Here is a 220,347-nt window from a genome sequence, read left to right on the forward strand (position 1 = left end):
GTGGCAAATGGCGATGTTTCTAATTCCATCCTTCCTTCCACACTTACTATTTGGCGGTACATACTACAAAGGAGAGAGAGACCCTTATCTTCCCCCCCCCCCCCGCCCCCCTCCTGTTTTGGGTTCTCTTTCCCTTCGCTAAGTGCTGACTGGGTCTGACAGACTGGAGCTGCTAGAGGGGACTTCTGCTTCTAAACCTCGAATGCTGCAGAGCCGGGCTCCTGGACCACAACTCCCAGAAGGCCCAGCGCGGCTGCCCTCCCCGCCCCCGTCCGCGGTCACGTGGACGCCACCAAAGTCAGGCGGCCGCTCTCCGGGGGTCACGTGGTGTCGGCGCGGGTCACGAGAACAAACACGGGGCCGGCGCGGCGGGCCATGGCCAACGTCTCCAAGAAGGTGTCTTGGTCCGGCCGCGACCGGGATGACGACGAGGCGGCGCCGCTGCTGCGGAGGGCGGCACGGCCCGAGGCGCCGGCCGGCGAGGGCTCGCCGCTGCTGAACGGGGCAGGGCCCGCGGCCGCCCGCCAGGTGAGGAACCCCCGGTAGACTGAGGCCTCGCGCCCGGCCGGCAGAGACTTCCACACCTCCGGGCCCGCGCCGGCCGGGCGGGGCGGCCTCCTGCTGATCTGGACCAGCCCTGCGTCCGCGCCTCAATCTTCTCTCCCGCGGGAGCCGGTCCGGGAGCCGGTCCAGCCGTGGCGGCGCACACGCTGCAGCATGGCCGTGGGCCGCAGCGAGTCTCGGGGGGCTGGGCTCTGACGGTCCTTCGATGGAGGCGCTCTGCTGGGCCGGGGGTGGCGTGGGCTGCGCAGTGCGCCGTCCCAGCTGAGCCTTGCAGGGACTCGGTGAGTCAGGATTCGGTAGTTCATCCCCATTGTAAAGACAAGGAAGCTGAGCCGCCAACGGGTTCGGGAACGCAGCCCAGGGTCTCCCTTGGCAAATGGCGAAGCTGGCATCATCGTAACCTAGGTCCTGAGTTCCAGAGTCTTGGGAGTAAGTTCTGGGCCAACTGCCCAGCAGGGACCCAGGATCAGGTGGAATTCGCCATTACACTCGGGTGTTTTATGGGCGAGGTGAGCAGGTTAGCACGCTTGCCGTCATGTCCTTGACAGCACGAAGCTAATATATTTCCTGGCAGTTGACTCCAAAATGGCTTTAAAGGGCAGGCAAATGGAATTCTGCTCAGGTGAATCCGGCCCTGCAGTATTTTTTTTTTGTTTTTTAGAATTGTCATAGACGCATGAGCAACTAGTTTGACAGTTCCCAGAGTTTAACAGTTTAGGTTGCAGAGTTTTCTTTTTCAATGAGATTAACTGAGGAACTCCGCCCCTCTTCTCTTCAGGGATCAGTACAGACTTCCGGGCGATCTTAGGAATGATAGGTACCTGCAGTACGTTTCCCTTAGCAATTCATTGCAGCCAGACACACTAAGCAACAAGTCAGGGTGGTTGAAATGTGTCCAACATGTCAGTGATGCAATTTGTGTCTTTAAATGTTTTTTCTTTTTACAATAGTTAATGAACTATCTTTGTTGGTTGGTCTGATTTTGTTTTGTGCTTATTCTTTACTTTTTCTCTTCCTGTTCGAGATCTGTCCTTCAAGTAATTGTATAGTGTTTAAGGACTAGGAGAGACAGGGGGCTGTTTGTCCAGAACTTATGGTTAGGTTTCCCCAGCCCCTTAGAAATTCATTGGACAATGAAGGTCAGAGCCGGCCCTTTGCTCAGCTTCATTTGAGAGAAACCTGCTCAGATGTTTTCTGTGTCAGGCCTAAAGTAGAAAATTTGCAGTGGTGGGGATGTGGGTGCTTTGTTATTTTCTTGGGACATTTCTGGGTTTTTTTCCTCTTTTAAAAGAAAGTTACTTGACCCGAACCGGTTTGGCTCAGTGGATAGAGCGTTGACCTGCGAACTCAAGGGTCCCAGGTTCGATGCTGGTTAAGGGCATGTACCTTGGTTGCGGGCACATACCCAGTGGGGAGTGTGCAGGAGACAGCTGATCAATGTTTCTCATCCATGTTTCTAACTCTCTCTCTCCCTTCTGCTCTGTAAAAAAAAAAAAAAATCAATAAAATATAATTTAAAAAATAATAAAAATGAAAGAAAGTTACTTGGCCTTGGCTGCTGTGGCTCAGTTGGTTGGAGTGTCATCCAGTGAAACAAAAGATGGCAGGTTCAATCCCTGGTCAAGGCGTGTGCCAGAGGCAACTGATTAATGTTTCTCTCTCACATTGGTGTTTCTCTCTCACATTGGTGTCTCTCTCTACCCCCCCCTTCCTTTCTCTCTAAAATCAGTAAAAACACATCCTCAGATAAGAATTTTAAAAAGCACCACAAATAGCATAAAGTTATCTGAAGTCTACAAACAGAAGTATAAAACTGGCTTTAAGGGTTGGCAGGTAAAGGGACTGGAAACTTTGAGGTTGGATTTGGGTTTATCTCGGGATTGAACAAATACGTTGGGGTTTCCCACTTCTCTTTGCAACTAGATACATGAGTTGGCTTTTTTGGAAGGAGCCTGTTGATCTCCTCCCTTAAAAAGCATTCCCTTACATCTGTGCAAGCTTTTTTGTCTGTTTGCATTTATAAGAATAGATGAGCTGCTCTTAAACAAATTTTAAATAATTTATTGTGCACCTACTTTGTCCTGGCTGCATGCAGTTTGCCTGGGACACAGAGGTACACAAAGCAGCTTCCTACTAGCTCCAGACTCATGGAGAAACAGGCCAGTGCTCCGTGAGGACTGTGTAAGGGGCCCCAAGGGCAGGAGAGGTCATACTTGGGTGCATTTTTAAAGAGTGCAAAAGCCTCGGGTGAACAGCCAGATGGGAAACAATAAGGGAATGAATGTGTGTTTGCAACCCTGCGAGAGTTTGGACAGTAAATCGCAGTGGAGAGTGGAAAGAGAAGTCAGCTCAGACCTGCAGGGACAGCTGCTTTATCCCCACCACCACAAATTTGCTCTTTTAGGCCAAACACAGAAAGCATTCTTTATTTAAAGAATCTTTAGCCCACCTTGTATGAGCAAGTGCAAAGGGGGGACTAGAGGCATTTGTATAAGGAGCACTCCTTGGGCCAGGTGTTCCAGCCACTGCATCTGCAAAGAAGTTATAGATGTGCAGCACTGAGCACAGTGCTTGTCATAAGACAGAAAACATTAGTCACTCTGGGCTGCATTGAAAACAGCTGCACAGCCCTGGCTGGGTGGCTCAGTTGGAACATCATCCCGTACACCAAAAAGGTTGCAGGTTTAATTCCTAATCAAGATACACACTTAGGTTGTGGGTTCGATCCCTAGTTAGGGTGGATACAGGGGGCAACTGATCAGTATTTTTCTCTCATGTGGATGTTTCTCTGTTTCTCTCTCTTCCCCTTTTCTAAACAAACCATCAGGTGAGGATTAAAAAAAAACAGACAAAATAGCCAGCTGAACAAAAGTGATTGTCTTTGGGTTGCCATTCATGCGCAACTCCCCTGGCAGCTGTCCCACTGGATGCTGGCTTTCGCGCAGGGAGGGCGTGCTCTGGGCCAGCAGGCTGAGTTCACGGTTAGGCTCGTGCACCCTACCCGGTGCTGCAGCAGAAGGCAGCTTGTAAGCTGCTCAGGCCAGGGCCACCTGAACTAAAACGAAGACCCAGACCAACGGCTGCCCTCTGGGAATGTTCTGGTGACCTGGACGTGAGCACTTGTCCTCATCACCTGGTCCTTAGGGCTTGTATTGCAGGATGTCCAGAGTGACCATGGTGCCATTGCCACCTTAGCACAGGCACAGCCTGCCCCGCTCCTGAAGTAGCGTCTCCGGGCAGAGTGAGATCAAGTGGTGGCCCTGTGCCCAGGTCAAGCTGCTAAGTGCCCAGTGAGGAGGAGCTGGGGAGCAGCCTGAGCTCAGCCTCTTTCTGTCCAGGACCGGGCTGTTCAGAGTTACCTGTAGGTTGCTGTCCCCTTCGTGTGGGATTTTGGTTAGCCAGTGAGTTCCTGCCTGTCTGCTGCTGGGGCACAGAGAGGGTGAGGTCAGCCAGCAAGTCATGGGCATGTGCGTGGGCAATAGGAAGTTTAAGAACTTATGGAAGGAAATCTGAGACAGAAATAGACGCTCTGGGGCGGGGGCGGGGTATTTCCAGTGTTTGTAAGTGCGGGACGTTTCCGGGGACCTTTGCTGTGGGAAGCTGTGCCCGAGAATTCCCAGGGGGCGTTTAGAATCATTCTGGGGATCTTCCCTGGGATCTGGGGTTACCACATGAGACGGTGCTTTGCCTGGTGGCCCAGAGCCACAGACTAAGCATGCCAGGGAGGCGGGGGCTTGCCGGGAAGCTGCAGCCCATCATTTGTCATCCAGCTCCTTGAGTTCTGCTGATCATAAGTGAGCTCCTGTCTTTCTCTAGGGGGTCCCACCACCAGGGATCCCCTCCAGGAGTCCTCTGTCTTACTGTCATCGTCCTATTGTCCTTCCTCTCCATCTGCTGACCCTCAGCCCCATTTTGTAGGGTCCCGGCTGGCCACCCTGCTTCCTCCCCAAGGGCTCCTGTCCAGGACAGTGTGGATGGGACAGCCATGGCCTCAGGAAGCTCACGATCTGGAGAGGCAGACGAGAACACACGGACAGTGCAGAGAGCTAAGGGACAAGGGTGGCCTCAGGCCTAGCCAGATGGCCTGGGGAGGCACCCCGCACCCCCTCCACAGAGTTCCCACCCCAGAGCCCCTCCTCCTGCTTGCTCCTTTTCTTCCTTTAGGTCTCAGCCTCAGTGCCTTCTCCTCAACCACCCATCGAGCTCAAGTCTCATAGTTTACACTTACTTGTTTATGGGAAATGTGTTTTCTCTGACTGAGAGCCCCTAGCTGTAGCGGTCTTAAGCTCAGTGCTGAGCATGGAGCCTGGAGGATGTTAGAATGCAGAGCAGCAGAATAGGACAGCCAACAGCCTTTAAGTTGTTTTTAAATTTTGTTGTAATTGCGGTCAAAACATACAGCAAAGTTTATCATATTAACCATTTTTAAGTGTACAGTTCAATGCTGGTAAGTACATTCACATTGTTGCACAACCATCACCACCTTCGTCCCCAAAACTCTTCATCTTGCAAAACTGAAACTGTGCCCATTAAGCACTAACTTCCCCTTCACCAGCCTCTGGCAGCCACCATTCTATTTTATCTCTATATAAATTTGACTTCCAGGGACCGCAAATGAGGAGAATCACACAGTATTTGTGTTTTTGTGACCAGCTACTTTCTCCTACTATAATGTCATTAAGGTTCATCCATGTTGTAGCATATATTGTAGAAGTTCCTTCCTTTTTAAGGCTGAATAATATTCCATTGTATGTATATCCTACCGCTGGTTTACCCCTTCATCATCAATGGACATTTGGGTTGCTTCCACATTGCAGCCATTATGCATAAAGCTATTATGAGTATGAGTGTCCAAATGCTTCTTTGAGATCCTGCTTTCAATTCTTTTGGATATATATATACAAGGGTGGAATTGCTGCATCTTGTGATAGTCCTATTTTTAACTTTTGAGGAACTTTCATAATGTTTTCCACAGTGCCTGCACCATTTTGCATTCACACCCACACAGTGCACCAGCTTCCAGCTTCTAATCATCCTCGCCAACACTTGTTATTCTGTTTGGGTTTTTATTCTGGCCAGACTCACAGCTGTGAAGTGGTATCATTGTAGTTTTCTTTTTTTAATATATTTTTACTGATTTCAGAGAAGAAGGGAGGAGGAGGAGAGAGAGAAAGATCAATGAGAGAGAATCATTGATTGTCTGTCTCCTTCATGCCCCCAACTAGGGATCGAGCCCATGATCCTGTCATGTGCACTAACCAGGAAGTCATGGTTCAAACTGTGACCTCTTTGTTCATAGTTCAACATCCAACCACTGAGCCACCCCGGCCAGGCTCATTGCAGTTTTGATTTGCCTTTCCCTAGTGATTAGTGATGCTGAGCATATTTTCATGTATTATATTTATTGGCCATCTGTATGTCTTTGGAGAAATATTTATTCAAGTCCTTTGTTCATTTTTTTAAGCAGATTAGGTGTGTTGTTTTTTTTGTAATTGAGTTGTACAAATCCTTTACTAATATATATTCTGGATATTGACCCTTTATCAAATCTATAATTTGTAAATATTTCCTCCCACTTTATGGGTTTCCTTTTTACTTTGTTAATTGTTTCCTTTGACACACAGTGTTTTTCAGTTGGATGTCCCATTTGTATATAAATTTAAAAATTTTAAAAATAATTATGGACTTAGAGGACATTGAAAGACAGTATAGAGAGGGCCTGCATACCTTCCCCCGTTTCATCCAATGGTTCCATCTTTCATAGTGCGATACAGAAACCCGTGTTGACATCGGCACAGTGCGTGGATGTGGTTCTCTGCTATTAGGTCATGTGTAGATTGTGTGAGCACTCCACTGCAGGCAAGGCACAGCGCATGCCCATTACCATGCAGATCCCTTTGTCCTCCTCTTACAGCCACTCCTCCCCCAACGAGTACTTCTCATCCCCGCAGCCTGGCGTTCTGAGAGTGTCAGGTCAGTGGAACCGCACAGTACGTAAATCTTGCATCAGAGCCTGTCCTGGAAGATTGCAGCCAGGCTTGTGCATGTCAGTAGTTAGAAGATCAGTATTTAATTTAACGTGTGTTTAAGAAAAGAGAAGAAAATAGATGCAACACACAAATAATTGAACTTTGAGTAAATGGCCTTTTTTTACCACAAAAGATAGTTCCTAAAAGATGCCCATAAAGTTCAGAAAAGAAGTGATGAAAACGTGAAGGTGTGGACAAGGGAGAGAGCCCAGCCCGTGGCTCAGCTCCTCCCACTCATCAGCCTTCCTGGGTCCACACAGCTCCCTCAGGGTGCCGTCCCCTGTGCTCATCTGGCATCAAGGCAAGTGCAGAGGACCTTTTGTCATCTGAGTCCTGCCCCTTCTCTCTCTGGGCTGCACGTGAGGTCACAGCCTGGCCCAGGAACGTTTAGATGTGAAAGGAATGGGGATCAACTCTGGGCTGCCTTGGTGTGGTGGGAATGACTGCCCGATGTAATTGAGCTGCTTTTATGATCAGTGACAAATAAGATAAAGGGGCCAGACTGCCTTTCTGTGGGCTCCATCTGTCAGGTTGGATGGCAGTATCGGTTTTCCCATTCTCCTTTCACAGTCCAGCTGATGCCGCCTGGGCATTGCCAGCTGGGCTTGCCCGTCTTTGTGCCCTGTCTGCTTGGCCGGTCTGCATGTGTGGACATGTCCTCAGGAAAGTGTATTTGGTGTTGCTGTGATTGGGCTTGCAGCTTGGGCATGCTTCCTGATGACTGTGTCCTGTCTGGGGTGTGGGGACTGCAGCCAGTGCCCGGCCACCTCCTGGTTCGAGTTCACTCTTAGCTGGGATCCCTTTCTGGGTCAGCACAGCCTTTCTCATAAGATGCAGCCATTTGGAGGCATTGTCAATTGTTTTTAGAAGGATACAGGTCTTTTTCTCATTAATCACCTGTTCTGATGTTTACCATATGTATCTAACATACAGCACCCATTTTTCATCTCCAGTAACAATTTGCTCTAAAAACGGCAAACGGTTTTGACGAGAGAGGAGCAAACTGCAAATTGTGACTCTTTGATTACGGTTGTTGTCGGTCAACTCATGAGGAACCCATTTTCCAAACTTTTGGACTTTGCCAAGTGCACGCAATTGATTGGAAATTGTTTTTTGTGAACAATTTAAAGTTGTCGCAAGCTCTTGTTGGGTAATTTGAGGATTTTGCACCAAAAGAGCTTGAAGAGCTTCTTGATCAAAATTGGACACACGGGCCTCGACCACTCTTGTCATCTAACGAAAAATTTCCCTCGCGAAATTTCTCAAACCAACGCTGGCATTTTCTGGCGCTAACTGCATCTTGACCAAGAGCACTACAGATGTTTTTTGCAGCCTCACTTGCTTTTCTTCCTAATTGGAACTCGTAAAGCATGCATTCCGAATATGCTCTTCATCCGCCATCTTCTTAGCCCTAGTTTTGCAACAAAAACCAAACCAAACACAAGCTTTTCAAGCAAAACTTGTTAATTGCACTTCACACGTTCTGTAGATACCACGTGTTTGAAGGTTATGTCAATACAAGTCAAGGCCAAGCAAGATTTTAAACGAATGTTTAAAAACGACATTAATTATTACTAGACCCGATAGATGCCATCACCCATCAGAAGCTAGAAGAGGCAGAAAGGGGCCTTGGGAGGGAGTGCTGCCTGGTGACACCTTGGCCTCCAGAGTTGGGAAGGAATATATTTCTCCTGATATAAGGCCCCCAATTTGTTGTAATTGTTTACAGTGTTGCCAGGAGATTCAGACAACTTCCAGTCAGCTGATGTCCTCTGAGCTCCCTCGTGCCCTCATTTTTCCTGTCCCCCAAAAGTAGCCACTGAGGCAGCACAGGTTGTTTCCACCTGACGTAAACTTCCTATACTGGAGTCACAGTGCACTCTTTGGCTGAATACCCCTCTGAGGTCCGTTGAGTGTACAGCAGACTTTGTTCCTATGTTTTCATTGATTTCAGAGAGGAGGAGGAGAGAGACATAGAAACATCTATATATAAAAGGCTGATATGCAAAGTGTCCCCATGGGAGTTCAACCAGGAGACTGGGAGTTCTATGGCTCACTGTGACATGCACTGATCACCAGTTCGTGACCTGGAACAAAGGAATGCCCCAGCCGGCAGCCGGCAGCCTGCAGCTGGAGAAGGGAGGCCCAATCACTGGCCAGTCCTAGGGACCCTACCATGCACAGATTTCATGCACTAGGCCTCTAGTCAATGATGAGAGAGAATCATTGATCAGCTGTTTCCTGCTGGGGATTGAGGCATGTGCCCTGACCAGAAATTGAACTGTGGCTTCCTGGCTCATAGGTCAGTGCTCAACCATTGAGCCACGCAGCCTGGGCTGGCTGCTTGTTTTTCCACTGCATGTGTAGCTACCAGATAAAATGTAGGGCACCTAACTGCATTTGCATTGCAGAGAAACAAAGAACCATCTTTGAGATCAAGTATGTAATATTTGAAACATACTTAGCTAACCCATGGTTTATTGCTTCTCTGAAATGAAAAGGTAACTGATGAATGTATTTTGTTTCCTCATCCAGGCCTCTGCCATGCCCCAGCAGTGGGCCTAAGAGAAGTCACACTCCTGGTTTTCTGTGCTTTGTGGTTGACTTGCCCCCTGGGTCCCAGCATGTGGCCTCACTTCAAAGTGGGAGGGTTCTGGGGTTTGAGGGTATTCCTGCCCCAGGAGAGGAGGGCCTCAGATCACATGTCTGGAGAGCTGGCCTGCAGGCCTGTAGCAGACCACTGTCTCATGATGGGGGAACACATGGAGAATGGGTTTGTGTTGTCCAGGGAAGGGGGCCAGGGAGGGCAGCAGCAAGCTTGCCTGCAGCCCTGGGTTCTGGTGTCTAGTAGGTGTCTAATCTCCGAAACCCATTAAAACAAGGAAGGGCAGGGTCTGCTGTGGGGAAGGCCTGGGCTGGACACATTGACAGGCTGTGGGTGGTGGAGACAGGCACGGGTCCAGCACTGGCCCTGCTGTCGTTCCACACAGCAAGAGTGGGTCTCTGCTCCGCTGGCAGGGCCAGGTGAGGCTAGGTTCTCCTGGCGGGATGGTGATGCTTATTGTAGCTTGGGCCTGTGGCTGAGTGCCCTGACATTTCATTTCTTCTTCCAGTCACCCCATTCGGCATCTTTCCAGATCGGACAGATGAGCAACGTGGAGCCGGACGATGAGCTTCTGAACCCAGTGAGTGGGAATCATTCCTGTTTATACCCAGGAGGCCTGCTTGGTGGCATTGCAACCTAGTCTGAAGGCAGACAGTAAATGAGAAACTGGAGGATGGCGGGTTTTTCTGGGAGACACGTGCACAAATCTGTGCAGACCGGGCAGTTTTGTGTATGGCTCAGTGACAGACATGGGCAATTCTGTGCAGAGCTCTGGGACAGATATGGACAGAGCCATATAGAACTCAGAGACAGAAATGGGCCGAGCAGAGCTCAGAGACAATGAGGAGCAAACATTGGGGCCCCACAGAGCTTAGGCAACCAGGGAAGGCTATTCTGAGGGGCCATGTTCCCCAAGGCCAAGCCAGATAGGGGAAGTGTGTGACCGGTGTTGAATGCTGATTGAGCATGCTCTGTGTAGGCAGAGGAAGCAGGCCAGGGCGGGTGCTGTGGGTGGAAGAAGGATGCCAGGCTGGAGGAGGGCCCTTGGGGCAGGACGGGCCTCTCAGGGTGGATGTCCCTGGGCAGTGGTGATGTCCTCTTCTGCCCCTGTGTCAGGCTTGGATTGTCCAACAGCTCCAGGGGGACATGTCCTGAAAATGTCCACCCAGACTTGCATTTGACTTCCTCCTCAGGTGCGTGGTCCTGATTTTCATTTCCCTGGTGGCCAGTGATGCTGAGCATTTTTCATGTGTTGATGGCTGTTTGTGTGTCTTCTTTGGAGAAATGTCCATTTAGATCCTATGCCCATTTGTAATCAAGTTATTTCTGTTTTAATAATTGAGCTGTAGGAGTTCTTTATATAGTCTAGACACAAATTGCTCATCAGATGCATGATTCTGAGAAACTTTTTCCTGTTTTGTGGATGTCATCTCACTTTCTGACCGTGCCCTGTGGAGCACAAAACCCTTTAATTTTGATGAATTCTGGTTTATCTATTTTCTTGTGTTTTGCTTTTGTTGTCACATCTAAAAAACCATTGCCTACTCCAAGGTCATAAAGATTCACTGCTGTGTTTTCTTCTACGAGTTCGGTAGTTTTAGGTCTTGATTGTTTTTCACTAATTTTGTGTATGGTGTAAGGTACAGACTCAGGTTCATAGTTTTGCATTTGGATGCCCAGTTTTCCCAGCACCATTTCATGAAGTGACTATACTTTCCCTTTTGAATTGTCTTGGCATCCTTGCAGAAAATCAATTGGCCATAAATGTGAGGTTTATTTCTGGCTCTCGATTGTCTGCCGTTAATCTCAGTCTGTTCTTGAGCCAGCCCCACCACTGTCATGACCACTGTAGCTTTATAGTCAGTTTTGAAGTCAGGAAGTTTGAGTCCTCCAACTTTGCTTTTTTTCAAGATTGTTCTGGGTCTGAAACATCCCTTGCATTTCCATATTGATTTTAGGATCAGCTTGTCAATTTCTTGAATGCTTCCAGCTGGAATTTAGACAGGGATTGTGTTGGAATTGAATATTAAGTCTACTGATGAACACAGGATGTTTTTCCATTTATTTAGATCTCCACTTCCTTACTTTCAACAATGTTTTATAGTTTTCATCATACAGTTGTTTTTCAACTTTTGTTAAATGTATTTTAGGAATAAATTTTATTTTATACATTTTATTTTTCATGCTGTTGTAAATAGAGTTGTTTCATATATATATATATATATATATATATATATATATATATATATAATATTACTGATTTCAGAGAGGAAGGGAGAGAGAAACGTTAATGATGAGAAAGAATTATTGGTTGGCTGTCTTCTGCATGCCACCTACTGGGGATTGAGCCCTCAAGCCGGGCAGGTGCCTTGACTGGAAATCGAACTGTGACCACTGAGCCACACTGGCTGGGCTAGAGTTGTTTTCTTAATTGCATTTCAGAATTGCATTTCAGATGGTTCATTGCCAATGCATGGAAATAAATCTGATGTTTACTATATACTGATCTTGTATCCTTCAGTCTTACTGAATGCATTCTAACAGTTTTTTAGTATATTCTGGTGGATTTTCTACATATAAGATCATGTCATCTGCAAGTAGAGTTTCATTTATTCCTTTACAATCTGGATGCTTTTTATGGTATTTCATTCTGTTGCCTAATTGCCCTGGTAGAACTTCCAGGAAAATGCTGAATAGCAGTGGCAAGAGCAAGCCTCTTTGTCTTGTTCCTGAGCTTAGGGGAAAGCATAGTCTTTCACCATTGAGTGTGATGTTACCTGTGGGTTTTTGCCAAATTCCTTTATCAGGATGAGGAAATTCCCTCTATTCCTAGTTGTTGAGTGTTTTAATCATGAAGAGGGGTTGATTATTTTTGTTGTTGTTAGCCTCACCTGAGGATATTTTTTCCATTGCTTTTCAGAGAGAGTGGAAGGGAGGGATGGGCGGGGAGAAACGTTGATGTGAGAGAGACACATCAACTAGTTGCCTCCTGCATGCACCCAGTCGGGGGTGGGAGTGAACCCACAACCCTTTGTTGACAGGGTGATGGTCTAACCACTGTGCACATCAGCCAAGGCAAGAGGGGTTGAATTTTGTCAGATGCTTTTTCTGTGTCTATTGAGGTCACATGTATTTTCTGTCTTTTACTCTATTAAAGTGGCATTACACTTGTTTCACTCATAAAACTTCTGATAACAAATATGTGGTGGGTTTTCCTCACACCAGCTAATTCTGTTTCTCCAGATACCACCTGGTTGTCCTATGAGTCAGTTCATTCTGACACTAACTGCATGATGTTGGCACAGACCCCACAGTAAGGACTCAGTCCTACAAGACTGCCCCCACTTCAGTCTTCAGTCACAAGTCCAGGTTGTCATTTGTGCTGGTGAATGACCAGCTATAAATCACAGTGCCCCTGACCCCTTCCTTATGTCCATAATTGGCTAAAGGGCTCACAGAACTTAGGGAAACATTTTGCTTATGTTTACTGAATTATGATAGAGTCTACACTCAGGGACAGCAGGCAGTAGATGCACAGGGAAGGGTTCGGAGCTTCCATGCCTCTTCCAGGAGCTCCTCACATGTTCGCCAACCCAGAAGTTCCCCAAACCCCTTCATTTAGGGTTTGAATGGAGGTTCCACTACAAAGGCTGATTGATTAAGGCATTGATCGTTGGTGATTAGCTCAATCTCCAGCCCCTCTCCCTCTACTGATGTTGAGACTGAGAGATCCTGTCCTCTAATAACGCCTTGATCTCTCTGGCAATTAGGCCCATCCTGAAGCCCAGGAACCCCTATGATCCCTCCACCTCATTAGCTCACATAAGACACTACCCAGAGATGCCCAGGATTTTAGGAGCCAGGTGCTAGGAACTGGTACAAAGACCAATAATACATTCTCCAATGTACCACAGATGTTGCAGTAATTGATTTTCAGATGTTAAACTACCCTTGCATTCCTGGTGTGTTGTAGGATCTAACCCACTGGCATCTTGTTGAGGATTTTGTGTCTGTGTTCACAAAGGGTGTGCATTTGTAGTGAGTTTCCTTTCTTGTGGCATCCATGTTTAGCTTTGGGGTCAGGAGAGTACTACCTCATGAGATGAGTAGACACATGCTCTGTCCTCTCCTCATCTGCGCTTTGTTCTTCAACATGCTGGGTTGTCAGTGTGTGGCTCTGCCTCTTCCTTTGCAGGAGATGGATCCCCCTCACCCTTTCCCCAAGGAGATCCCGCACAACGAGAAGCTCCTGTCCCTCAAGTATGAGGTGGGCCTCCTCCCTGGTGCCCCTACCCCACACCGCCCCGGGCACTTGATCCCCTCTCCAGCCTCCCCTCCACCCCTGCCCGACGTGAACCCGGGACACCGGGGTCAATCATTGTGTTGTCTGTGTAACCCTGGTCTGCAGAGCTTGGACTACGACAACAGTGAGAACCAACTGTTCCTGGAGGAGGAGAGGCGCATCAACCACATGGTGAGTCTGGGGCCGGGCAGCCTGGACCCCGCCCTGGTGACCTGCAGGCTGGGCTGGTGCTGCTCTCCCACCTCCATCTCCCTGTCCTCAGTCCTTGTGCCACAGGTTCTGGTTTGTGTCTGGAGCAAGAGACACCCACCCAACACCTGATCCGGAAAAAGGAGTGTGTGTGTCATTTCAAAAACAATAAAGAAGGCTGTTCTTAGATGTCAGCTGCAGTGGCCGTGATGTCAACAACTGATTATGGCTTGGTTGGGAAGATCCCCCCCAATGCTCCATCGTCTCTCAGACATTGACCAGAGGCTGACTTGGGGAATTCCAGGGCCAGTCATGTTGTCGCTAGAGCAGTCTGTACCTGATGTCTTGCCACTGCTCTCGCCTCTGACTAGTGCCTCCCCCTCAGGCCTTCCGGACAGTGGAGATCAAGCGCTGGGTCATTTGTGCCATGATAGGGATCCTCACGGGGCTCGTGGCCTGCTTCATCGACATCATGGTGGAGAACTTGGCCGGCCTGAAATACAAGGTGGTCAAGGACAGTATCCTTTTCGGAAGGGACCCAGCACAGACGGGGTGGAGCTTGGAGCAGAGCGTAGGGCCCCATGAGTGACTGCATCCCAGAGCGGGCCCATCAGGAGATAGCGCTGGCCTGGGTGTTTGCCCTCCACTGGGCGAGTTGGGACGGCAGTGGAATGTCTCTGAGATGAGCAGTTACTGCGTCGCCCCCTCCCCGCCTCTCACCCCCCTCTGTGTACTTGGAGGTCATGCTCGGGGGGTGAGGCATGCTGGGGACGTACTCAAATGGAGCTGATACTCGTCCTTGATGAGCCCAGATATCGACAAGTTCACGGAGAAAGGGGGGCTGTCCTTCTCGCTCCTGCTGTGGGCCACGTTGAATTCTGCGTTCGTGCTGGTCGGCTCCATGATTGTTGCCTTCATAGAGGTACGGCCACCAGGGAGCCCTGGATGGTGGGAACTTCTCCAGCTCACCTACTGCAGCTTCTGCCAGTGAGGGCCCGTGGTCACACTAGTGCAGAGGTTAAATGGTTCAGTAAGAACACCCCCCTTCCCTGGTGGTGTGCCCCACGCCCACCCCACACGGCAAAGACCACGGGGGAACGCACAGCTCACTTCTAGGAGGTCCCAGCGGTCCAAATGGGGGGGACCACCCACCTGAGGGGATCAGACTCCCCTAGGGTGTCCCTTCATTCCAAGACTTCTCCCAGAAGCCCTTCGCATGGCCTGCCTCTTTGTTCTTCCCTTATGGTAGGAAGAGGGGGAAGCACCCCGAAGCTTCCGTCTGGTGTGCAGTGCGGTGCCCCCTCCCAAGGGAGACCGAGGAACTCTGGTTCCTCTCAGCTAGTGCGTGATATGTGCCTCCAGTCTGTCCTGGAGCGTCCCCACTCTGCCCCTGTGGGGGCCCGGCACCTCCTTCCATTTCCACACCCAGCCCCTCCCACATCTCACAGCACTTGCACCCTCGGTGGTCATTCTGCATCTGGGGAGCCCCTTCGCAGGCATCTGCCCGATCCAGTCCCATGTCATCCCCTCCCCATCCAGAGCACCACGAGGCTGAGTCTCCCTGGGCCTCCTAATCTCCATCCATTCATTCAGCTTGGCCGGCTCCATGTTCTCTTCTCTCTCCTTCCAGCCGGTTGCTGCTGGCAGTGGGATCCCCCAGATCAAGTGCTTCCTCAACGGGGTGAAGATCCCCCACGTGGTCCGGCTCAAGGTGAGGAGGTGAACTCCGGGCTGCGAGCATGGGGGTTCTTTGCTGGGTTAGAAACCTTCTGTTTGTCCGCCTGCACCTCCCAGATTCACCCAGACCGTGGTGTGTGCTGCTCACGAGCGTGTGCATGGATGTGCTGGGTTTTGTATACATTTTCTTTGGAAAGGGGTGGAAACTTTCTCTGCCCAGTTTATGTAACAGAGAAAGGCGTCAGTGGTGTGCGTGCTGTGACTGCCACTGTGGCGTGTTTGTCAGTTCCTCACAGGGGTTCGCACCTGTGCTGGAGTGGGAGCCTTGCTGTGAGCTCTCTCCATTTCTCAAAGTTTTCCTTAACACTCATGCTTCATGTTCTTGATGACACACTCATTCCGAGGGGTTGGCAAGTCAGGCTTCCTCCCATGGCCATTTCCGGTGCTTTGGTCTGTGAGCCTTAGCCAATGCGTTTCCCATATGGGGAGCACATGCTTCTGGGGCCTGGACACACCGGGGAGCAGAGTGACCTCAAGGGGGAGGAGGCTGTGCTGGCCCCTCCGAGTGCCCTCTGTTGCTCACGGGTGCTGGTTATGTGATGAGTCTTGCTTTGTGTGCAGTGCCGTGGTGCCATCTGTAATCAGGGACTTGACGCTCTTTCCTTTGTGTTCCAGACCCTGGTGATTAAAGTATCTGGTGTGATCCTGTCCGTGGTGGGAGGATTGGCGGTGGGAAAGGTAATGCACCGAGGAGCGCTGCTTGGGCTGAGTCCTCTGCCCTCCATGCTCTCTCTGAACTGGCCTGATGGGCTGTTCTGCGCTTTCCAGGAGGGGCCCATGATTCACTCGGGCTCCGTGATTGCTGCTGGCATTTCCCAGGGCAGGTCAACGTCACTGAAGCGAGACTTCAAGGTGAGTCCTCCCCGATGCAGGTGTCGACAGTGAGGGTGACCATGAATGTCCTTTGGAAAGTGGGGTCCTTCCTGCTCTGTTCCAAGACCACCCTGGCATCGCATCTGAGGGTCTCCACGGTGGTCTGCTCAGAGCCTGTTCTCAGGGCTTTGGTGGGTGTGCTTTTTTCTTTTCTTTTTTTCTTTTTTAGGAAATGGCCTCAAAGGCCTGTGTGACCTCGAAAGAGGTCAGGAGTGACATGCTTACAGACTGAAGATGCTTCATTTTTAAGATATACTTCAGAATAATTTTGTCATGTTTCTCCAGAAAGCCACCAGATTTTTGATGGGCATTACACTGCATTTATATACGAATTTGGAGACAGTTAACATCTTTTTATAGAATAGAGTCTTGTAAAATCAAGAATACACTTAAGTTTTTTGTTGTTGTTAATCCTCATCTAAGGATATTTTTCCATTTATCTTTTTTTTAGATTTTTTCTTTTTGATTTATTGTTGAAAGTATTATATTCTAACTAATAAAAGAGTAATATGCAAATTGACCGCACCCTCGCTGTGCCCAAGCCACGCCCATCAACCAATCGGGCGATTATGGGCAATTATGGGCGATTATGCAAAATAACCCAAACCAGGTGGTGGTAAATTTGCATATCAAGAAATCATAGAAAGAAGCCAAGCACTGCAGAAGGAAGTGAAGCTTCGGAGAAGCAAGCAAGCGGGGGCAAGGGAGAAGGAAGAGAAGCAGATGGGGTGGGGGAGAGCGCAGCAGGAAGCCCTATTGCAGGGATCTTCCTGCAGTGGGCTACTAGTCCTATATAGTAAAGAGGTAATGTGCAAATTGACCATCACTCCATCACACAAGATGGCCACCCCCATGTGGACAAAAGATGGCTGCCACAAGATGGCCAGCAGCGGAACGCAGTTGTGGGTGATCAGGCCTGCAAGGGAGGACAGTTGGGAGGGACCAGGCCTATAAGGGAGGGCAGTTGGGGGTGACCAGGCTGGCAAGGGGGTGCAGTTAGGGGTGACCAGGCTGGCAGGGGAGTGGATAGGGGGTGATCAGGCTGGTAGGCAGAAGTGATAGGGGCAATCAGGCAGGCAGGCAGGCAGACGAGCGGTTGGGAGCCAGCAGTCCTGGGATGTCTGACATTGGAGAGGGTGCAGACTGGGCTGAGGGACACACACACACACACACACACACACACACATATATATATATATATATATATACACACACACACACACACACCCCATGCACAAATTTTGTGCACCGGGCCTCTAGTATGCATATAAGTTCCCTATCCCTCACCCCTGCCTTCCTTTTGAGATTCATCAGTCTCTTCCATGCTCTTATGTCTCTGGATCTATTTTATTCATCAGTTTATTTTCTCCATTGATTTTTAGAAAGAGTGAAATAGAGGAAGGAAAGAAGGATAGAGATAGAAACATCAGTGTGAGAGAGACACATTGATTGGTTGCCTCTCACATGCCCCCCTAGGGCCAGGGATTGAACCTGTAACCCAGGTATGTGCCCTTGACTGGGAATGGAACCCGAGACCCTTTGGTGCATGGGCTGATGCTCTACCCACTGAGCCACGCTGGCCAGGGCCTAAAGTTTAATTCTTGTTGTGATAGAATCTTTTCATTATTATTATTATTTTTTTAATATATTTTATTGATTTTTGTACAGAGAGGAAGGGAGAGAGATAGAGTTAGAAACATCAATGAGAGAGAGAGTCATTGATCAGCTGCCTCTTGCACACCCCCTATTGGGGATATGCCCGCAACCAAGGTACATGCCCTTGACCGGAATCGAACCTGGGGCCCTTCAGTCCCCAAGCCGACGCTCTATCCATTGAGCCAAACCGGTCCCGGCAGAATCTTTTCATTATTTTCTCATGGTTGTTAGTATGCAAGGAAGCTCTCTTTGGTTGCCTCTTTGGATCTGCAGTCTTTGTGAATCCAGGAGTTGATAAGTAGACTGTTTAGAGACTCTCTTCCTCTCCCTCCACTTCCTCTCTCCCCATTCCTTTCTTTTTTTTAAAAAATATATTTTATTGATTTTGTACAGAGAGGAAGGAAGAGAGATAGAGAGTTAGAAACATCGATGAGAGAGAGTCATCGATCAGCTGCCTCTTGCACACCCCCTACTGGGGATATGCCCACAACCAAAGTACATGCCCTTGACCAGAATTGAACCTGGGACCTTTCAGTCCCCAAGCTCTATCCATTGAGCCAAACCGGTTTCGGCTCTCCCCATTCCTTTCTGAGAAGTGCCCTTGGAGAAGCTGGCTAACACCCTGTTCCTGTCTGTCCTGCCCCATTTCAGATCTTTGAGTACTTCCGCAGAGACACGGAGAAGCGGGACTTTGTCTCGGCGGGAGCCGCGGCTGGAGTGTCTGCTGCGTTTGGGGCCCCTGTGGGTGAGCAGGGGCCCTGCCTGGGTGACAAGTGACTTCCTGTGTTGGGCAAGCAGGGCTGTCCGTGCCTTGAGAAGGAACAGTTTTGGTGTTTGCCAACGTGGGTGCTGGGTGGTGTGAGGCTGTGGGGTGCCTCCAGAAAGCGCCCAGGGTGCCTCTGATGTGGGCTTGGTGCCTTGGGTCTGGGGCGTGAGGGCCTCTGGGCGCGGGGCTCTGCGCCTGGGTAGAAACTTCAGGCTGGGCCACTGCGTTCCAGGCGGGGTCCTCTTCAGCTTGGAGGAAGGTGCCTCCTTCTGGAACCAGTTCCTGACGTGGAGAATCGTAAGTGCCCACAACGGCGCCTCTCCCCATGTCAGGCATGTCTCACCTTGGTGTCCTTCGCGGTCCCCTGGACACCACACTCCGGGCCCAAGCTTTGGTGGCCTCGTGGAGGTTCCTGTGGAGCCGTGCTTGGGGCCACGCCCCGTTGGATTTTTATGGCCCAGCTCTGTCTCTCACTTGACCCTGAAGTGTTGCCTCCTGCCCTTCCCCTGTCAGTCAGGTCACTGTTTTCACCCTGTGCTCCTTCAACTCCTCATTGGGGACCCCCTGACCTCATACATCTTTCCTCAGCTCTGTCCTGGCTTGACCCCAAACTCGCCCGGCTTGCCCAGCCTTGAGGGGCCCGGCCATCGAGACCCAAGCCTCCTTTCCTTTAGCCTTTGGAGGGGCTCCCGGTGCCTCCTCGGTGACAGGAGAGGCAGCCCCTTCTCCTGCAGCCCCTCCCCCGCTCCCAGGGTTCCTCTCGGAGGGCACTGTTGTTCTGATGCTGTTTGTTTCTCTCTGTGCCCACAGTTCTTTGCTTCCATGATCTCCACCTTCACACTGAACTTTGTCTTAAGCATTTACCATGGAAACATCTGGGACCTGTCCAGCCCGGGCCTCATCAATTTTGGCAGATTTGACACGCAGGTAACGTGGCCCATTGTCCCAATCACTGTTTCTGGTTCTCTGTGCGGGGCCACGGTTTACTTAAGGTTCAGCCCGAGAGCTTGGGCTTTTGGGAAACTCCCATCTCTTCGCCGAGATTGAGCTCTGTTCATAAGCCCCCGGACCAGAGGTGCTCTTGGGAAGCACACATCCAGCCTGGCTGTGAGGTGAGGGTGCCAGTAGACAGCCCAGGGGCACCTTCAGGGTTGTCTTACCCATTTGCAGATTGTTAGACAGTGACACAGACTGTGGTCCTGGGTGCGCATGCACCAGCTTAGGGAGGGTGAGTGGGAGCAGGCCGGCGCCCCTAGGAAGGCCTGAACCATACACTGCAGCTGCCAGGCACCGCCAGGGGTCCTGCTCCAGGACGCCCTTGCACAGGGACACATTGGAGCTGTTGGGCTGTTTGGGTCACTAGATTGTTCCTATGTCTCTCCTTCCTGCCCCCCTTGGCTCCCCATCTGTCAAGTCTGAGTGGCAAGAAGCTGATGACACATTTCCTCACAGAACAACTGCTCTTCCTCTTTGCACAGACGATGGTGTACACGATCCACGAGATCCCCATCTTCATCGCCATGGGCGTGGTGGGTAAGGGCCATCTCAAGAAAGACACCGACCCCTCTGGCCTCACACTTCTCCGTCACTCAAGATGGCGGCCCCCAGCGGAACAAAGCATGTGGTGGGGTCAGGGCCAGCTTTGAAATGGCTCCTGCAGGGCCACCTAGGGGAAACCCACACCGTACAGAACCAGAGCTCTGCTTCTCCGTAGGGGAGCCCATCTAAGAAGCAGACTGGCCCCTCAACATCATCCATTCCTCTCACAACCTTTTCCCGGAAAGGAAGGCAAAGCCTTTCAGAGATAAGCCCCTCTGCCTGTCCATCAGAGGGTGGTGATGGAGCAGACCGTCTTCTCCTGTCCCCCCTGGTCCCTCTCCTGCGGGACAGCCCAACCGTTCTTACACGTGACTCCTTCCTGGTCGCAGGTGGTGTTCTTGGGGCTGTGTTCAATGCCTTGAATTACTGGCTGACGATGTTTCGAATCAGGTGAGAAACCTGATTTGTGGCTCCTGGGGCCTTTGAAAATGGACTCATTGTGGGCTTTGTGCCCACAGGGCCACCTAGAATGCCAGCTGCCAGTGTGCGTTCCTCTGTGGTGGCTTGTATGTGAAGGAGACAGCCTGGGGCTGGGGGATGGATGGGGAAGGGCTCGGGAAGGTCCGGCAGAGGAGGTCCTGCCTTTGGTCCAGCAGCCCTGGGGTCAGGGTCTTTCTGGCCTCAGTCTGGTCTGCCCAGGGCAATCTCGAGCCCGGACACAGTTAACTGGCATGGCTTCTCTTTCCATTTGGAAAGCCATTACTGGAGCTTTGAGGTGGGGGGTGGGGTGAGTTTGGGGTTTGGGAAAGTACCTCCTCTTGCAAAAACTTAAATGCAGTTGGAGAGCACCCAGGAGATAATCAGGACGGGCCGGAGTCTGGGTAGGTTGATGACTAAACGTGCTACATCACCCTCCTAATCGGTGTCGTATTATCAGCTCTTGGTGAGTCACAGGCTCAGGTTGCTTTGGTAACTGCCCAGGTGTCCAGAGGTCCATCCCAGTGTTTGCTCTAGGTACATCCACCGGCCCTGCCTCCAGGTGATTGAGGCCATGCTGGTGGCCGCTGTTACAGCCACTGTCGCCTTTGTGCTGATCTACTCATCCCGGGACTGCCAGCCCCTGCAGGGCAACTCCGTGTCCTACCCCCTCCAGGTAGGAGGTTGGGCCACCAGGCAGGGGGCAGGGCAGGCCTCTGAGGAGGAGCGCTCGCTCCCCGTCCCAGCAGGAGAGCTAGGGACACAGCGGAACTCCAGAGCCCTGGGCCACACAGGCTGGCGTGTCCTCAGAGAGGGTCAGGCCACCTACTGGGTGTCGGGAAAGTGGTGCCTGTTGGGCTGGAGCCTCCCCCGGCCCTCCTCCCAGCGTGTGGCCTGACAAGGACCGAGGAGGCCTTGAGGAGTGGGGGCTGTGGGTATGGACCCTCCGAGGCAGCAGCCTGACCTCATCCTGCCATGTGTTGGCGCTTGATGCTGGGCAGGACTACCCCGTCCCACTGGCCCGTCCTCTCTCCCAACCTTGCAGCTCTTCTGTGCAGATGGCGAGTACAACTCAATGGCTGCTGCCTTCTTTAACACCCCGGAGAAGAGCGTGGTCGGCCTTTTCCACGACCCCCCAGGTGTGTGCCCGTGCTCCGTGCTGTCAGCTGGCATCGCCATGGCCCTGCCCCCCTGGCCTGATCTGCAACAGCCCACAGACACTGGGCACGGAAGCCAAAGTAGATGGCGTCAGATTCTTCCATTGTGCTACTCCATGGTGCTACTCTGGAGCGTCATCTTGCCTCCTAGGACCCTTAGGTGGTCTCTGATGGTTTTCTGTCACAAAAAAGACGGCTAGGACTTTTCTGGCCCTTGTGCGTGTGACAGGAATCCACAAATTTAACAGAAGCATTTAAATGTGGGAAGAGGCCAAGCCCTTTCTAAAAGGTGCTGAGTGACGCGAGCAGCTGGCACAGGCCTCCTGACATGCTGGTTCGGGGTTCACTGGGAGTTACCTAGTGTGGAATGTGGCTGGTGGCCTCTCTCCCCTCACCCCAGTGGTCTGCACTGCAGTCCCTACTGTTTGCACACTGACTTCAATGGTCACCTTCTCTTGGCCTCAGGTCACTGTCCTGCTGGCTGGACACTGGGCCCCCCCTTGCCCTGGCTCCCTCCGTCCCCAGGCAGGCCGACCATCCTCCTGCCTCCAAGGACCCAGTCCCCAAAACCCCATGCTCTGGCCTCTGAAAATGGGGAAACTTCCAGGGACTCGCGGGGGTGCGTAGGGGTCAGGATGTGACCTGGAGGTGATGACTAGCCAGCCTCTCTCTACTAGGCTCTTACAACCCTATGACCCTCGGCCTCTTCACCCTCGTCTACTTTTTCCTGGCCTGCTGGACCTATGGGCTGACAGTGTCTGCTGGCGTCTTCATCCCGTCCCTGCTCATTGGAGCTGCCTGGGGTCGGCTCTTCGGCATCTCACTGTCCTACCTCACCGGGTCCGCAGTAAGTGGGGTCTCCATGCACCAAGCATGCGGGAACAGAGCTGGGCTGGAGGGAAGAGGGGCGGTCCTGGTGCCCCAGCCTCGGGGCCACTGTGAGTGAGGGCAGTGGGCTCCCAGCGTGATGGTCAGCGCCTCAGAGCCTCTGGTCATTTTACATGGCCATAGTTTTCTGGCTGCTGCTGTTTGAAAGGAACCTGCCATTAATGGAGCCATCCATGTGTGTGGTCCAGAGACAGTGTCAGGGGGAGACACTCAGTGGCTGTCAGTGAGAGAAGGTTACAGGGAAGCATTGGGCGCCCTGCGGTGGGCACCCAGGCTGCGGATGCTGGTGACTGGCTCTGTGTGTGACAGGCCTCCCTGGCCTCCTCTTTCCACCTGCCTCCATGGGCACCATGGTTTTAATTTTATATATAGTTCCTTTTTTAAACTTAATTATTAAAATAGGGTTTTTTAAACTGTAAACAAGCAGGCGAGTCTCTCCCACACTGTCCCACCACCCACTCCCCTGGCCAGATGTGGGACAGGCTTTCCTCAGATCTCAAGTTTCCTCCCGGACACAATGTTTTATGGATTTTAATTGCAACATGATTCACATACCATAAACCCTCCCTTCAGAAGTGTAGCCCAGTGGTTCTATAGTGTGTTCGAAGTGTAATCATTGTTACTGTGTCCGCTCAGGACATTCTCATTGCCCCAGAAAGAAATCTGTCCCCCTCAGTATTCACTCCCATACCCCTCCAGTCCTTGGCAACCACCTTCTGCATTCTCTCAGTGGACTTGCCTGTTCTGCCCGTTTTATATACACTGAGTGGCCATATTATTATGATCTCTGAACGCATAATCTGGTCACTCGTGTGTGTGTGTGTGTGTGATATATGTCTATATGATATATATATCTAAATAGTTATATATCTATATAGATATATGTATCTTTATATGTTTATGTGTGTGATATATATCTATATATCTGTATATCTATATCTATCTATATCTACCTTTCTATTTATCTATCTATATCTATCTATCTATATCTATATCTATATCTATATCTATATATATATAGATAGATAGATAGATAGATAGATATAGATATAGATATAGATATAGATATATATGAGGCCCGGTGCATGAATTCATGCATGGGTGGGGTCCGGCAAGCCTGGCCAGGAGGGGACATGGGCGGTTGGCCAGCCTGCCTACTGGTTGAACTGATCAAGGGGACAATTTGCATATTAGCCTTTTATTATATAGGATATACACTGAATGGCCAGATTATTATGTGTTCAGAGATCATAATAATCTGGCCGCTCAGTGTAAGTGGATCACACACCAGGTGCCACCCATGTCTGGCTTCTCTCCCTGAGTGTGCAGTTTTCAGGGCTCATCTGTGTTGTAGCACATGTTGGATTTTCACTCCTGGCACTCACTTGCTCGTCTTGCGGTGCAGGCATTTCTGCAGATGACAGCCACTGCACACATGCTGCTGCCCTCTGTCCCTGCACACACTTGTAGCTCCTCCTCCAAACATAGAGTGTCCTTCTTTCTCATACTGCCAAGTTCTCTGGCTTAAGCCGACGGCATGATTCATCAGGACATCCCTGGTTGGGCCCCTCCTTGGGTACTTCTAGACTTAGTTATTACCAAGGAGGTGCAGACCATTTTGCACGTGTGCATAAACTTCCTGGATGTGACATTGCTGAGCCCAGGCAGCTTCTGTGCATCTTGGTGGGTTTGGGTAAGGGGTGCCACCCCCAACACCACCTGTGTCATCCCCACAGATCTGGGCCGACCCCGGCAAGTACGCCCTGATGGGAGCAGCTGCCCAACTGGGTGAGTCCTGTCTGTCACGTGGGCAACCCAAGGTCAGGAGGGGCGGGTACCTCATGGAGCTCGAAGACTGGTGTTTAATTTAGTGTCATCGACCACTCCCTGCAGGGTGTAGCTGGGCCCTGAGTGGATGGCGACAGCCCTGCATGGAGAACATGGGCAGGCAGGGGCGCAGGGAGGGCCTCAAGACCACCCCTACCTCACCCCGCCCACCTCTCCCTCCCCGGGCAGGTGGGATCGTGAGGATGACGCTGAGCCTGACAGTTATCATGATGGAGGCCACCAGCAATGTGACCTATGGCTTCCCTATTATGCTGGTCCTGATGACCGCCAAGATCGTAGGAGACATTTTCATTGAGGTACAGCTGGTGGGAAAGGCCTGCCTGCCTAGTTCTCATTCTGGGTCCCATCCCCATGCCCTGGGCTCAGAGCCTGAGAATGTGGAGACTGCTCTGTGGCAGCAGAGGAGGGAAGGGGGCCCCTGCAAAGCCATCCCCCAAATAGCTTCTGCCTTAGTGGTAGGCACAGTGTGCCTGGGACCCCTCCCCCAGGGACAGGCACTGTGTTTTCCCGGATCCCCCCTTGGCAGCTGGTCATTGCACCCTGGACCCCCTCCCTGTGCCTGATGCCTGTGCCCTCTTCCCCAGGGCCTGTATGACATGCACATCCAGCTGCAAAGTGTGCCCTTCCTGCACTGGGAAGCCCCGGTCACCTCGCACTCGCTCACCGCCAGGTACCGCCTTTCTCCCTGTCTTGGTCTTAGGCTGAAGGCCTGCAGGCCTGGGCTTCCTCTCCACACATAGGTCGAGGGCAGTGAGTGGTGCCGACGCTCTGGCAGGGTGGGTGTGGGCAGCCAGGAGCAGGAAGGAGGCCACACGCCTGTGTGCGAACATCTGGGAGATGCTCTCCAGGTGTCGGGGCTGCTGGCACCACCCAGGACGGGTTCTCCGTGGCCTCTGGGCTTCCTGCACCCCTGCTCATGGCTTACTGCATCCAGCAGCTTCCTGCCTGTTGGCTTCATTCAGGATCCCCATGGACACATGGTTTGTGACCAAGTGGCCAACAGGGGACGCAGTGTGTGCTCTTCCCCAGGGAGGTGATGAGCACGCCGGTCACCTGCCTGCGGAGGAGGGAGAGAGTGGGCGTCATCGTGGACGTGCTCAGTGACACGGCGTCCAACCACAATGGGTTCCCTGTGGTGGAGTCCACAGATGACCCCCAGGTACAGGGCCTGGGGGGGTGGCCCTGGGTCCACTGCTGTCCCGCAGGAGCCATAGCCTCAGGCCAGGTCCTGCCTCCATCCTCTCTCACAGGGAAGCCATACTCTTCCCCTGTACCTGTCAAGCAGGACATGTTGGGCAGGGTTGGTTCGTAGGGACAGTTTTGTGTCTGGGTTTATGGTAGAATCCCATTAACTGTGAAAGGAGCACTGTCCCCACGGATAGATTAGTGATGTTCCCAGTGCCATCTCATACCCACACTGCCCGTCAGCCGCACTGTGCCTGTTGTCGGGAGAGGCCTGACAGCATGTGGCCCACCCAGTGCCAAGCTTCCAAAGGTTTGGGGTGAATTTTGTCAGCCGGGTCTGCATGCCCCCAGCCCGTGCTGCAGCCCAGGCACTTTTTTCCTTGCTCTTCGTTGTGTGTCCCCCTGCCCCTTCCAGGTGTTTGGGGGTTAGCATGCTTGTGCCTTTGGCAAAGCCAGTGCCAGTCGACAGTGACCGTACGTTGATGGGGAGTGTGACAGGGAGCCTGACTAGAGCCAAGGTCCCGAGCAGACGTCCTGGACCTGCTGTTCAGACACTGCCCGCCCTCCTGTTCACACCACTGAGCTTTCACAGGGCCTCAGCCAGGCAGGCAGGTGCTAGGTCAGGGCTCTGCTCGCAGACAAGGCCATCTTGTCTCCCCTGCAGTCAGCGCGGCTCCAGGGCCTGATCCTGCGCTCCCAGCTGATTGTCCTCTTAAAGCACAAGGTAGGCTCCTCGGCCCCTCCAGGTGGTGGGAGATGCAGGCGGGAGCTGGGGTCCTGAGGTGCCTTGCCCACGGCCTGTTACCTGCTGCCCGCAGGTGTTTGTGGAGCGGTCCAACAGGGGCCTGGTACAGCGGCGGCTTAGGCTGAAGGACTTCCGGGACGCCTACCCACGCTTCCCCCCTATCCAGTCCATCCATGTGTCCCAGGATGAGCGCGAGTGCACCATGGACCTCTCTGAATTCATGAACCCCTCCCCGTATACGGTGCCCCAGGTGCCTGGTTCCCACTTGCAGGGCCTTCTGTGGCTTGCCAGGGAGGGACGGGGGTGGAATCCGTGGAAAATGGGAAGAGCTCCATTCTTACACACATGACAAGGTTTGGGGGGTGGGCATGGCTGCATAGCCAGACCCCGGCAGCATGGCTGAGATGGGCTGGTTGGCATGCGGGGGGAAAGATGTGCTTTAGGACACGTATTGATGTCCTGGTTGCTGCGGGTGTGATGGGAGGCAGCCAACCCTGGGCTTGGAGAGTCCTGCCTCTGCTCTTGGCTGGAGCCAGTCTGGGCCAGTAGGCAAGCTGAGGCCCTGACCACATTGCAGGAGGCATCTCTCCCTCGGGTGTTCAAGCTGTTCCGGGCCCTGGGCCTCAGGCATCTGGTGGTGGTGGACAACCACAATCAGGTGAGTAGCCAGGAAGGGCAAAGGGCCCCTTTTCCTGCTGGCCTGCCTGCCTGCCCTGGCCATATGTCCACCTCCGGGGCTCCCCCAAACTGTGCTGCTCCCCCACATGCTTCCACAGAGGAGGAGTGGGGCTGCCGGATTCCTATGACCTGGCTTTGTTCCCACAGGTGGTCGGGCTGGTAACCAGGAAAGACCTGGCCAGGTACCGGCTTGGGAAGGGGGGCCTGGAGGAGCTCTCGCTGGCCCAGACGTGAGACCGTGGCCCTGGCACCTCTCCTGGGGTCCTCAACACGCTCCTCGGGCAGCAGCAGATCTGTCGGCCTCAGACCGCGGGATGGCCCCCTGGTGTGTGAGCGTGACCATCGATGGGCACCTTGTCGATGTCCCCCCTCCTCCCCCTTGCCTCAGCCCCTTGGATGTCACTCTCCATCCTCCTGTTTCTTCACCCTCAGGGAGCAGGTGTTCATGCAAATGCTCGCTTCCTCCGAGCCAGCGAGAGTTCACGTGTGTGTGTGTGTCTCAGTGCGTGTTTGTGTGTGTTCATGGTATGTTTACCTGTGTGTGAGGCAGCCAGTAAGCTGGGCCCTGTGGATTTGAGTGCTGCAGGCCCCCAAGGCAGGGCCACCCCTGCTTCTCTGCTCCTCGTTACCCTCAGTGCTGGCCCAAAAAGACAGAGCTGCCTGTACACTGCCAGCTGGAGGCCTGGGTGATGTGAGGCTGCAGCTGAGGCTTCTGGCCTTGTCCCCACGGCCCAGTGTGTGGCCCTGAGGTGATAAGCCTGTGCAGCTGGGACCTTCCTGGACAAAGGCCCAGCCGGAGGACCAAAGGCCAGGGCCTGGGGCAGCAGACTCTGGAGCAGGCTGTTCTCCAGATCCCGCATGTGCCCCGGGCCGCACCCCCTCAGGAGGCGTGGGCTCTGTGAGGAAACCTCGGCCGAAGGAGAGCTGAGGACCACCGTGGGCCTGAACCCGAGTCCTGTCACACATGCCACCCAAGCCCTCTGGAGCACCCAACCCTCGGGAGCTGGAGTCCAGATGAACAGCTGTTGCCACTGGGACTGAGGCTGAGAAGGCAGGTCTTCTCAGCATGGGGCTGGGGGTGGAGCCTGGCCCAGGGTGATGTTCTGGGCAGCTCTGATTCCGGTCCATGCAGCTGGGCTTTGGGCTGAGCCGCTGAGCCTGCAGCAGGGATGCTGTTCCCTCCTAGGACTTTTTTAAAGGTGATTCCCAAGTCCCCACCCCATCTCTGATGAGGTGATCAGATGCTTTTGTGGCAAGCTGGTGGGTGTGCGCCTTGGTTTTAGCCCCTTTCAAGGGGATGGGACCTCGAACTGCAGGTCCAGTCCTGGTGGGGAGTCCTCTGTGGAGGGAGCAGGATCTGAATGTGGGAAGTCCAAATAGGAGAAATAAAGAAATTGTACCCAGACAACCTCTGCCAGCTTCCTGTTTCTGTTGAGCATGGACCACACTTTAGCAGCCTGGGATCCCAAGGGTGGGGGTGTCTGAGATGAGACCTCCTCAATGCGTGGTACAGAGTGGACATCACTGGGAGGGAGACACAGATGAGAGGCCAGGAAACCAGGTGGTTGTGTAGGTGGGACCCTCGTACTTCATGCAGGAGGGGACCCCCAGGCACCAACCATGCATCCTCATCGAAGGTCTGGGCAGTGTTGTTCCTGGGGCAGCTACAGGGTCCAGCGGAGAGGACTCCGCACAAGCTGACCTGGTGGCCACGAGGCGTGTGGTGTGGCTCCCCCTGGAGGAGAAGCTGACTGAATCCCCCAGCCAGGCTGAGTGGCAGGTCCAGGGGCTAGCGGCACGGCTGCAGTGGCCTGAAGTGAGACATAACCTTCACCAACCTTCAGACTCGGAGCGGAGAAAGCCAGGGCAGCATTTCGCACACTTTGTGTGGAGTACATGTTGAGATGGTATTTTCGGTGAACTGGGTTACATAAAATGGACTATTGACGTTCACTCCACCTGGCTACTTTCTCTTTTTAATGAATTTCGTATTTTTTTTAAACTTTATTTTCTGCAAAGCCAATCACGTGTTGGGTGGGAAAAGTATAAAAGTTATTCTTCCATATTCAGGCACAGCAAGCACTCAGTTTCAGAAAACAAGAACTTAAAATATTTGAATCAAAGGCAGTACCCTGCTACTTGCATTTTAAAACTATCTTTCTTAGCAACAACAACAAAGCCTTTTTGTTGATTTCAGAGCGGAAGGGAGAGGGAGAGAGAGAGAAACATCAATGATGAGAGAGAAGTGTTGCTCAGTTGCCTCCTGCACGCCTCCTACTGGGGATTGAGCCCACAACCCGGGCTTGTGCTCTGACCGGGAATTGAACCGTGACCTGGTTCATAGATAGATGCTCAACCACTGAGCCATGCCAGCCAGGCTCCACCTGGCTACTTACTGTGGCTGCTAAGAAAGTTAATGTCGCCGGAACCGGTTTGGCTCAGTGGTAGAGCGTCGGTCTGCGGACTGAAGGGTCCCAGGTTCGATTCCAGTCAAGAGCATGTACCTTGGTTGTGGGCACATCCCTAGTAGGCGGTGTGCAAGAGGCAGCTGATCGATGCTTCTCTCTCATCGATGTTTCTAGCTCTCTATCTCTCCCTTCCTCTCTGTAACAAATCAATAAAATATATATATTTTTTAAAAAGTTAATGTCCTGGTGTAGCCCACTTATGCCAACACCCTGTTCCCTTTGATAGCCCGTCAGAGTCTGTTTTCTTGGCTGCGGGACTGGCTGTGTTCAGTCCGTCGGGTCCCAGCCTTCCTGCTCTGGTTTAACGACCATGGAGCCAGCAGTTGCTCCTTGGCATGGCTCCTGCTCAGACCAGAGAGTTCTGCCCTGACCTCTATACCACCGTGGATCCTTCCAGAAACAGGCAGTTGGGAGGCCTTGTGGGAACAGGAGAGTTGATGGCTCAGGTTCCATTGGCAGTTGGGCCTGAAAATTGCGACGTTCTGGTGAGGACAAGAAGGTTCCAGAAGAGCCCTCGCTGCCCTACCTTCCTTGGTGTTGTCTTGGAAGGAGGTGAGATATTAGGACTGGAGCTCATCCCTTCACAGCCCATGTGGTCCCCCAAGGTCCAGGGCTGACTTCCCTGCCTCCCCCAGCCACTCCCCTTCTCCCCCTGCAACCACCCTGGTTCCAGCTCTGGGCGGCCTCAGGGTGCTAAGCCAGGGCCTCTCGGCAGTGGCCAAAGCCAAAAGCAGTGGCTGCTGATGAAGCTGGGTCAAGTGAACCAGGTGCCAACTGGGGCAGAGCCAGGAAGATAGAGCAGGGAGGAGCCTGCATAGGGGTGTGATCTCCAGGTAGCTCCCTCTGGCCTGGCCAGGCAGGACATCGTTCCACTTCGGCTGCCCAGTGATGTGTCCTCAGGCAGGGAGTGCACCTCTGAGTCCGAGCTTCCTGTTGAGCAATGAAAGCTGAGCCCTCTCTAGCTGGGCTGGGCTGTGCGACTCGGCAGAAGGAGCCTCAGTGAGCTGGCCAGGCACACTCTGTGACAGTTGCACTGATTCTGGGCCCCTGTTGCCCTAAGCTCCATCTAGGAACCAGCACCCCTTGTCAGTCCAGAAGGCCAAGTGGCAAGCTTGGAGGTACCTTCTTGCAGAGCTGGCTGATTGCAACTCCTCGTCCGGGGCTTCGCCCCCCTCTCAGCTAAGCACTACCACCCTGGAGGACCTGGGGCTCCTCCTGGAAGAAGGGCTGGAGCTCCTGAGTCTGGAGGAGATCTCAGAGAGGTATGAGCCCAGCTGCCTGGAATCCTCCACTTCCGTCCCAGAGCAGGACACCCCCAAGCGCTGGGAGCACCTGGAGCAATGGTGAGCCCCGTGTGGGCGGAGCGGGAGAGCCATACATCAGCCCCAAGGCATGTGTGCCGACTCGGCCTGCTCCTCATCCTGGCCAGGGTGGCCGACCTGCAGGCCGAGGTGGTGTCCCTGCGGAGACACAAGGACTACTATGAGCGTTCCACATTGAGCCTGCTACAAGAGCTGCGCCAGGTGCAGGTCATCGTGCAGCTGCAAGACTCGGAGCTGAAGAAGCTGAAGCAGGAGTTACACCAGGCAGTATGGGGCCCTGAGAAGGAGGCCCTGGAGGTGAGACACCCGCCGGCTGGGAGGCAGCTCACCCCCCCTCCCCCAGGCCAGGTTCCCCCATTCCCAGGTGTTGGGCAGCTGCTTCCTGGACCCTGAGCCCCGCTCATCTCTGCTGCCCCGGCTTGGAGCCCAGAGAACCCCATAGGCTGTGTCTGTGCTGGTCTGGCTGTGAGGGCCCAGGCCTGCACTCAGCCCACACCCTCCTCCTTGCAGTTCCCCAGCCCCCAGAACCAGAACAAGATGCAGGTCCTGGACAAGAGGTATTCCCGCGCTTGTGGTGCAGGACTCAGCAGGAGGGAAGGGGTTGGGGAGAGCAGTGGCTGGTGCCGGACCCCTCAGAGCATCAGCCACAGGGTTTTGTTTTCCCAATTAGTTGTCTTGCCCCGGTAAGCAGGACACGCCCATGGCAGAACTCAAACGGTCTGGGTTTGTGTGTTTTCAACCTCGGTGCTCCCCTAGAGGCCTGGCAGAGGCGTGGGAGGCTTGCTGCTGGGGCCCTTGGCTAAACTCCCAGCCCCTGAAGGCTGCCCAGCCTGCTCTGGGCTTCTCCTGGCCGCCAGGAGGGTAGCTGGACAGGCCCCAGGCAGAAGCGGCTCTTGTGTGCCAGGTTGGTGGAGGTCCGGGAGGCCCTGACCCAGATCAGGAGGAAGCAGGAACTCCAGGACTCTGAGCGGAAGGGCACCAAGCAGGAGGCCAACCTCAGGTGGGCACCTCTCGCCTCCTGCCCCAGGGGCTGGTTCTGGACATGCTGTGTGTGGCCATGTGGGTGTCACCGAGGCAGGGCAGGTGTTCACGTACCCTCGGTGCCAAGCTGCGGTTGACAGGGAGCCTCAGACACCTTGTGGATCTTCTGTGGGAAAAAAGGGACTTGAACTTGGGGCTCCAACCATCTCCTTTCCCATTGGTCCCAACCAGGGCTCAGCTCTCACCACGCGGCGGGGAGGAAGGGGTAAGAGAGGGTAGAGACACAGCGTCTTGCCCCCTCTTTGTGTTCACTCAGGCGAGCTATGCACCTGCAAATCCGAGGGCCTTAGGTCAGCCTAGGGCCCCCAGAGCAGCTTTGGCCTGAGAATGGCCCCCAGTGCCAGCCTCCCTGTGGCTCCCCAGCTCGCCCCTCTGGCTGGCCGGGCTGCTGTGACCTTTGGCCCGTGTCCCCAGGTTAACCAAGTTGGCCAGGAAGCTGGAACAGGAGGAGCAGAACCGGGAGGTGGCGTGCAGTGCCCTGCAGAAGAGCCAGGAGGAGGCCAGCCAAAGGGTGGACCAGGAGGTGGCCAGGCTGCAGGTACCAGGCAGGGCGGGCGGGCAGCTGGGCTGCTGGAGAGAAGGTCCTTCTGGAAGACCCTCCCCACCCCCAGCCCAGCCTGTGCCCTTCCCCTCACAGGTTCTCCCTCCTCCAGCTATCTTTTTAGGTCCCTCCACGTGGTCAGACTTGGAGGGTGACCCCAAGGCCTGTGCTGTGGAATACAGTGGCCACTAGCCACAAGTGGCCCTGTGTATTGAAATTAGCTAACTTTTTTTTTTTAATCCTCCCGCAAGGATATTTTTTCCCATTGGTTTTTACAGAGAGTGGAAAGGAGAAGGAGAGGTGGGGAGGGAGAGGGAGAGAGAAACACTGATGTGAGAGAGACACATTTGCCTCCCACATGTCCCCTACCAGGGCCAGGAGCCTGCAACTGGGGGACATGCCCTTGACCGGAATTGAACCTTGGACCCTTCAGTCCGCAGGCTGACGCTCTATCCACTGAGCCAAACCATCTAGGGCGAAATTAGTTACCATTCTAGACAATTTAAAACTCGGTGCCTCCGTCACGTGAACCAAATTTCAAATGCTCAGCGACCACAGGAGGCAGTGGCTGCAGATGGGGCTGCACCTTCATGACAGCAAGTGTCGTCAGCACCAGATCAGCCACTGCTCCTCCTCCCCTTTCTGTGCAGCCAGCACCCAAACCAAGACACGGAACCCCAAAGCCTGAAGCCCCTTCCTCAGCCATTTTCAACCTCGGGCTCCCCTCAGGCAGAGCAGAGGTTACCCTCCCGAAGACGCACCCCCAGTTTCCCCTCCTGCGGGAGGGCCACAGGTGGGGGCGGGGGCTCGGAGGTGGGTCAGGGGACGGGGCAGCCTCTTCAGCTCTGCAAATAGAGACCGGGGACTGCGCCGTACACCAGGGCGGCCCCAGCTGCCGCCCACATAGCTCGGCTGCTCAGCTTCCGTAGCGTTTCCCTCCCGCTCGGTTCCCTCCACAGGCTGCTTGCTGCCCACTGGCCAGGAGCTCCTGTGGCATTGGGCCTGGGGACTTCCAACACGACAGGCACCTCCACCTGGTGGGATGCCCGCCTCTTCCCTAAGCCCACTCCAGGGCCCGGGTCTGCAAGCTATGGCCCATACCTGGTTTTGTCAATAAAGTTTTATCGGCAGACGGCCACCCCCATTCGTTTACTATTGTCCACAGCTGCTTCTGCGCTGGAACCACAGCACTGAAGAGCTGTGCACAGACCCTGCCCTTCAGGTTTATGTTGTCCATAAACCCGAAACATCTACTCCCTGGCTCTTTACAGATCCTTTGCTCAGCCCTGCACAGGCCGTGAAGCTGGCCAGGGCTGGGGCACACCAGCACATGCACTTGACCTCTCTTCCTAAGGCTCCCTCCCAGCTCTGGGTGTGGTTTGGTGGTAGCTGCTGTGCCTTCTTCCGATCGTCACTCCTGCGGGCACCCAGTGTGTTCTAGACCTGCCTGAGCTTGGCCTGCAGACCCCTCGGCCCTGTGCCGCCCTCCGGGAGGACAGGGGACCCTGGCCTCTTTTCCTGTGGAGGGGGTGGCAGGCCCAGCCCCGCTAGGCTCAGGGACAACCAGGGACCCGGGACCCAGGGCCCCCCGATGGAGATAGTTGGGCAAGAAAATAAGTCTGAGACGGCATGGTGGGTGGGGGGCCGCTGTGGAAGAGGGCGCCCAGCACGGTGGCAGCACAGTGCCCATATGCTCCCCCCACAGGCCCAGGTGACCAAGCTGGGGGAGGAGATGAGCCTTCGCTTCCTCAAGAGGGAGGCCAAGCTGTGCGGCTTCCTGCAGAAGAGCTTCCTGGGCCTGGAGAAGGTGGGAGCTGGCCGCTGGGGGGCTCCGCCGTGGCCCCCGCCCCCGGCTCACGCAGCGGACGGATCTCTCTCGCAGAGGATGAAGGCCTCGGAGAACACACGGCTGAAGGTGGAGAGCAGCCTGCGGGGGGAGCTGGAAGGCAGGTGGCGGCAGCTCCAGCAGCTGGCGGAGGAGCGCCTGCGGGCCCTGCGGGGGCAGTGCAAGGTGGGCAGCTCGGGCTGGGCACAGGCAGGGCGGGGGGGGGGGGGGGCGCGCCTGGCGGGGCCCAGGTCTCAGGCCACCTCGGCACTACAGCAGGAGGAGTGCTACCTCCTGGAGCAGTGCCGGGGCCTGGACAGGGCCGTGGTCCAGCTGACCAGGTTTGTGCGCCAGAACCAGATGTCACTGAACCGCGTCCTGCTGGCCGAGCAGAAGGGCCGGTGGGTACCCAAACGGGGCAGTGGGCAGAAAACGGGGGGGGAGGGGGGGAGGTCAGGCTGGGTGGGTGGAAGTGGCCTCAATCCCTGGACCCCAGCTTCCTGATCCCAGTGTCAGGCCCAGATGAGTGCCTGGCAGAGTAGCCACGCACCCTCAGCCTGCCCCTCACAGGGGACTCAGGGTGGCAGCGGTGGACGCAGCCCTGTTCTGGTGGCCCCTGTGATGGCACTCCCATCCTCTGCTCCAGTGAGCTTCTTGGAAGGTTCTGGAGCCTGCAGCCAGGCTCCCGTCCCTGGCCCAGCTCTGAGGGGCAGGCCAGCCTCAGCTGAGGGACAGTCTCTCTCAGTGGCACCCACCCCCAGGGACACCAAGGGCCACTTGGAGGAAAACCAGGCCGGGGAGCTGGCTGCCTACTTTCAGGAGAAAATGGAAGCCATGCAACTGGCCAGCGAGCAAGCGCAGCAGGAGACGCAGAGCACCCTGGAGCTGGTGAGGGCTGAGGCGCTGCGTCCGGTCTCCTCGTGGGATCCCCCGCCTCCCAGCACCCACACTGGGCCCCACCTCCCACAGCTCCAGGAGAAGAGGCAGGCCTTGGAGGCGTCTGTGGCTGAGCTGGTCAGACAGGTGGGCGACCTGAAGGACCACTTCCTGGCCCTGAGCTGGAGGCTAGACCTGCAGGAACAGACGCTGACCCAGAAGCTGTGTGAGGTGAGGCTGCCGGGGGGAAAGGCAGCCTAGCCGGCCGGGGTCCTGGCGCCCCTCTGGCTCCCCGAGGGTGGAGGCCTGACCGGCAGGTCCCAAGAGTGCCCGGTGACTGCCTGTAAGGCCGAGACCTCCTGCTGGGGCAGGCAGCCCAGGGCCAGCTGCTGAGACGTCCGTCCAGAGGCCCCAGAGGCCTGACCAGCCAGCGGGCTCCACGGAGGGGCCAGCACGGCATCTGTCCCTGGTTTTTTTTTCTCTTCTTTGAAGGTTAATCCACGCCCCGAACAATCCCCCTCTTTAAAGTGTATAATTCAGTGTGTTTTTCGTATAGTCAGCGTTGGACAATCCACCACAATCGCTCTTAGAAGGCTCTGCCCTCATTAGCAGCCACTCCCACCCCCTCCCCAGACCCTCGCCCCCACCCTCTGCTTCCTGTCTGTGGATGCGCCTTTCTGGACACGTCCTTGGTGTGGAATCACACACTGGCCTGCGTCCGGCTTCCCTCGCTGAGATGGCTTTTTAAGTGCATCCGTGTGGTAGCATTTCGTCCTTCTGGGGGCGGAGTACTCCTTCGCCACACAAGGGGCCACAGCTGTTTACCGTCTGTCCGGGCTGGGCACTGGGTGGCTGCCCCTCTGGGTGACACGGAGGCACTGCTGTGAGCGCACACGTACACCCCTGGCCCGCCCTGCGCCTCCTCCCCTGCCGTGTGGGAAGACTGCCTTTCTCTCCGTCCCTATCCCCGCTGACTCCCCGTGGGCAGCAGGGGTGGGGAAGGGCTGAGGGTGCTGGCTGGCCTGGCTGGACTGTGCGAGGCCGGTGTGCATGAGCTCAGAGTCAGGGGCGCGCCCTGTCTGTCTGTCCACCCTCCCTGTCCACGCTCCGGCCTCACCGGCTGTCTGTGTCCTAGGCAAAGAATGAGTGGGAAGATGCCGAGCGGAGATCGCTGGAGGGCCTGGCCTGGTGTCACAAGGAGGCCCAGGCTTACCTGCGGGAGGTGCGGGAGACGGTGGACAGCCTGCCGCGGCAGGTGGGTGAGGCTGGGGCCGCCCCCCCTCCCCTGCGGTGCCCGCCCTTAGTGGCCCGCCCACCCCAGCCTCTGCTCCGTTTCAGATAGAAGCCGTCTCTGACAGGTGCGTCCTGCACAAGAGTGACTCCGACCTCAAGATCTCCGCTGAGGGCAAGGCCAGGTGAGGCCCAGCTCCCAGAGCTCGTCCCGCAGGCCCGCCCCCCGGGAGGGCGTGAACGCCACCGGCTGGCCTGCAGGGAGTGGCCGGGAGGGCTCAGCTGTCTCAGAACCGCCTGCTGCACCCACAAGCCTTCTCTCGGGTGCCCCTGCCTGAGCGCCCAGCATCGCAGCACCCTAACCCCTCCCGGCCCTGGCTTGGGGATGGTCTGCACGGATCCCCGGATCCTTCCCTCTGTCACTCCAACCCCCACTAGAGGGGCGTGGCAGAGCAGAGCGCCCTTCCTCTGCCCAGGGATCCTCCCGCTCCTCACCCTGCCCGCACCCTAGAGCTCTCCCCGCCCGGCCGGCAGCCTTGGCCTCCGTACCCACAGGGAGGTCGAGGTGGAGGCCGTGCGGCAGAAGCTGGCTGCTCTGCTGTCCTCCGTGCAGCTGCTCCGGGAGGGCAACTCCGGGCGGAAGATCGCCGAGATCCAGGGCAAGCTGGCCGCGGTACCCTCTCGGGCCCCGTGCCCGTCCCGCTAACAAGAGGGGGGCCGCCCCTGTGGAGGGTCCTCAGGGAGGTCACAGGTGTCTTAGACTTTGGGAGTTCCCAGTGGAGGCGCCTGCTGGAGCCCCAAACGCGGGGGGAGGTGGGGCATCAGCAATCACGGTGAAAGGAGCACCCTGAGCCCGGGCTGGGTCCCACCTCAGCACCCACTGCGGTGCCCCCAGACCCCCTCCAGGGGTCAGTTCCCGCTCTGGGAGGGTGGGGGCGGGGTGCTTCCATGTCCACCCATGGGGGGCAGTATTTAGTTTCAGAACCAAATAATGAAATTGGAAAACAGCATCCAGGACAACAAGACCATCCAGAACCTCAAGTTTAATTCGCAAATCAAGTCGGTGAGAAGCGGCCTGGGCCGGCCCCGGGGTCCCAGGCCAGGAGGGCGGGCTGCTTTCTGTGCAGAGCCCGGCTCCCAGTCCCCCGGCCCCTCCCAGCCTGCCCGCCCCACCCTCTGTCTGCAGTCTCCCCTGCCATCCGTCCGTCTGTCTGCATGTCTGGCCTGAGCACCGTTTCCAGGCAGATAAGGCCCTGGTTTGCCCAGAGGAAGATAATCCTGCCTGCATCCCCCCTCAGCCCCATTCCTCAGCTCCGCCGGGCCGCCCCTGCCTCTGGCCGCAGCGCAAGGAGGAGATGGCCACACGGAAGGAGTGCCTGGGGGGGCCGAGGAGCGAGGAGGGCCCGCGGGCCCTGCCGCTGGACAGCAGGAAGGCGCTCAAGTCCCTGGGGAGATGGCAGTTCGTCAAGGACATGGCCTCTGGCGAGGTGGTCCCCGTGAACCGCTGGGGCGTGTATCAGGCCGTGAGGTGAGCCGCGGGAGCTGCCTCCGGGTCCAGGTTCCGGGCGGGGGAGGCCCCGAGGGCCGTGGGGCCTGAGCCGCGTCTCCGCACAGGTGGCTGCAGTGGAAGGCGGTCCTCATGAAGCAGGTCGCCAGGCGGAGGCCACGGACAGTCTTGAAGTGGTCCCTTGGCCAGGAGCCTGCCCACCAGCGCCCAGACCGGCCCCTTTCCCAGAAATAAACATGCCACTCTATCTGCCAGCGCCTGGCATTCCCTCCAGGGGCTCCGGAGGCCCAGGCGGTGGGAGTGACCAAGAGGCTCCATCCTTGAAGCCTGTCCATCCCCAGGCCCTGCTCCTGCCCGAGCCCAGCGGAGCCCAGCCCCGCCGTCTTCCGGGCCTTCCCCAAGAGGCACAGCAGCCGGGCATCCACAGCCTCGGGATCTGAGCCTGTCAGCCGGGCCCTCACGCCTGCCAGGTGCCTGCCCAGCAGAGAAGAGGCTCTTCCCGCCTCATCGAGGGAGCAAACTGTCTGTCGGTGCCCTCAGCAGCGCCCTCCTCCCGCCTCTCCGAGGAAACGTGGCTCATGGGGCAGCTGGCCCTGCCACCTGCTTCGGGGCTTGAGGAGGGGCCCCTGGGACCGGCCAGTGGCTGGCAGTGGGAGGGTTTTCCTGGGAGTCTCCGGAGCCAGGCTGGTTGGGCACAGTGTCTAGACCCCTGAGCCCACAGCCTCAGCGTGGCCACAGCTCCTGTCCTGCCCTCCCTCCCCGTGGGCAGAGCTCCGAGGGCTGAAGGCCAGGATGGCTGGATCCGTACCTGGCCTTCAGCCCCTGCCATTCCTGCCCGGTGGCCTCTGGTGATGGCAGCGCCAGGTCCCCGGATGATCCCTGACCCTCTTCCTGGGCCTGGAAAGTCCCCACCTGAACTGGTGTGTCCTCCTGGTGACCTCCCATCTTCGAGGGCCCCCCAGTGTCCCCCAGGACAGCCGTAAGGGGACTCCAGACCCCTGCTGCCACAGCCCGCTAGGCCTCGGCCAGCTGCACGCCCTCCAGGGCCTGGGCGCCCCTGCCCGGCAGCTCCGGGCCGGTGTCCACCGACCAGCTCGCCAGCAGGTCACTGAAGTCGGGAGTCCCGGGGTGCAGCAGGCCCAGGGGGCTGGGCGCCGGCTCCTTCCAGAAGGAGGGGGGCAGCTTCCTCTGCGTCATGGGTCTGATGTGGCCGTACTTCTGCTCCAGCCGCAGCCGCTGGCTGGCCGACGCCCGGAGCACCGAGAACTGCCGCAGCCCGTAGTCGAACAGCTCGGCCAGCGGCCCCAGCGGCTGCGCCCTCTCTCCGCCGGGGCCGGTCTCACGCCCCCGCCCCTCGGGGCCCCTGGGGGAGTGGGCCCCAGGCTCAGCCGCCCTGTCATCGCTGGGGGACCCTCCCTGGGCCAGGGGCACCAGGTCCGCGCAGTAAAGCTCCCTGGCCGAGCTGCTGGCCGAGTGGCCGTCAGCGTAGACGTCACAGGCGTCTGGGTCCTGCCCCCCGTCCTTTCGGCCAAAGTACCTCTGGATGTCGCCGCTGATGAGCTCAGAGAACCGCAGCAGCTGCAGGGGCATCGCGGGGCTGCTGGGACCTGGAGAGGCCTCTTCCGGGGCGACTGTGGCCCACCCTGAGCTGTGGGGGGCTGGGCTGTGGGCCCCTGGCCCGTCCCCCTCCAGGTCCTCTTCGTCTTCCTCCCCTACCTCCTCTTCCTCCTCCTCCTCCTCCTCCTCCTCTTCCTCCTCCTCCTCAGAAGTGTCCGGGGGTTCCGGGTCTGGGGGCAGGAAGGGCCGGAGGGAGGGCAGGGGCAGCTGGAAGTCACAGAGAGGCTGGATCACGCCTGCGGCCATGTCCTCCACGTTGGAGCTTCTGGGGCCTCGGGGGCAGCAGCCGCCTGGGGGGTGGGGGGGAGAGGGGGCAGGTTACCAGTCAGGGCCTGCAGCCCCTGGTGGACAGAGCATTATGGCCACTCGCTCTTGGGGAGGGTGCTGAGCTCAGCAGTGGGTGAGATTTGGGGGAGGGGGTCGGGGGCACCATGGCAGGAGCGTGGCAGGAGCAGAGGCAGGCCGAGGGGGGTAGAGCAGCAGCGGGCTGGGGACGGTCAGGTCCTGTGAGCAGCGCATCCTGAAGGGCGGTCAGCGGGGTGGGGGTCGATGGCAGGGTGGTGCCATGGAACAGCGGACTTGGGGAGAGAAGTCTCAGAAGACAGAAGCAGGGGAGGTGGGCAGCAGGCGCCCAGGGGCTGGGATGAGAGGGTTTGGGGCCTTGGAGAGCACAGCCCTTGCCCCAGGATGGGGTTGCTATGGTTCCTGGGGTTGCTATGGATCACGGAGGTGGTGTCAGCCCAGGTGCTGGTCAAGGGACCCCTTTGCCCCCTCACAGGCCTGTTGGGTCGGGAGCATCCCACTATCCCTGAGATGCCCACACTGAGCCAGGAACTGGGCTTGGCATCCTCGGGGCTTCCCCATCCCCATTTCTGCCGTCCCATCTAATTCTAATAAGAGCAGTCACAACGCCAGGCCTTCATTTGTCCCCTGTCTGGAGACTGCTCCGCAGTGTGGCGGGTCAGCAGGAGGCAGAAAAGGCCGGTGGGCCTCTCTCGGCTGAGGCTTGGGAGGATGGGGCGGGGATTTGAGGAGGAGACTGTCAGGGGTGCCTCTGGCTCTCCCCTTGACCTGCAGCCAAGCTGGTTCTGAATGCCAAAGCCCCCACCCCCCACCCAGGGAGCAGTGGGGCTTGCCCCCTGCAGTTGGGAAGCTGGTGAGTGAACCAGGAGAGAAGGAAGGAAGAAGGGGAAGGTGATGTGGGAGAGGGGGTGGAGAGAAGGGGCTCCTGGATTGTCAGAGCACACCGCCCAGGGGCCGGTGAGTCCGCAGGCATCACCGGAGTCGGGCAGGCCTGAAGAGCCCGGGCCTGCCTCCTCCCTGCAGCCGCTGGCCGTGCCGAGCTCCCGATCTCCTTTAGTGCTGGGAGATCTTCCCTTTCCTGGGGGCATCCCGTGGCCCCAGCTCTGGGGCGGCTGCTCAGGGGGAGCCGGGACAGTGCCCTCCCCCCCTCCCCCCCTCCCCCTCGTGTCCCAGCCTAGATGGCCTGGCCCTGCACAGCCCTGCTGGGGACCCCTCCCGGTGGGCAGGTGGTCCCCGAAGGCTGCCTGGTCAGAAGGGCCCACAGCCTTCCCAGGAGGGAGACCCCACAGCCTCCCGCCCGCCGCCTGGCGCTGCTCTTACCTGCGAGGCCTGCGACTCTGCTGGGCAGGCCCGCCTCCACCTGGGCTCAAGCATTTATAGCCGGCTCTGCTGCCGGCCAGGCTGGCAAATATTTGGGGACTGCATTGTCATCGCAGACTGGGCAAATAGAATCCGTTTGCTTTAGCGCCCAGCAACCAGGGCCCAGCGAGGGGGAGCCTGGGCCTGCCCGGGGACCGTAGAGTGTTTGCTGCGCGCCCAGCTGGCTCACACCCGGCCGAGGACCCTTATCTCCGCTGCTGATTGGGGCCCCCACCAGGCCTTGTCAAATAGGCGGAAAATTAAATTTCATGCTATTTTGACTTCTGGAGTAGCCTTCTCTAGAGGACATCCTGCTTGTGCAGCGCTCTGGGCGAGCGCGGCTGGGCCAGCAGCGCACCTGAGCAGGCCCAGGAGGAAGGCTGGGGACCGCCACCTGCCCAGGTGGGGGGCTCCTGCAGGCGGGGCCCCTGGAGCCCCTGCTCACCCTCTCCCGCCACCGCCCGCCCGCCCAGAGCTGCAACGGAACCCTGCCCCTCCGCCCAGGGCTTCCTCCCAGGGTCCAGGCTGAGATGGCACCTCCCTTCTCTGCTTCTTTTGGCTCCCACACCGTCCTCTGTGTGTGGGGGTGTGTAGGGGGGAGGTGGGTACCCCCTCCCAGCCTGTAGAGCTTGCCTGGAGGGTGTACTTGCTACACCTCCCTAATGTGTTACAGCCAGGAGCCGGACCCCAGAGGGTCTGTCACACACACACACACACACACACACACACACACACCCCGCCAGCCTCCCGTCCTCCGGTGACCCCGCCCCTCTGCTCCGGGGGGCTGCACAAATGTCCTGAGCCACGTAACCAGCACCACAAGCAGGGCTGAGGACAGCAGAGAGGGATTCTCCCAGTCTGCAGGCCAAGCATCTAAAACCCAGAGACTCTTCAGACCCTAGCGGGGAGCTCAGTTAGTCAGGGCATTGTCCCAATACCCCAAGATTTCAGGTTCAATCCCTGGTCAGGGCACATATAAGAATCAGCTGCCTCGGCTGGTTTGGCCCAGTGGATAAGGCGTCAGCCCAAGGGCTGAAGCATCCTGGGTTCGATCTCGACTGCAGGCTCAATCCCTGCAATCCATATGTCTCTCTCACATACATGTTTCTCTCTGTGTGTGCCTCCCCCCACCACCGTCCCTCCCTCTCTAAAAATCAATGGGAAAATATCCTCGCGGGAGGATTAACAAACAGAAAACCAGCCCAGCAGTGCATAAATAAGGGGAACGACAAATTCACCTTTCTCCCGTCCCCTCTCTCTAAAATAAATTTAAAAACCCAGGGCCTTCGGGGCTGTTCCTTCCACAGGCTCTGGTCGGGAAGTCAGTCCCACATCACACCTCTCTCCTGGGCTCCGGAGTCACCGGCCAGGACCCGTGGCATTCCTGGGTCACTCGGCTGTCCCCAGGCCAGTGCCTGTGTCCATGTCTCCCTCTGCTTACAGGGGCACCATCACCACTCCAGCCCGAACGCCTCTTCACTGGTCACATATGCAAAGACCTGACTTCCACATCAGGCCACGTCCTGAGGTCCAGGTGGACTTGAGTTTCGGGTACACTACTCAGCCCAGGAAGGGTCCTCTATATGTGGCCATGCCCCTCCTCATTGTGGCCACTGCTGAGAGCCTTGCTGCCCTGGGCCAGCCCCTGCATTGCTGGCTGAGAGACCCCAGAGTCCCATCCACTGTGGCTCCCAAAGCTGCCACCGCTGTGGTCCAGGTTCTGAGGACAGGACAGCAGCCCCCTCCCAGCTTGGCGTGTGTCCTGCCCCTGGGCCCCATGATCTCCCTCCCCGAAGTGGGGGCCACCCATCCATCGGGATGGGAGGGTGTCGGATGCCACCCCACTCCTCCCTGGGTCCTTGCCCTTAAGCTCCAGGCCCCACTCCCTTCAGGAGGCGATGACGCCATCCCAGCAGTGATAGCCAGGACTTTCCTGCAGATAGGGGTCGAGGGGCGGGTCTGCCCTGCTGACGGCTGCCTGTCATTTTTCAGGCATCTGGAGGGTCACGTGTACGCATGCACTGCCACCCCAGGAACAGGACCTGCCCAGGCCAAGTTGGTGACCTGCCATGAGTGGGTCTTCGAAGCTGCGGCTGTTGTTTGCCTGGGGAAGGACCAGGGAGGGTGGGAGGCAGGGCCACTGCAGGCCCGGGAGAGGCTTCGGGGAGAAAGGCCGGGCCTCCCTAAGGACACCCCGCACCTTCAGCATGCCGGGCGAAGCCACGCCTCTGGTGGGGTGTCTGGCTAGGATCTGCTGCATGGGCCAGCCCATGCTTGTGCCTCAGTCTCCTGGAGGCTGACCCAGTCTTAGCCACGGCTCTCCGAGACTCCGTGCTCTGGTGACACTGTTGTGCAGTAGTGTCAGTGAGGAGGCCCTGCCCCAGGCTCTCCGGACCCACACTGCCCAGCAGAATCGGCAGGAGGCCTTGGTTGGGGTCTCAGTGGTGCCTGGGCTGTTGGGTCCTGCTCTGCCTCCTGCTGGCCCAGGGAGCTCCCCGCTGTGACCTGCCCTGGACTCCAAGGCAGCGTTTTCACCCGGTGTGCCCCGTAGCACACTGTCACGACACGAGAATTTTTAAAACATGCAAAATGCCTGACTAGTCAGGAGCACTGACCCCTGGTTGTAAAGTAAAAAGATGATGACAGCCAACACAACAGCCGCCGGGTGTGAAGCGGGTATTTTGTCAGATGAGCCAGAAGTATATTTTTTGGTGTGCTGCAGACTTTTTGTAATTCGTTTGTGTGTGCCATGAAATGAAAAAGGTTGAAAATGGCTGCCCTCGGGCCATACTCCAGCAGCTGCCCAGGCTGTGGCCACAGTGCCCCCTGCTGCTGGTCAGGAAAGACCAGTGTCAGCGCGTGCTTCTGGCCTCCGGCCTCCTCTGGACCAGGCCTGGGCTGGGTGCTGGGGCCACTGAGGAAGATGAGGTGCAGCCCTGCCCTCGAGAAGGTCCCCCCTAATGGCCAGAGGAGGCGGTTTTCGGGTGCTGATGGGAGCAGGAGCTCATCTGGCTTGAACTGCAGGAAAGGGGTCCTGCAGACGGGACAGCCTGCAAAGGCCCAGCCCTCGAGGAGCTGGCATCCTGTAGTCGACTGAATGAGGGCCCCAAAGACCCAGCGACTTCGGCCCTGGCACCTCATCGGGCAAAGGGACCCTGCAGAGGTGGCTGAGGTAAGGACCGTGACTAGGAGGTGATCCTGGGTCCCTATGAAAGGGAGGCCAGAGGGCCAGCATGAGAGAAGGAGAGGTGACCACAGAAGCAGTCACTGCTGGCTTTGAAGGCGGAAGTTTGCCACGGGCCAAGGAATGGCGAGGCCTCTAGAATGGAAAGCGAAAGGAGCCGAAACCGGTTTGGCTCAGTGGATAGAGCATCGGCCTGCGGACTGAAGGGTCCCAGGTTCGATTCCGGTCAGGGGCATGTACCTTGGTGGCAGGCACATCCCCAGTAGGGGGTGTGCAGGAGACAGCTGATCGATGATTCTCTCTCATCAATGTTTCTAGCTCTTTATCCCTCTCCCTTCCTCTCTGTAAAAAAATCAATATAATATATTTTTTTTAAAAGAAAACAGAAACTGCTTCTCCGCTGGATCTTCTGCAGCGCAGCCCTGCAGCCCTTGCTTTCCGGCCAGGGAAACCCATTCCCGGGGCCCGGTCATAAGCTCGGCTGGTGCTCCTTTGTTTCAGCAGCAAAAAGGAACTCCCGGCTGGAGGCCTCGGCTGGACAGAGCGGCTGGGCGGCTGCAGGACCTCATGGCCCTGCTGCGAGCCTGGACCTTCCTCCCTGCCCCGGGGGAGCCCAGCCGCTCACTCTTTGCTGTCATGAACCGGATCTGGGGTCGGGGCTCTCGTGGGGAGGAGGCCCATGGTGATCTGCCTGAGCCTGCTTCTTCCTCCGAGCGGCTGCTTCGCCCCCACGGGGCTCCGTGCCCATCCTGGCCTCTGGCTCAGGCCCCGCCCAGAGGAGTCAGGGCAGGGGCTTTGGGTCTGCTCGCACCAACCATGGGAATGCCGTGGACAGACAGCCGGACCCCGTTCTCTGCCGGCATCACCCCAGTGCTTTTCTCCGCTGGCAGAGACCAGGGAGGGAACCCGGTCTAAGACACAGACTTCTGGAGCGGGGCAGGGGACCAGAGCACAGAGGTGTTTGGGATGAGGACCTGGGCAGTGCGCGTGGGCAGGACATCGGGACAGGAGAGGCCCGAGGCAGGGGGACGACCGTACCGGTGCCAGCAATCGGTGACGGAGCCACAAGGCGGTGCCTGAGGGTGCCTGAGGGTCTAAGAGTGGGGGCAGGTAGGAGAGGATTTAAGAAGCAGATCTAAGGTCTCAGTTGGTGTCAAAGAAGTATCCCCTTCCTCGCCCCTGAGCCAGATGCATGATGGACCCAGGGGTCTGGCAGGTGGACTCTGGCTGTCATTATGGTGAGGCTGGGTTGGGGTACAGCACCTTGAAGGGCCCTGGATTGGCAGAGAGACACAGTTTCCTACACATGTCCAGCCCATGTTGGGTGGCCAGCCAGGCCAAGTGGCATGGGTGTCCCAAGCCCCCGGCCGCCTGGAGTGGGGCTGGGGAACACGCGCTCAGACTGCCAGGCCCGGAGCCCAAGCATATGTCCCCGCATCTGCTCCCAGCCAGCCTCCCGTGTGGGGCGGCGCTGGGCCTTGCCAGGTCTGTGCCATCCTGTCCCCACCAGCCCCCACCTGTTGTCAGGCCTCGGTCCCCAGGAGAAAGGCTCTGCCTTTCCAAAGGCGGGGGACCTGCCCGTCTCCGCGCACCCCATATCGATCTTCCCCGGGAAAATCAATAGCTCCAGCATGCCAGCTCTCAAGTGGCGCTGCGAGGTGTCACTCCCGGCACCGGCACACGAGGGCTGCAGCCCTCCTGCCCATTAGTGGGGCATTAGGCCTCCTGGGAGGTTCCTCTGTGTGCTTTGAGATAATGAAGGCTGAGGTGTTAGCTTATGTCCCCGGGAGGAGGGGAGGGGACCATGACCAGGAGCAGGCAGGGCTGGCAGTACCAGGTACCTGCCACCCAGTGCTCGGCTGGGCTTGCTGGGGCCAGGGCAGGGGGGCTGGAGGGTGGGAGTGGGGAAAGGGCCCTCGATGCATCTGGTTGTGGCTTTGCCCACTGTGGGCCCCGCTCCACCGAAGGGTCAAGTACACCACAGTAGGTGGGGCTGCCACTGCCCTCCCCCGGGAACACACCTGTGCTAGAACAAGGTGAGTTTATGCTCCGTGCCGCCAGGAGAGCGTGCAGCGGGCATGGATGTCTCGGTAGAAGGGCATTAGGAAGGGGTTCGGGCCGGCGCTGGGTGAGGCTCTGCTCTGTCAGGAAGCAGGCGCCTCTCTGGCTCCTGGGGCTGCCCTAACAAAGGACCACCAGCCGGATGACATAAAGCAACAGAAAAGTTGTCTCTCACCGTTCTGGGGACCAGAAACCCCAAACCACGGTGTGAGCAGGGCCACTCCCTTTGAAGGCCTCAGGGGAGAGTCTCTTCCGGCCTTTCCCTGAGCTTCTGGTGCCACTGGCGATGCTGGGCATCCCTCGGCTTCTGGCTCTTTACCTGTCCTCCCCTCCCTGTGTGCTCAGTGTCTTGTCTCTTCTCCTTCTTTTGAATTTTTTTAAAAATATATTTTATTGATTTTGTACAGAGAGGAAGGGAGAGAGATAGAGAGTTAGAAACATCGATGAGAGAGGGTCATTGATCAGCTGCCTCTTGCACACCCCCCACTGGGGATATGCCCGCAACCAAGGCACATGCCCTTGACCAGAATCGAACCTGGGACCTTTCATCTGCAGGCCGACACTCTATCCATACAAGTCCTTCGGTTTATCTCTTACAGTCCCCCCTCCCCCCCCAACTGTCTCCTCTTCTTAGAAGGACACCAGTCATTGGGTTTAGGGCTTGCCCTATCCCAGATGACCTCATTTTAACAAATTACACCTGCAAAGACCCTGTTTCCAAATAAGGCCACGTGCTAAGGTTCTGGGTGGATGTGAATTTGCAAGGGACACCATTCGGCCCACTACTGCCTATCTTATTTAAGTTTTTACTTTTATTTAGTTATTTAATATATGTATTGATTTCAGACAGAAAGGGAGAGGAAATGAGAGATAGAAACATCAATGATGAGAGAGAATCATTGATTGGCTGCCTCCTGCACGCCCCCTACTGGGGATCAAGCCCATAACCCAGGCATGTGCCCTTGACCAGAATCAAACCCATGACTTCAGTCTGCAGGCTAATGCTCTATTGACTGAGCCAAATCAGCTAGGGCTACTTTATTTTTATTTTTGACACTATTACAGATGTCCCCATTTCTTCCCCCATCTCCACCCAGCACCCTGGTACAGCATCTATAATATCGATAATAAAAGTGTAATATGCTAATTAGACCGACATCCTTCTGGATGACCTTCCAGACGAAGCCGGGCTGTGTGGGAAGCCCAGGTCCCGGGTGCCAGAGGGAAGCCGGTGCCAAGCAGCCGGGGGAAGGGAGACCTACTCTTGCACAAATTTCGTACATCAGGCTTCTAGTCTTAATATATCTTATCAAAAGGAGGACAGAAGAGGCAAGACTCCCACATGGCTGGTAAAGAACAGCCTTCCTCCTTCAGCCAGAACAGGGCGTTTGGTGCTCTCTGAGGTTTGGGCTGTGTCCTTGTGTTCAGAGGTGATTGCAAAAGGGTGTGTTTCGTGTGGAGCCACCACAGTCAGGGAGCGGCCTGGCCTTTTGCTGATGTCCTCTGACAGTTTATGTCCAACAGGAGGCCCACTGAGCACCAGGCACCCCGTGGAGGCCAGGGCTGCCATCCTCTTCAGACTCCTTTCCCCACGACAGAGACCAAGTGGCAGCAGGAGCTTGGGACGAAGGACGGGGTCATTTAGACACTTGGGTTTGCTCATTCTTTTTTTTTTTTTTTTTTTGGCTGCAAAAAGCTTTACTGTTTCATTTGGTCCAATGTATGGGAGAGGGCTCCAGGGCGGTTAAAAGAATGGCTAGTGGTTTCAGGAAGAGACTCAGGTAAAAGCCAGACACCAGGGGATGCAGGGGAGCCTCTGAAAGGCCTCTGGGCTCCAAAGGCTCCTCGTCCTGCCTGAGGATGAGCCTGTGGAAGAGATAGTCGCCCAGCCCAGCCTGGGGGGATGCCCGTCTGCGGAGGTTAGTAATGTGGTCGCCCATCTTCTTGATCGCTTTCACCTCCTCATCCAGGAAGTGGCTCTCCAGGAAGTCACAGAGCTGAGGGTCTGCACGGGTAGAAGCCAGGGCATGCAGCTCCAAAAGCGCCTGCTTCAGGCTCTTCTCCAAGGGTGGGGCGGCTTCCATGGCGTCCTGCGTTTTGCCCCAGTCATCCTGGGAAGGATTCTGCAGCCACCACGCTTGCTTTGCAACTTTAAAATGCTTAGACTCAGAGCCTTCATTGCTTCTTCTCCAACTTGTGTAAAAGGTGGCCCACACCCTCCAGAGCCACATCATCAAGGTCGAATCAGAAAACCAGAGAGAGGCAGGTGTGGGCGATCCTCAGAGGCAGGCTGGCCAGGCGGTTGACTGCAGCCTCCACCTGGGTAGAATAATTCTGACGAATTTGGGAGCTCATGGTTGTTTGGCAATAAGGAGTGAAGGTAGAAAAAAACGGTGTGTTGGCTGGTCCTGGAGGTGGTTCTGCAGGTGGTGACTGGATGAGACCCAGGAGAGTGGCCAGAGGCTGGAAGAAGGGCGTCCCTGGTTCTGTTCTGTCCAAACACCGTTGAAGCAAGAGACAGATCTGGGACCTCCGAGTGCACTGCTGGTTTGCTCATTCTTTGTCATGTTCATCCCAGACCCTAGCCTCAGAGTGCCCCAGGAACCCAGTGGCAGTAAGAGTGCCCTCCACTGCCTCAGGACAGGATATTTCTATGCTGCCCGGTTATTAATCATAACAGCTGTCATGGGGTCCACCAAGGGCACCCCAGAAGCAGTCCTAGCAGCAGCCTGCTAAGGAGGCGTGACATTTTACAGCTGATGGAACAGAAGCTGGAGGGGTTCAGTCGCCCATGCAAGGTGTCTTCCTTCCTTTATCCATCCAGGGCAGTCATGGAGACTGAGACTGGCTTACTGGCCCCTCCGAGTGAAGCGTGAGCCCCTGTCCTAGCCTCCCAGCTGAGCCCTACTCTGCAGTCCCAGAGCAACTTCTGCCCTGATGTCCTAAAGCAGTTGTCGGCAAACTGTGGCTCGCGAGCCACATGCGGCTCTTTGGCCCCTTGAGTGTGGCTCTTCCACAAAATACCACGAACAGTACGATGGAAACTTTGTGGCCCATGCACAGAAGTCGGTTTTCGGTTCTCAAAAGAAATTTTAATCGTTGTACTGTTGATATTTGGCTCTGTTGACTAATGAGTTTGCCGACCACTGGGCTAAAGCATTCCAACCAGGTGGCTCATCAGCCTAATCAGCAACTCCACTCCTAACTCCAGGGCTCTTTGATCTCCACCTCCTCCAGAGAGATTCTGGCCCATCCTCCCACTCCCTGCCCTCTCCTCCTACCACCCACAGTGAGTGCTCCTGGGATTCCCCATGGGCCACTTGGTTTGGCAGAGATTCTGGGTGAGGTTCTGGGGTGGAAATGGTGGATGGAGTCCAATGAGGAGGATCTGGGTACACAGATGCCTCTGTTGACACAGCAACTTTGAACTCCTAGGTTGGGAGCTGAGCTGCTGCCAAGCATCTGGAGCCAGGCTTTCTGGGTCTGTTCTGTGCGGAACATTCCCAGATGTTGCTGATATCACAACACCTCTAGCCTGCCACCCTTGCTTTAATGTCTGGAGAGTTCCTGAGGGTGCAAAACTGGTCCTGAGTCTGGTGCTTCTGCCAGAAAGAAGGTGCAGGTGAAGGGCGCTCCAGAGGCAAAGATGCTGAGCTAAGGAGACAGCTCAAGGTGACCTGATTTTTGTCACTAAGTTACCCCCCTCCCACACACACATCCCCATAGAGTCTGTGATGAGGCTTGTACTTCCCTATGTGGTCTTCAGACTGAATGACTCGGACAAAGCCAGGGCCAGTTTGCCTAGAGGGTCAGAATACTCCAGCAGCTTTCCCAAGAAACCAACTGGGGTACCAAGTAGAGCAGAAGCCCTGGGACACCCGCAGGACATCCTCCCAGCCTGACCCCAGGTGCACGGGAGCACACTGCAGCCTCAGAGGATTAGGGCCACGCTGTGCACACGTGATTCCATTGGGCTGGAGAGGCAGATGTGTCCATGTGCAAGATGGCTTTCCCTGAGAGCTCTGGGTGTGCCCTGCTGCATAGGGTGAGGGAATCATGGCCTGCGGCAGGGCGAGCATTGCGCTTGGGCAAGGCTTGTCCTGCAGAACGGCTTGGCCGGCCGGGGACCTGAGCACCTTTGGGTTTAGATGCCTGAGGTCCCAGGGCACAGGGTTGCTCACTGCCAGGGGGGAACCGGTGGACAGGCTATGTGCTCACGGAACTCGATCCTAGTGGGGAACCCTAAAAGGGAACAAGATGACTCCGGTGACTCCAAGTCCCACAAGGAGGGCAAACTGGGGCGTCGCAAGGCTGCGAAGAGGCGTCCAGGGACTGCGCCAGCACAGCGCGAGGGATGCAGGCTCAGGGCGCCAATCTCGGGCGGTCCTGCCCGCTGGGCAACCCGCTCTGAGGCCAGTTTGTCGGAATAAGACGCCAGTACCCTGCTCCGTCGGCTGCCCTCAATCCCAACATCGCAGGTTAGGTAGCCGCAGACTAGCTACTCTTCGGGCCGGTAGAGAACTATATTTCCCGGCATGCCCGCGCGGCTTGTCGAGGCCGACCTGCGACGGAAGAGACCGCCGAGAGACTTGCGTCACTTCCGTTGCGCTGATGGTCCCACGTTCTGTAGTCGTGAGCGGAGACCTGGGACTGCGTCTGGTTTCCGGTTTCGCGCGACGGAAGTGACGCGCGCGGTGCGCGACGCAGAGCCGCTTGCAGAGCTGAGGTCGCGATGAGCAGTGTCCTGTGTGCGCCGGCGGCAGGGTGAGCTCTGTGCGGGCTCGGCGGGGCGGGGGACAGGCACAGCGTGCGGCAAGCTCACTGCTCTCTTCTCTCCCCCCCCCCCCCCAGGGCTGTCCGGGCGCTTAGGCTCGTGCGCTGGGCTTCCCGAAGCCTGCATTCGCCGTCCGGTGGCCGGGATCAGGCCCAGTCCGCAGCCAAGGGCGAGGAAGAGGACGACCCTGACCGCCCCATTCAGTTTTCCACCAGCAAAGCCAACCCGACGCACTGGACGGTGGAGCATTCCCTGGGAAAGGAGGGGCAGCGACCCTGGTGGAGGGTGCTGCCCATAAGCCTGTCCCTCATGATTCTACTCATTTGGTGCTTCGTTAGGGAGGAGACCAGCACGGACCACTGGTTGAAACAGATATTGGAAGAAGAGGAGCCGGAGCCCAGCGATCCTTCTGAGGAGCCTGGACCTCCAGCTGCCTATGGAGCGAGAACTTAAAGGGGCGCCCGCGGGGGCAGGCAGCGAGTGGCCTGACAACGGCCCTTAGTTTTGACATCGCATTTGATAGTTTCTGTCGTGGATATGTGTGTCCCCAGACAGAAGGAATTGGATGGCGCACGTGGAAGGAGAGAGCAGAATGTCAGCAAACTGGACCCAATTCTTTGCCTGTTACTTTGATGCCCAACGAATATGCACGAAAGACTTTTTTTTAGATCCATATAAAAGGTTTTGGATTTGTGATTTTCAACATGTTTCCAAAGCAAGTCTGGTGACACTTGTAATCCAGTGTAATCTAGTTTGCGGGTCTTTTGCTTTCTGAGACAGAATAATTCAGAAGAGTTAAGTTTTTTTATGTTATAATGTGCTGTGGTATGTATAAATTATGTTATACAAACTAACAGATTGATTATAAATTTTAGTTAGCTAATGTGGATTTAAGCCAACCCCCACCCTTTTTGCATCTCATTAAACAAAGGGAACCTTTTAGTCCTTTTTCAATTCCTTCTTTTTAAATTGATTTTAGAGAGAAGAAGAGAGAGGGAGAGAGAGAGAAACATCAATGATGAGAGAGAGAGAATCATGGATTGGCTGCCTCCTGCACTGGGGATCCAGCCATACACTGGCATGTGCCTTGATCTCAATCCTGTTGACCTCTTGGCTCATGGGTGGAAGCTCAACTACTGAGCCACACTGGCGGGGCTCCTTTGTGGGTTTTTCTTTTTTCTTTATTTCTTTTTTTTTTTTAATCAAGGCAACAACTTTCTGAATAAAACTAATCAATTTTTCTTTTGACAAATTATAATATTTGGGGTATCTAAATTATGTTTTTCAAGTACCACTTAGGAATCCTTAATTCTGAAATACAAGATGCATAAAAAGAAGATTTTATTTACGTAAGTTTTTAGTGAAAGGTTTTACCTTGGCATGTACTAGTATATGCTGCTGAAGTTAATTGCAGAATGTTTAAAGACACTGGCTGCATGACAGTATATTGGCTTCTCACAAGGCCTTTGCTCAAGTTCTCTAAGTGTCTGGCGCACCTTGGTAAATTATGCTTGTCAGGGAGGTGGGACCAATACAAATATGTGCTTTTTTTCTGTCATTGTAATCCTTACCTGAGGATATGTTTATTGATTTTAGAGAGAAGAAGGGGGGGAGAGAGAAACATTGACCAGTTGCCTCTTGTATGTATCCTAACTGGGGATTGAACCCACAACCTTAGTTATGTGCCCTGACCAGGAATTGAGCCCTCAACCTTTTGGGTTACAGGATGGCACTCCAACCTGCTGAACTACACTGGCTAGGGCAGTGGGTGCATTTTTTTTTTAAGATGGAGAGTCCTAGTTTTGGCTCAGTGGATAGAGAGAGCATCAGCCCTCAGACTGAAGGATCCCGGGTTTGATTTTGGTCAAGGACACGTACCTCGGTTACTGGCTTGATCCTCAGCCCTGGCCATCGTGCGTGCGGGAGGCAACCAATCCTTGTTTCTCTCTCATCGATGTGTTTGTCTCTCCCCTCCTTTCCACTCTCTCTAAAAGTCAATGGAAAAATATCCTGGGGTGAGGATTAATGACAACAACAAAATCTGGAAGCAGCCGGCAGCTGTCTCCACCCCAATCTGCCCCTCGCCCTGGCCCTTTTTTTTTTTTTTTTTTTTTTTTTTTTTTTTTTTTTTAATATATTTTATTGATTTTTTAGAGGGAGAGAGAGTTAGAAACATCGATGAGAGAAAAACATCGACCAGCTGCCTCCTGCACGGCCCCTACCAGGGATGTGCCCGCAACCAAGGTACATGCCCTTGACCGGAATGGAACCTGGGACTCTTCAGTCCGCAGGCCAACACTCTATCCACTGAGCCAAACCGGTTTCGGCAAAATCCTCTTATTATTTAATTTTTGTAGTATGCTCATCTTATTTCCCCCACTGGCTATAGCTTTTCTTTTTTCCAGGCTGCTTGGCACATTCGCTTCCCTAGATAAGCACCCGATGAGGATTGGAGAGGGAGAGACTAGTGTAAGCATGCTATAACAGAAGCAGTTGCAGTGATTCATGAGATGAGAAAGTGTTGGACAGAAGGAGGAGAAAATTGTTTTAAAGAAAATTTAAGGAAGAGGAGATTAACGAAATGGCCTCACATCTTTCAAGCAGCTGAGCAATTCTGAACGGTTCTGGCTGTGCATTTCCCTTAACCCCAACCCCCCAAAAGTAAAATACTTCTGAATTTTCAATGAAATGTTATTTTACATGTCTAGGTACTACCCCAGCCATTTAAGAATGGTCTTCGGGCCCAGCCAGCATGACTCTGGTTGAGTGTGGACCTACGAGCCAAGAGGTCACGGTTCAATTCCCCGTCAGGGCATATGCCCAGTAGGGGGCATGCAGGAGGCAGCCAATCTATGATTCTCATGGATGTCTCTATCTACTTTTCCCTTCCTCTGAAATCAATAAAAACATTAAAAAATAAAAAAGGTCTTTGGAAGCACAAAAAATTACAGAGGGTCTTTACAACCTTGCACAATTCTCTGGTTTCTTCAAGGAAGATGCCTCATGGGTAAGAAGGAACAGAAGGCACCTTTACTTCCGCCTCTACAATCAAGATCCCCAGATTTTTTTATTTTTCTTCTTGGTACCCTGACGGAATCAAACCAGCAACCTTTCAGTGCATGGGACGATGCCCAACCACTCATTTTTAAACTGAGCCCCAACTTCATGTTTTGAGCTCAAAAGTGGCTCTCTATACATCAGTACTGGACTTCATAGCTTTCTCAAATAGTTTAGGTGCAAAATGGAATTCATCTCTCCCCAAACCTGTTTCTTTGTTATGTATTCCTCCAAGCTAGGGACCTTGAAATTATTCTAGACTTTTTATTTCCCCACTTACTAGCAGCCTTCAAGATCTGTTCATTCCACCTCCAACAAATTAATGAGTCCTGTCCTCTGCTTCATTCTCTTTCTTGATTTTCTTAGGAAATACGTTGGTTTTTTGCCATTTTCTGGGTTTAAATGTAATGTTTGTAGAGGTAAATGTAATTCATTTGGAAAATGAATATAAAGAAAATCATTTACCCCACCAGCAAATGACAGCTTTTATTTTACTGTAATACTTGTAGTTCAAAAAATAACTTACATACTTGAGAACAACTATATGTAACTGTTATATCTTGCTTTGTTTTTAACCTAAATAGGAGCATTTCTCATGTCAGTAGGACCATTGTTGAATCATGGCATGGCCTTCGAACTTAACCACGTCACAACTACTGTTCTGTCAGGCGCGCTCAAGCTTTTGCTGAGTGACTGATAATGATCTTTATCTGACTCTGATTTATTTTTAGGTCAGTTCCTAGAAGTGGAACCTTATTTTCTGTGAAGTTCACATGTTTGTCCTCCCAGCTGTGCTTCAGCTTGCTTGTTGCAGGCCACCAACATTGCAGAATGCAGTTCAGCCCACTCCAGGCACTTGCCTTGCTTTCATTTGCATTTTGTTAATTATTAGAGATGTTGAACATTTTATTTTTTTAAAATATATTTTATTGATTTTTTATAGAGAGGAAGAGAGAGGGATAGAGAGTTAGAAACATCGATGAGAGAGAATCATCGATCAGCTGCCTCTTGCACACCCCCTACTGGGGATGTGCCCGCAACCACAGTACATGCCCTTGACCGGAATCGAACCTGGGACCTTTCAGTCCGCAGGCCGAGGCTCTATCCACTGAGCCAAACCAGTCCCGGCTATTTTTTATTTTTTAATAATGTTTTTATTAATTTCAGAGAGGAAAGGAGAGAGAGACAAATATGAATAATGAAAGAGAATCATTGATCTGCTGCCTCCTGTATGCCCACAACTCAGGCATCTGTCCTGACCAGGAATTGAACTGTAACCTCTTGGTTCATAGATCGATGCTCAACCACTGAGCCACGCCTGCCTGGCGAGAAGTTGAACATTTTAAAAAATGTATCTTATGCCACAAATTTACAGAATAATACACTCTGGGCCTGGGTTGTGTCTGAAATGCACGCCCTGGTTCTTACTCCAGGGCCAGCTGAGCTGGGGCAGCTGCTGCCTGCTTCCCTGAGTTTCCACCCTGTTGATGTCGATGAGTCTTTTGGATTCTTCTTTAAAAATCAGCTTCACTCACCCATTTAAATATACTATTAAAGATATTTAGTATATTCACAGGGGGCACCCATCACCAAAATCTAATTTAGGACATGTTCCAACTCCCTAAAAGAAACTCCATTCAGTGGATGGAGCGTTGGCTTGCGGACTGGAGGGTCCCAGGTTCGATTCCGGTCAAGGGCACGTGCCTTGGTTGTGGGCACATCCCCAGTGACGGGTGTGCAGGAGGCAGCTGATCAATGTTTCTCTCATTGATGTTTCTAACTCCCTATCCCTCTCCCTTACTCTCGGTAAAAACAAAAAGAAACTCCTTGCCCACGAACAACATGCCCTATCCTCATCCCTCCCCATGCAGCCCTAAGCAATGGGACCCACCCATTCTCTCAGCCTCAGCACCCAGCATGGGCTCAGAGGCAGTGAATGAGTGAAGTATGGCTGAGCAGCCCATGTAGGCGTCTTAATCCTAAGGACTTGTTGGTTCCAGCGCCTGGGCGCCCAGGTTGAGCAGATGCTCAGGGCAGCAGCCGGCAGGAGGAGAGCTAAAAGCCTGCAGGACGGGCGTGCAGCTGGACCGCGGGCGCCGCGGGGCGGGGGCGCCGCTCTGCACGGAGGATGCGGGAGTGGTAGCGGCGATGTCCGGGGTGTGTCCCCGGCGGGGCCTGGTCTGGGGCGCACGAGAGTCACCGGAGAGCTTAGCCGCCCCGCCCGGGAGGCGCCGGCCGGCGGCAGCCCGGGGCCGGGGGCGTGGCCGCGGCCGGGCCGGGGGCTCCGCGGGGGCCGGGCCGAGGGGCGGGGGCGGGCCGCGCGGCGCATGCGCGCTGCATTGTTTTGACTGAAAATGCCGTCTGTTTCGAAAGCGGCGGCGGCGGCGCTGAGCGGGTCCCCCCCGCAGACGGAGAAGCCGACCCACTACAGGTCAGTGCGGGGCCGCCGCGGGGGCCGGGAGCGGGCCGGGAGCCGCCCTGTGCGCGCCTGGCGGTGCCCCCGGGGCCCGGGCCTGGGAGCCGCCGCCCGGCGCGGCCTGGGGCCCGGCGCCGCCCCCGCCGCCGCCCCCCGCGCCCTCCCGTCCCCGCCTCGCCCGGCCGCCGCCCGAGTGAGCGGCGCGGGGACTCCGGGCGGGCGGATCGCCCTCCGGCTCGGGCTGCCGCTGCCTGAGGTCGGAGTCGGCGCCCGGGGTCCGGGCGGCGCCGGGGCTCGGTGGCTGGGGAACGCCCGGGGTCCGGGACCCGGGGTCCGCGCGCCTCGATTCGGAGGTCCGGGGAGCAGAACCTGCGGCCGGGGAGGAGGGGCGCGGAGAAGGCGCCCGGGACCCCGGATGGGCGGCTGCTCCTGGGCGGGGAGGGCGGTCGTCCGGACCGCGGCTGCCTCTGCCCGGGGTCGGAGGTGTCACCGGGGCTTGGGGGTCCGGCGCCCCTGGGGTCCCGGCGTCGTGCCTGAAAGCGGGGAGTCGGGTCTGCGGTGGGGACGGGGGTCCGGAGGGTCGCATCTGAGGTCTGGGAGGCGCTCCTGGCCCCGGGGCGGCGGGCGGCCGTCTGGGGTCCTCTGGCTTCCGAGCGGCGGCCGTGCGTGGGGCTTGGGGGTGCGCTGTGCCTGGGGGGCCCGGGCCTGGGGGGGGGGGGTCCCAGGCACGGGCCCCCAGGGCACAGCGCACCCCCATGCCTGGGGTTGAGGACCGTGTCTGGGGTCGGAGAAATGCGCCCGCGCTGGGATCGAGGGGGGCGGGGGCAGTCATCCTGGGGCCCGGGATGGCGGGGGCTGCTCTGAGGTCGGAGATGGCATCGGGGCGCGGGGGCCGGGGCGCGCCGGGAGCCGCGGTGTCTGTGGCGCCTGTGGCCGGATGGGGGGCTGTGCATGGGCCCCGGGGGCGGGCGCCTGAGATCCGGGACACGCGCTCGGGCTCACGGTGGGGAAGGGCGGCTGTCTGGGGGCCATCTGGGCTCGAAATGGGGGGTGGGAGGGTCGCCCCTGGGGTCGTGCTGCCTTGGCCCATGGGTCAGGCCAACAACCCTTGCCCCCGCCCAAACCCACAAGCCTCCCTCCGGCTGCCTGTGGCGGTGGCAGCAGCGGCGGAAGCGACCCGCAACACTGTTTGTCTTTTTAGGTATCTAAAGGAGTTTAGGACAGAGCAGTGCGCCCTGTTTGTGCAGCACAAGTGCGCCCAGCACAGGCCATTTACCTGTTTCCATTGGCATTTCCTAAATCAGCGTCGGCGCAGACCGCTCCGCAGGCGCGACGGCACCTTCAACTACAGCCCGGACGTGTACTGCTCCAAGTACGACGAGGCCAGCGGCGTGTGCCCCGACGGCGACGAGTGAGTGTGCGCGTGTGCGTGCGTGTGTGTGTGTGTGTGTGGGGGGGGGTGGCCTTCAGGGGCAGCACCTGCTGCTCTGCCCCTTGACTTGGCCCTGCAGGGGTGGAGCAGACCCTGCCTGTACAGGGGTCCTTTCTTTTCTCTGAAGTTTATCCTATGGCCAGGACTGGGGGAGGGGGAGGGATAAAAGGGGGGAGCATTCCTATCTTTAGGCCAGTGTGGGAAGAACTGTGTGTGTCTCAGGAATAAACCTTGCATGATTCAAACCGAATGTGCGTCACTTCCCACTTCTGATTGCCGCAGTTCTCCAAATGTCTTGCATTAGAACCAGCTCCAAATGAGGTGCAGCTTTTAGGTGTAGGACTGATTTTGTAGCAATATATCTGGAAGGTTACCTATTTTACGGTTTACATGTTTAGTTTTTTAAAAGCAATTTTATTTGCAGGCTGTCATTTATGCAGCACGTTTAAAGTTTAGGAACTTGAGGTTTTGTTTGGGTTGACTTTTTTTTTTTTTTTTTTTTTTTTTTTTACAAGTTTCCTGATGGTGTTATGAACACCGAGTTTATAGTTGTGAGTACATGGAGTAATGGAGATTATTCTTGTATTATGAACGACTGCCCACTTTTGCCCCACCCTGTGTACGGAATGGGAAAACGGGAAAAGAGCAGTCAGTTTGTATATTCACAGACAGCTGGGTAGGCAGCGGGTTTTGCTTTTTCCTGTGGGCTGTGTGATGGGACTCGGGGACCTCCATTCCCAGCCGGAGATGGGGTGGCATCACCATGCCCTCGGATGCTCTGCGAAGAGCAGCTTGTTCAGCTTCTGTCTGGAAGGGGGTCTGATGTGGGGCGGTCTTCAGGCTCCATCCCCTGATCCTCCGAAGGGAGAGGACTCTGTGGGTTTGCTCCTTTTTTAAGACAGTTTTCACTCGCCCTCCACACAGACTGGTGTGAGTCTGTTTTCCTTCATTTTCCAAAATGCTTAGGCCAGGAAGTCAATTTTTAATCTGTGGTTCTTTTGCAAGCTTTCTACAGTTACTGAGCGGTGTTTAGTTGAACATCTCATTCCATAGTGTTGGGAAGGCTGCTTGAAGCCTGCTGAAATACTGTAGCCTGCTCCACCGTGGTTAGGATTGCTATACTTCTGTGACGTTTGAAGAGTATCTTTTTATATGCTTCTTGAGCCCATGTTTTCTGCAGATGACTCTTCAGAAGAGAGATATATCAGGTCCCCCAATTCCCGTGGTCATGTCCGTCACCTCTGGAGCTTGGTCCTGAGTCGCCCTGCTGCTTACCCCTGGTTTGGGGATCCAGTCTCCTGGCATGTCTGACCCCATCTCAGAGTCCAATATCGGGATTAAGCAGCAGTATTTATTGGTGATGCTTTTAATACAGGAAAAGAAAGCATATTTTAACAGCTGTCTTGGGTCCAGAGTCTGGATGTCTTGGTGTTGATTCAGCCCCACTGCTGGGGATGGGGTCCACGTCTTATGAGAGTTCTGCAGTGAACCCCTACCTGCAGCTGGTCATTTTAAGCTGGGCTCACATAGTAATCAAGTGATATGCAGTTGTTTATTATAAAAATGTAAAATATTATTGAAATAAAAATATTAGTGTAGTCTAACCAGGTTATCATTGAGAAACCAAGGTACTCGTTTGACATTTTCTGTTTTGGATACATCCTGTGTTCATCTATGCACAGAAAGAAAGTCACATGTGTCTCATTACAGATGTTTGTAACTGCTGTTGAGCACGTGTGATGACTTGCCTCAGCTCCTTAGGATGAGTGTGACAGCCAGTCATCTCCCCAGGGGCTCTCTCCTTGGCAGTTACTGCCCATTTCGCTCATTCTCTGGGAAAGGGACTTTCCTATCACCTACAAATGGAATACCCCGGAGTTTGTCCTGTCAAATTACATAGTCTGGTTCACAAAGGATTTGTAAATAGATACTGCCTTTCAGAGCAAGGACAGGTAGTTTCTGTTTCCTTTTTATTTCAGTTCATTGGTTCTTGAGATTTCTCTTTTGAGCATTTGCACTGTTAACCTATTATTTTAAAACATGACTGTGTATCAAAGAACAAGGAACCTCCAGCCAACCCTTCTGTCAGGGGGCTGAGCCAGGGCAGGAAGGGATGGGACTGCAGGAGGGTTGACACACCTGCCATCGCCCTCCTCCAGTGGCCCCTCCCTGGCTGTCACACCCCCACTGTCACTCTTCTTCCTTGGTGGGCAGTCACACTCCCCCTCTATCACCCCACCTCCAAGGAGCCCAGATGTTACCCCCACTCCCGCTGTCACCTCCTGGAAGCCCCCTTCCTCCAATCCCTCTCCATGGGCACCTGCTACTGTCATCCCCTCTTCTTTGACAGTTACCCTTCCTCTTGTTCTCACCTCTCCTCTGATGACCCCTTCTCCTGTTGTCACTTCCTTTCATTGACAGACGGTCTGTCTCCTCTGCGGTCACACCCTCCCCTCCACAGGCATTCTCCCTGTCACCTCTGGGTGGTCTCTCGCTGTCACCCCCTTTCCTTGGCAGGCAGTCACCCTCTTACCTACCTCACCCCTCCATCTGTGATCTTCTCCACGGCCCCGCTGCCACGCCCTGTCCTCGGCGGGCGAGCGTACGCCCTTTGACAGGGAGGGTCCCACGGTCCTCCTTTCCCTCCGCCCTTTGTTCTGCGGACACGCCCCTCGCCCGGCGCGGGCCGCGATTGGCCGTCCGGATCACGTGCTCCGCGCCGCGCCCCGCCCCCGTGGGAACCTTCTCCCGGCGCGGAGGGCCCGCCTGGGTCTGCCCGGTGTGGCTCCCTGCGATCTGGGACGGAGCTGGCCGAGCAGAAACCGCTTCCGGGGTCGCCCCGCTCCGCGGGGTCGGCGCTCCCACCTGTTCGGACCCACCTCAGGTATTTCCTAGGCCGTCTTCCAGGAAAGCCGCTTTTGTCCGGGAGTTTCCGTGGGTCCAGCCACGTATTGGGAACTGCCCTGAGAGGCACCGGGCTGGACGGCCCCGGGCCCCCTGCTGCCCTGAGAGAGGCACCGGGCTGGACGGCCCTGGGCCCCCTGCTGCCCTGAGAGAGGCGCCGGGCTGGACGGCCCCGGGCCCCCTGCTGCCCTGAGAGAGGCACCGGGCTGGACGGCCCCAGACCCCCTGCTGCCCTGCTGCTCCGCTGCTGCTCCCCACGGGGAAAGAGTTGTCAGCCTCCGTCTTGGTTTTCGTACCAACCACCAGGACTGGTTGGCACCTCTGGCTACAGGACACTGCGTGTGCGGAGTTCTCAGTGCCGGTCAGGCATGTACAGATGTGGGTTCTGACATTTAAAAGAAAAAGCCCTCCCCAGGGGCTGAGTGGCTCCTCCAGAAGAATGTTTTTATTGGAAAACAATTCAGGCAGTTTCCAACTGTATGTGTACTAAGTAAAATTTTTTTCTCTGTTAACCCTCCTCCTGCCCTACACAGGCTGTCCCTGACCCTCACAGTTACAAGTTTTGTTGTTTTAATAAGGAACTAGAGGCCTGGTGCACGAAATTCGTGCATAGGTAGCGTCCCTAGGCCTGGCCAGTGGTCAGGGCCTTCCTTCGCTCTGTACCACCCCCTGGTGGTCAGTGCACATCATAGCGAGCAATCGAACTTCCAGTCTCCCCGTCCAACTTCTGAGAGGACACTTTGCATATTAGCCTTTTATATATAAAGATGGGCCTGCTCATTTTGTGGAGTAACTTCACAGGTTGATACTAGAGATCTGCCTTATTCTTTGTGGGGCTCCCTGCCATTTCTTGCCATAGATACCTCCCCACTCACTGCACTTTGGGCAGCTGGGGGCGCAGGCCTCCCAGATGATGTGTGATTCAGTGGGCTCTCCCTTGTGAATCCTGGTGTAGCTTTTTTTTTTTTTTTTTAATCTAAAGAAGCCTCTCTACATATCCGAGGATCTGGTATCTCTGTTGTATCATACTTGTGTATAGTCTGACCTTTTGTTGAAAGATACTTTTGCAATGTTTAATTTTTAAAAGTTGAGTGTCTTAGTACCTGAGGCTTAGATGGAAGTTTGTTCACTCCAGGGTGGTTATAAACTGGTTGTTTAAACATTTTATGTGTGCATTCTGCTTGTGCTTTGGTGGTAAGGTGAAAGCCACGGGCAGGTGTAGAATATTAGAGCATAATATTCAATAGGGGCTATCTATAGACTAAAAAAATACACACACTTTTTTTTTGTAATCTTCACCCCAGGATATTTTCTCAATGATTTTCAGAGAGTGGAAGGGAGGGGAGGAAGTGAGGGAGAGACAAATGTCCCTGTGAGAGAGACACATTGATTGGTTGCCTCTTCACACTCTTGACCGGGATCAGGAATGAACCTGCAACCCTTCTGTGCTCAGGCCGATGCTCTAACCACTGAGCTTGTGGGCCAGGGTGAAAACACACCGTTTTGGTTACAAACTAACCAGCTTAATAGGATTGCAATTAGGTGACTGAGTTGGATCTGTAAGAGACCCATAAAAGTGTTAAAAGCACTGACTGACTGCACTCAGTTCCTTTTACAGTGCTGGCGACCAGGATGAGATGCCTGGCCTGGGAGGTCAGGGGTCCCGTGGAGGCCGGTGGAGAGCTGTTTCTGTCCTTGGGAGAGAGAGGAGCTGATGCTCCTCCTTAGGGACTAAGGAGGGGTCACTGTCCCGGCTCAGGAGTTCGGGGCAGCCCTTGGAAGCCAGAGGCCACAGGGCCCAGGGATGAACCGATGGATGTGGTCAACATGGGGTCTGGCAAACCCCCATTTCCAGGGTCTGAGAGGAGAGGCAGTAAGAGGGACACATTAGCCGAAGCAGGTTTGGCTCAGTGGTAGAACGTCGGTCTGCGGACTGAAAGGTCCCAGGTTCGATTCCGGTCAAGGGCATGTTCCTTGGTTGCGGGCACATCCCCGGTAGGGGGTGTGCAAGAGGCAGCTGGTCGATGTTTCTCTCTCATCAACGTTTCTAGCTCTCTATCTCTCTCCCTTTCTCTCTGTTAAAAATCAATAAAATATATTTTTTTTAAAAAGAGGGACACATAAGCTTCTCCCTATAAGCCTCACCCTTTCACCATCCCCCATCTTGACCCCGGACCTCTGTCCCTGCCCCCCAGTTGTATGCCGCACACAGGTCTTTCAGCCATTGCTCATTTCCCAAGCCCCTATTGGTTGCTTCATTCTGTTCCCCTTGACCTCAGTCATTTCTGTGCTGGGTTCTGCTCTCCCCCCTGTGCCAGAGCTTCGAGGACGTAGAGGGGTCATCTTGCTTGTTATTCTCAGCCCAATGTGTCTCCTGGACCAGCCCCTAGACCAGCAGCAGCAGCATCGCCTGGGAACTTGCCCTCCCGGGGATTCCGGCCCATTTCCCAGCGTGGGAGCTGTGGCGAGGCCCAGGCTGGTGCACAGTGGATTGAGTTTGGTGGCTTGGCCTCACACACACGGACTGACCTTGGTGTGCAGTAGGTTTGAGTTTGGTGGGTCCAGCTTTGTTTCAGGTGAGAAAGGGACAATGTCAGGCTCTCCTGGAGCCTTAGGGATAGGGCAATCTGTTGTTGTTGTTGTCCCACTTATTTATGCATTCATTGGTTGACTTTTTTTTTAATATCTTTTTATTTATTTTTTACAGAGAGGAAGAGAGAGGGATAGAGAGTTAGAAACATCGATGAGAGAGAATCATCGATCAGCTGCCTCTTGCACATCCCCTACTGGGGGTGTGCCCGCAACCAAGATACACGCCCTTGACCAGAATCAAACCTGGGACCTTTCAGTCCGTAGGCCGACGCTCTATCCACTGAGCCAAACTGGTTTCGGCTATTGGTTGACTCTTATATGTGCCCTGACCAGGGATCAAACTCACTGCCTTAGCATGTTGGACTGCCACTCTAAACAACTGAGCTGCTAGGCCAGGGCTGGGGTAGGGACAACCTTGTGTCCCTCCCATCCTGGTTCAGTGGTTCCACAGCACTGTGTGGAGCTACGTCCGGCGTCTGGCATGCACCGCACCACGTGCCCCTACACCATGCCATCACAGAGCCCTGTTTTAATTACGCTATTCAGGTCACTAATTGTTGTGGGCAAGTTTGAGAACCACGGATGCCACCCTGAATTTGGCAAGTGCTACGAGGCTGGCTGTCGTCCTGGGATGGATAGATGCCCTCCTGTGCAGGAGGAGTCTGCAGTGGTGTCAGGCTGTCCCTTGGGGTCTCTTCCCGAGCCCCGGGGGGGGGCCTGGCTTTGTCACTGGGTATTCTCTGAGGTTTTCCTTTGACCGCTTGAATGTTCTTAAGGTGAAGCCAATTCCTTCTTGGTAAATGTTCTCCGTATTTTAAGGTCAGTTCATGTTTTTATTCATGAAGGAGGTGACATGCTCTGGGTGAAATAGTAGTGTGTACTTGATGCTCAGTGCTGGGGAACAAGAGGCCCTGGCCTGACTCTGGTTGCCATGGCAATGGTACTGGAGAAGAAACAAACGATGGGCAGAGCTGCCCTGAGGGGCCGCTAGGGAACAAATGAAATGGGTTTAACATCAGGGAGATCGGGAGCCTCTGCTGCGCTGCTTGGCTGCTCGGAGTGAGCTCTGCTCCAGCTCTGGTGCGCTGTGCCCCTCGCCCCAGACTGTGGACTCTTATGCTGGGCTTGGAGTGCGTGCATAGGTAGGTCTGAAGATTGGAACTGCTTTTGTAGAATGGTGGCTTTCCTAAGAGCTTAAATTGTTTACTTCACAGTAAAATTTACCATCTTACCTTTTTTAAATGTACACTTTAGTGGTATTACGTCCATAAACATTGCTGCCATCATCACCGTCCATCTCCAGATCTTTTCCATCTCCAAACTGAAATTCTCTCCCCATTAAACAGTTGCTCCTCCTTCCATAACTTTTATATAAGCATATGTATAGTATTCTTGTTCCCCATCTTCCGATATAAACACCCATTTCTTCATGTTTTTCCCTCACAATACCTCCTCGTTGTCCATACTGCCCCCCCCCCCCCTTCCTCAGAGCTGCACTGCCATCCCTGTAGTTTATTCCAGGACTTTGGTTTTTGCGGCCTCTGAGGATGACAGACAGTCCAGCAGTGAGCGTGCGGTGGGCACGTCTTTTTCTCTTTTTGCCAGCTGTCTCTGGGGCAGGTCTCTGGAAGTGGGTTATTCGGGGAGAGTAAATGCACCTGCCGTCTCGTCCCGTCACCAGGCGCCCCTCCAGAGAAGTCACTACACTCTGGCTTTCTTGCGGCAACAGTGTCTGCTCCTCTGCAGCCCTGGAGCGGGGCTTTCCATGCCCAGTGCCTCTCAGTGGTCATGATCCACTACCTTTTCTGTCTTGTGAGTCCTTATTTCCCTAGTCTGTTGTTCTGTGAATTCCTGGACTCTTTATTCAAGTTCTTTATTTATTACTAGAGGTCCAGAGCACGAATTGGTGCACCGGTGGGGTCCGGCCAGCCTGGCCCCACTCAGGACTGGGCCTGTCGGGAGGAGATGGCAGGAGGATGGCTGGCCTGTTCAATCAGGCTGGTTGGGGTTGGAGGACCAATTGGGGGTGTCGGCGGCCATGAGGAGGGCCTGTGGGTGGTGGGCCAGCTGACCCCGCCCCCAAATGGAGTAGGGGGTGCGGACCCGGGCCAACAGCCTTGGGGAGGGGCCATGGGTGACTGGCTAGCCACCCTGTCCCTAATTGGGGTGGGGTTTGGCAAGGGGAGGGGCTGCAGAAGGTTGGCTGTCTGGCCCCGCCCCCTTTTGGGGTGGGGGTGCAATCAGGGGTGGAGCCAACTGGGGGGAGGTGCTACAGGCCTATGGTGGTGGGACAGGCTTGCTGGGGGTGGGTGTTTGGCTGGCCAGCCCCATTCCTGATCAGCCAGTTCACTGGCCACAGTGGGCATCACAGCAACCAGCCATTCCGGTTGTTCCTGTGTTACAGTCGCTGGCCTTTTATTTATATATATATATATATATATATATATATATATATATATATATATATGCACCGTATTTTTCGGACCATAAGACGCACCAGTTTTTAGAGAAGGGAAATGAAGAAAAAAAGATTCTGAAACAAATAGTGTCCTAAAATATTTTATGTGCATTAAAACCCAACATCATAGTCATAAACACATGTAATCAACCCTGTAAAGTAAACAGCAGCATTTAGAACCATTTTAGAGCCGGGCAAGCACACAGAGACCACACAGAGCCGGGCAAGTAAAAAAACTTTTTTTTAAAAAGTATATGTGTAGGCTATGTTTGGACCATAAGACGCAGGGACTTTTTCCCCCCACTTCTGGGGGGAAAAAAGTGCGTCTTATGGTCCGAAAAATACGGTATATATGAATGATAGTAATCTGTATGAGTAAACGGGGAGGGGTCCTGTGTTCTGGATCAGGTTCCCTGGCGTGGCAGAGGGTTCTCTGTGACACCCTCAGGCCCTGGTGCCAGAAACTGTGTTACATGGCAGTGCTGTGTGAGGACATGGGGAAGGGCTTAGAGGAGCTTGAAAAAATATAAAATATATATATATATACCATATATGTGTATATATAGTAAACTATTACTTTATAATATGGGTTTTAGGTGAGGGTAAATTACTGTATCAATTAGGATATAGTAATTATGCCAATATTTTGCCATTTCACTTCTATCTCCCAAAAATGTTTCTTGGAACTCCTTGTTGGGAACACAAAGGAAACAGTCACCTTCTCTGTGGGCATGGAGAGTGCTGTCTGTATGTATAACATTTTTTTCTTTTCTTTTTTTTTAATATTCCAATTGATTTCAGAGAGGAAGGGAGAGAGAGAGAGAGAAACATCAACGATGAGAGAGAATCGTTGATCATCTGCCTCTTGCATACCCCCACTGGGGATCGAGCCTGCAATCTGGGCATGTGCCCTTGACCGGAATTGAACCCAGGACCCTTCAGCCCCCAGGCTGACGCTCTATCCACTGAGCCAACTAACCAGGGCAACATCTCCTTTTTCATACTAATATATAGTGATATGATAATATTTATTTTTTAAAAGAGTTTTAATTGGTTTTTAGAAAGAGAGGGAGAGAGAAAAACATTGATGTGAGAGTGATACATCAATCAGCAGCCTCCTACGGTCCCCTACCAGGGACTGAGCCTGCAACCCTGGGCATGTGCCTTTGGGAATAGGACTGGCAACCTCTTGGTACAGGGACGACGCCCAACTGACGAGGGCAGTATTTGCCATTTTCAAACGTACACTTCAGCGGCATCCGTTACATTCACAAGGTTAGACAACCATTATCTCTATTTCTAAATTCTTTCCATCACCGCACACAGAAATTCTGTCCCCGGGGAAAGGTCACGCCCGTTCGCCCCTCCTCCAGCCCTTGGTAGCTGCCTCCGTTTCCTGTCCCGATGCGTTTGCTCCAGGGACCTCTTGTACGTGGAATACGTGATATGTGTCTGGCATCTCTCACTTAGCACGAGGTTTTATAGGTTTCACCCACAGCGTGTGGCAGTGCTTCATTCTTTTTATGCCGGGGCGTGTCCTGCGGTCTGGATGGACTCCATGCTGCTGGTCTGTTCATCAGTGATGAGCACTGGGGCCATTTCCAGCTCTGAGCCACTGTGAGCTGTGCCGCTGCGGTCGCCGTGCACAGACGTATCTGGAGGTCCTTCCTCCCGCTCTTCCGGGCGCGGTTCCGGGCTCACAGCGGGCTTCTAACCCGACCTCTGCTGGCTGGCTCCTGTGACCCGGGGACTCACCTGGCCCCGTGTGTCTGACTTCCCTTATGCCCTGCCCACCCAGGTGCTCAGGGAGGTCTGGGGTGAGCTGTCCACACTCTGAGCCATAGCTTCCTCGGAAGATAAGGTTTAGAATGGATGGTCACTCAGTCATCTGTTATTTATAATACTTTTGGGTCCTGTAAGGTGACAGAGCGCCAGCCATCTGTGCTTTGCGTGCGGAGCCGTACCCATGGGGTCTCCCAGCATCCAAGTCTAAGCCCACAGCCTGCCAGACAGCAGGTGGGAGTGGGCCTCTCCCACGCCTCGCTGCCCTTGGATTGGGGACTTGTAGTGACTGGCCCTGCCTTGACTCTCCGGCTGCTCGAGGGGTCATTGCCACTCGGATTCTTTGTGTTTCTCTTCCCCCTCCTGCTGAGGCCCTGGTCTGGGGGACCAGCCTCGAGGCAGGCTCCGTTCCCATGGTGCACAGGGACTGAATCTTTCTCAGCCGCTTCCGCTGTGGCTGCCGCCCTGCAGCTTGAGGCCAGGTCCCTGCTCGGAGCCGCGTGTGACTCTCGGGGAGCGAGCGGCTCTCAGCGGCACATGCCTGTGTGACTGCCCCCCTTGTCCCTCCATCCCCATTCGCTTCTCTCCGGCCTTCTCCCTGCAGCCTCCTCCTCCAGGCATGGCGGCTCCCATGCCTCTCCCCACACTCCTCCCCTCCCTCCCTCAAGTGCCTGCATGGGGGTGGGAGCGGCCATCACTCTTCATTTGATACCGCTTGTCAGGAAACACGAGTGACGTGGCTGAGTCCTGGAAGTGACTTTGTTCAGGAAACTGCCAAGGATGGTTTTCAGGGAAATTCGGCCTTGTGTGTTGCTGCCCTGTGTAACGGAGGGACGTGTGGGGGTCTGAGTGCCTCGGGACCGTGGTCTGTCCGGTGATGTAAGCCTTCGGGGAGGGCAGGTATCTGAGAGGAGGAGGGAAGGGCCAGCTGCTGCCGGGTGCTGAGGAGAGGGGAGCAGGTTGGCGCTGAGGCTTGTCCCAGGTCCTAAGGCCCAGCGGCTGTGTCACCCCTCTGCCTCCAGGTGCCCGTACCTGCACCGGACGACCGGGGACACCGAGCGCAAGTACCACCTGCGCTACTACAAGACCGGCACCTGCATCCACGAGACCGACGCCCGCGGCCACTGCGTGAAGAACGGGCTGCACTGCGCCTTCGCCCACGGCCCCCTGGACCTGCGGCCCCCGGTGTGCGACATCCGGTGAGTGGCCGGCGTCACCGCCCTAAGCGGCTCTTCTCCCGGGCTTTGATTTTATTGTAAACCCTCTGACTGGTGCAACGCGGAGCTCACTAGGGGGAGAGGGAGATGAGCGAGTCCTCACTAAGCACAGCCCAGCTCCTGAGCTGTTAGGATTTGGGTCAAGACTGTTGTCCCAGGACAGGGGTGTGCCAGAGGGACCCAGGATGCTGTCCTGACCCCTCCAGCCGCCAGCCTCTCCAGGCACATGTGGGGGCTCCTTAAAGTGATAGAACCAAGTGACTCTCACCTTCCAGAGCCATAATCGGTGTGTTGTTTGGTCGCAGGGAGCTGCAGGCCCAGGAAGCCTTGCAGAACGGCCAGCTCGGCGGCGGGGATGGCATCCCCGATCTGCAGCCTGGGGTCTTAGCCAGCCAGGCCATGATCGAGAAGATCCTGGGCGAGGACCCTCGGTGGCAAGGTAACGCCGTGGCCGCCCCTGAGGGTGGGCAGGGGGAGCCCTGGTCCCTGTTTGTAAAGTGACCTCCACAGTGGACCTCATTGCCCTCGCTTGTAGCTCAGGTGGGGAAACTGAGACTCACTGAGTCGAGTGCTTAACCTTCAGTCCTGGGGGTGTGGACTGAGCGGGTCTGCACCCAGGCATCTGGCCCCCCGGCCACTTCACACCACAGCTTCTGTGGGGGGAGGGGAAGGCTGCTGTTCATGGCGCTCCCTGCCCTGCCCTGCGGGCCTCTGCGTGGCCTTCAGCTCAGCAGCCTGAGGTCCCTGGGGGTTGTCTGAAGTGTGGCCATGTCCTTTGGGACTATGGGGCCCTGCCTCTGGCGGCCTCCACAGATGATGGCGATGAAATCTTTTTTTTGTGGTAAAATACACGTCACATAAACTTGTCATTTTAGCCACTTTAAAGTGAACAATTCAGTGGCATTTAGTCCATTCCCAGTGTTGTGCGACCAACACTCTCTAATTCCAGAACATTCCCATCACCCTGGACGGACTACCCCATTAAGCAGTCCCTCCCTGGTCCCCGCCACCCACTGCTCTGCGTTCTGTCTCTGGATTTGCCTGTCCGGAGCGTCCCAAAGAGCAGTGAGGGTTTAAGAAAACCCCTCTAAGTAGTGCTGTGATTCCCCCACCTTCCTTCACTGACTCTCACACGCATGAACGCCCCGAAGGACTGTAGTCACGTGAGCCGAGTTCCTCTGCTCGCAGAGTGTCTGTGCTGGGCTGCGGTTCCAGAGATAAATTAATGAAGGTGATTGCACAGGCCTTTCCGGATCCCTCCCGCGTCCTGCTCCCCCTCTCAGGCCCTGCCATGTGTGTGGCACCCGCATGGCCAGGGCTGAGACTCAGGACTGGGCCCCCGGCTGAACCAGCCCTGAGGACCGGGAGACGGCGTGTGCTCCTCCCCATGCTGTGATGTCACTGCTCGGGGCGGAGTGTGCCCACAGCTCCCTGCTTGCCAGCATCGAGGATAAGTGCTTCACTTGGGATATTTTGTGTTTCTGGGAAAATGCCTTTGAGAATGTCCCATTTCCCATTTCCCAGCTGATAGGCCTTCCTGAGGGGAAAATCCCTGACTTCTCCCCGCATGAGCGGGTGCTCGGGTCCCCGTCCCATCAGGGCTGAGCTTAAGGGAGGAGGTGTGAATGGACCGTGGTGTATTTACCACTCACCTACGGAAGGCCGTCTGTAAGCCTGTGTCTCACGGTTATTGTCATGCGGTTCATTATGTGTGTTTCCCCCACTTAGCACGGGACCTCGTGTCTGTTCCAGGCACTCGGTCAATACTTGTGAATAAATGCCTTACCGTTTTATTTTATTAAAGTCAGCGTTCCTGTTGCCAAACCCCTCTTGTTCTCTCTCTGCCCTGTCGTGTGGCTAGCGTCCTTGTCATGTAAGAAGAATGTGAAGCTGAGTATGGCCGGACGGGCGGTATGGTCCTGTAACGTGCCCTGTGCATGGCGTTGCTGCTCTCACTGCACCGTGAGCAGGACTCTCCCCTCCGCCCCTCCGCCCCCTCTCCCTCCCACCTGCTGGTTCCTCAGCTACCAACGTTTAGTCCACTGAGCAGATGTATTTAAAAACAGCATGTTAGCCGAAACTGGTTTGACTCAGTGGATAGAGCGTCGGCCTGTGGACTGAAAGGTCCCGGGTTCTATTCCGGTCAAGGGCATGTACATTGGTTGCGGGCACATCCCCAGTAGGGGGTGTGCAAGAGGCATCTGGTCGATGTTTCTCTCTCATTGACGTTTCTAACTCTCTATCCCTCTCAATTCCTCTCTATGTAAAATCAATAAAATATATTTTAAAAATAAAAAATAAAAAAATAATAAAAATAAAAGCAGCATATTAGCCTAAACCAGTTTAGTTCAGTGGATAGAGCGTCGGTCTGCGGGCTCAAGGGTCCCAGGTTCGGTTCCAGTCAAGGGCATATGCCTTGGTTGTGGGCACATCCCCAGTAGGGGGTGTGCAGGAGGCAGCTGATCAATGTTTCTCGCTCATCGATGTTTCTAACTATCCCTCTCCCTTCCTCTCTGTAAAAAAATCAATAAAATATATTTTTTAAAAATAAATAAAAACAGCATATTAGTAAGTAAGTTGGTAGTTACAAAATAGTCACGTGGATATAAAGTACAGCACAAGAAATACAGTCAAGATTATAACAACTATGTCTGCTGTCAGACTTAATGGGGGATCACTCATAAATTGTATAAATGCCTAAACACTGCGCTGTACACTCGTATGAACTAATATTGAATGCCAGCTGTAATTGAAATAAAACCCAGCATATGCAGCAAGGTGTCAGTTATTAACCAAGAGAAGATAGGAGTTTTAGGAATCTTCTCATTGGTTACTGCTTTTTTAAATGTATTTTTATTGACCTAAGACAAGAAGGGAGAGGGAGAGAGAGCTGGAAACATCAATGATGAGAGAGAATCATTGCTCAGCTGCCTCCTGCACGCCCCTCACTGGGGACTGAGCCCACAACCTGGGCATGTGCCCTTGGCCAGAATCGAACCCTTCAGTCCCCAGGCCAACTATCCACGGAGCCAAACCAGCTACGGCTGGTTACTGCTTTTAAATGACCCTGGTGGCTTTTTGTGTGTTTTTGCTTTGGAGATAAAATCCAGATACATGGCGTTAATCATTTAATAAATAGTCTTTAGTTTTTAGAGGAGTTTTAGGTTTGACATGAGTGGAAAGTACAGAGAGCCCCTTTATGCCGTGTGCCCCCACCTGCCCACATCCCCACCGTAGGGGGACACTTGGTACAGTCTTGAACCTGTGTCAACACATAATCACCAAAGCCCATTGTTTATGCCAGGATTAAATGAGCCATTTTAAGTGTGCATTCAGTGGTGCTTAGTACATTCAATGTGCAACCGCCACCTTTCCCTGGTTCCACGCCCTCTCTGGTTTCCCCACAGCAGCCCCATAGCTGTCATCGGTCACTCCCCACACCCCCTCCCCAGCCCTGGCCCCCCTGGTCTGCTTCCTGTCTGTGGCGTTGCCCGTTCTCCCCGTTTCCTGTGAGTGGAACACACCCGCGTGGTCCTTTGTGTCTGGCCTCCTGCACTGAGCGTCATGTTTTCGAGCCCCGGCCGCACTGCAGCTGCGCCAGGGCTTCTTTCCTGTGTGTGGCCGCTACCGGGCCTCTGTGGACGAGCACACTGTGCTGGTCCGCTCCTCTGGGGACAGACACTGGGTGTTGATCCTTTTGGCTACATGACTAGAGCTGCTACGAGCACATGCACTGTGAGCACGCGTGAGTCCTCACATGCGGACTCCTGCTTTTCAGACACCAGCTTCGTGCTGGGCAGCTACAAGACCGAGCAGTGCCCGAAGCCTCCGCGCCTCTGTCGCCAGGGCTACGCCTGCCCCCACTACCACAACAGCAGGGACCGGCGGCGGAACCCCCGGAGGTTCCAGTACAGGTGAGCCCGGGAGCGAGGCCCCTGGCCTCTGCCGCCGTCCTCCTCCAGGCCCCGAGCCCGTGTCCGCTTTTCCTTCGAGCAGAGCCGCTCTGCCCACCTGGTGCCCCCTCCCTGGCTGAGGCGTCGGCCGTGGAGGGCTGGTTACGTCATCGTTCTTTCTGAGCCATTTCTCAGTCAGGGAACGGAGAGCCTAAGTGTTAGTGACCCAATACTAGCTTGAGAAGGTAAAGCGAGTTTAATGCATCCGAAAGGGTTAGAAAATAAACATTTTAAAAATCCAAGAAAACAAAAAGTCTCATTTATTACTGGTGGTATTTTTTTGTTTTTTCCTATGAAACCAAGCAGGTTACAATAATGCTGCCAAGCACATGACGAAGGGAGGGTTTGGGTTCACTTTTCACACTGGAGGGAAAAGTCTCACGTCCAGTTTTGAAATGACCTCAAGAAAAGATGGGCTCGCCGCCTCCTGGCTTCAGGGGACCGGCCGCTTCTCCGAGATGCTGTTCGCGCAGCGTGGGGGCCCCGACGTCAGGGACGTAGGCCCCCTTTAATCGCTCTGGAAATTAACCCGGGACTCCGAGCGCTTTCTGCGTTCGGATGGCCCTCGCCCTGCTCTCGCCTGTCCTCAGAGGGAAGAGACGGTCCCTCCGGGGGCTGTGCCTGTGGGTGCCCCCTCCTGAGAGGCGGCCCGCGGCAGGCGGGTAGACCGGCACCCATGGCACCAGAAAGGCGGTCTCCTCCAGCACCCCCTGTGCCCCCCTTGTCGCCCAGGTCCACTCCGTGCCCCAGCGTGAAGCACGGCGATGAGTGGGGTGAGCCCTCGAGGTGCGACAGCGGGGACAGCTGTCAGTACTGCCATTCACGCACGGAGCAGCAGTTCCACCCGGAGGTACGCGGCGGGCAGGTTCCAGCTCTCCGGTCAGCATAGCCACAGCCTGAGGGGGGTCTGGTGGCTCCTGGCTATGTTTGGGGATCTCTCTAGAGAGACTCCGAGCTCAGCAAAGCCATTAGGTCCGCAGTTGGGGTTCATTACACTGTCAGGGTACGGAGTGAGGGCAGCACGGGGCAGGTCCCCGGGGCAGGGCCTGGGAGGCCGGTGGGAGCTTCCAGCTGCCCTCCCCCAGTGAGTGACGGACAGCCCTCCCTCTCCCTGTGCCTGTGGTGGCAGCCTTGTGTCTCAGGTTTTTGTTGGAGGTCAGAGGTGGAGACATAGCTGACCGGAGTGGAGTTCAGGCCGTGGGTCCAGGGCTCCCACCCTAGGTCACATGGTTATTAATTACTCAGTGTGGCCAAGGCCAGGTAAACAGACACTTACCAGGCAGACGTTCTAGGGGCACCGAGGTCACCTCCCCAGAGTTGGTCAAGGTCAGTCCTTCCTTTGGATCGTGCAGGGTGTGACCAGAGCCTGCTCCGCCAGCCAGAGCTCACGTGGATTTGTGTTGAAAACGACTAAGCTGCCCAGCCCCCATCAGAGCCTGAGTTAGCAGGGGAGCATGGGGACCAAGGAGGGAGGGGCCGGGGCTGGGCTCGGGAGGGGGTCCACCCTCAGGGGTGGCAGTGTGTGTGCTGATCCCTGTGAACTGAGGGGTGGGCTCCTTTGCTGAACTCCACGGGCCGAGAGGGCAGACGGGGCCAGCGGGTGGCGGTGGAGGGCTGCGGGGGCCTGCACAGCCTGGCCGGGAATGAGGTGCCGCCTCAGGCACATACCGCCCCGGGCTCTGGGAGGCAGGCACCGAGCTGGAGCCCAGCAGGCGCATCGGGCTGTGTGGTGAACTTGGGTAAATTGTAGCCTTCACCTCCGGACCTTCTCTCTCAAGCCTAGGCCTGCATTTCAGGCCCCACAACAGCTGGTCTCAGGCTTTTATTTTTTCCTCTTCTAGTCACATGATTTATTCACTAGAGTTTTGAAACTGGAAAAAAGTGTTGTGCTTGTTCACACCGCTAGTGTCTGGATAAGGAGTCTCACTTGGCCTCTGGCTCTGCACCCTGAGGTGACTCTCCATTTCTGTGGCTCAGCACTTGCCTGTTTCCCCAACTCATGCTCCTCTTTTTTTGTTTGTTTTGTTAATCCTCACCCAAGGACATTTTTCAGTTGATTTAGATAGAGAGAAGGGAGGGGGAGAGAGAGAGAAATATCGATGTGAGAAAGACACATTGATTAGTTGCCTCCCACACAGTGCCCAGGGCCAGGGACCAAACCTACAATCCAGGTACACGCCCCTGACCAGGAATCAAACCCACAACCCTTTGGTGCATTGACCGATGCTCCAACCACTGAGCTGCACTGGCCAGGGCTCCTGCTCTTCTTCTTTAATTTTGTTTTTTTTTATTTTTTTATTTTATTTTATTTTAAATATATTTTATTGATTTTTTACAGAGAGAAAGAGAGAGGGATAGAGAGTTAGAAACATTGATGAGAGAGAATCATCAATCAGCTGCCTCCTGCACTACCCCTACTGGGGATGTGCCTGCAACCAAGGTACATGCGCTTGACCAGAATCGAACCTGGGACCTTTCAGTCCGCAGGCCGACGCTCTATCCACTGGACCAAACTGGTCTCAGCTAATTTTGTTTGTTTTTTTAGAAAATATATATATATTTTATTGACTTTTTACAGAGAGGAAGGGAGAGGGATAGAGAGTTAGAAACATTGATGAGAGAGAAACATCAATCAGCTTCCTCATGCACACCCCCTACCGGGGATGTGCCTGCAACCAGGGTACATGCCCTTGACTGGAATCGAACCTGGGACCCTTCAGTCTGCAGGCTGATGCTCTATCCACTGAGCCATGCTCTTCTTTTTATATGGCTCATATAGGTGCAGAATTGGGACTTAAAACCGGTGGACACCAGTGAATTTTTACTTAACTGTGTTTACTCCTAATGTTGTGACTTAACAGAGAAGAAAAGAGGTCAGCCAGTGGCACCCGTGGGGCCTTTGCTCCTGGCTTTATCTCAGGCCTGCCTGTGGTGTTCGCAGCCACACGGCTCTGGGTGTTTGCCCTCTGTTTTTACACACACGGCTTGGTGCATACATTACATTTGTTGACGCTTAAGTAAGACAAAACTCAGAGTACTTAGCATAATCTTTTCTCAGGGTCATTGCACACCAGCAAGCCTAGCGCTGTGTGCACTAGAGGCTGCCCTGGACGAGAAGGCAGGCACCGGAGGGAGGGAGCGCATGACTGCCAAGTGAGGCACCTGGGCTGCAGGAGGGGTGTCATTGCATTTGCGTCCTGAAAGTGCTGTGCTTTAAGATGCACAATGACATGCCGCTTCCTGCTATTTTTAGTGGGTTTAAGACCCTTTGAACTTGTTTTTGTTGTTTGTTTTTTTTAAATAAATTTTATTGATTTTTCACAGACAGGAAGGGAGAGAGATAGATAGCTAGAAATGTTGATGAGAGAAACATCGACCAGCTGCCTCTTGCACACCCCCCATCGGGGATGTGCCCGCAACCAATGTACATGCCCTTGACTGGAATCGAACCCGGGACCCTTCAGTCCGCAGACCGACGCTCTACCACTGAGCCAAAATGGCTTCGGCTGAACTTGTTTTTGTTGGTGTGGTTGCCTAGCAGACAGTTGAAGCAAGGCGTCTGAGCAGGTGGGGAAGGAAGGAGGGTTGGTGGGGTGTCGGCGTGGGGTCTGAGCAGGAGGGCAGCGATCCTGCTGTGGCAACGCCCGTGAGGCGCGTCTGCAGCCCTGAGGCTGGTCTGCTCCTGCTGGGTCCTGGGTGCTGCGGGCCAGCCCCAGTGTTGATGACGGCCAGAGAGTATCTTCACCCAGGTGGGGTGGATTGGGTCTGGTCATGGGGTAGACACGTGTTCGTTTAACGTGTTTCTGGAAGTGCACCTGCTGTGTACCAGGCACTAAACCAGGTGGAGAAGCTGACTGTGTGACTTTAAGGACGGGTGCTCCAGGCCCTCGTTCCCGGACTGGCTGGCCCTGTGCCGAGGAGGGGATTCGGGACCATGGGCCTTTGGGGAGGGGCCACGCCCACATCCCTCCCTTCTGACGACTGGACTCCCCTGGTGGCGGGGGCTTGTTCTCCATGGTGTGGGCATCTTCTCTGGGCTCCCATGGAAACCCACTTCCAGTCGGGTCTCTCCACTTTATTTTATTTTTGCTCCTAGATCTACAAGTCCACAAAGTGCAACGACATGCGCCAAACCGGCTACTGCCCTCGCGGTCCTTTCTGCGCCTTCGCACACGTGGAAAGTAAGTGCCTGACGCCCGGTGGGCTCTGGCTTAGCCGCTGTCGTAAGCCCATCAGGGGAGACAGCTCCTGGGCTCACCAGACTCAGTTCCCCCTGAGCGGGCTCCCAGGGCAGGGAGCGGGCTCCCAGGGCGGGCAGCGGGCTCCCAGGGTGGGCAGCGGGCTCCCAGGGTGGGCAGCGGGCTCACCAGACTCAGTTCCCCCTGAGCGGGCTCCCAGGATAGGGAGCGGGCTCCCAGGATGGGGAGCAGGTGGGAGGGCCTGACATGCCTTTTGGGCTCCTGGGTGGGAGCTGTTGCAGGCTGGTCCTGCCTCCAGTGCTCCTGAGTGCAGTGGCTGGCACTGGCACGGTTTTGGGTTTTTTTTTTTTGTGGTCGGGGGGTAGTTTTGATGGCCAGATGGGCCCGTAGAATGTTCCTGAGGCATAAGCGAGTCTGCGACGGGGGCCTGTCCTCCCCCATGGTGCTCCTCGGCTTCCTCCTACAAGCCTGTGAGGGGGATCCAGGTGTGCGCCTAGTGGCCAGCTCCTCTGTACTTTCTGTGTTTTCTTTGAATGGGGAGGGTGGCTGTTCTTACTGAAACTTTACTCTGTTTTCTGATTCTCAAACCATTCGTATCTCAAACTGAAGACTGGAGGGTCCCATCGCCCTGATGGCTCACATGTTGCTTCAGATGCCCTCTCATAGGCCAGTGTAGGCTCTTCCCTAATTGTGGGGATCCGTTAGCCAACGACCCTGCGGAGCCAGCAGCCACTCACAGCCTGCTTTCCCTCTTCCTCCAGAGAACCTGGGGATGGCCAACGACTGGGGCTGCCGAGACCTCATGCCCACCAGCAGCTCTGCGGCCAGCAGCTGCCCGCCCGGAAACGTGAGTGGATGGGTCCTGGGGGGCCGCCTGGGGGCGGCTGGGCACATTGTAAGAGGGTTGTGCTTCCTGAGTGACGCAGTTAAGACAGTCTGCTTTGGGGATGGCAGCTCCTGGAAGACTCCAGAGGATTCTGGCTGAGCTCTGGCGTGGCCTTGCCGTTGGCCAGGCCCTCATATTGCCCCACATGATGCACCGTCTTGGGCTGACCATAAAGAAAAGGGCCCCGCCGAAGCCGGTTTGGCTCAGTGGATAGAGCATCGGTCTGCAGACTGAAAGGTGCCAGGTTCGATTCCAGTCAAGGGCGTGTACCTTGGTTGCGGGCACATCCCTGGTAGGGGGTGTGCAAGAGGCAGCTGGTTGGTTTTCTCTCTCATTGACGTTTCTAGCTCTCTCCCTTTCTCTCTGTTAAAAATCAATAAAAATATTGGGGGGGAAAAAGAAAGAAAGAAAAGAAAAAGGGCCCCGTCCAGCAGGGTCTTCTCAGGACTGACTGTCCCCCTGGGAGGGGAGATGCCGGCTGAAGGCGGGCGTGGGCAGGTCCCTGGCAGGGAGCACCCTCGGGTCTCAGCAGGGTGGTCCTAGAGGTTTGTGGGGGCAGTGAGAGATGGGGGATCTGGCCTAGAGATGGGTTAGGACCTTCATGTCCTTGAGGACCGAGTACATTGGTGAGGACAGGGTTCAGAACTGTGTCCCGCCCTCACCGACAGGTGGTGGCTCCTCTTGTATGCCCTCACGTGGGGTGTTTGAGAGGGCAGAGAGGACTCTTCCTCAGGCGAGCTCAGTGACGGGGTGCATTTGTCCTGTTGGAGTCACCAGGAAAGTAGCATCTGTCTGCGACGAGGCTGAATCCCTTCAGCTGGGCAGCGAGCTGGCTGCTCTTCAGGCGAGCCCATCCTCCTCCCTGGGTCAGGCCTTGCGCTCAAGGTCCGGGTTCTCGGAGCCCCTCCGGCACTTAGGAAGGGCTGCACCTGGGTTTGCCCACCCCCCAGGTCTTCCATTACATCGGGAAGAGACTCCCGGATGCAAATTAGTCATTTCAGAGTGAACAGTGGTATCTTATATTGATTTCAGAGAAGGAGGGAGAGGGAGAGAGAGAAATATCAATGATGAGAGAGAATCATTGATCGGCTGCCTCCTGCATGCCCCCAGTTGGGAATTGAACCCGCAATCCCGGCATATGCCCTGACCAGGAATCCAGTCGTGACCTCCTGGTGGACGCTCAACCACTGAGCCACAGCAGCCGGGCATCTTGTATAATACTTTCACACATGCAGCCACTGCCTCTCGAACTAGCTCAACCCTGGTTGTCTTTCCATGAGACAGTTCACACGGACCCGAGGGCGAGGAGTGAAAAATGAGGAAGAAGCTAAAATCCAATAAGAAATGTTCATTAAAATGATTTGAGCCCAGCTGGTATGGCTAAGTGGTTGAGTGTTGGCTCATGCACCAAGAGGTTACTGGTTCAATTCCCAGCCAGGGCACATGCCCGGGTTGCAGGCTCAATACCTGGTCTCCTCACTCTAGCCGGTTTGGCTCAGTGGATAGAGTGTCGGCCTGTGGACTGAAGGGTCCCATGTTCGATTCCAATCAAGGGCATGTATCTTGGTTGCAGGTTCTCGGTCCTGGTGTGCAGGAGGCAACCAATCACTGTCTCTCTCTGATATCGATGTTTCTCTCTCTCTCCCCCCTCCCTTCCACTCTCTCTAAAAATCAATGGAAAAACATCCTTGGGTGAGGATTAATAAAAAAAGAACGAAAGAAAGAGGTGGTGTTCTAGAAGGGGAGGGGAGGGGCCACCTTCTAGTTAGGTGGGTAAAGGAGAGGAATTGCCCTAAGTCATTCTTTGCCTCAGTCTTTCCAAAACTCCCCAGCTCTTGAAGGGACCCCTGTAGAGAAAGGCTTGTTTGGGGTTTGTCCCCGTTGTGGCTTCAGGGTGCCTGGAGCTGACATGCTACCTTCACACATCCTAGCCTGGGGGTCAAAGTCCAGGTGTAAGAAATGGATTCAGGAGAACCAAAGCAGAGCTAGCAGATCTGAATGCTTTTTCTGTTATGAGACTTTGGCACCTGTCAAAGCTCGGGTCTCTGTATATTTGTGTTTTTAATCCACTATGTTTTCTTTGTTCTGTTGCAGGCGAAGTGGAGGGACTCCCCTGCTGAGGGCAGCCAGAAAGCCAGTGAGCACGACAGTAAGCAGGTACATGCTCCTGGGCGGGCTTCCCCGTGCCCTGTGGTCAGGGCCAGCAGGCCTGAGGGATGGCTTTCTGACTTGGTCATGCTCACTCCTGCCACAAAGCGGCCTGGTTAATGTTCACTGTAATTTAACTACGTATTCACTTGTTAGTTTATTGATGAGAGAGAGAGAGAGAAAGAGAGAAAGAGCAAGAGAGGGAGAGAGAGAGAAACATCAATTTGTTGTTCCACTTATTTATGCGTTCACTCATTTTTGTTTGTGCCCTGACTGGGGATCAAACCTACAACCTGGTATTGGGATGCTGCTCTAACCAGCCAAGCTGCCCAGCCAGGGCGTTTAACTGTGCTTTTCATTGTTTTTCATTATCTCCTTAAAGTCATCTGTTCCACATGTCCTTTGTTTTAATGTTTAAAACGTAGTTTTGGAGATACTGTGGTTTGGCTCCAGACCACCGCAATAAAGCACGTAGGCCAGTTAGGTGAGTTGTCATCTTTTTGCTGGTGGAGGGTTTTGCCTTCAGTTTGTAAAAAAATAAATAAATAAATAAAGTAACACCTGTAGAGTGCAATAAAACAAGGCCTGCCTATACCTTGGAAATAATGAGACCCGAACCTTCGAAGGTTTCCCCCACGGGGAAGTAGACTAGCACAACCTCGCTGGTCTGCATCGGTGACCTGGGCCGCTGTGACAGCCCCGCAGATGGAGCTTAAACAGACGCTGACCCTCTCAGGGTGGAGGCTGGAAGCCAGGACACTGCCTTCTCCCTATCTCCTCAGCACCTTCCCTGAGCCTGCTGTCTGTCTCCAAACCCCCCGTTCTTATAAGACTCCGGTCACAGTGATTAGGGCCCATTCTGATTTATTTTATTTTATTTTTTCCTAATATATTTCATTGATTTTGTACAGAGAGGAAGGGAGAGAGAGAGAGAGCCAGAAACATCGATGAGAGAGAGTCATCGATCAGCTGCCTCTCGCACACCCCCCACTGGGGATATGCCCGCAACCAAGGTACATGCCCTTGACCGGAATCGAACCCGGGACCTTTCAGTCCCCAAGCCGACTCTCTATCCATTGAGCCAAACCGGTTTCGGCAGGACCCATTCTAATTTAAACTCGATTCTCAGGGCACTAAAGTTCCCCTTCCCAAGTAACGACGTCACCTTTGGGGTTTCCGGGGTCAGGACTCCGACACGGGGGCCTGGGACACAGCTCAGCCCAGGCAGCATCCTCGGTCACGGGCTCGGGCTCCAGGTCCGCGGTGGCCGGCCTTTCGGACCTCACGGACCACCGGCTGGCGACCGCTGCTCCGGGCCACAGCTTATGGGCACGTCCTGAGATTCCTCGGGGTTCTGTTAACTGTTCCCTCCTCAGTGAGGCTGAGGGGAGCTCCCCGCGGAGCCCCCCGTCCTGAGGCTTCAGCAAAGTTGGGGTCTTTGCCCTTGTTCTGCCCAGCCCAGCCTTCAGGCTTGTTCAAACCTAGTCTGTTTTGAGAAACAACTTTTTTCCCCCCAAAACCGGTGCCCTCAGGACTCAGAACGCTTGTTTTTACCCGTCCCCGTAAGGAGCAGAGCTGTAACCATCAGGAAGGCCTGGGGAGGGGCAGGCAGCAGAGCTCACCTCCGGCAGGACTTCACCTGCTCGTCACTGTCGGTGTTCTTAATTTATTTTTTAAAATATATTTTCATTGATTTCAGAGAGGAAGGGAGAGGGGGAGAGAGAGAAACATCGGTTATGAGAATCACCGATCAGCCGCCTCCCGCACACCCCTCACTGGGGGTGAAGCTCACAACCCGGGCATGTGCCCTTGGCTGGAACCCAGGACCCTTCAGTCGGCAGGCTGACGCTCTGTCCACTGAGCCACCGGCTAGGGCTGTCGGGTGATCTTCAAATGCCTACCTGCAACACCTCTCCTTCCCTTCTCTCCTGGTCTCCGGGACGCCCCCCCCCCCCCCCCCCCGAGGGCAGGTTTTCCTCCCAGATGTCTGTCTGAGCAGCTCATGTAGTCACGTGTGTTCTCTTCGGAGCTTCTGAAGCCCGTGTTCGAACTCAGCAGAAGGACAGTTGAAAGTAAAAATGCAACTTAGTTATCTTGTGGTGGTTTTTTTCCTTGAGAGATGAAAATGGACAAGCTGTTCATTGCAAACCTGAAACATGACGTGTTAGGAATAAGGAGCCAGTGGGCACATGCCTGTCTCAGGGCTTAGGAAAGGAGCCGAGGGCAGACTCGCCAAGTCGCACGGCGAGGGACCCCATGCCAGTCAGCGCCCAGAGGCCCCGGGAAGGGTGGGCGGTCCTGTGTGAGCCGCCCTGGGGGTCCCGCTGCCCCTACCAGCTGGTGTGTCTCACACTGTGGCTCCAGCCCCCTCTGCGCTGTGAGTAAACTGGCCAAGGCCATCTGACAGCCTTGCCTGTGCTCAGAGACCCCGTCCACTCCGTCCAGCTGGCTCCGGGGGCAGCGAGCGCCCCAGGTGGGCAGGATTAGGGGCCAGCTGCCAGGGTCCCTGGACGAGGTTAGTATTGCCAGCCTTTCCCCGAGACCTACTCCCCCCGCCACTCCCTGTCTCCCCCCATTCCTGCTCAGTAGAAAAGCTGGAGGGTATGCTGAGGCGGCCCAGTGCTCTCAGACCAGTGGCTGCCCTGGGGACCCCTTCCCTGCGCAGGTCTGTACGTCCCTGGGTCCCTCCCATCTCCTCTGTGTCAGCGGCTGTCCCTGTGTTCCCAGCCCCGACTGTGGCTCTCGTTTCCGGGGCCTCGGCCATGGGGAGCCCCCGGTGCCTCTCTGTCCAGGGCTTTTGTTGGTGCAATTCCTGCTGAGTCTGGCCCCTCCCCAGTTCCCGTCTTCCTTCCTGGGTGTCTCTTCCTCAGAAGCCTGTTTCCCAGGCCACACGTGATGGAGCATGTGAAGTGGAAGGGTTGAGGCACCATCGTGGCCCAGGAGAGGATCCATGTGGCTGCAGAGGCTGGGGACGCTGTTCCCAGGGTGCCCAGAGCCCAGCACTCACTCTGGCCCCACCCGAGAGGCCCCGGGTAAGGCAGCCAGCCATGTCACCTTGCCAGCCCCAGAGTGCTCACCCTGTGCCAGCCCCGTGGTTGGACAGAGTCGTCATCCCAAGCACCTCAGGGCACTTGCTAACATGCACACTCTTCTGCAGAATGTTTCTCTGTTGTTGAAAGTACTGCAGCTGTGCTGAAGCTGGTTTGGCTCAGTGGTAGAGCGTCGGTCTGCGGACTGAAAGGTTCCAGGTTCAATTCCGGTCAAGGGCACGTACCTTGGTTGCGGGCACATCCCCAGTAGGGGGGTGTGCAGGGGGCAGCTGGCCGATGTTTCTCTCTCATTGACATTTCTAACTCTCTACCTCTCTCCCTTCCTCTCTGTTAAAAATCAAAAAAAATATATATATTTTTTTAAATTTTTTTAAAAAAGCAAGTATTGCAGCTGTCACCCCCATGGCCCCCTCCACCTGCTCCCGTCCCCTCCCACACACACATATAAGTTCATTGGTTAATTCCTCCTGTCCCCCTTCTCACTGACATACGTCAGCCTATTGTAACTTGCTCGGGCATGTACCTTGGTTGCGGGCACGGCCCCAGTAAGGGCTGTGCAGGAGGCAGTTGATTGATGTTTCTCTCTCATCGATGTTTCTAACTCACCCTTTCCCTTCCTCTCTATAAAAATAAAATATATTTTTTAAAAAAAAATAAAGCAAGAGGTGAGCCCTGGCCAGTGAGACTCAGTCGGTTGGGCATCCGTCCTCCCATGCACCAAAGAGTTGCCCAGGTTATGGGCTCGATCCCCCATGAGAGATGTGCAGGAGGCAGCTGATTGATGTTTTGCTCTTACATCAATGTTTCTCTCCCTCTCTCTTATTCTCTCTCTAAAAATCAATTAAAAATCTGTAAGAAGTAAAATAAAAAAAGGCCCTGACTTTTGTGGCTCAATTGGTTGGGCACCAAAGAGTTGCTGGTTTGATTCCTGATCAAGGCAAATGTCTGGGGTTGTGGGCTAATCCCTGGTATGGGGCATGTAGGAGGCAACTGATCAATGTTATGCTCTCACATTGATGTTTCTTGCTCTCCCCCTCCCTTCCTCTCTAAACATCAATAAAAATAAAGATAAAAAGACAGAGGTGAGCCCAGGCAGGGCGGTTCAGTTGGTTGGAGTGTCATCCCATACACCAAAAGGTTGTGGGTTCAATCTCTGGTTGGAGCACGTATAGGAGGCCGCAGATTAGTGTTTGTCATATCTATGTTTTTCTCTCACCCATTTTTCTCTAAAAATCATATCCTCAGGTGAGAACTAAACAACAAGAAGTGTTGTCACAAGCTAGTTTTATTTACTTGCAGCAAAGCTCTGCCTATTGGAAGGGGGTTTGGCCATAGCGTATCCACATGATTTGGTCAATTATATGTTGATTGCTTCTTTGCAGTTGGCATTGTCATCTCTTGAATTCCCCCTTCAGCTTATCCTATTTACTGCTGCGTCTGCAAATTATTGTGCTATATTCAACATTCAGCAAGAAATAACGTTTAGCCCTAACCATTTGGCTCAGTGGATAGTGTCGGCCTGCGAACTAAAGAGTCCCGGGTTTGATTCCCGTAAAGGGCATGTACTTTGGTTGTGGGCACATCCCCAGTAGGGGGTGTGCAGGAGGCAGCTGATCAATGTTTCTCTCTCATAGATGTTACTAATTCTCTCTCCCTCTCCCTTCCTCTCTTTAAAAAATCAATAAAATATATTTTTTATAAAGAAATAACATTTAGAACTGCCCATTGAGATCCTTGTCCTATCTGTCATATTCACAATTAGATATGACTTCCACACTCATTAAGTTGGCTGCTGTAAGGAAAAAAAACAAAACAAAACAGAAAATAAGAGGTGTTGGTAAAAATGTGGAAAAGTTGCAACCTTTATGCATTAGAAAACAGTATGGTAGTGCCTTGGAAAAATTGAAAATAGAACTACCATGCGATGGAGTGATTTCACCTCTGGGTATGCTGTATACCCAAGAGAATTGAAAGGAGTGTCTCAGAGGGATGTTTGTTCCCCCTTGTTCATAGCAGCAGCATTCAGAATTGCCAAAAGATGGAAGCAACTGGTGTGCCCATGGACAGATGAATGGATGAGCATACTGTGGTGCATACATACCGTGGAATATTATTCAGCCTTTAAAAGGCTACAACTCGGGCCGAAACCAGTTTGGCTCAGTGGTAGAGCGTCGGCCTGTGGACTGAAAGGTCCCGGGTTCGATTCCGGTAAAGGGCACGTACCTTGGTTGCGGGCACATCCTCAGTGGGGGGTGTGCAAGAGGCAGCTGGTCGATGTTTCTCTCTCATCTCATTGACGTTTCTAACTCTCTATCCCTCTCAATTCCTCTCTGTGTAAAATCAATAAAATATATTTTAAAAAAATAAAAATAAAAATAAAAGGCTACAACTCGGGTGAACCTCGAAGACTATTAGCTTGGCTGCCATAACAAAACACCATAGACTGTCGGCTAAAATAACAGAAATTCATTTTCTCTCAGTTCCCGAGGCTGGACGTCCTAGATCAAAGGCTAGGCAGGTCTGATTTCTCCAAGGCCTTTCTCTCTCGGGTTACAGACTGCCCAAGTCTTGTATGTGCTCACATTCTATGCCTCTGTGTGTGCACATCCCTGGTGTCTCTTTCTCTTTTTATAAGGATACAAATCCTACCAGTCCTATGGGATCAGGACTCCACTCTTACTACCTCATTTAACCTTAATCGCCTCCTTCGCAGCCCTGTCTCCAGTCATCCGGGGTTAGGGCTTCAACACTGGTCTTGGAGGGACATAGACATTCAGTCCATGAAAAAGATGGCTTTGCTAAGTGAAGTGAGCTGGACACAAAGGACCACTTACTGTATGATTTCATGCATTAGAGGTCCCTAGAAGAGTCAGATTCATACAGATGGGAAGTGGAATGGCAATGTTAGGGGCTTGGCCCATCCTGGTACATTTGTAACAACCATGGCCTCTGTGAAAGGGCCCAACAGGATGTTGTCATGGAATTTCAGGACCAGTTGTCCCTGAGGCCTTTCATGGGGCGTGTCCTGCAGTGTGACTTGCCTTGTGTGGGTCAGTGAAGTCACGGTGTGTGCCTCCGGCTGGTGGCTCCGGGTCAGGCAGTGTGTGGGATTTAATTGGGGCATCTGCAGTGTGACCGGTCTCCGTGGATTACAGGGAGGCCTGTGGTCACACCTCCACAGCCGGAAGGATAGGGATGCTTGCTTGTGGGTGACCTCAGGGAGCATAGGGGACACCGTTCCTTAGACTTCTGCAGTTTGAGTTTTTATTTTTAAACTAGAGGCCCAGTGCATGAAATTTGTGCACGGGGGGGGGGGGGGGGCTCCTCAGCCCAGTCTGGGAGCCCTCAGGGGGTGTCCGACTGCCATGGAGGTGGCAGGAGAGGCTCTCGCCACTGCTGCTGCACTTGCCAGCTGTGAGCCCAGCTTCTGGCTGAGTGGTACTCCCCCTGTGGGAGCGCACTGACCACCAGGGAGCAGCTCCTGCATTGAGTGTCCGCCCTCTGGTGGTCAGTGCATGTCATAGCGATCAGTCATTCTGCTGGTTGGTCAGTTTGCACATTAGCCTTTTATTATATAGGATTGTCACTTCAAACATACAGTGGTGTTCAGTTCCAGGGTCTCTGCACCCGTGACCGTGGCCTGCCAAGGAGCGCTCTCTTGAGCAAAGCCAGTAGAGGGAGTTGGGAGCCCATGAACACAGGCCTTGAGCCAAGTAATATGCACTTTGAAAAACTGTCCTATGCAGATGTCTGTCTGACAAAGTGCATAGTAACACTCCTTGTTATGGAAAACCTCCCTTAGGCTGACAAACTGGTAACCCCGCCTTGTCGTTGGCCTTGTAGCAGCTGCCCCACCCCCAGGTTAACTTCTGTATTATTTTGAGGCAGAACCTGGACATCACATCATTTTGCCTCCCTATAGCTCTGACTCCCGATGTCCTAGTAACAGGAGTCTGCCTTTAAACTCAGTGCGGTCTGGCCAGTGTGGTTCAGTGGGTGAGTGTTGACCTATGAACCAGGAGGTCATAGGCACATGCCCTTCAGGGCACATGCCCTGGTTGCAGGCTCGATCCCCAGTAGGAGCGTGCAGGAGGCAGCTGATCAATGATTCTCTCACATCATTGATGTTTCTATCTTTCTCCTTCTCCCTTCCTCTCAAATCAATAACTATATTTAAAAATAAATAAACAGTCAATAAAAAGAAAGAACAATATAAATGAACAAACGAAACAGAAATAGCTGAAACCGGTTTGGCTCAGTGGATAGAGCGTCGGTCTGCAGACTGAAAGGTCCCAGGTTCGATTCCGGTCAAGGGCATGTACCTTAGTTGCGGGCACATCCCCAGTAGGGAGTGTGCAGGAGGCAGCTGATTGATGTTTCTCTCTCATCGATGTTTCTAGCGCTCTATCCCTCTCCCTCTCTGTGAAAAATCAATAAAATATATATTTAAAAAAAGAAACAAAACAGAAGCAGACTCACAGATGCAGAGAACAGACTGATGGTTGCCAGAGGGGAGGGGTTTCGGGGACTGGGGACAAGGCTGTGTGGTGCCAGTGGGGCACTGGACATACCAGGGGGACACTTTGCAAAGTATACGGTTGTCTAACCAATATGTTATACACCTGAAGGTGATACAAAATAATACTGAATGTACCGTAAACTATAATACATATAAAAATAAAAATACATTTAAAAAAATAAAATTGGTAAACGCAGTGTGGGCTGGCTCCCAGCTCTGTCCCCGGTCACTTTCACTGCAGCTTTTCCTGCGCACAGCGCCCTGCATGTTCTCGGCTCTTCGTCCACGATGGGCCAGCTCTCCGTGTTCTTATCTGTTGCCCATCGTATTCCCCGTGAATTTCCCCGTTTTTTACTTTTCTTCGGTAATGCGGTTATGGGACCATTTCATCCGTCTTCAGAAGATGGCTTGTTCTCAACTGCTTTTGTCTGTGGGTGTTTGTTTTCTAGTGGTGAATGCCGACTCTAGGAAGCCGCTTCCTGCAGAGCGGTTCATTAGGGGAGACTTTCTCGATACCTTTGTTCCCGCCCCTGGGTGATTGGCAGCTACTGAGTCTGCCTGTCTAGGTCGTTGTGAATCACTAGACATTTGGGGTGAAGCCCACTTCCATTGCTTTTTGGTCAGGGGTGGAAGTGAGCGGATCTGTCTGTGCACGGCCGCGCTCAGCTGCGCCTGCTCACCTTATTTGTGTCTCCGCACAGAACCACCTGGCGGTGTTCACAGTGGTTCACCCGCTTGCTCCCAGCGTGAGCTCCAGCATGGCATCCAGCCTGGCGTCCAGCGCGGGTTCCAGCGGCTCCTCCCCCACTGCTCTGCCCATTCTCTCGGCCCGTGCCCACCCACTGGACCCCACTGGCAGTGCCCTCGAGGCCATCCCAGGTAAGCCCGAGACTCTCGTTTCCCTGACTTCTCCAGCCCTCACACTGTAGCGTGTGGGGAATAAGGTGGGAAACCCACCTGTGATCTGGTCGTCGGTCACTTTGGCTGCACGGCACGAGGTCGAGGTCGTGGAAACACCAGCCTCGCCGGCAGCCTGGGGCTGGGGCTGCAGATCTGATGAGCAGCCCTCAGGCGGGGCAGCTGCACTGGCTTCAGGGCAAGGCAGAGAACCGGGGGCTTTAGGGAGATGGAAGTGGGAGTTGGGGGGACGGCGAGGGCAGAAGGTGGGGGACCATGACAAGGGTGGGAGGGAGTAGGGATGAGTCCAGAAGGCCATGGGCATGCCTGCCAACGAGTCATTACAAATGACTGTCGTGGTTCCCAGCAAACTGGTTCCTAGTTTGTGGACTGATGGGCCATGTGATTGGAGGCAGGCTGGGGGAACCTGTCTGCCGGCCCGGACGGAGGCTTGGGGCTCCGGTGGGGGGGACTGTGGTGAAAATGTAGGGAAGAACAAGATGGACTTACAGCTAAAAGGGTGTTGGGGGCTGTGCCTGCCCCTTGGCCCCCACAGGCCACGTCGGAGTGGTGGGGCACCTGGGACCGGGGGAGGGTGCTCTGCATTGCTCAGCTGACCCTCACACAGGTCTCCCTCCGTCCTGGGACCGGGAGGTCCAGGGGAGGCCTCTGTTTGTGGGAGTTCGAAACTGTCTCTGTGCCAGTTGGCTGCGAAAGTGCAACTCCCATGAGTCCCAGCCTGGGCAGCACAAAATTCCATTCTTTTTGTTTGTTTGTTTGTTTGTTTGTTTTTAAATATTTTATTGATTTTCCACAGAGAGGAAGGGAGAGGGATAAAGAGCTAGAAACGTCGATGAGAGAGAAACATCTACCAGCTGCCTCCTGCACACCCCCCACCGGAGATGTGCCTGCAACCAATGTACATGCCCTTGACCGGAATGGAACCTGGGACCTTTCAGTCCGCAGACCGACGCTCTATCCACTGAGCCAAACCGGTTTCGGCACAAAATTTCATTGTTACAGATGAGCACAAACAACTCTTAAAGGAAAGCTTCTTTCCCCCAATATAAAGGTAGTAATGGTAAAATTTGGGCATATGAGAAAATTAACTAGGAAAATGAAATTCCTGCCCCTAAACAGGTGAGGTTCTGCTCACTTGAGTGAAGAACAGAACTGGGTGCATCTGTGCTTTGAAAGGGGTCTCGATGGGCAGGTGATGACTTATGGGCAGGTGATGGTTGGAGTTAGCATATTTCTAGTAATTTTTGCGGTCTTTATCTAACACCTAAGGGGGCATCCTCAGCCTGCATAGTGTGGCATTGACCATCTTGCTGTGTGCGCTTTCACTGACTTAACCCTTTGCACTCCGAACCATTCTGGACATTGGCTACCAGCTACTCGACGCTACTTTGCAGCGGAAACGTGCGTTGAATTAACTCAATTCCCCGTAATCACTAACTAACTACAATGTCCCCCCTGAGAGGGGACATCTGAGTGATATGCTAGAATTTTGATGTCCCCTGAGAGGGGACAGCGGAGTGCAAAAGGTTAAATATTTCTTGAACCAACTACCAGGAAGTAAAGAGTGAATTTTTGTTCAGGATCAACATTGCCTCCATTTACAGATAATACATTTCTGTTGCTGTTGTTAAAATAATGAGCTTCTACTGTCAGTGTGATCCTCACGTTTTCTATGCTCACCCTCCTGAGATCACACATCAAATTATAGCCTGATTCCGCCCCAGTTATGTAAGTAATGGAATCCTTGGAACTGCCCTCTGGCCCAGGAGGGCCCTCGCTGGGCAGTGTTCCCGCTGCTGAGGGCTCCCACACTGACCTGCTTTGGGGCAAACAGGTATAGACTGGATGTTTCCTCCAGTGGTACAGTTTCAGTGCAAATGCACTGAATCAGAATAATTCACTTTAAAGTTATTAATTTATTCATTTAAAGTAAACAAAAAAATAGGTGTGGTTTCTAGACTATTTTGTATTTAATGGATTTTTGTGGAATCATCTCAGGTCATTTGACAGATTTCATTTCCTTTGCCTCTCACTCCACATGAACAGGTTTCAGATGAAAACAGTGACCACTGCCCTAGCAGGTTTGGCTCAGTGGATAGAGTGTCAGCCTACGGACTGAAGGCCCTGGGTTGAATTTCAGGTCAAGGGCACATACCTGGGTTTCAGGCTCCATCCTGCCCGATGCAGGAGGCAGCCAGTCGATGTGTCTCTCTTACATCCATGTTTCTCTCTCTCTCTCTCTCTCTCTCTCTCTCTCTCTCTCTCTCTCTAAAAATCAATGGATCCCTGACCGGTTTGGCTCAGTGGATAGAGCATCAGCCTGCAGACTGAAGGGTCCCAGGTTCGATTCCGGTCAAGGGCATGTACCTTGGTTGCAGGCTCCTCCCCTGCCCACATCGCTATTTATGTCTCTCTCTCTCTCTCTCTCTCTCTCTCTCTCTCTCTCTCTCTCTCTCTCCCTCTCTCCCTCTCTCCCTCTCTCCCTCTCTCCCTCTCTCCCTCTCTCCCTCTCTCCCTCTCTCCCTCTCTCCCTCCCTAAAAATCAATGGAAAAATATCCTCAGGTGAGGATTTAACTTAGTAAATAATGATCATTAAAATAGTAAGCAGAGGAGCTCACTGCTGGAAGTGGCCAGCGGCAAAGAGAAGGGAGAGCTGGCACCTTGGGGCTGTGTGGGGCGGCGCGGCCCCTTTAAGGCTTGCGCAGCCAGGGGCGGGGCCAGGGCGGGCGCGTCGGAGGTTGCGTCACTCGGGGGCGCGGCCGGCGCGCGGTGGGCGGGCCGCGGGCCGTATTTGAATCCGCGGTGGCGGCGGCGGCCCGCGGCGGCGGTGGCGCGGCCCGTGAGTCAGCATCCTCCGCCTGCGTCCTCCGGGGCGGGTCGTCCTTAGGCGGAGCTGCGGAGCGGACGGTGCGCCCTCAGGTGCGGTGCGGCCCTCCGCGCGCGGCTCCCCAAGAGAGGTGCGTCTCCCACCCCCCCCTCCGCGCACCTTCCCCCAGGTGTGCTCCCCTCCCCTCCCCTCCCGCCGCCGGTCCCGGTCCTCGGCGCCCGGTGCCCCGGTGCGAGGGCAGGGGCGGCACCAGCTCTCAGGGCTGCGGAGGGAGGGAAGGAGGCGCCCGCCGGAGGAGCTGCTCTGCGGGGAGCCCGCTCTGCAGAGGCGCCCGCCGCGCGGTTCTCAGCGGCGCATTCACCGCCCAGCGGAGCGGGGTCTCCTGCTGCCGGGAGAGGACGGTCTCCCGCCTCCTCCGCGCCCGCCGCCTGCGCCCGCCCTGTCGGAAACGGAGCCCGCGAGGGAGCAGGTGTGCCAGGCGCTTCTCTGCCCTGTAGTTGGGGGAGGACGGTCCGGGTGGGTGGGCGCGTGGAGCTCCCCCGGCCGCGGGCCCCCCAGTTTGGCCTTTAATTCTGTGCGCTGTGTGCATCGTCCCCGTGACTCCCGACTCCGGGGACCGCGGCGCCTCTCCAGTTTGCTGTGTCACGTCAGGAGCGGGGCTCTGCCAGGGCCATTACTCGGCAGCTTTCAGCTGATTTCTCATCCACGTCAGGGAGGCTCCTGGATCTTGGCAAGGCTCGTTCTGGGTCAGACGGCCCAGTTTGGGTGTGTAGGTGGGTTCATGTGCACGTTGAGTGTTAAAGCCTTTTAAGTAAAAGTCAGTTCTTCCTTTATTCTGGGAGACCTGGGTCTGCTCTCAGGAACAGCAAGGTATGGTGGGATGGAAGTCCTGCTGATGAGTGTGGGCCGGGACACATCCTGGGCGCGGTGGTCTGCCTGTGCGCCGGGAGCAGGCTGTGGTTTGTCAGGGCGGGGTTGGCCCCTCCGATGCCACTGCACCTGAGGGGGCAGTCGGGGGCACTTGGGTGCTGAGTCGTGGGGTGGGGTGGGGGGAGCTTGGGGAAATAAATCACTTCTAGGTGAGAAAAGGCTCCAGCAGTCTAGTTTGCGCCCCCTTTTGTGCCTTTGTTATTCAAAAGGTGCTTCTGGAACTCTTGTTACCTTTGGAGCTGACCATCTCTAACCTGATCCTAGGACTGCAGGTGCTGAGGGCTGAACCCATGTTTTCAGGCCCAACTCCAGATCTGCCTCTTTCGGGAGATGGCGGAGGCAGGGCGGAGCGGGAGGGGTGGGGTGAGGAGGGGGTCTCAGGTCTAGGCTGACGTGCAGGAATGGAGCGGGGAGGTTCTCAGAGGGTTTTGGAGGCTGAGCAGGAGTTTCCCCAGGACTGGTGGGGCTAACGGAAGCTGCAGCCCATAGCAGCAGTGTCAGGCTTGAGGACAAAAAAGGAACCATTTGGGGGTGGGAAGGCTGCTTTGGCAGGACCAGGATGGGGCAGGGTGAGGCCGAGTCCAGCCGGGAAGTGTTGACCTGCATGCCAAGATGGCGCATTCCTTTTTGGGAGGCAGGATTGGCTACTGCCAAGGCCACTCGGAGACAATCCAGGTCAGGGTGAAGGGGCAGGGCAGCCTGCAGAAATGCTGGGGCCTGGGGCCTCTGCTGTGTGCTGAGGGGGAGGAGGAGCTAAGGGCCCCACGGGGCTCCAGCTCAGGGAGTGACCCGGGTGCACCAGTTTGAGGGCGGCACCTGGGCGCCCATTGAGGCGGCAGTGCGGCTGCACTGAGGGGCATCTGGGGCAGCTAGCTGTGAGGGCTGCAGAAACCATGTGTGCCTGAGCGTGGAGGGGCTGCTGAGCTCCCTCCCCAGGCAGAGGAGGGTGGAGAGGGACAGGCGGCTGGCAGGGGCTGCCTTTGACCAGAGAGGTTTGGGGGCATGGCACAGGGCCAGAGGGCAAGGCCTGGGCGGCAGTTTGAAAAGTGAGCTGGAAACTGAGGATGGCAGGAGGGAGGGGGTTGGCCAGCAGAGACAGGCTTGTGTGAGGTGCTGTAGAGCCTGCAGGGCTGTAGTATCCTGGAGAGCAGGTGCCAGCGAGAGCCTGGAATTCATAGCAGCAGGACAGGTTTGGGGAGGGGTCCCAGCAGGCTGGGCTCTGGCTCTGTGGGAGGTGCCCATCCAAGCACCAGAGCACAGCCTGGGGGGGTGGGGGGTGGATCAGGTGGGTACGTCCCCAGGTAATCCCCTCTGTTGTGGGTTGAATTATGTTTTCCAGTCCTCCCCCCTGCTGCTGACCTGGAACATGAGATGGTCTTTGCAAAATAGGTAAAATGAGGTCATTGACAGGAGCCCTCATCCAAGATGACTGCTGTTCTTATAAGAGGGAGGAGATTTAGACACAGACACAGAGGAGAGCAGCCATGTGATGATGGAGGAGAGAGAGTGTGATGCAGCCACCAGCCAAGGAAGGCCAAGGGTTGCTGACAAAGCCAAAGCTGGAAGAGGCAGGACGGAGCCTCCAGAGGGCACGCAGCCCTGTGCCCCCTGGTCTCAGTTTCTGGCCGCAGAGCTGGGAGAATGGGTATGTGGTGCTCGAAGCTGCCCGACCTGTGGTGCTTGCTTTTAGCAGCCCCCGGACCCAGAGGCTCCTGGGGCCGTGCCTGTGGAGAGGGAGGGACTGGCTGCAGAGAAGGGCGTGAGCAGCACAGCGGACAGGCAGAGGGAGCCCATGGAGGGAGGCTGCAGGGCAGAGGTCGGCGCTGCCCCTGTGGGTCCCTGCCTCCAGGCCTTCCTGAGGCCTGGGCTGTGGCGTCAGGCTGTTTCCACATTGCCTGTCTTGGCTGTGCCGTGTGGTGTGTCAGGGGAACCTGCTGGAGGAGCTGGTCCGGCTGAGCAGGGCAGCCTCCAGGCTGCTGTTGTCACACTCAGGAGGCCACAGTGAGGAACGTTCATTGTCTCCATCACCTTCTCGGGGACAAAAGAGCTTGCGGTGCTGCCGCCACTGTGGTCCTTGCACAGTTAGGCATCTGCAGGGTCAGTGTCTCCAGCTCAGCACCTTCCCGCCTCTCACAGATGGAATCTAGGGATTCTTGAACCCCACTTTTCCAGATAAGACCTTCAAAGTCTTTCACACCTTTGTGTTGGTAGTTCTCTTGGTACCTCCCACTGCTCCTGGTGACAGATAATGGGGGGGGGGGGGGGCAGTGTTCTCCAGGCGACTTGGTAGCTTGGTCGGGATGTTCTGATGCTGGGGTTGGGGGGTTGCTCAGTGATTCCCCCAACATCATCTCTGGTCAGTGGAGCGTGGTCTCCTCTCTGCTCCGGGCCCTGGTTCCCAAGCTGGGCCACGTCGGGGTGGTACCTGCAGGCAGTGGTGATGACACAAGGGTCAGATGCAGGCCCTGGGCCTCGCCAGGCAGTGCTGCTCCCTTGCATCATGGACACGAGGCCCCTTACTTTTCAGTGTGCACAACAGGCCTCACACCACGGAGGCGGGAGGCGGGAGCCAGTGGCTTTCAGATGTGCGTGCCTGAGCACCGCTCATTGGCCAGGAGCCCTCACATACCCCCCCCGGGGGGGGGCTGAGGAAGGGTAGCTGGGGATGCCGCTCCGGCTGAACCCTATGGCCGCGCTCCATGTGTACCACAGCTGGCTCCCCATAGATTTGCTTATCCTGAGGACTTACGTTCTTTGGAAGTCACACATCTCTTGCCCCGTATTTCCTGCTGATGACAGTAAACGCCTCTCCTTAGAAAAGGCAGCAGCCCCCTCCCCAGCGTAGGCAGGTTCCTTGAGTTGCACTTTGCTCAGCTCTTCCATTTGAATGCAGCTCCTCCTGCAGCCTGGGCCCCCGCTGCTCCTCCAGGACCCTGTGCAGGAGACACGGCTGTGCCTCTGGCGTGGCCTCTGCGTGGGCAGCTTTAACCTGAGGTTGCTTGTAGGATGTGGTCCAGGGGGCTCTGTGACACTTGGCACCAGGCAGCTGGGGGCGGGGCAGGGGCAGGAGCCTCCAGAAGCCCAGTTCACTCACCCAGAGAAGCAGGTCTGACTAGGGTCCCTGTGGTAAGTCCCCTGGGCTGTGGAGATGTCTGTCCTAGGGGCAGGGGCAGGGTAGGGTGACTTTGTGGCCTCTTGAAATGAGACCTGGTGCATCTTCCAGACATCAAGGGAGACTTAGGGGACCCTCAGCCACCTGGGGGCACAGGGCTCGGCTACATGGAAGAGGCCCACTTCGGGGGAGGGGTGGGGGCCTGAGGGCCCCCAGAAGTGGGGTGTAGGGGGAGAAAGGTGCTTAGTGGCAGAACTCCTGAGTGCTGTGCCTTTGATGCCACCACGCTCTCCTTTGGACGAGACTTAACTTTGGGTTGGGAAGGCTGCTCTGGCTCAAGAGGTGTGTCCCAGAGTGTTTCTGCCCCTCCCCGGGCATTTCCCTAGGGTCTTGGGGCCACACCTTCCCTGAGCTGATCCTGTGGGACCCCAGAGACTCCTGAGTCATGCTCCTGCTTAGGGGACTGGTTGGCCCGACCTCGGCCACCCAAGGACAGCTTCCTGCTCTTGTGCCGAGACAGTGCTGCTCCGTGCAGCCCCCTCCGTCCTGCCCCCTCCGTCCTGCCCCCTCGGTCCTGCCCCCTCCGTCCTGCCCCCTCGGTCCTGCCCCCTCGGTCCTGCCCGCTCCGTCCTGCCCGCTCCGTCCTGCCCCCTCGGTCCTGCCCCCTCGGTCCTGCCCGCTCCGTCCTGCCCCCTCGGTCCTGCCCCCTCGGTCCTGCCCCCTCCGTCCTGCCCCCTCCGTCCTGCCCCCTCCGTCCTGCCCCCTCCGTCCTGCCCGCTCCGTCCTGCCCCCTCGGTCCTGCCCGCTCCGTCCTGCCCGAGAAGGGTTCTGAAGAAAGCTTTTGGGGGCGGAGGCAGTCTGAGGGCCCCACCGTTCCATTCCCATCTTGTTGAGCAGACGCGCCTGGGGTGTATGGTGTCCTGGGGAACAGAGGGGATGGGAGGGACCCACTGGGGATTAGGGTGGAGAACAGGGTGCGGGTCACCCTGCTGTGGCCCCGGTGCAGACGTCAGTGCTAGTGCGAGAGCAGCCGCACGCCGTGGACTGAGTCGCTTTCCGTGGATGGCACCCTCCTGGAATTCCCTTTTACTGGTTAAGTATGTTTACTTGGTCAAATGTCGTCCCATGACATTGAAACCATAGAAGCCGACTTCAGTGAGGTGAGGCCTGCTCTAGGACCACGTGGGAGCCTGGAGGCTCTGGCTGTGCAGGAGGAGAGTGAGTCCAACTGAAGGCGGGCAGGGGTGTTCCTGGTCCCCAGCTCCGAGACGGGGTGTCCCCGCTCCCCGGAGAGCCAGGCATCTCCCTGCTGCCGCTCCGAGTGTTTCTGAGCAATAACAGGTGTCTTGTTGGACAGGTTCTGCCTTAGATCTCCATCTTAGTGATGTAAGCCTCGCTCCCCTGGATAAGGAGCTGGACGAGCAGGACGGAAGTGACCTGGGACCCACAGGTAAGATGGATGACGCCAGGCGCTCTTGTCAGGGTGGCTGGGCTGGCCGGGCGTTTCTTTCCAGAATCCTTAAATGGCCCTCGGGTGGGAGAGGCCCTCCCCCTCCTCCAGGACCCTGCAACCCTGGCAGGACCAGCCTCACAGCCCCTCAGTTTACCTCCATCGGAGCAGAGTGGCCCCTGCAGAGATGGGCGTGGGGTGTGCAGAATGGGGACACGGGCGGCCAGCCTTCACAGCCTTCCGAACGGTTTAACCACTGCTTTGGATGACAGTGGTATAAACATGTACTGAATCTTTTTCTCTGGCCTAAAAGCTCATCTTTTTCTTCTTCTTTTTAAAAATGTTTTTTTTATTGATTTCAGAGAGGAAGGGAGAAAGAGGTGTAGAAACATCAGTGATGAGAGAGAATCATTGATGGGCTGCATCCTGCACACCCCCTAGTGGGTATCGAGCCCACAACCCAGGCATGTGCCCTCACAGGGAATGATGGACTGTGGCACACCAGATGGGCCTATCTTTTTCTTCCGACGTTGAAACAAATTAATGTTTCTGGGGGCCCTGAAAGTCCTGGGGCCGCCATGCCGGTGGCTGTCTGGTCTCTGGGACCCTGCTGAAACCCTCGTCCCGGGCACTTGCCGTTGGTGTGAGTGGCTGGGAGCTATGGACACATCTCGGCCTGGGGAAGCTCTGTCTCTGCACCGCACGTGGTTGCTGCAGGCCTGGGACCCCCAGCACCCTCCCTCCGTGCCCCCTTGCCCTGGCTGCTGCACCACAGCTCAGAGGCAATGCTGTGCTGTTTCCTGGGCAGAGGGCTGCTGCTGCCTCTCACTAACCCCGCCCCTCCACTCTGCACAGGTCAGAGGTCGCTGGGGGGCTCAGAGCCCGTCACCATTCCTGGCTGCCTGGCCCGCTCCCCATCCCTGCAATCCTCGTCATCCCTGTCCACCTCCCCGCTCAGCTCGCTCTCCCAGTCCCTGTCGGGGCCTCTTGTCTCCTCGGCCATGACGCCCCCCCAGCAGCCGCCACCCCTCAAGTCGGAGCCCAGGGTGCTGGGCTCCTCGGCCTCGTCCTACAACTCCCTAGGTGAGCTGGGGCTTTGGGGGAGGGCTACCTATAGTGACAGCTTACTGCTGAATAAACCGAGGTGTGTGCGGGTGGGTGTCCCCACTTGGCTGCCCTCATTTCAGACTCCACCATGCTGCCCTGCACGCTCCCTGTGGTGTGGGCCTTGGCGTGTATCCCAGGCGGCCCCTTGTCCACGTGTCTGCTGCTTTGCTGGCGGTGCCCTGGGGCTCTGTCAGGGGCTCTGTGCCCTGGCCACGGTTGTGACTGCAGCGCGACCTGCCGTGTGCACTCACCCGTGCAGTGGCGTTTCCGAGGCTGTGCGGGGCGCTGTCACCAGAGACCCAGCACGGAGCAGGCGGATTTGCAAAAACGGGGAACAGTGCCATTTATTGTTTTTCATTTTTCTTTCTTTCAGAAGTGTTACTTGTTCTGTGTAACCTGTTATACTTTAAAATAATTAGTATTTTTTTTAAATATATTTTTATTGATTTTTTACAGAGAGGGAGAGGGATAGAGAGCCAGAAACATCGAGAGAGAAACATCGATCAGCTGCCTCTTGCACACCCCCCACCAGGGATGTGCCTGCAACCAAGGTACATGCCGTTGACCGGAATTGAACCTAGGACCCTGCAGTCCGCAGGCCGCCCCTCTGTCCTCTGAGCCAAACCAGTGTCGGCAAGAATTAGTATTTTTTAAATATCTCTTTAGTTCCTAAATGGTCATGCACCACCTAACAACTTTCTGGTCAGCAGACTTCATATGTGACGGTGGTCCCGTAGGGCTCCGATGGAGCTGGATTGCTGTAAGAAATGGAAGGCTCTGTGGCTCAGAGGAACTGTCTTCTCTGGTGGGAACAGTGCATGTGGAGCTTGGCAGTAGATTTCCTCTCAGCACCTCAGCTTAGAGTCGGTCAGTCCGGTCCGCCAGTCGCCAGCCCGTGTCAGCACAGAAGGTGCTCCACCCTCGGCACACTGCTGTCCGTTGTTTGCTGAGGACCCAAGCTCCCGTTCCGGTCCACAGGAGTGGCTTAACAAGGGCTAAGTGCCACTGCCACTCCTTTTTCTTTTTTCAAATATGTTTGTATTGATTTCAGAGAGGAAGGGAGAGATAGAAACATCGGTGATGAGAGGGAGTCATTGATTGGCTGCCTCCTGCACACCCCCTACTGAGGACGGAGCCCGCAAGCTGAGCATGTCCCCCTGACCGGAAATTGAACCGTGACCTTCTGGTTCATAGGTTGGTGCTCAACCACAGCCACGCTGGCCACACAGCCGCTTTAGAAGATGATTTCTGGCCCCAGCTGGTTTGGCTCAGTGGATAGAGCGTTGACCTGCAGACTGAAGGGTCCCAGGTTCGATTCCAGCCAAGGGCACATGACTGGGTTGTGGGCTCGATCCCCAGTGGGGGACGAGCTGGAGGCAGCCGATCAATGATTCTCATCATTGATATTTCTCTCTCTCCCTCCCTCTCCCTCTCCCTCTCCCTTCCTCTCTGAAATCAATAAAGAAATATATATGAAAAAAAAAGAAAAGATTTCTATGGTAGTGTAGAGCCAGCCTGTCCCTGTACTTTGGAAATCTTTTCAGGTTATGATGTAAAGTATAGGTAAGGCTTTTCTTCCATTAATTTAGTGCCAGTGAGAGCCCTCTCTGCCAGGTGAGTCAATAGAACCCAATTCCCAAGTCAAAATATTGAGTCCTCAATTCTACCCCCTCTCCATATTAAACACCCTCTTTTTTATTTATTTATGAAAACCACAAGGTTCTTGAATCTGACCACTGCTCCAGCATGCAGTAGCCAAAACCCCATGGCCATGACGGTGCCATGTTCCTGTCTCTCCCCTCTTTACTTTTATTCTGACTAATCCTCACTCCCTCCTGGCAGTTGCTGTTGTCATCTGGGTCTCAACCAGACAGTCTCTCCTTGCTCCTTGCAGCTTCAGTGTTGTTGCTGACCTTGTCGGGAGGCAGCAGAGGAGGGTGTGGGACAGTGTTTGTAAAGTCTGCAGTTGTGGCAGTAATAACCTGGGCTTCACTCAGCTCACCCAGAGCAACTGCAGGCTTGCAAGCTCAGCACTAAGTGTGCCGCTCTTTATCTTTTACACTGTACTTTTACTGTATCTTTTGTATGTTTAAATACACACAGTTACCATTGTGTCATGTCCTACAGCATTGCGCACAGTCACAGGCAGTACAGGCCTGCAGCCCAGGAGCAATAGGTGTACCTGCGGCTACACTAAACCATTTCTGTTTGTGTAAGTGCACTCTGATGGTGCGTTTCTCAGTTTCCCCTGTTGGTAAGTGACACGTTTTCTCTTGCGGGAGTTCTTTAAACCAAAGCTCCTGGGGGCCTAGGATCCCGCAGTGTCAAGGATTCCTGGGACCAGAGTCTGAGAAGTCCTGCTCCACAGGCGGCAGTCACAGGAACCTTGAATTCATCTTTTCTCTGTTTAAACCCCACAGGAGGCTGGAGGGGGCCTGGCTGGAAGGTCAGGGGCAGCAGCCTTGTCGGTGGAGTCCCAGAGGCCCAGGTCCTGCCTGGGGTGTCTGTGAAGTCCAGCACGCCTGGGCTGACCTCTGTCTCCTCCACACTCAGGTTTGAATGGCGTCCCTGGGAGCATCTGGGACTTCGTTTCCGGCAGCTTCTCTCCCAGCCCGTCCCCCATTCTGAATGCCGGCCCCACATCCACTGCAAGTGCAAGTCCAAATGGCGCCGAACTGGCGCGGGTCAGGCGGCAGCTGGACGAGGCCAAGAGGAAGATCAGGCAGTGGGAGGAGTCCTGGCAGCAGGTGAAGCAGGTGAGTCCTGGGGAGGTGCCAGGCTCAGGGGAGACCAGGGTGCCCCCTGCCAGCCACCACAGCCCCTGGGTTTCAGGCCTGTGACGCATGGCAGCGGGAGGCCAAGGAGGCGAAGGAGCGTGCGCTGGCCGCGGACGGTGCCCGGCAGCTGGCACTGCAGAAGAAGGAGGAGGTGGAGGCCCAGTTCAGGCAGCTGCAGGAGGAGCTGGAAGGCCGGGGCATGTCCACGCTGCCAGGGCTGCGAGGCTGCAGCGACATCGGTGCCATCTCACTGCCCAAGCTACAGTCGCTGCAGAGCCAGCTCCGCCTAGATTTGGAGGCGGTGGACGGGGTGAGTCCTGGCTTCAGCTTCCAAGGTACCCGATGTCTGCCCCCGGCAGTGTGTGGGCCAGATGATGGCTGGGACCTGGCCTACCACTCCTCCCCCCTCCCGGCGGTCCTTCTCATTAGCTCCTCAGATGGCAGCTCATGCTCTGCTCCCAGAAGTGTGTGCACCACCTCTCCTGCCGGTCTGGCCCTCCCCTTCCTTTCTGGAGTCTGCCACGTCAGCCCCCTCCTGTGTCCTCATGGATAGAATCACGCCCCTCTTACCCCATACAACTGGAACCATGGTGTATGTCTGAGGCAGGTCACTGATCACCTCTTTGCATGATTTCATTATTTTTTCTCGAGTAGCAAAAACCTGGTGTTCAGCTCAGCTAGAAACTTCCCCCACACCAGGGCATTTTGTTAGAACTCGGAGCATCTGGAAGGTTCTAAAACTCTGCCTCTTTCTCCTCTTCTTCTGCTGACTGGCCAAGGTCCGGCTGCAGTGCACATACCTGATCGCTTCACCAGGCACTGTCCCTGGGCGGTGGCTCTTCCCCTGGTCAGAGGGCTGGGTCTCAGCTCAGGGTTCCACTGAGAAAATCTGGACTCACCAGCCACATCCTGGCCTGGTCCTTCCCACGCAGGCTTAGCCCCCCAGGAGCCAGACTTCCACTTAAAGGTCTCCGTGTTCCTGGGGTGACCCCTGCACGCGTGTCCATCCAGTCCTGAGCCTTCTTGTGCTAGCCATTATCTCCACGTGTTCTCCTTCACCTCTGGGGCCAGTGGTGGGAAGGGGCCGTCTGTGACCCGCCAACTTCTCACCTGCAGGTGATCTTCCAGCTCAGAGCGAAGCAGTGCGTGGTGTGCGGAGAGCCGGCCCGCGGCGCCGTCCTGCAGCCCTGCCAGCACCGTGTGCTCTGTGAGCCGTGTGTGGCCAGTGCGCCCGAGTGCCCCTACTGCGAGAGTCAGCCCCTCCCGTGGTGACGGCAGCCATGGTGGCCTCACCTCCTGGTGCCACCGACGTCGGGACCCCGGCCCAGCTGCATCCAGTTCCATGGTATTCTCCTCGTAGACCTTACGGCACACCCACAGCACCACCTGCCCGAGCCCAGGTTTGGGTGGGCCCAGTAATTACACGGGGTTTGCGGTCCTGACACTACTGTGACCACATCCTGGGAGTTCACGTCCCGGCCAAGCACTTTGTAAACAGGAACTGACGTGGACGGTCTCAGCTGCTATAAGCTGCTTTCTAGGTTCATGTCTTTTTAATATGCATATGAAGCTTTGTATTGTACTGTGAACTTAAAATATTTCCTATCAGTTTATTGTAATTCATATTATGGTAAATATATTAGATTTCATATTCTGAAATTAGTACTTATGAAATGAGCATTTATCTAGTAGTGAGAGATGCCTAGGATTTTTATAGGTTTTAAATTAAGTGCAAATAGTATTTATAGCAGAGTGGTTATTGGAAGACATACTTTTAGATGTTTTTAATTTTATGAAAGGAACTGTTCCTAACCATGTGCTCGTGCACACTAATTGGAGTCTTATTCCCCAGCACCGTGCAATGAGGGCGCTCAGTCACGCACCCAGGACCCGTGGCCACTTTTTCTAAGAGCCTGTGCCTTGCAAAAGGAGGAGGAGGGTTCCCTTGGTTTTATCTTCTCCCTTCAGTCTTTGTAAGACAATTTGATACTAGCGAAAAGTGCGACCAAGGGGGTACACCTGTTTTAGAGCCGCTTCGCGCAGCTTCCTGGGGCTGGCTGCAGGGCACCCCGCTGGCCCAGCACCCCCCACACCTGGGACCACGGGACTCCGCAGAGCGGACAGGCTCGCCCATCTTCGCGCACACGGCTTCAGGCGACACTTCCGACACTGTGGTCTGAACTGTGTGTAGGTATTGTCAGTCATCGCGAGGACCTGGCTCTCACGCTGGTCCCTGGCCCCAAGTAGCAGCCTGGCTTCAGGCCAAGAAGGAATGCCTGAGAGCGGGCCGGGTTTCAGTGATGACCTGAACCTTCTGGCCTACAGTGGGTCATTTTTTCCTAGAGACCTGGGTAGTAGTAGAACTGTGCTCAGTGCGGCCCGCCTAGATTGCTGAGAGGAAATCTTCGCAGAACCTGCCGTTTGGGAGGCAGGAGCAGGTACCGGCCCTCTAGCCTGGAGTGAACGCTGTGTTTCTACTTGCCTGGGGCTTTGCCAAAGAGTTTTAAATGCATTTTTAAAGTGCAAAGTGACTAGGTAAAAACTTTTATCAGTGACCAAATTAGAATGTATTTACTATAAGTTTAAAACATTTTTTAACATAAGACAAATTGATAAAAAGTTATCATTTTAAAGGTGGATCATGACATTCCACAGCTAGTGTGCTACTAAAGGTTAACTATGGACTTGGTTTTAGTAAATCCTTGTTTTTAATTATAGCGATAATGATTTATTAGGTCTTAGAAATTACGTATATTTTGTGCTACTGTTATCATTGTTTAAAATTATTTTTTATTAATATTTATGCACTTGTTTTCCATGTTAGGCCTTTGGCCTTTTTGGGGATAACAGGACAGTGTTTATTACTGATATCTAGCCTAGACATTTTACAATTATAAACAATTAAGAACAATTAAGCTTTAGGTCTATTTATAAGCTACTCTGGTCAGTTCTGTGGAGTTCGGGGGCCACAGGTGCAGTGCTCACAGGGGTTCCACAGCTGGGGTTGGGGCGGAGCCCGTGAGCACTCACCCTTCTCAGGTCAGGACTGGCTCTGAGAACAGATGTGTGGTGGGAAGACCAAAGAACCACCCAGAATGGAGCTCCCAGAGTGCCCGGCGCAGTGAGGGCTGTCATGTGGTACGCTCCCAGGGGGCTGCTCCTTGGGTGTCCCCTCCCCCCCTCCTCCTCCCCCCCCCGCCCCTGCAGTGGCCCTGACCTTAGGAGGGAGCCACCCTTTGCAGGCCTCACAGACTTAGGGTGGGAGGGGAGTGCTGGGTGTAGCAGTGAAAGCGTGTGGTGCTCAGTGTCTCTCAGCTCTAGTGTTCAACATTCGCAGTAACATTCTTGTCATACTACTCGTGCAGCTGATCAGCAAACCTCAACTCAGTGTGTGGACGCTTCACGTGGACTAATTTATGAAAGCCCCCAATCTGTATGTTTGTTCTGAATATTTAGATGGGAATGTTATTGGAATGGAATTATCTTAACTCAGAAGGTAGTATTTATAAGGTATAATCATTTACTTAGTGAATTGTTTAAAGTTGTTAACACCTGTTTAAATTTTTTTTACACTACAGCATTTATGCAATGGTTTACAGAATTCATGGAATTATTTTTATCAGTATGGAATTAAAAATTTGAATCTTTATTTGTCCGTATCTTTTGAGTCCAATCCTGAGAGCCACTGGCCTGGAAGGCACAGAGGAAGCACATCCTCTGCCTGATGCATGCTTTTCTGGGACGTCTCACTCTGCACTGTGTCCTGGCCTGCTCCTCCTCCCTGCTATAGGATGCCAGTCTGGTCTGTCTTCAGCCCCATCCCAGGTCATAAGGTGTTCCCAAGCAACCCTGGGTTGCCAGGTAGCTGCTCTGCTGTCCTGTCTGTGGGTACCTTGGAGCCCAAGTGTTCAGAGCTGGAAGTTTCTAGCAAAACAGCAGGCGGTGACAGGTCAGGGTCTGGCTCACAGGCAGCAGGTCCCAGTGGGCCCCCCAGGTGCGACTTACCCGCAGGCTTAGTGTAGGGGATGCCATGTTGGGTCAGCACACTTTGAAGTCTTTTAATCTCCTTTGATAGTTCTTTATGTGCCTGAAACAGGGAAGTTCAAAGGGCATGTCAGACCCCTCGGTGGGAGGCCGTCTGTGTCCAGAGAACTCGGCTCCCACCCTCCCAATCTGCACCTTACTGCAGCTCTCCAAGGTCTCAAACACCTGGCCCTGGGCACCGCCTTCCTGTGCGGATTCACTTTCTTCCGGGGCCTTTAAATAGCCAGCATCCTGAAAGAGTGCTCTGAGCAATTTCTCATGGCCCTGCAGGTCAGAGATGGAGAGGGAGCACCCCGTTCGTCGCTGTGCTGCACCCAGTCATGGGGTGCCCACCAGCCACGGGGTGCCCGCTGCGGCACCTCACCTGGGAAGTGATGAGCTCGTCGGCCAGGTCCTGCTCCACCTGGTCCCACCTCTGCTGCAGGGCCGTAGGCAGGGCTGGGTACACTGAGATCCAAGAGAAGCCAGACTTAGCTGAGCCCCGCTACCCCGTCTCCCAGGCCTCCGGCAGCCTACCTAACAAGGAGTGGGGGTGGCAGACGAGCGGCGTCTCGAAGGTCAGCGCGTAGACACAGGTGCTTGGCTCAGACACATGAGCCAGTCGGTTGCTTTTCCCACAGGTAAGCTCCACCTGGGGGGAACCTCGGTTGGAAGGTGGGTAAAGCAGGCACCCCCCTTCCCCAGGGCACACCCTACACAGCTGCACCTTGCTCTGCCGGCTCCGGGAGTGGCAGGAGTCGCCGTCCCTCATCCACATGCCACTGAAGGTGTTATTGGCGATTTCCCACTCGTGCCAGATGCTGAGGAGGAGCAGGGCAGGAGTTGGGTTAGGTTGGGCTGGGGGAGCGCACCACACCCAGGAGCCTGTAGCTCCTTATTCCCAAACGCGCTCACCCGAGGATCCCGCTGTAGGCATTCCAGCGGAAGGTCTGCTCATGCTGGGTCACGTTGTGGAATGGGCAGAACTCGTACTTGTACCTGGGGGTGCAGCTGCTGTCAGGGCTGTTCCCAGCCCCCGCCCCCGCTGCCCCGCCCCGCACTCACGTGGACTCCACCAGGCTGAAGCACTTGCCAGAAAGTCTGAAGAGATGTGCAGGCCCTAGAAGGGGAAAAGCAACAGGCTGAGTCCAGTGTAAGAGCAGGCACGTGGAAAAGCAGACAAGCCACAAAATGGGCCATCGGGAAAAAGGTTGGTTTAAACTTTAAAAATGGAGCATGAGAGTTTGGGTGACGTCAGCAAAACCTTAGACTAAGCAAACTCCAAGCTCCTTCCCCCTGTAAAACATCTAAAGAGCAAGCAAAACAGGCTGGGCTACCCTAAGAGGAGCTTTGAAAAACAGGTTTACAGCAACCAAGTAGAACTAAAGCACCTTCAAGCTGGTAGCACAAGGGTTAAGGCATTTTCTCTTGTCTTGTGCCTCCCCACTAACCCTCCTGGTGCTCACAAGGACCTTATCTGCAGCATTCCAACCTGGCTGGGGGCTGCCAGAGGACTGGTCTTTGTTTTGTCAACTCAGACCGCAGGTGGGAAAGTGGGCACTGCTCATGAAGCCGAGGGGGCCTAGAGATTCAGAAGTCTGAAGCAAGACTCTAGGAACTTAAGACATGTACACGCCTAACAGCAAGACGCACCTCAGGCTGCGCTCTAGGCTCAGAACATGCCCAGATGTTGGTGAAGACTGCCCCGTTACAGAGCCAGTATGCAAACTAACTGGCAGAGAGATCGGTTTCCAAAGGCCCGTTTTTCAATAAGATTTGCAAGGCATACTAAGAAACAGGAACACATTGCCTATTCAAAGGCAAATACTGACAGAACCACCTGAGAGAAGCCCAAACAGTGGACTTATTAAAGACTTTTGTTGTTTATTTTTAAATATGTTTTCATTGATTTTAGAGAGAGAGGGAAGCACAGGAAGAGAGAAGCATCCATTGGCTGCCTTCTGCCTGCTCCCTACTGAGGATTAACCCTTCAGCCCCGGTATGTGCCCTGACCAGAAACTGGACCAGCCACCTCTCGGCACATGAGATAACACTCAACCAACGGAACCACCAGCACAGCCAGGGCTACTAAACCTCTAATAACTACCTTAAATATTCTTCAAAGACTGTAAGAAAACAACGAAAGGGCATCAGGAAAATGATGTGGGCAGAGGTGAACACTACAGAAACCAAAAAGTTCTGGAGCTGAAAAATACAACTGAAATGAAAATCACACAAGGGATTCAATAGCAGATCTGAACAAACAATAGAAAAGAATCAGCTACCAGAGCCTAAGAAACCTTTGGCGCACATTATGGAAGTCCCCAAAGGAAAAGAGAAAGGGACAGAGATGTTAGTTGAGGAAATGATTGTCAGGAACTTCCCAATTTGATAAAAGACATGAATCTCCAAGTCCCAGAAGCTCCAAATATAATGAACTCAAAGAGACCCACATCAAGACCCAAGAGACAAATGTCAAAAACTAAGTCTTGAAAGCTGTAAGAAGTAACTTGTCTTCAATAAGACTATCAGCTGATTTCTATGCAGAAACTTTGAAAACCAGAAAACAGATGAAAACTCAACCGAGGATTCTATATCCAGGGAAAATATCCTCAAAAAAATAAGGTAAACAAAAGCTGAGGAACTTCATTCTCAATTAGACCTGACCTACATGAAATGCTGAAGGAGTCATTCAAGTTAAAATGAAAGGACTTTAATAACCTCCAGGAAAGGGCAAATTACAAAGCCAGCATTGCAATTCTGCTTTGTAAATACACAGAATTTAAAAGACAAATGCATAAAAATTATAAATCTATGTTAGCATGTGCACAACGTTTAAAAGGTAATCTGTAAAAACAACAAGGTCAATAGAGAAACAGCTGTGTAGGAGTGGTTTTTATATATACTTGAAGTTAAGATAGTATAAATTCAAATAGATTCTAAACTTGAGGATGTTACATAATCCCCATGGTAACCACTAATAAAAATAACTAATGCAAAGTATACACAAAGGGGAAAAAGGGGAAAATCAGACATGTCACCTAAGAAAAACAGTCAATAAAAACTAATGGGGGGGGCAATGGTAAAATATGTACACATATAATAATTTAATTGAAAAAATAAGGGGGGAAAAAAAAAAACTAAGCAGAACTGGGGGAGGGGGAGAACTAATGGAAGAGCCCTGGCCAGTGTGGTGCAGTGGCTAGAGCTTAGGCCAATGCTCCACAGGGCCACAAGTTTGATTCCTGTCAAAGGCACATACCTGTATTGCAAGTCCAATTCCCTGTCCAGGTTGGGGGTGTGCAGAAGGCAACCAATTGACATCAAGGTCTATCTCTCTGTGTATGTCTCTCTTCCCCCTCCCTCCCTTCCACTTTCTAAAAATGGAAAAAATATCCTTGGGTGTGGATTAACAACAAAAAACTAACCGAAGAAACAAGGGACAGCCAAAACTGGTTTAGCTCAGTGGATAAAGCCTCGGCCTTCGGACTGAAAGGTCCCAGGTTCAATTCCAGTCAAGGGCATGTATCTTGGTTGCGGGCACATCCTCAGTAGGGGGTGTGCAATAGGCAGCTGATCGATGATTCTCTCTCATTGATGTTTCTAACTAATTCTCTACCTTTCTGTAAAAAATCAATAAAATATATAAAAAAGAAATAAATTTATTCAAGGAGGCACAACACTTATCCACTGAAAACTACAAGCTACTGCCGAAAGAAATTAGAGACAAACATAAATAGAAAGATTTCCTGTGTCTATGAATAAAAAGATTTAATATTAAGATCTCAAACTACTGAAAATGACCCAGTTATTCAATGTAATCCATATTCAAATCCCAATGGTACTGGAAGTGCTAGTCACAGTGATCAGACAAGAAGAAAACATACAAGGAATCCAAATTGGAAAGGAGCAAGTAAAACTCATTAGTTGCAGATGACATGATATTGTTCACAGAAAACCCACAAAAAAACTAGATTTAATAAATGAATTCGGCAATGTACAAAATTAACACCCAAAAATCTATGGCATTTTTATTTTTTTTTAATATATTTTATTTATTTTTTACAGAGAGGAAGGGAGTTAGAACTGGTTTCGGCTATGGCATTTTAAAATATATATATTTTATTGATTTTTCACACAGAGGAAGAGCGAGGGATAGAGAGTTAGAAACATCGAAGAGAGAGAAACATCGATCAGCTGCCTCTTGCATATCCCCTACTGGGGACGCACCCACAGCCAAGGCACATGCCCTTGACTGGAACTGAACCTGAGACCTTTCAGTCCGCAGGTTGACGCTCTATCCACTGAGCCAAACTGGTTTCGGCTCGGCTATGGCATTTTTATAAACCAATAATGAATTTTCAGAAAGAGAAATTGAACAATCCCATTTACCATTGTCACAAAAAAAATTAAGATACTTAGGAATAAACAACAAGGAGGTAAAAGATTTGCACTCAGAAAACTATAGAATGTTGGAAAAAGAGACAGGAAGATATAAACAAGTGGAAGAATATACCTTGCTCATAGATTGGTAGAATCATCATTAAAATGTCCATACTACCCAAAGCGTCTACAGAATCAATGCAATCCTTATTAAATTACCAACGGCATATTTCACAGATCTAGAACAAATTACTCCAAAAATTTATATGGAACCAAAACAGACCCAAATAGCTTCAGCAATAGAATAAAACAAAAAACAAAGAAGGATCATGATACCAGATATCAAGTTATACTACAAAGCTACTACACATTCTCTATCCATGTTCTATGCTCTTCCTTGTTTTAAAGTCCTAAGTATGTTTTTGCTGCAGTCAATACATTATTGCTTGTTTTTCTAATAAATCCTATATAATAAAAGCCTAGGTGGTGACATGCCTTTACACGACATTGTTACAAGATGACCTTGCCGTGACACTGTCCCAAAATTGGCCACTCTCACGTCATCACAAGATGGCTGCCACAAGTTGGCCAGAAAGGGAGGGCAGTTGGGGGCAAACAGGCCAGCAGAGGAGGGCAATTGTGGGTGATCAGGCCGGCCAGAGAGGGTAGTTGGGGGTGATCAGGCGAGCAGGGGAGGGCAGTTGGGGCAACCAGCCTGCAGGGGAGGGCAGTTGGGTGTAATCAGGCCTGCAGGGGAGGGCAGTTGGGAGGGGACCAGGCTGGCAGGGAAGGGCAGTTAGGAGCAATCAGGCCTACAGGGGAGAGCAGTTAGCGGCAACGTGGCTGGCAGGGGAGGGAGGGCAGTTGGGGGGAACCAGGTCTGCAGGGAAGGCAAGTTAAGGGTGACCAGGCCGGCAGGAGAGGGCAATTAGGGGTAACCAGGCCAGCAAGGGAGGGTAGTTGGGGGAGACCAGGCTGGCAAGGGAGGTAAATTAGGTGTGACCAGGCCAGCAAGGGGCAACAAGGCCTGCAGGGGAGGACAGTTAGGGGCGACCAGGTCGGCAGGGGAGAGCAGTTAGGGGCAATTGGGCCAGCAGGGAAGCAGTTGGGCATCCATCAGGCTAGCAGAAAAGTGGTTAGGGGGTGATCAGGCTGGCAGGCAAAAGCAGTTAGGGGCAATGAGGCAAGCAGGCAAGTGGTTGGGAGCCAGCAGTCCTGGATTGTGAGATGGATGTCCCAGATTGGAGAGGGTGCAGGCTGGGCTGAAGGACACCCCCTCTCCCATGCATGAATTTCGTGCACTGGGCCTCTAGCATAATAAAAGCATAGTATGCAATTATGCTTCTATTATAGTAGAGTTCGACGAGTTTGACCAGAGGGCGAGGCAGGCCAGGGACAGGGAGGGAAATCCCACATGGTGGAGGCAGCAGGCGGCCAGCAGCCTCTAGAGACCCTACCAGTGCACAAATTTTGTGCACTGGGCCTCTAGCTGCTTAATAATAGCGAATGCAAAACCATCCTATGGAATACCAAGCATCAAGTGAAAAGAACGAGGACCAGCATCCACCACCATGAATACAAGACACAGTGAATGACAACAGCAAATGCACAAACTTATACAGTGGTACTGTTTTAAAAAAACAATGCAAAGCCACAAAAACAACAACAAACAAAAAAACCACACTACACGTTTTTTACTTGTATGCTTATGCATAAAAAAGCATAAAAGTCATATGAGAATGTTCTGAACTATTGCGCACTCAAAAATAACTGTCAACCAGGCCCGGAGCAGCCGGGTCGGGTGCGACCAGGCCCGGAGCAGCGGCTGCCAGGCTGGGAGCGGCCAGACCCGGAGCAGCAGCTGCCAAGTCCAGAGCAACTAGGTCGGGAGCGGCAGTGACCAGACCCGGAGCAGCTGGTTGTGGAACGAACCAGAGCAACAGAGGCCAGGCCCGGAACAGCTCGCTCCTCGCCTGCCCCTGCCCCACGGCTGCCTCTCAGACATGGCTGGAAACTTTGGTGGGAACTTGAGGGTCTGCTGAATCAAGTGATGAAGGCTTAGATCTGGATGTGTTGAGTTGGTATAGGGCTGGGGTGTTGATCTGTGAGTGCCTTGGGTGGGGCCTGGATGAGGCTGGTTGACCTATTTGGAAATGTCTTTTGTGTGAAATGTATCATTGGGCATGTGGAGGTATTATTGATATGAGAAAATGCTAAGTAACTGATTTACTATCTGAAAAGGGATTTACTATCGGGGAAAGGGAGGGAGGAAGAGACTGAACATAAACTGTGCACCTATGGATGAGGACAATGGGGGATGGGGAGGGGGCGGAGGGTGGGGTGGGAACCTGGTGGAGGGGGGGGAAAATGAGGAACCTTTGTAATAATATGAACAATAAAGATTGATTTAAAAAAAAAATAACTGTCAAAGGCTGACAAACCAATGCATGAGCCTCTAAGCCCTAACTTCCAGGGCCCCTCATCCGACGCCGTCCTTCCCTACCTGGCCCCCCTGCAGCAAGCTCCCGAGCGCTGACCCGGTCCACCCCGGGCTCCAGGCCAGTCCCCCGCTCCCTTCCTGGCCACTACCACGCCGGCGGCCAGGGAGCGGCACTCACCAGACACGGGTGAAGGGTCCCTCTTGGGCTGCAGGCGACTGGTCTGGGGCAGGAACGGGTTGTTGAGCCTGCGGGGATTGGTAGGGTCAGGAAGAATCCGGGCCCTAGGTCGCCCCTCGGCCCGGCCCGCGGCTCCACGCAAGGCTGCTCACCCGAACGTATTGGGCTCCTCCACCACCTTCATCTTGGCGGCGTCCGTGAGCGCGGGTCCTGTGGGGAACAGGGCGTGAGGAGGCGGGAAAGGGTCGCACGGGGCTGGGGGATGCGTCGGGAAGGGGCGCGGGGTCCCCGGAGCCTGGGCAGGGCGCGCCAGGGGCAGGACACTAACCATCCGCCGCGAGCGCCAACAGCAGCAGCAGGCGAACCAACGCGGCCGCCATCACTACGGACGCCGGCAGAACGCGCGGTCACGTGGGGTGCTGCGGGGTCACGTGGGCGCTGTCGGATCACGTGAGTGCCGGAAGTAGTAGTAGTAGTGCCTGTCGCAGGCTTAGCGCGTGTAGCCGGGCTGCGGTGGAGGGGCTTGCCGGCCGGTTTCCATAGTTCAAACCAGGTCTCCGGGCCCCGGTTTCCACTATGGGCCGCCGGCGGGCAGCGCGCGGGCCGGGGGCCGAAGGCAGCCGCACTCGGCGCCCCGCAGGCCGCTCCCTGGAAGCGTTCGCCGAGGACGTGAGCGTCGCGCTGCGCGGTAGGTGGGGTGAGATCCGGCCGCGGACCCGGGGCTGGGGTCGGAGGCCCAGGGCAGGTCGGCGGAGCCGCGCGTGACCCGGTCCCCTTCTCTGCCCGGTGCAGCGTCCGTGGAGTCAGAGACGGCCGAGGACGCGGACAGCCGGAGCCCGGCGCCGCTGCCGTGCACGCTGGCCATGTGGGAGCTGGGCCACTGCGACCCCCGGCGCTGCACCGGCCGCAAGCTGGCCCGCCTGGGCCTGGTGCGCTGCCTGCGCCTCGGTCACAGGTTCGGCGGCCTCGTGCTCAGCCCCATGGGCTCCCAGTACGTGTCCCCCGCTGACAGGTAGGCGGGAGAGGCCGGGGGTGAGAGTGGGAATGGGCGGGGTGCCTGCCTGGACCCTTATCTTAATAAGCCCCCGACTCTGGCGCATCATTCTGGTCAGGGTTCACCTATTTATAGCTGTCTGTCTAGTTTGCACCAATTGCCTAGCGTAGAGCCCATATATAGAGAGAATAGATCTCAAATAAATGTTTGTCACGTGAAGAAACGAGCTTGTTCTAGTTCCCTAGCTGACTCAGTTTGGCCTATGAAGGACCCCTGGAAGTTGTTTGGGGCAGGGGAGTGATGCTATTGTATCCCTAGTCAGACCAGCCTCCAGGGACATACCTGTTCTAGGGCCGTCACCAAGGTGATGCCGGCCCCAGAACCCTATGCTGCTCCTGGCAGACAGCTGGTGGCACAGTCGGGTGTGGCTGTCATCGACTGCTCCTGGGCCAGACTGGAGGAGACGCCCTTTGGGAAGATGCGGGGCAGTCACTTTCGGCTGCTGCCCCACCTGGTGGCCGCCAACCCCGTGAACTACGGCCGGCCCTGCAAACTGTCCTGTGTGGAGGCTTTTGCGGCTACCTTCTGCATCCTGGGTGAGTGTCGGAGCCTGGCGGCCTGGCTATGCCCCCAGCAGTGTGTTTTCTACTGGCAAGTCCCAGGGGAAACGTGAGGGTGTGGGCAGAGGTGGTTGATATGGAAAGGTGAGGGTTTCTATCCCAATTCCCACCTAAAAGTTTCCCCACTGTGGGGTTGAGGTGGCAAAATGAATAGCTGGCCTGCAGGCACTCAGGTTTGGCCTGTTATCTTGGCACCTCTGCCCTGAGAGTCCGCCATCACCCTGGAACTCATCCTCAGGGGATTTATGGTCCAGGGGCATTCGGTGGGCTGCAGAGGCAGGCATGGGCTGTCTGGCCTGGAGGATGGCGTCTGGCGGGCGCTTTTAGCTCCTGGGACCGCATTGGGGACGCTGGGGGCACGCTCAGGATTGGAAAGGGATTGACACCCTTCCTGGGTTTCCTGTTTCTGCGGCATCAGGCTTCTCAGACCTTGCTGTCATTTTGCTGCGCAAGTTCAAGTGGGGCAAGGCCTTCCTAGACCTGAACCGTCAGCTCTTGGACAAGTACGCAGCCTGCTGTGGGCCGGAGGAGGTGCTGCAGGCAGAGCAGGAGTTCCTGGCCCACGCTAAGGAGCGTCCCGAGGAAGAGATCGGTGAGGCCGGGCCCGGGTGGGAGCCCCCCGGGTGGGAGCCAGGACCCTCCGTGCCTGCCACCTCTCTGAGCAGCTCTGGGGAGGAGGGCTGGATTCTGCTCAAAACTCACCTACGATACACTTACGATACACTATCCTCTCTGCTCCCTCTGTTCAGATCCCTTTGATGTGGATTCAGGTCGAGAGTTTGCAAATCCCAACAGGCCCATGGCTAGCACCCGGTAGGTCCTTAGGCTTCCCAGTTTCGTGACAGCTCAGACCCAGGGCTGTCCTCAGCCTCTGGCCTCAGCCCTTCCTGCTCTGCAGAAACGGGGTGGGAGGGTTGACTTTGGAAATGGGGGTATGGACATCCCACTGAGAGAGGTTTCGGTTTCAAGAACACGGGGCCTATGAGGAATATGTCCCCAGCCTGGGGGCTTTTGTGGGTCAGATGGTGCCTTTAGTGAAACAACTACTTCCAGGTCGCCCAGGGACAGTGATGACACTGACAGTGAGGAGGAGTCTGAGGAACATGGGCCTGAAGCTGAGGACGGAGACTGCAGCAGCCCAGAAGAGGAGGAGACTCGGGAGCAGGGGTCAGAGGCCAGGGCCCCTGCCGAGGTTTGGAAAGGAATCAAGAAACGGCAGAGAGACTGAGGTTCCAGACTTGTATTTTTCAAGGCAGAGCGACGAGGAAACAGAGACAGCAGCAGAACTGGGGGAACGACAGGCCTGGTGGCCCTGGCTCATTGCACCTGCGAGCAGCACTGGCTGTGGGTGCTCTCCCAAGGCTCTGTCACAGCCTTGCTCTGGGTCCGGCCTCAGAGTCCCTAATGAAGCGGCAGCAGGGAGACTCCATGAGCCTGTTTCTTTGCACTCGGCCTGGGCACTTGGGGGAACTTTCCGTCTCTAGTGAGGCAGACCCTGGCCGGAAAGGTCTGGGCAGTGGGGGTGGCGGGCCGTGGAGTAGGTCTTGTGTGGGCGCGAACGTGGGGGTCTGGAGACTTACGATACTCTTAGCAAACCTCCATACGCCCTTCGTGGTGGAGGGTTCTGGAGCCCAGAGAAGCTGAGGGCACTGGCCGTCCTCTCCCTCTGCCTGGTGCCCTGGGAGCTGCTTCACTCAACGGTTCAGACTCAAACGCTGGCCTTCCTGCCTCAGCCTAGTGAGTGCCCTCCCCCAACCCCAGCTTCTAAGACAACTCTGCTGCAGCACTGGTGACGTTGGGGATGGACATTCTTAGCTGGGAGAGTACCGTCTGGTTTACTGCGGGATATTAAGCAGAACCCTTGAACTTTGTCCACCGGTACCAGAAGCATCCCTCCTTCAGCCTCCATGTGTGACAAATAAAAACATCTCCAAACAGGACCTAATGTCCCCTGGAGGGCAAAGCCTCCCCTCCACTGGGAATCGGGTGCCTGGGGCACTGGAACCCCAGGAGGCAGGTGAGGGAGCTCACCTGGTGGCCAGGCTACCTATATTCCCTGTCCAGGGGGTAGCTGCTGGCCAGGCCCCGCCAAGTTGGCCGCCCAGTTACAGGGTTGGGGGGTGCTTGCTGGGAGCAGGGTGTTCATAGCACATTCCACATGGACACACCAGCGCAGACAGGAGCTGGGGGACCCAGCTATAGCACAAATGCCACATAGCAGGGGAGGGGGCACCACAGCCCTGGCTGCACTAAGCTGGTCACAGGGTGAGGTGACACTGTGGGGACTTGGGGGGCAGTCTGGGGCTCACAGCTGCTGGGGTCTCAGGGGTCGGCCTCCATGAATTTCTCCAGCTCCCTGAGTCTCTTGACAAACTCCTGTGCCTCCCGGTTGGTACGGCCCTCCAGCATCCTCAGTGCAGACCTCACTGCAGGCAGGAGGGCAGGGGCAGCCTCAGGCCCTGCCAGCCCTTACACCGTCCGCCCCCACCCTGGTTCCCCCCTTACCCTGGGCTCTGGGCCGGCGCAGGTGCAGGGTGATGGGCTGCCCAGTCCTCGTGCTCCCCCCGACCTGGGGCCGCACGAGGCCGCCGAGGCCGCCCAAGCCGAGAGCCGCCTCCCCCGCGAAGTCGTTGGTGGACAGCCAGTCGTGGTCCATGACGGTGAAGAGCACACAGGCACCTCGACGGTGGCACGCCTCTGCTGGCACGGAGCTGCAGGGGGCAGAGGGGTCACCCAGAGCCCCGCTCCCTGCCGGGCCGGGCGTTGGGCAGGCGGGGCGGCACTCACAAGTAGAAGACTTCATCATACACCGGGTGCAGCGTCCGGCTTTTGACCTGGGTCCTCTGGCTGTGGACCAGCGGGAAAAAGTGCGGGGGGCCCAGCTCCACGATCACAAAGGGGTCGCTCAGGCCTGGGGGACAGGGCTGTGAGCAGACTGCCACCGTCCCACTGGCCTGGCCCACCTGGCCGTGCCTCTGCCCCTTACCGTTAGCGTCCAGGGGCAGCAGGTCAGCGGCGTGCAGCACTTCCACCACCAGCCGCTGCTCGGCGGCCTCGTAGTAGCAGCGCACGCTCAGGCGCCCGCACCGGCTATGCTCCAGTGACCTCTGCGAGAAGGCGGGGCCCGTGAGCTCAGCGGGGGCTGGGGGGGGGGGAGGCTGTGTGCCCGCTCCCGCACCGTGTACCTGCTTGAGCTTGTCCAGGTAATACTGCTCGATGCACTCGCGGGTGGAGCACTTGTGCAGGCGCAGCTCCTCCTCCAGCCTCTGCGGGGAGAGGAGAGAAGGTGGGTGCCAGCTCCTCCCTGAGGCCCGGGGGCTGGCGCAGGGCCGTGGCCCAGGTCAGGCCTCACCTTGTAGCTTCCGTCCCTCAGGTTCTCCAGGGGCAGACCCTGTCCATCTGCGTGGAAGAAGGTGACCAGGGCCTAAGGCAGGGCAAGAAGGGAGAGACGTGAGGCCGTGGCATGTGCTGGGGACGGAGGACCAAGACAGGTGGAGCCTTGAGTTTGCATTGCACCAGGATGTTAGGAGCCTGGGGCAGAGACACCTGTCACACCAGAAGCTGTCACACCTGTCATAGCAAAAGCCCCCAGAAGCTTGGGAAATGCTGGTGCCGGCGGCCAGGCATGCCTTAACAGGTAGCGCAGGTGCTGCTGACCCAGGTGGGCTGGCAGGGGGAAATGCCCTGTGGGTGCTTAGAGGAAGAGCTCTCCAGGCCTGACAAGCCGTGCACCTTGGCCTGGGGCAGCGGGGCCCAGGGGAGGGCGGCGGCCTTTCCCCCTGCAGCCCAGCAGAGGGGGCACGTCCACAAGGCCCTACCTCCAAGGTGAAGTGGAAGCGGCTGTAGAAGTCGGCAGAGACGTCCAGGTTGGTGCCCAGCGCCTGCAGAATGGCCTGCAAGAGCAGCTCCCAGAGGGCCTCCAGCACCCTGCAGGGACACGGCCTCGGTGACTGGCCCCTGGCCCGCCCCGCTCCCCCGGCCCAGCCCGTACCTGTCCAGGTTCTCCTTCACCAGCAAGGCGTTCAGCAGGGCCAGTTTCTCGTCGAGGTATTTCATGAGCGGGGCCACGGCCTGCGGGGAGGGTCCTCAGGGCCAGACTGCACCTGGGTCCCCCTCCTACACACTCACACACACACACACACACACACCTCACCGGGCAGAGCCCTCAGCCGGCCAAGCACTCACCTCGTCGTTCTGGATGGAGTCAGGCGAGAGGCTGATGTGCTGCACGTACTTCCTGATGTCACCCACCATCTGAGGGAGAGCAGCGCTCAGCACGGAGGGGAGCGGGGGGCGAGGGGGAGCCGGTCCCTATCCCGCCTTCCCTGCCCACCTTGGAGGTCAGGTGCGCGGTCACCGTGCAGGCCTCCCGCTGCAGGTCCTCGTCCAGGGCCTGCGTGCAGTTGAGCAGGGAGCGCGGCAGCCCTCCTGTGGGCCCCGCGGCCCCCTCCGGCCACGCCAGGCCTCGCAGTGCCTGGCCGACCGCCCGGCGCAGGAGCTCCACGTTGTTGAGGACCACGCAGAGCTGGAGAGGAGCCGGAGGGTGTGTGTTGGGGGGGGGGGGGGTTGGGAGAAGGTTAGTGTTCCTGTGGTCATGTGGGGGCCCCACCCACCTCCTACCCCCATCCGCCCGCCTGTCAGCCCGCTCACCGGCTCGCTCACTGCCTCGCCTGAGGCCCGGGGCTGAGCGTCCACCTTCTTCCGCAGCAGCTGAGTGTAGAAGAGGGCGGCCTCACACAGGTCCTGGGGGGACACGGGCGCGAGAGCTGTGGCCACCCCTGGCCCTGCTGCCCCGCGGACCCCGACCTGTTCTCGGGCTGCAGTTCCCACCTGGCTAAGCTGGGTGCCCAGCCCCTGGGCCTGGACGGGGTCTGGCCACTCTAAGCAGGTCCACAGCTCCTGGATGTGGCTGAAGCAGAGGCTTGCAGTGGCCGCCGAGCTGCTGTGCTTGGAGTTCTCCATCGGCTCCAGCTGGAAAGGCGAAAGGCAGCCTGGGTTTCGGGGGGCCCTGGATGGGTCCCAGGACCCTCGAGCCAGGTGCTCACTCACTGTGTCCACGTCAACAGCTCCCTGAAGCCTCCATTTGGCCTGGTCCCGCAGCACCTGCAGCCAAAGCTTCACGGCAGGTAGGAATGGCACGTGGATGCCCACCAGGGCCAGGGAGCGGCTGTCCCTGCAGCAGGAGGCAGCCAGTCAGAGCACGCCCGCCTCAGGCACCCCGAGCTGGCATGGCCGAGGGCCCCTGACCTTAGGGGTACCCAGGAGAGCCTTCTGCTCCAGGGCCCTCCAGGAGGAAACTAGAGAACACGGGAGAGGGGCAGGTGCGGGAGGGGAACAGGTGTAAGGAGGGGGGAAGTGGAGGGAGGGAGTAGGTGGTGGAGGGGGGAAGGAAGGGGTCAGGGACAGGACACCCACCGGCCCAGGATGCTGCCCCAAAAGCGCTGGATGTCTGCCAGGGACAGGTAGAGCTCGAAGAGCCGGGACGCCACCTCGAGGGTCATTTTGGAGCTCAGGTCCTCGGTCAGTACCCACACCTCCTCGGCGACCTGCCCAGAACGGTGGGGTCAAGCTGCCAGCAGCAAGGAAACGGGAGAGTCTCTCCCCCAACCCCGGCCTCACCAGACGCTCCAGCTGCCGGAAGGTGAGGGTGAAGAAGTCGATCTTGATGATGCTGCAAAAGACACACCTCAGACACCTGCTCACCCGGCCCTGGCCCCAGTGGCAGCACGTGGGGGGCTGGGTGTGGGCAGCCGGAGGAGCCCTGGGTGCCACCTGTGGAAGAGGCTGGCATAGATGCTGTAGCAGGACTGCAGGTCCTCATAGATGGCGTCAACCAGCTCCACCAGCCCAGCAAGTCGCTGCAGTCCCGGCTGCAAGGAAACAGGGCTCACACTGTCCATGCTGACCTTCTGGCCTGCACCCACCTGCCACACTATCCCCCCCCAATGGCCATACCCTTTTTGAGCGGTACCTGCTCGCGAGGACTCTTGGCGTTCAGGAGTCTGTCAAACCATTCCCGGTTTCCTCTCTGCAAGGAAAGCCGTGGAGGCAGTATGGGTGGGGAGGAGAAGAAAGGCAGAGGGCCTCGTTAGAGCAGGCCCAGGGCCAGAAGGTGGGGCGCTGGCAGCGGAGGGGTGCTGGGCAGGGGCAGGCCGGGCCGGACCAGGCTAAGACGCACTTTCAGGGCAGCAGTGATGTCCGTGTTTAGCTCCGTCTCGAAGGGGCAGACTTCAAAGGAAGGCTGGAAGAGCTGCAGCTTGTCCAGACACCTGGTGGAGGAGCCACAGCTGACTGGTGGCTGCCCCACCTGGTACCCTACCCCACCGGCGGCGCTGGCGGCTGCACCCACTTCAGCAGCAGCTCCAGGCGGCGGATGGCCGTGCTGTTGGTAGCGGGGAAGTAGTCCCGGAGCTGGCGCAGCAGCCGCAGTGCGAACTCGGAGAAGGCAGAGAAGCTGTCGGCCAGGCTCTCCTCCTGGGGGCGGGCACAGGGCCCTTTAGAACCGACCCGCAGGTCCCTTCCCCCACCTTCCATCCCCGGGGCCGGACAGCGAGTCAGCACAGCTTTGCCCTGAGGAACAGCCTCCAGCCCGATTGACCTCATCCTGCTGCCCTCTCCCACCTCAGACTCCACCGCCTCCCCTAGCGGCACCGCTGCTCCCTCCGCTCAGTCTCGGCAGCGCCCAGAACTCCCTCTGCTCTTCACCTGATCACAGGCATGACCCTCCTGCAACTCGTCCCTATCACAGTATCGCACACCACTTGTTCTTTCCCAAATCAACTCCCTCACGGGACACGAACCCAACGAAGAGAGGACTGCCCCTTCCTGCCGGCCCCAGCCCGAGTAGGCCCCCAGCCCGCCCTCCGAGGACAACATTTTCAGGCCGCATGGCCGAGTCCACCTGCTCCTGGGGCAGGGAGGCCGCCTCTTCCCAGTGCGCCTGCATGTCCTCCAGCAGCCCCAGCAGGTAGCCGTAGTCCAGGGTGCAGGTCTGATGGTGGCGGCTGCTGACTTGCCAGTGCCTGCGGGGCGCCCCAAGCCCAGAGCCAGGGCAGCGGCGTCGGGCAGGACCCCACGTCCAAGAGACCTCCAAGCGCCCCGCCCACTCGTGGGTGTGGCCTTCTCATGCCCAGCCCAGCCAATGGCAACACCCCGCCCAGTCATGGGAGTGGTCTGCTCCTGCCCCGTCCAGCCAATGGCACCACCGCGCCCTGCCCATGCCCCGCCCAGCTAATGGCCCCGCCCCGCCTAATGTTGTTTCGCCCCACCCACTTGTGGGAGTGACCTGATCACGCCCCGCCCACTCACAGCACCGCCAGTTGCAGAGCAGACAGGTCGCTTTGAGCGCCGTGCAAGCAGAGCACAGTGGCCGCAGGCGCGCTGAGCTCGCCCCGCCAGCTGCTGGAGTTGGGCTGGGGGAGGGACCGGGCGTGGGTGGAGGTGGGAGACTCCCATCCCCTCCCGCTTGCCTTCCCCAGGCCGTGCCCAGGGCGCCTCTACCTCCTCCGCTTGGTGCTCGAACTGCAGCAGCCGGCTGAGCAGCAGCAGATAGGACAGGAAGCCCGACCGCCCGCGCTGGCTCATGCGCGTGTCTCTCTGGAACAGAGGGCCCTTCATCAGGTGCCCGAGCCACGGGGCTGGGGTGCAGGGCCGGGGTCCCCACGGCTCCCCACAGCTCCCCACCTGTGTGGTGATCAGCTTGAGCACGAGCTGGCAGTCTCCCTGCACGCGGGAGGCGCTGGAGCGTGGTTCCAGCTTGAACCATCGGTCCTCGCCAGCCACGGGCACCTCCTGCAAGAAGGGGAGTCAGAATGGCGATTTCTCGGATGCTGTGGGGCTGTGGGGAGAACACAGGCCTCCACGCTTCCCTCCCAGTGGACTGGGGTGACTAGCACAGAGTGAGCACTCGGGTGCCTGGACAGAGTCCCAAGGAGACTGGCCCTGCACCCCCTTTAGTGAGGTTTCCACACCATGGCCCAAGAAGGATGGAAGTCTTGGGGGGGATTACAGGACACAGCCACTGCAGTACGCCAGGAGCAGAGGCCCCCGCAAGCCCGTGTTCCGTGAGCGAAGCCTCTGCACCCACTCACCCCGATGGGTATGTTGAGGCAGCCCAGGAAGTCATCGGTGTGGTCCTCGGCGGGCCCGGCCTTCCCATTCGCACGGGCTGACTTGACAATCTGTTTGAAATACCTGAGCACAGCAGGGCGGGCATCACACGTGAGGTCTCTGGGGAGCCACCACCCCTGGGAGGGCGCAAGGGTCCCGCCCGCGGTACCTGCCCATGCCCTTCAGGCCGATGACTTCATTTAGCTTCCTGCAGGCCTCCACCAGGGACACATCATCGTCATGGTCCCTGAGGAAGGGGGCACCCGGCTTGTCGAGCGCAGCCCAGCCCTGAGTGCCCCCTCCCGCCACCCTCTGCCCGGAGGCACCCACACCCCCTGCCTGCAGGGCCCAGGCTCTATACCAGATGTCCAGGTGCAGCTGGTCCGTGCTGACATCCTCAATCTCACTACAAGGAAAACAGAGACATCCGTGAGGCCTGCCAGGGCTGGGCAAGGACCACTTTAGGAGACACAGGGAAAGAGTCCATGACAGGCTGCGTGACCCTGAGGACACGAATCTCTCTGAGACGTAGTTTCCCCGCTAGCAAGTGGGCATGTGAAGTCCCCCTGGTTTCCTAGGCGGGCACTGAGACTGCTTACAGTGGCCACCCTCTGGCCACAGCCACCCCCCGTACCCCGGGGCTGGGCTGGCCTGCAGGCCATGTCTTCCTGACCATCTGCTGGGGGAGGGGCTTACAAGAGGAAGTGCTCCTTCCAGACGGGGTTCAGGGTGCTGCTCTTGACCTCGGTGACCTGGATGCACTTAGCTGGCAGCGGGCTGCCACGCTTGGCAGCCTTTCGGAAGCTGAAGCGCTGCTCCTTGTGCGGGCCTGGCTCCTGGGGGGTGCCCGAGGCCGACAGGATGCCCAGCATGCAGTACGGGTCACTGAAGCCTGGGGCACAGAGGAGCTTCAGTCCCTGATCACAGGCCCTCCTCCTCTCCGCAGTAACTGGGCCAGTCCTCACTCACCGTTGGGATCTTTGGCCAGCAGGTTCTTGGCACGCATGACGGACACCTTCAGGGCATATGTGGGGGCCTGTGGGCAGAGAGGTGCTGGGGAGCCTCTAGGGGTTCAGCCCTGCCCTGTGCCCTCCACCCAAGTCCTTGAACGCGGGCAGGGGGCAGCCTGACCTTGGCCTTCTTCACCCTCTCAATGGCCTCTGCATGCTCCTTGGGGCTGGTGCCAAACACCTGTGGAGGGCAGGCAGGTGTGAGGGCCCCGCTGGGCTGGCCCTCACTGTGGGGACCCCAGGCACAGCCCCAGACAGGATGCCTGACTGCAATGTCACGGGTGGAGGCAGCACACAGGTGAGAGAAAAGGGGTGTCTGCCAGTCCTTCTTTCTACTCTTCTGTGTGTGTGTGTGTGTGTGTGTGTGTGTGTGTGTATGTGCCCATCCTTCCGGTGTGCCAGTCAGCCTGTATGCGTGTCTGTCTGTGCACATACACATATGTGTATGTTGTGTACATGGTGCACGTGTGTTGTTCAGGTGACTGGCAGTGACGTCAGCAGTGGCAGTGGTCCCATTCCTTCCCAGGGGGCTCACCTGCTGGAGGAAGCTCAGGAGGGCCTCCTGGTCGTCCACCTGGTCGGGGCCCATGGTTCCCGCTCGGTAGAGGACGGTGTACAGGGCTTCCTCATAGAGCATCTCTACCTGTGGGCGGTGCAGGGAGCACACCCTCAGTCCCTGTCTCCCTTCAGGCCCCTTGGGCCCACCCTCCATGTGTCCCGCCCCAGCCCTCAGCAGCTCCTCCCACGGGCAGATGTCCACTCCCTGCCTCAGGGCCTTTGCACCTGCCTAGCCCTCTGCTGGGGGCTCCCACTCATCCCTGACCTCTGCTCCTCACTCACTTGAATGGGGAGGCCTGGCCCACCACTCCAGACACCCAGACTCTGAGCCTGGCACACATAGGTGCTCACAGCCTCACCCCATCCCTCTTACCTCCTCCTGGGTCAGGGCTCTCAGGCCACGGTTGGGGTCCGCAGGCTCAGCGGGGGCTGGTGAGTTGCTGCGCAGTAGGACCTAAGAGGGGGTGCTGGGGTGAGGGTCTCCGATGGTGGGGGTCCTGTGGCTGGCTGGGGGGGGGGTGACCCAGGGAGGGAATGGAGGGATGGAGGCCAGATGTGGAGGGGGCAGGTGAGGAGGCCTGGCACATCGCCCCCCGTGTACACAGCAGTGCCCAAGCTCCATCCTCACCTCAGGGCACGGCAGGCTCCGTCTGCCTTCCCCCTTCTTCAGGATGAGGCGCATCTGGGTGAAGAACTCCACCCCATCCCCCGGTTTCCTGCCGAGAAAGGCCAGGCGTGGGACCAGCAGACCCTCCCAAAGCTCAGGGCCAGCCACCAGCCCACACGACATCACAGCGTGATGGCCACAGGGCACCCCACGTTCTTGGGCACAGACCCTCCTAGGCTCCCTTTGGGCCCTGGGGCACCCACCAGGCCCCGGCGGCAGGCTCCTGCGGGTCGGCACCGGTGCTCCCCGGCTCCTCCTCGGTCCTCCGGCGGAAGGACGGGCAGACCTGCACCTGCCTGAGCACGCTGCTCTTGATCTCCAGCAGGGCGGACATGGCGGGTGCCTGCGGGCAGAGAGCAGGGCCGTGCCTTCCGGGCACCCGTTCCCCCAGGAGTTCAGGGCATCGCCGCTCAGTCCCCAATAAGCATCTTAGCGACGACTAAATGAACCAAAAACCAACAGAAGCCAGCATCCTGGGAACGGCCTGAGGCGGGAGGCGAGGGCCCCTCTGGGAGAGATGGCCGGCACTGTCGTGGCCACCAGAGGCAGGGCGGTGGGAGGGCAGGGGCCCCGGAGGCCACCCCCACCCTGGACTGTGCCGAGTCACTTGGTCTGAGTCTTCAGCCCGGGCACTGGGCCACCGTTCTTTTCACTGGCGTGGAAGGGCTGCTCCCTCTGCAGCCCCCAAAGCCGGAGGAGCGGCCGCTGCTTGAGCTGTTACCAGGGCAACCGCCAGCTTCGGTGTCTGCCTGTGACAGGGGCTAAGGGGCTCTGCAGCTCAGACAAACGTGACGCAGGAGCCCAGCGGCCGAGCTGCAGGGATGGAGGTGTCTGTGAGAACCAGACGCCCAAGGTGGCGGAGGGAGCACCTCTCTGCATGATGCTCAGCCCGGACAGGGGTGCCCCCCAGAGGGGGGTGCCGCTCTGTTCCCCTCCTCTGGATGAGGAAACTGAGGCCCCGGGTGTGGAAGCTGCCAAGGCCAGCAGGTAGCCCGAGGTGGAGGCCAGGTCCCCCAGGCTTCTGTGTCCAAGCACTAAGCTCCTGGCACACCCGAGTCCTGGGGTCTCTGACCGGTACCTCCTTACTCTCTCAGCCCATGGCCAAGATGGGTGCAACAGCGATGTTTGGGCACAGGCGTCTGGGAGTGGCGGCTCATCCTGAGATCTCGGAGACCCCGCAGGTTCCCCTGGCATCCTGGGCTGCCTGGGCAGGCGATGACCTCATGGCACCCAACAGTCTTGGCCCTGGGAGCCAGCCAGCACCTCACCCAGAGCTTCGACAGTGGGCGTGTGGCCACCCCCTCCCCCCGAAAGCACTCACTGGCTGCCAAGGTCCCACAGCCCATACGGGGTAGGAGTGAGCCTGGCATTGGAGCCTGTGTGATGGGTCCCAATGGGCCCTGGGCAGCAGCACAGAACATCCCTGCTTGTGCCCAGGCACCAGGGCCGGAGTCACAGCTCCCTCTGGTCCAACAAGCAAACTGAGGCCAGGCGTGGTGGCCCTGGGACAAGCCAAATGGTCAGGTCTGCTTGGTCCCCTGGCTGTCTTTAGGGCCCGGGTTGGCTGGGAAATGACAGTTCTGCAGTGTGGATGCCCCATTGCACGGCCCAGCCCTGCTCAGAGCCAGGATTCAAACCCAAGGCTCCGGGCCAGGCTCTCTCCGCTACCCTCAGTGGTTCTGATGCAGGTGAGTCTGGGGCAGCTGAGCTGAACCCAAAAGCCAGAAGGGTCTCCTCAGTCAGAGTCCCCAGTGGCCAGCAGGGCATCCTCAGTGGGAGGAAACACCTTCTGAGCACTGGGTGCCCTTCTACAGTAACCAGGTCCCTGGGAGAAGGACCTAGGCGTAGGGGCAGGGAGTGGCAGGATGCCTGGCCTCACACGCTAGTTCTCCACGCCATCTTCCTGGTCTTCTCTTCCCAGCTTGGCCCCTGCTCCCCCTTTCCCGCTTTTTCATTGATTCCTGGCTCCCCTCTCTCCCGGCCTCCGTGACTTCCCATCCCAGACAGTGCTGCCCTGCACCCCCCAGGGCAATGCCGGTTCCAAACGCTGCTCCCTGGGGACTCATCCCAACCTACTCCCTGGGGGGAGGGGCCTAGGGTCTGAATTTTACCCAGCTCTGCAGGTGTCCTTAGAGCTTTGAAGCCTGAGACCAGCTGTCCAAGGCAGCTAGGTGCTTCTGGAACGAACGCATGAAAAAATCTTACCCCGTTATTCCTTCGAGGTGCCCGCTTACCCGTCTTTACTCACCTGTTGCGACGCAACGTTCTCCATGCAGCATTCCCCCCACCCCCCTCTTCCCTCACTGACCCCCTCCCTCCTGCCCCCTCCGGGCTACCTCACCAGTTTTGTAGGGGTCTTTCCCCCAATGGGGGGGGGGGGGACGGTGGTCCAGGGAGTTCGGAAGATGATCAGATGAGCATGTATATTCTTAACCCCCTAGCAGCCTGGGGTAGGTGAAAGGGATGGGGAGGCCAGGGTCCCAGGAGGAGCGAGAGGGGGTGAGGGGGGACGGTGTGGGGGGCGCCTTCCTTCCGGGCCAGTTGCCTGAGAAACGCCGCAGAGCGTCTTCAGGGTCCCCAGCCGGACCCACCCCCGCGGCAGGCTGGCCGGCGCCCCTCCCCCGGCCCCTCCGGCTCCCGTGCTCCCCCCGGGGAGGGCGCACAGCGGGCGCGGGTGGAAATGCTGGAAACCCGCTCCTGAGAGCTCGCACCGTCCTCAGTTTCCCCGGTCCGGGGGCCGCCCGGTGCCACCTGGAGGTGTCCACGCAGGAGTTGAGGGGGTCGGCGTCCCAGGTCCATCAAGGTGGGCGCCAGCCGAGCTTCGACGGCGCGAGATGGAGCCGCAACACTCACCGTAGGCTTGGGGTCCTGCGGGCGGGGATGGGGTCCCCGGGGCCCCCTCTCACACGGACACTCCCGGACGCCCGGACAGCGGCCGCTCGCAGCCAGGCGCGCCGACGACTGAGCGCAGCTGACCCACCGCGGCTGCGGCCGGGGAGGGGGCGGGACCTGGCCGCTCGCCCCGCCCCCGCGGCCCACCCCGCGCCCCCTCCCCTCCCCTCCCTCCCTGCACCCCGCGTCCCCCGCGGTGAGCGAGGCCGGCGAGGGTCCCTGCCGGCGAGGGTCCCTGAGGGCCAGGGTCCTGCTCCCCCAGGGCCGGGCCAGGGCGCTCCCTTCCCCAGGGACCGGGGCGCAGAGATGTCAGTCAACCCATCGGTTGGTGCCGACCTGAAAGCAGGCTCAGCTCTGCGTCAGGATCTCCTCCCGAGGCCAGAGTCACCGAAACCCCCCAACAGGAGATTTTTGGGGAAGGGCTGTGCGGCCTCCTCCTGCCATCCTCCCAGCCCAGCGCTGTCCCCTGGGGCCACCTGGAGCAGGCCTGGGTCTGGGGACTTGGCCACCTCGGGCCTAACAGCTCCCTCCTCCCAAAGAGGAGTTCACACCAGGGGCAAGGGGTGCTGCAGTCATCAGCCCGGGACGCCCCACAGCGACCCTGACTACCTGTTGAGGTGATCCGTGCCCATGGTCCAGATGAGGCCCATGCTCCCCAGGTGGAGCCACAGTCCTGGTCACACAGCTTGTGGAAGGAACCCCAGGGCCTGCGCTGGACCCCACCCGCGCCTTTCCCAGCCCACTTTTAGGGCCCCTTTCTGGGCTCCCCACTCCATACCTACACAGCATCCTGAAACTTGACCTCAGTCACCTGGGGAGCTGGTTCACACAGATTGCTGGCCCACCCCAACCCTACTGATCCCCAAAGTCTGGGTCAGGGCGGGCCGTCTGCACTTCCACAAGCTCCACTGCTGCCCGGCGTGGGGGCCACACGGAGGGCGGGGGGCTGGGCAGACGTTCTGCTCTGGAGGCGCACAGGGTCCCTGGGTCCCAGCCCTGCTTTGGGCTTACCCTGCTGGATCCTCATAGGACCTTGTCTTTGGGGATCAGACGGAGATTTGGGGTTTTCACCTTAGAGGACAGAAACACAAGCCTGGACCCACAGTTCAGGCTCAGAGGCAAGGACAGTTCTCTCTGGGAAGGCCGGGGGCCAGGCAGGCTGACGGGAGACCCAAAGGCCAGAGTAACCGGGCTCCATTCTCCCCTTACACAGCGGAGGGCAGGCCTCTCTCTGATGGGGCTACCGCCTGTCGCAGCTTCCAGATCCAGACTCACACCTTGCTGCCATATACCCACCCATCCTTGTAGGATGAAACCAAGGACTACTACCGTGTGTGTGAGAGAGAGAGAGGGAGAAGAGGGAGAGAGAAAGAGAGAGAGGAACAGCATTGCAGGGGATTAGAGACTGCTAGAGACTGCATTGCAGGGTTGGGGGGGGTGGGCAGACAGAATTGCAGGTTACGTTTTCCTATCAGCTCTGTCCAGAGGCCCTACTTCCACCCTGACCCAGCACAGCCAGAGAGATGAGGGCAGAGGCTGTTCAGGATATGCATGGACTGCCTGGGACAGAGATGAGTCATGGAAGCAGGAGAGAGGGCCTGGACTCCGTGCCACCAGCGCTACCGGGCTTCCTTCTGCAGGGTGCAGCAGTGGGTATGAGGGCAGCTCGTCCTTCCCTGGGGGACTGGCAGGTCCTGCGCCAGGATCTTGGAACTGGTGCTCCCATCCCTGCAACTGTATGTCAGATTTTATCAACCTGTTGGAACAAACACCAGTCCGGTTGCCATGGTGATTATAATGGCTTGGTAGGAAGAACTGAGACTCTGTAGCGGCTGTAAACAGGAAGTTAGGAGGGGCTGCTGCTAGGGGAGGAGGCCCGGGCTTGCACCACCCACCCATGCCCTGGGGGATCCAGGGGTGGGGCCAGTGGCATAAGAGGCACCAGCCCTGACACTAATGAACTAGCCAGATGGCAGGAGCCTCCCCTCCCCCCATCCCAGACTTCACCACCATTCTCTGTAGACAAGTGGATGGAGGCCCAGAGAGGGGAAAGGGCTAGTCTAGGGCCACACAGCAACAGGCTGGGTGCCAAGCTGAGCCCTGAGCCTGTTTCCCTCGGAAAGGATGAGCCCCAGGACTTCCCTCCACACACACTTCCAGGGGCTGGAGCGAAGGTCCCATCTGTAGCTGATCCCTTCATTCTCCTCACCTGTTCTGAGGCTGAAGTCAGGCCCACCTGAGTCAGTGTCACCCTGGCTTCTCTGCCCCAGACCTGACAGGGGTCCTGGGCAGCAGAGCCAGGTGCCCGGCTTTGGAGGTGGGAAGGGGGTGGAGAAAGGGTCACATCGCAGCAGGTGGTAGGGCACAACACTCTGCCTAGAGGTCTGGGCTCTGGAGCTGGTGGGGACGTGGGGGTCATACCCTCCAGGCTTCTGACAGGAAAGTTCCTGGCAGGTGTGTTTGTGTGTGTGTGGGGGGGGGTGGCAGCTTTCCCTCCTAGGGCCAGGAGAAAAACACGGGCTCTGGATAAGCACTATGAAGGCCAATGCGGAGCCGGGGAAGGCTGGCTGGCACAGGAGAGGACACCTGTGAGTCCACCCCTCCCCTCACTACAGGCTTAACTAAGCCACCAGCTCACTCTCCTAGGAATGGCAGGCCCCGCTCCTGGCAGTCAGGGTCCTCCCATGGCCCTCTGAGCCTCAGCACCCGGCTCCCCCACAGAACAGGCATCATTCTTTGCACAGCTGAGGGCTGAGATGCCCGGGTCCTGGGCTCTGAGTCCTTCCTCCTTGGAGGAATGGAAGGGGCAGCAGGAGCACCCAGCTGACCTTTCTGCAGGAGGGCATCCTGCAAGAAGGGTTGGGTGGGCACCTGGAAGGGTAGAGCCCAGTAGTGAGGAGCCCGGGTCTGTGCTGTGACTTTGCTGTATTTTCTAGATCAGGGAAAACGGCCTCCTAACAGAGGCCGGAGACTTTGGGCCAAACTGCTGGAGCCAGTTGTGGGGCCTGGGGCAGCAGGGAGGATGGGACCCTGGTACTCCCGCCCCGGAGAGCCCACAGCCTCCCCAGATGGGGTCACAGCTGGAAGCCTGCACCTCCTGGGCCCCAGCCCCACAGGTGCCCTCAGGCTCCTAGCGGAAGCTGACTCAGGACTGTGAGCCCTATCAGTGCTGGGCCTCCAACCTGCCAACTTGTCTTCGGTCTCAAACTGGAGGCGGCTTATGGCAGGGCTCGATGTGGGAAGGCCTTGGGCCAGCAGGTCAGGGAGCAATGTGGCCTGCGGGGGCAGACAGGTGTGAGGACACAGCAGCGGCCCAGCCAGGGCAGTCCAGGAAGAACAGGGGACCCACAGCCTGGTCAGACACTTTGGGCCTCTGAGCAGTCACCCCTGGGGAGATGGAGTCTGAGGGCTGGCTAGCTCATCCCGCTGTGGTCAGGCTCCTTGCTCTGCACCCACGCGATGGCCAGCCCAAGCCCCCTCCAGCCCTGGAGACAATGTCCCAGAGGCCCCATCAGGGTGAACTGAGAGCCTGTGTGCACCGTGGCTGTGAGGATGGTGCCCTGCTCCCCGAGGTCCATCTAGGTGACAAGCACAGCCCCAGGCCCCCAGCTGGGAGGCCATGCTCCAGCAGGCCAAGGCCCGTGGCCAGCACAGGTGTGTGCCAGCCATGCCTGCCCATGCCAGGGTCTGAGGGCACAGGAGGGATCTGATCACAGCACCCGGGGACATGGAGAGGCCTACCTCCCTGACCACAGCAATAGTGAGCAGGGGGTGGCCTGTGTGGGAGGGGGCAGGAAAAGGACACACCCTGCAGGCAGCAGTTTGTGGAAATGTTTTAATTAGAGGATTCTTAGATACAGTGGTTAATCTATTGCCCACAATTCCTCACTAATTAGGCGCCTCATGCTGGGAACACAACTCTCTTCCCTTACAGTAGAAACAGAATGATCACATTTCAAGTTCTCCTGTTACAAGATTCACATCTTTGTTAAGCCAAGAACTGTGGCACAAAAGGACATTTCATTAGCCAAAGTCACGACAATGTGCTAGAAACATCGATTACTTTAGAATGCTTTAACTAGAAAATATATTGCATTTCCATATATATTAACCATATACATGTGTAACTATTACTAAGTGTAATTCAGTCATTACAAAATAAGACATTCTGGGAGGGGCTATACACATATGACCCACTGCACCCCCCGCATAAGACCCTCTGCATCAGAAATCATGAACATCAAACCGAGAGCTCAGAAACCCGACAGACATCCAGCTAAGCAAGTGAACAAGGCACTGGGCCCTCGGGCCATGCTGTCGCTGAGGGGGCCACATCTCTTAGGGTGAACTGAAGCACCCCTTCCTGGCTGACCAGCTCTCCTTGCGTTCCTCACCCCTTTGGGGACCATCCCCGCCTCAGTCTGTATGCCAGAACCACAGGCAGCCTGGTTCTGACAAGGGTCCTTGGTGGGAGGGGGAGGCTGGGTGATACAGGGCCAGTTCTGGACCTCTGTACTTGTCAGCTCTGTGCTCACCGGGACCCAGAGGCAGGTCCCCTCCTGTCACTTTGTCGTCATGTACGTACTTCCCCAGAGCCAGGACTCGGGACTCCTGAAGGTCCATCGTGGGCTCATGCTCCAGGGTTCTTTCTGAGAGCAGCCTCCTTGGGCTGCCAGGTTCAGAGCGTTTCAGGAAACAGAACAAGGGACAGTGGCCCTCGGAGCTGCTGGCTGGGGGTGGCCCGGTGCCGGAGACTACCTGCACCCAGGGTGGGGACTAATGCAGCGAGCACGGAGGGCCAGGATGCTCCATGCAGAGGCCCAAGGGCAGTGCCAGACGTGAGGCTACGTGCCATGGCTCAGCCACCCTGGCCTGGGTTTAGGCATCTCCTCCCGATGGCTCAGGCAGAGTGCGCTTTAGGAGAGTCTCGGCACAAATTCCAAGTGACCAGATCTGAACTCGTGCTCTGTAGCCCAAAGGCCCAGGTGGGGCGGACAGAAACCCCGGACACACATCAGCTCTGTACACAGCACTATTTACAAAGGACCAGGACAGGGGCCGCGCAGGACCCAGGAACAGGCAGCGAGACCTGCTGGGGCGAAGGCGGTGCTCTGTGGGGCCTGCAGCTGTGGAAGGGGGTGGGGAGACACCCCTGAGGCTGCCTCCTCCTCATACTTTTAATGACAATAATGCAACAAAAACCTTTATATAAACAGTTTATTTACTCTAAACAGCAACACAGACAAAACGCCATATAAACACAAAGGAAGTGATGCGAAAACAAGAGGCTGGCTGACTTTGGATCTGAGGCTTATAGCAACACAACCCGGGTTCTGCGGAGAGAAGGACAGAGGCGCGAGGGAAGGGAACAGGCTGATTTCCTGTTCTTACAGCCAGCTGGAGGGTAGTGTAGCTCTGACAGGGGAAGCATGCCGCACCCGCGAGCAAAGGGAACTAGCTCCTCAGGGACTCATTGAAGTATAAAAGTTTATCATTTTACAGCAGTTGAAATACTGACATCAATATTAAAATAAAAGCAAGTTTTACATAACAATCAAAATACAAAAGACTGAAGGAAGAGACCCTGTATGAAAAACTGGGCATTCAGCAAGTGGAGAACTGTGTACCAGTGGCGGAAATGGAAAATGGCGCCCGCCCACCTCCCCTAGGTGACTAGTAACTGAATAGAGCAACGCTAGATCTGCAGATGTTGTAAACAAGTTCTTGCCAAACCAATCCCTTCCTTTTGATGTTGCCGCAGGTCGCTGCTTATGAAGGTGCAAACTTCTTGGCTTGTGCTCGAACCCTTTTCTCATATTCCACTCTGTTTTGGCTGAGGAGGTCAAGAGAGAGACGGATTAGAATAGCTGGGCTGGAAGTTCAGTCTAACCAGTGACCAGCAGGTTTCTCCTGTTTGAAACAGTTAGTCATTCTGGAGAGAAAACATGGACTGCTCATCTAGTCTTCGATGACAGACAGACATCGGGTGGGTTCCCCAGGGCACTCAGACCCGGCGTGAAGGTGTGGAGGCGGGGCAGCCTTCGGTGGGCGGAGGGGACCTTGCTGGCACTGGTGTGAGATGAGCTGCCGAGGAAAGGGGGCTGGTGGGCACTGCCCCAGGCCAGGGGAGTGCAGCAAACCTGCCATCAGAGACAGCTGCCACCAGGGAGCACTGTGACCTTGAGGCCCTTGGGTACATATTTATGAACAGGGCTCCTTGACACCCAAGTCAGAGGTGTCGTCACTGCTTCAGGGGCTGGTCAGGAACCTGCCTTGGAGCTCAGGCGCAGTGCATGCTCTCATATCTTAAGCAAGCCAGGCTCCTCCTAAGCTGTGCTCGCAGCAAGTATGGCCTCTCAGAGCACTGGTCCCTGCCCACGGCACAGGCCCCAGGGTTGAGGCACAGAGGGGCCAGCAGAATTTCTCTTAGCTCTGCCCAGTGCAGATGACAGGATCCGGTACCCCAGGCTTCCTCCCTAGTGTCTCTGGGCAAAGGCGGCAATGCCAGCACCAGGAGAGGCAGAAACTTGCCTGGAGCCTGCCCTGAGCTGGCACGGTGCCCAGGTGCACAGTCCCAGGAGGCCAGTGTCAGCACCATGCCTGGCCGAGCGCCAAGAGTGAAGGCCAGAGGACAAGCTTCTACAGCCCAGGCCGTGCTGTGAGCAGTCTGCGCTCCTGTGCTTCCACCCTGGCCAAGGGCCCAGAACCCCAGGGTGGAGGCAGCTAGCTAGGAAGGCTCTGGAAGGAGCTGGAGGCAATAGCAGAGGCAGCCCAGTCCAGCCCTGCCATTTACCAAGCGAGGCCTGGCACAGGGTGTCTGCTTAGAGCACCTGCCAGTATAGGACATGCCCCGTGACCTTGTGAAAACACAAGAAAAGAGGTCTGAAAAAAGAGAGTAAGCATATTTCACAAAAGGTGCTTTTAAACCAGATGTGTACAGGAGAAATGATGTCTCATTCCAGTGAAGTAGTGTATGATGCCACTGGCACGTAAGGAGCCCGTAGTACAGAAAAGATGCTCCAATCCTGAGTAGGCACCAACTGTGAGCAGCCATTGGCACACAGCAGTAGCCCGCTGAGCCCATGCTGCGAGGCTGCAATACTACAACTACACAGTGAGCGCCATCGAGGCACACACACAATGTACCACTCACTCTGCCACACACCCAGCCTGGCAGGTGCTCTCTAAGCCAGCAACAAGACACTGTGGCTGTGTGGGCCGTGTGACCAATCGCAATGGCTCAGCTCAAATACCAAGAACCCAAGTGGCCCTATCTACAGAGGCGCAGGCTGACATGGCCTAATGCAGACAGATGTTGCAGTGAAAACTACACAGCATCCAGTTCAAAGGTCAAGATACGAGAATTCCTGAAGTTGCTCTTGCACAGCAGCCAAGTAAATCCAAGGCAGCTCCACTGGAATCACTTACAGCAGTGTTTCCCAAACTTCTAACATATGTGTACCCCTTCTATAATTTTTGTTACGCTGAGTACCCCTCGTACTCATGAGAACGTAGAATTAGGCGCAGCTAAGCACGGTGCAGTGCATATCCCCACCAAACTCCGGTGCAACGCGTACCCCCACCAAACTCTTCCCGTACCCCTGGGGGTACGCGTACCCCACTTTGGGAAACAGACTTACAGCAATTCCCCCAGCTGGGAGGAGAAACTCAGACCCTGCCCAGGAGGGGCTTTCCACTCTTGGCCACCAGGGGGCACCCCGGGCCAAAAGTGGGCTGGATCCAGGAACTTAAAGCCATTTGGGGGAGGGGAGGGGACACCTCTTGCAACCTGGTGTTTCTCTACAGCTCAGAGCTGCCTACCCATTGCAATTCCAGAAAGAGCCCCCTCCCGCCCACCAGCCAGCCCCGCGTACCAGGTTTAGCTCCATTGCTCACACTAAAAAGTACCAGGCCCTCTTTTCCAGAGCACCCAGGTGACCAAGAGCAAGTCGGAGCGCCACTTCCCTAGTGGATCATGCCCTTGGAACTGCCATACCCAGGCTGGGCCCAAGGAGGGCAGAAGTGGGAGGTTGGTGGCCTCTTCCTCCACACCCTCCTTTTGAGCTGAAACAGGCTCCAGAGGCACAGGGTTTGACTGGCAATATCCCATAAGGGGCAAAGTAGTCCAACAGGAGCCCATGTCATCTGACTGCCTCCTGCCAACCCCCACCAACACGCTAACCACACCAGCCCTGTCCGCCCATTCTTACCACCACAGGCCCTTTGCACATGCAGCTCCTCAGAAGCCGCCCTGGCCACCTTGGTCCCTCCTTTTCCGCACTGACCCCAGGTAAGCTGCCGGGTGAGCTGTGTGCAGGCCACCCTCCTAGGCTGCTGGGAGGGTCAGGACCCCCCACCCACAGCTCGCCTACTGCTCCCCTTCTATAGGCAGCCTAGATGGGACTTCTGGGGAAGGCCGTGCAAGCTGATCAGAGAGGTCACGGCAAGAGGGGCCAGATCACTAACCAGTAAATTGTGTAGGCCTCTGCTTGAGCTGGATCTTGAATATTTGGTTCATTTAGAAGTTCCTGTATTCCTAATAAGATCTGTGTAAGAGAGAAAAACAAAGCAAGGTGGGAGGTCAGCAATTCAAAAGGCAAACTGGTCCTGAGGAAGGTTGAGGCGAGGCCCTCAGGCTGCATACCTGCTTAATTGTGATGGCTGGCCTCCAGTCCTTGTCTTCCTCGAGGATGGACAAGCACACAGTGCCCGAAGGGTACACGTTCGGGTGAAATAATGGTGGTTCAAATTTGCCTAGACCACATGGAAAAAGGGAAATGTATTTTGGTGACAGCTATCCTACAGGATAATGTCCTGATGAGGCCCCCCCCCCCCCCCCATCTCCCTGCACTTGGAACACCTTGCTGGTCATCAGGCATTTCCCAAAAACCTGCTTACAAAAACAACACTGGCCACAAGGCAGGAGGAGGTGGGAGGAGATAGGAGAGGAACAAGTGTGCCTTCCAATGGACTCAGATAGAGCCACATCACTCCCAGGACCTGCTTCAGGACGGTGAGAGTCAGAGCAGAGCCCCAGGCAGCCTCCCCAGCCAGGCTGGACTCGGGAAGATGGGAAGGGGCAGGTGAAGAGGTTCTAGGGAACCAGCCAAGGTCCTTCCAAATGAGAAAGAGTTTATTTTCTTTTTAAAAATTAATACATATGTCTTTGTCCTTTTTTTCTGGCGTACTTTCTCTCTTTCTATTTCAACATTAATTTTACCTAGAAAAGTGTAGCAAGTCTAGTACAGCCTGATGAATTACAATCTACTAACATCAACAGCTTCTCAGAAAACTTCACACATCGCCCACTCCCTTGGCCCAACTAAACCAACCTGCAACCCCTGAAAGTACGCCCTGAACTGTCTGCGCACAAACCACAGGAGGCTCTCCCCACTCTCACTCATGGTCACGTCCCTCACAGGCAGTGGCAGTTACTCCTGTTGCTGCACAGCATCCACTAGGAGACTGGCCGCCCACGACTTGCCCACCTCACTGTAGGTGCACATTTGAGTGAATATGAACAAAGCTGTGATTGTTCCTGGATGTGAATTCTGGTGCACATGTGCATTTCCATGTGGAGATGCGGATCACAGGTGTCTTGTGTTGAATATGGACAGATACTGCCAGTTTCCAAAGTGGCTGTACCCACTTACAACTCACTGCTTCACAGTATTGCCAACACTTAGTGTATCAGCTTGGATTTTAGCCATTTTTTTCTTTAAATATATTTTTATTGATTCAAGAGAGGAAGGGGGCAAGAGAAAGATAAAATTATCAAGGATGAGAGAGAATCAATGATTGGCTGCCTCCTGCACATTCCCTACTGGGGATCGAGCCTGCAACCTGAGCACGTGCCTTTGACCAGTATCAAACCCAGGACCCTCTAGCCCACAGGCTGACACTCTATCCACTGAGCCAAACCGGCTGGGGCCCTGAGTCGGCCATTGGTAAATGAATTGTGGTTGCCTCTGATGGCTCTAAGTTGTATTTCCCTGATGACCTCTCAGGGGAGCACCTTTCATTTACTGGGACAAACTGGCTACTTTTTTTTGAGAAGTTCTTGTTCAAGTCTCTTGTACACTTTTCTATTGGGTTGTCTCATTGATTTATAAGAGCTCTTTACTTATTCTGGATACAAGCCTTCTGTCAATTACATGTCTTACAGAGCTCCTCCCACTATTATTTTGCATTTTTGCTTTTAATTGTATATTTGGTGAACACTAGTATCTAGTTTAAATTTTTAAAAAAATATATATTTTTTTTCGCCGAGACCGGTTTGGCTCAATGGATAGAGCGTCGGCTTGGGGACTGAAGGGTCCCAGGTTCGATTCCGGTCAAGGGCATGTACCTTGGTTGCAGGCATATCCCCAGTGGAGGGTGTGCAAGAGGCAGCTGATTGATGACTCTCTCTCATCGATGTTTCTAACTCTCTATCTCTCTCCCTTCCTCTCTGTACAAAATCAATAAAATATATTTAAAAAAAAAATAAAAAAATAAAAAATAAAAAAAATAAAAAAAAATATATTTTTTTATTGCTCTCAGAGAGGATGGAGGAGAAAAACATCAACAATGAAAATCATTGATCAGCTGCCTCCTGCATGCCCCCTACTGAGGATCAAGCCCACAACCTGGGCATGTGTCCTTGGCTGGGATCTAACATGGGACCCTTCAGTCCACAAGCTGATGCTCTATCCACTGAGCCAAATCAGGTAGGGCCCTAACTGGAATTTGATCTGATTTATCAATCTTGTTTCTTAGCTAAAAAAGTGTACCAATGATGAATACAAGCATTGCCTAAGCCCCTCAGCCCCACTTCCGTCTCTCCTGGCTTCTTCCATATGAAGCCTCCTCCCACCTCCTCACATCACTCACTGCATGGCCTGTTGACCTTCATAAAAGGACTCCAGCATAAGCTCCTCTGTGTCTGGCTCCCTCCACTCAACATCACATTTGGGAGACTCATTCCTGCTGAGCACTTACAGCTCCCTCATTCTTGCTGCTGCACTGATTTACCCATTCTATTCTGAATGGACACTTGGGTTGTCTCCAGCTTTTAGCTTTTCAGACAGAGTTGTCATAAACATGCTTGTTCATGCCTTTTGGTGAACATGTGTATGCATTTCTACTGACTATTTTCTTGAGTTGAACAGCTGGGTCCTAGGGTAGGGATAACTTTAGCTTTAGTAGACATGGCAAGTAGCTTTCCAAAGGAAATATTCAAAATTTACTTTCTCTAATGCACCTATGTGGGCTTCTGCTGCTCTGCAGCCTCAGTTATCTGCCTGTTCACTCTTTGGCTATAACTGGTAATTTTCCGGTAATGAAGTTAGGCACCTTTTTTTGTGCTGATTGGCCAGGTGGACAACCTCTTGTCAAGGGCCTGTTCCATCAAATGGCTGCCTTTTTCTTATTGATTTGTAGAGGCTCTTGACATATACACTAATAAAAGAGAAATATGCAAATTGACCATCACTTTGCAACATCCACCAGCCAATCAGGAGTGGATATGCAAATTAACCCAACAAAGATGGTGGCAGCCATGCACCCCCACCCACCAAGCAGCTCTGAGCTGTCTGGGCAGAGCAGCTGGCTGGGCGGGGTGGGACACCTGCTATGAGGGGGAGGGCAGTGGGCTGAGGGAGCTACAGGAGCGGAGCTCGGGCTGGGGAGAAGACTGAAGGACGCTGCCAGAGCCAAGGCCTGGGTTCCAGGTGCCGGAGAAAAACTGGTGACGGCAGCCAGGGGAAGGAAGGCCTATCACAGGAATCTTTGTGCAACGGGCCTCTAGTATTCAATGTAAGTATTGATACACAGATACAATTTTCTCCCCTCTTCACTATCAATGGTATCTTCTGGCGAAGAGATGGTCTTAATTTCAGTGTAGTCCAATCCATCATTTACCCCCTCTGGGAGAAAAGCACTTTTTATGCTTTCCTGGTTAAGAAAGCTCTGCCTACCCAAGTCATGAAGACATCCTCCTGTCTTCCTCTAAAAGCTGTACTGTCCCATCCACCTTCCCACTGGGCAGCACAATCCACCTGGTCTATAGGGGGAAACTGAGTTCTCTATTCTCCCACTGGGACAGTCGGCTGTCCCAGTCTGTGCATTAGAAGATCACCCTCTCTCCCCATGCATTGCAGTGTCTCCTCTCATAAGTCACTCCACTGTATACCTGCGTTTTTCTGGATTCTTTGCCATCTCAACTACTGTGTTTCCTTCGGAGGTCTCAACCAGATTCATGTCTTGCCTGTCCTGCTAATGGGTCTTGGTACTTTTTACCCACTGAACCCCAACTTAAGATGCACCATTCCCACCCTCGCCTAGAACTCCAAGAGCCACAGCAAGTCTTGGCACTCTGCACTTCCTACATTTTATAGCCTGTGACAATTTCCACAAAAATGTGCTCGGATTCTGACTGGGATTACACTGAATTTGTAGATCAACTTGGAGAGACCTGACATCTTCATAACAGCGAGCCTCCTGATCAATAAACTCGGCCCATCTCTCCAGTTATTTGGGAATGAATGTCCTTCATTCTCTCAGAAATGGCTTAGTTTTCAGTATAGAGGTCTTAAATGTCTTTTATTGGGCTTACTCCTAGGTACCTGATGCTACTATAAAAGGTATAGCTTAGAAACTTTCATTTGCAGCCCTAGCTACACTGTATCACGAGCGGGAGAGATTTAGTGCCCCCCCCCCCCATCCTGAGTTTTTAAAAAATATATTTCATTGATTTTTTACGAAGAGGAAGGGAGAGGGATAGTTATAAACACCGATCAGCTGCCTCCTGCACACTTCCCCTGGGGATGTGCCTGCAACCAAGGTATATACCCTTGACCGGAATCGAACCTGGGACCTTTCAGTCCACAGGCCGAAGCTCTATCCACTTGAGCCAAACCGGTTAGGGCTCATCCTGAGTTTTGCTAAACTGTATCACGCTGGTCTACCTGTGACCCTGTTTTAAACATGGCCTTGGCGTTTTCTTTCTGCTGCCTTCTCTGTTGGCTTAAGTGTGCTATCCATCCAGGCTGTAGATCAGGGGTCTTCAAACTTCTCTCATTATGAGAATCACCTGGTGGAGGTGTTAAAACACAGATTCCCGGATCCCAACTATAAGAAGTGCTATCAGGAATCTGTGTTTTAACACCTCCACCAGGTGATTCTCATAATGAGAGAAGTTTGAAGACCCCTGCTAGATGCAGGCACAGAGTTGGGTGTGAAATTTTAAGAGATGACAGGTTACAGCAAAAAGCCCCCTTTTTTGTAAGGTTCTGAATGGTGCTTCTCCTGCATGGCCGTCCCCATCAGGGGCAGGCATGTTGTGGCCTCATCCCTGACCAGCACTGAGGTTCAGGAGCTTCACCTGGATCTCATCAACATTCATGCCAGGGTCTGGGAGCTTCCCAGTTGTAGAGCGAAGCCTGGAGACTTGGTCTGTTAGGTGCACCTCCCACCCTGGGGCTAGAAACAGTCAGCTCCACAGTCAACCATAAGGATCAGTGTGACATGGCCACAGGGATCAGAGCAGCGGGGCCACCCTGTGTGGAGCAGAGTGTGAAATGACTGATACCCCGGAGGCCAGCTCTCTGAAGAGGACTCAGATCTCTGCTGGAGCATGATCAAAGCCAACCTTTGAGGACTTCGTTGTACTTACATTTCGGAGGTGAGGAAGGATAGTCATCTTTGAAGAGCATGCGTAGTTTAAACAAGCCTCCTTCCCAAGGGGTCTGTTGGAAATGAAGCTGTGATTAGATGTGCCGCCGCCTCTTACTGCAGGGGCCCAGGAGGAGAGAGGCAAGCTGCTGCTACACAGCCCCCAGTAACCTGCCTATAGCCCAATGACCCAACAGGACTGGCGGGACCTCCATGAGCCCCAAGGGCCAATGGGAAGGAGTCCTCCCTGGAGAAGGCAGACAAGCAGCCCATGGCGGGGTTCAGGGTCTGTACCTGAGCAGCCAGGTAAGGACTGAGTGAGCTCAATGCAGATCCCCTCCCCCAGGGCCCGCCTGTCCCTCGTCAGCCTCCAGCTCTTCAGTCCAACTCTCCTTCCCAATTGGGAGGGAGCCGGCTACAGTCCACCAGCCTCACTCACCCTAAGATAAGGGGCCATGTATGAGTTCAATGGAGGCTGGGGTGCATGCTGGGCCCTCAAGAGTCTCAGTTGAAGCAAACCCAGACCACATTTTCTTGTGGACAAAGTCCTAATCCTGCAGGTTCAATGCAAGGGAAAGGAGTCAAGAAAACACCATGGCTGAGCATCGTGATTCTCATGAGAGACCATGCAGGGGAAAGTAGAGGCAATGAGGCCTCAGCAAAAACCAAAAGCCTCAGAGGTCTTTCCTTCCCTTGGAGTCACGGGAAGAGCCATATGTTTGGCTGTTGGAGACCCTCACTCCCTAATGCCTCAAACGCACTGGTTCTAACTGGCCCAGATACACTCAGCGGAGCCAAGAAGGCACCACCTTGGAGGACTGGGCTGTGTGTGAAGGACATATGGGGCCCCATGCAGCCATCATAGGTGGCCATGGATTTCTAACAGTTCAGGCTCACATACCCAGGAGTATTGCTGTCTGGGCTGCTCCAGTCTCAGCACATCCAGGATAAACCTGAAGGCCTGCATGGCACCTACAGCCCCTTCTCCAACCTTTGCTCCCAAAGATGCAGCAGGATCTGGGCCTACTAGCCCTGTTGCAGCTCAGATCCTTCATCCAGAAAAACTGCTGGGGGTGGCCGAGGTGGCACCACATGTCATACTAACGTTGTGCCACCATTTCATGTCCCCTGGCCTGTGTGATCATCACGTTATGCATTTTGAACCTAAGTCCTTCTGAAGGGTAGAAGTGTTCCCAGAGTCCACCCCACACCCGAGCATGGTGCTCCTTACCCCTTTCTTCCCTGGAATGGCACACTCCCAGTTCATGAGGTTCATCGTGCCGTCGGGGTTTTTTGTTGGGACAGCTACAAAACCCTGAGAGAAAACCACACACAAGCACATCAGCTCTGTGGCAGCTCATCTTGGCTGCCCAAAGGGACCCTGTGCCTCCCACCCCTGTCAGGGAGAGGATCCACTGAGCTACACGAGGAAATGAAGCCTTCCTTACAAATGGGTGGTCTTTTCTCCAAGCTTTCCTCTCCTGGGCGAGTCTGCTGAGGGCGATCCCCGACATATTCAAAGTCCTAAAAGAGACAGCAGAAATGGGATCAGAAGGAAAACCTGGTTCCTTCAGCCCCTTCCATCACACCTGCCCAGTGAGCAGATTTGTTTCCAAGAAAAGCGGTAAAGTGAAGGCTCTCACATGGCCCAGAGACCATGTATGCGCTTAGCAAGTGGCCCCTCCCAGTGTTTGGACAGGCATCAGGCCCCGACTCTGGCCTTCTACAGGCAGATCACCAGAGAGGCCTGGGCCTCCTGGACACCTCCATGTGGTGCCTCCCTTTGTCAGTGCCTAGCCCCGGGCTCCCCAGCACACCCCTCAGGCTCCGTTACACGGTGACACAGAGGTTCAGAAAGGCGAAGCCACAGGCTTGGGTCTCAGAGCTGCCAGGTGCTGTGCAGGCAGGGATGCCGAGTCCTCCCAGCAAACACCTGGCACCGTTGCCCCACACACAACACTTTAGTCACACCCAGCAGTGGGCGTCCAGCCCTACCATCATATACACAGAATGCTGGCTTGAGACCTGGGAAGGGCAGGGATGAAAAGCTTCCCTCTCCTGGTGCAGGGATGTGAGGTACTGTCAGGCCCCTAACTTAGAAGCAGGGCTCAGAATTCAGATTCAGGCCTAGCCAGGATGACCCTTATTCTTGAAGACAACCAAGTGGAAAAGTGCACCAGGGCAGAAGGCAGCTCAGCTGCATTGTGGACAAGTCCAGAGACAGCTCACCTGGCCCCGCAGCCGACAGACCCACGTGTCACCAGTGTCCCGGCTCTTTCCTCTGTCCCCTCCACTCATCCTATCGCCCCACCCCGGCACTTCACAAACAACTAACGGATCAAGGCCCGTCTCCCATTTACGTTGGGAAAGGCAACAAAAGTGAAGCAGGCCAACAGAGCCCAGGAACTCCTCAGGAGCACCAGGTAGGAGCGAAAAGACCTCAGCAGGCCTGGACCACACACTCCGAAGGCTTAGCGCCGTTAGCTGTTCAAACAAACAGCCTGGAGCCCTCAGATAAAGCACATCTCCGGGCACACCAGACAGACTGCAGGGCAGTGAATCTGCAGAGGTGACATGGTCACAAAACCTGCTGAAGAATTTGACCCCAAGTGTGCTTGTTGAACGCAAAGTCCTGGAAACACTGAAGATACCTTGGATTAAGTCCATGCATTTACCATAAACAAGGCTCTCACAAGACAAACGGTGACCAGCAGCTCCCCCAAGCCTTCAGCTTTATACTGAGGCTGGCGGAGAGGTCTCCTCTCTACCCTTGCAGGGAAAAGGCCCAGCACAAGTGCCCGAGTACAATGTGGGGTGCCCTCCACAACACAGGGCTCTCAACCCCGTGTGCGAAAAACACCCCTCCAGCAGGACATCGCTCGACAGCAGCCGTGCCTTCCTGCCCAGCCTCCACACAGGCCTGTTCCTGAGACAGGAATGGAGGTCCGGAAGAACCTGCCCCTTAAGACTGGAGCCTCAATGCAAACCCAGGTGCTCTTCTGACCAGTGGGTGGGTGGCAGGGCTACTTTCTCTCCTGCGCTTAGTAACTACTATTTCAACCTTCCCTACCACCCACCTCACCCCACCCCTCCCCAGGCTGATCTACAACTCGCTCAGCAACCCAAATCTCGCCCTTCACCCCAGTATCCACATCACCTGGCAGTCCTGCCCACCCCCTGCCCCTCACCCCCAGGCTCAAGGCTCGCACTTTGGTGGATGAGGTGTTAGGTCAGCAGGCATCAAACGCGCATCCCAGGCCTGAGAGGCCACCATGGAGTCGGGAACTCTGGAAGGGCCCCAGTGCTCTGGGTTTGGGGCAGCTCTTGAACCACCATTTTCCCAAGAAGCAGGCACAGAAGAAGGAGGGCTTGGGATTGCCACTGCAGAAAAGCAGTCGCCTCCAACCCCACCAAGGAACCCAGGTCTCAGGAACCAGTTACTATATAAACCGCCAGAACAACTGGATGTGGTACATTTTCAGAAACAGGTATGCTTAGGTTATCACAAGAAAAGTGGGGGGGAAATCAAAGCCCTTCAGTCAAGGGCATCAGGTGACAGATGACCAATTGGGACTGTGGTCCCTACCTCCAGCACTGTGACTCCAGAACACACCTTTATCCAACCTCAAGATTAAGTCCAAAGTAGATTAATTCCAGGCTTGCACCAATAGAACTGCTCACTGCACCACACAACCCCAAGCTCTGGTCTGCCCATTTCTTCCCAGGGGGTCTGACCAAACCAGAGGTGAGAGCCTGACAAGAGAGCCTGGGGTGTGGGCTCACAGGGGAGGAAGCGCTGGAGATGCAAACAGCGCTATGGGGACGAGAGGCACTTGCTTTCCAATAGTGGCCAGGCAAGCACAGTCTCAGCAACCTGGCAGGAGACGTTCCAGGGAACACGGTCCTGGTGGGCCAGAGGAGAGCGGGAAGGGGAGGCCTGCATGAGGGATGTGAGAGCCTCCAGGTGGTGTGCAGAGGAGCAAACCAGCAGCTTCTGCCAGAAGTGGCAGTGACAGTGATGACTGACTGGGAGGCTTGAGTTGTAGCCCTGATGTTGGAAAATTCATCATTTCTCGGTTTCTCTAAGTCTTCCCCTCAACTGGTTCTAAATGGCATGTTAGCCACATCCCCACCTCCAGGTTCGAGGGCACAGCACATGCCAGCCTCCAAAGTACTGCCCCCTGCCCCCAGAGGGCAGGCCCCTCATCGCAGGCCATGGCAAAGCAGACAGCACAGGCAGGCAGGATGCTTCTGCTGAATTAACACAAAAGTTCAGTGACCAAAGACAAGCAGCCTGGTAAGCACTGTTTAAGTGAGGCATAAAACTGGCTTCTGAAGTCCAGGCCAGCTCTGGACACTGAGCAGCCATGGCTACCGTGCAGGGTCACACAATGCTCAGAGGGGCTGAGGCCAGCAGGGCGATCCCAAGCACCTGCCTCCTGCTGACCCTGAGCCAGGACCCGCCTCTTCTCCAGGATGGAACAAAGCTGCACATGGAGACCCTGTCCTAGTGTCTCGCTGTGGCTGTCCCAGATATGAAAGGTTAATAATGAGCAGCAGTTCCAGGGAATGCCAATGGACCAGGTCAGGCACTAACAAGATTCTTTCCACCATCAGGGCAAAGAGCTACAGGTGTTTACCTGCAGTGTCCCAGGCAGACCCGAGTCTTCAAGACGGTGCTTCCACTCCTGGTAGCCTTTCCCCGTTCAGGAGAAAGCAGCCAGTTTGTTACATTTTAATTACAAAACAGAAGCGCTCATTCAGAATCCCACTTAAAACTGACGCTGCCTTCCCCAACAGAGAGAAACATAAGGAGCAGCTAAGGCTGCAACTTGTAGATGCAAAGATAAAATATCTATGAACTACTGGGGACGGCCTGCGGGACAAAGGCAGGGCTCGCCAGGCTTAGTGGGGAGGTCTGCCTTGAACCCTTGCTTCTAAGATCAGTTCTGCTGGCTGACAGCAGAGACTTCGGACCTACTTACTGGCTTCGCGAGCGCAGCAAGTTGTTCATCTCCCCCAACTTCAACTTCCTCGTCTGTAAATGGGCGATGGTGCCCTGACCCCACAGGTGGCCCAGGTTGAAACAAACACAAACTCCCTCAGGGGGAAGGTAAGCGCTTTGCCAATCTAAGCACCCGGCCTCTGCCCAATGCGGCACTTCCTGTTCTTTCTCGTGGAATCTCCCAGGATCCCAGGCTGTTTCGGAAGCAAGGTCCCAAACCAGGGGTCTCACCAAAGACACAAGAGCACGCACAATTCACCCCTCAAGCACCCGAAGGGTCACAAGCAAGTCAGGACAAACCAGTACCCATCTCCTTTGTCTGATGGGTATGTGCTCTACCCAAAGGTAACGATTCCTTACAGTTAGAGCTACATTTACAGCTATCCACTTGAAAAAGAAACAAAGCTAACTTAGCAAACAGTACAGTAACTTTGCAAACCGAGGAGCTAAGCATGCTTTCACAATATACAAACCAAACCACTTAAAAAAACTGATTTAGGAACGAATGCAAGCCGTGATCCTCCTTCCCTTCCTTTCCTCCTACTCACGAAAAGATCAGTTCCAGCTCCCTTCGACGGGTACAAAGCAATCTTAAAAACAAAAGAAAACTCTCCCTCCAGCGTCCCACCAACGGCACAAGTGGAGCTCTCTGGAGGCGCAAAAACACTCAAGACTGGTTTTGAATTTTAGGCATCATCCCCGCCTCCCCCACCCCCAATCCAACCAGCAATTTTGCAATCCAAGACTTTTAACTCTCGCTTTCTCGGCCCGGCTGTTGAGCGCCACAGGTTTGTGTGCGGACCCGTGACCCAGGAAACGCAGGTCCCTCCACGGAGGGAAAGCTCCTGTCAATGCCGCCTCGCTCCCCGGCCGCACCGCGAGCCCACGCCGGAGGGGACGCCAGCACTTCCACCAGGGAAAGCGACGGGAGCACCGAGGCCGGGCCGACGCCGAGGCCGGGCCGGCTGGGTGGCGCCGTAGCCCGCGGCGTCAACAGCTCCCAGGCGGACGGTTCCCGGGCGCGGGGTCGGGGTCAGGTCGGGGGGCGCGCAGGAGGCGCGGGTGGGGGCCCAGGGGACCGTGGGTGGAGGAGCCCGGCCCGACGGCGGCGGAGGCCCGCGCCGCCGAGGCCTGGCCCCCGCCCCGCCGCCGCCGCCCCCTGTGCGCCTTCCACCCGGGCTCACCTAGGGCGGCCGCGGCCCGGCGAGCGAGGCGGACGAAGCGGCGGCGACGGAGGCGGCGCGGCACTTCCTTTGTCTCGGGACTTCCCTCCCGAGCCCGCTCCGCGCGCAGCCCGAGCGCTCCGAGGACCCCGGCGCGGGCGGGGCGCGGGCGGGGCTTGCGGGGTCTGTCCGTCGCACGCCTATATCCCGGGCCGCCGCCGCCGCCCGGCGTCCCTCGCCGCCCTCGCCGCCGCATGCCACGTGCTGCCTGCGCCCCGCCGCCACGCGTCCGCGCCCCAGGCTCGCCCGGGGAGCCCAGCCGGGGGGCGGCTTTCCAGTCAGGCGGCGCCCCGGACACCTGTGCTCTTAAAGGAGCCGCGTCCACAATGTGAGGGAGTGTCTGCAAATTCCCCTTTGCGATGCGCGCGTCCACTCGAGGACACGCCGGTAAGCAGCGGGGGAAGGCGGAGACCGAGATCTCCAAGGGCTCCCCGGATGCCCCGCGGTCACCTTTCCGGGCACGAATCCCTTTGGTCTCCTTAGGGCTAAGGCCCAGCGTTGGGGGACAGAGACCACCGAGGCCTAAGGAACCCCCAGAAGCGTCGCAGCACAGTGGCGAGACTCCGCTTACGGCGCCCTGTGAAACCCGTTTTAATTGGCCAGTTCGGAGCGCTGGGTGGGGCGTATATCGCATTCATCCAATGAGCTGGCTCGGTACAAACGGCCCCGAGCGGGCCTGATCGACGGGAAGAGAAGTGCAGACACTCCCTAACTCTGCTGCTGGCCCAGAGGGAGGGGTTCCGGGGCTGCTGGTGGGCGGGGGAGGGGCCAGCTGGGAGGTACCCCCCACACACACCTAACCCCCCCTCCCCCCCCAAAGCTGCAGTCAGGGTCTGTGCCACCCCTAGCCCCCGTGGGAACGCAGGCCCTCCTTGGTCCCGCTAGGCCCCTCCCGGTGGAGCCGCCCCCAGCCCCAGCCCAGCTCCCCATGCCAGCTTCGCTAGCCAAACCCCAGCTCTGGATGGGGAGAGGGCGCCTGATAGGCCAGCCTGGTCAGCCTGTCTGTGGGCGTTTTGGGGTCAGGCAACAGTGGGGTGAGGAGGGCTTCTGGGCACAAGAGGCGGGTCCAGGACAGCGGAGGTTACTTGCTTTCACTCATTCTTCTTTTCTCTCTCCCTGCTTCCTTCCCCTACCTAGACTCTAGCAGGCGTCTTCAAACTACGGCCCGCAGAGGAGTCTGATCCGGCCCGCCAGGTTTTTTGGGCAGTGAGCGCAGCCGAGGTGTTATAGTAGGAATTAGTAGTTCATATAGTCCAGCCCTCCAGCTCTCTGAGGGACCGTGATCTGGTCCCCACTTTAAAAAGTTTGAGGACCCCTGCAGAGTCTCCTATTTGGTCTGTGCTGACACAGTTGACCTCCCGGGACAGGGACCACAGGTCGAATACTCTATGTATGGCCCACATCTGGCCCAGTGCTCTTAGCAAATGCTGTGGATGAATTCCGTGTGCTCTCAGCATTCCTGTTACTCTGGGATGAGGCTGGCGGTCTTGTGGGTGTGGTGGCTCTGCTGGGCTGAAGAGGGGGTTTGATAGGGTAATTCCTGATCAGCAGTGGCCCAGAGAGCGGGCCTGGTGGTAGTGGCCAGGGTCTCAGGTGACAAAGCCAGAGGACCTGACCCCCTTGAACAAAATGCGAGCATTCTGAATCCATCCCAGAGTCTCAATTCCAAAGGTGCTGCCCGCTTCTGGAGTTCCCTAGGCGGGGCCTGGGCTGGGGACGTGGCCTCCATCCTTCCCTTCAGCCAGGCAGCTGCAGTTGTCAACGTTGGGGTGCAGGATCCTCAGGGATTTGTGTGAGTCACCTGTTCTCGGGGCTTCCAGCTTTTAGTTCATCGGTGGTCCTGGAACTGGCATTGTAACAGTCGCCCCAGGAGGACCTACTGCACAGCACATGGCTGCTGAGCTACGTTTGAAGAAAACAGCTTCCTGCTGAGGCACAAAGGTCTCTGGTTCCCCCTCTTTCTCATTCGGATTCCAGGAGGTTTGCACAGGCTGCATGGGGAATGCACCCAGCAACTAGCAGTGGCCAGGTACAAGGTGGTGGCCATTGCTGGAGTACCAGGCCCACCTGAGCTCAGCTCAGCTCAGCTCGGGGCAGAGAGAGGGTGGTGCTGACCAGGTGGGAGTGGCCTGGAGGGGTAATTGGGGTGTGGTTTGTGGCATGTGGCTGAGGAGGGCCAGGGCCAGATCCTGTGGGCCATGAGGAGTCATGGAAGGTTGTGGAGCCAGAGATACAAGACTATGACCTGGTTCCGTCTGTGGGTGGTGAGGGGATATTTGTGGCCCCTCAGCCCTGGTTGCTGAGTTCCAACCAGCAGAGAGAACTCCCATCCTGGTGGGAAGTAGTGTGAGGCGACACTGGAAGGAGAGTGTTGGGACTGGTGGGAGGTGGAGGGAGCGTTTACCTGCAGGGTGGGTTGGAGGAGGGCAGAAGGTAGGCAGAAGGCTACTTCAGATCTGGTGTCCTCAGCCCAGGAGCCTACTTTGAGCAGCCTGCACCCTGGCACACATGTTCTTTTTTATTTTTATTTTTATTGATTTCAGAGAGGAAGGGAAAGGGAGAGAGAGATAGAAACACCAATAACTTTAAATAGTATTTGCACATCAGTTTTTTAGTTATTGGCTTACGTTACTTTTAATTTTCTAAAGAACTTATTTGGAAGTTTTTATAGATCATTGATTAATAACTGAGATGTTAATACTTACTAAAATTTAATGTTTTAAAAATAATAATAACAATACAGTTGAAACACCAGCCCTGACCAGTTTGGCTCAATGGATAGAGCATCGGCCTGGGAACTCAAGGGTTTCAGGTTCAATTTCGGTCAAGGACATGTTCCTTGGTTGCGGGCACATCCCCCGTGTGTGTGTGTGGGGGGGGGGGAGGTGTGTTACAGGAGGCAGCTGATCAATATTTCTCTCTCATCGATGTTTCTGACTCTCTACCCCTCTTCCTTCCTCCCTGTAGAAAATCAATAAAATATATTTTAAAAAAGAAAAAGAAAAAGAAACACCAATGATGAGAGAGAATCATTTAAAAAATATATATTTTATTGATTTTTCACAGAGAGGAAGAGAGAGGGATAGAGAGTTAGAAACATCGATGAGAGAGAATCATCAATCCGCTGCCTCTTGCACACCCCCTACTGGGGATGTGCCCGCAACCAAGGTACATGCCCTTGACCGAAATCGAACCCGGGACCTTTTAGTCCGCAGGCCGACGCTCTATCCACTGAGCCAAACCGGTCCCGGCGAGAGAGAATCATTCATTGGCCGCCTCCTGCATGCCCCCCGCAGGGGATCAAGCCCACAACACAGACATGTGCCCTTGACCAGAATCGAACCTGGGGCCCTTCAGTCCGCAGGTCAACACTCTATCCACTGAGCCAAACCAGCTAGGGCAGCGCGTATGTTCTTGGTGATGGCTTGATCATCCATTCACAAGTCAATTCACAGCATTTATCCAGCACTCATAGAAGCCTGCTGCCATGTTGTAGACAGGCTACATGGCAGGGACCAGGGGCCACACCCACGAGCTGAGAGCTGCCCCTTGCTGACAGCCAGTGAGGAAGCTGGGACCTTGGGCCTTCAACAGCCGAATGCTGCCACCCCCAGTGAGTTTGCAGAAGGTTCCTGAGCCTCAGGCGAGGCCTGGAGAATGCAACCCCAGACTTCCACTCCTAAGCCTGGGCTCCTGTGATAATAGATGTGCCTCTTTAAAAACTAAGTTTGTGGTGATTGGTTACAGGGTAATAGCTAACTAATACGCCTGGTTTAGACAGGGTGGTCAGGGAGGTCTGTGAGGGGGTGACCTCCAAACATCTGCTCCAAGGGCTGAATTAAAAAGGAACAAGATCTATATATTAAAAAAAAAAGTTGGACCTCTACCCGATACCATGTACAAAATTAACTCAACAGTCTTAACATCAGAGCCAAAACTATAAAACTCTTAGAAGAAAACATAGGAGAAAATCTTCATGACACTGGATTTGACAATAATTTCTTGGCTATGACACCAAAAGCATCGGCAGCTAAAGAAAAGAATAGATAAATTGGGCTTCATTAAAATAAACTTGTGCATCAAAGGACACAACAGTTGTAAAAAGGGATCCCACAGAATGGAAGAAAGTATTTATAAATTACATATCTGATGAGGGGTTAATATCTGTACCATATAAAGAACCCCTTCAGCAAAAAACAAACAGCCCAGTTCAAAAATGGGCAAAGAGCCTGAATAGACATTTCTCTAATGAAGATATACAAGTGGCCAACAAGCACATAAAAAGATGCTTAATGCCTTTAGTCATTATGGAAATGCAAATCAAAGCCACCAAAAGATACTACTTCATACCCTTTAGGTGGTTATTATATTTAAAGATGGAGAACAATGTACTGAAGGTTGGTGAAGATGTGGCGATCCTAGAAGCCTGTGCATTGCTGGTGGTTACGTAAAATGGTGCAGCTGCTGTGCAAAAGCTAGACTCATTTCCTGGAGCTTCCATCCTCGGAGGATCAAGAATCTCAACTTTCAGCTCTGGGGAGGGGGTGCAGACTGCAAGGGGCCCCTGGGGGAGACACTGGAATCGTGCCCGCTGTCCTCTCCCTGCCGCCTTCCTCTCCCCCATCCTAGCTTGGTGCCCTTGCTTCCTCCTGACTCCAGCTGCGCCTGGGACACACTCTGGGGCTCCGAGGGGCTCCCTGCCCTGCAGCCCAGCCATTCACAAGGGGCTCCTGTGTAGCAGTGACTTGGCTGTGACTCTGATCCCAGGAGGCTCTTTTGCAAGCTCCCCAAAGGAACCATCTGTCCCCAAAGGGCAGGGTTACTCCTCACCCCATACTTGGCTCCTCGGCCAGGGCCTGACCCCACAGGGCACATTCTGGTGGTCCCTGGGGTTGAGTGAAGGGTATCACGCTGGGGTTTAGTGAAGGTATCACGCACCCCCAATCTGTGCACGTGTGAAGCTGGTCAGCTGGGCTCGACCTTGCTCAATCCCATCCGCTGGGTGGTTCCTACATTAGACCGGAGGGAGGAGCAAAGGCTGGGGTGGGCTCTGTCTGCCTGTGCCATCACTCATGGGTTCAGTGCTTCTCCAGGCCCCCAACGAGAAAGGAAGATGGTCGTTGAATGCCATCATTGCCAACTGCCAGGTGAAGTCACGAGAGAGAGAGAGAGAGAGAGAGAGAGAGAGAGAGAGAGAGAGAGGGGCTGTGACAGGCTGAGCATCCACCACCTGCGGCAGCCCCCTCCTGCTGTTCGCCCTCCCAGCCACAGGGGCTGGGGACCAGGAGGGGGTGATCTCATTTCCGCTCCAGCCTGGCCGGCAGGTAACAGCCACCAGGGCTGGACGCAGCTGAGTGTTTCCACTGAGAGGAGAGAATAAAGGGCCTCCTGGTGGAGCTGGGACGACCCCTTACCCTGTGCAGGAAGAACCTGGTGCTAACAGTTTGGCCCCCAAAACTCCTGAAACAGAAAAAAAAAAAAAAAAAAATGGCTTGAGCAGAAAGCAGGGGGTGGTGGCCTGACTTCTCTCCCAGACTCCTTCCCACCTGGTCATGCATGTGTTCATGCAGTCATCGTCTCTCCTGCTTATTGAACATGGGGCGGAGGAAGGGGTTGTTTGTTTTTATTCAATGAGGGAGGGAGGGAGAGAGAGAGAAAGAGAGGAGAGGGAGAAAGGGAGAGGAGAGGAGGGAAGCGGAACGGAGGAAAGGGGAGGGGAGGGAAGAGGAGAGGAGAGGAGAGGGGGAGAGACCTCACGGGGCACACCTAGAAGTGCCATCATGCCCTGCAGGCGCACGTGCCTTGAATGCATTCTCCCCAGAGCCCTCTGCTCAGCCCTGGCCCAGCATCTCCCCGGATGCCCCGCAGACTCAGCCCCCACGAGTAAACGCGGCCTTCTGAGGATCCCAGAGCCGCTGCCAGCGGTCGTCCTCGCCCATGGGGCGAGGCAAGTCTGCTCTTCCCCGGCAGCCATCTCACCCTCAGTCCCGGAGGCGAAGGTGCAACCTCTGACTCCGCCCAGATCATTCCCCCCCCCCCCCCCCCCCCCCCCCCCCGCCAGGCCTTTGCCTACACCAGCCCCTCCGAGGGCTCGCCCTTCCTCCCCCAGCACTGCGGCTGGATAACTGCCCTCCCCCTGCCCCGCCTCTGGACCCCCCCTCCCCCAGTTTACACTATAACCAGCTGTCTGGGGAGAGGGGGGCTGTGGGGGTGGGTGAGGGAGTCTGCCCCCCACCTGCGCCCCGGTTATAGAAGGTGTTCAGAGTATGCCCGGCGGAAAAGTGCAAGAAGCCGGAGCCTACCTGCCTGGCACGGGCTATTCTAATGTGGCATCCGCGTCTCGTGGCCCTGGCGACTGTGGCCGCCAGGTGGCAGCAAAGCTCCCGCAGCGGCAATCAGGGCAGGTGCAGCCCAGCACCACCAGCTTCGCTTACTCATCTAGGCAAACACACTGTTAAAAGGAGGCTTTTCGTCACCACCGGCTAGGGACAGCCTTCCTATGCCTTCCTTGCACCCGCAGAAACACAGCGCGAGACGGGTCACGCTAATTTATACAAGGATAGAGTCACCTGCCCAGATTACCCCCCCCCCCCCGTTCTTTCTCGTTAGAGGTGGAAGAGGGGGAGGGAGAGAGGGAGGACGCCCAGACTTGGTAAGGTGTTACAGCAACCCCCTCGGCCCGAACAAAGCAGAGCCTTTTCATTTGCTTTAACCAGAAGGATGTTTACAAGAAACAAGAATGGCTTGCTCAGTCATTAATTCAGTTATTTCATGCAGGCTGTCTGCAACCCCAAGAAACACCTGTGGACACGTGATCTCCATGTTCCTACTCTGAACGACTGCTTAGAGTGGACAGCCACATGCAAGGCCATCGTGGCATGCCCCCTCCTGGTTTCCTGGTGCTCTGCTTCTCCATCCTGGATTCCGGGTCCCAGTGAGGCGCAGACCTCAGATGCCCCTCCCTGCAGCTGAGCTGGGTCTTGGTCCCTGGCTGCCTGGCCCCGAGGAGGGAGACGGCCTCAGAGGGGAGGACACCCTGTCCAGAGCTCCGAAGAGAAGCAGGAAGGTCAGCTTAGCCACATCAGGGGTTCCTCTGCCTCAGGGCCAGCCCTGCCATCTTCCCTGTCCACCAGGGCCCCTCCCGGGAGATGACAGCCATGTTTGCCATTTCCCTGGCCTTGCCCACTGGCTCCCCCTCCTGGCAGGCTGCGGGGCTGACTCACCTCCCATGTGCTTTCTCCAGATAATGAGCTCAAACCCCTGAGGGGTCTCCAACTTCATGATATTCTCTGTTCCCTTTGAGACAACACATTCTGACTCAATGTGTGTTCGTGCTGTGTGCCCAGCGTGGAACTGGGGTACAAGGAGTCACTAGGGAGAACCCATCCTCCCTCTCCCCTCCACCCCCCGCCCGGAGTGAACAGTCCAGAGGTACGGTACCTGAGCAGAGCGAGGCTCGCCTTACAGTGAGAGCCACATGAGGAGGGGGATGGAGGAAAGGTCTCACGAGGCCTTGTCACCCAGGCTGGCAGCCTCTCGGAGGAGTGCTGGGAGCCAGGAAGGTGTTTTCCAGAGCCAATGGCAAGGGCTGTGCAGCCAGAGGGGGAGAGCTGGAGAGTGATTCAGACGGCCAGGGGGACACAGGCACCAGCCCCAGCAGAGAGCTCCATGGTGTCCTGAGGGAGGAGGCGGTGGGCGGGTTCTAGTGGATCACAGTGCACAGGAGGTCAGAGCCTAGCGGGAGACCAGCTGACTTTTTTTTATTTTTAATTTTATTGTTTTTGTTTTTGTTTTTGTTTTTTACAGAGAGGAAGGGAGGGATAGAGAGTTAAAAAAAAACCATTGATCAGCTGCCTCTTGCACACTCCCTGTTGGGGATGTGCCCGCAACCAATCCGCCTGTGAGTGCTGATGAGCTCTTGATCGGAATTGAACCTGGGATCCTTCAGTCCACAGGCCGACGCTCTCTCCACTGAGCTAAAACCGGTCAGGGCCCAGCTGACTCTTGATGAAATTGGGGATGGGGAGGTTTGGTGGCCCAGACGGGGAAGAGGAGAGAGGTGGGTGGGTGAGAGATACCTAGGACGGGGGAGCTTGGGGAACACCCGGCCTTGAGGCTGGCTGGGAGCAGGAGGTCCCACGGGGGAGGCTGGGGTTGCAGGTCTGTGGAGCCCAGTGTGGAGCATGCTGGGTTCCGGGTGCCATGACCACCCGTGCAGGTGCAGGCTGGGCATCCTTGCTGTGCAGGTGTGGCTGCAGCCCCAGGATGGAGGAGCCCACCTGATGGGTTAAACAGAGAAGGTAGACCGGAGACCGGGATGGCAGGACACACAGGCTGTATTGGAGGGAAGGGGACCCCTGCCGGCTGCTTCCACGGAGAGGAGCGGAAGAGAGCGAGCGAGGGGCGTACAAGCACCTTTAAGGATAGAGGGCAGGGCTTAGGGCACTCAGCACAGGCTGATTGATTAGGGACCTAGGGACTTAGGAATCAGGGGCTTAGGGTATTTGGCAGATGCTGATTGGTAGTTCAGAGCTCAGGTGGGGTTTATGTCTATCCATCAACTGAGGGAAGGGAGGACCTATCACCACCCAGAGGGCAGGAAGGATTGAGTTCACCAGCACTCACAGGCGGACTGAGCTCACCAGCACTCACAGGCGGGCCGAGCTCACCAGCACTCACAGGCGGGCTGAGCTCATCAGCACTCACAGGCGGATTGAGTACACCAGCACTCACAGGCGGACTGAGCTCACCAGCACTCACAGGCGGTGGCAAGTGGCTCTGCACAGGAGCCGACAGAGGATGCACCTGGGGCATGTGGGAGGTGGGGCAGCACAGAGGAGAAGAGGGCAGCCGGGGGATGGCACTGGGAGGCCAGGCGGCCTGTTCCAGTTTGGTTTTAATAGTGAGAGTCCCCTCCCATGTGACCCAGCAAGTCCGCCTTAGGTATAGACTCAAAGGAACTGAAACCGGGACGGCCCACGGGAACATGGCAATGGATGTTCGTGGCATTACCGTTCGCCACAGCCACCACATGGGAACAACCCGCGGGTCCATCAACAGCCACACAGTTAACAAGCTGGCCCACCCACACAACCGGCTAATAGGAGGCCATAAGAAGGAAGAGGCCTGGAGAACACGCCGAGTGAGAGAACCAGGCACAGAAGGTGACGTTGTGTGTGAAATGCCCAGAGCAGGCAAACCACAGAGACAGAAAGCAGCCGTGGTTCCTCTGGGCCTGGGGGCGGGTAGGATGGCTCTTCACACACACGGGTTTCCTTTTGGGGCATGAAAATCTGGAACAAGAGAGAGATGGTGGCTGTTCAACATGAGGAATGTTCTAATGCCACTGAACTGTTTACTTAAAAAGTTGTTGACAAAGGCAAATTTAATGTTTTTTTTTTTAATTATTATTTTCTAATAACTAAAGGCCAGATGCATGAATTTGTGCACCCATAGGGTCCCTCATCCAGGCCTGAGGGGTCAGGCCAAAACCAGTTCTCTGACATCCCCCAAGAGATCCCAGATTGTGAGAGGGTGCAGAACATGCCGAGGGACCCCCTCCTCCCCCACCCACCACGATCTGTGGTGGGGAGGGACATGGGAGGTTGGCCAGTCAGGGAAGGACTGCAGGAGGGCTATAGGGCGAGTCTGACCTGTCTTGCTCAATCCTGATTGGCCGGACCCCAGTAGCAAGCTAACCTACCAGTCGGAGTGCCTGCCCCCTGGTAGTAAGTCCATGTCATAGCAACTGGTCAATTGATTGACTGTCTGCCCCCTTGTGGTCAGTGCGTGTCATAGAGAGCGGTTGAGCAGCCTTAGCATCTCATTAGCATATTATGCTTTGATTGATTGAGCAGATGACTGGACACTTAGAATATTAGGCTTTTATCCTATATAATAAAAGGCTAGCCAAAACCGGTTTGGCTCTGCGGTAGAGCGTCGGTCTGCGGACTGAAGGGTCCCAGGTTCAATTCCGGTCAAGGGCATGTACATTGGTTGCAGGCACATCCCTGGTAGAGGGTGTGTAAGAGGCAGCTGGTCGATGTTTCTCTCTCATTGATATTTCCAGCTCTCTATATCTCTCCCTTCCTCTCTGTAAAAAATCAATAAAATATATATATTTAAAAAAAATGGCTAATATGCAAATGAAGCAAACAGCAGAACAATGGGTTGTGATGACCTGCACTGACCACCAGGGAGCAGATGCTCAATGCGGAGCTGCCCCCTGGTGGTCAGTGCTCTCCCACAGGGGGCGTGCTGCTCAGCCAGAAGCCTGGCTCACGGCTGTGAGCACAGTGGTGGTTGGGGAAGCCTCTCCCGCCTCCATCCAGGCGGGCAGTAAGGAGTGAGGGGTCCCAGACTGCGATAGGGCGCAGACTGGGCTGAGGGACCCCTGCTCCCAGGTGCACGGATTTTGTGCCCCGGGCCTCTAGTGTAGGATAATAGGGCCCTGAAGTCACCTCCTGGAAACCCCTCAGTTCTGGGCAAGCCAGGATGGCAGGTTCCTACCACACAGGGCTTGTGAGGGGAGCATGTGCTTTGGTGGCTGCGGTGCAGGGCAGGACAAGGGTTGGGCTGAGGGGTGAGGGGTGGGGGGCTGTGGAGGCAGCTGGCAGGGAGCAGGGCAGATGGGAAGCTGGGAAGGTGCCTGTCCAGGGGCTTTCCCCAGCAATCTGACGTGTGTTTCAGTGCTGGGAGGTCAGTAAATGCAAGGCATTAAAAAACAACTTTTTTTTTCCTAAATGGGGAGAGAAAAATATTGTCAATAAGAATGACCCAAGAGGCAGGTAACCTTAACGAATGAAGCACACACCCAATTAGAAAAACTGGTTGTCGAAAGGTCAGAGGTCAGTGACTCACAGGAGAGGAACCAGCTTGGGAATAAGAGGCCCCTCCAGGGCGAGGCCAGGAGCCTGAGCAGGGTCTGGAGGGGGTCATGCAGCAGCATTGAGCACCCATCCCTGTTGTGTTCCTGGGTCTGGGTTGGCCTGGGTGAGTCTGCCCTGGTCTTGAGGGGCTGGTGTGTGAGCAGGAGAGTCTGGGGAGCTAGCAAACCTAGGGAGGCAGATGGCCACAGGGACTGCCTTCCCACCCAGGTTCAGGGGCATCAGCTCCTCATCCTGTGCCCCTCGAGGAACCAGCTGCACAGGAAGACCTTTACCGAACAGGACCCGCTGGCACCTGATCGCAGCCCGCCAGCCCCCGGACAGTGAGGAGTCCGTGTCCCTCGTTCCTGAGCTCCAGTCTGTGGTGTTGTGGTGGTGGCCTGAGCCAACAAGGACACCATCCCGGCTTCTCTGAGGCCTCAGACCACACGTGCCTGATCCACGGCCAACTGTCCTTCCTGTGGTCCAGCCCGCAGACCACCTGCCTGGACAGGGGGCTGCTGTGTAAGTGGCAGAGGGCTGAGAGCTGAGGAGAGGGTGCTGCCCAGGGGAGGAGAGAAAGCAGGGTGCCGAGGGGCGGGACAGAGCCCCGGATCCACCGCAGAGGGAGGAAGAGCGCCCCCTGGCAGAGCACTGTGTTCAGGGCCTTGCTCCGGGTGCTCGGCCTGCAGCAAGCACCAGCGGAGAGGCTTAGCGAGTGAGCGAACGTGCTGAAATACAGAAGCAACCATACTTTGGCAAAGACTGCTGTTTGGATTTCAACCCTTCTAGTCTGGCTCCTGCACCTGATTAAACACAGGATATTTACCTCAGCTTCCAGGTGGAGACCTGGAGGCTAAGGCAATTTTCCTTTGCCTGGGACCAGGACCACAGGAGATTGATTCCCATTGACTCAGTAGCTTCAGGGATAGAAACTGTAGATAACCTTTGAGCTCTGCTTCTGTAGTGTCGGCTATTGCAAGATAGGGCCACATTCCAATGTTCCCAGCCTTTAGAATTTAGAACAAAGGGAAATCCCTGTGGTTTGAACCTTTAAAAAGGACTGCCTAACCCTGGAACAGCCCGGTCGTGTGGAGTCCACCTGCGTGTGGTGCTCTTGCGGCCGTCCTGGCCAGTGTTTCAATAAATCATTGCCTGCCTTTTTAATCAATCATCAGCCTCCAGTGGTCTTATTTTGAACCCAGGGTTCGACCCCACAACGTAATGACCGTGCTGGCGTCTGTGTGCAGGACCGTGGGGTGCCCTCTGGACGGCTGGCTTATCGGGGGCAAGACTCCGGTGCTCACTGGTATCCCCGCCAGGCGACCACCCACTGCTGTGATCCTCCCTCTTGATGGGACTGGAAAAAACTCCGACACCAGATCAGAAGTCATCTTTCAAGAGCCGGGGGCTGTGCCCATTTGGCCTAGTACAGATGCCAGCATCGGGGCCACGGCTGCTGCTCACGACACAAACCAGAACCCAGGCGGTGTCTGCAGGGAGCCTGCTGTGAATTCACTGGGCTGTGATGAGACTCCCCGCCCCCTCCCCGGTCCCTGACGTCTGAGCGGACGGCGCTTTGCCATTCCGCTGTGGATGTCCGGCTGCCTCTTACCTACAGACTCAGCCCCGGAGGGAGGAGGGCCCTTCCAGGAGCTTCTACCTCGCTTTCCCCACCATCACGGCTCCAGGGCAAATGGAGCGTTCCCTCTGGGGAAACCGGAGTCTCACTGCGCTTTCTTCTGTCCTGGAGCCGGGACTGGCCCCGCCCCCTCCGTGGCCCTGGGCGTGGTGCACAGCCCGCACACTTTGTTTCCCGTTGTAACGTTTGTGTTGTATTTCTGTTGATGGCGAGAGACACCGGCCTCTCATTTCTGGTAGAGCTTTACAGTTTCTTGTTTTTATTCCAGGCTTTAATGAAACACTTAAACAAATTTAAAGAAAAATCCTGGAGCCGGGACAGGGGGAGCGTCTGGGTGTGCCCCAATTATGCCCCAATTAATCGATTATCTGTCTAGACTCAGTGGACAAACGCAGGTGACCAGGACTCAGCAATAACGGCCTATCCGCTGGTACTTCCATGTCTAGGCAGCTGAGCCAAACCGGAACACGTGACACACAGATAGAATCAGTCAATCACACAGGGTTTATTGACCTATTCCGAGTGGGTCCTAGGCTCCAGCAAAGGCCACCTGGCGATGTACACCGAAGGACAGACAACGAAGACAGAGACAGGCAGGCGGCCGCAGTGGTTCAGGCTCAAACCGCAGAGCAATCAGGGGCTTGTCTCGGAGCGATGTGGAGTCCTCCTCTATTTGGGCAGGTGACCTCAGCTGGAGCTGGTCCCGGGGTTATATGGACCAGGGTCAACAACTGTGTCCTTATCAGTGTGGCCAGACGCTGTGCCTTATGCTGGGAGCAGGGCGTTTACACTTAAGGGCACAGAGCTTTCACATCAAGATAGTGAGGTGTTCACTAACTTTGGGAGCTACAGAGTATTGGGGGTTTCCCTACAGCAAGCATTTCACACAAAAATGAGAGGGGTTACGTTATTATAACAGAGTGCTCTGGGCCAGGATCCTGCAGGGACCACAGCCCCTGCTCTCTGCCTCCCCCTGCTGGCCGCCCCATGCGGGCAGGGCTCTCTCACTTGTGCAGTTGTCTATTCACGTTTGGGGTACACACCCACCGAGTGCTCACTCCAGGCCATGGCCCCTCTCCCTGCCCCAGGGGTCCAGGGACGGCCCGAAGACACAGCTTTGCCCTCGAAGGGCCTCAGGACAGCGGGTGCTTTTGGGGAAATGGCTGGAGCGGGGTTGGGGCGACAAAGCTGGAGCTGTTTCTGGGGGTGCTCAGCGCTGAGCCATTGGGACCCCTCAGAGGGCACAGGGGCCTGAGCCTGGAGCCGCGCCAGTAGCGGGCTGAGTGAGCTGGGCACTGGGGACCGGCTCCTGGCCAGCACCATGGGGTGCTGACCTCAGCTGGTCGCTGCGCTTGCCTGCGGGATGCTTACAGGGGAGGGAGAGAGGGGAGCCTGCAGTTAATATCCATGGCCACACGAGGGCGCGCCGGACGCACGCTCTCCTTGGAGGAGGCTGTCGCCCGGGCAGGCGCTGGTGGAGCAGGCGCCCTGACACCTGGCCACTGTGCGGTGTGTGTGTGTGTGTGTGTGTGTGTGTGTGTGTGTGTGTAAGGGGGGCGCCTGGGCTGCCTGGACTCCGAGGGGCGCGGTGGACAGGCGACCGTTAAACTCCAACTTCTTGGCGTTGGCACCCCTTCCTCCGAGTTGGGGATCCTCGTTCAGGGGATCCCTCCGCTCACCCAACTCTGTGCCTCTGGGGGCTATGTGTCACTGAGTGAACTTTTTCTTCTTCTTCTCCTTCTTCTTCTTTAAAAAAAATATACTTTATTGATTTTTTACAGAGAGGAAGAGAGAGGTACAGAGAGTTAGAAACATCGATGAGAGAGAAACATCCATCAGATGCCTCCTGCACAACCCCCACTGGGGTTGTGCCCGCAGCCCAGGTATGTGCCCTTGACCGGAATCGAACCTGGGACCCTTCAGTCCGCAGACCGACACTCTATCCACTGAGCCACACCGGTTTCGGCAGAGTGAACTTCTGATGTGCTGCTTCCTCTTTGCGGGGCTGCTCCCCTCTCTCCAGGATCCATGCCCATATCCTTCGTGCAAGAACCTTTCCTGGTGACCTTTCCCGGGCCGGGCCTCTCGGAGCAGGGCCAGCGTGTCTCCGGACGGGATGTGTGTGCTGCACGCACCGCGCTGGCGGGGCTGAGTGGCGCCCCACAGGTCGGTCTGGGTCCTCCTCTCTGAAACCAACGGATGTTCCATGACTTGGCACCTGATGGTATTAGGATCTGGGGAGGAGGAGCTTCCCCTGGATTATGGGGGGGGATCCCCCCTAAAGGCAGCCACAGAGGTCTTTCTGAAAGGCCCACAGAGGCATGCGGACGCGGAGGCAGGGATGCAGCGATGTGGCTGCCACTCCAACTTACAAAAAGAGAGAAAATAAATGCATTTCTGTTGTTTCACCTGCCAGCTTTGGTCTTTTGTTGCTGCAGCCCCGGGAAATGCACCCCCCCCCCTCCCTCAGAACACGGGGTCCCGTTCCTCTACATCCCCCCGAGCTCTGCGGGCGCCTGTGGTTGTAAGTTTCCCTTTCTGACAGCTGTGAGCTCTGGGATTCTGCCGGCCATGCCCAGCATCATGTCTGCTCTCTCCCTCCTTTTATTTTTAATTTCTGTATTTATTAAGGTATTATCCCTCCTCTTTTAATAAAGGCAGGTTTACAGGGTGTGCTTTGACAACGTTCACCAATGTTAAGTGTGCACTGTGACAACTTTTTGACAGATGCTGTCTCGCAAGGCTTCCTGCGCCCCCTGGCGGCGGTGGAGAGAATAGGAGGCAGCCCAGGCTGTCACATCCTCTCCTTGACCCACCTCCTTAGTGCCAAGAGCCATCGCCCCTCAACACCACGCCTTTGCTGTCCGCGGTCTGTCGCCAGGGGCCCCTCTGGCCTCTGACTGACACAGCTTTCACTCATGGCCAGGCTGGTGCATTCCTGGGCTGCCTACCAAAGTACCACAAACTTGGGGGCTTGAAGGAACAGACATTTATTTTTCACGGTTTCGGGAGCCAGAGATCTGAAATCAAGGTGTCAACAGCTTAGTTCTTTCCAGAAGCTCCGAGGGAGAATCTGTGACGTGCTTTTCCTGGCTTCTGGTGGGCGATTCTTGGCATCCTTTGGCCTATAGACCCATCAATCCAGTTTCCGCCTTTGCCTGCCCATGGCCTTCCCCCCCTTTCTTTTTTCTTTTTTATTTCTTTTTTATTTTTTTCAAAAAAATATATTTTATTGATTTTGTACAGAGAGGAAAAGAGAGGGACAGAAAGTCAGAAACATCGATGAGAGAGAAACATCCATCAGCTGTCTCTTGCACACCCCCCACTGGAGATATGCCCGCAACCAAGGCACATGCCCTTGACCGGAATCAAACCCAGGGCCCTTTTTTCTTTCTTTCTTTCTTTTTTTTTAAATATTTTTAGCCGAAACCGATTTGGCTCAGTGGATAGAGCGTCGGCCTGTGGATTGAAAGGTCCCAGGTTCGATTCCGGTCAAGAGCATGTATCTTGGTTGTGGATACAGCCCCAGTAGGGGGTGTGCAAGAGGCAGCTGATCAATATTTTTATTGATTTTTTTTTACAGAGAGGAAGAGAGAGTGATAGAGAGTTAGAAACATCTGTGAGAGAGAATCATCGATCAGCTGCCTCTTGCACACCCCCTACTGTATCCACAACCAAGATACATGCTCTTGACCGGAATCGAACCTGGGACCTTTCAGTCCACAGGCCGACGCTCTATCCACTGAGCCAAACCTGTTTTGGCGTCCTCTCTCTTTTCTTGTAAAGGACAATAGCATGGCTCTTAGGACTCACCCTAACCCAGGATGGCCTTGACCCCATTCCATCTGCAAGGACCCATGTGTGAGCCGTCACATTCAGAGGTTCCTGGTGGACATGGTATTGAAGGGACGCTGTGCCAACCCTCCTTGCCTGGGGAAGGGAGCCGGGCTCTACACGGATCTGTTTCTTTAAAAAATTTTTTTTTCTTTTTTAACTTTAGAGAAAAAGAGGAAGGAGGATGGGGAGAAAGAGAGAGAGAGAAACAAGGATTTGTTGTTCCTCTTATTGATGCTTTCATGGGCTGATCCTGCATGTGCCCTGACTGGGATTGCACACTCAACCTTAGTGTGTGGGACGATGCTGTGACCAGTGAGCTGCCCAGGGATTGGAACCTCACCCAGCACCCTTTCCCGGACCCCTTTCCTGCTGCAGTCGGCCAGAGCTGGTGTGGCTGGTCTTCAGGGAGTCCCTGGCCCAAGAGCCAGCAGATGTGTGGCCAGGGTGCCACAGGGGCCGAGTGTGGGATGGACAGGTCCAGCAAGAGACCTGGCCATCTCCCTTTCCCCATCCTGCAGGTTTGGCCTGGCTCCTTGGCGATGTATACCATCTGACCCATACACTCCTGCACATCCTCACCCAAGACACACAGCTTCCTGCAGGCTGGGCCCTGGCTGTGGGGCAGGAAGGGCGTGCGCCCATCCCTTCCTCCCCCCTGGTTCTCCCACACCTGCAGCAAACCGTCACAGCCTGTGGCTATGTCCCTGAAAGCAGGAGGCGTTGTCATGGACACCAGACCACCCTCCCCTCCCTCCCCTGGTCCTCAGGCCCTGCTTGCCAGGGGAGCCGCCCCTCAGCCACGAGTGGAACCACTCCTCTCACCGGTCACTGGTCAGCGGTCACCGGTCACCGTGGGTGGGTGGTGAGGGCTGCTCCTCCCGCTCCTCCTCCCGGCGATGGCTCTCCCAGCTGTCAGGCGTGCAGCCCTGGCCCCCCCTCCCCCCCAGGGATCTATGCACGCCTGGCAGCCCCTCTGATGGCGCCGAGCCTTCACTCCAGTTCTGCTCTGTGACTGCAGACTCTACCTCGTCACCTCATCCCCTCGTCACCTCTGCATCTGCCACCTCCCTCAGTTTCCTCTTTGCCTTGAGCCAGTCTCAGACCTCTTCGCTAATAAATGGGGAGTGAGGGGCGATTAAAATGTATGTTTTTAGAGCAGTTTTAGGTTCATTGAAAGTGTGTAAAAGTGCCCACTCGCAGTGTCCCTCCGCAAATGGTGGTCATTGGTGCGGCACTTTCGTTACAGCTGAGGAGCTGCTGGGGGCCCACTGTTCTTAGTTGAAGCCCACGGCTCCCCACACTGGGCCCAGGTAGGACCCGTGGTCAGGCCGTGTCGGGCCCACAGCTCCTGCAGGGCTGCCGCTGGGCCTCCCGTGACTTCGACAATGTGAAGGCGCCGCAGGCTTCGCTCCCATGGACTCCGGCGGCCGCCGGAGTGCTCTTCTCACCACAGCTCCCACCTAACAACCACGGAGGAGCATCTCTTTGAAAGGTCACACTCAGGTGTGGGTTTAAAAGGTCACATTCAGGCCGAAACCGGTTTGGCTCAGTGGATAGAGCGTCGGCCTTCGGACTGAAGGGTCTCCGGTTTGATTCCGGTCAAGGGCATGTACCTTGGTTGTGGGCACATCCCCAGTAGGAGGTGTGCAGGAGGCAGCTGATTGATGATTCTCTTTATCAATGTTTCTAACTCTCTATTCCTCTCTCTTCCTCTCTGTAAAAAAATCAATAAAATATATTTTAAAAATATAAAAGGTTACACTCAGGTGTGGGTTTAAAAGGTCACACTCAGGCTCAGTGGGGCCTCACCTCCTCCCCAAGAAGTGACCACATGAGCTCCTTGCAGAGCCTGACAGGTGCACACAGCAGCCTTGGGGACACACACTCCCTCCCCACTCCCTCCAGCCGCCATCAATGTTCATTTAAAAAAAAATCTTTATTGTCTATATTATTATAAATGTTCCTCATTTTTTCCCCCTCCATTGCTCCTCTCCACCAGGTTCCCACCCCACCCTCTGCCCTTTCCCCACCCCCTATTGTCCTCATCCATAGGTGCACAGTTTTTGTTCAGGCTCTTCCCACACCCCCCACTCCCCTTTTCCCCAAGAATCGTCAGTCCACTCCCCTTCCATACCTCTGATTCTATTATATTCAACAGTTAATATTGTTCATCAGGTTTTTTAATTTCCTTAGCTTTTAGTTTCACTTGTTGATAGTTACGTATTTGTTGATCATAACTTTTATCTATATCTTCTTCTTCTTCCTAAAGAACCCCTTGCAGCAATTCATATAATTCTGGTTCGGCAGTGATGAACTCCTTTAGCTTTTTATTTTTTTATTTTATTATTATTTTTTTTATTATTGAAGCTCTTTATCTGACCTTCGATTCTGAGTGATAGCTTTGCTGGGTAGAGTATTTTTGGCTGTAGGTTCTTGCTATTCATCACCTTGAATATTTCTTGCCATTCCCGTCTGGCCTGCATGGTTTCTGTTGAGAAATCAGCTGACAATCGTATGGGTGCTCCTTTATAGGTAACTACCTTCTTTGCTCTTGCTTCTTTTCATATTCTCTCTTTGACTTTTGCTCTTGGCATTTTAATTATGATGTGTCTTGGTGTGGTCATCTTTGGATTCCTTTTGTTTGGGGTTCTGTGCACTTCCTGGACTTGTTTTTTTTAAAAAAATATATTTTATTGATTTTTTTACAGAGAGGAAGGGAAAGAGATAGAGAGCTAGAAACGTTGATGAGAGAGAAACATCGACCGGCTGCCTCTTGCACCCCCCCCCCCCCCCCAGGGATGTGCCCACAAACAACACACATGCCCTTGACCGGAATCGAACCCGGGACCTTTCAGTCCACAGACTGACGCTCTACCACTGAGCCAAACCGATTTTGGCCACTTCCTGGACTTGTAAGTCTAGTTCTTTCCCCAGGTGAGGGAAGTTTTCTGTCACTATTTCTTCCAATATGTTTTCAGTATCTTGCTCTCTCTCTTCTGCTGGGACCCCCATAATTCTGATGTTGGTTCGCTTGAAGTTTTCCCAGAGGTTTCTTACATTATATTCAACTTTCTGGATTCTCTTGTCTTCTTGCTTCTGGGGAGGAGTGTATTCGGGGTCTGTATATTCCAAATCTTTGACTTGATTCTTGCGATTTTCCATTCTGTTTTCAGGACTCTGTATAATATTTTTATTTCAGACAATGTATTCTTTATTTCTAGTTGATCCATTTTCATATCCTCATAGGTCTTGTTTATTTTATCGGCCTTTTCTAGGAAATTCTTGAAAAACCTTATAACTGTGGTTTTGAACTCTATATCCAGCCGCTTGTTGTCCTCCATTTCTTTCGTCTGTGATCTGTTTCCTTTTCTCGGCATTTTTGCAGCTTCCCTGAGTTGGTAGGGAGGCTTTATGTGCTAAGGTGTCCTATATGGTTCAGTGGGTCAGCCTGCCCAGTTATCTGAGGTGGACATTCTTGGTGCACCCGTTTGTGGACTGTGTGCACAGCCTTGTTGTAGTTAAGTCTTGATTGTTGTTGGTATCAGTGGGAGGACTTGACCTCTAGGCCAACTGGCTGTGAGGATCAGCTGTGTCTATGCTGGGAGAACTTCTGTGCTGGAGACAGCCTTATGAGACAAGACTTGCAAAATTGCAAATGCCTCTGTACTCAGCTTGGATGGGGTAGAGTCTTAGGGCTGAGCAGACAGTCTTGGCTTTCCATCATTCCTGCCCTATGAGGCCCCTGGGTCTCAGTGTCCCTCAGTAATCGCTGTAAGCACCTCTGAGAGTAAGCCACTCTTGAGTTTTTCCCACTGCCAGACAGTCCAGTTTCTCCCACAATGAATCTGCATTCCTAGATTATCGCCTAGAACTGGAGTTTAGTGTACTGGGGGAGCTTTCATTTCTTAAGCGCTAGAGAAAGCCAGTGGCACATTCAGCAGTCAGTTATCTCTGCACACACTTATGCACACACCTTCAGACCTCTGCCTTTCACAGCTTCCCTGTGTTTCCACCTGATAGTCCAGATTTCCCCCATAGAAGCCTGGGTCACGAGGGTCTTGCCCGGAACTGGGGTTCAGTGCAGTCGGAACTGGGTTCAGTGCAGTAGAGAGCTTTTATCTCCTTCCTGCTAGAGAAAGCCCTCCAGGCACTCAGTCACCCATATGCCCATCTCAATACTTTAGCCTTTTGAGCTCCTCTGATTCTCCATGTGCTTTCCTCTTTCCTTCTAGTTGTAGAATTTCCACTCAGCCAGCTTTCCTGTGGTTTTGGATGATGTTTGTTTTGTCTTTTAGTTGTAGTTTTGAAATTGTTGTGCGAGGCAGCAGTTTAGGTATTTACCTATGGCACTATCTTCCACCTTATTTCTTTAAATGAAATGTGCCCATTCCCAAGAGACACTGATTCTAAGATATCTATGGCATCCAAACACATGGAAAACGTCCACAGGCCTCTGTTATATTTTTAATGTCCAAGGGCACTTGATTATTATCTGCTTGATCTGAGAAGGGAACAGTAGGTAATCTTTGTATCATGAATTCAGTGTCTTCTCCTTCATCCCAGAAAACTTACTCAAACTTCTATTTCTCATCATTGCTAGTTGAAAAGGTTTGAATAACCTTTTTTCCCCCCATTTGTTTTTACTTTGGTTTCTCATTTTCCAATTAAACGCTTTCCTGATCAGCCCCAACAGTTTTTTTAAAAAAATATATATTTTATTGATATTTTACAGAGAGGAAGGGAGAGAGATAGAGAGCTAGAAACGTTGATGAGAGAGAAACATCAACCAGTTGCCTCTTGCACACCCCCCATAGGGGATGTGCCCGCAACCAAGGTACATGCCCTTGACCGGAATCGAACCTGGGACCCCTCAGTCTGCAGACCGACGCTCTACCACTGAGCCAAACCGGCCTCGGCAGCCCCAACAGTTTTTATCATATGTAAGAACAAATCATTTAAATTTTGTGCTTGTTTATGCCAAGACTTACCACCATAAACAAGTATACTTAGAAAGAGGAAAGGAGAGGGATAAAGAGATAGAAACATTGATGAGAGAGGAACATCATTGATCAGCTGCCTCCTGCACGTCCCAGACTGGGGATTGGGCCAACAATCTGGGCATGTGCCCTGATTGGGAATCAACCCAGGGACCTCTCTCAGTCTGCAGACCGACGCTCTATCCTCTGAGCCAAACCGTTCTCGGCTACCTAGCGACCTCTTGGTTCCTTGGCTGACACTCACCTGCTGAGCCACACCATTGGGTGCAAGAATATTTTTCTAATAAACAGAAACAACTGTGTTTATTAACAGATCAAATGCTGCCTGGAATCTATCAGCCTGGCTGGCTAGTGGACTATTTGATTCTGTTCTAAGGCGACTGGGCGGAAACCTGGGATTCCCAGATGCCATTCCTCTGTTTTTTGTTTTTTTTTTTTTTTAAATATATTTTATTGATTTTGTACAGAGAGGAAGGGAGAGAGATAGAGAGTTAGAAACATCGATGAGAGAGAGTGTCATCGATCAGCTGCCTCTTGCACACCCCCTACTGGGGACATGCCCGCAACCAAGGTACATGCCCTTGACCGGAATCGAACCTGGGACCCTTCAGTCCCCAAGCCGACGCTCCATCCATTGAGCCAAACCGGTTTCGGCCCATTCCTCTGTTTTGCCGGGACCAAAGGTTGTCTATTGATGGATCACTCCCCCTCCTCCTGGGGTGACCCCAACTGCAGGAGGGAGAGGAGGGCCTGGGTCCTGACCATGATTCCAGTCTCATGGCTCTCACCATCTTCCTCTGTGCGGGGTGACCCTCTCCAGCCCCTGCCAAGATCTGAGTTGCCTAGGCCCATCAAGTTCAAGGTGGCCCCACCTCCATGTGTCCTGCTTCATACCAAGCTCCAGAGCAGTGGGCTGCACTTCTCCCCAAGCCCCTCTTCTTCCTCCCCTCCTTCTATTCCCAGCGGCCATCACTGATGCCGGGTCTTCCTTCTTTGCTCTGAGTTGATACCGTGCCTTTGTCTGCTGCTGTGCTGTCACCGAGGCTGGGCCCAGGAGGATGGGCAGGTTGATTGGGCCATTCAGGCACCCCACTTCACTGGGAGGCCACTGGGTTCCCATTTCCACAGCTTTCTGGCACCAGCTGCCTCGTTGGCCTCCCTCTGCCCTGTGGCTTCCTGGGACATCCCCACCAGTCTTTTCCCCCAGACACACTTCGGGGTCACATTGAATATTCCAGACTTGCCTGCAGTTCACATTCTATTGGGATTTGAAGAGTTGATATTTGATGACACTGTCTTTTTAACCTTGAATGACATTTTATTTTTTGTGAATTTCCTTGTAAGGAAGCTGGTGGTTGTTACAGACTCTGGTTTAGGAATGTAAGGGCCCAGCCATGAATGGAGTCTTTATCATCATGGCTTCGCATTAGTTACACTGAGAGTAACAGATGAGTTTCTGCTTCTTTCTCTCCTGATTTGTGTTTAAAACATTTATCTTGCATGCAGACACCTTGGGAACCTTCATCTTAAAACATTTTCAAGTGAGGCTTTTGGCTTTTCTGAGAAGAAGATCGTATGATCTGCCAATGATAGTCACGTGGTTCCTTCCCAAGACCCTGAAACCTCTTGTTTGTGTTTTGGACAGATTTGCTCGAACTAATCAAATGCTGTCATTGTCTCAGGCCTGGTGGTGGGGGGCGGGAAGTCTGGGTCCAGCATCAGGCTGGGCGTTGGGGCCTGTGGCTTCTCTCTGATCCCTCTGTGACTTACCTTCCTGTCATCTTGGCCTGGGAACCAGCCCCAACCCACATCCACTGCTGAGGTGGGTAAAGGTCAGGCCTCAGTCCAGACTAGAGGCAGGGAGGGAGGAAGCCCGCCCTTATCACCCAATGTCTCGCCCCCGGGCCTGAATGACTTGCTGTGTCTGTGAGCCCAGCCCATTCCCTCCTGGGTGCTCACTCCCCCCACCATGGGGCCCCTGGCCATGTGGGAACCTGGTTGTTTCCTGTGGAGATTCCCAGTGTCCCCTGAGGATTCTGATTCTAGGTGCCCCCGGACACAACAGCATCTCAGCAAGGGTGACAGGGACTCTGGCCCCAGGAGGGAATGATGGGTTTCTAGGGATGTGAGCTCACCTAAGTGCTGGAACGTATCCCTCGGTGGTCCCCTCGCTGGGCTCATGGGGAGAGAGAACCTGGCGTGGTTCAGGAGTGTGGGAGCCCCTCTTCCTTCTCCTCTCAGAGCATTGTCTGGTCCTATCCCATGCTTGGTGGAGAATGATTCTCAGAATGTCAAAGGGAGGAAAAGCCTGTGCCTGGCGGGTGGCCGGCCTAGTCCTGGGGTTGGACTTGGGGGACAGAGCTCCTCCACGCAGAAAGCAGGGAGGGTGAGAGGGGAGGTTGGCTCCCAGCGCTGTGTGGGTGCCGGGAGTGTGCAGGACGTGAGGAGAGGTGAGGAGAACTAGCAGTAAATCGGCACCTCTCACACCCTTTGCCCTGCATGTTGACAAAGCTTGATAATGCATAGGATGGATGCGGACAGCTGAGCAGAGGTCTGAGTGTCCTGGGGCGGCCCTAACAAATGTCACAAACTTGGACCTTTAGACAAAACCTTATTCTGTCCCAGTGTTGGAGGCTGGAAGTCTACCATCAAGGTGCCAGCAGGTCCCACTCCCTCCAAAGGCCCCAGGGCAGCTGCCTCCTCCATCTCATGGTGCTGCTGGCCATCTCTGTCTGCAGGTCCAGCGAGTCTATTCTTTTTGGGGAGCACCATGAGCCTCAAAAGTAAGAGGGGGCAGGGGAGGCTGGGCCTGCTGCTGTTCTTCACCCCCCTTTTGGCTCAGGAGCCAGCCCCCACCCCATCTGTGCCCCTGCTCTGTTTTGTTTCAGAGCATCTGACTTACTAATTATTTATTTAGTTCCTCTCCCGAGGATAGGCTTATCGATTTTAGGGAGAGGAAGGGAGAGAGAGGTGTGAGGAACATCAATCTGTGGTCTCTTGTATTTGTCCTGGTTGGGGAATGAACACATAGGTATGCGGCCTGACTGGGAATCGAACCTGAGACCCTTCCGTGTATTGGATGATGCAAAGCATCACATTTGTTTCTTTTTCATGTGCACTATCATCTTACTATTGAAATGTATCCAGAACCAATATTCTTATTGTTTTTATTTTTTCTGAGTCCTCACCCAAGGATATTTTTCCATTGGTTTTTTGAGAGAGTGGGAGAGGCAGAGACAGAAAGAAACATTGATGTGACCTATTGATTGTTTGCCTTCTACAAGAACCTGCAACCAAGGTAGGTGCCCTTGACCAGAATCACACCTGGGACCTTTCAGTACGCAGCCTGACGTTCTATCCACTGAGCAAAACCAGCTAAGGCTTCAACACCAATACTGAATATCTTCTCAGAGAGGACCCCACATATTTCCTGTCTGATAGCTGATCTACTGGTCATCGCTGATCCCCCTGAAGGGATAAGCCCCGACTTCTTCTATGCCCCACCCCAAAAGAGATTGGCATCCCATTGGGGCAGTCTGGGCAGGAGCATAAAGGGGCTCAGAGGGGTCCAGCAGTAGAAGGCAGAGAGGCCTAGCATGGTGAGGACGCTGCTCAAAGCCACATCCTGTCCATTCCCAGGTCCCTGCCCCAGATCTCCTCACTGGCTCTCCCCTTCCCCTCCTCTCTCCCCCTTCAGATGATGTGGCTGCTGGTCCTGACTCTCCCCTGTCTGGGGGGCTCTGAGCCTATGACCTCAGGTGGGTGCTGACCCCCAGGCCTGGCTTGTCTCTGATCCCCTGACTCTGACCTCTCAGAGGCCGCCCCTGGGATGGGGTGGAGATCCCCCTGAAGATGGTTGTGGGAGGGACTGAGGATGGGGCCATGCTGAGTGCCGGGAAGTGGTGCCTGGGTCCCTGATGGCTCCTCCTCTGCTTCCCCAGATCCCGGCCCAGGGACTGAGCTGGTGGGCATCGTGGGAGGACACGATGCTTCAAAGGGGGCGTGGCCGTGGCAGGTGGGCCTGTGGTTCCGGAATGAAGCTGACTTGGATTGGAGTCTCATTTGTGGGGGCTCCCTCATCGACCCCCAGTGGGTGCTGACCGCTGCCCACTGCATTCCAGGGTAAGTCCCTCCTCTGCCAGCACCCAGCATGGGGGTGGGGGACAACATGGGAGGCATGTGATGTGTGCTGTGGGCAGATCCTGGGTTCATTTGGTGCAGACCCCCCACCAGGATTCAGCTTCCTGGAGCTCCCCTTGCCCACCACAGAGGGGAGGTCTCTGGGCTCTGAGGGGCTGGCCCACTTCCTGCCACAGCCTCTCAGAAGTATTTGGCCTCTTTCCCCAGGAAAAACCCAAAACATCAGCACTTTAAGGTCCAACTAGGAGGAGTGAGACCCTCATGGCATGACAGTGTGATGGTGGCTAGGATCATCCGCCACCCGGAGTACAGGATTGAGGAGCGAGTAAAAGGTGGGGCAGACGTGGCACTTCTCAAACTGGAGGCCTCCGTGGGACCATCTAACCTCATCAAGTGGATCAGCCTCCCACCAGCCTCCTATGCATTCCCCACAGGCACCCGGTGCTTGGTGACTGGCTGGGGCAGGATTGGTCCTGAAGGTAAGAACCAGAATGAGTGGGAGGAGGACACTGAGGATGATGCCCTGGGGTTGGTGGGAGAAGGGCAGGCTTTACAGAGGAGGCTGCAGCTGGGGTCCCTCTGGGATCTCCCTTGGGTGTAGGAGGCACACAGCCTGAGAGGATTCTGTTCAGGAGCAGAGACCAAAGTAGCAAGAGGGAGGCATGGACATGGGCATTTTTAATTTATTTTTAATTTTTTTAGTATAATACAAGGATATTTTTTCCAGTGATTTTTAGAGAGAGTGGAAGGGAGTGGGAGAGAGAAACATCGATCTGAGAGACATATCTATTAGTTGCCTTCCGTCCGGAGCTGGGGATTGAACCTACATTCCAGGTCCTTGCCCTTGACCAAGAATCAGACCTGGGACGCTTTGGGCCAGTGCTCTAACCAAGGCATTTGTCTTCCTCACTCTGCACCAGGCCTGTGTGCTCCCTTCCGGGGTCCCGTTCTCCCTGAGTCTCCCTAGTGGGATGGAGAGGAGGAGGGAGAACTCCAGTGACCTGCTCCAGGATTCACTGTTAAATGGACAAAGTGAAATCTGACAGGAGGGCCGCTCACTCTGCATTTCTCAGGGGAAAGCACTTGCTCTTATTTTTCCCAATAAAATTGTTTGTGGATAAAAAATATATTTCTGTTTCTTTTTGGATCTTGTTGCCCCCAGTGTCAGCCTAGAGATGATCATCCCACTGTCCTAAAATGAACCCGGAGAGCTGGGGTCTTCCGTGACTCCCAGGGTCCCCCTGGGGGCGCTGAGACTCAGTGTGAGGTTCTAGAATCGTAGCCTGTGATTGGACGCCCCTCAGGACACCAGGCTCACTGGGCTTCTTCTCACAGAGCAGCTGCCAGAGCCCTACAATCTGCAGGAAGTGGAGGTCCCCATTGTGCCGGATGAGATCTGTAGGCAGCAATACCTCCGTATCGACAAGGTTGTCAAGGACGACATGCTGTGTGCAGGGAGCCCGGGCCGGGACGCCTGTCAGGTGAGACCCCCAGACTGTGGCCTTCGTCCACTGCTCCTGCCTGCAGGGACCCTGAGTATTGACTGCCTGTCTCTTCTTCCCACAGGGTGACTCTGGGGGCCCCTTGGTCTGTAAATGGAACCAAACCTGGGTCCAGGTAGGGGTGGTGAGTTGGTCATACAAGTGCGGTCTTCCCGACTTTCCTGGAGTCTATGCCCGAGTGACATCCTACTTGCCTTGGATTCGCCGTCATATTCCCTCCATTCCTTGAGCCCGGGGCCGGGCAAGGGTGCTGCCCATGTGAGATGAAGACACGCTCTCCATGGTGTCTGAGGATCTCACTGTTCCTTCCCAATGCCAGCTCTTCACAGCACCTAGCACCCTCCTTCACCGCCAGTCCCTCTGAGATCCTCCTGCCTCTGCCACCTCCATCAGTCTGTGACCCCTGACAGGCAAAAGGGAGAGGAGGGATGTGGTCTGAGGTCAGGCGGGGCACTGCAGGCCTCCTGCCTCCTCCCCACCCTCTGTAGTTCATTAAACTGCATGAAAACTGCTCTGGACTGAGTGTACTTACCTGAGGGCCGGGCCAGGGTGCCATGGGTGGTCCGTCCTGGTGGGGAACCAGGCTCTGGAAGGTGGACCAGGTGGGGATGGGCAAGTATGGCTGCAGCGTGGAAGAGGGCCACATGGGTGGACTCTCTTGGCTGGGGAGGAGGAGGAGTGTTCTGCCTGAGCTGGAGACCACAGCCCGGCGGGCGGCTCCCGGAGTGGCCCACACCTTCCCTCTTCCTCCTTCCATTCTGGTCAGTGTGGAATGGATGCTTTGAAGGACTTGGACTTGGCAACAAACAAACAGGAAGTATTGTTTTCCATAGTCACCACTGCTCTGTCTGACCCAGTGCAGCCAAATCCTCATTTTCTAATATTTGATCAACTCCTTGGACCTAATGAAGTCCCGTCCCATTTGTATGCTGAACCTCAGTCTCCCATTTAGAGCTTCTCCTGAGCAGCAGAACTTGCAGGGGCCAGCAACAAGCCTTGTTTTCCCTCTTCCTACCCCTGTCCTCAGCCTCCTTTGGCAGCCTGATCCTGGTTGGATGGAGGCTGCCAGAGAGGAGGATGGAGAGGGGGACCCCATCCTCCCAGAGGCTGCTCTCCCAGCGCTGGCGCCCCTGCTGGAGAAGCACCGCAGTGCACCCTCCTCTCAGGATCCTCAAAGACCATCCATTCTCCCAGGGGGTGGGAGGGCCTCCCAGAGGACAGAGGAGCTTCTGTCTCAGATGGAGGAGTGAGAAGGGGCTGTGGAGCCCCTCCTGCCCCAGGCAGTGATGTGCAGTTCCTGCTGAGTTAGGATTTGGGGGGCATGGCTGGTGCCCGGCTGGGGTGGGTGCCTGCACCTACAGGTTTGGGCCAGGACCCAGAAGAACCTGGGGAGCCTGAGGCGGCCAGTATGGTGGGTGAGGGGGCTCCATTCTCCGCAGCCACAGGCTGGTCCCCAGCCTGATTCTAAAATGTGGTGGAGCCTTCGAGGTCCCTGCCCAGTGCTCAGGACCAGTGCCCTGAGGCCAGGGGGGACAAGCCCTGCTCTCTCCCTGTGACCCGGTCCTTCAAGGACAGCTGCCCTCCAGTTAGGGAGAGTGGGAGCTCCATGGCAGACGGAGCAGGAGCTGCATGCCTCATGTGCCCGGGACTGAAGTCTGGGTTTCCGGGGCACCAGGAGCTCTCCAGGAACTCCTTTTTTCTGGGAAAATGAGGCCCAGGACTCAGCTGGAAGGCACCACCTTGCAGATGGCCCCCTTGGGGATCTCCTCCGCCCAGGGAGCAAGGAGGGGCTGACACAGCTCAGCCTGAAGCTGTGCCCTGGCCCTCAGGTTCCAGCACACTTTCTGCCTAAGTGACTGCCCTGTCCATGGGCCTGTGGATGGGTGCTTCCAGGATGTCTACACCCATCCAGGTCCCCTCTGCCCACCAGGAGGGTGTGGGCTGCCTGCAGTGCCATTGGGCGCTGGGGGATATGATTCTGTAGGGCTTCCCCTATGGGCGCGGGTGTAGTCAGACCTCAGTGTTTCCAGGGTTAAGAATGAGATTGAGTGACTAGAGGCCAGCGCTGCCAGGAGGGAGAGGACCTGGGACTTGGTGTGGAGGGAAGGCTGGAGTGAGACACACCTGGGCCTGGGGCCATGTCTGCAGGCATGGCCACCGGGTGTCCCCACAGGGCTCTCTCTCAGGAGGATGGGCTCAGGGCTGATGGTCCCACCACCCCTCCCGGCTACCACTTGCCTGGAATCATCAACCATCTCAGCACCTGGCTTCCTGGGCTGAGCAGTAAGGCACGGTGGGCGGAGCCAGATGCCTGGCTGGACATGGACAGGAGATGTGTTGCCTGTGGTCTCTGAAATCTGTTCTAACTGAGCCCTGGGCCAGATAGGGACATGGAGCCTGCAGGGCTATGTCCCCCAAAAAGACCCTACAGGCCAGATCAGTGCCCTCGGAACCCTGGGGAAGGTGTTGGCCTCATCCCCTTGTCTGAGGTGACAGGAGACACCCTCAGGCTTGGAATGGAGATGCCATGCAGGGCCATTCCCTTCCCTGTGGAAGTCACACCTCATTCACTGTAAGGTTCGCCCACCTGTGGTGTCCTGGAGTGGCAGTGAAAGCCCAGGACTGGGGGAAGGGGTGTGTGTGTGTGTGTGTGTGTGTGTGTGTGTGTGTGTTAGTGTGTGTGTAGTGAGTGTGTGTGTGCGTTTAAACAACATAAATTCATTCTCTCACCAGCTGGAGGCCAGAAGCCCTCAGCCAAGTTTTTCTGGGGTCACACCTCCCCAGGCTCCTGCCTCCTCCACTTCTATTGGTTCTAGGACGCTTGTCTTGCTGAGGAACCACTGGACGCCCCCCTCCTCCTCTGTCCTACCACTCCCTGTGTCTCTCCGCATTCTCACCTCTTCCTACAAGGACACCCATCACTGGTTTAGGGCCTCCAATTTTCCACTCTGACCTCATGTGACCCATTTCCCTAGGCATCTGTTTCTCAGTGAGGTGAGGTGTGAGGGACCGCACTGGTCCACACTGACCTACCTCACTGGTGAGGTTCCAGGCCACCAGGCTGTGTGCTCCTGAGGGGGAGCCCCCTGAGGAGGCCAGGGGCTGGCACAGGAAAGCTTTAGGACCCAGCACCCAGGGGCACCCCATCCAACCACAGGCTGTGAGGGCCTCTGCACCTCTCAGGGGAAGAAGCAGTGAGCTCCACACCTCCCAGTGCCCTCCAGCCCGGGACGCCGGCCACACAGAGGCTGCGGCTCTGAGCGCTCCCAGTGCTGGACAGGGCACCGCTACAGAGCCAGGCTGCACTGGTGTCACAGGGGCAGCACACACGATGGCCCTAAAGGTATTGGTGATGGGCCATGCAGCCGGCCCTGAGGAATGTTCCTGAGATGGAGGTACAGCTGGTGTCTGGGGACATGGAGCTCCTGTGTCTGGGGACAGGGAGCCAGCCATGCCGCCATCTTGGTGGGGCCAAAGACACTGACTGCCAGGCAGAGGCAGGGCTGCTGTGTCACAATGGGGGGCAGGGACGGGGAGGGCCCTGGGTGTCCCTTGGTGCCCCCACGTATATGTGATGGCAGGTGGACACTTACAGACCCCCGGCCTGAGGAGTCCCTGTGCCCAGAGCTCAGCCCCTCGGGGATGGGGGTCTGGGTCCTGCTTCCAGGTGAGCCCCAGTGTCCCAGTTGGGGAGCAAAAAGTGGGGATCTCTATGGACAGTGTGGGGCCTGTCAGCCTCAGTTGTGCCCTGAGCCTCTCCTTCCCAGGGCTGGGACTCCTTGGTGGTCCTGCAGCTGCCTCCTCAGCACACGAGGCAGAAGGCAGTGGGCACTGCCGGTCACAGAGGCGGGCCAGGTCCCCTCAGGGTGGGACTTGATGGCAGCGGCTGGGAGGCCTGGCAGCTCCTCTGGCTGCCTCACCCTGTCAGGTCCCTCTGGGCTGTGCAGGAAGAGGCAGGGGCTGGCCTTGTGTCCTTTGGGGGCGGGGACTGGGTCTCCCATTGGCTGGTAAAGGGGGCATCAGCCTGCATTGTGCTCCAGCCTTGCCCTCTGCCCAGCTCTGCTCTGTCCACCTGCCTCCCAGGTGCCTCTCCCTGATGTGTCCCCATGAAAGCCCATCGCAGTGCAGCTCCAAAGAGCCCCCTGCAGAGGGCAGTGTGCAAGGTCTCCACTGGGGGCAGTGAGGGTGGCCACAGGCCATGTGCCAGGCAGAGGGCATGCTCTAGTCAGATGGCGTGCTCCACGCTGCCTCACAGGGCTCAGCAGATTCAGGGGCTGCCCTGTGGCTCGAGGGGCCCAGCAGCAGCTCTGGGGCTCTGCCTGCCTGGGCCGCCTGCCTGGGCCCAGAGCTCCCGGACTTCTGCCAGCAAACCTGCTCCTCTGGCACGCTCTCTTTGCTCATGCCGTGGCCTGGCTGGGTTTGTGGCTGAGATCCCTGCAGCCAGAGGGGGCTGCTGCCCAGTGACAGCCAGGGGGCAGGTCCGGGGAGGCAGCGCCAAGGGTCCAGCAGCAGCTCCTCCACGTCTGCTAAATGACCCCTCGACCTGGGGTGGGCCTGAGAGAGGAGAAGCTCTCTCTGCCCATGGCCCAGCCAGGGAGCCCCCACCTGCCCCTGCCTGTGCAGGGGATGAAGGGGTACAAAAAAGGTCCTAAGGATAGTCTCTCAAGGTGAGGATGCCCCTGCACAGACTCCAGCTTCTCCATCCACACCAGGTCCCGCGCCCTTGGTGGTCTCAGCCAGGCCCCTGCCATCCCCGCAGATGCTATGGCTGCTGTTCCTGAGCCTCCCAGGCCTGGGGAGCTCCGTGGCCTTGTTGCCAGGTGAGTCCTCACTCCCTGTCCCCATCTTCTGCTCAGGCTGCCCCCGTCCCTGAGCATCAACTCAGGGCGGGACTCCTTGGTTCCTCCTGGGGGAGACTGAGTGCGAGGGGCCCTGCTGAGGTCTAAGATGGCGTCCCCTGTTCCCTTTGTTCCCAGGTCCAGGCTCAGGGAGGCAGCGGGGTGGCACCGTGGGGGCGCACAATGCCCCCGCTGGCAGATGGCCTTGGCAGGTCAGCGTGCGATGGTACAATAAGAAGCTGGAGCAGTGGCAGCACCTGTGGGGGCTCCCTCATCCACCCCCAGTGGGTGCTGACCACAGCCCACTGCACCCAGGGGGATGAGCCACACAGCCCGAGGCCCTCTGGCAGGGGTGGGGAGGGACACACGAAGGGGTGATGGGTGGTGGGCTATTGGCAGGGTCCTGGGTCTGGGAAAAGCCACTGTCAGGGAGCCCCACCCCTGCTGCTGTGCCCACACTGGCCCTGCCCCAGGGGCTCCTCTGAGAGGTTCCTGGTCCCTCACCCAGGGAGGACCACGTGGAGGCTTATGGCCTCAGGGTTCAAGTTGGGCAGCTGAGACTCGATCACCATGACACCCTGACAAATGTGAGTAAGGTCGTCCGCCACCCCAAGTTCTGCAACCAGAGCCTGTCTGCAGAGGGGGTAGCGGATGTTACCCTGCTGAAACTGGAGGCCCCAGTGACACTGTCTGAGCACATCATCCTAGTCCACCTGCCACCTGCCTCGCTGAAGGTTCCTGAGAGGAAGATGTGCTGGGTGAGCAGCTGGGGTTACAGCAGCCTCAGAGGTGAGGCTCAGGGGGACCTGCTGGGTGTGCGGAGGGAGGCACAGGGAGCTTCTGGAGGTGTGGTTGTGGCTTTCATGTTTGTCTTCTTTCCCCTAGCATGACGCCTTCCAGGCTCAGCCATGCTGTAACCTGTGTCAAAACTGCATTTCTCTTTGAGGCCCAGTAACCTCCACTGGGTGGAGGGAGTGTTTTGTGGTCTGTTCCTGCCTGAGAGACTGGTGCCACCTTCTGGCTGTTGTCAATCATGCTGCTGTGAACCTGTGTGTTCAAGCATCGCCAGAGCACCTGTTCTCTAGTCGTTTAAAACATGTTCCCTTTGCAGTTTATAGTCAGTATTATTTTGTATTAGTTTCAGGTGTACGCACAGTGGTTGGACAATCATATACTTTACAAAGTGTCTCCCCACCCCTCATAGTTCCATACCTACCTGGCAGCATACATGGCTGTGACAGTATTAGTGACTATATTCCCTAATCTGCACTCACATTGCCTGTGACTGCTTTGCAGCCACCCATGTGTATTTTTTAATCCCCTCTTCTATTTCACTTGGAGCCCCAACCCCCTCACCCCTTTGGCAACTACTGTCTGTTCACTGTTCTATGAGCCTTTTTCTCTTTTGTTAGTTTGCTTATTTGATTCTTTAGATTCCACACAGAGGTGAAATCATATGGTATTTGTCTTTCTCTGACTGACTTATTTCACTTAGCACAATGACAAGATTTCTTTTTTTATGGCCCAGTATTTATTTCATTGTACATATAGGGTGGGCCAATAGTAGGTTTATAGTTGTTTCATGTGTAAGCGTAATAATTAATAAATAATAATGCAAGAATGAACTCTGTATTTCACCTACTCATAACTGTAAGCCTACTTTTGCTTTATGTTGTCCCAGAGCAGCGGTCACCAACCTTTCCGACCTCACAGACCACCGGCTGGCCACTGCTGTCCCAGGGATCCCTTAAGCTGTCCTCATTTTAAATTTTTCTCTCTCTCTGATTAGGTGTTTTCTGCTAGCTTGTCATTTAAACTGTAGATTTGGTTTTGTGCTTTATCTAATCTGCTCTTATTCCTTCTAGTGTAGTCATTTCAGATCTCATATCTTTCATTTCTGACCATGTGTTCTCTTATGGTTTCTATGCCCCTTTTTTAAATGCTTACTGTCTTCTTAGTGCAGTCCTCACTGAGTTCATCAACCCTTCCCCTATGTTCCTTGAGCATCCTTAGAACCATTGTTTTGAACTCTGAATCTGGTACATTGCTTGTCTCCATTTCACTTAGTTCTTTTCCTGGGGATTTCTCCTGTTCTTTCATTTGGGGCATGCTTCTTTGTCTCCCCATTTTGGCCACCTCTCTGTATGTGTTTCTCTGTGTAGTTAGATCTGCTGTGTCCCCCAATCTTGGTAGGGTGGCTTTTTGGGGTACATGTCCTGTGGAGCTCAGTGGTGCAGTTTCTTTGATTCCCTAAGCGAGTTGCCCCAGGAATGTTCCTTCCTTCCTTCCTTCCTTCCTTCCTTCCTTCCTTCCTTCCTTCCTTCCTTCCTTTCTTTCTTTTTTTTTTAAATCAATCTTTATTGTTCATATTATTACAAAGGTTCCTCATTTCTTCCCCCCTCCACCAGGTTCCCACCCCACCCTCTGCCCCCTCATCCTCATCCATTGGTGCACAGTTTATGTTCAGTCTCTTCCTCCCTCCCTTTCCCCGATAGTAAATCCCTTTTTAGATAGCAAATCTGTTACTTAGCATTTTCTCATATCAATAATACCTCCACATGCCCAATGATACACTTCACACAAAAGACATTTCCAAATAGGACAACCAGCCTCATCCAGGCCCCACCCAAGGCACTCACAGGTCAACACCCCAGCACTATACTAACTCAACACATCCAGATCTAAGCCTTCATCACTTGATTCAGCAGACCCTCAAGTTCCCACAAAAGTTTCCAGCCATGTCTGAGAGGCAGCCGTGGGGCAGGGGCAGGTGAGGAGTGAGCTGTTTCGGGCCAGGCTGCTCCGGGCCTGGCCTCTGTTGCTCTGGTTCGTTCCACAACCAGCTGCTCCGTGTCTGGTCACTGCCGCTCCCGACCCAGTTGCTCTGGACTTGGCTGTTGCTGCTACAGGCCTGGCCACACCCGACTCGGCTGCTCTGGGCCCAATTGCTCAGTGCCCGGCCGCTCCGGGCCTGGCTGCTCCCAGCCTGACAGCCGCTGCTCTGGGCCTGGCCGCATCGGACCCGGCTGCTCCGGGCCTGGCCGCTCCCAGCCTGGCAGTTGCTGCTCCGGGTCTGGTCACTGCCACTCCCGACCTAGTTGCTCTGGACTTGGCTGTTGCTGCTACAGGCCTGGCCACACCCGACCCGGCTGCTCTGGGCCCGGTTGCTCCGGGCCCGGCCGCTCCGGGCCTGGCCGCTCCCAGCTGGCAGCCGCTGCTCCGAGCCTGGCCGCTCCCAGCCTGGCAGCCTCTGCTCCGGGCCTGGCCACACCAGACCCGGCTGTTCCGGGCCTGGCCGCTCCCAGTCTGGCAGTCGCTGCTCCGGGTCTGGTCACTGCCACTCCCGACCTAGTTGCTCTGGACTTGACTGTTGTTGCTACAGGCCTGGCCACACCCGACCCAACTGCTCTGGGCCCGGTTGCTCCGGGCCCGGCTGCTTCGGGCCTGGCTGCTCCCGGCCTGTCAGCCGCTGCTCCGGGCCTGGCCGCACCAGACCCGGCTGCTCCGGGCCTGGCCGCTCCCAGCCTGGCAGCCGCTGCTCCGAGCCTGGCCGCACCAGACCTGGTTGCTTCGGGCCTGGCCGCTCCCAGCCTGGCAGTTGCTGCTCCGAGCCTGGCTGCTCCCAGCCTGGCAGCCACTGCTCCGGGCCTGGCCGCACCAGACTCGGCTGCTCTGGGCCTGGCCGCTCCCAGCCTGGCAGTCGCTGCTCCGGGCCTGGCCGCACCCGGACTGGATGCTTTGGGCTTGGCTTCTGCTGTTCTGGGCCTGGCTGCTCCCAACCCGGCTGCTCTGGGCCCGGCTTCTCCGGGCCCGGCCACTCCGGGTCTGGGTGTTCCTGGACTGGCCACCCTGGGCTTGGCCGCCTCTGCCTCAGGCCTGGCTGCCACTGCCCCAGGTCTGGCTGCTCCAGTGCTGGCCGTTGATGCTCTGGTTCTGGCTGCTGCTGCTCTGGGGCCTGGCCACTGCTGCTCCAAGCCCGACTGCCACTGCCTTGTGCCTGGCCACTCTAGGCCTGGTCGCCGCTGTTCCAACATTCTGTCTCTTTTTCTTTCTTTCTTTCTTTCTTTCTTTCTTTCTTTCTTTCTTTCTTTCTTTCTTTCTTTCTTAAATGCATTTATGTTGCAATGTTGGCTGGTAAGTTGAGTTCTGACTTAGTCTTTGATTTTTCTAGATATTCTTTGCGTTCTTTCTTAAGTAATTTTACTATCATTTGCTCTCACTTGATTTCTTCACATTGAGAACTTCTATGGTTTCTTCCTCCCCGTCCTGGAATCTCAGCAGGTTGGCCTGTGGCACCCCTTTGTTCTCTGTGGGCTCCTGTGCTGCTTCAGCCTGTCGCCGGGGTTGGCGCCGCCCAGGAAGCATCCCTGGTCCTTGGCTCCGTTGCCTGCACTCAGCGGTCTATGGCTCAGGGGCACCCCCTCCCTGGGGGCCCCGTCGCCCGGCTCCTTGCTGGCGCCCGGCTGGCCGGTGTCCAGCGGGGGCTCCTGCTCCTCGTCGCGATCCTCCAGTCTGGAGCTTTCTTTCTCTCTCCCGCTAGGGGAGTCCAGGATCAGAGTCAACAGACTGTCCTCTGCACGCAGTGTGCACGACTCTGGGGGCTCGGCCTTTCGCCGTGCTCCCAGGACTCCACCTCACAGCCCCGTCTCCCCCTGCCCTGCCTGGGTCCCCAGGGACTGGCCCAGACCGGGAGTTCGGGGCGGTCCGGTCTGAGGCTCAGCGCCACCGGAGGCTTTGTTTCTTCCCGCTAGGGTAATCCAGCATCAGAGTCAACATTCAGTCCTCTGCGCACAAAGCACGCGACTCCGGGGGGCTCCCGCCTTTTGCGCCGTCCCCGGGATTTCGCCTCACAGCCCCATCTCCCTGTGCCCGGGCCTGGGTCCCCAGGGACTGGCCCAGACTGGGAGTTCGGGGCGCTCCGTTCTGAGGCTCAACGCCGCCAGAGGCTTTGTTTCTTCCGGCTAGGGTAATCCAGCATCAGAATCTACATTCAGTCCTCTGTGCACAAAGTGCGCGCGACTCCGGGGGCCCCGCCTTTCGTTTTTCCCCTGGGATTCAGCCTCCCAGCCCCATCTCCCCCTGCCGGAGCCTGGGCCCCCAGAATCTGGCCCATAATGGGGCTCAGCGCTGCCGGTTCGGGGGTTCAGCCCAGGCTGGGGGTTTTATTTCCTTTCTGCTAGGGAACGCCAGGCAGCATCTAGCCCTCTCCTCCTCTCTGGCTGTGACCTCTCGGTGCGCGCATACGTGCGAGCGCGCAGCATGTCTCCGTACCTTAGGCTTTTTTTTTCAGCTCCTCTGATTTTCCTTCTGGTTTTCTCCCACCTTCCTATTGTAGAGTTTTCAGTCAGTCGACTACCTGTAGCTCTGGGTAATGTCCACTCTACATTTTAGTTGTATTCCATTGAAATTGTTGTGAGCTGCTGCGGTTAGGTGTCTACCCGAGCAGCCATCTTGGATCCTCCCCTTTCTTCCTTCCTTTCTTTCTTTCTTAAAGAGAACTGGGTTTATATTTATTTATTTATTTATTAATATATTTTATTGATTTTTTTTTTTTTTTTTTTTTTTTTTTTTACAGAGAGAAAGGAAGAGGAATAGAGAGTTAGAAACATCAATGAGAGAGAAATATTAATCAGCTGCCTTCTGCACACCCCCTCCTGGGGATGCACCCACAACCAAGATACATGCCCTTGGTAAGAATCCAACGTGGGACCATTCAGTCTGTAGGCTGACACTCTGCCTACTGGGCCAAACCAGTTTTGGCAGAATGTTTCTTATGTTGGTTGTGTGAACCCTGCTGTCGTAGTTGAGTACTGATTGTTGTTGGCCTGTTGTAGGTAGGGTTGACCCTCAAGCTGACTGGCTGTGAGTATTGACCCCGATCACACTGCATGAGCTGATGCGAGTAGGCTGAATGTGCCCAGCAGGGTCGGGAGCCTGCGGAGATCTCCCTTTGAGTGTGCCGCTTGTGGAGCTAATTGGGTTGTACTCTGCTGTGGGCTGGTTGTGGGGCCTCTGGGGAGGCACTCTGGTGGAGGTCAATGTCAGACCCTGCCTGTGACCAATCCTGGGCTACCTGTTAGAAGCTACAGAGTGCTCCACAGTTGGTGGCTCCCTGTGCTAGGCCTGGGTGCACATGGGAGGGGCCAAGCTGCATACTGAGGCTGATTCCCAGCAATACCAGACCTGCATCAGGACACAAAAGGCCCAAAGCACTCCAACATCTGCCTTTGCCTGACAGTTGCCATTGGCTCTGCCACTGAAAGAGCCTCCAGCTAAGCTGGTGCCCAAGAATGTCCATTGTGTGGGTGAGGTGAGCCCCGCTGTTGTAGTTGAGTTGCATGAGTGTTGGTAGCCGAGTCCCCTGCTGACCTGAGAATCGGGGGATGGAGCAAGGGTAGGTAGCCCTGTCTGCTCTCCCCCAGGAGTCAAGTCACTTGGGGACGTTGCTGCTGTGCGTGCAAAATTGGAATCTGCAAACATGTCCTTGAATTAACATAGCAGAGTACAGCTGGATGAACTTTCCCAGGCAGATATCTTCCTGCGTAGGTCTTAAGGAACTGGCATGTAGCCATCATGCCCTGAGAGGCCATTTGGAGGAATGCCCAGCTTCAGGGTATAAAAAAGTTTGCGCCTTTAATAAACTTGCTGCAGTGCCATTGAGCATTCCAGCCCTCCTGAAGCCCTTCTGTCTCTTGTCTTTTATTTCTAAGCCTCCTAGCCTGATCTTCAGGACCTGCACTACTGGCTGGATCCGGTACATGAGGTAGTTTCTCAATAAGTCATTGGGTTGGGGCGAGTGGTGTTCATCAGTTTGATAAAGATTCAAATTCAGTGCAGTGCTGGGTGTGACAGCACTCAGCAGAAGCCTTAGGTAACACCAAAGTCATTCACCACCTACCACCCTACCACCCACCACCCACCACCACCTCCTACCGACTCAGGTCTTCACATCTCTGCAGTGGGGTAGGGTCTTAGGGAGTTGTCAGGATGAGGCTAGTAGAGTTCATCAGGCTCAGCACATTAGGATTTGGCAGTGAGGAGGGAAGGCTCAGCACAGTGGAGCTAGTTGGGGGGCTTGGGGAAAATTGCCCTTGCCTAAGATACACAGAACTCAGTCTCCTCCTGTGTGTCTCCCACATACATGGAGTCTGCTAAGCCTCCTTATGAGCCTTCTGAGAAAGACTGTTTGGGTCCAGGCTGGTTGTAGCTAGCAGACTCCCCTGCAGGGCAGGAGCTTGGTAGGGCAGGACCACTGGGAGCCTGGAGGTGGGAGGTGGTCAAGTGCCTTTTCCCAGGCTGATGCCCTATGGAGTGGAGTGTTCAACTCCAGAGAGATGGCATCTGTGGGCAGTGTGGGAGAGGGACTCAGCCTTGGATAATGGAGGCTGCCCCTCCAGCTCTCACCCCAAAGCCATACAACCCAATCTCTTCCTGTATGACTCCTGTCCGTTCCAGGCAGCTAGAGCCCAGGTTGAGTACCTGCAAATGAGATGTTTGTGCACTGGCCCTTTAAAAGGGCATCTGGGTTCCTAGCAGTCTTCCTGTCTCACTCTGGCAAGTGCAGTCCCCACTGATGTTCACAGCCAGATGTTGTGTTGCTCCTCTTCCAGGCACTGGTGTTCCAGGTGGGGAGGTCAGAAGGAGGTGGAGAGGATCCAAGATGGCTGCGCCCAGGTAAACACCTAGCCACAGCCGCACACAACAATTTCAATAAAATACAACTAAAATATAATATATAAAATATAATATAAAATATAAAATAGACATTACCCAGAACTATAGGAAAATTGACTGACTGGAAATTCTACAGCGAGAAGCAAGGAGAAAACCAGAAGGAAGCGCGGAGGAGCTGGAAAAGCCCAAGGTACGGAGTGCGCAGAGAAGACGGAGCCGGAGAGGAGGGAGGCGGAGTGCCTGGTGGGCGTTCCCTAGCGGAAAGGAGATAAAACTCCGACTGTGCTGGGCCCCCGACTGCTCTGAACCCCAGTTCTAGGCCAGACCCCGGGGACTCAGGCTCAGCCATAGGGAGCCGGGCTGTAAGGCAGAACCCCGGGGAGCGGCGAAAGGAGGTCCCGGAGGCGGGCACACTGCGCGCAGAGAAGGGACAGTCGGCTGTGCCGCGGCAGTGCCCTGACGGGAAGGAGACAGGGGCTCCAGACTGCTCTGAACGCCACCTCCAACTCCATTTCCAACTGAACTGAACCCCAATACCGGGCTCATTGGGGGAGAGCATAGACTGTTTGGCAGCAGGCGAAAATCAAGGGCACCTTTCTCTCAGAGGTGCCACAGCGAGCACTGAAAGACCCGCATAGGGCGGGGCTGACGGAAGCCAAAGCTGCAGGCTCCACCCTGAAACCCCGTCCCATCTGTAACTGCGAAATGCAACAACAAAACAGATCACAAACGAAAGAAATGGAGGACAAAAAACGTCTGGATATAGAGTTCAAATCTACGCTTATAAGGTTTTTCAAGAATTTCCTAGAAAAAATGGATAAGACCTATGAGGATATGAAAAGAGATCAACTAGAATTAATAAGAAGTCATCAAGAAATGATAAGGGATCGACAAAAAATAAAGAATACATTATCTGAAATAAAAAAAAATATTTTACAGAGTCCTAAAAACAGAAGGGAAGATCGCAAGAATCAAGTCAAAGATTTGGAACATAAAGAGCCAGAAGACACTCCTCCACAGAAGCTAGAAGGCAAGAGAATCCAGAAAATTGAAGATAATGTAAGAAACCTCTGGGACAACTTCAAGCGAACCAGCATCAGAATTATGGGGGTCCCAGAAAATGAGAGAGAGCAAGATATCGAAAACATACTGAAAGAAATAGTGACAGAAAACTTCCCCCACCTGGTGAAAGAATTAGACTTACAAGTCCGGGAAGTTCACAGAACTCCAAACAAAAGGAATCCAAAGAGGACCACACCAAGACACATCATAATTAAAATTCCAAGAGCAAAAGACAAAGAGAGAATATTAAAAGAAGCAAGAGCAAAGAAGGTAGTTACCTATAAAGGAGCACCTATATGATTGTCAGCTGACTTCTCAACAGAAACCATGCAGGCCAGAAGGGAATGGCAAGAAATATTCAAGGTGATGAATAGTAAGAACCTACAGCCAAAGATAATCTATCCAGCAAAGCTATCACTCAGAATCGAAGGCCAGATAAAGAGCTTCACTAATAAAAAAAAACTAAAGGAATTCATCAACACCAAACCAGAATTATATGAATTGCTGCAAGGGGTTCTTTAGGAAGAAGAAGAAGATATAGATAAAAATTATGATCAACAAATACGTAACTATCAACAAGTGAATCTAAAAACCAAGGAAATTAAAAAAAAATCTGATGAACAATAGTAACTGGTGAATATAATAGAATCAGAGGTATGGAAGGGGAGTGAACTGATGATTCTTGGGGAAAAGGGGAGAGGGGGGCGTGGGAAGAGACTGAACATAAACTGTGCACCTATGGATGAGGACAATGGGGAGTGGGGAAAGGGCAGAGGGTGGGGTGGGAACCTGGTGGAGGAGAGCAATGGTGGTGGTGGGGGAAAGGAACATTTGTAATAATATGAACAATAAAAACTTATTTTAAAAAAAGAGATAGCAGAGGGCCACTTTATAGATTGCATTTGACATGTTCCTGAGCTTTCTATTATGTTTTTTTGTTGTTTTAAAGAAAGAGAAGTCATTGAATAGAAGCAATGGGAAGGCTCTGGGTTAAAAAGTCGGCACAGAAGGCTCCAGTTTCAATAAAAAATAGATAAAATAAATAAACAAAAACAAAAAAGTAAAAAAAAAAAGAAAAAAAAAAAAAAGAAGGAGGTGGAGACCCCTACCTTCTCAGAGGGCACCTTTGCAGCTGAGGTGTCTCTCCTAACTCTCAATGCCAGACCTTTCTGTGTCTCCACCTTACCTACCCATCTCCATGCATCCTTATGATAAGACTTCCTTTCAGCCAGACTTCAGCCAATCTCCAGTTGGTTTCAGGTTGATTGTCTATGATGTAGTTACTGTAATTTTAATTTGCTCCTGGAAGGAGGTGAGTGTATCTTCTACCTATCCTGTCACCATCCTCGATCCCTGTTTTCAATTCTTTGGGCTATAAACTGAAAGTAGAATTTCTGGGCCATGTGCGAATGCTACTTTTGGTTATTAGAGGGGGATTTCCTTTTGAGCCCAAATGTATGCAGAACTGTAGTTTTATGATCAGGTTCATGGACACTGAGGATGCAGGTGTTTATTGTGCCAGGCCCACAGGCCCTCCCGTGGCTCTGCCTGGGTCCTCCCCATGCTGTGTGGGTGTTTGGACCTTGATTGTCCTCTTGAGTCAGTCTGGGAGCGAGAGGCAGGGCCTGTGGTGATATCACATGGAGAAAAATCCTGGGATAGCACTCTCTCCTCAGTGCCTACCCTCTGAAGCATGTGGAGACCAGACTCTGGCTGATGAAGTGCTGTGTCCTGAACTAAATGGGCTTAGTGGCTGCTAGGAGGCAATGTCCCAGGACCAGGTGTAGCTGCTTCTAGACCCGAGGGTCAGGGCCCACAGAGGGACTCCCTGTGACTTCTGCTGAAGGCCGGGGTGGTTCAGAGGAGGGGAAGGAGTACCTGGTTGTTGGGAAAGAGCAGAAGCCTGGACCAGCCCTGGTGCTCAGCCAGCCCAGCCCCACAGCTCTGCTGTCCTGGCCCTACCAGCTGCAGGTGATGGTTCCCATTGTGGGGAACAGGGTTTGTAACCAGCGCTACCAGAACTCTTCCATCAATGCTGGCCAGATTATCAAGGAGGACATGCTGTGTGCTGGGAGTGAGGGCCAGGACTCCTGCCAGGTGAGACACCACCTGTCCCTGTCCTCTGTCCTCCGTCCCCCCCGGCGCAGAGGAATCTGGACTCAGAAGCTCCATGCAGAGGCCCGTGTGGAGATGTTCACTGAGTCCTGCCTCTCCCCACAGTGAGACTCCGGGGGCCCCTGGTGAGCAGCTGGAAATGCACCTGGATCCAGGTAGGGATTGTGAGCTGGGGATACCTCTGTGGTCATTGCGACTTCCCTGGGGTGTATGCCCAGGTGATGAGCTACATTTCTTGGATCCGGAAGTATGTTCCTTTGTCCCCTGGCTCCTAGATGAGGCCAGACAGGGTTCCAGTGATGGGGGACCCTCCATCTTCCTTGTTGAAACCCCTGCTTCTTTCCCAATTCCAACATCTTCCTCCCAACTTCCTCACCCTTTGTCTCACCCTCCACAGTGTCAAGGGCCTCCTGCCCTCTGGGTCACCCACCTTTCCTGACTTTAGACTGGCTGACACAGTAATATGCTCTGAAGGCTGATGTCTGTCACAAGAGGGTGGGCCCGGATAAGGGCCCATGCCCTGCTTCTCACCCTCTGATTCCCATTAAACTTGGAAAAGTGAGCTCCAAACCATGGCCTGAGATGATGGTGGCATGGATTCATCATGGCATTGATTGACGATGTGACAGGGCCTCCCTGAGAGGTCCCTGGGTCTCAGGTCTCCGTGTTTCGGTGTCAGGAGGTTTCCCAGGGTACAGTTCCATGTGATATTTCTGGGGACTCATGAGGGTTATGTTTGTCTCTGTGTCTCTCCCTTCATCCCTTCACTTTCCTCTTCCTTTCTTCCTTCTCCTCTTCTTTCCTTGCTGGTTTTTATTTTCTCTTTTGCTCTTTTGTGTTATTCTCTCTCTCTTATCTCCTACTTGTCCCTTCCCTCCTCCCAGCCCTCCCTCCCTTAATTATCCTTTGTGAAGTTATGGCCCATATGGCCTTGGGTTCAAAGAGTGACAGAAAGAGCCAATGTGCAAATTAGCCACACAAGTCAAGAAATATAAATTTAGAAATTATGGAGGAAGACTCTTGTAACCTTGGTAGAAGGAACAAAGTTCCACTGAGTCTCTGTTCCCATCTGCTTTTATTTACTACAACACATAATTGCCTTTTAAGAATGCACACAGACATATCAAAGGTGATGATTGGTAAAGAGTAAGACTATCAAGCTGGAGGAGTTTGCTTTAGGCCATTGAGTCAGTAGTAGGTAATACCATGCAGCTATTCATCCCTGTGAATATCTAACAGCCCCACTCAGCCTTCTGACCTGACTTCTTGCATTTATAATAATTACCATTGATCTTGGTTCCCAGCAATCCTTGATCAAATGTGCCCAGCATGGACAAGGCCTCAAGGGATGGAGTTCACTAAGTGGGTTCCTGGGCTCCTGGAACCCACAGGGAGGTGAGGACAGACATAAACACAGCACTGCAGTGAGTGTGGAACATGGTGTGGGGGTGAGTGCTGAAGACAGAGCTGGAGGGACACAGGGCGTGACCTATCTGGACCTTTTGGAGGGTTTGATGGGCTGAGCTGCCAGGCTCAGCTCAGGATCCATGAGCAAGGGTGGACATTATGTAGAAGGAGCTGCAGACAGAGGGATAGAAGTGGTGGGGACAGAGGTATGAGCTTAGAAGGGAGTTGAGGTGGCGGAGGGCCATTCTCTGAGTGTGCTTGAATGTCGGCTTCTTTGGTTTTCAGCATCAGCATATCAGAAACAGAGGAATCTTTGAAAATATCTGTTTTTAGTGATTTCAGAAAGGAGGAGAGGTAGAGAGAGAGAATCATTGATCAACTGCCTCCTGATTGCCCCACACTGGGGACTGAGCCCACCACCTGAGCATGTGTCATGACTGGGAATCAATCCTGGGACCCTTCAGTCTGCAGGCCAATGCTCTCTCCACTGAGCCAAATCAGTCAGGGCAGAAACAGAGGAATCTTAAAAAACAACAACCCATAAAACATGAAAGAGCATTTGGGTAGATGGTTTGAAAGCCTCCAACATCAGAGGCTCTTAGAGATTCAGAACCCCTTAATAGAAACTTAAAAAGACTGTCTGGAAAAACTAAAATATGGTATTGGTACAAAAATAGCTGAGAATTTTCTAGAATCAAAGAAAAATGATGAACCTTCAGTGGAAAGTGCCTTTGAAAATTCAGCAGAATAAATAGAAATAAATTCTCACCTAAACCCATTTCAGTAAAACTGCACAATGTCCACATTAAAAGCCAGAGGAGACAAGGGATAGTTTAACCTGAAAAGAAATGTCTGTCAGACTCAGGGGAGTTCTGATCAGCAACAGGAGGTGGAACAAGAATCTGGAGCAATTCCTTGGAAGTGGTGAGGAAAAATCACCATCAACATAAAATTTTATTCACAGATAAACTATCTCACAATAATGAGGAAAAAGTAGTGATGTAGTGATATTACAAAATAGAAGACATGAAGAGTGTCTTATCACCTGCAGGCACTCATGAAAAGAACTACTTAAGGATTTATTCCAGGAAGAAATACTAATTCAGAGGAATGGTGTGGAATAAAGGGAACAAAGCGTTAATAAAAAGAAACACACTGCATGCCATTCTCAAAAGACACACTTCAGTGGCCATAAGGATCAACTGGCCTCCTTCATAATCAGAGGAATAACCAGGGAAATAAAAGGACATACAGTTTCACACTCATGAGATTGGAGAAAAGAAAAAAGTACAATAACACCACATGTTTGCAAAGATGTTGAGAAATGAGCAACTCATATGTGGAATCTAAAACAAAATAAAACAAATAAAGAAAAGAGAAACAGACCCATAGATATAGAGAACAAGTGGGTGGTGGCCCAAGGGGTGAGGGTTGAGGGGGTGGGGAAAATTAAAAAGGAAAATAACAAAGCTGTCCTATCTTTATATTTACACTAGAGGCCTGGTGCACAAATTGTGTGCATGGGGGGGTGTCCCTCCTCAGCCTAGCCTGCACCCTCTCCCGATTCGGGACTCCACGGGGGATGTCCAACTGCCAGTTTAGGATTAGGCCTAAACCAGCAGTCAGACATCCTTCTCACAATCCTGAATCACTAGCTACTAATTGCTTATCTGCCTCTCTGCCTGGTGGCCCCTAACCCCTCCTCCCTCCACCAGCTTGATCGTTCCTCATTGCCTCTGTGTGCTGGCTTGATCAACTCTAACTGCCCATCCTGGCATCCTGGTCGCCCCCCCACTGCTGCCCCCTTGCAGGCCTAGTTGTCCCTAACTGTCTCCCCCCACCAGCCTGTTTGCCCCCAACTGCCCACCCGCCTTGTTGGCCTGGTTGCCCCATGTAGCCTGCTTGTTCAGTCATTAGGTATTCCTTCACTAACCCCCCTGATGGCCTGGGTGTAGGCAGCCATCTTGTGAGGGCATGAGGGTTAATTTGCATATTACCTCTTTATTATATAGGATGGCGTATTTCTGCAAATAATTAAAAAAGAAGAAGAAGAAGAAGAAGAAGAAGAAGAAGAAGAAGAAGAAGAAGAAGAAGAAGAAGAAGGAGGGGGCCCTGGCTGGTTTGCTTCAGGGTGATTAGAGCAAAGAGACCTGGGTATCCCCAGTCAAGGGCATGAGCTAAGGTTGCAGGTTTGATGCCCAGCCCCTTATTGGGGTGCCTGCAGGAGGCAAACAATTGATATGTCTCTCACATTGATGGTTTTCTCTCTCCTCTCTCTCCCCATGTCCCTTCCACTCTCTCTAAAAATCAATGGAAAAAAATATCCTCCGGTAAGGATTAATAAAAAAAAGATAAGAACGGGAATGCTGAGATAGCCTATCTGCACATGGGGATTCAGGCCAGTAGCTGTGTGTAGGAGGGAGAGTGGGCAGTTCCCTGACTTCTGCTCTGAGCAGGAGTCCTTCTGGCCTCAGGCCGCCATTGGAGGGCCCAGGGTGCTGGGACTGATTCAGAGGAATGGATGCCGAGAGTGACGGTGGGGCGGTCTGGGCATCAGGGACAGGACCAAAACCGGAACTGTGATGAGGATGTCCAAGCCCTGATAGGGGAAGACTGAGGGCAGATGGGCAAAAGGCACAGCTTCTGTTACCTAACAGCCCCGTTGTGCAGCACCTCAGTTGAAGCTGGACAGCGAGGACGGGTCGGGTGCTGTGGGGTCGGCACTGTGCCAGCGTCCACGGGTCCTCACGTGTCACAGTGGAGGTCTTAGGGCCTGGGGCAGGGAGGGCTCGTGGAGGCCCTCATTCATGTCACTGGCTGTTCCATTCAGGCCCATCAAACCTCAGAACAACTGTGACCACAGTGACAATGATACTGAATCTCCCTCACTCTGCCCTACTGCTCGGAGAGACACAGGCCCCAGCGCAGCTTTGTGTCCACAGGAAGGCTTTGCTCCTCACCGAGGGCAGTGCCTGGGACCGGCTTTCAGGCAACCCAACTTCCACAGTCCCCGGCGAGTTCTGTGTGCTACTCCCCGGCACCTCTCCTGATGGCTGTCCTCCCACAGCCAGGCCCCTGTCCTAGATTCAGGAGTGCCAATCTGTGATACCCAGGCTGTCCGGCACCCCACCCCCCTTCTTCCTACTTGCTTCCCAATCTCTACTCTTTCTCCTCCCCGAGGTCCAGGAATCCTGGTACCCACCGTGTTCTAATGGGCTCCTACCACACAGGCCCCACAGCTGGAGGTTCCCGCAGCCTCTCTGAGGGACGTTACCAGTGTCTTGGTTGGTAGTTGGTTTGCTTTTCTCTGAGGTTACCAGTTTTGCCAGAAGAGGAGCCAGGTGAAGTGCCCAATCCATGGCATGCTGGCTCCAGGGCATGCTGGGAGAGAAGGCTGGAAGCCCAGGGTCCCGCAGGCAGACTGCCACCCATGACTGGGTTCTCAGCCCCAGGCTGGTCTCCCTGCACCTGGAGCCTCCTAGGGCCCTTCTCCACGTGTGCCCATGCATCATCATCTGCATGTGTGTGTGGGCATATGTGCATATATTTGTGTGTGTGTGTGTGTGTGTGTGTGGTTGTCCAGTTGCCTGGATTGCGAAGCTCTGATACATGCAGACATATGGTCACATATAACTTTGATAGACGTTGGACAGGAGCAGATCACAGCGAACACCATGCAGCAAGGCCACTTGCCAACAAGTTCACTGAGTTTATGAGGGGTGTCCTGTGACCCATCTTTTGTTCCTGACGCTGGACATTTATTTCTCTGCCTTTGTTTAGGTCCTCGGCAAATACTGAGCCTGAATTTCTGTTCTCAGAGGTCTCTTCTAGTTGCCTTGTATTGGAAGACAACAGGCTACATTGGTATTTTAAGCTTTCTCACACTTATATAAAAAATGGGCACAAGCCCCTCTACATTTGGAAAAGTAAATAATATTCTTCTAAGAAAATGTCAGAATGAAAATCAAAAAGTACATAAGACTCACAATGTTGACAATACCATGTCCTAACATTCACAGGGACATGGGGGCTTGCACCTGGAGGGAGATGACCAGTCCTTTCTGGATTTAATACAAATAGAACAGAGAATGTCCTGTTGAAGTCGGGAAGTGAGAAAAAAGATGTCAGAGGAAATGGAAATAGAGCATGAGGAAGAGAATTAAAGATCGGCTAACTAAAGGAAGGAAGTCAGGGGTGATTTAAAATGAATAAAAGAAGCACCTGGACTAGATAATAAAGAAATTACAGGGTTGCAAAGGCAAAGGTGAGTTTCTTAAGTCTAATGAAATAGGCAAACTTCTGGCAAGATTGGTCAGGCAGAAAAACTGATGCACAGATAATATTTGCAATAAAGTGGGGAACAGACACATAGACTGGGCGAAGATTTTTAAAAATCAGAAGAGGTTAGTAGAAACAACCATTTAAACAAATTAGCCCTCAGGTGAAATGGACAATTTTTAAAAAAAATACATTTTATTGATTTTACACAGAGAGGAATTGAGAGGGACAGAGAGTTAGAAACGTCGATGAGAGAGAAACATCGACCAGCTGCCTCTTGCACAACCCCCAATGGGGATGTGCCCGCAACCAAGGTACATGCCCTTGACCGGAATCGAACCCGGAACCTTTCAGTCCGCAGGCCGACACTCTATCCACTGAGCCAAACCGGTCCCGGCTGAAATGGACAATTTTGAGGCAAGTATAACTCATGGGAACTGACTTTAGGACAACTGGAAGCGGGACCAGATTGATAATCAGGAAAGGCCTGCTTCTGGGTGGTGAACATCTACCCAGAACTAAAATATAAAGTACAACAGGGGAGAGTTACAGCACCGCGTGGCTTCCTGGAGAATTACACTGAGACTTAAGGCCCAAGCGCTCTTCCAGGGAACAGAAAGGAGGCAGCTCCCTGGCACAGTTTCTGCAGCACAGAACTAGGCACAGAGAATAAAGGAACATTTCAGGCAATTTTCATTCAAACACATAGAATGAAGAAATCCAAAGTAAAACTAACATTCAATGGACAAAATAATCACACACACAAAAAAAAAATCCAGGAAGATCTAAACCACCATGGTTTAACAGCAATTAGTGCAATATGCCACATTAACAGAGCAGAAATAGATGATAAAAACCATGTGACAATCTCAATAGATATGGAAAAATAATCCTATTTTGGTTGATAAATTCAACCATAGTTTGTGATGAAACTTTTAGCAAACTTGGGACATAGGTGACTTCCTAAAATGATAAGGGTGGCTCTCTCAGAGCCTCAGCAAATGTCCTGCTAGTGGGAGTGGGGGGTACGCTGGCAGCCCCGCCCCTGAATGAGGGATGATGGACAGGGAGGCCCAGACTGTGCAGGTGACTCCAGGCAGCACACAGCGACCAGAAACACACAAAAGGAATGAGGATCAGGGGGAGGGGGGGAGGCTACCAGGAAAAACATGGCAGTGTACACGGAACTCCCAAGGCCATCTGCGCACAATGTTAGAACTAATGTGCATGCAGCGAGCCAGCTTTGCCCACCATCAGTGCAGGTCCAGCGATGAAGTCCCACAGGGCTCCTAGCCACTGCCAATGGCCACTTAGAAGAGGAATCAGTAAGATAGCATTGCCAATGACAACTACCAGCCAGGGCGAGTGAAATGTATTTTGTTGACACAGGAACTGAGAAAGTGCTAGACTGGCACTAGGTAGTCTCGCCTCTCCCCTTCCCAGTGTCTTCTGTTTGAGCACCTGATTTTAAGATGAATAAGATCTGAAGGGTTCACAGTGGACCAGGTAACTTACCTATGATATGAGGCCATCATGTATCAAAAGAGCTTTTTTTTTTTTCAGGCACCTTGGTGGAGAGGGCCTGAGGCTGAAAAAGCAATCAGCGGCGACTGAAGGGGGTGGCAGGGTTTTAATAATTTCCGCAGGCTGCAAATCTTTCTGCTGAGGAACCAGTCCTTGGTTCCTCCCATCGCCAGATCTAATGGTTGTCTAGGCTATGCGGTGCTCAAGGCTGCAGGCTTTCTGCAAGATAACTGCTAAGCACAATAAGTTTTCTCTGCCCCCTTTTATTCTGTTTAACATTTCAAGATCAAGATGCTTTCTGGACAAAGGTTCTTGGTCATGATCCAAAAGAATGGAATTCTTTATAAAGTGTACATGTGTATTTTTAATGGGAATCAGAGGGTTCTAAAATGAGTCCTCTTAGATATTAATAAATTAAGAGTAAGGAGTGTCTGACATAAGTAAATCCTAACAATGAGGTAATAATATCTAGTCTCCAGGTTGTGTGAATCTCAAGAAAATATCAACAATTGCATTTGTTCCAATGTTTGTCCAAGAAAAATGTCTTTGTTCACTATACTTATAAGAAATATTCACCATGCTCTGTTAATCATGGTTGTTCTTCTCTGATTAGACAAAGCACATTCTCACCTCAATGGGAGTTGTGCGTCCTGGGACAGGGAAGCTAGCGGCCGAATGCAGTCCATCCTCCTGTCCGGAGAATTGATTACCATTAATGGAGAGATTTACAATCTCGTGACTGAGATGACCTAATACCACTCTGTACAACCCCAGCCCTATTACCTGCAATCTGGGCCCCTGGTGCCCAAAGGCATCCATCCCCGTGACCTGGCCACCCCAGCCTACATGATGTGTAAGCTGTAATGATGCCCTGGTGCCCACTTCCCCATGCCTGTCATTCCTGCTTCCCCATGCCATCTCTGCCCTCTGCCCAATAGAAGCAGTGGCTGATGGTGGGCCACGGAGCAGATTTCTCTGGCTGACCTGCTGCTCTCCCTTGCTGCCAGCAGGACTGGAGTAAACGCTCCCACATGATTCAAGCCTTTCTCTGCTTAATAGGCTCAAGCAGTGACAAGCAGCCGGACCCACTGGCTGTCCGGTTACAAGTTCACATAAACAGAAGCCCACACTGTGTGGCCTCTGCGCCTCGCTGATTTCACTGAACACGTTTCCAGGGAGCACCGTTCTTTGTAAGTCTCCTGCTCAGTTTCTCTTTGGGTGAGTTGGCATCTACACCCTGAGCATCTCTTGGATCCAGAAGTATGTTCCTCCTCCCCCTGGCTTCTAGATGAGGCCAGGCAGGGTTCCATTGATGGGGGACCCTCCATCTTCCTTGTTGAAACCCCTGCTTCTTTCCCAATTCTGACATCTTCCTCCCAACCTCCTCACCCATTGTCCTACCCTCCACAGTGTCACTGGACTCCTGCAGTTTGGGTCACACACCTTTCCTGACTTTAGAGTGGGAGACACAGGACGAATCCCTAAAGGCTGGTGTCTCTCACATGAGGGTGGGCCAGGTAAGGGACCTGTGTCCATGGCCTCCTGCTCACCCTCTGATTCCCTTTTAACTTGAAAAAGCCAGCTCCAATCCGTGGCTTGAGATGCTGGCATGGACTCATCGTGGCATTGACTGAGGGCACAGTGGGGCCTCCCTGAGAGGTCCCTGGGTCCCTGGTCTCCGTGTTTGGGTGTGAGAAGGTTTTCCAGGGTACAGTTCCATGTGATGGCATTTCTGGGAGCTCATGCTGGTTATGCTTGTCCCAGTGTCCTGCCTTCATCCCTCCACTTTCCTCGTCCTTTGTTCCTTCCCTCCCTCCTTTCCCTGCTTTTTAATTTCTCTTTCTGATCTTCTATGTTCTCTCCCTTATTTCCTACTTGTTTCTTCTTATTTCTCTTCCCTCCTGCCCTCCCTTCCTCTTTCCTTCCCTTTGTTATCCTTGATCAAAGGTGCCCAGCATGGACAAGGTCTCAGGGGAAGTTCACTGAGTGGGTTCCCGGGTTCCTGGAATCCACAGGGAGGTGAGGACAGACATAAACACAGCACTGCAGTGAGTGTGGGACATGGTGTGGAGGTGAGTACTGAAGACAGAGCTAGGGACACAGGGCGTGATCCACAGCCTGGACCTGCTTGGAGGGTTTGATGGGACTGAGCTGCTAGGCCCAGCTCATGAAGCATGAGCAAGGGTGGGTATTGGGGAGGAAGGGGCTTCGGGCAGAGGGACAGAGGTGGTGGGGACAGAGGCATGAACTTGGAAGGAGTTTGAGGGTGGAGGGCCATTCTCTGAGTGTGTTTGAATGTCAGCTTTGTTTGGTTTTCAACATCAGCATATCAGAAACAGAGGAATCTGAAAAAAATCCCTTAAAATACAAAAGAACATGTTTGTAGATTGTTTGAGAGCTTCCAACTTCAGAGGCTTCTTAGAGATTCAGAACCCCTTATTAGGAATTAAAAAAAAAAACTGTCTGGAAAAACTAAAACGTTTTTGTAAGTGGGTGGTGGCCCTAAGGGTAAGGGTAGAGAAGAGGGGATAAAATTAAAGAAGAGGAAACTCAAAGCTCTCATGATCTCTATATTTATGACGTGGTGAATTTCTGTAAATAATTTTAAAAAAGAAGTGTGGGCCCTGGCTGGTTTGGCTCAGTGGTTGGAGTGTCCGACCACAGAGCGAAGAGGCCTGGGTTTGATTCCCAGTCAAGAGCATGTGCTTGGTTGCAGGTTTGATCCCCAGCAAGAAGCAATCAATTGATGTGTCTCTCACATTGATCCATTTCTCTCTCCTCTCACCCCCCGCCCCACTTCCTTTCCAGTCTCTCTAAAATACAATTAAAAAATACCCTGGGGTTAGAATTAGTAAAAAAAAAGATAAGAAAGGAATGTTGAGATACAGTGCATGTTGGCATTCAGGCCAGCAGGTGTGTGTGGGATGTGGGTGGGCAGTGCCCTGCACTCCTGCTCTGGGCAGGGGTCCTTCTGGCCTCAGGCTGCCATTAGGGGTGCTGGGTCTGAGTGAGAGGAATGGATGCCCAGAGAGAGGGTGGGGCTGGGTGGGCATCAGGGACAGGACCAAAGCCGGAACTGTGATGAGGATGTCTGAGCCCTGATAGGAGAAGGCTGAGGGCAGGTGGGCAAAAGGCACAGCTTCTGTTACCTAACAGCCCCATTGTGCAACATCTCAGTGGAAGCTGGACAGCGAGGGCGGGTGGGGATGCTGTGGGGGCAGCACTGTGCCAGCATCCATGGTTCCTCACCTGTCACAAGGGAGGTCTTGGGGTCTCCAAGGGAGGGCTCATGGAGGCTCTCATTTATGTCATTGGCTGCCCATTCGGGCCACACTGAACCTCAGAACAACTGTGAGCACACGGACAATGACACTGAATCTCCCTCACTCTGGCCTATTGTTCAGAGGGTCACAGGCCCCAGCGCAGCGTTGTGTCCACAGGATGGCTTTGCTCCTCACCGAGGGCAGCACCCCTCTTCGCACTGCCCGCTGGGGCTCAGACCAAGGCCCCCGAGTTCTGTGTGCTGCTCCCTGGCACTGCTCCTGGTGGCTGTCCTCCCACAGCCAGGCCTCTGTCCTAGATCCTGGGGTGCCAGCCTGTGACACCCAGACTGTCCGGCTCCACCTCCACCATCCACTCCTTCCTCCTGCTTGGCTCTCCACTCTCCCTCTTCCTGAGGCCCAGGCACCCTGGTACCCACCGTGTTCTAATGGGTAGGAGACTTGACTGGCATCACCTGGGCTCCTACCACACAGGCTCCACAGCTGGAGGTTCCCACAGCCTCTCTGTGGGATGTTCCCAGTGTCTTGGTTGGTAGTTGGATTGCATTCCCCTGAGGTGACGAGATTTGCCAGAAGAGGTGCCAGGTGCAGTGGCCTGGCTGCTTCCTCTGGCTCCAGGGCATGCTGGGAAAGAAGGCTGGAAGCCCTTGGTTCCACATGCAGACTGCTACCCATAACTGAGTTCTCAGCCCCAGGCTGGTCTCCCTGCACCAGGAGCTTCTAGGGTCTCCCTCCGTGTGTGCCCATGCATCATCATCTTCATGTGCGTGGGCATACATGATTTTATGCTTGTGTGTGCATGTGTGTGTGTGTGTGTGCATGTTCCTGTGTGTGTGTGTGTGTGTGTGTGTGTGTGGTTGTCCAGTTGCATAGATTTGGAAGCTCTGATACATGCAGACATATGGTCACATATAACTTTGATGCATGTTGGACAGCAGCAGATCACAGTGAACACCATGTGACAAAGCCACTTGCCAACAAGTTCACTGTCTGAGTTTACTAGGGGTGTCCTGTAACACATCTTTTGTTCCTGAGGCTGGACATTTATTTCTCTGCCTTTGTTTATGTCCTCGGCAAATACTGAGCCTGAATTTCTGTTCTCAGAGGTCTCTTCTAGTTGCCTTGTATTGGAAGACAACAGGCTACATTGGCATTTTAAGCTTTCTCACACTTATATCAAAAATGGGCACAAGACCTCCTACATTGGGAAATTTAAATAATGTACTTGTAAAGAAATGTCAGAATGAAAATTAAAAAGTATATATGACTCACAATGGTGACAATACCACAACCTAATATTCACAGGGACGTGGTGGCTTGCACCAGGAGGGAAATGACCAGTCTTTTCTGGATTCAGTACAAATAGAACAGAGAATGTCCGGTTGAAGTCAAGAAGTGAGAAAAAAGATGTCAGAGGAAACTGAGAGAGAGAGCATAAGCAATAGAATAAAAGATCGGCTAACTAAAGGAAGAAAGTCAGGGGTGATTTAAAACAAAAGAAGCACCTGAACTAGATAATAAAGAAATTTTAGGGTTGCAAAGCCAAAAGTGAGTTCCTTAAATCTAATGAAACAGGCAAACTTCTGGAAAGATTGATCAGGTAGGAAAACTGATGCACAGATAATCCTATATAATAAAAGCCTGGTGGCATCAGGCCCTCCCATGATAACCTTGAGGGACATTGTCACAAGATGGTAGCCACAAGATGGCAGCCACAATATAGCTGCCAAGATGGCTGGCAGGGGAAGGCAGTGGGGGCAACCAAGCCTGCAGGGGTGGCAAGTTGGGCCATGAGGTTGTTAGGGGATAGCAGTTGGGGGCAAGATCAGGGCAGGAGGGAAAGGCAATTGGGGGTGACCTGGCCCTCAGGGGAGGGCAGTTGGGGGGGACTAGACCACAGGTGAGGGCAGTTGTGGGCAACCTGTCCTGCAGGGAGTGGCAGTTAAGGGTGCGGGGGACCAGGCCTGCAGAAGAGGGCATTTGGGTGTGACCAGGCCTGCAGGGGAAGGCAGTTGGGGGCAAGACCAGGTCAGAAAAGGAGCAGTTAGGATGTGATCAGGGAGGCAGGCAGGCAGGTGAGCGGTTAGGAGACAGCAGTCTGGGATTGTGAGAAGGATAAGTTTAGACTGCCCTTTTATACCTGATATTGCAATCAGTCAGAAATGCTGCAGTCAGACATCCCCTGAAGGGTCCCAGATTGGAGAGAGTGTAGGTCCAGCTGAGGGACACCCCTCCAACCCTGTGCACCCCAATTTGGTGCACCAGGCCTCTAGTATTAGTAATAAAGAGATAAACAGAAACATGGACAGGCAGTGATTTTTAGGTTAGTATGAACAAATTTGCCCTCAGGTGAAATGGACAGATTTTAGGCAAGTGTAACTATTGGGAACTTATTTGAAGAAAGGGAAGTGGGAACAAACTGAAAATCATGAGAGGCCTGCTTCTGGGTGGGTGAACATCTACCCAGAACTAAAATATAAAGGAAAACACAGGAGAGTTACAGCACAGCATGGCTTCCTGGAGAATTACATTGAGCCTTCAAGGTCCGATGGATCTTCCAGGGAATAGAAAGAGAGGCGATACACTGGCACCTTGTCTGGAGATCAGAACCAGGCACAGAGAATAAAAGAAAGTTTTAGGCCACTGTCCATTATGAACATCGAATGAAGAAACACAAAGTAAAACATTGTCAAATCAACTTTTAATGTGTAAAATAATTACCAAAGAACCAGGAAGGTCTAAACCACCATGGTTTAACACCAATTGGTGCAATATGCCACATTAACGGAGCAGAAATAGATGATAAAAGCCATATGATAATCTCAATAGATATGAAAAAATAATTTTATTTTGGTTGATAAATTCAACCATAGTTTGTGATGAAACTCTTAGCAAACTTAGGCCATAGGTGATTTCCTAAAATGATAAGGGTGGCTCTCCCAGAGCCCCCGGCAAAGATGGTGCTTGTGGGGTTTGGGGGTACGCTGGCAGCCCTGCCCCTGAATGAGGGATGATGGACAGGGAGGCCCAGACTGTGCAGGTGACTCCAGGCAGCACACAGCGACCAGAAACACACAAAAGGAATGAGGATCAAGGGGAGGGGGGGAGGCTACCAGGAAAAACATGGCAGTGTACACGGAACTCCCAAGGCCATCTGCACATAACGTTAGAACTAATGTGGGTGCGGCGAGGCAGCTTTGCCCACGACCATTGCAGGTCCAGTGATGAAGTCCCACAGGGCTCCTAGCCACTGCCAATGGCCACTTAGAAGAGGAATCAGTAAGATAGCATTGCCAATGATGACTACCAGCCAGGGCGAGTGAAATGTATTTTGTTGACACAGGAACTGAGAAAGTGCTAGACTGGCACTATGTAGTCTCCCTTCTCCCCTCCCCAGTGTCTTCTGTTTGAGCACCTGATTTTAAGATGAATGAGATATGAAGGGTTCACATTGGGCCAGGTCACTCACCTATGATAAGAGGCCATCCTGTATCAAAAGAGCTTTAATTTCAGGCACCTGGATGCAGGTAGCTGGCAAAAAAGCAATCAGTTGTGACTGAAGGGGGAGGCAGGGTTTTATTCATTTCTGCTGGCTGCAAACCGTTCTGCCGATGAAAGGGTCCAGTCCTTTGTTCCTTTCATTGTCAGATCTAATGGTTTGTAGGCTATGCCGTGCTCAAGGCTGCAGGCTTTCTGCAAGATAACTGCTAAGCACAATAAGTTTTCTCTGCCCCCCTTTATTATGCTTAACATTTCAAGATCAAGATGCTTTCTGGACAAAGGTTCTTGGTCATGATCCAGAAGAACACAATTCTTTATAAAGTTTAGATGTGTGCTCTTAATGGGAATCAGAGGGTTCTAAAATGAGTCCTCTTACATGTTAATGAATTAAGGGTAAGGAGTGTCTGACATAAGTAAATCCTAACAATGAGGTGATAATATCTAATCTCCAGGTTGTGTGAATCTCGTGAAAATGTCAATAACTGTATTTGTTTAATGTTTATCAAAGAAAAAAGTTTTGTTCACTTATTATATAAGAAATATTAATCCTGCCCAAACCGGTTTGGCTCAGTGGTAGGGTGTCAGTCTGCGGACTGAAGGGTCCCGGGTTCTATTCTGGTCAAGGGCATGTACCTTGGTTGCGGGCACATCCTCGGTGGGGGGTGTGCAGGAGGCAGCTGGTTGATGTTTCTCTCTCATCGACGTTTCTAGCTCTCTATTTCTCTCCCTTCCTCTCTGTAAAAAACTCAATAAAATATATTAAAAAATATATTAATCCTGAGGAAGATAAGAGATCAACCGAAGGACTGTATATATGCATATAAGTAGAGCCAATGGACACAAAACTCTGGGGTGGGAGGACATATATGGCAGGGGGGGAATGGTATATGTACAGAGATAATAATTTAATAAATTTTTTAAAAAATAAATAAAAATTAAAAAAAATATTTATCATGCTCTGTTAATTATGATTGCTCTTTTCTGATTAGACAAAGAACATTCTCACCTGGCTGGGAGTTGTGCATGTTGGGACATGGAAGGTAGCATCCGAATGCAGTCCATCCTCCTGTCTGGAGAACTGTCTATCATTAACGGAGAGATTTACAACCTTGTGACTGAGGTAATTTAGTTCCATAGGCACCAGCTCTGTACAAGCCAAGCCTATTACTTGTAATCTGGTCCTGAGGTCCCCAGAGGCGTCCACCCTCAGTGACCCCTCCACCCCAGCCTGCATGTTGTGTAACCTGTAATGATGCCCCCATGCCCACTTCCTCATGTCTGTCACTCCTGCTCCCCATGCCATCTCTGTTTCTCTTCCCAAGAGAAGCAGTGGCTGATAGTGGGCCACAGAGTAGATTTCTCTGGCTGATCTTCTGATTTCCCATCCTGCCAGAGAATTGGAATAAATGCTCCCACATGATTCAAGCCTGTCTCTGCTTCATGGGCTCAAGCAGTGACAGGCAGCCCAGACCCACTGGCTGTCCAGTTACAAGTTCACATAAACAGAAGTCCACACTATGTGACCTTTGTGCCTCGCTGATTTCACTGAACACGTTTCCAGGGAGCACTGTACTTTGTAAGTCTCCTGCTCGGTTTCTCTTTGGCTGAGTTGGCATCTACACCCTGAACATCTGTGGTGTGAAGGGCCCTCTATGGGAACAAGCCCCTTCACTGCCCCTCCACCACCTGTTTCTGCCCCAGGAGGACTGATTGAAATGTTTCACTTGCTGCCACCTCCCTCCTGCCCTCTGCCCTTGGCTTTCATGTCATTGGTCCAGGAGGGAGACACTATGGAGGTAGTGGCTGCTCAGTGAAGGTGCCAGGGGGACTGTCAGGACTTGGGAGAAGGCACTCACAGCAACACACACCTGTGCCCTGTTGTTTGTTAGTGTCCAGCCCCCCTGCCTTCAAAAAGAGACACAGAGGGCACTTCTACTTCCTGCTGCTCTGCTATCCACCAAGTTCCAGGTTACCTTTCTCCCTGGATCTCAGTTCCAGATGGTCAGTTCCTGACCCCTGCTTCCTGTGTAGAGGCTGCCGATCCTCTGATTGTGGGCTTCTGGGAGCCCTGCCCACAGCAGCTGGAGCCAGGTGTGACCTGAGGAGGCCACTCTGGGATAGGGCCTTGGAGCTGGATGCTGCTGCCTGGCCAGCCATGGGAAGCCAGTGCTGACAATGGGGGCACAGATCAGGGACTTTGGGGGAATGCTGTGACAAGTGGCAGCCCTGGAGAAAGATGGCAACAAGCTGATAGCGATGCACTGGCCACTGAAGAGCAGAAGGGCTCCTGAGGGACATGGGGCAGAGTGAGTGAGTGCCACCAGGAGTGAGCTCTGAGACAGAGACGCTGCCTTGGGGTGAGGGATGGCCAAGGCCAGGGCCTGGCTAGAACACAGCGGGTCCTGACACGTGGAAAGTTGACATCCAGTTGCTGCCCAGGAAATGTTGAGTCCCAGGACCCCTGAGCCCCTTAATACCCCCCGCTCCCCTTACTGAGACCCAGGACACCCATCTGGTATTCGTGTCCTGTGGTTGCTGTCACAGTCACCACCGGGCACATGAATCATCTCACCGTCCTGCAGTCAGGAGACTGTGGCCTCATGGGCTAAATCGAGGTGTGGGCTGGTTCCTCCTGCAGGTTCCTGGCCCTTCCCAGCTTCTGGAACACATCCCAGCCTTTCCTGGGACATTCCTGAAGGCCAGTGATGGCACGTGGCCACTTGGATGATTCGGAATGACCCCTATCTCAGGGTCACCGGTTAGTTAATTCAATCTGCATTCTTTCTCCCCTTTGCCAGGAACCTGAAGTGTTTGCAGTTCCTGGGGATTAGGGTGGGGATGTCTTTGGGGGCCATTATCCTGCCTTCTGAGCCCCATTGTACTGCACAGGCATCTCCCTGAGAAGACCTGCCCCTCATCTCCTGAGCACTGGTCTGAACCGGGTTTAGTGGCAGCCCAGCCTGCAAGGCTTTGGAGAGAGGAACATGAATGTGCTCCAAAGGAGCACTGGGGTCTGGCCAAGAGGCTTCTGTGGGAGTAGTGAGGTCACACTAGGACTGGTATCCAGACAGCAGAGCCATGGCTGGACGGGCCGGGAGCCCTGCCTGGAATCTGAGCCACAGGAGAAGGTGCCGAAAAACCTGATGGAGCTCCTGGTCTGAGGATGCCCAGGGACAAGCCCTGGGGATCCCACTGGCCAGACACCCTGCACTGTCAGCAGCTGCATGGGGCTCGCTTTCTCTCTCTCTCTCTGTTAAGCCTCCCAGAGGGTGTTCATTCCATTGATTTTCTGGAGAGAGTGGGAAGTGAGCCTGAGAGCGAGCGCAAGAGATTGATTGCCTCCTGCATAGTCTGGGATGAACCAAAAGCAGGTTTTGTTTGAACCCTCTCCTGAGGGTAGTTTCCCAATGTTTTCAGAGAAAATTAAAGAGGGAAGGAGAAACATTGATGTGAGAGAGACACATGGATTCCTTGTTTCCTGCACAGAATCCAACTGAGGGGCGGGGAGGGAAGGACAACCCAGGTGCCTGCCCTTGACTAAGAACTGAACCTGAGACCCTTCAGTGCGGGGCTGACACTGTATCAAAGGCGTCCAACCTACCCGGGTAGGGCTTCCTTTTCTGGCTGGACATGATGGTGAGGCGCCCTCTCAGTATGAGTTGCTGCTGGTGTAGGCCCAGGTCCACCTGCTGCCATTTGCCCGCCACCCAACTGGGATCCCCGTGGCTGGTGGCCACCCAAACTGAGAGATCAGACAGAGGTCGAAAACCAGGACCACAGGCTTCATTAGAGGAGAAGGACCTGCCGGGATGTCCCACAAGGGGAGAGCAGCAGCCCCTGCAGAGGGGAACACGCCTTTTGAGGGGAGGAATGGGATGGAATTGGGGCTTAGTGTGCTCAGCAACGCGCTGATTGTGGCTCAATATATGGTCCGTATAAGTTGCCCCTAGGCCGCAGGTACCTCATACACTGCCACCAGTTGGGGGAAGGGAGGATCTATCACAAACCACAGTGGTTCTCAGGCCTGTGGAGTGGCAGCTTCCTCATCGGGGCCCCAGTGGAGGCAGTAAAACACCCCCCTCACGGTGGGACCTGGACAGCACAGCTGAAGCTGGTAGGTGGCTCTCTCTGGGCAAGAAGTCCGTACTTCCGGCCACAGGACACGCTCCCCTCCAGGGGCTGTCACTTGGGCCCTGTCCCCGGAGGCCAGTGATGGTCTGGAAGGAGGAGCAGCCTCGCCTGAGTCCCTGCTGGCACCTGGGGGCATGGCGCTTCCCTCCCTGCACAGGGGTGTCTGTCCTGGTCCTGGTCCTGGTCCTGTGAAGGGGAGGGACTCGGCCAGGGGACAGGAGAGGCCCCTGAGCACCCATCGCTGCACTTGTCTCTTTGTGCTCCGAGTGCAGAGGGATGGGTGGCAGGAAGAAGAGGCACCGAGGTGGCAGGTGTACCGGGCCCTGTGTCTGCCATAGGAATGAGCAGACACTCGGGGTCTTACCACATCGGGGATTCAGTCTCTGGGTCTGGGGCCGGGTGTCCAGAATCAGCCGCCAGCAGGGGTTCCTTCTGGGAGGCTCAGGGAGAGAATGCAGCTGGAAATGCACCTGGGTCCAGGTAGGGATTGTGAGCTGGGGATACATCTGTGGTCATCGCGACTTCCCTGGAGTGTATGCCCAGGTGATGAGCTACATTTCTTGGATCTGGAAGTATGTTACTCCACTCCCTGGCTCCTAGATGAGGCCAGGCAGGGTTCCAGTGATGGGGGACCCTTCATCTTCCTTGTTGAAACCCCTGCTGATTTCCCAATTCCAACATCTTCCTCCCAACTTCCTCACCCTTTGTCTCACCCTCTACAGTGTTTGGGGCCTCCTGCCCTCTGGGTTACCCACCTTTCCTGGCTTTAGAGTGGCTGACACAGTGCTCGCTTCGGCAGCACATATACTTAGAGTGGCTGACACAGGAAGAAGCTCTAAAGTCTGGTGTCTCTCACAGGAGGGTGGGGCAGGGTAAGGGGCCTGTGTCCATGGCCTCCTGCTCACCCTCTGATTCCCATTAAACTTGGAAAAGCCAGCTCCAAACCGTGGATTGAGATGCTGACATGGACTCATCGCGGCATTGACTGAGGGCGCAGTGTGGCTCCCTGAGAGGTCCCCGGGTCCCTGGTCTCTGTGTCTGGGTGTGAGGAGGTTTTCCAGGGTACAGTTCCATGTGATGGCATTTCTGGGAGCTCATGCAGGTTAAGTTTGTCTCTGTGTCCCTCCCTCCATCCCTCACTTTCCTCTTCCTTTCTTTCTTCTTCTATTCTTTCCCTGCTTATTAGGAATTTACAAAAACTGTCTGAAAAAATGAAAACGTGGTTTTGGTACAAAAATATATGATAATTTTCTAGAATCAAGGAAAAATGGTGAATCTTCAGTGGAACGTGCCTGTGAAAATTAGCAGAATAAATACAAATAAATTCTCCCCTAAACCCATTTCAGTAAAACTGCACAATGTTCACATTAAAAGCCAGAGGAAACACATGATAGTTTAACCTGAAAAGAAAAGTCTATCAGCCTCAGGGGAGTTCTGATCAGCAACAGGAGGTGGAAGGAGAACCTGCAGCATTCTTTTGAACTGGTGAGGAAAAATCACCATCAACATAAAATTTTATTCCCAGATAAACTGTCTCATAATATTGAGGAAAAGGGAGGGGGGGAATGGTGACATTACAAAACAGAAGACATGAAGAGTGTCTTATCACCTGCAGACACTCATAAAAATAATTACTTAAAGATTTATTCCAGGAAGAAGAAATATTAATTCAGAGGAATGATGTGGGACAAAGGAAACAAAGCGTTAATGGAAACACACACACTGCATGCAATTCTCAATAGACACACCTGAGTGGCCATTGGCATTGACTGGTCTGCTTCATAATCAGAGGAAAATAAAAAGACATACAGTTTCACACTCATCAGGTTGGAGAACGTAAAAAAGTACGATAAACCACATGTTTGCAAAGATGTTGAGAAATGAGCAACTCATGTGTGGAATCTAAAACAAAATAAAAACAAATAAAGAAAAGATAAACAGATCCCATAGATATAGAGAACAAGTTGGTGGCAGCCCAAAGGGAGTGGGTTCAGGAGTGGGGACAAAATTAAAAAGGAAAATAACAAAGCTGTCTTATCTTTGTATTTACATGGTGTATTTCTGCAAATAATTTTATAAAAGAAGAAGGGGGCCCTGGCTGGTTTGGCTCAGTGGTTGGAGTGTCAAACCACAGAAGGAAGAGGACAGGGTTTGAGTCTCAGTGTAGGGCATGAGCTTGGATTGCATGTTTGATGGCCAGTCCACGTTGGGGTGCCTGCAGGAGTCAACCAATTAATATGTCTCTCACATTGATGCTCTTCTCTCTCCTCTCTCTTCCCGCGTTCCTTCCACTCTCTCTAAAAATCAATGGGGAAAAAATGTCCTAGGTTGAGGATTAATAACAAAAGATGAGAAGAGGGATGCTGAGATAATGTGCATGTGGGCATTCAGGCCAGCAGCTGTGTGTGGGAGGTGGGTGGACAACGCTCTGAGCTGGAGTCCTTCTGGCCTCAGGCCACCATTAAGGGCTCCAAGGAGCTGGGTCTGAGTGTGAGGAATGGATGCCCAGAGAGAGGGTGGGGCTGGTGGGCATCAGACAGGATCAAAGCCGGAACTGTGATGAGGATGTCTGAGCCCTGATACGTAAAGGCTGAGGGCAGGTGGGCAAAAGGCACAGCTTCTGTTACCTAACAGCCCTGTTTTTGCAGCACCTCAGTGGAAGCTGGACAGCGATGGCGGGTGGGGTGTTGGGGGGGCAGCACTGTGCCAGCGTCCACGGGTCCTCACATGTCACAGTGGAGGTCTTAGGGCCCGGGGCAGGGAGGGCTCCTGGAGGCCCTCATTCATGTCACTGGCTGTCCCATTTGGGCCCCACCAAACTTCAGGACAACTGTGAGCACACAGACAAGGACACTGAATTTCCCTCACTCTGCCCCCACTGCTCAGAGCGACACAGGCCCCAGCGCAGCTGTGTCCACAGGACGGCTTTGCTCCTCACCGAGGGCAGCGCCTGGGACCGGATACCAGGCAGCACCCCTCTCCGCAGTGCCCGCCGGGGCTCTGACCAAGGCCCCCGAGTTCTGTGTGCTGCTCCTTGGCACCTCTCCTGGGGCTGTCCTGCCACAGCCAGGCCTCTTCCTAGACGTGGGGGTGCCAGTCTGTGACACCCAGACTGATGAGACAACCCCTCCACTGTCCCTTCTTTCCTCCTGCTGGCTCCCCACTTTCCACTCTCCCTCCTCCCGGAGGCCCAGGCACCCTGGTACCCACTGTGTTCTAATGGGTAGGAGACTTGACTGGCATCATCAAGGCAGAAGGGAAGGGTGGTTGGGGGTAATCAGGCCTGCAAGGGAGGGAAGTTGGGGGAGACTAGGTCACAGGGCAGGGAAGTTGTGAGCAAGCAGGCCTGCAGGGAGTGGCAGTTGGGGAAAGAGGGGACCAGGCCAAGAGAAGAGGACATGTAGGCATGAACAGGCTTACAGGGGAGGATATTTGGGGGCAAGATCAGGCCGGAAGGGGAGTAGTTAGGGTGGGATCAGGAGGCCAGGCAGGCAGGCAGGTGAGCAGTTAGGAGACTGCAGTCTGGGATTGTAAGAGGGATGTTTAGATTGCCATTTTTAGTGTGGCCTTGTGATTAGTAAGAAATCCTGCAGTCAGACATCCCCTGAAGGGTCCCAGATTGGAGAGGGTGCAGGCCTGGCTGAGGAACAGCCCTCCCATCCGATGCATGAATTTCCTGCACCAGGCCTCTAGTATTAGTAATAAAGAGAGGAACAGAAACATGGACAGGCAGAGATGTTTAAAAATCGGAAGAGGTTAGTATGAACAACCACATTAGACAAATTTGCCCTCAGGTGAGAAGGATAACTTTTAGGCAAGTATAACCCTGGGAACTGACTTTAGGACAAAGGGAAGCCAAACCAGATTGATAATCAGGAAAGGCCTGCTTCTGGGTCGTGGACATCTACCCGGAAGTAAAATATTAAAGGAAAACACGGGAGAGTTACAGCACAGCTTGGCTTCCTGGAGAATTACACTGAGACATAAGGACCCAGGGATCTTCAGAGAACAGAAGTAGAGGCGCCTCCCTGGCACACTGTCTGGAGAACAGAACCAGGCACATGTAATAAGGGAACATTTCAGGCCACTTTCCATTATGAACATAGAATGAAGAAATGCAAAATAAAACATTATTAAGCCAACTCCCAATGTGTGAAATATTACCAAAGAACCCAGGATGTTCTAAACCACCATGGTTTAACACCAATTGGTGCAATATACCACATTAACGGAGCAGAAATAGATGATAAAAGCCACGTGATAATCTCAATAGATATGGAAAAATAATTTTATTTTAGTTGATAAATTCAACCATAGTTTGTGATGAAACTCTTAGCAAACTTGGGCCATAGGTGATTCCCTAAAATGATAATGGTGGCTTTCCCAGAGCTCTGGGCAAATGTCCTGCTTGTGGGGGTAGGGGGTATGCTGGCAGCCCGCCGCTGAATGAGGGATGGTGGACAGGGAGGCCCAGACAGTGCAGGCGACTCCAGGCAGCACACAGCGACCAGAAATACACAAAAGGAGTGAGGATCAGGGGGGAGGGTAGGAGGCTACCAGGAACAACATGGCAGTGTACACGGAACTCCCAAGGCCATCTGCGCACAACGTTAGAACTAATATGGGTGCGGTAGGCAGCTGTGCCCACGATCAATGCAGGTCCAGTGATAAAATCCCACAGGACTTCTAGTCACTGCCAATGGCCACTTAGAAGAGGAATCAGTACGATAGCATTGCCAATGATGACTACCAGCCAGGGCGAGTGAAATGTATTTTGTTGACACAAGAAATGAGAAAGTGCTAGACTGGCACTAGTTAGTCTCCCTTATCCCCTCCCAGTGTCTTCTGTTTAAGCACCTGATTTTAAGACGAATAAGATCTGAAGGGTTCACAGTGGGCCAGGTCACTCATCTATGATAAGAAGCCATCATGTATCAAAAGAGCTTTTATTTCAGGCACCTGTGCAGTGGGACTGAGGCCAAAAAGCAATCAGCAGTGACTGAATGGGGAGGCAAAGTTTTATTCATTTCTGCAGGCTGCAAATTGTTCTGCGGATGAAAGAGTCCAGTCCTTGATTCCTCCCATCGCCAGATCTAATGGTTGTCTAGGCTATGCCGTGCTCAAGGCTGCAGGCTTTCTGCAAGATAACTGCTAAGCACAATAAGTTTTCTCTGCCCCCTTTTATTCTGCTTAACATTTCAAGATCAAGATGCTTTCTGGACAAAGGTTCTTGGTCATGAGCCAAAAGAACACAATTCTTTATAAAGTTTAGATATGTGATCTTAATGGGAATCAGAGGGTTCTAAAATGAGTCCTCTTACATGTTAATGAATTAAGAGTAAGGAGTGTCTGACATAAGTAAATCCTAACAATGAGGTGATAATATCTAATCTTCAGGTTGTGTGAATCCTATGAAAATGTCAACAATTGTTTTCCTTTTATGTTTATCAAAGAAAAATGCTTTGGTGCACTATACTTATAAGAAATATTAATCATGCTCTGTTAATCGTGGTTGCTCTTTTCTGATGAGACAAAGCACATTCTCACCTGGCTGGGAGTTGTGAGCCCTGGGACATGGAAGCTAGCAGCAGAATGCAGTCTGTCCTCCTGTCCGGAGAACTGTCTATCATTAATGGAGAGATTTCCAACCTTGTGACTGAGATAATCTAGTCCCGCTCTGTACAACCCCCAGCCCAATTACCTGTTATCTGGTCTCGAGGTCCTGGAGGTGTCCACCCTCAGTGACCCCGACACCAGCCTGCATGACATGTAACCTGTAATGATGCCCACATGCCCACTTCCCCATGCCTGTCATTCCTGCTTCCCCACGCCATCTCTGCCCTCTGCCCAATAGAAGCAGTGGCTGATGGTGGGCTGCAGAGCAGATTTCTCTTGCTGACCTGCTGCTCTCCCATCCTGCCAGCAGGACTGGAATAAATGCTCCCACATGATTCAAGCCTGTCTCTGCTTAATGGGCTCAAGCAGTGACAGGCAGCCTGGACCCACTGGCTGTTTGGTTACAAGTTCACATAAACAGAAGCCCACACTGTGTGACCTCTGCGCCTTGCTGATTTCACTGGACATGTTTCCAGGGAACACTGTACTTTGTAAGTCTCCTGCTCGGTTTCTCTTTGGGCGAGTTGGCGTCTACACCCTGAGCATCTCTGTGGTGTGAAGGGCCCTCTATGGGAACAAGCCCCTTCAGCAGGCATTTGTTTGCCACTGCCCCTCCTCCACCTGCTTCTGCCCCATGAGGACTGATTGAAATCTCTCACTTGTGCTGCCACTTCCCTCCTGCCCTCTGCCCTTGGCTTTCATGTCATTGGTCCAGGAGGGAGACGCTATGGAGGTGGTGGCTGCTCAGTCCCGGGTGGCAGGAGGACTGTCAGGACATGGGAGAAGGCACTCGCAGAAACACACACCTGTGCCCTGTTGTTTATTAGTGTCCAGCCTCCCTTCCCCCAATAAGGGACACTGAGGGCACCTCTACTTCCTGCTGCTCTGCCACCCACCAAGTTCCTCATTTCCTATCTCCCTGGATCTCAGTTTCAGACTGTGAGTTCCTGACCCCTGCTTCCTGTGTAGAGGCTGCTGATCCTCAGATTGTGGGCTTGTGGGCATCTGGTGGCCCCGCCTACAGCAGCTGGAGCAGGTGTGACCTGAGGAGGCCACTCTGGGATAGGGCCTTGGAGCTGGACACTGCTGCCTGGCTAGACATGGGAAGCCAGCGTTGAAAACAGGGGCCCAGAGCAGGGACTTTGGGGGGATGCTGAGCTCAGTGTCGGCCCTAAAGTAAGATGCCAACAAGCTGACAGTAATGGACTGGTCACTGAAGGCCACACACAGAGAAGAAGAGCCCCTGGTTGCCTGGTGGATTATTTGATTCTGTTCTAAGGTGACTGGGCAGAAACCTGGACTTCCCAGATGCCAGTCCTCTGTTTTGCTGGGACCAAAGGTTCTCTATTATTGGATCACTCACCCTCCTCCTGGGGTGTCCCCGACTGCAGGAGGGAGAGGAGGGCCTGGGTCCTGACCGTGTTTCCAGTCTCATGGCTCTCAACACCTTCCTCTGTGTGGGGTGACCCTGTCCAGCCCCTCCCAAGATCTGAGTTGCCTGGGACTCTGAAGTTCAAGGTGGCCCCACCTCCATGTGTCCTGCACAGTGAGGGGCTTAACACCAAGCTCCAGAGCAGTGGGCTGCACTTCTCCCTAATTCCCTCTTCTTCCTTGCCTCCATCTATTCCCAGCGGCCATCACTGATGCCCGGTCCTCCTGCTTTGCTCTGAGTTGATACCTTGCCTTTGTCTGCTGCTGTGCTGTCACCGAGGCTGGGCCTAGGAGGATGGGCAGGTCGGCCGGGCCATTCAGGCACCCCACTTCACTGGGTGGCCACTGGGTTCTCATTTCCACAGCTTCTGGCACCAGCTGCCTAGTTTGCCTCCTTCTGCCCTGTTGCTTCCTGGGACATCCCCACAAGTCTTTTCCTCCCGACATACTTGGGGGTCATGTTGAATGTTCCAGACTTGCCCGCAGTTCACATTCTATTGGGATTTGAAGAGTTGATATTTGATGACACTGTCTCTTTTTAACCTTGAATGACATTTTATTTTGTGTGAGTTTCCTTGTAAGGGAGCTGATGGTTGTCACAGACTCTTGATTAGGAATGTAAGGAGCTGGCTGTGAATGGAGTCTTTACCATCATGGCTTCGCATTAGTTACACTGAGAGTAACACATGAGTTTCTGCTTCTTTCTCTCCTGATTTGTGTTTAAAACATTTATCTTGCATGCAGACACCTTGGGAAAATAAACTTAATAAACTTCTCAGGTGAGGCTTTTGGCTTTTCTGAGAAGAAGATCGGATTTTCTGCCAATGATAGTCAGGAGATTTCCCCCCAAGACCCTCAAACCTCTTGTTTGTGTTTCGGGCAGATCTGCTGGAGCTGATCCAGTGCTGTCTTTGTTCCAGGTCTGGCCCAGCTGGTTATCACCCAGCCTGGTGGTGGGGGGCGGGAAGTCTGGGTCCAGCATCAGGCTGGGCGTTGGGGCCTGTGGCTTCTCGCTGATTCCTCTGTGACTTGCTTTCCTGCCATCTGGGCCTGGGAACCAGCCCCAAACCACATCCACTGTTGAGGTGGGTAAAGGTCGGGGCTCTGACCAGACCACTGGCAGGGAGGGGGGAAGCCCACTCCTTATTACCCAAGGTGTGGCTCCCTGGGCTGAATGACCTGCTGTGTCTGTGAGCCCAGCCCGTTCCCTCCTGGGTGCTCACTCCCCCCACCATGGGGCCCTCTAGCCATGTTGGAACCTGGTTGTTTCCTTTGGAGATCCTCAGTGTCCCCTGAGGATTCTGATTCTGGGTGCCCCGTGACACACCACCATCTCAGCAAGGGTGACAGGGACCCTGGCACCACTAGGGAATGATGGGTTTCTAGAGACCTGAGCTCACCTAAGTGCTAAAAAGCATCCTTAGGTGGGCTCCTCGCTGGGCTCACGGGGGACAGAGGACCGGGTGTGGTTCAGGAGTGTGGGAACCCCTCTTGCTTCTCCTCTGGAAGCATTGTCTGGTCCTATCCCATGCTTGGTGGAGAATGATTCTCAGAATGTCAAAGGGAGGAAAAGCCTGTGCCTGGCGGGTGGCCGGCCTCATCCTGGGGTTGGACTTGGGGGACAGAGCTCCTCCATGCAGAAAGCAGGGAGGGTGAGAGGGGAGGTTGGCTCCCAGCGCTGTGTGGGTGCCGGGAGTTTGCAGGACGTGAGGAGAGGTGAGGAGAACTAGCAGTAAATCGACACCTCTCACACCCTTTGCCCTGCATTTTGACAAAGCTTGATCATGCATAGGAGGGATGAGGACAGCTGAGCAGAGGCCTGAGTGTCCTGGGGCGGCCGTAACAAATGCCACAGACTCAGGCCTTTAAACAAAACTTTATTCTGTTACAGTGTTGGAGGCTGGAAGTCTACCATCAAGGTGTCAGCAGGTTCCCACTCCCTCCAAAGGCCCCAGGGCAGCTGCCTCCTCCATCTCATGGTGCTGCTGGCCACATCTGTTTGCAGGTCCAGCGAGTCTGTCCTTTGTGGTGGGCACAGTGAGCCTCAAAAGAAGGAGGGTGCAGAGGAGACTGGCCTGCTGCTGTCCTTCACCCCCTTTTTGGCTCAGGTGCCAGCCCCCCACCCCATCTGGCCCTGCTCTGTTTTGTTTCAGAGCATCTGACTTATTTATTATTTATTTAGTTCCTCTCCCGAGGATAGGCTTATCGATTTTAGGGAGAGGAAGGGAGAGAGAGGTGTGAGAAGCATTGATGGGTTGCCTATTGTACGCATCCGGATCTATGAATGAATTCTCAACCTAGGTATGTGGCCTGACTGAGAATGGAACCTGAGACCCTTCAGTGTACAGGATGATGCAAAGCATCTCATTTCTTTCTTTTTCATGTGCACACTGTCATCTTACTACTGAAATGTCTCCAGTACCAATATTCTTACTGTTTTTATTTTTTGTGAGTTCTCACCCAAGGACATTTTTCCAGTGATATTTTGAGATAGTGGGAGAGGCAGAGACAGAGAGAAACCTCGATGTGACCCATTGATTGTTTGCCTTCTGCAAGAACCTGCAACCAGGGTAGGTGCCCTTGACCAAATCACACCTGGGACCCTACAGTACGCAGCCTGACGTTCTATCCACTGAGCCAAACCAGCTAGGGCTTCAGCACCAATACTGAGTGTCTTCTCAGAGAGGACCCCACATATTTCTTGTCTGATAGCTGGTCTGCTGGTCATCGCTGGTCCCACTGGAGGGATAAGCCCCGCCTCCTCCCATACCCCACCCCAAAGTGGCTTCCCCTTGGGCCAGTCTGGGCAGGAGCATAAAGGGGCTCAGAGGGGTCCAGGAGCAGAAGGCAGAGAGGCCTGGCATGGTGAGGACACGGCTCAGAGCACATCCTCTCCATTCCCAGGTCCCCGCCCCAGATCTCCTCACTAGCTCTCCCCTTCCCCTTCCCTCTCCCCCTGCAGATGCTGTGGCTGCTGCTCCTAACTCTACCCTGTCTGGGGGGCAACGTACCTGTGACCTTAGGTGGGTGCTGACCCCAGACCTGGCTTGTCTCTGATCCCTTCATTCTGACCTCTCAGAGGCTGACCCTGAGAAGGGGTGGAGATCCCCCTGAAGGTGGTTGTGGGAGGGACTGAGGATAGGGCCATGCTGAGTGCCAGGCTGCGGTGCTTGGGTCCCTGATGGCTGCTCCTCTGCTTCCCCAGATCCTGGCCCAGGGACTGAGCTGGTGGACATCATGGGGGGCCATGATGCTTCTAATGGAAAGTGGCCATGGCAGGTGGGCGTGTGGTACTTGAAAGCAATAGGCCTGATGGTTCCCTTTTGTGGGGGCTCCCTCATCCACCCCCAGTGGGTGCTGACCGCTGCGCACTGCATTAAAGAGTAAGTCCCTCCTCTGCCAGCACCCGGGGTGGGGGACAATATTAGGAGGCATGTGATGTGTGTTGTGGGCAGATCGTGGGCTGAGTTGGTGCAGACCCCCACCAGGATTCAGCTTCCTGGAGTTCCCCTTGCCACCACAGAGGGGAGGTCTCTGGGCTCTGAGGGCTGGCCCACTTCCTGCCACAGCCTCTCAGAAGCCTTTGGCCTCTGTCCCCAGGGAAAATCCCGACCCTCAGCACTTTAAGGTCCAACTAGGAGGAGTGAGACCCTCATTGAGTGACAGTGTGCCTGTGGCTAGGATCATTCGCCACCCTAAGTACAAGAAAGAAAAGGGAATACCTCAGGCAGACGTAGCGCTTCTCAAACTGGAGTCCTGGGTGCGACCATCTAATCTCATCAAGTGGATCAGCCTCCCGCCAGCCTCCTCCGCATTCCCCCCAGGCACCCGGTGCTGGGTGACTGGCTGGGGCAACATTGCTTTTAAAAGTAAGAACCAGAACCAGGATGACAGGAGGGTGATGCATTGGGGTGGGCCAGGCTTTACCGATGAGGGTTCAGCTGGGGTCCCTCTGGGGTCTCCCTTGGGTGTAGGGGGCACACAGCCCGAGAGGAGTCTGTTCAGGAGCAGGGAACAAAGTAGTAGGAGTGAGGCATGGACATGGGCATTTTTTTTTTCTAGCATCATCTAAGGATATTTTTTCCATTGATTTTTACAGAGAGTGGAAGAAAGCTGGGAGCGCGGGGGGCGGGGTGTGTGTGTGTGTGGAAGAGAGAAACATGGATGTGAGAGACATATCTATTAATTGCCTTCCCGCCCGGGGCTGGGGATTGAACCTGCAACCCAGGTCCTTGCCCTTGACCAAGAATCAGACCTGGGACCCTTTGGGCCAGTGCTCTAACCACTGAGAACACCAGCCAGGGTGCCATGGGCATTTCTTTCCCTCACTCTGCACCAGGTCTGTGCGCTCCCTTCTGGGGGTCCGGTTCTCCCTGAGTCTCCCTAGTGGGATGGATAGGAGGAGGGAGAACTCCAGTGACCTGCTCCAGGATTCACTGTTAAATGGACAAAGTCAAATCTGACACGAGGGCCGCTCACTCTGCATTTCTTGGGGGAAAGCACTTGCTCTGATTTTTGTCAATAAAATTTATTTGTGGATAAGAAATATATTTAATTTCTTTTCCTTCTGAACTTTGTCCCCCCAGTGTCCGCCTAGAGATTATCAGCCCACTGTCCTGGAATGACCACATTGAGTTGGGGTCTTGGGTGACTCCCAGGATCCCCCTGAGGGTGCTGAGTCTCAGCTTGAGGTTCTTAGAACCCTGGGCCTGTGACTGGCTGCCCCCACAGGACAGCAGGCTCACTGGGCTTCTTCTCACAGAGCCACTGCCATGGCCCTACAACCTGCAGGAAGTCGAGGTCACCATTGTGCCAAATGAGATCTGTAGGCAGCAATACCACAGTATCGACTTGGATGTCAAGGATGACATGCTGTGTGCGGGGAGTCCGGGCCAGGATTCCTGTGAGGTAAAACCCACAGACTGTGGCCTCTGTCCATTGTTCCTGCTTGCAGGGACCCTGAGTATTGACTGCCTTTCTCTTCTTCCCACAGGGCGACTCTGGGGGCCCTTTGGTCTGTAAATGGAGGAACACCTGGGTCCAGGTAGGGGTGGTGAGCTGGGGGGAAAAGTGCGGTCTTTCCGACTTTCCTGGAGTCTATGCCCGAGTGACATCCTACTTGCCTTGGATCCACCATCATATTCACTCTTCTCCTTGAGCCCGGGGCCCGGCAAGGATGCTGCCCATGTGAGATGAAGACAGGCTCTCCATGGTGTCTGAGGACCTCACTGCTCCTTCCTAATGCCAGCTCTTCACTGCACCTAGCACCCTCCTCCACCCCCAACCCCTCTTAGATCCTCCAACCTCTGCCACCTCCATCAGTCTGTCTCCCCCTGACAAGCAAAAGGGTGAGGAGGGGTGTAGTCTGAGTTCAGGCGGGGCACTGCAGGCCTCCTGCCTCCTCCCCACCCTCTGTAGCTCATTAAACTGCATGAAAACTGCTCTGGACTGAGTGTACTTACCTTTGGGTGGGGCCAGGGTGCAATGGGTGGTCCATCCTGGTGGGGAACCAGGCTCTGGAAGGTGGACCAGGTGGGGATGGGCAAGTATGGCTGCAGCGTGAAGGAGGGCCACATGGGTGGGCTCTCTTGGCTGGGGAGGAGGAGGAGTGTCCTGTCTGGGGCTGGAGACCACAGCCCAGAAGGTTGCTCCCAGAGCAGCCCACACCT

The 220,347-nt window shown here is 54.6% G+C and overlaps 10 protein-coding genes and 1 pseudogene across 28 annotated transcripts; 6 read left to right on the plus strand and 5 right to left on the minus strand.

Moving 5' to 3' along the window:
- Positions 1–322: 322 nt before the first annotated feature.
- Positions 323–28,644, plus strand: CLCN7 (chloride voltage-gated channel 7). Of its 2 annotated transcripts, XM_036408879.2 has the most exons (25): positions 323–528; positions 9,707–9,778; positions 13,394–13,465; positions 13,607–13,672; positions 14,076–14,208; positions 14,503–14,612; positions 15,321–15,401; positions 16,043–16,105; positions 16,196–16,279; positions 18,608–18,701; positions 18,955–19,019; positions 19,533–19,649; positions 20,201–20,255; positions 20,651–20,711; positions 21,276–21,414; positions 21,784–21,877; positions 22,573–22,742; positions 24,520–24,571; positions 24,800–24,927; positions 25,216–25,301; positions 25,661–25,790; positions 26,481–26,540; positions 26,635–26,811; positions 27,139–27,219; positions 27,387–28,644. In XM_036408879.2, exons 1-25 carry the CDS (start codon positions 376–378, stop codon positions 27,471–27,473), a joined length of 2,430 nt encoding a protein of 809 aa, XP_036264772.1. In that variant the 5' UTR covers positions 323–375; the 3' UTR covers positions 27,474–28,644. The 2 variants fall into 2 exon arrangements, with proteins under 2 accessions (XP_036264772.1, XP_036264773.1); XM_036408880.2 differs by lacking the exon at positions 9,707–9,778.
- Positions 28,645–29,892: 1,248 nt separating this feature from the next.
- Positions 29,893–40,837, plus strand: CCDC154 (coiled-coil domain containing 154). Its single transcript, XM_036408885.2, is given in 19 exon segments — positions 29,893–30,259; positions 30,768–31,050; positions 31,137–31,326; positions 31,540–31,586; positions 31,934–32,029; positions 32,485–32,608; positions 34,317–34,622; positions 34,713–35,324; positions 35,406–35,543; positions 36,448–36,567; positions 36,651–36,727; positions 37,098–37,215; positions 37,519–37,605; positions 37,886–38,070; positions 38,157–38,233; positions 38,236–38,389; positions 38,391–38,491; positions 38,494–38,628; positions 38,631–40,837. Coding segments are annotated over 19 exon segments (3,102 nt in total). The 5' UTR covers positions 29,893–30,042; the 3' UTR covers positions 38,666–40,837.
- Positions 39,064–39,912, minus strand: PERCC1 (proline and glutamate rich with coiled coil 1). The gene has a single exon (XM_036408883.1). The coding sequence runs from the start codon at positions 39,910–39,912 to the stop codon at positions 39,064–39,066; it is 849 nt and encodes a 282-aa protein (XP_036264776.1).
- A 4,436-nt stretch (positions 40,838–45,273) lies between the features above and the next one.
- Positions 45,274–49,112, minus strand: LOC118703711 (annotated as a pseudogene).
- A 2,081-nt stretch (positions 49,113–51,193) lies between these two features.
- Positions 51,194–68,039, plus strand: CUNH16orf91 (chromosome unknown C16orf91 homolog). Of its 2 annotated transcripts, XR_004983137.2 has the most exons (3): positions 51,194–51,337; positions 51,425–51,921; positions 68,029–68,039. XR_004983137.2 is itself a non-coding variant. In XM_036410980.2 (2 exons), the coding sequence occupies exons 1-2, from the start codon at positions 51,306–51,308 to the stop codon at positions 51,798–51,800; spliced, it is 408 nt and encodes a 135-aa protein (XP_036266873.1). In that variant the 5' UTR covers positions 51,194–51,305; the 3' UTR covers positions 51,801–52,289. The 2 variants fall into 2 exon arrangements, 1 of the variants encoding a protein (XP_036266873.1); XM_036410980.2 differs by lacking the exon at positions 68,029–68,039 and having other exon boundaries at positions 51,425–52,289.
- Positions 56,677–104,731, plus strand: UNKL (unk like zinc finger). Of its 10 annotated transcripts, none has more exons than XM_036410967.2 (15): positions 56,677–56,835; positions 58,022–58,231; positions 69,011–69,187; positions 69,511–69,644; positions 72,984–73,119; positions 73,891–74,008; positions 77,255–77,339; positions 78,119–78,204; positions 80,338–80,400; positions 88,662–88,839; positions 97,106–97,198; positions 98,054–98,281; positions 100,859–101,061; positions 101,138–101,470; positions 101,512–102,134. In XM_036410967.2, exons 1-15 carry the CDS (start codon positions 56,759–56,761, stop codon positions 101,695–101,697), a joined length of 2,307 nt encoding a protein of 768 aa, XP_036266860.1. In that variant the 5' UTR covers positions 56,677–56,758; the 3' UTR covers positions 101,698–102,134. The 10 variants fall into 10 exon arrangements, with proteins under 10 accessions (XP_036266860.1, XP_036266853.1, XP_036266855.1 ...); XM_036410960.2 differs by lacking the exon at positions 101,512–102,134 and adding an exon at positions 102,199–104,731 and having other exon boundaries at positions 56,684–56,835; positions 101,138–101,392; XM_036410965.2 differs by lacking the exon at positions 101,512–102,134 and adding an exon at positions 102,199–104,731 and having other exon boundaries at positions 56,709–56,835; positions 58,125–58,231; positions 101,138–101,392.
- On the minus strand, positions 104,708–112,522 carry GNPTG (N-acetylglucosamine-1-phosphate transferase subunit gamma). 2 transcript variants are annotated; one of them, XM_036410972.2, is made up of 11 exons: positions 112,435–112,522; positions 112,259–112,316; positions 112,107–112,174; positions 106,171–106,225; positions 106,021–106,104; positions 105,833–105,926; positions 105,643–105,757; positions 105,491–105,573; positions 105,262–105,390; positions 105,088–105,169; positions 104,708–105,006 (listed from the first exon to the last, which is right to left on the minus strand). In XM_036410972.2, the coding sequence occupies exons 1-11, from the start codon at positions 112,484–112,486 to the stop codon at positions 104,909–104,911; spliced, it is 918 nt and encodes a 305-aa protein (XP_036266865.1). In that variant the 5' UTR covers positions 112,487–112,522; the 3' UTR covers positions 104,708–104,908. The 2 variants fall into 2 exon arrangements, with proteins under 2 accessions (XP_036266865.1, XP_036266864.1); XM_036410971.2 differs by having other exon boundaries at positions 106,021–106,116.
- Positions 112,523–112,584: 62 nt separating this feature from the next.
- TSR3 (TSR3 ribosome maturation factor) lies at positions 112,585–115,146 on the plus strand. Of its 3 annotated transcripts, none has more exons than XM_036410968.2 (6): positions 112,592–112,794; positions 112,899–113,118; positions 113,452–113,696; positions 114,139–114,312; positions 114,470–114,533; positions 114,774–115,146. In XM_036410968.2, the coding sequence occupies exons 1-6, from the start codon at positions 112,683–112,685 to the stop codon at positions 114,946–114,948; spliced, it is 990 nt and encodes a 329-aa protein (XP_036266861.1). In that variant the 5' UTR covers positions 112,592–112,682; the 3' UTR covers positions 114,949–115,146. The 3 variants fall into 3 exon arrangements, with proteins under 3 accessions (XP_036266863.1, XP_036266861.1, XP_036266862.1); XM_036410969.2 differs by having other exon boundaries at positions 112,595–112,794; positions 113,503–113,696; XM_036410970.2 differs by lacking the exon at positions 114,139–114,312 and having other exon boundaries at positions 112,585–112,794.
- On the minus strand, positions 114,941–127,053 carry BAIAP3 (BAI1 associated protein 3). The gene is made up of 34 exons (XM_036410959.2): positions 126,918–127,053; positions 124,268–124,407; positions 124,026–124,113; positions 123,771–123,851; positions 123,375–123,482; positions 122,961–123,020; positions 122,799–122,865; positions 122,526–122,721; positions 122,191–122,235; positions 121,999–122,076; positions 121,811–121,913; positions 121,404–121,511; positions 121,221–121,316; positions 121,029–121,132; positions 120,622–120,742; positions 120,070–120,194; positions 119,899–119,989; positions 119,692–119,748; positions 119,493–119,590; positions 119,340–119,391; positions 119,136–119,266; positions 118,770–118,893; positions 118,551–118,691; positions 118,371–118,463; positions 118,054–118,245; positions 117,906–117,974; positions 117,712–117,791; positions 117,539–117,647; positions 117,073–117,144; positions 116,906–116,986; positions 116,707–116,827; positions 116,508–116,631; positions 116,226–116,431; positions 114,941–116,146 (listed from the first exon to the last, which is right to left on the minus strand). Exons 2-34 carry the CDS (start codon positions 124,396–124,398, stop codon positions 116,043–116,045), a joined length of 3,456 nt encoding a protein of 1,151 aa, XP_036266852.1. The 5' UTR covers positions 124,399–124,407; positions 126,918–127,053; the 3' UTR covers positions 114,941–116,042.
- A 5,105-nt stretch (positions 127,054–132,158) lies between these two features.
- On the minus strand, positions 132,159–146,955 carry UBE2I (ubiquitin conjugating enzyme E2 I). Of its 2 annotated transcripts, XM_036410978.2 has the most exons (7): positions 146,799–146,955; positions 142,058–142,133; positions 141,841–141,924; positions 140,611–140,683; positions 135,601–135,710; positions 135,423–135,502; positions 132,159–132,789 (listed from the first exon to the last, which is right to left on the minus strand). In XM_036410978.2, the coding sequence occupies exons 2-7, from the start codon at positions 142,121–142,123 to the stop codon at positions 132,726–132,728; spliced, it is 477 nt and encodes a 158-aa protein (XP_036266871.1). In that variant the 5' UTR covers positions 142,124–142,133; positions 146,799–146,955; the 3' UTR covers positions 132,159–132,725. The 2 variants fall into 2 exon arrangements, with proteins under 2 accessions (XP_036266871.1, XP_036266872.1); XM_036410979.2 differs by lacking the exon at positions 141,841–141,924.
- Positions 146,956–171,726: 24,771 nt separating this feature from the next.
- LOC118703782 (mastin) lies at positions 171,727–220,116 on the plus strand. 4 transcript variants are annotated; one of them, XM_045571481.1, is made up of 7 exons: positions 171,744–171,777; positions 171,876–171,936; positions 172,120–172,300; positions 172,526–172,797; positions 173,654–173,779; positions 189,472–189,491; positions 219,672–220,116. In XM_045571481.1, the coding sequence occupies exons 1-7, from the start codon at positions 171,775–171,777 to the stop codon at positions 219,834–219,836; spliced, it is 828 nt and encodes a 275-aa protein (XP_045427437.1). In that variant the 5' UTR covers positions 171,744–171,774; the 3' UTR covers positions 219,837–220,116. The 4 variants fall into 4 exon arrangements, with proteins under 4 accessions (XP_045427436.1, XP_045427437.1, XP_036266867.2 ...); XM_045571480.1 differs by lacking the exons at positions 189,472–189,491; positions 219,672–220,116 and adding an exon at positions 173,885–174,330 and having other exon boundaries at positions 171,727–171,777; positions 173,654–173,799; XM_036410974.2 differs by lacking the exon at positions 189,472–189,491 and having other exon boundaries at positions 173,654–173,799.
- Positions 220,117–220,347: the final 231 nt, after the last annotated feature.

This window comes from Pipistrellus kuhlii, unplaced genomic scaffold (genome assembly GCF_014108245.1).
Source record: "Pipistrellus kuhlii isolate mPipKuh1 unplaced genomic scaffold, mPipKuh1.p scaffold_m20_p_4, whole genome shotgun sequence".
Lineage (NCBI taxonomy): Eukaryota > Metazoa > Chordata > Mammalia > Chiroptera > Vespertilionidae > Pipistrellus > Pipistrellus kuhlii.

Excerpts from the sequence above, each read along its gene's own strand:
- UBE2I (XM_036410978.2), bottom strand. The coding sequence starts at position 142,123 with ATGTCGGGGATCGCCCTCAGCAGACTCGCCCAGGAGAGGAAAGCTTGG. Across the intron at positions 141,925-142,057 it reads GGAGAAAAGACCACCCATTT|GGTTTTGTAGCTGTCCCAAC; the intron begins GTAAGGAAGGCT and ends GTTTTCTCTCAG. Across the intron at positions 135,711-140,610 it reads TCCTTCCTCACCTCCGAAAT|GCAAATTTGAACCACCATTA; the intron begins GTAAGTACAACG and ends CATGTGGTCTAG.
- BAIAP3 (XM_036410959.2), bottom strand. The coding sequence starts at position 124,398 with ATGTCCGCCCTGCTGGAGATCAAGAGCAGCGTGCTCAGGCAGGTGCAG. Across the intron at positions 120,743-121,028 it reads GCTCTGCAACTGGCGGTGCT|GCACTGGCAAGTCAGCAGCC; the intron begins GTGAGTGGGCGG and ends GGCGCCCCGCAG. Across the intron at positions 117,145-117,538 it reads GCTTCCACTTCACCTTGGAG|GCCCTGGTCACCTTCTTCCA; the intron begins GTAGGGCCTTGT and ends GCCCTGCCTTAG.
- TSR3 (XM_036410968.2), top strand. The coding sequence starts at position 112,683 with ATGGGCCGCCGGCGGGCAGCGCGCGGGCCGGGGGCCGAAGGCAGCCGC. Across the intron at positions 113,697-114,138 it reads GGCTACCTTCTGCATCCTGG|GCTTCTCAGACCTTGCTGTC; the intron begins GTGAGTGTCGGA and ends CTGCGGCATCAG. Across the intron at positions 114,534-114,773 it reads AGGCCCATGGCTAGCACCCG|GTCGCCCAGGGACAGTGATG; the intron begins GTAGGTCCTTAG and ends AACTACTTCCAG.
- CUNH16orf91 (XM_036410980.2), top strand. The coding sequence starts at position 51,306 with ATGAGCAGTGTCCTGTGTGCGCCGGCGGCAGG. Across the intron at positions 51,338-51,424 it reads CTGTGTGCGCCGGCGGCAGG|GGCTGTCCGGGCGCTTAGGC; the intron begins GTGAGCTCTGTG and ends CCCCCCCCCCAG.
- GNPTG (XM_036410971.2), bottom strand. The coding sequence starts at position 112,486 with ATGGCGGCCGCGTTGGTTCGCCTGCTGCTGCTGTTGGCGCTCGCGGCG. Across the intron at positions 106,117-106,170 it reads TTCAGCCTGGTGGAGTCCAC|CTGCACCCCCAGGTACAAGT; the intron begins GTGAGTGCGGGG and ends CCCTGACAGCAG. Across the intron at positions 105,391-105,490 it reads ACGAGCTCATCACTTCCCAG|GGCCATGAGAAATTGCTCAG; the intron begins GTGAGGTGCCGC and ends TCTGACCTGCAG.
- CLCN7 (XM_036408879.2), top strand. The coding sequence starts at position 376 with ATGGCCAACGTCTCCAAGAAGGTGTCTTGGTCCGGCCGCGACCGGGAT. Across the intron at positions 9,779-13,393 it reads ACGATGAGCTTCTGAACCCA|GAGATGGATCCCCCTCACCC; the intron begins GTGAGTGGGAAT and ends CTTCCTTTGCAG. Across the intron at positions 21,415-21,783 it reads CCGTGTCCTACCCCCTCCAG|CTCTTCTGTGCAGATGGCGA; the intron begins GTAGGAGGTTGG and ends CCAACCTTGCAG.
- UNKL (XM_036410967.2), top strand. The coding sequence starts at position 56,759 with ATGCCGTCTGTTTCGAAAGCGGCGGCGGCGGCGCTGAGCGGGTCCCCC. Across the intron at positions 74,009-77,254 it reads AGCAGCAGTTCCACCCGGAG|ATCTACAAGTCCACAAAGTG; the intron begins GTACGCGGCGGG and ends TTTTGCTCCTAG. Across the intron at positions 77,340-78,118 it reads CGCCTTCGCACACGTGGAAA|AGAACCTGGGGATGGCCAAC; the intron begins GTAAGTGCCTGA and ends CTCTTCCTCCAG.
- PERCC1 (XM_036408883.1), bottom strand. The coding sequence starts at position 39,912 with ATGGCCGCAGGCGTGATCCAGCCTCTCTGTGACTTCCAGCTGCCCCTG.
- LOC118703782 (XM_045571480.1), top strand. Across the intron at positions 171,937-172,119 it reads CTCTGAGCCTATGACCTCAG|ATCCCGGCCCAGGGACTGAG; the intron begins GTGGGTGCTGAC and ends CTGCTTCCCCAG. Across the intron at positions 172,301-172,525 it reads GCTGCCCACTGCATTCCAGG|GAAAAACCCAAAACATCAGC; the intron begins GTAAGTCCCTCC and ends CTCTTTCCCCAG.